The 240,958-nt window shown below is 44.7% G+C and overlaps 2 protein-coding genes and 2 long non-coding RNA genes across 10 annotated transcripts; 2 read left to right on the forward strand and 2 right to left on the reverse strand.

Moving 5' to 3' along the window:
* Positions 1–14,112: 14,112 nt before the first annotated feature.
* CDK5R1 (cyclin dependent kinase 5 regulatory subunit 1) lies at positions 14,113–20,177 on the forward strand. The gene is made up of 2 exons (XM_083407965.1): positions 14,113–14,454; positions 15,505–20,177. The coding sequence occupies exon 2, from the start codon at positions 15,651–15,653 to the stop codon at positions 16,569–16,571; it is 921 nt and encodes a 306-aa protein (XP_083264091.1). The 5' UTR covers positions 14,113–14,454; positions 15,505–15,650; the 3' UTR covers positions 16,572–20,177.
* A 4,356-nt stretch (positions 20,178–24,533) lies between these two features.
* MYO1D (myosin ID) lies at positions 24,534–210,105 on the reverse strand. Of its 4 annotated transcripts, none has more exons than XR_014503947.1 (23): positions 209,803–210,101; positions 178,930–179,138; positions 177,773–177,866; positions 176,354–176,519; positions 174,055–174,108; positions 170,980–171,075; positions 162,511–162,627; positions 154,589–154,792; positions 153,758–153,903; positions 153,555–153,669; positions 152,493–152,663; positions 144,953–145,023; positions 142,368–142,442; positions 141,540–141,672; positions 135,235–135,401; positions 131,823–132,030; positions 112,368–112,591; positions 111,429–111,573; positions 110,177–110,281; positions 96,230–96,343; positions 85,825–85,979; positions 36,819–36,918; positions 27,083–27,195 (listed from the first exon to the last, which is right to left on the reverse strand). XR_014503947.1 is itself a non-coding variant. In XM_083407519.1 (22 exons), exons 1-22 carry the CDS (start codon positions 209,895–209,897, stop codon positions 27,039–27,041), a joined length of 3,021 nt encoding a protein of 1,006 aa, XP_083263645.1. In that variant the 5' UTR covers positions 209,898–210,080; the 3' UTR covers positions 24,534–27,038. The 4 variants fall into 4 exon arrangements, 2 of the variants coding, with proteins under 2 accessions (XP_083263645.1, XP_083263644.1); XR_014503948.1 differs by lacking the exons at positions 27,083–27,195; positions 36,819–36,918 and adding exons at positions 71,040–71,518; positions 84,740–85,238 and having other exon boundaries at positions 85,346–85,979; XM_083407519.1 differs by lacking the exon at positions 36,819–36,918 and having other exon boundaries at positions 24,534–27,195; positions 209,803–210,080.
* On the forward strand, positions 26,832–29,380 carry LOC310661696. Its single transcript, XR_014504074.1, has 3 exons — positions 26,832–26,969; positions 27,034–28,065; positions 28,498–29,380. It is a non-coding gene; the product is annotated as an uncharacterized lncRNA (long non-coding RNA).
* Positions 210,106–214,693: 4,588 nt separating the features above from the next.
* LOC310661664 lies at positions 214,694–238,089 on the reverse strand. Of its 4 annotated transcripts, none has more exons than XR_014504013.1 (6): positions 236,119–238,089; positions 232,327–232,826; positions 230,568–230,804; positions 225,232–225,349; positions 215,145–215,312; positions 214,694–214,978 (listed from the first exon to the last, which is right to left on the reverse strand). It is a non-coding gene; the product is annotated as an uncharacterized lncRNA (long non-coding RNA). The 4 variants fall into 4 exon arrangements; XR_014504015.1 differs by lacking the exon at positions 236,119–238,089 and adding an exon at positions 234,314–234,450 and having other exon boundaries at positions 232,327–233,831; XR_014504014.1 differs by lacking the exon at positions 236,119–238,089 and having other exon boundaries at positions 232,327–234,452.
* Between the last annotated feature and the right edge of the window lie 2,869 nt (positions 238,090–240,958).

The raw sequence follows: 240,958 nt of genomic DNA on the forward strand, positions 1-240,958 counted from the left end.
TGGGAAGGTAAACGGCGTTTCCGTGTGCTGCTCTGCTTCGCCAGAAGCGGCTTAGTCATGCTGGCCGCATGACCCGGAAGCTGTACGCCGTCTCCCTTGGCCAATAAAGCAAGATGAACGCCGCTACCCCAGAGTCGGCCACGACTGGACCTAATGGTCAGGGGTCTCTTTACCTTTTTAAGAACAGAATCCGAACGGCGGAAGGGCACCGGCGGCGGGAGGCCTCATTAGGGAAAGTGCGCCTCGGTTTAAGAACGGTTTCGGTTTAAGAATGGACTTCCGGAATAGATTAAGTTTGTAAACCGAGGTACCACTGTACATCAGAAACATTTCCCATTCTTTTTAAAATTTCTTGTCATCTTCATTTCTGAGCTTTCCTGTTAACTTTGCCATTTCAGCGTAGTGCATTAACTTGGTTTTCCAATTTTCTTTGGTCGGGACTGCTTCCTCTTTCATTACACTTTTCAAACTGGCCTTCCAGGAAAAAAGGCGTCATTTTGTGAAAAGGGGATGTTCTCCCCAGCCTTTAAAGGTTTCTTGATATGCTTGTGCGAAACTCTTGTGAGAAGGTTGACAACTGCAAGCTAGAGCAGTTTCCAACTTATGTTCAAATGTTTCCCATTTAAAAAAGCACGAGCCAAAGGACATTTAATGTACTCCCCCTTTGCTTAAAAACGATTAATGCTTGAAGCATGGGAAAAGGAGCCTAATGGAAGAGCTGAGCAGGCGTTTGACTTGCTAGCATTGCAAAACCAACATGTCAAAAGCCAAGCAAAAGGTGACAATGATAATGATAATTTTATTATTTATACCCTACCCCCACTACTGTGACTCCTCTTTGAAAGATACTGCAATGTCACCTGGGCAAATGTCGTACAACCATGCACAGAAGGTTTTCCAAAAACTCTCTTTTCTGAGCTTCGTAATTGAACCAAACCATCCCCCCCCACACACTTTTCTGCCTGAGTCTAGTAAAATTTCACCTCCAGAATTTCCTGTGCTATTTCACTTTGCAGAAGCAAAACGAAAATCAAATCAAAACACCCTGGTTGTTGTGGCTGGGGGGCAGCGGCGGCAGGGAAACCACCCTGTCGTATTTTGGAAAAACTTAGTAGCAGTTTCTCTTGGCATCTTGCAGCGAGCCGCATCCTTTGAGGAAGAAAGATGTTTACGTTGATTCCTAAAAGAGGCTGGCATCTGTCCCCAACCACCACCAGATCAAACAAGGAAGTGGTTTAAAAAACACAGACAGCCCCACCACCACCACCTGAATGCTGCTGGTTTTTTGAAAGCAGGGATTTTTTTAAGCAAGAAAAATAAAGGGGCTTTCACCCACCCCCCCCAACCCCATTCCTCCTGCCCATTCCCTCAGTTGTGTTTTGCCGGTCCCATGATGCTCAGATCAGCGCTGTAGCTGCGATCTAAGTTTTATAACTTAAATTGGGGTGAGGTGGGGGTGCCAAGATAGGAAGAAAGACTGGAATGCAATGGTTTGGCAGGAAATTTGTCTGGATTTCTCCATTTAAAAAAAAACAACTAATGCCAATTCTGGATGAAGCAGCCAGCATGGACTGGAAAGCGAGCAAGAGGACATAAAGTTGCTAAGGCATTGCAGGATTTTATTTTCTTTCCCCTGAGCAGAGAGACCGACTCCTGGAATGTGGGGGAGTTATGGGAAAAGGAAAAGGGGCTCTGTGGGATTTGGAAAAGCGAGCATCATATCCAAACAAGCAGAGCGCACTGCCGTGAAAGGGGCAGCAGTTCAAAAACAACACGTTATCCAGAGAAGGCTAAGGATTTTTGTTGCTTGACTGCTTCCCCCACCCACCCTTTCGCAGTTAAAAATAAGGTCCGTGAAGGCAGGAAAGTTCTGCTTCGATTGCAACTTCAGGAGCTCAGCCACTCCACATCTGAAGTTCAAAACTGCTGGTAATCTTGGCCTCCGATGTCAACGGGTTTTCGCAACAAGGTCCCCTTCCACTGCCACCTGTAATAATTTGGGAAGTTATACCAGTCTTTTAGGGACACGGGTGGCACTGTGGGTTAAACCACAGAGCCTAGGACCTGCTGATCAGAAGGTCAGCGGTTCGAATCCTCACGACGGGGTGAGCTCCCGTTGCTCGGTCCCTGCTCCTGCCAACCTAGCAGTTCATAAGCACGTCAAAGTGCAAGTAGATAAATAGGTACCACTCAGGCGGGAAGGTAAATGGTGTTTCCGTGTGCTGCTCTGGTTGGCCAGAAGCAGCTTAGTCATGCTGGCCACATGACCCGGAAGGTGTACGCCGGCTCCCTCGGCCAGTAAAGCGAGATGAGCGCCGCAACCCCAGAGTCGGCCACGACTGGACCTAATGGTCAGGGGTCCCTTTACCTTTACCTTACCAGCCTTTTAGGGGTCAGGACTTTTATGTATTTGAAAGATGAGCCATGCAAAATCCTCTTGTTGAGGCCCTGAAGCCCAGAACAGCCAGGCAGGATCTTGCCGAACTTAGGGAGGCAGTGGCCGTGGGGCGGAGATTGAAACCGGAGGACCAGGACCACAAAGCCAAGACCAAACTCAAAGAGGAGCAAGGGGCCAATGCGGGAAATCTGGCTGAACTTGAAGGCATGTTGAGAAATATATTTTGGTTAAGAAGTAGGAGAATTTTGGAACTGGAAGGTCATGATTTAAGATTGTGGTTAAAAAAGAGAAAAAGTTAGAGGACCCTTGGACAGTTAAGTCGAGTCAAAGGCGACTATGGGGTTGCAGCGCTCATCTCACTCTCAGGCCAAGGGAACCGGCGTTTGTCCACAGACAGCTTTCCGGGTTGTGTGGCCAGCAGGACTAACCCGCTTCTGGTGCAACAGAACACCATGACGAAAACCAGAGCACACGGAAACGCCACAGTGGTACCTATTTATCTACTTGCACTGGTGTGCTTTCGGACTGCTAGGTTGCCAGGAGCTGGGACAGAGCAACAGGAGTTCACTCCATCGCGGGGAATCGAACCACCAACCTTCCGATCGGCAAGCGAGCCCAAGAAGCTCAGTGGTTTAGACCACAGCACCACCCACTTCCCTTTTGATGTATGTGGTACAACAAGGTCAAAGTAAATGTGGAGTTTAAAAATCATTTTGTCAGACGTACTATATTGAGAGTCTGGAATAGATCCAAACCTACAGTAGTTTATATATGAACGTACCTTTATGTATTGCAATGCAAGAAGCGCCTCGCAGAAAGGAGATGGTAAGTAATGAGAAATGGTTAAGCTATCAAGAATGATTAGAGTGGAGCCAAAGGGACTGTAAAATTAAAACAAGGGAACAACTAATCAAAGAAGGTTTCAACTTCAGTGATTTGCTCATTGACAAGTAGCTGGGAGTTTTAAGGACAAAAAGACTTTTTGGTATAGAAAAGAAAAATTTTGAAATGCAGTTGTGTGCAGATGATGAACACCTTATTGCGACAATGTGTAAATTGTGGGTGAAAAGTGAAATGCAAGAACAAGTTTAAAAGAATGCATCTCAGGGTCGTGGGTTCAAGCCTCACATTGGGCAAAAGATTCCTGCATTGCAGGGGGTTGGACTAGATGACCCTCGTGGTCCCTTCCAACTCTGCAATTCTATGTTTCCATGAACATCCGAAGAGCAACGGATTGGCTACCTTGGTCTTAGTGTCCTGGAGCCTGTTTTGCCAAAGAAGAGGGGGAAGAGTAGGTTGTTGTTGGACCTTTTGGCCACTAGATGGCAGCAGAGACTAAGGCGTTGCAGAAGATTCCCCAAACAGCATATACCCTAACAGATAACATACAGTTATTAAATCTGTATATAGAGCTGGCCCTATACTGTATCTGTGGACATATTTTTGGAACTTTCGATGCTGGCCTTATGGTATGCTCTGAAAGCCCCTTTATTCTGAGCTGCTTTTAAATCGTTCCTGTTAGATGTTTCAATTGATTTTAAGCAAGCGTGGTGCTGACTTTTGAAGTGTTTTAAATGCTTAAAAATAAAATAGAATGTAATTTATATATTTTTATGTAAACTAACCTTGAGAGGGCTTTCGGCCTGGAAAGGTGGCCTTTAAATGTGTGCATGTGCTGTAACACGTATCGTAAAAAGCGATTTTTCCATCTGTACGTTGTTAAATTGTGCGTTCCACGACAAAATAAACTGAAGCTGCTTTTGGCGGATGGGATTGGGGTGTATGTGTGTAATTCCTTCAGCACACTTCATTTATCAATTTTTGCATCTTAGGGGTATTTGGAATGTTACCACCCCAAAATCGCAAGGTGCTTTCCTATTATTGAGCTACGATTTTGACAGCAACAATAATGTAGTGGCCCTTTAAAGCTGACTCCGAAATCCATTAAATGCTTCAGATTTTAGCAACAGCACATATTTGGAAAGCAACCACTTAAGGATTTGTGTTCTAGGGATTACCTGTGGAGGACAAGGACAGGTCATAGTGTTTGCCCACTTGTGCTGTGTTTTAAAAGAGAGAGAATCTGTTAAATTTAGCAAAACATTCATATTTTTTTAAAAAATAAACAAAGAATGCTGCTGAGCATCCAAGTTGACATGTTGAGGCTGGAGGAAGCAATCGTCAGTAAACGTAATAGTAATTTTGGGCAGAGCAATGCAATACTGGGGAAGTATGTTCCTGTATGTTCCTGTATGATCTTCGTGAAAGTATGTTCCACGAAGATCATGGCCACTGGTCCCATCACCCCCTGGCAAATAGAAGGGGAAGAAATGGAGGCAGTGAGAGATTTTACTTTCTCGGGCTCCATGATCACTGCAGATGCTGACAGCAGTCAAGAAATTAAAAGACGCCAGCTTCTTGGGAGAAAAGCAGTGACAAACCTAGATAGCATCGTAAAAAGCAGAGACATCACCTTGCCAACAAAGGTCCGTATAGTTAAAGCTATGGTTTTCCCAGTAGTGATGTATGGAAGTGAGAGCTGGGCCATAAAGAAGGCTGATCGCCGAAGAATTGATGCTTTTGAATTATGGTGCTGGAGGAGACTCTTGAGAGTCCCATGGACTGCAAGAAGATCAAACCTCTCCATTCTTAAGGAAATCAGCCCTGAGTGCTCACTGGAAGGACAGATCCTGAAGCTGAGGCTCCAATACTTTGGCCACCTCACGAGTAGAGAAGACACCCTGGAAAAGACCCTGATGTGGGGAAAGATGGAGGGCACAAGGAGAAGGGGACAGCAGAGGACGAGATGGTTGGATAGTGTTTTCGAAGCTACCAGCATGAGTTTGACTAAACTGCGGGAGGCAGTGGAAGACAGGAGTGCCAGGCGTGCTCTGGTCCATGGGGTCACAAAGAGTCGGACACAACTAAACGACTAAACAACAACAACATGTTCCTGTTGAATTTCTGTCTGTTACATGTTAAAGGCACAGTAAAATGTGTGTTCGATTTTCCCTTGCCTGTGTCCCTCATGGATCTTTGATCATCTTACCGGTATATATTTTGGACATTCCCCTCCTTCCTGCACATTTTTCTTTCTTAAGCTATTTCCATGTGGCTGATTCTGTTCTTGCCTTTTGCGGGTTTCAACCTGGCTAGAACGTCCCTGTCCTGAGCAGAATCTCATCCTTTCGTAACTCTTCCATATAACCTGTTCATTGAACATTCATCCTGATTTCCTTGCCCAAAGCTCAGGTGGTGTTTGACTGCGTCCGCTTTTTGTCAAGCATTTGTTCTGATTTGCTGGTTCACACACCTTCCTGTTCTTCATTCATCCTACACTTTTGGGTGCATTTTCCCTGTCAATTTCCTAACTGCAAAAAGTCTGCTTTCAAAACAAATGGAAATGCAGTGCTGGAGCAACCGGGAGATTTAATCCGCTTTCATTGTGCTAACCTAAAATGCAGGCATGCAGTTGAATCTCTCCGTCAAAACAGCGACAGACTGGAGATGTCCAGTTAGCTGCCAGAACAAAATAGGATCAAACCAGTAAAAAACAACAACAAAAACTTGTGCTTTCAATTATTTAATTTCCCTGCTTTCTAAAGTATCCGTTTTCTTTAAAAGGAAAAGAGGACAGAGAGGAGCACTCTGAACATGCTCAAAGACACTATGTTTATGCTGATTTTTAAAAAGCACATCGGAAAAGAAAGGCACTCTACACATATTTTGAATCGCTTTGCTTTGAAGGTCGTGGGAAAAACCTGCGCAAGATAATGAACAAAACCTGAGATGCCAGACTCTTTGGGTGATAATCTAATTTTGGTCAAGAGGTAAAAGGTAAAGGTAAAGGGACCCCTGACCATTAGGTCCAGTCATGACCGACTCTGGGGTTGCAGCGCTCATCTCGTTTTATTGGCCGAGGGAGCAGGCGTACAGCTTCCGGGTCATGTGGCCAGCATGACTAAGCCGCTTCTGGCAAACCAAAGCAGCGCACAGAAACGCCATTTACCTTCGCGCCGGAGCGGTACCTATTTATCTACTTGCACTTTGACGTGCTTTCAAACTGCTAGGTTGGCAGGAGCAGGGACCAAGCAACGGGAGCTCACCCCGTCGCGGGGATTCGAACCGCCGACCTTCTGATCAGCAAGTCCTAGGCTCTGTGGTTTAACCCACAGCGCCACCCTTGAGTTGGTCAAGAGGAGACCTGTTGAAATTAATGGACTGAAGTCCCTTTTTTCAGTGGGCCAGCGCTGAGTATAAGTCAGTTAGACAGTGCCCTTTGAAAACAAAAGCTCCCTGCCCTCACATTCAGTACATAATGGGAAAATTTATTCTGTCATCAGACAATATTTGGAAGGAGGGTCTGCCTGGAGCTCTCTGTTTTAATCTTTGGAGGCGCAATGCTGCCTTTTGCCAGTAGGTGACGCCATCTGCAGCTTTAACAACCAAACAGATTTACTGCGGCAGGAGCTGCCCTCTTTTGCAAGGCTAATAATAAACTCTCCCAAACAAACACACTCATATGCACAAGTGCTTTTTCTTCCTATCTAGAGAGGAAGCACATTTCATAAAACTGCACAGTGGGAAGGGATCATGAGGATCATTTTAGAGCAATCCACTGCAACATGGGGATCTTTTGCCCAACGTGGGGCTTGAACCCACAACCCTGAGATTAAAAACCTCGTGCTCTCCTGACTGCCGCAATCTCCTCCCAAGCCCGGGGATGAACAACCTGTGTAAGCTATCTCCAGAGGCAGCTGGACTCCAACTCCCATCATCCATTACCGTTGGGCCAGGCTGGCTAAGGATGATGGGATTTGTAGTTCAATGCCACCTGGAGTGGCAATGCATTTTCCCTGCAGATAACAGCATGCCTATGTGCGGTGCACCAGTAAAAAATTGTCATGTAATACTAATACTAATACTAATAATAATTTATTTAGACCCTGCCCTCCCTGGCCAGGCTCAGGGTGGCTAACACCAATAAAATTACAATAAAACATAATGGGGGGGGGGGAAGGATACAAACAAACAGTTTATTAAAATATGTGTTAAAATACAATTTAAAATGCAGCCTCCTTTTAATAGTAGCCCATAGATCAAAACCAGAAGGGGAGGGAAACATAAGGGTCAGACTGGGTCCAAGCCAAAGGCCAGGTGGAATAGCTCTGTCTTGCAGTCCCTGCGGAAAGATGTCAAGTCCGGCAGGGCCCTGGTCTCTTGTGACAGAGTGTTCCACCAAGTAGGGGCCAGTACTGAAAAGGCCCTGGCCCTAGTTGAGACCAAACTAACCACCTTGCGACCTGGGACCTCCAAAGTGTTGTTATTTGTGGACCTTAAGGTCCTCTGCGGGGCATACCAAGAGAGGCGGTCCCGTAGGTACGTGGGTCCTAGGCCGCATAGGGCTTTAAAGGTCAAAACCAGCACCTTAAACCTGATCCTGTACTCCACCGGGAGCCAGTGCAGCTGGTAAAGCACTGGGTGAAAGTGATCCCGCGGCAAGGACCCCGTCTGCACAGCGACAAACGGCAGCTGGACATATAAAGGGCCCCGTTACCTTCAGTAGCTTAGGGCCTCCTCAAACCTAAATCTGGCCCTGCTCTTCTTTCTCGTTTCTCGTGGCAGCTCGTTCCCCACCTCCTGCTCATTGAAACTGATAGGGCAGAAAGAACGGAGGCTGACAGCAGGTGGCACCAGAGCCCAGGACAGGCCAAGCCAATTATGCAGTTGTTTTGTCCCCATCCTCCTTGCTGAGTTCTACAAGGGCAACCCTGAGGCGAAGGAGGGGAAGCTGACAGTTAGTGACATCCTCTGGACTCTTTGGTGGTCAGATGGGCCCGTCTTCACTGCTCTCTCCTGTTTCTAATAAACTCCACCTGATAACTTTAGTTTCTGTCTCTCCCCCTTTTCTTTCTTTTTTTTAAAAAAATATTTATACTTTTCAGGTTTATAGGTAAAGGTAAAGGGGTAAAGGGACCCCGACCATTAGATCTGGTAGTGACTGACTCTGGGGTTGCGGCACTCATCTCGCTTTAAAGGCTGAGGGAGCTGGCGTACAGCTTCCGGGTCATGTGGCCAGCATAACTAAGCCGCTTCTGGCGAACCAGAGCAGCGCACGGAAACACCGTTTACCTTCCCCCCGGAGCGGTACCTATTTATCTATTTGCACTTTGAGGTGCTTTCAAACTGCTAGGTTGGCAGGAGCAAGGACTGAACAACGGGAGCTCACCCCGTCGCAGGGATTCGAACCGCCGACCTTCTGATCAGCAAGCCCTAGACTCTGTGGTTTAACCCACAGCGCCACCCACATCCCTTTTCAGGTTTATACATTTCATTAATTTTGCAATCATTTTAACATTTCAAAACTTGACCTCCTTCCCCCTCTTTCCACGGTTCCTTACATTTATTTTTTAAATATTTTCTGCATATCCAGATTCTTTTAATTTGCTCATCTGCTATAAATATATACTCTTATGGTTATTACAATAATCCTGCCAACGTTTTTATCTGTAGATATTCAATAAACCATTTCCACTCTTTTATAAAAAGCTTGTTATCTTGGTTTCTTATTCTTCCAGTAAATTTCGCCATTTCTGCATGTTTTTCTATCCATTCTTCCTTTGCTGGGACGTCTGCTTGTTTCCATTTTGGGGTGAGTAGCATTCTTGCTACATAAATAAATTTCGATACAATTTAGGTTGTTCTGTCCGTATAATTCCCAAAAGAAAAGCTTTTGGGTTTTTTAAAGGTTGTTTTTTTCAAGGTTATTGTAAACATCCTTTTTACTTCATTATATATCATTTCCCAGTAAGCTTAAACCCTACTACAAGACCACCACATATGATAAAAGGAACCTTCTTTCTCTTTACATTTCCAACACTTATTTGATTTAGATTTATATATTTTTGCCAGTTTACTTGGTGTTAGATACCAACGACATATCATTTTCATATCTCTTACCCTCTGTTTCTTGCTCTCCTCCACCCATCTCTCTCTCTCTCTCTCTCTCTCTCTCTCTCTCTCTCTAACATAAAATAAAATAAAATAAAATTTAAAAGCTCTGATAGCAACTGTCAGCTGCTAGTGTGACCTCTGGGTTTGGACTGGGTCGTGACTCACAACTGGGATTCATCAGTTTACTCTTCTGTAACGCCTCACACTTTGCAAAGTAACACATTTCATGGCCATTTGGGCATCCAACACAGGACAGGATTATTATTATGCATTTGGTTTGGTCAATTTAAACCCCCACCTTTTCTCCCTGTTCCAGTTTACGAAAATAGCAAAATTATTTATTACTGAAAGAGGCGAAAACGGAAGCCAGCGGCGGAAGCACTTTTGAAGCAACTCCATCAGAAATAGGATGAAAGCCGGTGCGGTTTCTGTATTCTTCTCAGCGTACAAAACCAGAGAGGGATTGTGTAGAATTATGGGAACAGTCTCTAAAGGCCGGAGGCCTTTTTAGGCAGGAATGTCTTAATCCTGCAGATTAAGGGAGGGAGTCTCTGCTCAAGTCCAGATTTGCATCTATGGCTTCCACCAAAGAATCATGGGAATTGTAGTTTGCCCAGGGCACGGACGTCACTGAGCTACAATTCCAAGCGCCCTGGGCAATCAACATTTCCCAGGGTTCCCCACGACTTTTAAAGAGGCACGAGAGTGCTTTGTGTTTATGTATGCAACAACGGCCGCTCGAATATTGCTAGCCCAACACTGGAAAGAAGAAAAAGTCCCCACTATGGAAGATTGGCAAATTAAGTTAATGGAATACACAGAAATGGCTAAACTAACAGGGAAACTTAGAAATCAAAACGATAACAAATATAAAAAAGAATGTTCATTGCACATTTACAAAAGCATTGTGAGGAAGTGAATACATTAGCAGGATTAAAAAAAAAACAACCCACTTGCAATGTTATGGATAATGTTTAGATTTGGATGTAATTAAAGACTTTATCGACATGCATAAATGAAGATAATACAAAGGAACCAAAGGAGGGAGGGGAGGGAAATAATCAATAATCCCATAATGTGGATTTAATATTAAGTATGTATAAAGGTAAAGGTAAAGGTACCCCTGCCCGTACGGGCCAGTCTTGACAGACTCTAGGGTTGTGCGCCCATCTCACTCAAGAGGCCGGGGGCCAGCGCTGTCCGGAGACACTTCTGGGTCACGTGGCCAGCGTGACATCGCTGCTCTGGCGAGCCAGAGCCGCACACGGAAACGCTGTTTACCTTCCCGCTAGTAAGCGGTCCCTATTTATCTACTTGCACCTGGGGGTGCTTTCAAACTGCTAGGTTGGCAGGCGCTGGGACCGAGCAACGGGAGCGCACCCCGCCGCGGGGATTCGAACCGCCGACCTTTCGATCAGCAAGCCCTAGGCGCTGAGGCTTTTACCCACAGCGCCACCCGCGTCCCTTATTAAGTATGTATACAGTTGTTTTAAATCAGGCATCCCCAGACTCGGCCCTCCAGCTGTTTTGGGACTACAACTCCCATTATCCCTAGCTAACAGGACCAGTGGTCAGGGGTGATGGGAATTGTAGTCCCAGAAAAGCAGGAGGGCTGAGTTTGGGGGTGCCTGTTTTATATGTTTCGTTTTCTGCTTTTTATTTTTCTTTAATGTAATGATTTTGTTTATTGTGAAAATTAATAAAAATGTTTTTAAAAAAAGAAAAGAAAAAAGAGAGTTCTTTGAATGGATGGTGTGTATGTGACTGACCTGTGTGTGGTGACAGGTGAGGCATTTTTCGGTCTGAGGCCAAGGACAAAATAGGACCATCAGCACCAGCTCCACATTTGGAATCGGAGAGCGGTATGGCAGCCGGCTCGTACGCCAGCCCTGCTGAGGGGGCTGCATCTTCCAGGAGCTGCAAGCCTCACCTTCTTTCTGCCTCTCGGCCCTGCTCTGAAACTCCTGCCAAGCACTGCCGTGACTTAAAAAGGTAAAGGGACCTCTGACCGTTAGGTCCGCTTGTGGCCGACTCCGGGGTTGTGGCGCTCATTGTGGCCAGCATGACTAAGCTGCTTCTGGCGAACCAGAGCAGTGCAGGGAAACGCCGTTTACCTTCCCACTGGAGCGGTACCTATTTATCTACTTGCACTTTGATGTGCTTTCGAACTGCTAGGTTGGCTTCCTGATTTCTGACTCTACCGGTCATTTTAGCAATTTCGGCATAGTCCATCAACTACATCTGCCATTCTCTGGTAGGAACTTTATCTTCTTTCCATCTCTGGGCCAATAACATCCGCGCAGCTGTAGTCGCATACATAAATAAAGTGGAACCTCTACTTACAACCATAATCCATTCTGGAGGTCCAGTCATAACTAGAAACGTACATAAGTAGAGGCACACTTTGGAAAAGTGAATTGATCTGTTCTAGACGATGAAAAGTGGCACTGTGGGTTAAACCACAGAGCCTAGGGCTTGCCGATCAGAAGGTCAACGGTTCAAAACCCCACGACGGGGTGAGCTCCCATTCCTCAGTCCCTGCTCCTGCCAACCTAGCAGTTCGAAAGCACGTCAAAGCGCAAGCAGATCAATAGGTACCACTCCGGTGGGAAGGTAAACAGCATTTCTGTGCGCTGCTCTGGTTTGCCAGAAGCGGCTTAGTCATGCTGGCCACATGACCCGGAAGCTGTACGATGGCTCCCTCGGCCAGTAAAGCGAGATGAGCAGTGCAACCCCAGAGTCGGCCACGACTGGACCTAACGGTCAGGGGTCCCTTTACCTTTACCTAGACGATGAAAAACACCCCCTAAAACAGCATTTTAACTAGGATTTTACTGTCTTACAAAACCATTGATCCATAAAATGAAGGCAATAATCAATGTAAGGTAAAGGGACCCCTGACCATTAGGTCCAGTTGTGACCGACTCTGGGGTTGCGGTGCTCATCTCGCTTTACTGGCTGAGGGAGCCAGCGTACAGCTTCCGGGTCATGTGGCCAACATGACTAAGCCGCTTCTGACAAACCAGACCAGAATAATCAATGTACTGTACTATAAAATAAAATAAATAAGACAGTATTGTAGATGGAAAAAAGTAACTTTTTTCTTCTTCCGTGTGCTGAGGGTGGGTGGGCTTACCTGGCTACAAGCTGGGGGTGGGGCAAGGGTCAGTAAAGAGCTGATTCACTTCATCCAGGGTCACTTTTTTTTCTTGCCAGGCCAGGTTCTTCTGTGGACTTCCTCAGGTTAGTTCCTTGGCAGGGTTTGGGGCTGCAGTGCACCCTATGGTGCCTCTTGCAGGCTGCACCTCTTCCACAGCTTAGGGGTGGGGTGAGGTCCCTCTCCCTGGCGGCGGAGGCCCCAGCGCTGCCCCACAGCTGGCCAGCTGCTGGCAAGGCCTCTGTACGTATCTAGAGGAAAGTTCATAAGTCGAAGCACCTACTGAAGGTCGTAACTGGAATCGTACGTAAGTAGAGCTGTACGTAAGTTGAGGTTCCACTGTAGTCTTTTCTGCTCCTTTGGGATTTTGGCACCTAGAATTCCTAAAACTAAGGCTTCAGGCTTTTTAATAAAGGCTATTTTAAATATATATTTTTCAACTATATATATCATTTCCCAAAATCCTTTTACCACCTTACAATTCCTCCACATATGATAAGAGGTTGCCTTCTTTTCCCTTACATTTCCAGCATACATTTGAGCATGTTTTATACATTTTCGCTAATTAAAAAAAGGTAAAGGTAAAGGACTCCTGACAGTTAAGTCCAGTCGCGAACGACTCTGGGGTTGCGGCGCTCATCTTGCTTTATTGGCCGAGGGAGACGGCATTTGTCCGCAGACAGTTTTTCCGGGTCATGTGGCTAGCATGACTAACCAGAGCAGCGCACAGAAACACTGTTTACCTTCCCGCTGGAGTGGTACCTATTTATCTACAGTGAGGGGGGGGAAGTATTTGATCCCCTGCTAAATTTGCCCGTTTACCCTCGGACGAAGAAATAACCAGTCCATAATATTAATGGTAGGTTTAGTGTAGCTGTGAGAGACAGAATAACAACAGGAAAGCCCCCAGAAACCCAGAAGACAAAAGTCATTATAATGCACATCAGTCTCTGACTTTTGTCTTCTGCAATAAAATCATAATAGGGGGAAAAAAGAAAAAAAGAGAAAAAACCAATTTAAAATACAGGTTAAAATGCAATTTAAAATGCAGAATAATAATAACAGGCAACAATAGAAACTAAACACTTGAAGTTTAATGGTGAATTTTGGCTATAATGGAGACGTAAAAGATTTGGATTATTATAAAAGATGCAGGAGGAAATGACTAACAATAGGACCCACAAAGGGGAGGAGGGGGAAGCCCAGGAGATTCTTCGGCATCTCGGGTTTTTTATGATGCGTGTTGGATATGTGATTGAAAAACTTTAATTCCATATATAGTGTTTCCTTTCATATATATATGAAAGAAAACAATGGGCACCTCTGAAACCCCTCGTCCGCGGCGCCAGCCCCTTCTTCCCTCTGCACACGCTCAGAGGCGCTCTCGCCCGGGGTTCCCTCGCCTTCCCGCTGGCGCCCGGCGGAGGGCGCCCCGCTTGGCAGGCGGCGCTGCGGCTGCGGCGGGAGAGGCGGGGAGGCGCGGCCGGGGCGGGGGCGGAGGCGGAGGCGGAGCCGGGCGGCGAGCGGCGTCTCGGCCGGAGTCGAGCAAGACGCGCCGAGCCAGCCGGGCGCGCAGCAGCCGAGAGCCGGGGCCGAGAGTGGCGGAGCAGCGCCAGGCGGTCCGGACGCCCCGCGCCGCCGCCCTTGCGGGCAGGGAGGGAGGGAGGGAAGGGTGGTGGGTGGGTGGTGGGAAGGGGGTGCCCCCCCACCTAGGGGTGCTGCCTGCCGTCGCGCCATCCGCGCGCCCCCCCTCTCTCCGCGCCAGCCGAAGCTCTCCATGCCCGCGCACGACTGATCCGGAGCGCCTCGGAGCCGGGGGAGGGGGAGGCTGGACGGAGACCCCCCCGCAGCGCCACCTTTCTCCGCCGCCGCCCCACCGAGCGAAGCCGGCCCTGCAGGACCTTGGACAGAAGACGCGCCGTCGACCGAGGGAGCGCGCACTGCGGTGGGTACCACCGGGAAGGGGGAGGTTGGGATACAGGGCGCCATGGCGAGCATCCCTTCTCCCCCCTCCCTTTGAAGGGGATGCAGCAAAAAACATGGGGGGGGGGGGCGGAGGCAGCGAGTCCCGTGTGTGTGTGTGTGTGTGTATGTGTGTGTACACGCCAGGATGGGTCGGAGAAAAACATTGGCAGGAGGAAAGGTGTCTTCGGGAAAGATGGGGCGGCAGGATGAATGGTTTATTGTTGTTGTTTTAAACTGCATTTGTATAGCACCGTTCCTCTGAAGATGCCAGGGTGGGTCAGGAGAAAATGAGAATAAACCACACACACACACACACACACACAAACACACGCATCTGCTCAACGGCACATGCAAGGCACAACCGTTCCCAGCTCCGCAGCTGCTTTGCAAAGGGTCAGCATTCTCGACGTTGCGCGTCTGTAATTATATGAAATGCATGACTGATGCCCGTATAATGTGCTCAGGCAGAGCTTCCCCAGGTGTGGGCAAAGTCTGTTGCTTTGGAGAGGCATGTGCACCTCTGACATCATGCTGTTGACCAAACGGGCTCTGCTCTGGCCCACCGGAGGTGCTGCTGCCGTGATCCATCCAACACACCAGCGAGAGGCTTTTGTTTTGTTTCTTTGCTGCAATGGGATAATATGGCTACCTCCAGGGAACGCACAGGGTTTAGCACATGGCTGCGTGTGCAGAGCTTGCGCAGGGGGTCGTACACAGGCTTTGGGTCTGCTGGAGTAGGGCAGGGTGTCAGGCCATGTCGGTAAAAATAAAAAAAAGGTGGAGGGAGAGACCTAGCAGCCAATGTGTATCTGAGGTGGCCTTAAAGATTTGGGAGGGGAGGGAAGAAAAAGAGAGGGATGCAGTGGAAGCCAGAAAATAATGCCAGAAAAGGATGGATGGAGACAGGAAAGGGAGGGGTGAGAAAGGGCTTCTGCACCCTCAGGGAAAGGGTGGGGGGGTGAGATTCTGTGTGCTTGGGAGAAAAAAGGACCTCTGCTCTTGCTTATCTGAACCATTTTTCCTTTGGCAGGTCTGAACTGAATCTGTAAGGCTGCGGCATAGGGGTGCTTGAAGCAGAGACCGCTGCCCGTGCCCAGCCAGCAACCCCAAAGGTGGCAGGCTGACGCCCGACCCCCCTGTTCCGTTCGCCTCCCTCCCTCCTCTGCTACTTGCGCCATGGGTACCGTCTTGTCCCTTTCCCCCAGTTACCGGAAGGCGACCCTCTTTGAGGATGGCTCGTCCACGGTGGGCCATTACACGGCTGTGCAGAACAGCAAGAACGCCAAAGACAAGAGTCTCAAGCGTCACTCCATCATCTCGGTGCTGCCCTGGAAGCGGATCGTGGCCGTGTCGGCCAAGAAGAAGAACTCCAAGAAGGTCCAGCCCAACAGCAGCTACCAGAACAACGTCACGCACCTCAACAATGAGAACCTGAAGAAGTCCCTCTCGTGTGCCAACCTCTCCACTTTCGCCCAGAACCAGGGTGCCCAACAGCCGCCGGCGCCCAACAGCCAGATTTCCACCTCCAAGAGCAACCTGTCCTCCGTCAAGAAGACCCCCCACCCCAACGCCAACTCAACCGGCACCCCCAAGAGGGTCATCGTCCAAGCTTCGACCAGCGAGCTGCTTCGGTGCCTGGGCGAGTTCCTCTGCCGGCGATGCTACCGCCTGAAGCACCTATCGCCCACCGACCCGGTCCTCTGGCTTCGGAGCGTTGACCGGTCCCTGCTCCTCCAAGGCTGGCAAGACCAAGGCTTCATCACCCCGGCCAACGTGGTGTTCCTGTACATGCTTTGCCGGGACGTCATCTCTTCCGAAGTGGCCACGGACCATGAACTCCAAGCCGTCTTGCTCACCTGCCTCTATCTCTCCTACTCCTACATGGGCAACGAGATCTCCTACCCTCTCAAGCCCTTCCTGGTGGAGAGCTGCAAGGAGGCCTTTTGGGATCGCTGCCTCTCCATTATTAACCTCATGAGTCCCAAAATGTTGCAGATCAACGCCGACCCGCACTATTTCACTCAGGTCTTTGCCGACCTGAAGAACGAGAGCAGCCAGGAAGAGAAGAACAGGCTGCTCATCGGCCTCGACCGGTGAGCTTTCGGGCTCCCTTGCCGCTGGGATGAGGGGGGAACATTTTTTCCTTCTTTTTATGTTGTTTTTGTTTTCGAAACAAACCGGGACACAAAAGGTGGGCACGGGCAAGGCTGAGAGAGGACACTCGAGCCTCCGTTCTTCGGCTTGGCTTTTTGGGATCCAAAAAACAGACACATTTCGAAAAGGATAAGTGGTGAAGTCGGGCCTCGCCTGTCTGGTTTTCTGTGGCTTCCTCTCGCCCTTAATGTCAACAAGGAGGGGGCGAGCAGGTGGGGCTTGGAGCCAAGCGCGAGGCTGGCAGGACCACGGCGTCCCTTCGCCGCTTGGCTTTTGCCTCAGAGATCCATCTTGTACTTCTTAATTCCTCGCTGCGGATTGCGGAGGTGGCGAAACAGCATTTACTGTCCTCGAGACGAAAGCGGGAGCCGACCCAGCGCATGTTGCAGAGCCTGGCGTTCTGGAAAAGGGATCAAAGGACGGGATCCGCCTCCTCTTTTTCTTTCCACCATCTTGCGCACTCGCCTGAGCGAAATGACACCAAAACAGTATTGGCCTCCGGAAAGGGACCCTTATTTGCATGGAAACACGTGGCTACACCCTAGCAGAAGTGGGGAAGGAAAAGTCAGGCAGGCCCTTTGGCATGGCTCCCCTCTCGCCGCCTTTCCCTGGGGGAGGCAGCCCCTTTGGTTTACATCCGTGCCAAAGGGCAAAGGTGAGATTTGGGGGGTCATTTCCTGTGACAGTACCCAAAGGGGAAAAAAAAGTCAAGGTAGCCAATATGGCATGGGTGGCTGAGATGAAATGGGCACTCACCTAGTATTAATTTTGCTGGCAAGGTATTTAGGTGGACGTTTGATACGTTTTGAGTTTTATTTTTTATTGCACAGTATATAAACTGGCTGCTTCAGATCAGAGTGACTATGATTCTGTTGAGGCCTTCTGAGCAGCTGGAATAATGGTCCCTTTTCAAGATAAACCTTTCAGGAAAATGTAAGGCTGGTGCCAGTCGCTTTGTTGTCCAGATGATTCGGTGCTGAACCCCGATATACAGCTGATTTTCTTTGTTACAGATTCCTCCCACCCCATCCTGAAATGGAAAATTCCTTGGCATTTATTTAGCCAGCCAACCATCTTAATATTTTATGAGGGGTGGGGGGGAGGGAACGTACCAAGCGGGGAAAGAATGATGACTATGTAATCATAAAGAGATCCATAGCAAGCACTACAATTTCAGGAACAGATTGTGACTAAAGAAGCTTGGGAATATAAAACTGAAGCATATACAGAATAGACACACATTTAGTATATCCTGAGATTTATATTGCTTTTTTAGTCTCTAAAAAAAAGCATGCTGGCTCCTAATATTTTTTCAGTATCCCTTCCCCCCACATTTCTGGCACCGAAACATTTGATGTAGTCCTCCTAAAAAGAATTATTCCGGTGCTTAGGAATTTAATTTATTTTGCTTAGCCCTCTGGTTCTCAAAAAGGAAGAGGTTAAAAAATCTTTCTGATCAGCAAGCTTCAGGGATGGTAAATGTATATAGAGAAGAGCAGGGGGTGGGGTGGGGGTGGTTGGGGAGGGAGGGAGGGAGGGAGTGAAGCAACACCGAAATATACACTGAATTTTGCTCAGTTAATGACATGCCGAATTAAATGCCAATAGTCCCGGGTCTAGGATTCTGCTGAAGATGTGAACTTCCTTTACAATGGAGGTCATCTTCTCTGTATTTAAGTTCCCGTGGGACAACAGAGAGGACAAAGACGCTCAAACACTGTCGGGTGTTGAGGTAGCTATTGGACAAAAGGCCAAGTTCAAAGCGTTTTGGGTCTCCTTCTCTGATCCTGGTGTTATGGATGCTGGCATTCTGGCAGAAGGAAAGCTTGTCTTGTACTTAACGGTTGTTGAATAGGGTAGCTTGCAATTAACTTCAAAGCAGCAGAGCACTATTTAAATTTAAAAAAATAATAATGTAAGAGGAACAGGAAATAAAAAAGCTGTGAAATTTCAAAAGAAAAGGTCTGAGCTGAGAGGCTTTGAGGTAGACAGGAGCTGAGATTTTGTGAATATGAAACGGCTGCTGGGTTTGCTAAGCAGGTCCTGCCATCGCCTCCGAAAGCTAGGCCGAAATCTGAGCCATTCAAAAGCGAGACACTGACTGTTAAGGGTATGTTTTGGGTTCATAGCGGGAAGGAGAGCCTTAGAGTCGCGAGGGAGGGCTTTGGGTCCTTCGCAGTGAATGGGGAATCGGGGGGTGTACAGATCTCCATTGCATGACCATTTTTGCTGCTCTAAAGTGGATGGCACATATTTCATTTCAGTCCCCCATCATCATCAACTTGGGCGTTCCTTGCTCAGCTTCTTCGCTGGCACCTGGAAGACTAAATTCTAGCCTGTCTCTAGATAAGTAATTCTCCTAAACACCCCCCTTCTTCATATGCTTCCCTTCTTTTCTATTTAATATAAAAGGGAAATTACGTATAGTTCTTTAATCAACGTGGTTCTGGAAGGTTGCGGCTGCAGTCCTATGCATGCTTACCTGGGAGAAAGCCCCAGTGAACAAAGCAAGGCTTACTCCAAAGTAAGCAAACTATGGGTTGCATTGCAGAGGGAGCTAACAGCCGTATGTGCATCCCTTGGTGCGAAAACCTGTCTTGTTCTTTTTGGGAGTCCTGGATGCAGTTGTATTTATTGGGATTTTTCTAACAGCAAACAAAAGATCAACTGATATACTTGAGTACATAAGAGCAATGAATGGGGTTTTAACGTGCTGCTATTCAAAGCGAATACTTTTTAGAACAAAATCTATGCTAATAAATACAAAGGGGTGTGGGTGGGAGGGAAAAAGGTCTTTCTTTTGTTCTTTCACCACTGCTTTCCAGTGACGTTTTTGCATGCCAAAAGCATCTTTTGACAAAAGGCAAAACCTTAGAACAGCTGATTGTAAAAACAAAGAAGCAAAATAAATCGCTGTGCACAAATTTCAAGCACATCACGCCCCCCCCCCTCCTCCCCACCGCTGTCAAAACAGGCCCTCCTACCCTTAGGTCATTCAAATCGATATATTTTCATCTCGAGACTTCTAGACCTTTTCTAATCTTAACTATACACAGTTCTTAAAGAGTTCAGCTGTGTTCTAAACCGTTGTTACTTCTTCTTTTTTTCAAAAGGAAAAAAAAACTGAAAGAAAAAAATGTGCCATTTTTTTCACTTGAAATTCTGCATACCTGTACATTTTATGTGTGGGGTGGGTTGGGGAGGGGAGAAGAGGAGAAAAAAAAAACAGAAAACCTGCTAAATTCTACATGTATGTGTATGTTAAGGTTTTTGGGGTTTTGTTTTTTTTAGTGTGCAATCTCTTCTGTAGATATTTGTTGACCAAAATTGGTATTATTATTATGATTATTGCTTATTATTACTTAAATTAATTTATAAATTGTCCTTTTTGTATGTATGTGTATTATAGTGAGTTTGTAAGTATGTGAGGTTTATAAATATGACAAGACTGTCACAGAGCTGTGTGTGCCTGTAACTTAACGCCCCCCCTTATTTTTATTTATTTTTGTACTGTGCTGATTAAAAATAAAATGCACTGACCATCCATTACATGATGGTTTTCAGAGCTTTATTTTATTTATATATTTTTAAAAATATGCTGTTGTATGATGGCAGGAGGCGATGATAGACAATGAAGACAATTGTAAATAACAGAGCCATCAGAATTTAATTGGATTTGCCTTGTTGAGAGGCGGTTTAACGCAAGAGGCTCTTAAATCAAGGTTAAGTCAGTATGGTTCACGGGTTCTCTCCTGGTTGCCACGGAAGCAATATCCTGCAGAAAATGAGTAGGCAGAACGAAGTTCGCTGGACAACATCATGACAGATGGTTGCTAGGATTTTTACAAAAGATGCTGGCCTAGGTAGACCTTGATCTGATTCACCAATAGTAAACACTTAGAATCACTTAAGACTACAAACATGTGTCCCCTTACCTGGTAGTAAAGGTAAAGGGACCCCTGACCATTAGGTCCAGTCATGGCCGACTCTGGGGTTGCGGTGCTCATCTTGCTTTATTGGCCGAGGGAGCCGGCGTACAGCTTCCGGGTCATGTGGCCAGCATGACTAAGCTGCTTCTGGCAAACCAGAGCAGTGCACAGAAATGGCATTTACCTTCCTGCCGGAGCGGTACCTATTGATCTACTTGCACTTTGACATGCTTTCTAACTGCTAGGTTGGCAGGAACAGGGACCGAGCAACGGGAGCTCACCCCGTCACAGGGATTCGAACCACCGACCTTCTGATTGGCAAGTCCTAGGCTCTGTGGTTTAACACACAGCGTCACCTGTGTCAGCCCCATTAAATCTAGTGGGACTTGTTTCTGTAAGCAGACCTGCATAGGATCTGCACTGTAAAACACAGACTTGTTCTCCCAACTCCCATTATCCCCAGCCAAGCTTTTTCAGGGTTGATGGGAGTTGTAGTCCACCTGGAAGGCTTCACTATGAAGAAACCTCAAATATGCCCTTGTGTGCTTTTCACATTCAGAACACCCACCAGCGGACCCTCGGGATTCCAGTTTTTTAAAAAACAAAAAATAATAAAGGAGATAATGTATGGCTGAAGTCACCCCTCCATATTGTAGTTTTGAGGGGCAACGTTGTCTTGGAGGGATGGGGAGACAGAAGAGGAAAACAGACTGGCCCAGGGAGGGAAATTCCTTCTTTGGAGCCAATCTCTCACTGGGAAGAGAAAGAAAACCAAGCTTTGTGAATGGCACTCCTGGTATCACATGGTGCATGAGTCACAAGGAGATTCAGAAGAGGAAGTCAGTGGGTGTAAACCTTAACTGGGAGCACCTTTACTCATTTGCTAGAGTCCAGCTAATGAGATTGTTTATTTCATTTTTAAGGTTCAGAACTAAACAATAATGCAAAGTCCTTAAGCACATTTGGCCTCTGAGGGTGCTTTCCTTCTTCATGAGCTCACAAGCACTAGCTAATCCATTTTCGACATCCTTCATGGGCTCCCTTTCTGGACTGGAGTTATTCTTCCTTAAGGTGACAATGAAAGCTAGTTTTTTAAAAAAACCATCAAGAAACGGGAAGTAAGTTAACATTGAGGCTGCTGCTGGCATTCCCTCTGTGTTTGAGGGAAGCCTTTTATCCGAAATAGAGACATTTGCATCATGTTCACCCTTTTACAATAAAGGTATCGTGAAATGCGGGGTGTATTCCAACCAAAACAACTTGCCGTGATTTCAGCAGGAGTTGTAAACTCATGAGTCTGCAGCCTAAATATCTTCCATTGAGATCAACTGGATTTAAAATTGCTCACATTTCGCTGGATCCTATCCATTATTTCTTAACCCTTGGGTTTTTTAAAACAACCACCACCATTTATTGGTTTATAAAAAAATATACAAGAACCATTAAACACTTAGCAGTAACAAATGGTGTTTGTTCTATTCATTGTCAGGCTTTGGGGAAGCGGCTTCCTTTGGCCGTGGATAAGCAGAACAAAGCAAAAATAGCCTCTTACCATTCAAAGAGATTTTAATGATCACAGCAAAAGAACAAAGAGTCCATTATCGGAGTAAAGGTGCTCCCAGTTAAGGTTTACACGCACTTCCCTTCTGAGTCACCTCGTCACTTCCTCGTCTTGCAACCTGATCTCGCAACCACTTTGCTTTCTGTGCTGCCACATCTGCTCGTCATGACCTTGGGCTGGGCGGATGTTGGCTTTCCAGTGAGAGTGTGTCCATTGACTCTCTCTCGTCTAGTTCTTCATCTCCTAGCTGTTCACTACCCAGTTCTTCCCAACTTTTGTCTTCTTGAACTATGCCACTTTGCAAACCACTGTTCCAAATCTATACTGTCCTCCTGTTCCTACGTAGATTCAGGATCCTGAATTGGGAGCAGGGGGAGGGCGAGGCTCCTGCCATTCCTCATATGTACAGTCCACTTCAGCATGGTCGCTGACATCCATTGACTTACACATCCATTGACTTACGCTTACACATTACACATAAGCCTTACACATTCAATGCCTTCCTTACCATAACCTCTCCACCGAGAAGATTGAGCAGTTGGTCTAACAAGGTCTTGATTTGGTGTCATTAACATAGTTAAAGGGGTCCGCGTTTCTTGGAAGATGTCTCTTTATGTTATGCCTTTAATCACTCTCCTGTGTCTGGCTAGATGCTCAGACATTGCTGTATCCCAGATATTATTTTCCAACACCTTCAGGGGCATTTCAGTCTGGGTTTCCCTTGTTTACTGTACTGTCAATTTTTGCACCCATCTACAATCTCTGTGGGACGTGGGTGGCGCTGTGGTCTAAACCACTGAGCCCCTTGGGCTTGCCGATAGGAAAGTCGTCAGTTCGAATCCCCACAACGGGGTGAGCTCCCGTTGCTCGGTCCCTGCTCCTGCCAACCTAGCAGTTCGAAAGCAGGTCAAAGTGCAAGTAGATAAATAGGTACTGCTCCGGCGGGAAGGTAAACTGTGTTTCCATGCGCTGCTCTGGTTTTACCAGAAGCGGCTTAGTCCTGCTGGCCACATGACCCGGAAAAACTGTCTGCGGACAAACGTTGGCTTCCTCGGCCAGTAAAGTGAGATGAGCACCGCAAACCCAGAGTTGTTTGCAACTGGACTTAACTGCCAGGGGTCTTTTACCTTTACAATCCCTGTCTCAAACCAACTGGTGAAGAAGAAAATGCCAATTCATCTATATCAGGGATGTCCAACTCCCAAGAGACTGCGATCTACTCAAAGAATAAAAAACTGGCAGTGATTTGGGACACTCAGGTCAAAGTTGTTTAGCTTTTCTTTTTTTAAGGGAGTGAAGTTTTGTGCTTTTTCCCCAAAATTTTATTGGTTTTCACAATATTATAAACAAACAAACAAACACACCAGACAAACAAACATAAATCATAGCCTTATTGAAAATTACACTTATTAACTTTGTTAAGTGACTTCCTCACTTCCCCTTGGTTGAATTTCATTGCATGTCCTTTTAACGGTTTTCCAAATCCCAATTCTTATGAAATTTAACTTAAACATTAACATCCTTAAATCTTCACCTTATGGAATTAAACATATTAATTCATCACTTAACATAGATAAAATCCTAAGCCAATTAAGTATCTGCAAGCTATTTTCAATTAATTTAACTTAACAAAATTCACTAGATAATCATTAAATTTATTCCACTCTTCCTGATACTCCTCCTCCTTCTGGTCACGGACTCTTCCGGTTAGGTCGGCTAGCTCCGAAAAATCCATCATCTTCATCTGCCATTCTTCTATTGTTGGTAATTCTTGGGAAGGGAGGGAAGTTTTGGAGAGGGAAGTGAAGAAGTGGGTGAATGGAGGGTGGGGCGAAGGGGGCGGGGCCGGATGCTCTTATGCCACCGCTAACAAAAAGGAGCCCATGGTTGACAGCAATCAAACAGAACCTCCCAGGGATCGACTACTCAATCCTGATCGACCAGTTGGACAACCTTGATCTATATGGGATAACACCTAGCATAGTTAGCAAGAAAGAAATGCAAATCTCCAAAGGTCCATGGGACCTTGCTATGTACCGTATTTTTCTGTGTATAACATGCCCCCGTGTATAAGACGCCCCCAATTTTTGGGGACTCAAAAATGAAAAAATGGGTGGGGGGTTGCCTAGAGTTGTTCAGCTTTTGGAGGGGGAGATTGCCTCCAGTTGTGGAGCTTTTTTTTGAGGGGGATTGCCCAAAATCGCTCACCAATTGCACAATCGTCAGCCTGCTTGTCGCCTTCTTTGTTTCGAAACTCCTTGTTCTTGATCCCTTGAGTCATGCGCACTTTAACAATTTTCCAAATACTGCCCCATATCCCTCTGCTCCCATACCTGTTACTTCCCTTCACCCATGTGCGATCTTCTCTACTTAATATTATTTCTGTGTGCTTCCCAAACACAAAAAGAGAGAGCATTATTGGGTATAAATGATACTTCTTTTATTTATTGCAATGAATGATGTAAACAAAAATACATTTCAATTATAACACGGGTGCTTGCCCACATTTCTATATAAACTACATTTAAAAATGTTCATTCCATTATTCCCTCAGGCTTAAAAATCAAACATACAATTAAGGAATAGTTAATTTATAGATAAAACCGAGAAAATCTCTCTTTTCTCTCACTCACGCACATACACACAACAGAAAAGGCACAAATACTGTATATTCATTTCAATCAAGACAAATACTTCATAGCACGCGACATAGCCAGTCTTACAGATTTGGAGAGACTTCCTTATCACACGATTTGTTTATTTATTTTGCATTTCTTAAATTTCTAAACCACCCTTTATCCGAGGATCGGAGGGCCGGTTTCTGTCATCATTCAAACGCAGCAATTATGCCGGGACACCGTATGAAAGTGCTAATTAAAAAGTTTCCATGGCTAATTTGGCTGCTATGAAAGTGAGAGCTGGAAGGCTTTTGAGTAATTAACAGAGAAGGAGAAGAAGACACTGGGGTGGGGATAGGTCCGTTTCGCTACTGGCAACAGGGAAAGAGTGCAAACTTTTGGTCGGGTTTACAAGATGGGCCAGGACCAACCTGAACGCCGTTCAGCATAGATGTGCCTGACATTCATTGGAACGAACGCAGGGATGGCTAATGGACTTCATACATGCCATAAGCGGATAAAGACTTCATACGGTATTGACCACCCCAGCCTGTGGGCATCTCTACCGAAAAGTACTTTAAAATGTTAAAAGGGTGAGATCTTGCCACGTCAAGGCTAGCCATAGTACAAGCAAGGAAAGGGACCTAGATGGTTGGTCCCCTTCTCTGGAAAGCGGGACCACAAAGATGGGGAAACAGCACAGCCAGAATGGCTGGGAACTGTGTAATAAGGACTTTGTCCATCGATCTGATGGTGGTGGGGACTTGCTCCCCAGGAACAAGCCAGTTTGCTCCACCACCCATTAATCTGGGAAGGACATTCCCTTGCTTTAAGAAAATCTGATTCAACCGAAGTCATTCAATGTTCCTACCTGGGTTGTGAGCAATCGCAAAGTCAATGAATCCTGACCTGACCCGCAGTGTCAGGCTTGGTCCCTCCCCCCTCCATTTACTTCATTTTGCTTATTTGGTATTTTGCTTATTTGGTGTGGGCCTTTGTCAGGTGCTCCAGAACGGTGCATCTCGGCCCATGTCTTGAGATGCTGGAAGCGCTCGGGGTCAAGCAAAACACAGCTACTTTGGCACGAGAAGAAAATAAAGCTCGCCGACGAGGCTGTGCCCACTACCCAGCAGAAAGCCAGACAAAAGGCAACTAACTATGAGGCTACACTGGCCAGAATGATGCCAGCCGCTTGGATAAAGCACGCTGTGAGCTGGCCTGAGCGATCGGCTCCAGCGCTTGCACTAACAGCAGCGTTGCGAAGGCAAATCTGTGCCAAGTCATGCACAAAGGGGAGCCCCCCTCTCTGAAGATAACAGACATACTATAAAGATGGTGCTCTTTCCATCTGTCTGTTGGTGTCCGGGTGCAACCACCTAGAGCTCATCTGGGACTCCAGTGCAACACAAGCACTGCAGCGAAGCAGTTAATGCCAAAAGAGGACACCCTTTCCAGGGCGCAATGGCTAATGCCACCTAGAGCAGGCTTCCTCAACCTCGGCCCTCCAGATGTTTTCGGCCTTCAGCTCCCATGATCCCTAGCTAGCAGGACCAGTGGTCAGGGATGATGGGAATTGTAGTCTCAAAGCACCTGGAGGGCCGAGGCTGAGGAAGCCAGGGCAAGGGCAGCCCACGAGCTGCCGTCCAATGTTGTCGAGACTCCAACCAGTAGGGCCAATTGTCAGGGATGATGGGAGCTAGGAGTCCACAACATCTGGAGGGCTCTAAGTGGGCGACCCCTGGCCTGGCAAAAGCTCTTTGGAACAAAAGGGGCTGGGAAAACTCTGTGGAAGCTGCTGCCAGCCCCTTGCCCCTGTGCTACAGAAAGCCCACCTCTTTTTAAGTACTGATCACTTTTAAAATTAAGGCCTGCATGAAATCCAAAGGGATTCCCCTCCCCCATTCCCTCCCATACAAGGCTTTGGAGTCCCAAGGAGTAATTACACAACCATCTTAGGTATGGGGAGGGGGAATAAGAGGAGGAGAGCAGAGGGATATATATATATATATATATATATATATATATATATATATCCATTCATAAAAGGCACTTTGCTAAAACATGGCATGGGAGCCAGTTCTAAATTTATAGCCAGCACAATGGAGGGGCTATTTTAAGCTCCTGCTCAGTGTAGCTTTAGAGATGTCTAGATGTGTGTCACAGACAAACATCTTTACAACCCTCCTCCTCCTCCCCCCACCGTGCAAGATTCAAGGCACAAGAGGAAAGGAAGGCTGCTTAGAGGGGGAGTCTCTCTCTCCCTCTCCCCCCCCCCAACAACCCTCCCCTAGCAGAAGCAATGCTAATTTCCAGGCACACACAGGACGAAGCCTGACCGATCCTTGGTGAAGTTTGGCTCTGATTGGTTTATTCTGGTTTCCACGGAGACGGTGCATTTCCGACCATGCATGCTGCACTGGACCGGATTGGCGACGCTGACTTGCAGGCGGCGTTTCTCACTGCAGGGCGAGAGAGAGAGAGGGGGAAAACACATTAAAGAAAGAGACTTTAAAGCGTGTGAAGGGGAGAAGAAAGGCCACCTTGAACTTGTAAGATCAGCTCCACCACCTCCTAGCAGCTCGGGAGGCCGTGATTAACGGCCTAGATTAGAACGGATCATGCAAATGAAGAAAAAGAACCACCGACTCCTTCAGCCACGGTTCTGGAAAGGCCATAAGGGAGGGCAACCTGTGCATTCTTTGGGATGGGGCCAGGGAAGGTGCGTAGATAGAGCTACTCATCCAGGCTTAGGTACAGAGAGTCCCCTCTGTGCAACTGATGGAGTTCCCTCCATCACAAACCCATTTCTGATATTTGTACTATTTCCATATTTTGAAGCCTTTGAAAAAAAGGGTGTTTAATTTCAAGGAATGAAAGCTTTATACCCAAGAGGCATAGGTAGGCAAACTAAGGCCCGGGGGCCGGATCCGGTCCAATCGCCTTCTCAATCCGGCCTGTGGATGGTCTGGGAATCAGTGTGTTTTTACATGAGTAGAATGTGTCCTTTTATTTAAAATGAATCTCTGGGTTATTTGTGGGGCCTGCCTGGTGTTTTTACATGAGTAGAATGTGTGCTTTTATTTAAAATGCATCTCTGGGTTATTTGTGGGGCATAGGAATTCATTCATTATTTTTTTCAAAATATTGTCCGGCCCCCCACAAGGTCTGAGGGACAGTGGACTAGCCCCCTGCTGAAAAAGTTTGCTGACTCCTGAGAGTGACACGAAGACTGCAATTGTTTTTGTGAACAGCTTTCTAATACAGCTGTTCCAGCGGAATGAGTTCCAGAGACTACTTTGCTGTATTTTAAAAAATCATTCCTGATGGAGGTAAGAAGAGGGCCAACTCCTTTGCTCATATCATGACTTGGGTCCTTCCTACACTGGCTTGCTCTCTCCTAACACTCCAACTTAGAAGCCCCACATAAGAAATTCAACCCCAGAGTGAAAAATCATATCCCATAAAACAGCCCTGTTAAAAAACAAAACAAAACAAAAACATGACCCTTGGATTGAATGTCAGGCTTAAATAAAGAGAGTTCACAGTGTTTTTGACAAAGCTGTCCATGGGAAAGAATTTCCAGAAACTTAATGCAAAGGGAAACAGAATATTTAATTTTAAGCTGTTATTCAGCTTTTAAAAAAATGTAATTTCCATTGAGGGGGTGCAGGACATTCAGCAACTTGTGTAATTTGCATGTTGGGTTTTAAGAATCTTCCCCGCTTCATGAGTGTAATAATGCAGTTTTATTTCCCTTACAGGAAAGACAGCTAACGATAATTTTAAATGCAGGAGCTGAACGTGCAGCTGGCATGATTAACATGCCCAAATGCTGAAATCTGTTTGTGTTTTTTTTAAAAAAGGTCCTGTATCACTTACTGAAAAATGGGAACAGAATCCCCAAAACACTGCCAAATTTCTTTTTCTTTTGGAAACCTAAACTATTGCACCAATTCATTGTTTTCTGCCAACGCTCTCCATCAGAAAAATAATTTGCCCGCCCCCCCTTTTAGGGAAAGGACCAAGTAGTGATTAGATTGCACTTCTATGCATATCTTCCATGGGAGTAAGCCCCATATGTGACTGTCTGCTGAATAAACATGCTCAGGGCTGTGCCACTAATATAAAATATTAGTCTGCTTTTTTAAAAGAAAAGAAATGAAAAGGGACAAGACTAACAAACAAGAAAGACAGTGCCCAACACTGTTCGCTGTCACGTCAGGGTGCCATCGGGACAGGAGGCCAAGTCTTCCAGGTATTTAATACTTCTTGACTTAACGCCACAGTGAGTTGCATTGAAAATCCCTGATTAATTTGCTATTTTTGCAATGCCTTAGCAGACCCAGATGAACACATGGTAAAGCCACAGCAGATCACAGGTGCTTGTGGATGCATTTACAATGTGAATCACCGGGGTGTGTGTGTAAGAGAGAACAATACTCTATACCAGGCTTCCTCAAACTCGGCCCTCCAGATGTTTCTGGCCTACAACTCCCATGATCCCTAGCATGCAGGACCAGTGGTCAGGGATGATGGGAATTGTAGTCTCAAAACATCTGGAGGGCCGAGTTTGAGGAAGCCTGCTCTATACTCTCAAGTTCATTTGGTTGAGCAAGAATGTAGCTGTTGGATGTTACTTTTACAAAGGGTACTGGCAACGAATTCTGCTAAAAGGACCCCTGGACGGTTAAGTCCAGTCAAATGCGACTATGGGGCCGCGGCGCTCATCTTGCTTTCAGACCAAAGGAGCCAGCGTTTGTCCACAGACAGCTTTCCGGGTCATGTGGCCAGCAGGACTAAACTGCTTCCAGCGCAACATGACACCGTGACGGAAACCAGAACGCACAGAAACGCTGTTTACCTTCCCGCCACAGATAGATACCTATTTATTTACTTGCACTGGTGTGCTTTCAAACTGCTAGGTTGGCAGGAGCTGGGACAGAGCAACTGGAGCTCACCTCGTCACGCGGATTCGAACCGCCAACCTTCTGATCAGCAAGCCCAAGAGGGCAGGTGGGGATGAGTCTATCAAAAGGTGGTTTCCATCACTTTTGGATACTGTTATAGCAAGCTAGGGCACTGGTCTTCCAACACAGCTAAGTTGCAGAAAGGTGTAGCATCCGTTGGTGTAGCATCCGTTTCATGCAGTTCGACTATCATAGGAAAGCACTTTCTACATCATCTTAAAACACTTCCCCAGGGGCAGTTCACAATGTTCTTTGTTTTTACTCTGGCACGTAGAGGACATGTCTGAATCCCACAATTCTGTCAAGGCTGGGGGGGGGGGAGGGGAGATGACATGAAGTTGGGTTGGCTGCAGAATTCAGCATCCTGAGCACCTCAGTTCTCATTAACGTCCCACCACTCAATTTCTATTCCTCATGCCTGCAAAGTTAGATGTGAAAGGAGATTGGTATACTTTTTCAAAGCTTCAGAGCCAGAGGTGGTAAGAAGCTGTCTAAATAAGGGTCCACGGGTCCGCTGTGGGTTAAACCACAGAGCCTCTTGGGCTTGCCGATTAGAAGGTCGGCAGTTCGAATCCCCACGACGGGGTGAGCTCCCGTTGCTCGGTCCCTGCTCCTGCCTTCCAAAGCACGTCAAAGTGCAAGTAGATAAATAGGTACCGCTCCAGCGGGAAGGTAAACGGCATTTCTGTGCGCTGCTCTGGTTCACCAGAAGCGGCTTAGTCATGCTGGCCACATGACCCAGAAGCTGTACGCCGGCTCCCTCGGCCAATAAAGCGAGATGAGCACCGCGACCCCAGAGTCAGCCACGACTGGACCTAATGGTCCCTTTACCTTTTAGCAGTTTTCACTGCTGTGCGTGAACTTCCCCATCTCGACGATAGGCACTTAAAATAAAACAGCAAAAGCAGAAATATGCAAAATAAGCAAACATAAACACATTCAGAATCTTGGCTGCCAGTACAAAACTGTGCATGCACATGCAGAATACACTTGCCTATCGGAACAAGAAGCAGAAATAGCACAGAGCCAGTTTCATCAAAACTTCACAGGAAGTCATTTGCAGACAGCCTCCTGCCCACAGACCAGTTCAGTAACCTCTGCTCTTGAAAGGCTGCAGAAATGATTCATCCAATGTGTGCAACAGAAGCTGTTTTTCTTTCCCCCTTTTAATAAAAACAAACAGCGAGGGTCTAACCATGAAAAACAAGCAGTATTTACTTTTCTGGTTTGTGCCATGGGCCTCTCTCATGACACATTTTAATGCCAACTGGGGCCATGTATGTTTCTGGGGTCACAGTCCACACGTAGAAAGCATGCCTGGGAAGGCAGTGACTGTAGCAGCAATGTCCCTAACAACAGAGGGCTTTTTGAAAGCTGGCTTGTAAAACGCTGCTTCAGTCTCCAAACCGTAACTAAGAGCTCAGTGCTTCAGGGATGGTCCCAAACAGAAAAGGCAGGTCCAGTTTCAAAAGGCCAGCTCACAAATAATGGGAGACAAATCCAGGAAATCCGAAATCCCAAGGGGGCAGAAAAGGCTATTTATGTACGCGACCCTGGCTGCGCGGATGCTACTAGCCCAGAGATGGAAAGAAGATAAAGTCCCTATCGGAGAAGAATGAAAGGTCAAGTTGATGGACTATGCCGAAACAGCAAAAATGACCGGGAGAATCAGAAATCAGGGAGACCAAATTTTTAATAAGGAATAAGGAAAATTTATAATTTTATCTTAAAAACCACTGTAAAAAGTTAAAGCTGTTAGCAGGACTGGAATAGCACTTGTAGTTTAATGGTGAATTTTGGACATAATGGAGATGTGAAAGATTTGGATTATCATAAAAGATGCAGGAGGAAATGATTAACAATAGGATCCACAAAGGGGAGGAGGGGGAAGTCCAGAAGATTCCTTGGAATCTTGTTTTTATGTTATATGTTGAATATGTGATCATAAAACTCAGATTTGAAAACCAAATAAACAAATAATAAAAAGGATTCTCTATGGGTTGTTTAAGGTAAGAGTCATACTATTATGCTACCGACACTTTTCTTACATGATTGATTATGTGCTCTGCATTTTTCGGTGGACATCTTTAGGTGTACATGTTGCACAATGCACCTGACCTTCATTGCTGCTCACCATTAGCAAGGAGCAGGGCGGATAACTCAAAGTGTCTTGAAACCGCTGCGCATGCCTGCGTGCAGCAGAGAAGAAAGGGAATGTACCCGTCTGTTCTGGTGTTGCTTTCCAAGCCAGCACTTGCCTGCCACCGGTCAACCTAATTCTCTCATGTCCAAGCCCAAGACTTAGACAACCTTACCAGACAGCTGCGAATATCTCAGGTGTCAATAGCACCTACCCAAACAAGCGCAACTTGTTGAACCCATCTCCTGTGAGCACCTCCCCTGGCGTTCATAAGAGCTGAACACACAGGAACTTATTTCCAGGGGAGTATGCCCCATATGTGTTTAATCTACCCCCCCACCCTTCAATGTAAAAACATTTCACAAAAACTATTGCGCAACTCTGCTTAACATTTCTTTCAAAGGGCAAAACTCCCTCCCTAGCAAATTGCCTTATGATTTATACCATAGCAGGTAATTGAAAGCTATGTTATTTTGTGAATCGGTGTCACCCTTGCTGTTATTTTTAAATTAAAAAACAAAACACTATCCTCTAGTTCCCTGAAAGACAGAAAATGTAATAATAATGATGATAGGGTGGCCAGAAGACAAAATGAGTCAGAAAGCTGCAATACATGGCATTCTTGCCTAAATTGTTTTTGGAGAGATGAATGTGGCAGACAGCTGGACTGAAAATGGTACCCAAAGACATGAGAGGCAGGTTCCAGCAGAGATGATCTGACCTTAGATTATCTCAGAGTCCTCTTTACCTCAAACATAAACAGACCCAAGGAGCTATACTGCTAGGCTTACTCATTAAATCCACCAGCAGGTCTAGCTTAGGGATAGGTAAACTGAGGCCTGAGGACCGGATGCAAACCCATCACAAACCCATTTCTGATATTTGCACTATTTCCATATTTTGAAGCTTTTGAAAAAAAGGGTTTTTAATTTCAAGGAACGAAGCACATCAAAGATTTATACCCAAGCGGCATAGGTAGGCAAACTAAGGCCTGGAGGCTGGATCCGGTCCAATCGCCTTCTCAATTCGGCCTGTGGATGGTCCAGGAATCAGCATGTTTTTACATGAGTAGAATGTGTCCTTTTATTTAAAATGAATCTCTGGGTTATTTGTGGGGCCTGCCTGGCGTTTTTACACGAGTAGAATGTGTCCTTTTATTTAAAATGAATCTCTGGGTTATTTGTGGGGCCTGCCTGGCGTTTTTACATGAGTAGAATGTGTCCTTTTATTTAAAATGAATCTCTGAGCTATTTGTGGGGCCTGCCTGGTGTTTTTACATGAGTAGAATGTGTCCTTTTATTTAAAATGAATCTCTGGGTTATTTGTGGAGCCTGCCTGGTGTTTTTACATGAGTAGAATGTGTCCTTTTCTTTAAAATGAATCTCTGGGTTATTTGTGGGGCATAGGAATTCGTTCATATTTTTTTTCTAAATATAGTACAGCCCCCCACATGGTCTGAGGGACTGACCCTCAGCCCAGGGCTGAAAAAAGTTGCTGACCCCTGCTCTAGCTTCAGGATCTCAGAGTTACTTGCATGTGGGCAAATGGTGTTCCTCGCGTTCCATTTTGCACCCAGCGTGCTTCAACGTCATGGAGAGAAGGTTTAAAATGGAAGAAACGTGACAAGCCAGAGATCACTTCAGCTAGAATATTACTCACACTGTTCCACGGAAGAAACAAGAGAAGAGAAACAGTCTGTGCGGGAGAAAAGCAGAGGGGTGGAGGGTTTCTGAAGGGAGAAACCACCGCTTTCAAACACTACAACTCTCTTGGTCCTGGTCACCATAGTAACCTGGATATTAGCCGTTCAATCTGATAGCGCATCACTGCCAGCCAACCAGAAGATGTGACTGTCATGCATGCTCTTATTTGGCTGGGGGGCGGGCGGGGGTGGGGCTAGAGGCTGCTGCCTCTTCTAGGGATGCCTGCTTACGACCCAATTTTAAAACCGATCGCTTATTAGGGAAGGCCAACGTGAGCAGCGTTTTGCAATCCTCTGCACAGCTCTGCAGCACAACAGCATTTATTCGGGAAATGTGCATGCGCTTGCAGGTGACTTCTTCCTGCAACACCTAACACTCGCTAAACAGGACGTGGGACAGGAAATCAACCCCCCCCCCCCCAGAACAGGGTGAGCTTGGGGATACAAGTTGCTGGTTTTGTGCTCCGTTTTGCTCTGCTGCTCACAAAAACCTTGCAGCTGTTGGGAGATGCAGCTATTGGCACAAGGTGACCTGTGGGTGGATTGAGGGCATAGGGCAGACTGAAGGCCATGCCCCAGCACACTTGCAGAAAGCACTGCAAGATCTGGAACCTGAACACAGAACCACCAAACCGAGCAGTTTTGTTCACTTAAGCGCATAGCTGGTACTGGTTTTTTCCATCAGCCCAAAGTCTACAACAAGCATGCCCATTTTGCGTACAACGCATCCAAATAGTAAGTCCATTCAAGGAGGACAGGTCACAAAGTGTCTTCAGGGTTCATGTCTCCAACATCCACTTCACATCTTTGGGACTTCTCTTCATGAGCAACTTGCCAACATCCAGGCATCTCCTAAGAGCCATTCAAAAGACACACACTCATCAGGGCTTTCAGTGGCAATGGGAAGATATGGAACCTTTACCTTTAATTTTACTGAATGGTTAGAGGAAAGTTCAGTCGCCCACTCCAAATAATCTTGGATTAAGAGAGCAAAAACAAACAAACAAACAAACAAACAAACAAACCAAAAAGGAATACAGTGGTACCTCTGGTTATGAACTTAATTCGTTCCAGAGGTCCGTTCTTAACCTGAGGTACCACTTTAGCTAATGGGGCCTCCCGCTACCGCCGTGCCACTGGCGCACGATTTCTGTTTTCTTCTGAGGTAAAGTTCTTAACCCAAGGTACTACTTCTGGGTTAGCATAGTCTAACACCCGAGGTGTTTGTAACCCGAGGTACCACTGTACATCAAATAATGACTATTGGTCACCATTCTGAATTAGTTTCCATGTCCATTTTTGTTTGTTTGTTCTTGGCTACAACCTGAATTTAGCTGACCAATAAAATCTGATGATGATGATTACTAGCTGCTAGTTAAGAGCGGCATCAGCAAAGTGGCCCTAGGCCCATCCCAAAAAAGAGGGCACCATCATGGCAGTCCCAAAGCTGAGGATTTAGCAGGTAAGCATTGGAAGGTGTAGAATGCTTGTGCATCTATCTCTCTTTGTTGATCAGGACTGCAGACACATCCCACCTCTCCAGAAGTTCAATTATGATGCCTGAGCTGGCAACCCTTAAGCTAGCTGTTCCCCTGCACACCTCCAGGTATGTCCAGGATGTAGTAGAAACATGTGGCGCAATGCCTAACTCATTATGGGGGGCAGTGCTTTGCTATTAGCCTATAAATATCTGAATTATTTGGGATCCAAGTATCTTTCCGACCACCAACTGGCCCAGGAATTATGATCATCAGGAGAGGCCCTGATCGTTGTCCCCATCTACCGCAGAAGCTGGGAGGGTGGTGGCAAGAGACAAGCCTTTTCTTGGTGGAGGCACCCTGGTTACAGAACCACCTCCTGCAGAAAATCAAATCTGCCCCCACTTCTGATATTTTTTACATGTAAGCTGAAGATTTTTCTGTTTGCCCAGGCATTTGGAACATGGCAGCTGTCCTGGATTGTGGCTATTTAGGCTATCACTGATGTTACCGATTTCCATCATTTCCTCCTCATCGCTCTGAGCATGGCTGTTCTTATGCAGTCTTGTAGTGAGGATACAATGGTGAAAGAGGAAGAAAAGGCATTTCTGCCCTCAGATCCTCTCCCAAACCTTTAGTCTGCCAGTAACTCATTGCAGAGCTCAGCTTCTTCCTGTGACCTACCAGTTAATGATGGCTGATCTAGGTCATGGCTAGAAAAGGGATTCAAATTCTCAGGCAAATGTTGCTCAACCCAGTCTGTGGGTTACAGTCGCTATGAGACTGAACAATCAAGTTGCAAAGTTCCCAGCTGAAATCTTGCCTATGCTATGAACTCAGGGCATGACCTTGGAACGGTTTTTCTTTGTTGGGGGGGGGGAGGAGGGGAGGGAGGAAATAAATGCATAGACTAGCATACAGGATTGCTGTAAGAGTTCAGCAATTTCAGTGTGCTCTTATAAGCCGTATAGTACCTTGGTTCCCGAACTCAACCCATTCTGGAAGTCTATTTGACTTCCAAAACGTTTGCAAACCAAGGCGCAGCTTGTGATTGGCCCCAGAAACAGTGCCGACAGCCGAAACAGACGTTCAGCTTCCAAAAAAGGTTCGCAAACCGGAACACTTACTTCCAGGTTTGTGACGTTCAGGAGCCGATTTGTTCAAGAACCAAGGTACCACCGTAAATGTGAAGTGATTTGTTTTGGCCTTTCCGACTATTTTATTAGAAATATTTACCATGCTGTTCCAGGATGGGGTTCATACGTAATGGATTAAAACAACATATGACATTAAACTTCAATTAAAATCATTATCTTTGTAGCTTGCTAACACCCTGGATTTCACGTATCTTAGAAGTGCGACAGGAGTCAGCCTTAGGGGTCAGAGTTAGTAGGACATAAAGGAAGCCACCTGCTTTCACAAATATGTGCAAGGAAGTGACTGCTGTCACCAAAGGCGACTCATTGTGGATAGGAAATCTGAAGCCAAGGAGGCAGCACTTATGCAGAGATATTCTTCCAGAATGACACAGGGTGCTGAAGGGGTAAATAACATGGGGAGGGGAATCTATATTTGACCTCTTCATGGTGCCTGGAGGGAGAACGCAAGGCAAGGTAGGCAACGTTAAAACAAAGCGACAGCTCACACTCTAGGTGACTGGCATCAACCAACAAATCTCAAGAGCCTGTAAAGGAAAACCACAAATTTATCTTCCAAGAAGGAAGTTTCACAACTAACTGAGATGGCCTGCTCTTAACCTCTTAAAACTGCAAGGAGAACTGAAAACATTGTTTACCAGGAGTTTGTCGCAGGCTGCTCAGGGCTGGCTTACGCCGCAATTTGACAGAATGTGGAAGCAGGCACAGAAGTCATCTTCCCAAGAATCTCAGCTTGCACTTTTAAAAAGTTTCTAGCCCTCATGGAACATACACAAAATAAGGTGAATCATGTAAATTTGACCAACTTGTGTAATTTCTACGGATCAGAATTTAACTTTTCTTGGTGTGGGATTTTTTTAAAAAAGTGTGGAGTAGGCAGAGTCCTAGCCTTGCTCCTGTCTGACGCTCTCCAGTGCTTGTTAAGAACATAGAAAGATACCCTATATAAATTCAGACTACTGGCTCATTCAGCCTAGTACTGTCTGCACTGACCCCTCCAGGGTTCCAGGCAGGGCCTACCTGGAGATGTTTGTGATTAACCTGTTATTAACCTTGTGCTCCTCCAATGAGCTACAGCCCTTCTGTTACCTGAGATGGTCCACCAGAGACTGTTCTACAACTTGTCTTCCACTCCTCTCCACTTCTGCCAGATTAGTCACGGTGCTTGCCAGGCCAGTACAAAACTGAGCAGATGGGACATTTCCAGGCACGCTGTCCTCAAATCCTCTCCCACTTTCATGCAAAATTAGCAAAGAAGCAGAAACATGTCATTGCAGGATGGGGTGTGTGGCGAGAGCACCCACTACATCGTGAGGAATGTCCCCATTATTATTTTTAAAGTGACCTACATACTGCTGGGGAAAACAAACAAAAAAAAAAGTTTATAAATCCTGACCTATGTTGGCTATTGTGACCTGGAAGGAAGTGGTGTGTTATCCGTGACACTATGTCGATTGGCTCCACTTGCTTGTGCTACCTAGAAATGTGTGAATGGACTGGTTATCTCCTGGTAGCAAACTGTGTCTTGGACTCTACTGATATATCTAGAGGGAGTGGATGAATGTTGGTGTGCAGGGTGTTGTTGTTGTTGTTTAGTCGTGTCCGACTCTTCGTGACTCCATGGACCAGAGCACGCCAGGCACTCCTGTCTTCCACTGCCTCCTGCAGTTTGGTCAGACTCATGTTTGTAGCTTCGAGAACACTGTCCAACCATCTCGTCCTCTGTTGTTCCCTTCTCCTTGTGCCCTCCATCTTTCCGAACAGAAGGTCTTTTCCAGGGAGTCTTCTCTTCTCATGAGGTGGCCAAAGTATTGGAGCCTCAGCTTCAGGATCTGTCCTTCCAGTGAGCATTCAGGGCTGATTTCCTTAAGAATGGGTACGTTTGATCTTCTTGGAGACTCTCAAGAGTCTCCTCCAGCACCATAATTGAAAAGCATCAATTCTTTGGCAATCAGCCTTCTTTATGGTCCAGCTCTCACTTCCATACATCACTACTGGGAAAACCATGGCTTTAACTATACGGACCTTTGTTGGTAAGGTGATGTCTCTGCTGGTGTGCAGGGTAGCACACTTATATTGATTTTTTTTACCTGTTGCTGGTATGTATTACATGGGCCAGATTCCTCAAACTGGCCGTGACCTTATAAGTCAAGAAAAATAGGCAGACATGCTTTGGAGTCTAATCAGAACTCTCAGCTTGTTGCACATTCGTCTTGATTTGATTCATCTTTTACCTGTATCAAATGACCCGTATAATTGGGTTCTCCTACAGGTGTACTCCTCATCTCCACAGAGATAGGCGTCATCAGTATTTAAAATATGCATTTTGGGGGCATACAAGGGAGTAGGGAGCTTTTTGCCCCCACCAGATCTCTCTGATTGCTCTCGATATGGCTTATAGTCAGGCAGCATGTGGCGAGGCACAGGAATGCTGTTTTCCAATCATACTAGATTCTGCCAAAAAACTCTTCCCCCGCCCTTATCAAATACCTTGGATCAGAAGAATTCGTCAGGCTACACATTTTGGAATCCAAAGCAAAGCGCGGCGACAACTGCAATTTAATGAATGTCAATTTTTTAATCGGTGCACATAGAGAATTCAAAGCTACAATCTGTGAAGAACCACCACCTGCCCTTTCTGCTTCAGCTGCTATCGTGGGACTCCCTGGCCAATCTGCGTAGGCCTGGAAAGGGCAACTCTGCCAGCAGACACTATCTCCTTTAAAGCAGTGACCTAGTTCTGTTCCTGCTCTTCCTAATTTACCAAGAGAAGGTTGCATTCACAGAAATGAATAGGCGCGTGTGTGAAAATCTTGTAGCCTTGAACTGCAATCTCACCTAAAGCAGAACTTTAAGGGAGGGGGGAATCACTTTTATGCCTAAAACAAGAAGAGATGGTAAGATGAGGGAAAAACTTATACAGTGGTACCTCGGGTTACATACGCTTCAGGTTACAGACGCTTCAGGTTACAGACTCTGCTAACCCAGAAATATTACCTCGGGTTGAGAACTTTGCTTCAGGTTTAGAACAGAAATCGTGCTCTGGCGGCGCGGCGGCAGTGGGAGGCCCCATTAGCTAAAGTGGTGCTTCAGGTTAAGAACAGCTTCAGGTTAAGAACAGACCTCTGGAACGAATTAAGTACTTATCCTGAGGTACCACTGTACAGTCAAACCTCGGCTCCTGAACGGCTCCATTTTCGAACATTTCGGCTCCTAAATGCCAAAAACCCAGAAGTAAATGCTCTGGTTTTCAAATGTTTTTTGGAAGCCAAACATCCAAAGTAGGTTCCGATTGAGTCCAGGAAGCTCTTGCAACCAGCCGGAAGCCACACCTTGGTTGTCAAATGTTTCAGAAGCCGAACAGGCTTCCGGAACGGATTATGTTCAACAACTGAGGTTTGACTGTCTGTCTGTGTGTAGGAACTCGAGGGGAAGCCAATTGAACAAGTCTACAAATTTCAATATCTAGGAATTTACTTCCAGCATAATATGGGATGGAAAGCGCATATCACATATTTACAAAATAAGGGCAAAGCCCTTATCTACGCTCTATTACGCTTTTTCTTCTTCTGTCTGTGTGTGTATCTCAACCTGAATACACAAATTATTACTGAACACTCACGGGAGGTAACAGAAAAGAAGGTTTGATTGCTTAAACAGAACTGCTGGAAGAATAAGCTGGTTTTAAGAACTGTGCAACATTCCTCAAAGGCCAAGTAAAAGCACTCTGCACATGGCTCAGGGGCACTCTTGTGTTTATATCACATGTTTGAGAGGCAACTCATAACAGGCCTGAATATGTTATGAGGTCAAGTCTTGGCACCCCTTATACTGAGGCAAGTTCTTAACCATGAGACTGACTTCCATAACAATAAATGCTAAGCGAGGAAGGAACAAGCTCCTTTATGGCCTTTTCAGTCTAGTGGCAGGTTTTCATTAGGCACCAGTAGGTGGGGAGCTGATGGCTATCACAGCAATCTGATGGCTTTGAGTTTACTGCAAAGTCTTCCTTGCGATCAGCACAAATATAATAGATACCAGCAGAGGGGACAGCAAGGGAGCAGAACCACGCCATGAAGCAATGATCATGGAAAAAAGACAACTGGGACATGGAGCCAAACATTCTGCCACTCAATGTCTTTATGGTGCTGTACATTAGGGGATGGCACTCTGCCCACTGTCTGGAGGTCGGCCTTCATCCTCTAATGAACCACCTTGTGCCACCACTGTTCCTCTGCAATTATAATAATAATAATAATTTATTATTTATACCCCGCCCATCTGGCTGGGTTTCACCAGCCACTCTGGGTGGCTTCCAGCAGAATATTAAAATACAGTAATTTATTAAACATTAAAAGCTTCCCTAAACAGGGCTGCCTTCAGATGTCTTCTAAAAGTCAGACAGTTGTTTATTTCTTTGACATCTGGTGGGAGGGAGTTCTACAGGGCGGGTGGTATAAGACAGCTCCCTGTCTATGTTCCAGCAGGGCCGGCCCTAGACATTTTGGTGCCCCAGACAAACCACAAAATTGCGCCCATTCTCCCAGTCAGGGAAGAAGGGCCGAGGAAAGATCTACAGGAATGGGGGGGTGGGGGGACAAGAATAAAGATCTACATCAGGATCTGCCGCTGCTGTAGACCCTGCCTCCTGAGGCGGCCTCCTCACCTTGCCTCACGGGTGGGTCAGCCCTGCTGTTCTGGGTCTCGGATCAGGGTCCAGAGGTAACTTTGCCCCGAGAGTCTCCTCAGTTTGAATTCCGCCCTCCACCTGCCAGCGTGGCTCCGCCCACACAGGCTGCCAGTCCCCGCCCCCTCCCTCCCACCCGTCTGGCTTCGTAGCTGCAACCATGCCACTCCCAGTGCTATTCCTTTATCAAATGGTGCGTGTTGGAAATGGGAGGTGGAAATGAAAACAAAGGCCTGATCTGGTCTGCTGGATCTCTTGCGATGGAAAAGGGTAGCAAGCCCAGAAGAAACTCATCCTCCGGTCCACAGATTTCAAAAAGTAGGAGAAACACCAGCATTGTGTTAATTAAAGAAGCAAAGGGCATTTAACATATGGCATGCCATATTTTGTTGCTCCCGTTTCAGCACCAGAAGAGTGAGCCCCACCTCCCTATCTTATCCCTGCAGGAGTGAGAAGGAGTTCATGCTAAATGCTATTTCTGATGAATGAAGAGCTTACTGCTTGCCTCGCCCCTTCTCTTAACAAGGTGATTCGGTAGTTGTTAAAAAGCTGCCAATTATCAGCAGAAACACAGTGACCCTGATGCTGTTCCCAAATCTTCTATGTGTCACAATGCAATTTTGGTATGTTAACACCCTCCTACCCCTGCACCTTGATCGCTCTTCTAATATAACATTCCAGGCTGCTTTCCTATGAACAAAATGCTTGCCAATTTCCCCCACACCCCACAAACTGACTCACTGCATTAAAAATCCCGGCAAACCTCGAAGCACCTGGCCAAGAGAAAGCCAAGCAGGAGAGGTGGAATTTCCCATCCACTCACCCTCTCTGTCTCCTGTGCAAATAAATGTTTTTGAAAAGGGCAACTGAATCCATGAAGGGAGGCATCAATTGCATCTTGTCAACCGCATACTGGAAAACTTCTGAATTATCTGCTAAAAGGGCAGCACTGAATTTCCAAGAATTTGCAGTGCATTAAGCCTTTAACGTTAATTGATTTTACTTTAGCCACTGAACTGAAGAACGTTCTCCCCCTGCTCGCCTGCGCCGTTTCAATGGATTGCTAATGAATGTACCAGAATCCAATCTCTCATATTTCTGTCTATGAAAAATGGAAAGAAAACCAAACCACCCAAAAAAGGGTAATCAAGCCAAAAGGTTGAGAAAGCCAATTGCAGAGTAAATGCTGTCAGGAGGGTAACAGATGAATTCTTTGTTCTGAGGCTATCGCAGCATTTCAAGAGACTCCCTGTAAATTGCTATTTATTTTGTGAAGGGCTGCTGCAGTGACAAGATAACATGCTGTGGGCTTGGGAGTAATCCCCAAGGATGGAAAAGACCCACACTCCACCTTTTGAGGTAGATGCTTGCATGCAGACAAAGGACGAATTAACCTCTAATCTCATTACATGGATGACATGTGATGTGTCCAGAAGACTGTGGACATATGGAAAGGCTACACTGGCCTTTCTCATCAAAACAGAAAATACCTCCTCACCCCAAAAAAAGAATTTTAAAAAGGCATATGATTGCCATTATCAATTCCGTGTCCAGAGGGTGGGTGCCAAATTTCTTTCAGCTGTCAAAAAGCACTGCACATGTGTCTAAGCTTCAGCACAATTATGTCCCAAATACCTAAATATTTAAGATTCTCACTCATACCTCAAAGGTTCTTCCCTTGCAAATGGATTTAATACAGCAGCATAGAACTGCCAATAGTTAATGGCAAGTCCGGTCCCTGGCATAACTTATCCAAGCCCAACATATGAAGTGTTCAAGCCAATCTCTGAGTTCGCCAATCTGTAAAATGTTATATTATATTCCTATATAAAATGTGTCCGTTAGCTAAAGAAAACTTAGTTACATTTGTGTTAAACACAATAGTTCTAAAGCAAGAAACATACTTCATTATTAGAGTTTGTGTAAGTATAATCTTAGAAGAGACATCTTCTCCTCAGAGAATGAGGTTGTCTCTCTTCCTACCGGAGCATTTTCAGCCAAAACTCAGTTCCGGCACCTGTCAGGTGGGTGCCACTGGGATTCCAAGAAAACAAGGGAGGTGTTCATGGTGAGTTCTGTCACCGTTTTTTCCTGGGAAAATAGTACTGGTGGCTAACACATGCAGTCATAAGAAGTACTTGCATTCATATTAATAGATATTTAATGATAAACAGGGGCATTTTTTAGATATTGGAAGTTTTTAAAAAATATATTAATTTGGTGGATCAATTAAACATTGCATCCTCCAGTATTAATGCCATGTTGACTGATACCTTTGTGATTATTTACTTACAGTGGTACCTCAGGATAAGTACTTAATTCGTTCTGGAGGTCCGTACTTAACCTGAAACTGTTCTTAACCTGAAGCACCACTTTAGCTAATGGGGCTTCCTGCTGCCGCCGCGCCGCCAGAGCACGATTTCTGTTCTCATCTGAAGCAAAGTTCTTAACCTGAAGCACTATTTCTGGGTTAGCGGAGTCTGTAACCTGAAGCGTATGTAACCTGAAGCGTATGTAACCAGAGGTACCACTGTACTTTCTATTTAAAATAGTTTTCCAAGTTGATTTCTGACACTCATTTATACTCGTTATACATATTTCCTCAGAGAATATGGGGACAAATTTTGGAACATAAAATAGTATTTAAGAAGAAAAATTACCATCCAAATACCAGGTAAAGGCACATTTCCTTTTGTTATTACATTTTGGTGCGACATATGCCTACTCTGAAGTCCTCCCAAGTGAGTGCATGTAAGATTGCAGCCTGAGACCCACAAATGAGTAAACAGGTCTATGGAAGTGAGAAGGCTGGGTGTGTGTGTTTGTGTGTGTCTAGCAATATTTGCAGACTTATCTGCAAGGCTGTTTTAGCTGAATAAGCTGAACCAACGAACAGAAGCTATTGCAGAGTGACAGAGAAGCGGACAGAGATGGATCCCTGCTGTAACCCCGTCAGAAAATCTTGGCATCCCTATATAAGGAAGAAAACCAGAGAGCTATGGATGAATGGAGGAGCAGACAACTCCCGCCTACACAACTCATCTCCTCAAGAGATGTAACCAAGCCCATTTGGAGAGTTCCATTCCACAGATTCCAGTGAGATAAGAGCTACTTCCCAATTTAGCTAGACCACTCTGTCCACTCCAATGGACAGTTTCCCAGCTGGGAGAGATTTTCAGGTCGGGGGAAAAAAAAAGACAGTTGCTGTATTGTGTTAATGTGTTTAAAATGTCTTGGCCTTTCATGGGATAAGACACCTGCTGTTGTTCCATTCTCACACGACAGCTGAGGACTCCAAAAGGCAATATTGCCTTCTTCTCCTTTCCAAGGCTTGCTTTGAGGTGAACGTTATTCATTTGTTATCTTCTGGGGCTGGCAAGATGGCATGCCTCTTCCTTAGTCAAAGAGAGGTAAAGGTAAAATGTAAAGGACCCCTGGACGGTTAAGTCCAGTCAAAGGCGACTCTGGGGTTGCAGCGCTCATCTCACTTTCAGGCAAAGGGAGCTGGCGTTGGTCTGCAGACAGCTTTCCGGGTCGTGCGGCCAGCATGACGAAACTGCTTCTGGCGCAACGGGACACCGTGACGGAAACCAGAGTGCACGTAAATGTCATTTACCTTCCCGCCGAAGCAGTACCTATTTATCTACTTGTACTGGCATGCTTTCAAACTGCTAGGTTGGCAGGAGCTGCAACCGAGCAACGGGAGCTCACTCCGTTGCGGGTATTCGAACCGCCAACCTTCTGATTGGCAAGCCCAAGAGGCTCAGTGGTTTAGACCACAGCGCCACCCGTATCAAAAAGAACACAATGAAGAAATAAAGACTTCATATGATAAAAACAAACTGCTAGGATATGAGGAGTCACTTTCTCAACCACCTAGCTCTCAGTTCAGTCTTCTCTGACCGACAGTGACTCTGTAAGGTCTCCCATGTTTTTCTCAGCACTGCCAGAGACCCCACCAAGGACCTTCGATAAGCAATGCATGCACTCAACCCCTGAGATAAAGGGCAGTTTATTGGGCTTTCTGCACACACTTGGTTGGGAAAGCAATCAGTGAGTTGACCATGAAGCACTTGGTTTTATGAATGGGCGGGGAGGGGAGATCTACTGACTCTTTCCAAAGGTATGGCATTTTAGCTACAATACAGATGTACCTTGGAATCCATTCTGGAATTTTATAGAAGATTGGGAAAAGTTTACAGAGTATATGCATAATCTAAGTGAAAAGCAAATAACGCTTGTAAGTTTAATGAAGCTCTGTAAGAAGAAATGTTAGAATATGAGTAAAATAAGACTTAATTTACAAAAATAATAGATGCAAGGCTTTAGAAATGTGTAAGAAATTAAGAAGGGAAGGAGTATCAGTCAAGCTGAGGGAAGTCAAAAAAAGAGAATGGATGTAAAAAAGATGTATGAATTGTATTAATTCTATACTGGAAAAATTGAATAAAAATTATATATATATATATATATATATATATATGGAATCCATTCTGGAATTGACTTCCAAAATGTTCGGGAACCAAGGCGCGGCTTCCAATTGGCTGCTGGAAGCTCCTGTAGTCAATCAGAAGCTGCAGCAGCCCTGCCGGACGTTCAGCATCCAAAAGAACATTTGAAAACCGGAACAATCACTTCCAGTTTTTGATCATTCGGGAGCCAAAACGTTTGGCTCCCAAGGCGTTTGAAAACCAAGGTACAACTGTATTGCAAACTGTGGCTGCTTCAGAAAGTCACCACTCCTTTTGATATCATGCGAACATGGGACATATCCTAGGATATAGGGACGTCTTCTGTGCAAAGCCCTCTGCTCACAAGTGGAAGCAGTGTTGTAAGGCGACCCCGACAACATGATCATAGGGTGGCATGCAGATATTATAAACAAGGAAGCAGACCAAACACACCCTGAGCGGAAGCCAACGGGCAGGTCCCTTGAGGTGGTGGTGGGAAGCTACTTGTAGTAATATACAGTGTAATTTTGTGTTAAAGAAGGATAGAACTTTCTTTATGTATGCTACAACAGCAGCAAGAATACTTCTTGCAAAGTATTGGAAGACACAAGATCTACCCACCTTGGAAGAATGGCAGATGAAGGTGATGGACTATATGGAATTGGCGAAAATGACCGGCAGAATCCGAGACCAGGGAGAAGAGTTGGTGGAGGAAGATTGGAAGAAATTTAAGGACTACTTACGGAAACACTGCAAAATTAATGAATGTTAGAATGATGTTGGATTGAGGTTAAGTGGTTTTTAGTAATAATGTCATGAAGGAATATGTAAAAACGGATTGTTATAAGGTGAAAATTCAAAGTTATATTAAGATCAAAGATAAGGATAAAGGTAAAGAGGGAAAGGATTTGCTGAATAAATAAATTGAACTGGAATACAAGAGGGGAGGTGTGGGGAGGTCCGGGAAACAAGTAAATGTAAGATAAGTTATGAAAGATCGAATTGTTTTTAATTGTCTTTTATTTTTTATTTTTGTATTTTTCTTCTTTTTCTTTTTCCTTTTGTAATGTTTCGAAAATGTCAATAAAATATTATATATAAAAAAATAAAAAAATATACAGTGTAATTTTGGGAGAAACGATAGCTTTCTTGGATTGGGTATTTATCCCACAGAAAACGAATGTGGGCCCAAAGGTTCACTGAAGGGGACTGGGGCAAAGGCAAAGTGCAAGAATAGGAACCACAAACACAGTGTGCAAAGCAGCTGACGTTTATGATCATGTGATTTCCAAGACTTCAAACGGAGGCTATTGAATTAGCTGTTCTATGGCGCAAGGACATTAGCACAGGCAAGTAAGGAAGATTGCATCACCACTTATCTAGGTTCTGTTTGCTGTAGTACAACCTACAATGTGAGTCTTATCTGAACAGCAAGGCCACAAGCTGTAACTTGCAAAGTGAAAGCAAGCATGAGAAGAGGAAATGCATAACTTCCTGTGACAGGTTTGTTGCCATCTCTTCCTTGCAAAATCAAATGAACTTTTGTTTCAGAGTTTCCTCATTTTTATAACCTGCCCAACTGCCAGGGGCTCAGCTTGATCATCAGTTGCTCTCAGACATGTATCTAAATTGACAAATGAAAGCGGGAGCTCTCATGGCAAAGCTGTTAAACCCCCCATCCCTCAGAGAACTTATCTGAACAGCAGACCATCACTTGTGAACTTTAATCTCCTAGCAAAGTGCAACCCCCAAGTCAAACAGCTAAAATTCCATGCTCCTCTTGCCCCTGCCCAGCCCTACACAAGAAATTCTGACCGGCATCAGCTAAGAACTTGTGTGTCCCTTAGCAACAGTTCAAGCTTCTTTAACAAAGGCCTATTTCCCTCGTTGTGAGCCTTGGTATCAAGTTAGTTTTATACGCAGGCATCAAATAGGTGATAGGGAACACTCTAATATTTTTGGAGCAATGAGCATTTGCATGAAGGAAAACGGAAAGGCTGTATGAAAAGCTGGAAGCGCTTACAACAGAGGAGGCAAAATTGTGTGTGTGCGCATGCATGCACACACCCACACAGGGAATGAACGTATCTTTGCTATGGCTACTAACCATAGTTCCCTTGCTGCAGGATGACCATCTTCTGTCTACAAGATTGAACAAGACGTAGGATGAAAGAACTATTTCCGCCCACAGAGCCTTTGCAATAGTGCAAGCAAATGAAAACATCTTTATTGCTGGGGCTATCTCTGCAACATATCATATACTGTATCTGGCACTGTTATCTCTCCCTTAGAACACTTAACTCTCTGATCTCAACAAACCTAAACATAGTTAGGCTAGACTAGTGAATATGCCTACTGGTATGTTCCAGCTCGCATTTTTATATGCAGTATATGCCAAAAGGCTATTCTGGTCAATAACATGGAGGTAATATCAGTTTTCCTGCAGAATAGAGCTCAACTCAAAATATAGTAATTCAGAAACTGAATCTAGCTTTGGGATATTGGAAGCCTGCGTAGCCTGTGCTTTAAGTAAAGGTAAAGGGACCCCTGACCATTAGGTCCTGTGGTGACCGACTCTGGGGTTGCGGCGCTCATCTGGTTTTATTGGCCGAGGGAGCCGGCGTACAGCTTCCGAATGTGGCCAGCATGTCTAAGTCGCTTCTGGTGCACCAGAGCAGCGCACAGAAATGCCGTTTACCTTCCCGCCGGAGCGGTACCTATTTATCTACTTGCACTTTTGATGTGCTTTTGAACTGCTAGGTTGGCAGGAGCAGGGACCGAGCAATGGGAGCTCACCCCGTCATGGGGATTCGAACCGCCGACCTTCTGATCAGCAAGTCCGAGACTCTGTGGTTTAACCCACAGCGCCACCCGCGTCCCCATGCTTTAAGTAGAGGACCTCAAAAATGGTTTTTTATTATTTCTAATTGTTTGATTTCACAGTCACCCAGTACCTCATTCCCCCAACCCAAATTGTGGGCTGACCTTAACTTTGGAGAATTTTTTTAGTTGTAGGAATCAGTTTGCATCCATGAGTTGGAACATTGCCTGCAATTCACTTTGTAAATTTTTTATTTACAAAGTAGCATTGTAAATAGCTAGTCAAGTGTGAAAAGCTAAGTAATAGCTCCAGGTGAGCATTACAGAAATCGATTCTCTTTCTTATAGGCTACAAAAAAACCGACATAAAGATGTTTAGACGTAGAGACTCGTGAACACTTATGTGGGAAACTTGACTTTTTTTTCATTTCCTTGCAAGGACGTAATAAAGTTATTCCAGTTGTACCTTTCTGGAAAAAAGCAAATTCCTGGACACTTTTAATATCCAGATTTTTCCCACACTAGAGGCCTTCAGTTGCAATCAGCAGAATGTGAAATTATAACTGTGGTTCCACACAGCACTTCATATAGTGCGATGTACCCCCATCACAATCCCATAGGCCTACTCCACGGAGAAGGCAAAACCTTAGAGATCCTAAGTGTATTTCCTCAAATGTATGTCCTAATCTTACTTGGACTTACTTACTCCCTAGAAAGTGTGCTTAGCAGCCTTTGATCAGGTAAGGTCTCCTCTTGGTGTGGATTTAAAGCAGCCCCTGAGTCTCTTAACAGGATTACGACTAGTCATTTAATTATTTTTCCCCCTGAAATGATTTTCTCCTTCTCCTCTCTCTTAATGTTTTGTTTCCTTAATCCACCACTTCCTTTTTAAAGAAAGTGTTAGCGAAACAATTAATCCTCAGAACAACTGCATTTGTGTAATAATTTGTGAAACAAGCATGGGCTCCTCCTCTTTCCCTCCCATACAGTCTGGAGGTCTGGGAAAGAAGAGAGAGAACTGCAATTTCATCCTGAATTTTACACAAACACACACACAAATTCCCAGTGTTTCAGCCACGGTTTTCCATACCCCCATCTTAGAATCTCGGCTAGTGCAGGGATGTTGCTAGCCCAGAGATGGAAGGAAGATAAAGTCCCTACCAGAGAAGAATGGCAAATCAAGTTGATGGACTATGCCGAAATGGCAAAACTGACTGGAAAGCTAAGAAAACACCAGGAAAACCAAAACTTTAATATGGAATGGGGAAAATTTTATAATTTACCTTAAAGACCATTGTAAGCAGCTGAAAACATAAGCAGGACTATAACAACACTTGTAACGAGAAATATGGTATAAGGGAGTTGTTGTTTTTTTTTAATTATTGGAAAAAAGTGCAGTAGAAAAGGTTTAACAACAGAACTTATGGAGGGGAAGGTGGGAAGTCCAGAGATTTGAAGGCACCTTTAAACTGTGGATATGTTGTAGTGTGATTATACTTTTAAATATGTAAAAGCATATATATCTATATTGATAGATATAGTGTTGGTGCTGACCTTTAAAGCCCTAAACGGCCTCGGTCCAGTATATCTGAAGGAGCGTCTCCACCCCCATCGTTCTACCCGGACACTGAGGTCCAGGACTGAGGGCCTTCTGGCGGTTCCCTCACTGCAAGAAGCCATGTTACATGGAACCAGGCAGAGGGCCTTCTTGGTAGTGGTGCCCGACCTGTGGAACGCCCTCCCACCAGATGTCAAAGAGAACAACAACTACCAGACTTTTAGAAGACATCTGAAGGCAGCCCTGTTTAGGGAAGCTTTTAATGTTTGATGTATCACAGTATTTTAATATTCTTTTGGAAGCCGCCCAGAGTGGCTGGGGAAACCCAGCCAGATGGGCGGGGTATAAATAATAAATAATAATAATAATAATAATAATAATTAGGACACAGATATATAGATATATATATATGAGGAAAGACTGGTTTTGTTTCTCCTGCTGATGGTAGGTGGTCAAATTGAGTCATCTTCAGGGCTTCGCACCCCCCTCCCCCTCCCTTTTTCAGTTCCTCCAAAATGCAGGCTCAGGGGTCTCTGGGGCTACGCTCCCTCTCCCTTCTGTAATTTTTTTTTTTTTTTAATGATGTACGCATCACCAATCATGTCATCAACAGGATCACTCTTCCCACAAGGTGCCTCAATTGTGCTTTGGCAGTCCGAGCTGTACACCCTGGCACTGCAAAATGGTTTTAAACTTACAAAAACTATCACAATTCAAGAAGAGGATGGAAAGGAGAATGCAGAAACCATTCAGTTGCAATGGGCTCCATTGTCTATACAGTGGTGCCTTGCAAGACGAAATTAATTCGTTCCGCAAGTTTTTTCGTTGTGCAAGTTTTTTTGTCTTGCGAAGCACCACTGCATTTAAACACTAACAACGGCAGGGAGGGGCGGGGAGAAGCAGGGCAGCTGCCGCAGCCGGTACCTCAGACTCACCCGCGCCTTGTGGCCACCGCGTGACGCGGCTGCTGGAGGGTGGCGGGGCTCAGGAGCGCGACTCTGGCTGCAACGCTGGCTGCTGGCGGCAACGGCTCTCTGAGGAGAGCGCGCGAGGTGGGTGGGCAGTGGCGCGAGGCAGCCGGAAGGTCGGCCGTCATCTGGAAGGTCGGAGGGAGCCAGAGGAGCCATCAGCCGGAAGGTGGGAGGGAGCCGTAGGAGCGGGGAAGTGAGCGTGCGTGCGTGCAGTGACCGTCGCCATGACAGGAGAGGCAGGGCCGTTTCGTCTAGCGAAGCAAGCCCTTAGGAAAATCCGTCTTGCGAAGCACCTCAGAAAACGAAAAACCCTTTCGTCTAGTGAGTTTTTCGTCTTCCGAGGCATTCGTCTAGCGGGATACCACTGTACAGTGGTACCTTGGTTGTTGAATGGCTTGGCTCCCGAACAAATCCCGAACGTCGCAAACCCAGAAGTGTGTTTGCAAACCTGGTTTGCGAACGTTTTTCGGAAGCCGAATGTCAAACATGGCTCCTGCAGTCAATCGGAAGCCACACCTTGGTTTTTGAACGGTTCCAGAAGTCAAATGGACTCCCGGAACGGATTAAGTTCGAGAACCAAGGTTCCACTGTAGAAACAAAATGAAGGATGGCATTTTGCCATCACAAAACAATGGCCAGGCTGCCTAGGTAGAGCAATGGTTGACCATTGTCAGGTTTCCTGGCAGACAGGATTTCATGGTAGACCGTGGCGCCCCCCCCCCATGTATTTCTGCTGGGGACTGCCTCCTTCTGTGATGTATGTATGATGTTTTGGGGGGTGGTCTTGACCTACAGGGTAGGCAATTTCAAAAGTATATAAGGCCTTGCACACCATTGTTCTGGGTTCCTCTCCTCCTTCCCTGTGTGGGTGGAGTGGGGGAACCTGTTGCAACAATTTAATAAAGATCAGGCTTACTAGCTGCTTTGCTTCTCAATACAGTGGTACCTCGGGTTACATACACTTCAGGTTACAGACTCCATTAACCCAGAAATAGTGCCTCGGGTTAAGAACTTTGCTTCAGGATGAGAACAGAAATTGTGCTCTGGCGGCGCGGCGGCAGCAGGAGACCCCATTAGCTAAAGTGGTGCTTCAGGTTAAGAACAGTTTCAGGTTAAGAACGGACCTCTGGAACAAATTAAGTACTTAACCCGAGGTACCACTGTATTCTCTGGTTGGCCTCTGTTATTTTCTCCTTCTGATAGGGGACCAACTTAAGGACTCTATACAGGCTCTTGGATACCCCATATGGGGAAAGGAGCAGTTTTCCCCCCTTACAACAATGGTAATCATAAACCAGTAAAATAACAAAAGAAAAAAGAGGCACTCCCTTCTCACTCATGAGCTGCCTACATGTCTCAACTTGCTTAGAATGGTTAATGGATTCATCATTGAGAGTCGTCTATGAATAGGACTGCTCTGACAAAGAGGGGATATTTTGTGAGGAAAACCACCTTTTGGTACAGACACTCAGTGCTGGGCCTTGCCACAAATATCCCCGATGTGTCATGGGAGGGGGAGTAGCTTCAACCTTCATTGGTATTATTTCCTCTTTTCTTTCTTTTTTTAACCTGAAGAGGCCCATCACCACACATTATGACTCAATGCAGCCGCACAAAACAAGGGGTTTCTCCTTTCCCTTGTTGAGCACTGGAAAATTCAATTTCAAAATTGGGTACCCAAAACAAAAGCAAGACCCCATATTGGTTGAAGAAACTTCCTTTCAGCTTATTTCATCGAATAAGCTAGAGCACATTTATAGTATTAACATTCCAAGCAGGAAAGACTAGGGAGATGGCTGGCCCATCCTTCTGCTTCCACCATAATCCTTCTTTCAGACATAATGTGATTCATATGCAATTCCTCTGTACACACACACACACACACACACACACACACACACACTGCAGTGTCTCTGGGGCTGAAGCAGCAATGGTTCACATAGACTTTCATGTTTTCCTCTGGAATTCAGTAATGAACTCATTAAATCACCAACTTGGTGTGACAGAAAGTCATTCAGCTGCTGATGTTGTTGCCATGGAAACCTGGGCTCTTGCTTAGAGATCTTCCTTCTGCACTGGATCTGTAATTACCGTCAAGCTGAAAACATCCTCCCCTACCCCCACCTGCAAAGAGTAGTAGCATCCTGAACCATCATAGGGGTTGGCTTGCCAAAGAAACACCCATTTGGGCTTTCCCCTCACTAAATTAATGCTATCTTTTTATTGTCAGTATTTTTTTTATCTGATTCTGCATTCCCCCCACCCCCGGCCCTTTCCTAGATGGATTTTGCAAATGTTGGCAGCACAGCAAATATTTTTCTAAATGTCTTTGCCCTCTAGTTTGAATGATACCCTTAAAAACACTAAGAACTCATCTTGAAGGATTTGTTTGATGTACTTCCTTTGAGTGCTTTGAATTTCCTTATATACAGCAGGTTTGCTGAACTGCAATGTCACAAATCTAAAAGGAAAACTTACAGGGCCAAAGTCTAAGAGAAAAATTAGCATCCTCTCTCCCCCCCCAAATAAATGAATCTTTTGAAATTGCATACTGATAAGCATTTAGGTTAAGCTCAAGAAGAAACAGGTATGTGCCCACAACCACCTCACGGACAACCCAAATAAGTCAGTTTAAACTGGACTGTATAAAGAAGTTTTAAATGGAAATATAAAAAACAAGCACATGTACAGATTAAACTAAAGGACCTTTAGGGGCCTTTCCGCCTCTGTCTATAACGGTAGCCTTTTCTACTGGTACTTATGAGGTAAACACCTCATGAAAGCTTCACTTTTAGCCAGCAGCAAAGGGTATATTTTGCTGTTTGCTCCTATGCTTGTTTCAGAAGATTGAATAAAATTTTTACAACTGCTTTAAAAGAAGCTTGAGCCCTTAAAGTCTCTATCTTCTACCATCATTTTTCCACATGAATTCTTTCCCTCCAGATAACAGTGCTGCTAGCAGACTAATTAAATGAGGGTGGTGTTATTGGCTTTACTTGATGAGAGCCTGATATTCCGACACGTAGACTCTCAAAGGACGCCCACCTGATTAGCATTTTACAGGATTTTTTAGGCGCACATGCACACACATGAACTTAATTTCCATCTGCCACACAGAATTTATCCGAAGACTCCAAACCAAAGCTGACAGCCTGGAAGTTTTGTTCACTGCCATGCTATCACATCCCGAATCAAGGTTATGCCAAACTGTACTGGCAAGATCAGCATCAAGTGAACATGAAGCAGTAGGCAATGAGACGGTGGTGCCCTGAGATATGTCTGTTGCTTGGGATGATCTTTGGTTGTCTCAACTGAAGTTACTCGTGACTCATGGCACGAGAAGCTTATTTAAACAGAAAGCAAAGTTCTAGCCCTCGTGAGGTATACAGAGAGAAGCACAAGATATGGTAGAGAGAGAAAATTGTCAGCAGGGCCTAGCATGACTAGTGTTCGATTCCAAAGGCCTCAACTAATTGGTTGGTCTCAACCGACTGGCTACACCCAAGGTACAGCTTCAACTGGCTGGCTAAACCAGGTGAGGGTAGCCAATGGGTCTCAAACCCTCTGTTGAGTTCCCCTGTATGTGAAAACTTCCCCTGTATGTGAAAACAGGCTCTGTATGTGAAAACAGGCTCTGGTGGACTGAGTGGACAAGACCAATAGTGGGTCCAAGGGTCAAGAAGGCAGCTTCTGCTCATGCTGTAGGGACATGAGGGGCGGATGGGGCTTGTCAACCTGGGAAGCCCAACTAGGACAAGGAAGACTCTGCTCCTAAACCTCTGCTGCCTTGTGGGATATCTTCAGGAGAAGAAAAGGCTAAGGAATAAAACCCCTACACAAATCTGGAGTGGAGTCCCTAAGACAAGGAGTTGCCTTGGACACCATCGGCAACTCCTGCAGCCAAGCTGGTGCTAAACATACTGCTCTGCTTTCCTTTGGACCACATCCGCAAGGCTGAGAGAAGGGTCTTGTTGTCTGAGCAGCCCTGGACCTCCATACGCTCACTGCCCAGGCTTGCGCTCTGGGGCATATAACACCGGTCTTGAAAGACCTACATTGGCTCCCAGTACGTTTCCGAGCACAATTCAAAGTGTTGGTGCTGACCTTTAAAGCCCTAAATGGCCTCGGTCCAGTATACCTGAAGGAGCGTCTCCACCCCCATTGTTCTGCCCGGACACTGAGGTCCAGCTCCGAGGGCCTTCTGGCGGTTCCCTCACTGCGAGAGGCCAAGTTACAGGGAACCAGGCAAAGGGCCTTCTTGGTAGTGGCGCCCGCCCTGTGGAACGCCCTCCCATCAGATGTCAAAGCAATAAACAACTACCTGACATTCAGAAGACATCTGAAGGCAGCCCTGTTCAGGGAAGCTTTTAATATGTGACATTTTAGTGTATTTTTCATCTTTGTTGGAAGCCGCCCAGAGTGGCTGGGGAAACCCAGCCAGATGGGCGGGGTACAAATAATAAATTATTATTATTATGGGGAGGTAACTTTGGTGCTACTAATGCAGTGGTTTGACTTCACCCCCGGAGGCGCACTCCATTGTCTCCTGAGACAGATGGATGCTAATGATCAATGAACAATAACTTCCATCATCATCATCATCATCATCCTGATCAAGCCCAACTCCCTGCAATTAGTTCTATTCCTACTCTAAAACAACCCCCTTGGATATCGCTTTCTACTGCAACTTGCATAACCAACAGAACTTGCCTTAGCTCTAAACCAGGGGTCGGCAAGGTTTACCTCGCCTGGGCCGGTTCACTCCTGCAGAGATCCCTCCGTGGGTCAGATCCCACACGTGCATGAGCGCATGTGCGATTTTCAGCGTCTGCATCTGCACAGACGTGATTTCCAGCGCCACGGAAGCGAGTCCCCGTGCCACGCTGCACCGGTTTAGCACCGCACACAGGGAATTGCCGAGTGAGTGGCTCGGTTCAGGCGTGGCTTGTGGGCCGGTTAAACGACCTCCGGGGGCCGCTTGTGGCCCATGGGCCTTAGGTTGCCTACCTCTGCTCTAAACGGACAAGGGAGCCTAGCTATGTCTAGGAGTCTTGGTTGACCACAAACTTGACATGAGCCAACAGTGTGACATGGCAGCTAAAAAAGCCAATGCAATTCTGGGCTGCATCAATAGGAGTATAGCATCTAGATCAAGGGAAGTAATCGTGCCACTGTATTCTGCTCTGGTCAGACCTCACCTGGAGTACTGTGTCCAGTTCTGGGCACCACAGTTCAAGAAGGACACTGACAAACTGGAACGTGTCCAGAGGAGGGCAACCAAAATGGTCAAAGGCCTGGAAACGATGCCTTATGAGGAACGGCTAAGGGAGCTGGGCATGTTTAGCCTGGAGAAGAGGAGCTTAAGGGGTGATATGATAGCCATGTTCAAATATATAAAAGGATGTCACATAGAGGAGGGAGAAAGGTTGCTTTCTGCTGCTCCAGAGAAGCGGACACAGAGCAATGGATCCAAACTACAAGAAAGAAGATTCCACCTAAACATTAGGAAGAACTTCCTGACAGTAAGAGCTGTTCGACAGTGGAATTTGCTGCCAAGGAGTGTGGTGGAGTCTCCTTCTTTGGAGGTCTTTAAGCAGAGGCTTGACAACCATATGTCAGGAGTGCTCTGATGGTGTTTCCTGCTTGGCGTTGGACTCGATGGCCCTTGTGATCTCTTCCAACTCTATGATTCTATGATTCTATGTCAAGGTTAGGGTTTGGGGTTCCTGTCAGTCTGTAGGCAACTTTTTCACAAACCAGTCTGGCAATATTCAGGGAGGATCAGACTCAAAAGCTTTCTAGTAGCCAAGAGAGAGTGGGAAGGAGTGGAAGTGAGAGTCATGGGGAAAGAGAATGATGATGACATAGGGTAATTTAGCCCCATCCTATTTCACGGCAGGAGAAGGTGCAATTTAAACACATGCCAAACTAGCTACTTCCCACTCATTGTAATCACATAGTCCCACTAATAGACTGGTATCTTTTTAAAAAAGTCTTAATTAATCTTGATTTTTATCTTCCATAAAAGACAGAGAGTGTCTCAGCAATATCACATCATTCCAATATACAGAAGGAATCAACAGCATACAAGATCAGGACTAATTAAGTGGTCATTAGACAGGCATAAAAACATTAGAGAAAAGGAAGGCAACGAGTCCTGGAGAAGCAAACCAGCATCTTAATCCTCAAACAAATGCACTGCAGACATTTTTGTTTCCTATGGGACTTCATTCAGAGTTTGTGCAGAACTCAGACTATGTCAGTGATACAGCAGCCTAGGCAAGTGTTATGATTCATAAATTAAAATAACCATTAAGAAAAATGAAATCACTTGTCATCTGCCATTTACCAGGAAACAAAATGATTTTCAGTATTCATTATAGCATGACTACTCTCTCAGGGTGTATGGGGTGTTAGGGGAAGGGAAGAATCTCTGGTGGGGGGCATGTCATGCTCCTTCCTGAGTAGTTTGTCCACCTTTGGTTCCCGCCCGGCACTCAGCTCTCACCTGTGGCTCCTAGAAGCTGTCAGCCTGTGACAGCAGCCACACCCCAGGAATGGCTTCAACTGGCTGGCTGAAACAGACAAGGGCAGCCGATGGGTCTCAACCCACTTGGTGAGTTAGTGAATTCCCCTGCACGTAAAGACTGGCTATGCCACTGACCCCATTGGCTCTCAACAAGAAGGTATCAAGCTAAGTAAATGTACAGGCATCCCCATAACCTTTTCAGTTAAACAAGGTATAAGGAGATTGTTTGGGGAAATTGCCTCCCCTGGCACAGAAAGGAAAGCCTCCAAAAGAACAGGAGGATCCTTATTGCCAGGCTGACTTCAATATTTGCTCTGCATTTCTGCCTTTGCCAAGTAAACAGCAACAACAAAAATCTAGGTCAGCGTTTGGCTCCTCTGTTGCCCTCGTTCTACATTCTGTACTTCATACCAAAGTGTCTTTGGTGCATGTGTATGCTTAAAAAAAAACCCCAGCTATAGTGGACATGTGAGCATTTAATTAATACGTGAGGGCTGTGTTTGAAGGCAGCCGACTGATCCTGCATGATAAACTGGTTGTGTTTAAAGGTTCTGCTGGTGTCCCTGGCAGTTGCCTGAGTCTCTTCCCAGACTGCTGCCTCTGCTTTCTCTGTACCCCTTCCTCCTCCTCCTCCTCCTCTCAGGCATTCAGGTTTGTGTCTTAGAATGCAAAGCTCCTTTCCCCACTTTGTGGCCCAGTTAAGAAGGTTCATGTTTAAAGGAATGTTAGGCAGTGCCACTTTTTTTTTCCTTTCACCAACAAAAATACATTTCTATGCTCTGGGATATTACAAAAGGGGGACGGGGAGGAGAGAGACAGAGAGCATGCAGAACACCAGGAGCAACAACCTAGATTTGGGAAACAAGTGCTAGGACTGCAGACCTAGCTGCATATTCAGCCCCTTGTTAGGAAGCCTAAACACACAGAAGATGCTTTTTCTCTGAGTTGTGCCGCTGGGGTGACTCAGCACACAGCAAGGGCATATTGTGGAAGTCCTGACTAGCAGCAGGTACGCCGAATCTGTGGGGAAGTCTCACATGGCCAGCCCCTGTCCATGCGTGGTTGTGCTGGTTAAAGGACTGTCAGCAGCTCCTTCCATGTAGCCAGGGCACATGCTTAAAAGGCCTCCTCAGACCTCTAGATCAGACCTGCGGGGAGGAGGGAGGGAGGGAGGGAGGAAGCACTCAGCAGCTGCCTAGCAACCACTGATCCATTAACCCCGCAACTTCAGGTAGACATTTCAATGCTCTACTGCTCAAGCCAGCCATCATGGCATCAGATGGAGGGGAAGAGCAAGCTTAAAATACACACCTAGTTTTTGGAAGAGGAAAAGGGGGGGTGGGGGTGGAATTCTGAATCCCAGAAACCAGGACAGCAAGCGGGATCGCTGCACAGCTTATAGGATAGCCTCGCGCAGCCTCTCCTGGGCAAGGGGAGTCTTCATCCCCCGCCCGGGAGAGGCTGCGCGTGGCTAAGGCTCGCCCAAAGAGTGTGTGCACTCCCTTTAAAGAGTGTGTGTGTGGCTCTTGGGGGCTTTTCCCCGAGGAGGAAGAAGGGCAGCCCTTCTCCCTCCTCAAGGAAAAGCCCCCAAGAGCCGCACACACGCTCCACATGGCTCTTTAAAGGGAGCACTGAGCAGAGCCTCCCGCCTGCATTCACTCCATAAGACGCACACACATTTCCCCTTACTTTTTAGGAGGGGAAAAGTGCGTCTTATAGAGCAAAAAATACAGTATGTACTTTGCAGAGGAAGAAGGTCTCACCGAAACATTTGCAATTTTGCCAAGAGATGCTAAACATCAAACTTGCCAGGGGACGAAGGGGCAGAGGAATACCTGTGGGTTTATATCACTTGAGATGTCCCCCCTCTGTCATGTATTTCCTTCTGTTGTCTGTTCCTCCACAGCCAAAACTTATAGAATAAGAAGTGTGGTCCAAGACTGAGTGATAACTCTAGCAGGAGCATAACAAATTCTAGGTTTGGCCCAATAACCTCTTCAAGACAGCCATCACCCAACATTAACGCAATGGAGGAAACGAAAGGCTGGGACAGAATCACAGAACCGTAGGGCTGGAAGGGACCACGAGGGTCATCTAGTTCAACCCCCTGCAATGCAGGAATCTTTTGCCCAGTGTGAGACTCAGACCCACGATCCTGATATTAAGAATCTCATGCTCTACTGACTGAGCTGTCCCAGCCTCCTGAGTCTCGGTTCAAAGACGGGGCTTAGAGCTATGGATGGGAGAAACAACTGTGAAGTATTTCACTAACTGCAGGCACTACAATGGCCATTTCTAGCCAGCAACATTTATGGTGAGCCGCTGCTTGCAGTTCCGCTGCCGAGGCAATGGTTGAGTTGCCGCAGCGTCTCAGAATCTTCCATTATTGTAACCACTGATGGGAAAATATCAGCCACAGAGACCCGACAGTTGGACAGCTCTAAGGAAGTGGAATATTGCTGTGAACAGAGAAGAAACTTAGGGTGATGAACAGAGGGACAGGCAGAACTAGACTTTAGTAAGAGAGACAGAGTTGTTGCTGCTCCAAGTCTCTCTGCTCTCCCTTGCCTTCCGCAGAATGTGTACTACAATACAACATGGAGTCACCAGACTGTATTCAGCGTGGTGTTAAGAAGATAGCTCCATCAGTAAGCAGAATTGCTTGCGTTGACGAAACAATTCCCCCCTCTTGTCCGCCTGCTTGCTGTCTGAGCGTTCTCCTGACCCTCCAGAGGAGAGGAACCTCTGTTGAACTATTGGGAACCTTAGCGCTGGCTTCTGCTAACTCGTTGAGTTAACTGAACACGGCCCACTATACTGTGTGTCTCCCCATTCCAGTCTCGCATCAGTGGCTGAGACAGTGCAAGGATTCAGCATTGCACATTGTGTTTGAGGACCTAAGGAAGACACATAACAAACCAGATTCTAAAACACAGTTTAGTCCTGGCTTGTTTAAATTAACTACAGTTCCCCCCTCCAAATGTTCAGCCATAATGAGGAAAATTCTGATCTCGTCCTTGTAGCAATGCCGTAGGAAGAGAGAAAAGCAGGCAGAATGTGAGGCCCAAGCTCATGCACATGCTCTAAGTCATAATTTGGTATTACATCTGAAAAGGCCCATGGAGCGGCAGCAACACAGTCTCTCTCTTAATTCTCATAATTGCTTTTATTTTGGGAATTTGAGTTTGAAAAGAGACAGATGAGCTGTGAACCCAAAGGAGCCAGAAGGCTAAAGATGCTGTCTGAGATAGAGGACAATAAGCTCTGTGGTTAACAAGGGCAGGTTGATAGTAATAATGCTTCCTTAGCAACATGTTCTAATCTTTAAAGTGAAATATAAGAGGACTATTAACTGATTGGTTAGAATACCATCAGCTTAAAGATATAGTCAAGATGGACAAAAAGGCTTTTCTGACGAAACCTCTAAATTTGAAAAAGAGCTGTTATGAAAGGCGAACAGGTTAAATCAGTTATGATACACTGAACTAGAGACTTTGGACCTAATATACAACTTGCAGCATGGGAGAGGTTATTATATGAAAATGATGTATCGCTGGTATTTAACCCCTAGCAAATTAGCTAAAATGTATAAAACAAGGTCAAATACATGCTGAAGATGTAAGGAAAAAGAAGAAACCTTTTATCACATGTGGTGGACTTGTAAAGCAGCAAAAGAATTCTGGGAGATGATATACAATGAACTGAAAAAAATGTTTAAAATAACCTGTGAATTTATTGAACTGGCTAAAATGACGGCAGCAATTAGATTACAACCTAATCAAAAACTAAGGAAAGAAGGGGAATGTGTAGAAGAATATATGGCAAAGTATTGTTCCAAAAGAAATTTATTGATATGCTTAGACTGAAGTTCGTAAAGTCAGGTTAAAAGACGGAAAAGATACTATGGTTTATTATGTAAAGTACTTTGTTTTAACACAACATTAAAGGATATAAAATAACTAAATGATGTCAAGCACGGGTGGAGGAAAGTCATGGGGACATAAAAGGAGAAAAGGTATAGTGACATATGGATATATATTTACATAATGTAAAGAATGCTAAAGGATGTTATCTTTCTGAATGTAATATTGCAAGAAATAAAATAAAAATAAAATAACCTACTCTAAAAAACCCAAAACTTTTCTTCTATGAATTCTAGGTGCCAAAATACCAAGGGGCCAGAAGAGACTAGGTATGCGACCACTGCTGCCCGGATGTTAAAAAGGTACCCCTGCCCGTACGGGCCAGTCTTGACAGACTCTAGGGTTGTGCGCTCATCTCACTCAAGAGGCCGGGGGCCAGCGCTGTCCGCAGACACTTCCGGGTCACGTGGCCAGCGTGACATCGCTGCTCTGGCGAGCCAGAGCCGCACACGGAACGCCGTTTACCTTCCCGCTAGTAAGCGGTACCTATTTATCTACTTGCCCCCGGGGGTGCTTTCGAACTGCTAGGTTGGCAGGCGCTGGGACCGAGCAACGGGAGCGCACCCCGCTGCGGGGATTCGAACCGCCGACCTTTCGATCGGCAAGCCCTAGGCGCTGAGGCTTTTACCCACAGCGCCACCCGCGTCCCACTGCCACCCGCGTCCCACAATGTTACTAGCCCAGAAATGTTACTAGCCTGGATGTTACTAGCCCAGAAGACATAGTCCCTACCAGAGAAGAATGGCAGATTAAACTGATGGACTATGCTGAAATGGCAACAATGACCAGAAGAATTAGGAATCAAGAAGGCCAATATTTTTTAATAAGGAATGGGAAAAATATATCACTTATCTTAAAAATCACTGTAAACAATTAAAACTATTAGTAGGATTGGAATGATACTTGTAATGGAACATTGGGCTACGGTTGTAATGGAGATTTAATAGAATTAAATTAACAGAGAAGATGCAAAAGGAAAAAAGTTAACATAAGGACCCACAAAGGGGAGGAGGGAAGTCCCTGAGAATTTATGGAATTCTCTTTAGGGTTTGGTTGTTTAACAATTGTTTGTAAATTTCAAAATCTGAAAATTAAATAAATTTATGAAAATAAAAGAAAATAACAATCTTTAAAGTGAGTTGCCATCGTGCAGCGGAAGCGCAAACCGCATTTTGGTGGTTCCTCACAGTGTAGCATTAGATCACAATGCAGTTGCATCAAAACTTACCACTTTTAGGTGAAACATAGCATGTTCCATCCCTGCCCAATTGGCATTATGGTCTGGGGCGAGGGCAGCAGCTATTCACTTCCCCACACTATGTTAATCATGCAGCGTATGCAACTACCGTATTTTTTGCTCTATAAGACGCACCAGACCACAAGACGCACCTAGTTTTTGGAGGAGGAAAACAAGAAAAAAAATATTCTGAATCTCAGAAGCCAGAACAGCAAGAGGGATCGCTGCGCAGTGAAAGCAGCAATCCCTCTTGCTGTTCTGGCTTCTGGGATAGCTGTGCAGCCTGCATTCGCTCCATAAGACGCACACACATTTCCCCTTACTTTTTAGGAGGGAAAAACTGAGTCTTATAGAGCAAAAAATACGGTAAGCAGTAAGTCTTATGGCTAAAGCTTGGGAATCCTACACAACAATTAGCAGCTCAAGCACGAAGTCACTGCATGATGAGAAGGCAGCCTGGAGGAGTTCCCCTAGGGCCATAACATAAAACTGGGTCAGACAGCTGAAAACAAAGAAGTCAAAAGTCATGTCTCATCCTAAGATTTCAAAACGAGTTGTTTCAGCCAAAGCCCACCTTGCAATTGCAACCGGAACTTTTTATTTAGGTGTGCAAGCAGAGGGGTTTTTAGAGTGCACGGACTGCTGCTTTAATGCAGTACTCTAAAACCAGTACTCTCCTCACTGACAATACTTGAGCATACATAGGACCATGATGCGAATTCATAGATATGAGTCTTTGCGCATTGTGTCGTTGCTGATCTTGGGATAGCCTCCAAGTAGCCAGCAAAATCTGGATGAAAAGCTGGGGGAATGTGTACTCTGCAAGCAGCTATAGCATATGCTGGCAGAGAAGATAGAGCAGTGGTTATGTCTGTATTAAAGTTTCAGCAATGATTAGCCCTGTGTTAAAATAAAGATAAATAAAATAAAATAAAATAAAGAGGGGGACGCGGGTGGCGCTGTGGGTTAAACCACAGAGCCTAGAACTTGCCGATCAGAAGGTCGGAGGTTCGAATTCCCGTGACGGGGTGAGCTCCCATTGCTCAGTCCCTGCTCCTGCCAATCTAGCAGTTCGAAAGCACGTCATGTGCAAGTAGATAAATAGGGACCGCTCCGGCGGGAAGGTAAACGGTGTTTCCGTGTGCTGCTCTGGTTCGCCAGAAGTGGCTTAGTCATGTTGACCACATGACCTGGAAGCTGTCTGCGGACAAATGCCGGCTCCCTCGGCCAATAAAGCGAGATGAGCGTCGCAACCCCAGAGTCAGTCACGACTGAACCTAATAGTCAGGGTTCCCTTTATCTAAAATAAAGAGAAGGGACTAGAGCAATGATGCTTTATGCTGAACCAGACAAACCAACTCAGTTCTGCCTACACTAGGGGTGCAGAACCCCTCCAGATAATGTGGAACTCCCAACTGCTGTCAGCCCCAGCAAGCATACTGAACCATCAGGAATTATGAGTGTTGGAGTTCAGTTACACCTGGAGCAATATGGGCTCCCCATCCCTTGATCCACACATGCCTGTCAGGGTTAGAAGCCTTTGACATCTCCTACCTGGAAATGCCTGGAACGCAACCTGGGACCTTTCATATGAAAAGCAAAGATGTGCTCTTCCCTTTAATATGAATGCACTCAGTGTATCTTGGCCTGGTTCAAATTACACAGGCCATTTGGCAACTCTCTCTTATGAGTGAAAACATGGCAAATATATAAACATCTATGCATGGCCCTACTGAACCTGCCTTTGAAAAGTTCCAAGGAAGGAGTTTTCATTGCTCAATCTTTTAGAGTTCAAAACTCCTCCCTTCCTCTCTCTCTCTTTGAATCCACTCACATTTTCTTATAGAAATCAAGTGGATTAAGAAAAACTTTAGCTTCTAACTAATTACAAATATAATTGCTTGGCATGATTAATCAACCACCTACAATACATCCATTAAACCATAAGCATCAATTTAAACTGCAGCTTGCAGGAAGTCAAAGTAGCAAAGAATAAATAACGCCGCATAAGCTTCTGGTCCCTGGAAATAAGTGCATCAAAGGCTCGATAGCAGCTATGCAGGTTTTCGTCTGAAAAAGTCACATCAAAAGTTTTGTTTTTTAAATGAAGGACACACAATTTTTTCAGTCTTCCTTTACAGGCAAAGTTGAGAATCCTGGGAATGTTATCTAATGCAGCAGAAAGCAGTTCCTGGGTTGCAGGCGTGATTTGACCCCACCCATCCTTTCGTTGGGTGGCATGGCATATAAAATCCAAAGCATATATGTAGCATTAGACTGCGAATTATCTCCTTTGAAAACAGCACCCCCGTCCTTTAAGGTAAAGGTAAAGGGACCCCTGACCATTAGGTCCAGTCGTGGCCAGCATAGCTAAGCCGCTTCTGGCAAACCAGAGCAGGGCACGGAAACCCCGTTTACCTTCCCACCAGAGTGGTACCTATTTATCTATTTGAACTTTGACGTGCTTTCGAACTGCTCACCCCGTCGTGGGGATTCAAACCGCCGAACTTCTTATCGGCAAGTCCTAGGCTCAGTGGTTTAACCCACAGCAAACCCCCACCCCCATGACATGAATAGAATCTTAGGCACGTCACAAATTACTGCAGGGACTACATTTAGCTTATTCACTGCAGGCTGGCTGTCCCCATCACAGAATGCCAGGTTCCCCATGGTAATGCTTGGAATAGTAGGCCAAAGAAGCAAAGGCCACTTTTACCTCTGTCATTCTCAAACTGTATCCAACTAAAGGCTTAAAACCATGCTTCCCTTGTTGCTGTTATGGGAAAGCAGCAATCTGTCAGCGACTTCCTGTTCCTGTTTTCATGACTCTAGCCCAAGTCACAACCATGGGACATGCAAATGGAAAGCAGTGTCCCCAGTACCCTAGTCAGAGCACAGAGTTCACTGGTACCTCTCACAACACAAGGCTCTCTTTCCCATCTTTTGCTGAGCAGATGGGACTACCCCGAATCTAGTCCACAGTACTGTGAGACAGCACTACTGCAGTATGTAGGCAAGTCCGTGATGCCCTGATGTGATACCTAAGCTCCGAAACATGTGCTCACCAGGTTAAGATGATAAAACAGGGGTGCTACAGAATGCGGAAATGGATTTGCTTGCATGACAGAAGTTTAGTAATCTTTATCAATAATGGCACCTGAGTTTTTGCGGACACTGCACAAATAAAAAATTGAGAGGATACAGACACACAGCGCTGATAAAGATTTCCAGGCATTACTCTGGGCTCAGTTGTTACGTGTGGCATCCTTCATTGATGCAGAAGACCACACCGCAGCCTGGCCTACTAGCATAGGGAATCTCTCTACCCCCTGAACGCCCATTCCAGTGGCAAGCAATTGTTTCTCAGCTCCGGCAGAGCCCCCAGGTGATAGCCATGCTATAGAGATGCAACAATTCTGTGGGATCCTTCAGTTCTTTGGAATCCTGAGTTGTGAAATCTTTGGAAGTGTGTGTAAGGAATGAGATAACGTCAAGGGCAGCTCACTGGCAAATGTTCAGCTCTCTCCCTTCTCAATCCCTATGTCCTAATGTGTGCGCCTGCTGACTGCGTCCTTTGGCAGCATTCCTAGCATTTCCAGCTTTGAAGTCCCGACGTTGCACCAACAACAGTGCCTATATAGTGAAAATCATCAAGCTCTAAACAGACATCAGTTCCCACAGGGCTTGTGCCATTAACCTGGTTGTGCCACCGCCCAATCTGGTTCTCACGGTACAAAGAGGTCTGCAAGACAGGGAAGTCAGTCCGCAGTGCTGCCTCCGCCTCCTATGAATCAGCAGAGTGCAATGCCAAAGCAGCATGAGGCATAGCTTGGGCTGCTCAGCTTTCTAGGGCTTCTCAGTTGACAAACTCACCTGTCGGCTTTCAAATTGCATTCCCACCTGGCACATGTTGCCCTATACTGAGTCAGATCACTGCTTCTCACGGCCCAACAACGTCTTACTCCAAGTGGCAGTGACTCTCCAAGGTCTCAAGAAGAGATTTCCTGCAAACCCCAAATCATTTCTTTAAAAATAAAATAAAAATAAAAATCCAGGTGTAATATATTTAAGTGATCATTTTGCACAGTTAAGAAATCCACTTGTAAATTTTGCAGCATAATGATTATGGGTTGTACTTTTTGTATCAGTTGATATAATCTTGGCCTTTTTATGGCCTTTTGGTTTTCCTGCAAATGTCCCGGTCCTCAAAAATGTCCTGGGCCTCAGATTATGATCACAGGGTCTAGGTTGGTTCATGTGGGGAGCAGTGGTGACTTGAAACAAAGTACATTGTTCTCATTTTCAGGTCTCCAAATTTCTCAAACACCTCCTATATCTATAGCTGTGTAAAGAGTTTTAGTAACATTTCACCAGGTAAAAATATCTGGAATGGTGACATTACTTTTTGGTTATAAAAGGGCAACCGTGGCATGATTTGCCTGGGATGAAATGTGCAAGAAAACTGAGAACGGGCCATTAAGAGGAGTTTGGATTTGATATCCCGCTTTATCACTACCCGAAGGAGTCTCAAAGCGGCTAACATTCTCCTTTCCCCTCCTCCCCACAACAAACACTCTGTGAGGTGAGTGGGGCTGAGAGACTTCAGAGAAGTGTGACTAGCCCAAGGTCACCCAGCAGCTGCATGTGGAGGAGCGGAGATGTGAACCTGGTTCACCAGATTACGAGTCTACCGCTCCTAACCACTACACCACACTGGCTCTCAGTGATGCACTCCCAAACAAATACTCTTATAAGGTCATTCTCCTCTGCTCCTTCCTCAGAGAGCATGCGGCAATTGAATGACATAGTCAAGACAGACAGACAGAACTTGGAATGAAGTTGCTGGTAAAAACAAGGGCCATGACTCTTGCTTAAAATGCCGGGTTTGAAAGACTCACAAAGAGCAGCAAAGTCAACTTAGGAACAAATGCAGGTGGTTCAAGATACACAAAGCCTGAGCTTCTCTACAAGGCTATAATAATAGATCTTTCAGAACTAATGACCGGATGTATCAGTCTCTCATCAATTTCATCATCGGCCAACCACTGAGAAAAACCTAAAAGCACCATCCCAGCTGTTAAGCTCTGTTAATTTAAAAGTGATATGGACACTATTATTAAGGCTACGGCTGCATCAGGTATTATTTGGTTTGGACTTTTGGGGCCAAAAATAGAGTTTGGTGAGAGGAGTATAGAAATATTTCTTTTAAAAACTTTTTTTCAGTCTTGCTTTGTTTCATTCTTTCTCTCTGCCACTATTTTGTTGCCTCCCCCCCCCCTGTCAAATTGCTGTTTGCTTCTTTCTCTTGCACTGTCACATGGGAAACCCAATACTATCAGGGATCGCCTTGCAAATGGAATGATATAACAGAATATAGTCAGATTTGGCTGACTATATTACTGAAGGTAATTTAAGCCCATTGAAGGTAACAGAGAGCAATGAAAACAAATAGGGTGATTATTATTGCCAAAAAATCTTGAAAGGGGGGCAATTTTTAACACTGCCAAGAATACGGCAAGCGCGTTCAGCTTAAACCTTCAAAATATCTAGTTTTCATGGTTGTGAGGAAAGATTTGAACACATTTAAGCAGCCTCTGCACAGAACAACTTTCTGCATAGCTTAAACATCGTGTATGCTTCTGCAATTTCAAGTACAAAACAAGTCTTTCCTTGGCACAGAAATTAGACTATGATTTGCTTGACTTTTCTGTTGGAGGGACAGCCATGGCCTATTGCCATTTCGAGATCTCCACAGCTTTCACCTAGTCACGTTTCTGGCAGACAACTGTCTATCAGGAAAGCCAGAATTTCCAGTTCTTGACTGAAGAGAAGGTTGGAGGAGACAGGCCCGGCTAGGCAGGCTGGCAGGCAGGCTCCAGTCACTTGCTCTGTTAATACATCAAAACCTCAGCTTATAAAAACCTGCTGAGCACAGGAGGGTTTCAGGAACGTCAGTCTTTGGCACCTGGGTTATGCACTGAATTGTTTAGTCAAAGCAGCTATTGAGCGATATGAGGAAACGGGGATTTCTATATCAGTGTCACAAGGGTGCTGCTGTGAACTTGCTCCCACTTGAATCCTCCCAAAGACACAGAAAGTAGATTTCCTGTACAGTAATCCATTAGTCATAAGCTCTCTGTCTTTTCAAACAAGTAAGCAGTTGAAATGATACTCCCTGCAGTAGAATAGAAAGGGGACTTCCTTTCTAAAACAGAAGGCACATTGGACAAGAAGAAGAAGAAGAAGAAGAAGAAGAAGAAGAAGAAGAAGAAGAAGAAGAAAGAGTCCAGCTGATAAAACTAAATGGAACAGAAATTCAACACTCTACTTGGGGCTTTTCAGCATGGTTGGTCAAAGCGTGGCCAGAAGCACTTTACTTTTTGGGTGCTTCTGAATCTTCCAAGTCTTCCTCAAGGACAAAAGTGTGGTATGTCCACAAACCACTGGCGGAGGGAGTAATCTAAAGTAGACCCAGGCCTTCCCAGGCACCCATTACAGCTGCTATCCCACTTCAGCTTTCCTTGAAAGCATCCACAGAAATAAAATTGCCTGCAGAATCCAATCTAGGCCAAAGAGAACATGGCTTCCCCATTTGAACAACGTAGCTTTCATCCCAATGGCTGTCGCTTCACAAAGCATTGGCCGACACAGCCTTGAAGCTCATTAAGTGAATCTTCACCCAGCAGAGGGAATCCACCATCTTTCATGCAAAGAGAGAGAAACAGTACCCACACTGATGTTATATTTCACGCCTAATAACAAACAAAGTTAATATAGCGAGGCACATCACATAGAATGCTGACAAAGAGCTGACAGGTCAAGCACTAAGAAAAACAGCTAGACGGCTAGGAATCTGGTTTAAATGTCACCATTAACACTTTGACAAATATCTGCTGTCACTTTTCATACGACGAGGTTTGGCTACAAGGCCTGAGCAGGGCTTGAAGAGGATGAGTTATGCCTGACCCACTTTTCTGAAACATCCTCCTGACTCCTCATGAATAGAGACGGAAAAGAATAGGGGATCCAAAAACACCCACACACAAGCATCTTTTTTCCCCAGCCTGCTTTAGATCCTTTCGACTTACTAGGTTACAAAATGAACAGCTTGTGGAACACAAATACAATGAGGTTTGGGGGGTTCATCAAGGGAAGATGTGAAGCAGTAGAGATGACAGGGGAAGAGATAAGGGCCTGGGCAGGCAGCTGGAGAAGCTATTGGAAGACATGGTCAACCTTACTATTGTGTACCAAGATGGTGAAACTGTTTGGTGCTTACTCCATTGTTCCAGAATCAAGGGCATTTCAAAAAGTGTGCACTGCTGCAGTGCAATTGCCGCATTGCCATATGTCAAATTGCTAAAGCTCCAAATAAATTTATTTACTGGTCAGAATTTTATATCGCGCTTCCACAAACAATCACTCTTAGGACAGTTTACAAAAGTTAAAAATAAAATCAGCAGAACCATAAAACAAATATATTTTTGGAAACTCGCTTGGGCCACAGTTGCACTGCATCATAGGTTTTGTTACAGATATGGCACGACTATAAATGCAATGATACAACACAATTCCGAGCAAAGAATGTATGTGCAACAGTATCCATAGCTACCTTATAACAACAGAAAGCATGGTAATACAAATGTTTGTTTGCGTGGCGAGTTCCCGCCCCCCACCAGGATAAATAAAGACACAAGACACCATAATTTAAGGTTAAATAGGTGAATTAGGCCACAACTTTATTGAATTCAGGAATGAGAGGCATTGGCTTAGGCATTGGTCCTATCGACTATCCGGCTCCAGCCCATTTGCTGGAGACACGGGAAGGGTTAACACCATAGAGGGGGAGTCTCCTGCTGAGGCACGTCAACTAGGAGCTCCCCCGGGTCACCGCTCTGGGGCGTGCCTTTGGCCCACACCTCCATAGGCTTCGGACAGGGCCACGCCCCCCGGAGTCCTTTATCGGACCACCCTTCGTTCACTGGGGGGAGGTGATGGCGTTCCCCCCCCCCCATCCTCTTAACCCCTTCTTACCAATGCCTAACCGCCAATGCCGAGGAGTTGTGATGAGTTGCTACGAGGTAGGCGAAAAACCAAATGGCTGTAAGTTGCCAATTGGGAAAAATTCCTACCATGCCCCTTGCGGCGACAAACCATAGCAAAGTCCATAGCAAAGTCAGAGACCTACCTAAAGCCTACCTACAGGGAGGGAGGGTGGGCAAACGTGGGGGCTAGCCGGCGAAAACAGGACGAGCCCCCTCTGCGCCGGCCCTAAATAGGGCAGGCCACGCCCCCCCAGCCAGGCGATTGGTTGGCTGGGGGGAAGACGCGCCGGGATTCCCCTGTTCTCGCGGGGGCTGAACCAGCCCCCGCTCACGTGGGGTGGGCGTGAAGCCCGCAACCCCACCTCCTGGGCAGGCCGGAAGTGGCTTTGACATCATAAGTACTAGGGATAGAATGGTCTGTAACAAGATAATGGCTCTCATTATTCCAGATCCACTCTATTAAAATGGCATAACCACTTGGCCAGTGGATCATCTTTAAGGATTAAAAAATATATAATAAAACAAACACAGGCATGCCAAACTGGGGCGCTTTGATTGTAGCTGTAAAGCCAGGATATTAATAGATACCCACTCCACCAATTTGGCAGAATGGGAGATGCAATTATGTTTTTCTGTGTGTGTGGTTTCTTTTGGCTGGAGGTCATATAGGAGAGGTGATGTGGAGTCTCTACCCAAGGTGTGAATCACTGTTTGAGGAGCTGAAGACCTCATTAACTTGTTCTCATAAATGCTTGGCACTTCAAAAGCACCTCAGATGCCTTCCAAATTATGCCAAGTCAGAGTCATTACCTCAGTCTTGAAGCTGACATAGCAAGGGCCTGGGGCCAGAGAGACAGTAAATGCTTTTTCAGTCTCCCTCTCCCTCTCCCTCTCCCTCTCTCTCTCTCTCTCTCTCTCTCTCTCTCTCTAAGGTAAAGGGACCCCTGACCATTAGGTCCAGTCGTAGCTGACTCTGGGGTTGCGGCGCTCATCTCGCTTTACAGGCCGAGGGAGCCGGCATTTGTCCACTTCCGCAGACAGTTTTTCCGGGTCACGTGGCCAGCATGACTAAGCTGCTTCTGGTGAAACCAGAGCAGCACATGGAAACGCCATTTACCTTCCCGCCAGAGCGGTACCTATTTATCTACTTGTACTGCGTGCTTTCAAACTGCTAGGTTGGCAGGAGCTGGGACTGAAGAACGGGAGCTCACCCCATCACGAGGATTCGAACTGCCGACCGTTCGATCAGCAAGCCCAAGAGGCACAGTGGTTTAACCCACGGCGCCACCCGCATCCCTATGTATTGATATACTTAGCCCTGATGATAAAATATATACACTAGTTGTTTTCAAGCTTTTAGTCTTCCGTGGATTTTTTTCAGCTGGCAAGAAAACCCTGTATGTCTGCCATGAAACATGCAGTTCACATGGGAATGTTGACCAGGCCTACTGGGCCTCCAAAATCACCATGCATCATTGAGAGTTGAAATTCTCTCCTATGCCCATGCATTACAGGGTAAGATGGGATGTTTTTCAGGGAAGCTTATCTGCCATTAATAATGTTCCTACTGACAAGTTTCTGAGGAATCCCGTGGATCACTGGAAAAGTTTGAAAGCCACTAGTATACACAGCGCAAAGCTCCAGGAAGGCCTCAAAGAATCCACACAGAAGGATCTACTTGGATGAATTCTACTGCACTTACAAACCTATTTCACAAACACAGGGGCTTCCTCGATCCTCCCCGCCTCCAAGGTTACATCATGCTGGAATAAAGGCAGCTTTGTAGGACTGGGGAAGAGGAAAATGCATTTGGATAGTGTTGAGAGCTCAGAAGTTCTGTACATAATTCTGTGACAGTGGACAACATGGTAATAAACAGGAAGTGTAGGAGATGCCACATCTGAACTGGGTGGTTCAGCATAGTGGTATATATTCTGTTACAACACTTCCCCAATGATCCAAACACAGAATGGCTACTGCTGAGCTACATCTCAACGATCCACATGGGTGCGGGTATGCTATTGGGCTACAAATACACTTTTGTCCCTACGTATCACTTTCTCATAAAGCTTGGACCTGAATGGGCCAGCCTTTTGGGAAAAGCTCACATTTCAACGGGAAGTTAAGCTTTGACCAATATCAAAACCAAACACATAGCATCAGGTGGATACATGGGGGGGGGGGGGAATAAACTAACTGTAGGTGCAGATGCCCTATCAGAATGAGATACTGGAAATGCTGAGAAATATCTGATCAGAATGTGGAGTCTGCTGAATACGGAAACTTGAACTCTTTTCTTGCTGATCTGCCACAAACGGAAAGCTCCATCGCAGGATACCTACCAAGAATATTCCTTGTTATTAAACAATGCTATCCAGGGTTGTAAAGAGTGCAGAGAGAATTATTGGATGCACTCTTCCCACCTTAGATCAAATCTATGCTGCCAGGTGCCATAAGAAAGCGGCAGAGATAGCGCATGATAGTACGCACCCCGGAAATGATCTCTTTCAGCTTCTGCCTTCTGGAAGAAGGTATAGGGTTATAAAGGCCAGGACTCGCCGCCTGAAAAACAGTTTCTACGCTAATGCAATTCTGGTTCTAAACGCAGCATAAGGGGTCTCTGTAGTATAGTGTATTTTAAAATGGGGTTTTAGAGTTTTTTAGGGGTTTTTGAATGTTTTATGTAGTTTTTATGTAGTTTTGTGGTAGTTTTATGTAGTTTTGTGGTAGTTTTATGTAGTTTTTCAATTTCATTGTTCCGCAAGCGACAATGACAATAAAGATATCGTATCGTATTAAAGAGTCTCAGTCTGCTGGCCTATGCTGCAGCCACTACAGCTGGAAAGAAGGGGGCAGGTTTGCTGTGACCATCCAAGTGCTTTACACCTTTACCAGAAGAATGGGTGACCATGTGCAGGTGAGAACATGCGACACAATAATATCCTGACTAAACATTAGGAAGAACTTTCTGATGGTAAGAGCCGCTTGACAGTGGAATGGACTCCTTCAGAAGGTGGTGTACTCTCTTTCATTTAAGATTTTTAAGCAGAGGCTTCGTGGCCATCTGCCAAGGATGTTTTAGTTGAGATCCCTGCATTGCAGGGAGTTGGACTCCCGGGATCCTTTCCAACTCTACAATTCTATGCAAGAGGCTCACGGTGGCTTGTTATGCAGGTTTGAAAATACCACAACGGCATCTTGAAAAAGAAGCCCATTGAAATATTGTAATTTATCAAAGATTATACGTTATAATTTCCGATGCCCACTGTTGCAGGCGTAATTTCATTCACGAGACGCTTCTCATGGGGCCTTCCAATACGATCAAAGCAGAATAACACAATATATAAAAACAGTTGAAACATTTGAATATATAGAAACATTAGATATAAAACTATTTTTTAAAAGCAGCAATATAAAAAGCAATTCAGATCCGACACAGACACTAACCAGCATAAAAACACATATAATGTGGTAAAAGTTGTTTTATCCCTCTTGACTCAAATATATACGTAATTCTGCCACTAAAGTGACAGTGTTTGTTCATAAGTAATCAAGTATCCACACTTGCCTATTCATTGTATTGGAAGCTTGGTAGCTGTATAATTAATTTCACAGAATGAACATGTATATGCAAGGCAAATCAGCAGCTACTTGATCAAGAAATATACACAAACTACAAGGTTTTTTGTACAACTTGTTAAAAAAATGCAGATAGGGATGCACTGTGGATTGTGGGTTATTCTGCTTGCTTAAAGACATGTTTGTTGTTGTTGTTATATGTATACTCCGCCCACGCTAGCAGGCTTACAGGATATCTAAAATTGATAGTTTATTGTTTGGGTGGTTTTGCTATTATTTTTTAAGAAAAGAGAATGATTGATGGTGAAGCACCTAGTAATTCTTCAATGGTTTTGATTTCAAAATGCATCAGATAAAAAATAAATGCATTGAAACAAATGAATGGTATTTTATTTTCAAACCTACTTTTTAAAAACACCAAACAGCAGTTTTTGGTTACAAGTACAGAATGGGTCATCTGTCAACTAGCTGAATAGCTTCAAGCTTTCATAAAGATTCTCCTGTTCAGAGAACAATTAAACAGACCAAAATAAATCCCGGTATGTGAAAGAGTCATGATTTAAAAAAAAGGCACTCTTAGATCTGCGGTTAAACAGAAATGTAGTAAAAATTAATTAAGTAAAGTCTTTCAGCCTTACTCATTGGAGGGTTTGGGAACACACACAAAGACAAGAGTCACTGACTCACTCTCTCTCGCACACAAACACAATGAATGCACATGACCTGTGTCCAAGAAACCCGAAGTAGCTATCTACAGCCCAGAACTGCCTCTGGAAACAGCCAGAAAACTATCAGCTAAAAAGATAAGAAAAGGTTTGTGGGGAGGCTGGGGGAGAGAAGTAACCTTTTCTGATTAAAGCTATCAGGCAGATGGTCCTCCTTCCATTCCTGTCCCAATAAAACAGCGGTAGCAGCAAAGTTATATGTCTGCCTGAGAACAAGGAGGCACAGAATTTCCCAAGGAGGCAGACAGGCAAATGCCAGGACAGCTGCTTGGGGCAGATGGATCTTTTGACAGCTCCATAATGCTGCTGTCGGTGAATTTAAACTCTGGCTAGAGCAGCCAAATCAGCCACCATCTGTTTGTGAGTGTGCACAAAGGATTTGGGAGCAGCAGGTAGCCTAAGAAAACTAGCAGCAAGACCAGCCACCTTTAGATCTTTGGGACTCGGGCGGCTTACATCCTTACTGCATTCAACACACATTTTTCTAGAGCACGGCCACAACTTGCTGCTACTCTTGGAATTCCATGGTTATCTAGTCAGGATGAGAGGAACATTGTCTCCAGCCTACAACAACTTCAGAAGCATTCTACTGCTAGATAAAGAGGAGGGTCTCCAGATGGTAGGCACCTTGAGAGAAAATGGGGATCCCAGAGAAGACAATTGCACAGCCACTATCAGGCAGCAACATGCCATGAATGGAGCTTTATTTTGAGGTCATAAGTGTGTTACGTTCAGAATTTTGCTTTTAGTTACCGTAGGACATGCATCGTTTGGTTTTTGGGGTTTTTAAGTCACCGTGTACACTCAGGAACTAAAGAAACTTAGATCCCTGGAATGCCAGAATATGGTACAGTGGTACCTCGAATTACAGGCGCTTCAGGTTACAGACTCTGCTAACCCGGAAGTAGTACCTTAGGTTAAGAACTTTGCTTCAGGATGAGAACAGAAATCGTGCGGCGGCAGCCGGAGGCCCCATTAGCTAAAGTGGTACCGCAGGTTAAGACAGTTTCAGGTTAAGAACGGACCTCCAGAACGAATCAAGTTCTTAACCTGATTCCCAAATGTCTCCGTTGTCGTACGTTTCAGTTCTTGAACGCCGAAAACCCGGAAGTAAATGCTTTCATTTTCAACGTTTTTTGGAACCCGAACGTGCGACACAGCTTCCGCTGAGTGCACAAAGCTCTTGTAACCAATGGGAAGTCGCACCTAGATTTTTGAATGTTTCGGAAGCCGAATGGGCATCCGGAATGGATTCTGTTCGAGAACTGAGGTACCCCTGTATACAGCAACTGCAAGATTGTGGAACAGGTTTCCAAACCAAACTTACAGTGGTGCCCCGCAAGACGAATGCCTCGCAAGATGGAAAACCCGCAAGACAAAAGGGTTTTCCGTCTGCAGAGTCGCTTCGCAAGACGAATTTCCCTATGGGCTTGCTTCGCAAGACGAAAAATGACGAAAAAAAAAAAGAATTTTTTTTTTTGCTCCAAAACCCCTTATTCTGAATCGCTAAGCTGCTAAAAGCCCACCCCTTAAAAAGCCGTTTTTAGCCCTTAAAAAGTCAATAGCGCTAATAGCGCTACTCCGTCAATGGGCTTGCTTCGCAAGACGAAAAAACCGCAAGACGAAAAGACTCCTGGAACAGAGTCTTTTCGTCTTGCGAGGCATCACTGTATCTATAGCCAACCACGCAGGCATTTAGAAAGGTTTGTCCCATAAAATATTTTCACATCCTCTAATCTGCTTGTGTTTCATTTAAGTGGACTAGTTCAGACATTAACGATCTCCACGAAATAAAACCATGGTTTATTAAGCTGAGAACAAGCACTGTGCCTGGGTACTCCCCTCTTTGTTCCTGCCCTCCCACAGTGGAGTGACTGTTTCTATAGTGGTTTGTTAAACCATGGTTTCCTAATACAACCAGATCTCAGTTAATCCTGGTTTACTAATAAGGTCATGAAGCCAGGACTATAAAATGGTTAGTAAACTAAAATTAATCCATCTCAGTTTCACATGTAACAGGAAATTGTGGGTTGCCATGATTGAAGCATCAAAGCCAGCATATGAGAGAAGGAAAGGCGGATGCAGCCTGCATTAATAAACAATGGTTTGCTGAACTGAGATTACGACACCTGAACTGCCCTTCAACATTACTTTCATGGCTGAATTATTTGTGATGGTTTATGTAATGATTTCAGGGTGCTTTTTATAAGTAATGTATAGATAAAATAACAAATTGAAAATGAAATGTATATTTTAAAGGGGTAGTTAGGGTCTTTTCTGGCTTGTTTGGAGGTTCTAGCAGGGGAGCGCAGCTATCGTATACCCTTGACCGAAGAACGGTACACTCCTCCTATCTGGGATGGTCGTCCTCTTCCACCGAGCGCGCAGCTTCGGGAGGGACGCGCAGCTTCGGGAGGGATTGCAAAAAATTGGAAAAGTGGTAGTATACCGACAAAAATAGAGTGGCTTGCCAAATTATTGGAGTACTACAATATATCCAAAACAATGGGAGAAATTGGAAGATCTCAAAAGAGAAGATAGACAGGGACTGGAAGGTGTTTAAAGGATACTTGCAAAGCCATATTGAAAAATCAGAACTCCTATTAGAATAAACAAGTTCCGTTTTAAATACTGAAATACTAAATAAGATGGATAACAATGTGTAATAGGAAAAGAAGCATGAAATTAGGTTAAAGGTGTGTGAAAGAAAGTAATAGAAGTGGGAAGAAATTGCAATTGAGTAGATTGGAAGTCTAACACAAAGGTGGGGTGAGGGGTGGTGGGTGGTGATGGGAAAAGGAATTATCTGTGAGATTGAGTGTAGGTATGTTTGAACATTTTAAAGGATTGTATGAAATGTATGTTTGTATGATTGTATATTCGCAATATGTGTGTATCAATGCTGAATTATTTGAACAATAAAAACTTTTCAAAAAAAAGGAAAAAAAGGAAAAAAGGGTCTTTTCTGGCAAGCTGCTTTGCCTCACATACTCTTGCAGACAAGGCCCTGTCATTAGCAAGGATTTGGCTGCCTCCTTTACCGACATCCTTTGTCAGCAGAAATCAACTTTCCAACAGCATACAAATGCTTAAGTGACAGATAAATCTGACATTAGCAAGTTTTCAATGGCTGTTTCGAGTGGAGGTGTTCTGCACTTCTGCAGAGAGCCATTTCCTCGGGAAGATGCTTGCTCATTAACACTAAGGGGAAACTATAAACCTTGCCATGTCTCTATATCTGTCTCGAAAGAGACTCTGGCATTATGCATATTCCTCTTCAGCAACATCTCCAGTGTTTCTTCTCAAATAGAGAGGAAACCTTGCTGAAATGGGGGGTGGGAATAATCCTGAAGCTTGCACTTGTTTAACAGACTGCAAAGTAAATTATTTGAGTCGGAGCTCATTTGGTAGCCATACTGTTCTTGAGGGCAGCATTTAATGGAGGAGAAGGAAGCAATCCAAGCTTAAAAGAAAGAAAGAAAGAAAGAAAGAAAGAAAGAAAGAAAGAAAGAAAGAGAGGCAGATTTTGCAGTTTTTAAGCTGAAGGGTTGGACAATATTAAAACTAGATTTTAAAAAGCAGTTCAAAAAATTGAGCAGCGGATGTTGTGAATGAATCTCATTGGAGTCCAAGCGGCAAGGACATCTAACACACTAAAGTAAGAGATGTAAAACCTGTGGACTTCCAGCTGCTGCTGCACTACAGCTACCATAATTCTTGCCCACTGGCCACACTGGCTGATGTTGATGGGAGTTGGTGTCCAATCACATATGCAGAGCCTTGAGATCTCCACTCCTGCATTAAAGGCACCCTCAAGGTTGCTCTGGGCCAATATGAAAAGAAGCAGAGTAAATAAGAAGTACTAATACTCAGCCTTCAGATACAGTGGAACCTTGGTTCTCGAACTTAATCCGTTCCGGAAGTCCGTTTAACTCCCGAAACCGTTCGAAAACCAAGGTGTGGCTTCCGATTGGCTGCAGGAGCTTCATGTACTCAAGCGGAAGCCACGTTGGATGTTCGGCTTCCGAAAAATGTTCAAAAACCAGAACTCTTAGTTTTTGGCATTCGGGAGCCAATTTGTTCATCGACTAAGCCATTCGAGAACCATGATATGACTGTATTATGTGCAGTGCAACCCAAAGCATGTTTGCGGATGGAAAACACCTACTGTGTTGAATCTGGCTTGCTTTTAGGAAGTGCTTCATTATTATTATTTTGGTAAAATGAGCCCATATCTTGCGCTGTGAGTTCCAGCATAGAATGGTTGCCAAAGACAGAGGGGGAGAGGTGACAGTACTCTGTAATGGTGAGTACCATCACAAAGAAAGCACTGCTTCTAGGGAGTGCGAAAAGCCTTGAAGTGCTACACATCTGAGGATCTTGTGAGCCTGACAGCTCTGCCAATCAACTGACACCAGTTATTTTCCCCATTCTGCAGTTGCTGGGCCTGAGGTTAACACACAGTGACTTCCTTAAGATCGCAGCGAGCTCACGGCTAAGGTGAAATTTGAAGCAGGGATCCTGGCTGCCACTCTTAACCACAACGCAAACCCAGCTCTGTTTACAAGAACATAGCAATTGTTTGCTGAGCACAAAAGCTCCACTATATTTTTGGAGCACGGGAGTGAGGGTGGGATTTCTAAAAGTACTTTTGATGAGAATGATGAAAAACACCACCACAATGTTTGTGTAAACCTGATGTTAAATGAGAGTAGTCCTTAGGCCGGGGAATATCTCCATTTGCAGACCAGAAAACTACACCCGCAAGCCGCAACATCCACAGCTGGTGAATGTTTCGTATTTCAAGTCACTCTGAAATGGCTGCTGTCTGCTTCTGTCTTCCCTCTGCCTTCAATTGCTTCACCCATTTCCTTTTCCTGTACCTTCAGCACCAACCCTTCCAGTTTCATCTCCTTGCATACTGGCTGTTTAGCAACCCAAGACTAGGCTCACCTGAAACAGCTTCAGCTGACTCAGCTAGCCTGACGTGTGCAGGTGGCTCATGTTATTCCGTGTGTCACTTGTTTATGAAAAAGCCTGGTGGACTGGCCCCATTTTACAGAGGTTAAAGAAAAGGAAAAACAAACAGGCAAGGGGAGAGGCATGTGTACACTGCATTGGAGAAATGAGGAAAATATTGCATGAAAGTGTCTGGCAAGTCTCATTTGTTTTGACTGGTATAGTTGTGAGATCTTTGTATGCACAGCATGGTGAGCTAACAGCAGAGGGACCGTCTGCTAGGCACAAATATTCTGTGCCAACATGTAACCTGCTCCCCAGTCCTTTCTGCACCTTGACCTGTAACACAGGAGTTGTCAAAAGTTTGCCCGTCACTCACAAACCATTTGTATGCAACAGGGACTTCACCCCACAAAAGGTAGCAGGATAATCCTTGTGAGTACTGGTGAGTTACACAGCATATGACTGTGTTTCCCAAAGCAACAAAAGGTGCTTAGTTTCCCTTTTCTTTTAATGCTCTCTTGATTTCTTACGTTTATACATCAGCTGTAATTTGGTCATGTCCTAAACAATAATGTCCAAGGATTCCATTTGATAAGCGGTTACTATTTGCAAATCTAGCCATAGCACCTCAAATCTCTTCATGACATGTTCCTCAGGGCCAAACAGCAGCCCACCCCTCAGAAGCAGATACAGTGGTGCCCCGCAAGACGAATGCCTCGCAAGACGGAAAACCCGCTAGACGAAAGGGTTTTCCGTTTTGGAGGTGCTTCGCAGGACGAATTTCTCTATGGGCTTGCTTCGCAAGACGAAAATGTCTTGCGATTCCTGGGGGTTTTTTTCCGCTCCTCACCCCCTTTTTCTAAGGCACTAAGCTGCTAATAGCCTTTTAGCAGCTAATCCGCTAATCCCTTAAGCCTTTAATAGCCGCTAATAGCCGCTAAACCGCTAATAGTGCTAATCCGCTAATCCGCTAATAGGGTTGCCTCACAAGACGAAAAAACCGCTAGACAAAGAGACTCGCGGAACGGATTCTTTTCGTCTTGCGAGGCACCACTGTACTGACTTCATATTTTTAAAGACATCTTCCACGAATCTGAAAGCTGGGAGGTAGATCTCAAGCAAACAAAGCAAAACACATTGGTTGTGCTTGCACGTCACACTAAACCATGGTTTTAGTGAGATGCATAAATTGTAGCAATATTCAACGCTTGTTCATTCCCTGCCACTCCAATACACACTTCTCCCCCTGTATAGCCAGGAGGAGGATTTCAACAGCTTTTACATTTGGTTTCCCATAAATGTGGCTTGTCATTTCATCTGTACTGGAGATCGTGGGTTACACTAACTAGGTTTTCTTGAAACAAACCAGCTCCATAAACCATGGTCTGAAGTTGGCTTGTTTTAAAACTGATCATGGTGTGAAACCATGCTCATCAGTTCAAATGAAACAATAAGGTAAAGGTAAAGGTACCCCTGCCCGTATGGGCCAGTCTTGACAGACTCTAGGGTTGTGCGCCCATCTCACTCAAGAGGCCGGGGGCCAGCGCTGTCCGGAGACACTTCCGGGTCACGTGGCCAGCGTGACATCGCTGCTCTGGCGAGCCAGAGCCGCACACGGAAACGCCGTTTACCTTCCCGCTAGTAAGCGGTCCCTATTTATCTACTTGCACACGGGAGTGCTTTCGAACTGCTAGGTTGGCAGGCGCTGGGACCGAACAATGGGAGCGCACCCCGCCGCGGGGATTCGAACCGCCGACCTTTCAATCGGCAAGCCCTAGGCGCTGAGGCTTTTACCCACAGCGCCACCTGCGTCCCAAATGAAACAAACAGATGCATTTAAGGGCAATGGAAAATAAAAGCTCCCCAAGTCCTTCTCCTGACCATGTAGGAAGAGAAAGAATGGGGAGCACAGGAGACTGAGGCTCACTGTGTCCTCTGCACATTACACAAAACCATGGTTTGGCATGATGCACCAACATAGTCATTTTCTCACCACATCCACTAGGGTGCCACATGAAGTGAATAGGACTCATTGTTTGCTTAATACCTTGGTTCAATCTATCTGGCCTATCTCTCCACACACTCCATCAGTGTAGAAATGCATGTATCCCGTTAGATTTTATGTTTTCTCTCTCCAACTATTCCCTACTTTCATTATTTCTTGCTCTTAAGTTTGCAGGCCTTCGGGACAGTAATCAGGGACACGGTTATGAGCCCGAGTCCTTGGATTGGGTGGGGCAACTTCAAAATCTTTAAAGCATTTTAATTGTGCATTACTTATGTACATTGGGATTCCATGCTCTCAAAACAGGCATCAGGACATAGCAATTAAGTGCTGCAATATATAAATTAAGCATCAGGATCCCAGTTCAGAAAAGCACAATAAACTTGACTGTAGAAGAAAGAGGGACAAAAAGCATTTCTGTCTGGAGTTGCTATGCAATATGAACCCCCCTTTTCTTTTAAGGGAGTGGAGGTTTGCATTCCACTGTTTCCATTAAGCAAATTGCTGAAAATATTTTTGGCTGCTGAAGGGCTTCTAGAGCAGCTGCAGTGGAAACAATCTCCTCGCCCCCACCACAGGTGTGGCAAAGCTCAGTGAAATCCACATTATTAGGGTAGTTGGAAGATGGGTCCATCAAATCAGATATTTGTTTTGTTTTTCAATTGTGGTCCCTATTTTTCCTCCCCTCCTGATACTGTCATATGCATAGGCTTCCTTAATCAATATCTTTCAACGCTCCTCTCTTTTCAGGAAATTGATTGGCTAAAGGTAAGATATTCTATCTATGCCTTCAAGTAATATTTCATTTTGGAATGTTTTTATGGGAAAGGGCTGTAGCTCAGAGGTAGAGCATCTGTCTTGCAAGCAGGAGGTCCCACATTCAACCCTGGCATCTGCAGCTAAGCTTGGGAGAGACTCCTGTCTGAAAACCTGGAGAGCCACTGCCAGTCACTGCCAACCACACTGAGCTAGATGGGTCTGACTCAGTATAAGGCTACTTCCTTTGTTCCTGTGCCATGCTCCAGCCATGCCTTCATAACCGCAAAGCTATTATTGATGGCACCAACTTAACTATGGAGCTTGGCCGTGGGGTCAGTTTGCAAACTCCTGGTTCCAGGAGGACCACTGTCTGGTCTGGAGGATAAATGTTGGCCAACACTGACTTAGGTCAACTAAGGCTTATTGACTGAAGCAAATATTGTTCTGTGTGAGACGACCAGAGAGATGGTTTTACTGAACTATACCTTGAATTATAAATGGAGAAAGTGAGAGATTTTACTTTCTTGGGCTCCATGATTACTGCAGATGGTGACAGCAGTCACGAAATTAAAAGACGCCTGCTTCTTGGGAGGAAAGCAATGACAAACCCAGACAGCATCTTAAAAAGCAGAGACATCACCTTGCCAACAAAGGTCCGTATAGTTAAAGCTATGGTTTTCCCGGTAGTGATGTATGGAAGTGAGAGCAGGACCATAAAGAAGGCTGATTGCCGAAGAACTGATGCTTTTGAATTATGGTGCTGGAGGAGACTCTTGAGAGTCCCATGGACTGCAAGAAGATCAAACGTATCCATTCTTAAGGAAATCAGCCCTGAGTGCTCCCTGGAAGGACAGATCCTGAAGCTGAGGCTCCAATACTTTGGCCACCTGATGAGAAGAGAAGACTCCCTGGAAAAGACCCTGATGTTGAAAGATGGAGGGCACAAGGAGAAGGGGCCGACAGAGGACGAGATGGTTGGGTAGTGTTCCTGAAGCTACCAGCATGAGTTTGACCAAACTGCAGGAGGCAGTGGAAGACAGGAGTGCCTGGTGTGCTCTCGTCCATGGGGTCACGAAGAGTCGGACACAACTAAACAACAACAACAACACCTTGAATTATGCCATAGTAAATTAATAGGTAAAGGCTAAAGGCACTGGGGTAGCTGGAATCAAGAAAGTCAGGAACTAGCAGATCTCAAGCTCCCATCATTGCAGTTTCTCCCACCTCACTAGCGCCCTCTACTGGGTATCTGTATAATTTCCTGCAGCACAAACTTGTTGGCATCTATCGTCTCAAGAGACAAAGGAGTGCGCCTCCAGGGGTGAAGTCAAACCACTGTGTTAGCATCTCTCTGGGGCACAAGCCTAGGAGGTGTGTATGGAGGTCCTGGGTGGCCTAGACAACAAGTCTCCCCTCTGGCCTTGGTGATATGGTCCAAAGGAAAGCGGAACAATACATTTGGCAGCAGCCTGGCTGCAAGATTTGCCAGAAAGAGGCATACAAGACGCCATCCAACCGTCTTAGGGACTCCACTCCACTCCAGATTTGTGTAGGGTTTACTCCTGAAAATATCCCACAAGGCAGCAGACGTTTAGGACCAGAGTTTTCCTTCTCTTAGATGCACCACCTTCCCCGGTTGAAAAGCCCTTCACTTCCTTCTATAGCATGTGCGGAAACCACCTTCTTGACTGTTGGACCCATTATTGGTCACATCTGCTTAGTCTGCCGGAGCCTGTCTTTGCATGCAGGGGAAGTCACTAACTCACTGAGGGGTTGAGACTCATCAGCTACCCTCACCTGGTTTAGTTGGCCAGCCAAAGCCATTCCCAGATTGGGGATGCTGTCACATGCTGACAGCTTCTAGGAACCACTGGTGAGAGCTGAGTGCAGGGTGGTGACCAAAGGTGGACAAACTACCCCAGAAGGAACATGACATGTCCCCCCCCCCAGAAGTACTACCTGCTCCCCTAACATCCTATACAACTATGGAGGCACAAATCACACAGACAAAGCATCTACCACAGGTCTCAAGCACTGGACTGAGACAGGTGTCAAAGCTTGCTTCACGTGATATTCTCTCCCACACCCAATGGTATATTCTGGAGTGGGGAAACCTCAGTGAATTGGAAGGAGGCACTCATAGTAAAGGTAAAGGTAAAGGACCCCTGACCATTAGGTCCAGTCGTGGCTGACTCTGGGGTTGCGGCGCTCATCTCGCTTTATTGGCCGAGGGAGCTTCCAGGTCATGTGGCCAGCATGACTAAGCTGCTTCTGGAGAACCAGAGCAGCGCATGGAAACGCCGTTTACCTTCCCGTCGGAGTGGTACCTATTTATCTACTTGCACTTTGACGTGCTTTCAAACTGCTAAGTTGGCAGGAGCAGGGACCGAGCAACGGGAGCTCACCCCGTCGTGGGGATTCGAACCACCGACCTTCTGATCAGCAAATCCTGGGCTCTGTGGTTTAACCCACAGCGCCACCCGCGTCCCTCCAAATATCATAGCATTTGCTACTAATATAAATTTGAGACGAGGTTCAGCAAAAGGTTCCACATAAGTTATACTGGGCTCCTGTGGTATGTTTTAATAAAGAGTAGATTACTATGAAACCATGTCAAAGATGTAGGAGACCAAACTCCACTTTGCAACAAGAAGGACCATTTTGGATTTCCATCCATAACAACATATTATATTGAACTCTATTAACAATGTAGTAGATGCCAACTTGTACTGACCAAAACTGGTCATATTTCAAACTTGAACCCTTTTAAGGGAATTCACTTAAGGCAGGCATGGTCAAACTTGGCCCTCCAGCTGTTTTGGGACTACAATTCCCATCATCCCTAACCACTGGTCCTGTTAGCTAGGGATGATGGGAGTTGTGGTCCCAAAACAGCTGAAGGGCCAAGTTTGGCCATGCCTGATTAAGGGAAAGCTAGGATGAGTAAGAAACGGGAGAGCCGCTGTAGTATCAGCTATTGTTAATCAAGTCAAAATGATTCTGGGTGTGAAAGAACTTTGCGACAAAAGCTGAGTGCTTTTAAAATTATACACATAATTAGTGGGTGCAAGTGGAAAATAGAAGGCGCAGTGGAATAGCCTGTTGGGAATTAAAGGGCACAGACGAGCTGAGACCAAATACTGCTTCTTTCCAGACATGGGACAACCATCAGCACTCATTCTGGCCCTACACAGTCAAACCTGAAGAACATACAGATGCATGGTTTACAGTTGACACATCTGTTGGGTAGCCAAAAAGAACTACTTACGTGGTCAAAATACAGGTTTATGCAAGCCCTGAGGAGTCAGACTCTAGAGAGATATCCAGATGTTTACAGAAAGGGAGTCAAAAGCCATGCCAAAGCAAGACTTGGTGATGTGTACTCAAACTCACCTTTTGAAGTGATTTGCCAGGACTCCAATCAACTCTCCGATCTTGCTCTCATTGACTGGATGCATGCTGAGGAGGCACACAATTAGGTCCTTGTTGTCCTTTGTGTGGAAAACTGCAAGCTGGTCTTTTCCATTGGAGACGCTCAATCCCGTCAGCTGAGCGAAGAAAGAAGGGAAACGTTAAGGTTCACCAAGTTCCATGCCTTCGTGGATGCTTTGCAGTAGTCATAGAAAATTAAATTACAAATACAGACACCTTCCCCCTACCACCCATTTCTGGAATGACAGCCATGTCTGATTAACCAGACTTTAACAGGGCAAGTGCCTGGCTTTTGCCTCTCAAGTGACCTCAAAGCAAGAATAACACAGGGACACAGGGACATTTACTACGAGCAGCACACTATATGTTTTGACATTAGTATTTCAAATATGACTTTGTATAATATAGAAGTGCCTACAGACAGCTGAGCAATTGAACAGAACCTTAAAAGCAAGGCATACATTAAATTTCACAGTAGCACCTCAAGTACCGTATTTTTCGCTCTATAAGACGCACCAGACCATAAGACACTCCTAGTTTTTGGAGGAGGGAAACAAGAAAAAAAATATCCTGAATCTCAGAAGCCAGAACAGCAAGAGGGATTGCTGCGCAGTGAAAGCAGCAATCCCTCTTGCTGTTCTGGCTTCTGTGATAGCTGCGCAGCCTACACTCGCTCCATAAGACGCAAGCACATTTCCCCTTACTTTTTAGGAGGGAAAAAGTGAGTCTTATAGAGCAAAAAATACGGTACTTAGGAAGCATGCTAAGCATATTAGAAATATATTAGGAAGCTTTGTTTCAGTTGCACTGCATGATATATTTATAATTATTAGAATCAGGGTTTTTTTCTAAAAAAATTTAAGGGTACTCTCAGTTTCCTATTCATATTGAAACACGGCCCCTCAATGAGGCCAAGCTTACAGATTCAGAAAATGTTTAGGGGTATGCATATCCCTGCATCCCCCCAGAAAAAAGTACTGATTAGCATTATTTACTACTAATTGAATGTAGACACCGCCCTATACCCGGAGTCTCAGGGTGGCTCACAGAACAAAACCAGAACACAAAACCATAAAATATAGAATAATAAAACAACAACCCAATAATCCCCACCCCCCAAAAAACACCCCTCCACATTTTAAAAGGACTTCGGATGTCAATCAAATCAACCAAAGGCCTGGTTAAAAAGGAACGTTTTTGCCTGGTGCCTAAAGGTGTATAATGAAGGTGCCAGGCGAACTTCTCTGGGGAGAGCATTCCACAGACAGGGAGCCACTGCAGAGAAGGCCCTGTTCTCGTGCTGTCTTCCTCCAGACCTCTCGAGGAGGAGGCACACAAAGAAGGGCATCAGAAGATGATCTCAGGGTTCGGTTAGGTTCATATGGAAAGAGGCGGTCCCTGAGGCATTGCGGCCCTGAGCCGTTTATAAAAAGTATCTGGAGTCCCACTCTCTGCCTGCGGTGCAGAAAAGGGCAACCAAACTCACCAAGGGGCAAGAGCAACTCCCCTTTGAGGAACGTTTACAACATTTGGAGCTTTTTAGATGAATATGTGGAGAGGGGATAATGATGTATTTGCATGATGTGGGGAAAGTGGATAGGTAGCATCTCTCACACAGATACACACAAAATAGGAGACTCTGGAGTCATTCAATGAAGCTGAACAGCAAGAGATTCAGAGCAGATGATAGGAAGTGTTTCTTCACACTTAGTTAAACTCTGGAATTTGCTACCAGTTTAGATAGCCTTATCCCTCCATGAAATTATCTAGCTCCCTGTAAAAGCTATCAATGGCTACTTGTCATGATGACCATATTTCATCTCCTGCATCAGAGCAGCATGTCTCTGAACACTAGGCACTGGGGATTATGATCAGAGCGCCACTGTACCCATACTGTATCTTCCTGTGGGCATCTGTCTGACCAGACTGCTGGACCAGATTGGGCTACCAAGACTATGTTGTTATGAATTTTTAGTTCATCTCCAAACTTACTCACACATTTCCCACAAAATGTGTTCGTCACATAGAACACAGAAATTGACAACTGATAACAATATATGAAAATGTATCTGCATGGCACAACATACCGTATTTTTCGCTCTATAGGACGCACTTTTTCCCCTCCAAAAATTAAGGTGAAATGTGTGTGCATCCTATGGAGCGAATGCAGGCTCCTTGGCTTCAGCGATAGCAACGCAAAGCCTCCAAAGCGCAGAGGGAGCGCTCCCTCTGCACCGACCCCTCTCGCTCTCCAGGCTTCAGGGATAGCCGCCTGAAGCCTTCAGAGCGCAGCGCGAGTTCCCGCTGCGCTCCAAAGGCTTCAGGTTCCTTTTGCTGAAGCTGGGAGAGCAAGACTCCCCTGGCTTCAGCAGAGAGGGAGAGCTGTGCAGCGCCCCTTCAGCCAAGCGGGAGGAGAAATGGAAGGGGCTCCATTTCTCCTGCCGCTTCGCTGAAGGGGCGCTGAGCAGAGAGGGGGAGATTTTTTCCCCCTTGTTCTCCCCCTCTAAAACAAGGTTCGTCCTATAGAGCGAAAAATACGGTATTCTGAACACAGTATGGAGACCTTTTTTTTGTAGCAGAACAGTACACACATCCCAGACTATATACTGCAGCTGTACAGCCTTGGGGTAGGGATGGGTGAAATCTGCCCATTTTGGTTTCTCTCCATTTCTCATTTTCCATTCTTCCGTTCAGTCCATCCTGTTTCTGCGTTGGCACATGAAAATTCATATAAAATTGCGTGCATATACTCTTCTGATGTATCCATTTTTGAAGCATTTCCCCCTGAAATCTTACATTTCTGTAAATATTTTTTACTAATGCAGACATTTTCTATGCTCTTTTGATTGGAGAACCGCATTGCAAAATCTAGGTAAGTGTCAACTCCAAAGGATAACTACATTTCAGTGTGTGTCTTGGTTCAGTAAGTGCAAATTAATCCTCCTCCCTTCGCTATTCATTTTTTAAAAGAGGCATATGTGTTTTATTTAAAAAATACTAACGAGTTAAAAGGTTTGTGCAAATGTAGCAATAAATCAGGTGAGACAGAACAAAGATTGAAATATCTGCGCATGCTACCATACAATGGCTCTCTTGATAATAACAAAGAGGTTGCTGATTGACCAAGTATTGGTGATGGGGCTTTGATTCTGCTTACAGTGCATTTCTGCTAATCAGACCCGTAGAAAAAGCCAATACATTTCTATATTCTGGATTGTGTTTGGCACACACAAGCTTTTGTCTAATAATCAGGGATTAAATTAAGCAAAGGTTTGAAAGAGCTTTGCCCCAGAATTTTTATTTACATACACATACATACATAATACACACACATACTTATAATATGGTGTATGAGAGAGTATAAACTTTAAATTTTAAAAGCTGATACAGCTTTGATCACTCAAACATCCGAGGAAAGCACAATTCTTCAGGCACAAACCCAATAATTGCTATTTATTTTTGTAGTGAAACGTCAAGCATTGACAAAAGTGTGCTCAGATGAGAATTCCTAGCTATTTAGAATGGCTTTAATTGGATCAGACTGACTGCTAGTTTCTTCAAGGAACTTAAGAAAAAACTCAACCTTCAAGGACTGTTCTTTGTTTTAGCATGAAAAAAAGAGACTGTCTCATTTCTGACACCTTTCAACACCTCTCTGCCATTTCCCCCTTGCTGGAGAGAAAGGTTAAGACTTCAAGAAATTTTCAGTGCACCAGAAAGCTCATGTAAAAAGGAATTCCCCAAACAGCAGTGCATACTTCTAGAAATTGTTGTTATGAAAGCCTCCAAAAGCAAGGTCTAGGTGTGTTCAGTTGTATTTCTAGGATTCTAATCAAGGGGATGAGACTGAAAGCAGGCGGAAGGCTGAACGCTCTGTGACCAGGCATTCTCTTGCAAGGGATCAAGAGACCCCACATTTAATAATAATAATAATAGTGATAATAATAATAATAATAATAATAATAATAATAATAATAATAATTTATTTATACCCTGCCCATCTGGCTGAGTTTCCCCAGCCACTCTGGGCGGCTCCCAATCAAATGTTAAAAACAGTACAGCATTAAATATTATAAACTTCCCTGAACAGGGCTGCCTTCAGATGTCTTTTAAAGATAGGATAGCTGCTTATTTCCTTCACATCTGAAGGGAGGGTGTTCCACAGGGTGGGCACCACTACCGAGAAAGCCCTCTGTCTGGTTCCCTGTAACCTCACTTCTTGCAATGAGGGAACCGCCAGAAGGCCCTCGGTGCTGGATCTTAGTGTCTGGGCTGAACAATGGGGGTGGAGACGCTCCTTCAGGTATACAGGACCGAGGCCGTTTAGGGCTTTAAAGGTCAGCACCAACAATTTGAATTGTGCTCGGAAACGTACTGGGAGCCAATGCAGATCTCTCAGAACCGGTGTTATGTGGTCCCGGCGGCTACTCCCAGTCACCTGTCTAGCTGCCGCATTTTGGATTAATTGCAGTTTCCGGGTCACCTTCAAAGGTAGCCCCACGTAGAGCGTGTTGCAGTAGTCCAAGCGGGAGATAACTAGAGCATGCACCACTCTGGCAAGACAGTCTGTGGGCAGGTAGGGTCTTAGCCTGCATACCAGGTGGAGCTGGTAGACAGCCGCCCTGGACACAGAATTAACCTGAACCTCCATGGACAGCTATGAGTCCAAAAGACTCCCAGGCTGTGCACCTGGTCCTTCAGGGGCACAGTTACCCCATTCAGGACCAAGGAATCCCCCCCACCCGCCCGCCCCCTGTTCCCCCCAAAACAGTACTTCTGTCTTGTCAGGATTCAACCTCAATCTGTTAGCTGCCATCCATCCTCCAACCACCTCCAGGCACTCACAAAGGACCTTCACCGCCTTCACTGGTTCTGATTTAAAGGAGAGGTAGAGCTGGGTGTCATCTGCATACTGATGAACACCCAGCCCAAACCCTCTGATGATCTCTCCCAGCGGCTTCCTATAGATATTAAAAAGCATGGGGGAAGAGGACGGAACCCTGAGGCACCCCACAAGTGAGAGCCCAGGGGCCTGAACACTCATCCCCCAACACCACTTTCTGGACATGGCCCAGGAGAAAGGAGCGGAACCACCGTATAACAGTGCCCCCAGCTCCCAGCTGTGTTCGGCCTGCACCTTCTTCCAACAAATATGGGGAGTTATGAGCTGGGGTCAGGCAGGAGAGAATGCTAACCCAATACCGACTCCTGATCTTCCTTCCCTTCTCCATCCAGGCCAATTCCAGAGGCAATGGCCAGTGCCAACTGTTGTGTCCCCTAGAAAACAGTTGGGACAAAGTTATTGTTCTCTAGGTTTCAACCATGAAAAAACTATACTCCTTTAGAATGGGGAAAGTCAATTTGGTGACCCTTCAATAAGTCAACGGTCAGTTGTACTACTGTGACTTCTGGATAGTACTACATTTGCTACTTAGTTTTAGAACAAGGAGCTACCTCTAACATAAAAAAGCGAATGGTTGCTATGCAGCGGACTATCAATCCACATTTAGCCCCAATAATCTGCTACAGGGGGCCTCTTCAGCAGGGTAGATTAGTTTAAATAATTGATTTAAATCTGTTTTTGGCATCTTGGCGTGGGTAATTGTGATTCGCCCTGTAAGGCAGGTGCATGGTGAAGCAATTGTACCACTGCTTTGTGAGGTACCAAACTCTGCACAAATCCACTGAATCTGCACTCTCAAAATGCCACAATTGGACGCAGGAACGCATCCTGATTCAATTTAACAAAACAAGCTTGCAAAGCGATAGTAACAGGCATGTGTGCAATAAGAGAAAATGATCTTCATTTCCTCCGTTTTCCAGAATGTATTGTTATTTCCTAGTTATCTGTACACCAGCTACAGACTTCCTCAACCCTAGGATCATATCTTCCCATCTTGATGCATTTATTTATTGCTATCCTTCAGTTCCTGGCATATGCCAACTTGGCTGGCAACACCAGGGACAAGAACTCCACCAGAGGTTTCAAGTCACGGGGATTTTTACTGCCACATGTCAAAGGCACACAGTGGGATATTGCTCCCCATTTGGAATTGCCTTTTTTTTTTTTTTAAGGTTAGGAGTGACAGAATGGCTTCTTGAGCTGGGAAAACAAGCTTCGGCAGGACCAGGCATCAGCTGACCGCCTGAGATCTCCATGGCAACGCCTTCCCAAGGGATGTTGCTATGTTGACAGGGCAGCTTTGCAAACAGTGATTGTGAGCGCTGCTGGCACGCAGATGCACTTTGAGGAGGCTAGCTCCCGTACACCTTCGCAGGGCCAATCCATCTTACAGATGTAAAGGAAACACATCTTTTCAGGTGAGGCAGAGAAATAAACACCAAGGCTCAAATATAAATGGTCCATGTTCTTGGTGAAAGCATCAGTCCAAATAATGGAGCTTTTCTACGAAAGAGCAAGGGGGAAACCCATCCCCCACACTATTATGCAGATTTCGAGGCTCCCCCACTTTCACCACATACAAAGATATTAGGTAAGAGGGCGTATGTGTAAAAAAAAAAAAAAAAAAAAAGGCGGCAATGGGCAGCTCCTAAAACAAACTGAGTTTGATAATGTGGGCAACAAAACGTCAAAAATACTGATGAGGAAAATAAGGTTAATTTTGGCAGGCTGGAAAGATTTCACACACCAGTCCCCTCAAGGTATCATCACCACTGTATATATTTTATGAGGGATGCGGGTGGCGCTGTGGGTTAAACCACAGAGCCTAGGACTTGCCGATCAGAAGGTCGGCAGTTCGAATCCCTGTGAAGGGGTGAGCTCCCATTCCTTGGTCCCTGCTCCTGCTAACCTAGAAGTTCGAAAGCACAAAGTGCAAGTAGATGAATAGGTACCGCTCCAGTGGGAAGGTAAACGGCATTTCCATGTGCTGCTCTGGTTCACCAGAAGCAGCTTAGTCATGCTGGCCACATGACCCGGAAGCTGTATGCCGGCTCCCTCGGCCAATAAAGCGAGATGAGCGCCGCAACCCTAGAGTCGGCCACGACTGGACCTAATGGTCAGGGGTCCCTTTACCTTTTATGATGTAACCCACCCTAGAATTGTGGATTGATGAAGGATGGGGTAGTAAACAAACAAACAAATATTGATGGAAGTGTGCATGAATGAAAATTTGGCCGTGCTCTTCAGCATTTGAGAAACCTCCATCATGCAGAAAACTGGCTCACACAGATCCATAGGCCCATTGGTGACCTACCGAGCTTTGAATCAGGGTGGCTCTTTGAAAACTTATTTCATTTCAAATCCACCCCCACAGACATAGCAGCTCAGGAAACATTTTCCAGCACGAAACAAGAGCTAATTTGTCTCATTTACATTTATTTCAGTGAGATGTCCTTAAAAGTACTAGACAATGAAAAGAGCCGTTCCTCCAGTAAGGACATCAGCAATAGGCAATTCCTTTTGCTTCTTTGCATGCAGGAATGGTAAAATAAAACTCCAACATTCCAGCACCATACGGAGTGTTTAATTTTTGCCCTTGGTCCACTCTGTACCACATTATTTCCCACTTCCTTGGTCCTCGCATACACAAATTTGCTTGTTGGTTTTTATGAGCTAACTGAAATTCCTTCCTACATTAATTTTTTTTTCTACCGTGTTAAAACAGATCCCTGAAAGCAAGGCAAGCTGAGATGGCTTGCAATTCATTGTCAGTTCCAGTGGCGTAGCGTGGGGGGTGCAGGGGGGGGCCTGGCCGCACCGGGCGCAACATCTGGGGGGGGGGGCGCTCGCACTCGCAGCTCTCTGCCCCTACCTGGCTCACTCACTCTCTCTCACTGCAGTGCTGGCTGTGCGAATCTGATCCGAGCCGCCGGGTCGCCGCCCACTGTGGAGGGGGGGGTGTCAGGCGTGCGGTGCGGTGCGGAGAGAGAGCAAGGGACTATCTGGGGGAGGGACAGTGCAGCGGGGGGTGCAAATTACTTGCCTTGCCCCGGGTTAGGGGGCGCAAATTACTTGCCTTGCCCCGGGTGCTGACAACCCACGCAACGCCACTGGTGAGTTCCCATGGGTGCCTCAGTGGCCAAATCTGATTATAGTACCAAATGCATGTGTGAAGCTAAGGTACTAGCCATCATAGGCAAAGTAATGTGTTTCAAACATTATATGACAGCCACTGTTCATGAGAAGAAGAAGAAGAAGAAGAAGAAGAAGAGGAGGAGGAGGAGGAGGAGTTTGGATTTGATATCCCGCTTTATCACCACCCTAAGGAGTCTCAAAGTGGCTAACATTCTCCTTTCCCTTCCTCCCCCACAACAAAGACTCTGTGAGGTGAGTGGCCCAAGGTCACCCAGCTGTGACTTCCTTTGTACCAGCCAGTCTGCCAGCCTTTCAGCATGTTAAACTTCTTCAGGCCTTGTGGGCACAAACTCCCAGCTGAGTATCACACGTTTGAAAAAAATTCTTTAAGGGACAAGCTGACCCACGAGAGACAAACACAGTTGCGAGTCAGTGGCCAACGGGAAGGGAGAGCTATGATCAAGATCTTACCCCCTTTCAGAAATACTGAAATAGCAGGCTCAGGCAGTTGCTTTGAGGGTTGCAAAAGCAGCAATGTGAGTGTTTCATTTACCCCAATATAAATTGCACCACTCCTCTGGAAAGAATTAGTTCGCAGGTTGGGGCTGAGGGTAGGGGAAGAACACACTGATAGCTCAGTGTGTGGAAACACAGCTAACAGCTGCTTGTTCAGGAGGAAAGGAGTTCAGAACAACCTAGTCCTACTTCCTTGATTTTCAAAGCAGCTACATGGGGCTTTCCAAGTATTTATTGTTATTTTTTTAAAGACAGCAGGAAATTTTGCTCATGGATTTTCCATGCCATCTAGTTTGGCCCTTTGGCTGGCTGTAGAGACTTCCTAACCATGCTACAGAATGAGATTAGGATCCATTAGCACTGGAAGTAGAATCTGTAACAGAACAAGATTCCAAACCTCCTCTGTGCCTCTAAGCCTTTAGGGAAGGAAGAAGAACAACAGCCCCCCCCCCCCATTCTCCTGCCATCATGCAGGCTTATTGACAAGAGCATCATGCAGGTATCTTGACCAGCACTGGAGGCAACCAGAGCCAGTAAACCAAAGCTCAATCCTAACTTGCTAGAATATTGCAGATTGGTGGTTTCTGGGTCTGGGAACTAGGGAGGCAGCCTGCTCTGGATGGGGCTGCATTCCCTCTGAAGAATCAGATTTCTATTTGGTAAGTCCTGGATACTTTGTCATTGGGAGCCCAAATGACTTTGGTGACAAGGAATGGGATAGCCTGGTCAGAGTGATCCAGGTTCCAGAAACATTTTGTTTGGACTACTGCAAAACATTCTACATGGAGCTGCCCTTGAATATGGTTTAGACCTGGCAGGCGTCAGCAAACTATTTCAGCAGGGGGCCGGTCCACTGTCCCTCAGACCTTGTGGGGGGCTGGACTATATTTTTTTTGGGGGGGGGGGTGAACGAATTCCTGTGCCCCACAAATAACCCAGAGATGCATTTTAAATAAAAACACACATTCTACTCATGTAAAAACATGCTGATTCCCGGACCATCCTCGGGCCGGATTTAGAAGGCAACTGGGCCAGATCCAGCCCCTAGTTTGCCTACCCATGGTTTAGAGACTGCAGATAGCGCAAAATACAGTTGTCAGTATTCTGATGGTCCTGAAAGCTAAAGACCATAAAGATTCGTGCTTAAAGATCAGCACTGACTGCCTATTTGCTACTAAGCCTGAGTCCAGGTTTTGGTACTGACCTATAAAGCCTGAATGGCTTAGAGTCCTGTTACTTTAAGAGCTGGCACTTATACCATTCTGTCTGCAACTTGAGATCTGTTGGGCATCTCCTCCTGGTAGTTCCACCACTAACTGAAGCTTCCCAGCAACAATATGCTAATTATGAACTGCACTCCCACTATTGATGTAACCCATCCTGGGGTTTTTTGACAAAGAGTGGGTTGCAAGTTTTAAAAATATATATACAGTGGTACCTCGGGTTACAGATGCTTCACGTTACAGATGCTTCAGGTTACAGACTCCACTAACCCAGAAATAGTACCTCGGGTTAAGCACTTTGCTTCAGGATGAAAACAGAAATCATGCGTCGGTGGTGCAGTGGCAGCGAGAGGCCCCATTAGCTAAAGTGGTACCTCAGGTTAAGAACAGTTTCAGGTTAAGAACGGACCTCCAGAACGAATTAAGTACTTAACCCGAGGTACAACTGTACTTGTGGAAGATATACAGATAAAATACCTCTATGCACTTCACAGAATTCTGACCAGAGTTCTTATCAATTTTACAACAGAGAAATTGGATCATTAGCAATTTCATACTGTGGAGTCCTGGCTCCAGCTCCAATACTTACATTGTACAGTGGGATGGTTTTCATCACTTTGTAGTGCTTTGTTGGATCCATCTTATAAAGGTGTCTGTCGGTGATAAAAATTGCCCGATCTTCCACTTTGCTAAAGCGGTTTATCTGCAAATAATCAAATCCCCATGAGAATTAAAAGTCATTTCCTTTTTTAAACAAAACAAAACACACTTCACACACTCTGAACAGTGTGATAGTAGAATTATTGGCTCCCTAAGATGTTTGAATTTTGCTTCCACAGTTCTAAAAGGCATGTGCAAATCAGGTTTTAACTGACAGAAGGATTAAAAATGGTCCGGATTTAAGATGAGTTCAACTTGGTGGTATTGTGTAGAAAGCAGTAAATGAAAACAATGAGATTAAAAAAGAAAGGAAAAGTACTTCCGTTAGCTTAACTTTGATTGGTAAGATATCAGCCCAAACATGATGATCCTGTTGCTGCCTGTATTTGTTCACTAAAGAGGGACAGGGACCAGCCCTCTAACCACATAAACTGCCAAAAACAGAGCATGGCTGATTGCAAGAGGGCAGGGCTTTGCTTTAAAGGCAGGTCTTACCTGAGCTTCGGCTTTCTCTGGTATACTGGAAGTTATCTAGGAAGTTGCACAGACAGAGTATGAAAGCTAAAGTCTACACTAGTCTACGGTAATGCACTCTACATGGGGCTGCACTTGAAAACACCCAGAAGCTTTAAATCAATCCAAAATGCAGCTGCCAGATTGTTACAGATTTTATTCTGGTGCTCTTATCTTCATTGGCTAGCCATGTATTTCTGGACTCAATTCAAGTTCTAGTTCTTTCCTTTACAGCCTTAAGAAAGGGGTAGGATGCCTCAGGCCTGGGTACCAAATGAGGCCCCAATGCCTCTCTATTTGCCCCTCAGATTTCCCCAGGTGATGCTCCCAGGCAACACCTCTCACTGGTCCTGTTTTTCACCCTGGGTGCTTTTGCCTGGATGGAATGTATCCCTGAACTCCAATAATGCCTCTTGCTCGCCTGGATGGAGAGAAGAGCAGGGTGTACGAATGTGTGTAGAAATTAGTCTATATACAAAGGTGACGTTTACGTTTGTTGCTCTGCCCATTTTTGCCTTTGGCCTTGTCCACCGCTTGCACGTGGCCCTAGAAAGGTTGCCCCAGACAGCACAGTGTGTATGTATTCATTTTAACTCAATAAAGGTCTTTCAAGTTCAGAAAAAAAGAGGAAAATGAAAAAGAAAGGCTGTCTCAGAAGAGAATGCAGACTGAAAAAAGATTCCCCACTCGTTCCCCACGCCTGCCCTAATGGCTTGGGACCTGGCTACTTCTCTCCTTCAATCAGTATTGGGGGTACTGCTCCAGATTCCCAAGCTGATTAAATTGCAGCTGGTGGACAAGAGGAACAGTGCATAACATAATGGCATCAACATCATAGCATGGCCTCCCCCTGAATTTTGTTTTGACACCTAGTCATGAGGCTTTCAGGGTGGCTGTCTGAGCCCCTGCTATTATGCAGTGCAATAACCCCACTTTTCTGTTAACTGGTTTATGGTAGGCTACTTGGTTTTTCAGATTGATTTCATTGAAGTTTTTACTGTTTTGATTATGGCCACCGCGAAGTAACATGGCTTCACATATGTACAGCATCTATGTAAACTAGCATTATCCGGGAACGCCCTAAAGATGTCAACTCTGGATGCCTTTTGTAACAGGAAGACTCATGCCTTGCTGTGACAACTCTAAAGACAGCAAATGGCAGGGTATTCTGCTGTGTGTATGTGTGTGTTTGGGAGTGTGTGGGAGGGCAGAACAGCACCATTTCTAAATTACCATTACATTTGTAATGCTAGCAACATGAAACATACTGTTTGCTAACAGTTTCCAAAATGGGACTGAAACCATTTCCATCAGTGAAAGGAAGCCCACTTGTTACTACTTTTACAGCTAAAGACTCCAAATCTGAAATTAATTGAGGATGCCACTGGGATTCAGTAAACCACAATTGAGTCCCCTGCTGAGAAATGCACCATTAGATCAGTTTTCCCTTCCAACTTGCTATTGACAGGCATCCAGCTGGGCAAACGGAATTAAAATGATAGTTCAAAGCATAGCCTTGAAGACGGGTTGCCTATATCTATCATCTATCTATCTATCTATCTATCTATCTATCTATTCCACATGGCTGGATGTAGCAGGAGGAGAAAGAACAAAAGACTACTCCAATGGATTTCAGTAAGAGATGGTTTGGAATGCAGAACAAGTTTCCCCATGCCCAAAAATCAGAGGTGTATATTTGTGTGTGCGCGTACAGAAATAATTTTCACTAAAAAGAAGAAGGATAAATCTTAGAAGAACTGTTCATCCTAACTAATGAGAACAGGACAAGCAGCAATGCATTAATAATAATAATAATAATAATAATAATAATAATAATAATGTGTCTACAGTTTTCTAGGTTCTGTACAATTTAAAAATAAAAACAAAACCCAGCTGCCTGTGGAGATAGTAATAATAATATTTTTTTTTATTTATATCCTTCCCTCCCCAGCCGAAGCGGGGCTCAGGGCGGCTAACAACAATAAAACAGTACAACAGTACAACACAACACAACACTCTAAAATCATTCATTATAAAATTAATTCAAAGCAAACCACTGGCAACCATTGGGCCAGAGCTCCGTGAAGATTGCCGAAGGAGGGAGTCAGGCTGTGATGAACAAGGAAGCCCTCTTCAAGGCATAAAGCCTTTCTGACTTCATCCTACTGTTTGGCAGTAGCCCAAATTACACAATTAGCATCTCCTTTATTGGTAACCAACGTGAGTCCTTCAGACAAGCAGCATGCTCTCTTTAACAGAGTCAAATAATCCCTTAATTCTATGCAAAGGTAGGACACCTCACTCTTTCCAGGTAGCTTGTCACTTGCATCAGTAACTCAAAATCATCTAAGAGGTTTAGGTGTCAAACACAGAGAGTAGGCAATGCTCTGAAGAACCATCTAGCCAAGAGATGACAGATGGGAAACTAGGTCTTATCTTCTGCAGCAGTACTAATTGCCAGTACACACTGCACATGCCATATATTTATGCATTTAACAGCACCATCTTCAACATGGAAAGCTCCACTACATCAATCAGAAACACAGAAAAACAAAGAAGAGCAAAGGTAAGCCTTGATTCTCTTTGATTACCACTTCTTCCGTTGCTATGGATAATCAACACCTGATTTGCTCTGTCCCTGCTGCTTCAAGGCATTCACGAAGATGGGCTTCCTCAGCCACTATGGCCAAGTGGAAAATGTACTACTAACAAACAAGTGAAACACTTGTGTGCTTATTGATTGCCATAAACATACAGCTACTCTGACCATGACAGGGGATTGATTGCCTTCTTCGCTTCCAACAGCAATCTTCAAAGTCTGTTACAGTGGTACCTCGCAAGACGAATAAGCCGCCAATGCATTCCTATGGGAAACCGTCAATACACAGCGGTGCTTCGCAAGACGAAAAAACTCGTAGAACGAAAAAACTCGCAGAATGAATTAATTTCGTCTTGCGAGGCACCACTGTACTCTGTTTAGTCCACAAGACTGAATATCTCACCATGATTATTACCATCCACACACACACACACAGTAAAAGTGTCTTGACCTTAGATGATTTCACAAGAGCCACTATGAAATGACTAATTATTTTAAGGATGTGTGCCATGTTTGTGGAGTGGGTGGGAGGAAGGAAGGAAGGGAGAAGTCGTCAATGCTATATCAAGTGTACAGGCTAGCTATTATGGGATGTCTGGCTCTGAAGGCCCTACCTATCAAGTTCCAGTGGGAGGAGTTATCCTTGCTGCAGAATGTGCTCCAACGTAATCTGGCAAATAATGAACCCGTTCAGTAATTTCAATGTGTCTACTCAGAGTATGACTAGCATTGGATACAGCCATATAGGTTACGGTATAAAAGTTGCAGTTACAGTAAATCTACATGGAACCACTGATTAGTTTCTCAGTGGAACAGAGAACTGAAGCACACTGTCTGTATACCGGTGATACATAATTCTGTTTCACCCTTGTTTGCCAATTCAGGTGATGCAGTTGATGCAATGAACCAGTACCTGAGATCAGTACTGGACTGGGAGAGGGTCAGTAAACAGAAACTAACTCCAGACAAGCAAACAGATACTTTGGGTGAATGGCTTGTTTATCCAAGGAGACAAGATTCAGTCTGTTCTGGGCAGAATTGCACAACCGCTTAGGGATCAGATTTGTAGTTTGGGGGTGCTGTTAGATCCAGTCTTATCTCTGAAGGTACAAGTGGCTTCTGTAGCATGAAATGCTTTTCACCAGCAGCAATTTCACCCTCCGGACTACCCTGGCCATTGTTATCTATGATATGGTAACAGCAGCAGTAGTAATAATCTCAGACGGATGGCCATTTAACTGGTGCTGAAATGGTGACAAAGTAGTTTGCAAGAGCATCTCAGAAACAGCAGACCAATTTATTAGATCAAGCATTTCAACAGATATTGTAGCTCTAGCCCAGTAACTAGCGTACACAAAGAGTGCCATGAAAGCAAGAATGTAGTAACTTTCTCTTAAAGTCAGCATCCTGCCTTGCACACAAGGAGCTGTCCTTTGTACTGAAGAGAACAGGGAAGCTCATGCTGAGTTTTATATGCACATCAGAGCCCCCATGTAGATTCTGAGCAGAGCAGAAATGAATATCTTGCCCAGTATCTTGACTTATGCTACACCTGCAGAATTTGAGACCAGAAGACCAAGAAAGGATCTCAAAGCCATTAAGTTCCAAGTTTCTACTTTAATGCAACGTTTGTAGCACCACAAAAAAACAAAATCCAAACTCAACTACTCGACAAGCAGAGTTGCCAAACTGCACAAAACACCTGCAGAGCAAATGGACTCTAGTAAGTGAGCCAAGTTGCTGATCTTTTCTTTCCGCTTTGCAACAAATTTAATCTGTCCTCATCATCAGAAAGAAATAAAAGGGCGGTTCTTTATGATCTTGACAATAACCTTTCAAGATTCTGGAAGCTTGCTCACCCATATTCTTCTCACATTTAGAAGCACATGTCATTCACTTTTTCAACCTGTCAGTCTTGCCGACTTTGTACAGAACATGACAATTCAAGCTTGGTTCTCTAATGTCACACCCTCCAGCAATTCTGCTGCAGCTTAACTCTACTCGGCACAACTAATCAATTTGAAGAGAGAGAAGCATCATATTCAATAGGAGACTTGCCCAGAAAGAGATCTGGAAGGTATTGGGTAAAGAGATTGGTTAAACATGTACGTTTCCGAGCACAATTCAAAGTGTTGGTGCTGATCTTTAAAGCCCTAAACGGCCTCGGTCCAGTATATCCGAAGGAGCGTCTCCATCCCCATCGTTCTGCCCGGACACTGAGGTCCAGCTCCGAGGGCCTTCTGGCGGTTCCCTCACTGCGAGAGGCCAAGTTACAGGGAACCAGGCAGAGGGCCTTCTTGGTAGTGGCGCCCGCCCTGTGGAACACCCTCCCATCAGATGTCAAAGCGATAAACAACTACCTGACATTCAGAAGACATCTGAAGGCAGCCCTGTTCAGGGAAGTTTTTAATATGTGACATTTTAGTGTATTTTTCATCTTTGTTGGAAGCCGCCCAGAGTGGCTGGGGAAACCCAGCCAGATGGGCGGGGTACAAATAATAAATTATTATTATTATTATTATTATTATTATTATTATTATTATTATTATTATCAGTATGAAAAAGCAGCTCGTGCAAGAAGGTCGGGCATTCCTTTCAAAGAAGGTATTTCTTGTTATCAGCTGACAGTCATAGGGGCAATATGGCATGACGTTTGTTGGTTAAAATAGCCCCCCAGCAAGTGTGTAAAATAAAGTTTCTAAATCATGGGTTACTAATTATGGGCAGCTGGTTCTTGCAGGAACCTGGAGGAAAGTTTTGGAAAACAAGGAGGGTGCTAGAAAAGCACATCATCTCAGGAATATTTGATTAAATCTTAGTTGTTCAAGGGACTACAGAACCACTTATTCAAACACGACAAGATACACAAAGCAGATCATTTATGAGTTAACTCAGATACTTATGTATGTTCCATTGGATGCCATTTTTTAAATCTGAGAAGAGGCTCATGTGGGGCAGAGAATTCATATTCATCCAGGCCAGTATTATATTTATTTTCACATACTTACTTACTTAGTTTATTATGAACTAAGGAACCATTTTTATAGCTAGCAACAATATTTATTTTCTGGGTGGCTCAATAGAATTAGGAATAATAACATGTCAGGGGCTCTCAAACCCCATTTCTCACTGGAGAAAGCTTAAAATTACTGAGGCCCACTTGCCAAAAAGTGGCACTTCAGGGTGGAACCAGCCACAAAATGGTGGCGGACGGAGGCAGAGTTTGGCATAATCAGCTGGCAATTACCAACATCGTTTCCCCAATTATAGCTAATCCCTCTTTGGAAATGGTTAAATTCTTTGCCTAGTGATTTCCTTGTGGCAAGGAGTTGTATAACCCAGCTTTTCTCAAACTAAGTCGACTTTGATTCTGGAGGTATTGCGACAGCCACTCCATTTTAGGCAGAATATGCTGATCCAGAGTCACTAAATGGAAAAGGATTTATTTTATTATATTGCTTTCTCCCCTGTCCCCATGCATCCAGAGTATTTTTACTCATCTCCTGAATTTCTTCTCCTTTCACACTTAATTTGTACCTTTCCTTCCACCAGTGTTGGTTTGTTTCATCACTTCTTGCTGCTCCTTTTATTTACTTCATCTTCTTATAACAGCTTTCCTCTTTTATTCCCTTTTCTATTCTTAATTTATTTTTATTTCATTTGCTTCAACTTAACCATGTATTTCTCTTTCTAATTTCTTCCAGTGCACTCGCTGGTCCTATCCTCTCAGAGGGAGATTTCCCACCCATTCTCTCCTCTGTCCCCCGGACACCTTCATTCAGTGGTCCAACCAAAAGGCTATATGTCATGGCCAAGGGATGGGGCAGGCAAGGGAGAAGGCATTGGGTGAACTGAGGCCCACTGGTGAAAACACTGCTCTAAGTCTTTCTGCTGAATTTTGGTAGGCATCTTTACATTAACTACAGTGGTACCTCGCAAGACAAATGCCTCGGAAGACAAAAAACTTGCAAGACGAAAGAGTTTTTCATTTTCTGAGGTGCTTCGCAAGACGGATTTCCCTATGGGCTTGCTTCGCAAGACGAAACGTCTTGCGCCTTTTTTTTTTAAACCGCCAATGCATTCCTATGGGAAACCGTCAATACACATTGGTGCTTCACAAGGCGAAAAAACTCGTAGAACGAAAAAACTCACAGAACGAATTAATTTCGTCTTGCGAGGCACCACTGTATTTATTCTTTTTTTATATATTTCTGTCCCACCCTTCTTCCTTCATGGAACTCAAAGCAATATGCATGGGAGTTTCCAGGTTCTCCCACCTGGGCATAGACTCAAACCTGCTTAGCTTTAGGAAAGTAGCTTCATCATGTGCCCTAAAGACCATGCCATAATATTCACGTCTTACTATTCTTTTTAAAAAACCCTTTTAACTGGAGATACTGAAGCCTCACACATGCCAAACACAGGCTCTCACTTCCACAAGAGCATGGGTACGCAAGCTAAGGCCCGGGGGCTGGATCCGGCCTGCAGATGGTCCGGGAATAAGCATGTTTTTACATGAGTAGAATGTGTCCTTTTATTTAAAATGCATCTCTGGGTTATTTGTGGGGCACAGGAATTCGTTCATTTTTTCTTCTTCTTCAAAATATAGTCCACCCCCCCACAAGGTCTGAGGGACAGTGGACCGGCCCCCCGCTGAAAAAGTTGCAATGATGGGAGCTTGAGATCTGCTAGTTCCTGACTTTCTTCATTCCAGCTACCCCAGTGCCTTTAGCCTTTACCTATTAATTTACTATTTACTATTAATTTACTATGGCATAATTCAAGGTGTTGTTGTTGTTTAGTTGTGTCCGACTCTTCGTGACCCCATGGACCAGAGCACACCAGGCACTCCTGTATTCCACTGCCTCCGCAGTTTGGTCAAACTCATGCTGGTAGCTTCAAGAACACTGTCCAACCATCTCATCCTCTGTTGTCCTCTTCTCCTTGTGCCCTCAATCTTTCCCAACATCAAGGTCTTTTCCAGGGAGTCTTCTCTTCTCATGAGGTGGCCAAAGTACTGGAGCCTCAGCTTCAGGATCTGTTCTTCCAGTGCGCACGTACTGCTGATTTCCTTAAGAATGGATAGGTTTGATCTTCTTGCAGCCCATGGGACTCTCAAGAGTCTCCTCCAGCACCATAATTCAAAAGCATCAATTCTTTGGCGATCAGCCTTACTTATGGTCCAGCTCTCACTTCCATACATCAGATACTAAGCACCCAATATTCCACTTTCTATAGCCATCACTTCTTCTCTCTCTTTTGTTGTCTGTAAGCAGAAAAGCAGCCTGCTTTCTGCTTTGCAATTCCCCTAACCTGGCCACTTCTTGATTAAGCATCTACTTAGCATTGACGGTGTGCCCTGCATGCTGATCAGTACAAAGCCGTTAACACCATCGCTGCTGTTTCAGGGGTGCTTCACACTTTTAGCCACAATAAGCAGTGACACCAGTGTTTCCCCAACATACCATTGTAGGAAATGGGGAAAGCAGAGATGCGACCTTTAAAAACATGCAGGGACATACACCAGGAACTCCCAATCAGCAGCAGAACAGCAGATGCTCGCTGTGAGTGTGAGGAATCTGTGCCTGCCTTTTCCTCTTTACATGTTTGCAGAGTGTGAAGTTATTGTTTGTTAAATGGAGAGGACAAATGGGCAAGGACAAAACCTGACAGGGATGAAGAAAGGGGGTGGGGGGAGAAGGGGAACTGAGCCGAAAGTGCAAAAAACACTTGGCTTTGGCTGTTAGGGAAAGGCTGTGGGACTGATGTGAAAAAGCAGGCTGTTATCAACATAGGAAGCAGCATAGCCAAATGCATTAAAAGAAAGAGGGAAGACATGCTCATGCAGAGCAAAGGAGACTGAAATGGAAATTCAGTTAGAGTGAAAAAGAGCCTTGAGATTTTGGGATTGAAGGCCAGATTTGCTTGTGGCCGCTCTTTATTATTATTTTTATTTAAGTGATTTTTGTGCTGCTTTTAAAAACTGAAGCCCTTTTAAAGTGGCTCACAAATAATGATGACAAAACACAATAAAACAGCATTACCAATCCAATCACTAGAGCCAAACACCAATGATACATTTTTAGCATCTAAAAGTGAACAGAGCAGCATAAAAACGAAACAAGCAGATAACACCCAGCCAACCTGCGCCAGCAGATACCACAGTACAGTCGTATCCTGGTTATCTAACGGAATCCATTTGACTTCCAAAACATTCAGAAACCAAGGTGCGGCTTCTGATTGGCTGCAGGAAGCTCCTGCAGCCAATTGGAAGCTGCGTCAGACGTTGGGTTCCAAAGAATGTTCACAAACTGGAACACTCACTTCCGGGTTTGCAGCGTTTGGGAGCCAAGGCGTTTGAGTCGCAAGGCGTTTGGGATCCAAGGTAAGACTGTACTAATAATGTTAAAAGCAAGTTTAAAACCCACACAAGCTACCTAATCAAAGGCTAATGGAAAAGAAACATTTTTGTGGCCTGCCTAAGAGAAAGCAGGGATGAGACCAAATGTGGGAGGGAATTCCATAGGTAAGTGGCCATCACCATAAAGGCCCTGTCTTGTATTTCCACCAGCCTGACTGTATACTACTGGTGGGTCTGTGAGCAAGACCTCTGTGGCCGATCTTGGGGCTTGAAGCAGGCTCATATGGGTGCCAGTGGTCCACCAAGTAATTTAGTGTCAAACTGTTTAGGATTCAGAAGCAAACAGCCAGTGCAATTGATTTTAATCAATAAAATAAATTAATTTAATTTTTTAATTAATAAATAAAATTCTCTTTTCAAAGCAAAGTTAATGTTTTATGACCACTGTCAGGGAACTGCCATCAGCTCAGAGGCGAGAGGTGGAAGGGCAGCTGGGTTACCGGGAGGCTCCCAAGATCGTGAGAAGCAGCACTTCCTCCGCGGAGGAGGGAAGCCCCGCCTCTAGTGGGGAAGGGGTGCAGGGCTCGGAGAATGCAAGAGAGAGCCAAGCACCGTGCATGAGCAAAGCGGGGGGGAGGCAGGTCCCCCTTTACCCACGGCCTCTCTGCACAGTAGGTTTACACGCAGAGAGGGGAGGCGTCGGATGGGGGTCAAGAGACTACTCTGCTGGGGAAAGTTTAAGGACCGCCCACTCCCAGATTCTGCTAGTGGCTGAGCAAGACATGGAATTGAGACGTCCTGCACTGTGAATGTTTTTGCACCGATAATAAAACCTTTGAAAAGACCAGTGGGGGTCTTGCCTGTTCGCTCTCGAACAACCACGCCGGCATACATAACAATCACATGACAGTTCACATGTTACACGTGCACAGAGCAATGATTTCTCAGAGTGCTGCTGGTGGAAGGAAGGTTGGGGAAAGGTGTCATATTTATAGTAGTCTTTAGGCTGGGTGTGGGGAGGAAACTTTCTGTGCCCTGTACAGGCTTTCTATTTCTCCCTGATGTAGCCTAGTTGCTTCCTTTGTTTATCCTTTGCTGCAAAAACACAGTTTTTGCAAAAAAAAGAAAGAAAGAATGCAAACAGAGCAAGAAAAAATTGCATAGCCATTACAGATCTGCACAATGCACTGTTGCTTCCTTGAGTAAAAATCTGGAGATGTGCATCTCGTGAACACACATTTTTGTACTCACATCTGTGGAGGGATCCCATTATCAATCAAGATCTACATCGCCAATCACAAAAAGCTTCCTGTTTGGCTGTCTATTTCTAGTACGTTTTCATTAGAGTTTAAACCAATCAAAATCAAACAAATCTTTTGCAACTTGAAGGGTAAAGGGCTTTGTTACATTATGCTTGGAAATCTGAATCAGGAAGGATGTGAGAAAAGATTTAAAGAGATTAAAATTATGTAACACAGAGAGAGAAAATACATTCCAGAAAACTCCCTGACAAAGATGCGGCTTGTCAGTCCTAACACAAATTCAGATTGAAGCATCCTTTAAAGCAGGTACATGCAAGGGATTTAGAGGCACTCAAGGACAGAGAGCAGATGAATTCTCCTTTGCTCATCATTCTTCTACCTTGCAGGGAGGGGGAGTAATTACTATATAGCAGTATTTGTACTGATCCACACCCTTCCTAAATGTCAACTGAATAAACCAAGGAAGTATTTTACAGCCCTCTGCTATATTCTACATACACCCAAGCTGAAGGAAATACTACCAAACCTAAGAAATGCCCTTATACAGACATTGAATTTAACCATAATTAAATGCTTAAGGGACGCGGGTGGTGCTGTGGATAAAACCTCAGCGCTTAGGACTTGCCGATCACATGGTCGGCGGTTCAAATCCCCGTGGCGGGGTGCGCTCCCGTCATTCGGTTACCAGCGCCTGCCAACCTAGCAGTTCGAAAGCACCCCCAGGTGCAAGTAGATAAATAGGGACCGCTTACCAGCGGGAAGGTAAACGGCGTTCCGTGTGCTGCGCTGGCTCGCCAGATGCAGCTTGTCACGCTGGCCACGTGACCCAGAAGTGTCTGCGGACAGCGATGGCTCCCGGCCTCTAGAGTGAGATGAGCACACAACCCTAGAGTCTGTCAAGACTGGCCCGTACGGGCAGGGGTACCTTTACCTTTACCTTAAATGCTACACACAGGTAAGGATTAGCCCCAAATTGGGATGTTAAGCTATGGTTATGTGTTATATCAGCACTGAGCAAGCCACAGTTAAGGCAATTTTGTGTTCTCTCCAGACTCCTGCTTAAAAGGGGAGAAGCAGATCATCCCCTTACACCATTTGGGGGGTAGGGTGGGGTTCAGCAAATTAAACCATGGGTTCACAACACATCTGAAATCTTCTTAACCAAGGTTAGACAACAAGCCAGGCTAGTGCAAGGCAAACACAACCCTAGCTGATCATGATTACAAAATCAGAAGTATCCTATACATTTGCCCTCCCCTGTTGCATGTGAGTCTTTCTCCCTTCCATTTCTGGAGCTAGCTGTGGTTAGTGTTACATGCAAACAGATTTTAACCCTAACCATTTTTAGCTCAGACCCGAATTTGCTAATCTGGTTCTAACAACGTCTCTAAACTTAAGAGTGGCAGCTAACCGTGGTTAATTCATGTATGCTAACCATGTTGATTCCCAAAAGAGAAGTGGGGGAATTTGCAACCTTGATGGTAAGAGAAAAGAGGGGAATATTCAAATCTCAGGTGGGTTACTGATCTCCTAACCTCAGTCAGGAGAATATGCAGTATTGTGTTTGCGCTGGCCGGCTATTATTGGTGCCATCCCCGGTGAAGGGATATATATTTAAATTATTTATATTCCACCTCTCAAACAAAACTGATTCACAATGGAGCTAGCACAATAAAAACCTTAAATCAAAATATGATGTAGCGAAAACATCAGCAATACTGATTCTCAATAAAAACTGAGGGAAGCAGTACTGATTTCAATCTCTTTCTAACATAGAGCGGGAATTGTGAAGGAATGAATTGTGTCCGGGAAGAGCAGCTTCACAACTGGAAAGGCCTTGTTCCTTATTGCTGCACATCTTGCTTCAAAATGTGGGGGCACAGAGCAGAGCCTCACACAAGAATCTTATGAGGTGAGGAGATTCATGTGGGAGCTAGTGATCTTTCAGATACTATTGTTCTAAGCCATTTAAGGCTTTAAATGTCAAAATGGAAATGCTTGTAAACCAACTGGCGGTCAGCTTAGTTTGTAAAGAAATGTTTCCCAGGGCATGAGGCAGTTGGCAAACAAGGTTTTGCATTTCACACCAGTTGTAGTTTCTAGATACGTGTTCAAAAGCAACATCACATGGAGCACAATGCAGTAGTGTAATCTAGATTCTTTAAGGGCATGAATAACTGAGTACATGTCATGTTTTTCCAGGATTGGCCACAGCTGCTGAATCAGCCAAAGCTGCTGAACGAAGTGCCAGAGGCCACAAAAGATAACTTGATCATCCAGATTTAAAAGCACTTCCAAGATGAGAACATGATCCTTTGGGAGGGAGGGCAAACACTGCCCCCCCCCCATGTAGAACAGGTTGAATCTGATTTCCTTGCTCAAGTGTATCATTAATCAGCCATACTTTGGTCTTATCTGGACTGAACCTCAATTTACTGGTCATTAGCCATCCCATTCAGAATCTATTTAGGACCTTGGCAATGTCACCTAAAGCAGATGGGAAGGTAGAGCTATACATCATCACCTTACTGATGACGTTTCACCCCAAAACTCCAGATTTCTCAGGTTTAGTGTGTTTTAAAAGCATAGGGTTGGAGGAGTGGGATCCTGCAAAATTCTGCAGAATAAAGGCCAAGGAGTCAAGCAGCTCTCCCAAGCAAGTTACTCAGGAACCAAAGGACATGATGCCAGCACCAGACCAAAGGTGCCTGCGAAGAAGCTTTTTAGTATGGATCTGACCTTTGCATTTCAAAGGAGATCTCCCTGTAACTCCCTGAGCTCATCTGCTTAATGCAGCAGAGCTGAAGAACTATTGCAAAAGTAGATCTGCTCAGAATGCACACAAATTCAGCGCCCCAATGTAGGTCTTCTTTATTCTATTCACGTTCAACCCGTTTTGAACTTCTTTACAATAAATTTTAAGTTTGATTCCCCCAATCCCCACCTGTTTTGCTGACCGTTTTCTCACTTTCCTAGCTCTAAATATTATCCTCTTTTTGAAATAATTTCTTTTTTTTTTTTTAGTATTTCAAAATTCCTTTACCTGAGCTTCAGCAATGTAAAGGCCTCTTGATGAAGCCCTCCCCTCCCCTTACTTTCCAGAGGCTTTCATTGTCCTTCTGCAGCAGTTACTGTGCTTACCTTGCGGACGTGAGACGAGAAGAGAACATTCATGAACTTGTCTTTTCGTTTCAACTCATTGGCAATGGGGACGAATGAGCCTGCAGCCTGAGGGTTATCTGGATTCTAAAGGAGCAAACAGGAAGACAGGCAGGTAATTTGTCTTCATCATTAAAGCAAGGGCAGCAGCATCTTTACCATTCCAGGTCAGCCAGCTATAGAAGTCTCAAATATACGTTTGTAACAACACCGCAATTGCTATCTTTCAACACAAAGACAGCATTCCAAGCCCAGCACCTCCTTGATTCCAAAAGTTGCAGTTCTTAAACAGAGACTATGTTAGAGCAGGATATGTTAGAACTGCTCAGGTAAGAGATGGCCATCAGTCTTTTAATTATGGAGTTGAATTTCCTAAGTTTTCTGAACAAGGCAGCAAATAAAGCAAGCTTCCTCAACCTCGGCCCTCTAGATGTTTTGAGACTGCAAATCCCTGACCATTGGTCCTGCTAGCTAGGGATCGTGGGAGTTGTAGGCCAAAAACATCTGGAGGGCCGAGGTTCAGGAAGCCTGAAATAAAGTGTCCTCCTGAATAACAGCTTCTGGGAATCAAAAGTGGGGAGAGTGCTCGTTGTTGCAATCTGGCCCTGCTTGTTTCCCATAGGCTTGCCACTGTGAGAACCAGACAACAGGCTTCAGTCTGACCCGGTGCTTTTCTTATGAAAGGGCTTGGCCGTGGTTTCTACATCCCTGAAAGATGGGAGTGAGTGGGCATTTTAAGGAGGCATACAAGTTTGTTCTGTCCTGCATTCTGTTTGTTTTCCATACAATAGTTTGCAGAACCCAATGCATACATGGGGCCTTCTTTTCAAGCATGGTCACAGAACACAGAAGAGCAGCACTCCTGGACTAAACACAAATGTCTTTCTAGACTAGAAGGACATTTGTGCTAATCCAACATCCTTGTTTCCAAACAGAAGCTCATGGAAAGCCCCCAGGAAGGGAACCGCGCTCTCCCACTACTTTTCTCCAGCTAATAGCATGAAGTGGTACCTCAGGTTACAGCCGCTTCAGGTTACAGCCGCTTCAGGTTACAGACTCCGCTAACCCAGAAATAGTACCTCGGGTTAAGAACTTTGCTTCAGGATGAGAACAGAAATGGTGCTCTGGCGGCGTGGCAGCAGCGGGAGGCCCCATTAGCTAAAGTGGTGCTTTTTTATCTTTGTGGTATCACAGAACGCAATGACTGATATTTTGTGTGTTCTACTATACTTACCAATGCAATGTAGTTGCCCTGCCAGGCTCTTTGGATCCCCATATCACTTCGGTGGCCCTTCAGCACTTCCACTGCTGCCACCTTTGCCCTGATCTGAGGCACATCCTTGGGGGGAATGCTCTTGATGAGTTCGTGCGCCCTCCACCTGGAAAAAAACAAACAAACCAGAAGCAATTGCACATCAGACTAGCACAGGGATTGGAATATAAGGTTGCCCAATTAAATAGGAAGAAGAGGAAGAGTTTGGATTTGATATCCCGCCTTTCACTCCCCTTCAGGAGTCTCAAAGCGGCTAACATTCTCCTTTCCCTTCCTCCCCCACAACAAACACTCTGTGAGGTGAGTGGGGCTGAGAGACTTCAAAGAAGTGTGACTGGCCCAAGGTCACCCAGCAGCTGCATGTGGAGGAGCAGAGACGCGAACCCGGTTCCCCAGATTACGAGACTACCGCTCTTAACCACTACACCACACTGGCTCTCGTTATAGTTATATAACGTTATCAGCATATATATAGTTATCAGCATTTTCATACAAACTATTCTGCAATCCCACTCATCAATTGATTGGCATAACTAAAAATAATCACAGGCTGGCTTTATTCTGCGGCCGCCACATCCTTAAATGGTGCTTGCAACTTTCTCAAATACAATACAATTGTAACTTGGTTTTCGAACAGAATGCATTCGGCTCCCAGAACCGCTCGAAAATCAAGGCACGGCTTCCAATTGGAGCTTCCTGCAGCCAATTGGAAGCCGCGCCAGACATTCGGCTTCCAAAAAACCTTCGAAAAAGGGAACAATCACTTCTGGGGTTTGATCGTTCAGAAGCCAAAACATTCAGGTTGCAAGGAGTTTGGCTTCCGGGGTTAAACTGTACCTGGCAGTATCAGGTAATGTTCCTGCTCCGTAGCCCAAGAAACAAACTGCCTTCGATTCCTACCTGTGATAGATTGCCTGCAGAGCCTCTTCAAACCGCCGCAGCACTTTGGGTGGGGTGGGCCATCTCACATGCTTGCCGTAGCCTTTCATAGACTTCACGTTGTGAAATCGCCGGGCAACCTCGCAGATATATGACTTCACTTTGTATCGGCGGTAGCACTTTATGATCTTGAGGGCAGCTCGGGTTCTCTTGTAGCGCAGGCGAGCCAGTGTGCCCCTCCAAACCTATAGAAGGCCCCGCAAAAAAGTTAGGACAATAGAAATGGGGGGGGGGGGTATGAGTAGTTTCCTTCTTCCTACTCAATATTTCATGTATCACTACAAAGTAATAGTGCAAATGGAGCATGCCTTTCACAATACAGTGGTACCCTGGTTGTTGAACGTAATCCGTTCTGGAAGACCGTTTGACTTCCAAAATGTTCGACAACCGAGGCGCAAAGTTAATGGAGAAAATTGAAAAACCCCGCAGTGGAAGGCATTCAACTTCTGGGGCACGTTCAAAAACGGAAGCAATTACCGTGGTACCTTGGTTCTCGAACGGCTTAGTTATCGAACAAATCAGCTCCCGAACACCGCAAACCCGGAAATAAGTGTTCCGGTTTGCAAATGTTTTTTGGAAGCCGAATGTCCGACGCGACTTCTGCTTGAGTGCAGAAAGCTCCTGCAGCCAATCAGAAGCCGCACCTTGGTTTTTGAATGGTTTCGGGGAGTCGAACAGACTCCCAGAACGGATTAAGTTCAAGAACCAAGGTACCACTGTACTACGGGTTTTTGGCATTTGAAAATCGAAATGTTCGGCTTCTGAGACACTTGAAAACCGAGGTACCACTGTATACTTGAGTATACATGCCAGACAGCACCTGCCACTCACCCCACCAGCCTTTGCTTGTATGTATACACAAAATGAAGCACTGTGCAAGAAGCCTTGTATACTTCATATTAAATAAATAGTCCAGATCCTGTACCAAGAAGCCTGATTTACACAAGCGATGTGAATTATGCAAAAACAATCACATCTGCATAGTTTATTCTGTTTCGGCTACGCATGCAGAGGGGCAAAATGCTCTTCAGGACATTGAAGAGCTGCCGCTTGGAAGTCCCTTAGGACCCACCCTACTCCTCTGATGATAAATCATTTTAACTGAATTTAATATTGCATTTTCACATTGCCGCCACCTGCCCTGGGACACAATGCTGAAGGGTGGGGAAGAAAGCTAATAAATAGTAACAATACAGAGTTCTACTGCCAGTGCTCCCTTGTCATGTCATGCTGCAGAGTTAATTGATTGCGTGGAGACAGAGTTAGAGAAGTGCCAACCCAATTCTCCCTCTATCATTATTTATATTGTGCCACTGCCAGACATGGCCCTTGATGAAGTAGCGTACCAAAAGACAGGCTACTGCTCCAAGCATCTTTCTATCTAAATCCCAATAGGGAAGGAGAGGTAAAGGTGAGGGAGTAAACAGACAAGCGAAGTTAAGTGGACTCAGGCTTGATTTTGTTTGGGGATCACGGAATCATAGAACTGTAGAATTGGAAGGGATCCCGAAGGGTGATCCAGTCCATCCCCCCGCTATGCAGGAATCTCAACTGGATCTAGGGAGGAGGACTAAGGGATCTATAGACACTGCCGCTTAAAAACACAACTATATAAACCGGAGAATTACGTAATACAGCGAGGACAACAGAAACCAGTCTCCTAAGTATAGCTATTCTGTTGTTACATTTATTTACAGAAGGGTTGGGTAACCTGGAGCACTCGGCCGAATTTCAAATGCTCAGGTCAGCAGCAATAAGCCCCTTCCCCAGTAGTCCTCTGGTCAGGGAAGAAAAGGCAAAGAAGGAGGGGGGAAATGGGTGGCCCTCCCCACACTGAGCCCTGGCTCCACCCACTGCATGAAGCCAGGGCAAATTGCCCCTGAGCAAAATGTTGCCTAGACCAGGGTTTCTCAAACTTGGGTCTCCAGCTGTTTTTGGACTACAGTTCTCATTATCTGTGACTACTGGTCCTGCTACCTAGGGATGATGGGAGTTGTAGTCCAACAGAGACCCAAGTTTGGGGAACCCTGGCCTAGACAGGATAAAGGTTGCCCAGCCATTATTCAGATTTATGATTCAAGTTACTGCAAGGAAGGATGAAGGGTAGTTCAATTCTCCCCTTGCAGAGAGGCCAACATTCTTAATTGGAATATGTAAAACAAGTGCATCCCAGGGAACAAGAGTCTCTCATGTCAAATACCCAAGCAAAAAATGAAGACCTAGGGCTTTGACAGAAGGAGGAATAGGCATTATTGCTTCATGCATCTTCCACACCCTCAGTGTTTGGGGGAGCTGCTTTCATGTGGACCTCATTGCTACACTCAAAGGAAGGCGTATCACCAGGGGTCGTGTTGACCATGAGAAATGCTTCCTTTCCCTAAGGAACAGGTGAAGAAAAGGTGGATGTTTTGCTGCCCACTGAAGAGCTCCTCTATGTCATAATAGACCAGAGAAACAGCTAACGAAGTACAGTCAAACCTCAGATCCTGAATGCCTCTGTTTTGGAATGTTTTGGCTCCCAAATGCCGAAAACCCAGAAGGAAATGCTCCGGTTTTTGAACATTTTTCGGAAGCCGAACATCTGACGCAGCTTCCACTCAAGTGCAGGAAGCTCCTGCAACCAATCAGAAGCCACGCCTTGGTTGTTGAACATTTCAGAAGCCAAATGTGCCTCTGGAATGCATTGTGTTCGACAACCAAGGTTTGACTTTATAGAGGAAAGAACAGCAGGACAGGGACGAACCAAAAGCAAGCATTTAGGATTGGGGCTCCCTGTCTTCTATTCATCTTAATGATCTCTTTTAAATTTATATTTCTTCTGCCACCTTTTGGGGAGGGGTGAAGCCCTGAAGGGTGCCAATAAAACTTTGCCTCCCTGTCTCAGGCAGGAAGACGGTGTGTGAATTTGTGGGTGGCTGATGTCCTTCGGCAAGCAGCTTTTACGTCCCTATCTTTAAGGGTCAGAGGGTGGGACCTAATCCCATTAGCAATGCCCTCTTATCTACTAAGGGAGAAAGGTGGGTTTGGCAGAGGGATCTGAAGGAGAGAGGCTGCAACACCGGCAGGTGTTTTGAAAGGAATTGTTTCAGTTGCAGAGGGCAGTGAGGCAGAAGGAGATGAAGGCAGTTCCTCACGCTTGAGTGGAGAACCCTCTGGAGTCCAATAAAAATAATAATAATAATAATAATAATAATATTTATTTATACCCCGCCCTCCCCAGCCAAGGCCGGGCTCAGAGCGGCTTACAAGCAATAATAAAAACAAGTTGAATGATTACAACTTAAAAACAAAATTAAAATACAACATTAAAATATTGAGACATTAAAATATTAGAATGTAGCCTCATCGCAGGAGGAGAAGGAAAAGAAAAAAGAAAGAGAGGGAGGGAGGGAATCAAATTGGCTCCAAGCCAAAGGCCAGGCGGAACAACTCTGTCTTACAGGCCCTGCGGAAAGAAATCAGATCCTGCAGGGCCCTGGTCTCATGAGGCAGAGCGTTCCACCAGGACGGAGCCAGAGTTGAAAAGGCCCTGGCTCTGGTTGAAGCCAATCTAACTTCCTTAGGGCTCAGGACCACTAGGGTGTTGCTATTTATGGTGCTTGAGGCTCTCCATGGGGCATACCAGGAGAGGCGGTCCCGTAGGTACGAGGGTCCTAGGCCGTGAAGGGCTTTAAAGGTCAAAAGCAGCACCTTAAATCTGACCCTGTACGCCACCGTTATTTATTAAATATAAATAATACGACAACACTAAACACACATTGGCAAATTCAGTGGTCATTTCTCATGATCTGGCGAAAAGATCATTTCCTCTGCTTGGAAGAACATTCCACAGTGAAGAATTTCCTAACTGCTGTTCCTCTACCCTATGGATGTCAAATGGCTGAGATGGCAAATGTAGATGTCAAATTCTCACCATGCAACTCGTATTACATTTCAACCATATTAGATGAAGCGTTCTCTAGGAACTCTACAATGGTTGCACTCCGTTTCAAATTGCCTGGTGCTGCATTAGAGCAATACTCGTCTCTCTTTGAGTTCAACGGAAAAGGGCTTTTTGTTTTGTTTCTCCTGTTGGTAAACTGACAGCCCTGTAATTCACTGACTGGGGAAATTGATTCAGCTCCTGAGTTGGCATCTTATGGATCCATACAGATGTGCATCAGTACTTTCATTTACAGTAGGATTAATTAATTACCCAAGGCAATTTAGCACCACAGCTATTTGTTTCATGAAGCTTGTGTCAAGCAGAGGTCCTTCCTGCATGCCTCACTAAACCATAGATTACGTCAAGCTAGGAATGATGAAACAAGGGGCAAACAGATGGGGAGAGAAAATATTTGCTGCAGAGTCCCAACACTGAATTAATAAGCAAGCCTCACTGATTCTGAACTGGGAGAAGATCATGCAATCCGTTTTGGAACATATCCAGCCCTTTAATTCTACCCACCTCCAGAAAACTCAAGACGAGAGCCAACGCTACTCAGTATGTGTGAATCATTGTAACACCGTTTTAAGACCATTATGTTTTTGTGGATAGTATCCTATCCCAGCAGCTTTTTAAAAAGTAGAGACATCACCTTGCCAACAAAGGTCCGTATAGTAAAAGCTATGGTTTTCCCAGTAGTGATGGATGGAAGTGAGAGCTGGACCATAAAGAAGGCTGATCGCCGAAGAATGGATGCTCTTGAATTATGGTGCTGGAGGAGACTCTTGAGAGTCCCATGGACTGCAAGAAGATCAAACACATCCATTCTTAAGGAAATCAGCCCTGAGTGCTCACTGGAAGGACAGATCGTGAAGCTGAGGCTCCAATACTTTGGCCACCTCATGAGAAGAGAAGACTCACTGGAAAAGACCCTGATGTTGGGAAAGATGGAGGGCACAAGGAGAAGGGTACGACAGAGGACGAGATGGTTAGACAGTGTTCTCGAAGCTACAAACATGAATCTGACCAAACTGCGGGTGGCAGTGGAAGACAGGAGTGCCTGGCGTGCTCTGGTCCATGGGGTCACGAAGAGTCGGACACGACTGAACGACTAAACAACAACAATCCTATCCCAGAGGATTTCAACCTTTTGGAGTCCACATTCTTTCTGCAGCAACCCTGTGGGGCTCAGGAGCCCTGTTATGTCACCCCTTGCCTGCAGAGCTGGCAGCCTCTCACCCTTTTTTGAACACCCTCGTGGAGTCTTCCCTAAGCCTCCTCTCCCCTCTCCTTGGGAGTCCTCCAGGCGGCCACTGCTGCTGCCCCACAGGGGCCTAGGAAGAGGATGCCTGCAGCCTTAGTGGCCCAATGGAGACTGACCAAAGGTGACCGTGAGGCCAGAACCTTTCACTGGGAGGCAGCAGTGGGCGCTGCTGGGCCTGCGCACTCAGCTTCCAGGCAGGCATTGCACACAGCAAGCACAAGAAAGGCCAGCGCAGTGCCTGCCAGCCTGCCCGGTCTCCCTCACCCTCCTGCTTGCCTACTCCGAGGCTGCCTCAGCTCCTGGCAACCAGCAACCCCTGGCCAGCCCCAGAGGCACTATTTGCCTGTGGAGCTTGTGGTCAGGGCGGCTGCAACAAACAGCTGTGCAAGCCTTTGGGAGGAGGGTGGGGGAAGGAAAGAGGGACAGAGGCAAGTGGTTGCCCATGGCATCCCTGACCATCATTCAAGGCACCCCAGGGTGCTACAGCACACTGGTTGAAAACCGCTGCCCTACCCTATTCCAGAGACTTGGGGTCTCAAAATAAGTTAATGAAAAACAGCAAAGTATCAAGTTTAAATGAAGAAACACTTATGAACAATTGACCTTCATGGGAAGAGAGTTCTGTCAACCTAGAACAGCTAGGATATACCTTCCTACATGCAGTAGCAACGAAGCATCAATCTTGCTTCAACCCCGAAAACTGAGCCAAGGGGAAACCCTGCTCCGTTGAGTTTAAATCCATCTTTCCAACTGCGGTCAGACTAAATGCTAGATTTTCTAACCAGCCTATTGAGTGACCCTGCATTAATGCTACACCCACACACATACTTCCACTCCTTATTTGGAACAACAACTGGTCAAAGAGAATGTAAGTAGGATATTGCATTGGTGTATGCATCACCACATAAGATTGTTGCTGTTATCCCACAAAGGTATCTCCTTTCAGCATGCTACTTTTGCTGCTCATCTCTTCTGCTACGTTATGAGATAAACTGAGTTCTTTTTGGCAGCTGCCCACAAGCTGTGAGCTGCCTGAGCTAGAGCTCCAAAGTGTTTAGTAACCAGAGCAAAACTTAAGTGGCCTTTTCCCCAAGCTACCAGTTGCATTACCATCTTTTCATCTATCCTGCTTTGATTTGTGTGTGTGGGTGCATCTATTGCTACTAAAATACCGAAAGTAATCAAGAATGCGTTGGAGACAGGCATTGTTAAAGTAAAATACCGTATTTTTTGCTCTATAGGACGCACTTTTCCCCCTCCAAAAATTGAGGAGAAATGTGTGTGCGTCCTATGGAGCGAATGCAAGCTCTCCAGGCTCTCGTTCTCCAGGCTTCAGGGATAACCGTGCACAGCCCTTCCGGCAGGGAGAGGCTGCACGCGGCTATGGCTTCTTTAGCCCTGCGCAGCCTCTCCCAGCAGGGAGAGGTTACGTGGGGCTAAAGATGAAGCCAAAATAGCGAGTGGGATGCATCCCGCTGGCTGCCTTGGCTTGTGCCATATCCCCGCACAACCCCTCCGGAAGGGAGAGGTTGTGCAGCCTGTACGGTGCTCCTTGAGGCTGGGGGGGGGGGAATAAGATTTTTTTTCTTGATTCCCCCCACCCTAAAAACTAGGTGCGCCCTATGGTCCGGTGCGCCCTATGGAGCGAAAAATACGGTACTTTGAAGTTGCACAAAATTGATAAGCAACTGTAAACCATGACTAGCTGTGCATGAACAAATCATGCTTGCTTTGCTGCTCCCTGCATTGTACTTTATTTTAACTGTTCTTCTATGGGACACCATTTGGTGAAGGGTGAGCTACAAATATGTATTCACTAAATTTATGAGCCCAGCATGGCAAACACATCAAATACAAACAAGAAATAATATATACAATGGAATATAAAAGTCCCTGGCCTAGTGTGACATCTGAACCAAGGGAGATGGTTTGCTTTGTTTTGCTTTAACAAACCGCAACTGGTAAGCCAAGAACGAACCTTGACTTTGTGGTTTGTTTGGAACAAAACAACGAACCTTCTTCAGACATAATTCTAAGTCAGGGATTGAGGACTGCTTGTTCTGCACACTTGCCGGGAGGAGTAATGCGGCACTTGTGTAAACCCCTGTTTGCCCAGTGGGTGGTCTTGCAAAGCTATTTGGTGGGTTACAACTTGCAGAGCGGTAACCGTATTTGTTGGAACAAACACAACAAAGAGCATTGTGGCGCATTAAAGACCAATACATTTATAAACTTCTATGGAGTGGATTCTAGTCCACGGAAGCACATGAAACAATAAATCGGCTAGTCTTTAAGTTTGCACATGACAGTTATCTGGAATGCGTCCAAGGTCTCTTCGGTTCATAGTAGCTCTTTGTCTGCATAGGGCAGTGAGCTTTGCCGAAGGATGAATGTATGCATACATACATGTGGCAACATACACAAGTGTCAAGCTTCCCATTTTTTAAAAAAGAAAAAAGATTTACACCCTCACGCATGTTCCCCACAGGCATTATTTTTTTCTGTTGCCCTTAGCGCTTTATTTTCTAAATTGCATTTAAGTATTATTGCAGGGGTTTTGGGTTTTTTTTAGCTTGCCTTACAGCTACCTTTCCTCCTTTCATATGCCGCTGCACGTAGCACAGCAAGAAATAATAGTCAATTCTTGGGGGGGGGGGCGGGCGCAGGATGTTCTTGCTTTCCAAAATAAGCCAGGGTTGCTATTCCCCTGCCCCAACCCACTCAAGAGATGAGTCAGAACAGGGACCCAAAGCAGAGTCCACTTTTCCCTTCGGCTTTTGGGGAACACTGAAGCAAATTATTCACTTGACTGGGTGGATTTTGCATTCTGGACCGAATCTGGAGTACAGAGGGATTCTCTTCAAAAATCTGAGACACTCTCAGCCCGTATTATGAAAGCTACTCAAACCTCTCTAAGAGTCAAAAGATCAACAAAAAGCAGCCCCCTCACTCCCAGCCAGACCAATTACCCAGTTCAGGCATGCCTCTGGGCTACACTCACAAAGGGAGTCCTTAACAAAAGACAAGTCCCCAGGACCAAGTTGTGGAAGCTTCAAGAGTTTCCCCCGACAAAAGGCCTTTTGAGTGGTCAAAAGGTCATATTCTGGGAGAGAAAGAAGACAGGTATTATTCATCAAAATGGAGTAGAGATTCAATATAGACGGGAGCAGAAACTCAATGTAGATTGGACTAGAGAAGGCAGAATACATCAGAGGTGGTTTATCTTATATACTTTCTTGCCCGTTAAGACTGGAAGGTGAGTCCCTGCTCTTTCCCCCATTTGATGCTGCTCTGCAATTGCTTTCTGACATCTCCTCCCTTCACCTCTTCTATGATAGCTGGCTACCACTGACCTTTTCTTGCCTGCCAGAGTCTCCTGACTGCCAACTTCCCACCTAGATCACAAACCCAACCCAGCACCTCCTGCCCGTTTGGGGATCGTCGAAACACAAAATGGCAGAGAAACAAAAAGCGTTAAGCAAGCAAAGCTAAAAGTGTTGCTTCACTCTGCCCCAAACAGAGATGCTGATCCTTGAGAGAATAATCATTCTATGTACCGTATTTTTCGCTCTATAGGGCGCACTTTTTCCCCTCCAAAAATTAAGGGGAAATGTGTATGCGTCCTATAGAGTGAATGCAGGCTGCGCGGTTAAGCCCAAAGCCGGAACAGGAACACGGAGCGCTGCGCAGCGCTCTGTCTCACTGTTCTAGCTTGGGGTTAGCTGCGCAAAGCCTCCGCAGGGCAGCGGGGTGTCTTCCCCCCACCGCTTCCCGCCACCGCCAGCCTCACAAGTTTGGGGGGCATTGGGAAGGCACACGACGCCTTCGCGCTGCTCCCCAACCTGGTTTGGAGGCTGGCGGTGGGGGAAAGCAGCGCTTCCCCCCACCGCCAGCCCCACATTCTCGGGAGGCAGCAGGAAGGCACGTGACGTCTACACGCTGTTCCCTGACCTGGTTTGGAGGCTGGCGGTGGGGGAAAGCAGCGCTTCCCCCCACCGCCAGCCCCACAAGCTCGGGGGGCAGCAGGAAGGCGCGTGATGCCTTCATGCTACTCCCCAACCTGGTTTGGAGGCTGGCGGTGGGGGAAAGCAGCGCTGGGCTTCGGAGGCTTCGGGTGAACGCACCTTGAACGCACAGAACGCACCTTGTTTTAGAGGGGGAGAACAAGAAAAAAAATGTTTTTTTCTGTTCTCCCCCTCCTATGGTCCGGTGCGTCCTATGGTCCGGTGCGTCCTATAGAGCAAAAAATACAGTATATTTCATGCCATAAGTCATGGTGATTCGGTGTGCGGGAACAATCACAGTATAGTCACAAGCAAGACCCTCTCTCCCACAGAAATACAACTACTGCATCTCTTCCCCCTCCCCAACTTAAAGTGTAGTGGAAATTATTCCCTCCCATTCCAGTACAGGAACATGGTTACCATACATGTAGCTCTTGTCCAGTACTAGTGCTTCTTTAATATTTACCCGGATATTATCCCCAACATATACACTGGGTTTTTTGGGAAAGGCCTTCAGAGGTCATATTTCCTACTTTGCTGTTGAATCCATTCCCTTTGACCCATCACTGCCATGCCATTAGGACACAGCTTCTTATTTAGCAAGGGTAGCACATTTTCATAAATCTGCTACGACGGTAGATGCTGAACAGGCTGTCACTGTTCATTTAACAGAGTTTGCATTCTGGTTTTATAATTTAGTCTGCTCATAGAATCTGGCTATCCGCTGAATCAAACTTGGGGCTTGATCGGGCTATAAGGTGAGGCTTCCAGGTGAGAGTCTCAGCAGCCCTCAGCCATAAGGTGAGAATTCTGAACCAACTCTCCCCACATTAGGAATCACGATTGTTTTTAACTTTTTACTGACAGTCGAAGGACAATTCCTTCCCTTCCCCAAAACTGTCTGTGTGTGTGGTGGTGGGGGGATGAACTGTACTCATGACAAACACATTTCACTTTAAAATATGCAAATAAAGAGCACAGCCCCATCTGTTTCAATGTGTGACATGCATCATTATTTCTCAAAATATGGTTCCGGAGGTGGTAAAATGGTGGGAGGGAGGGGGGAGGCGTGTGAGAGAGAATGAGAAGAGTTCCACTCTGCCCAGTATGGTTAGCAAAAAAAGAGACGACTTCAAGGAAACGACAGCAGTGAGATGCTTTCCAGGATCTGAAGTGGCTTCCATTCTAACACCTACCATAATGCATCATTAAAAAGGCAGCTTATTTCAAAGATTGATAAAAGCCGAAGAGCAAACACTCCCCACTGCAGCCTAAATTATGAGTGCTGTGCAAGGAGTGACGTGAAGAGTCAAGCAAAGGGACCAGGCACTCCCACAGCACTGTCAACTTGACAAGCCTGCGGAAAAGGCAGGGAGTCTACAAAAAAATAAAAACCACAGGATCCAAAGCACATAAGGCTGGTACATGGCCAAAGCTTCCAAAGAAGGATCAGGCTCTAGACGTTGATCGTAATTGGTAGTTAAGAACCATGTCAGGGGATTTTAAAAGTTTTAATACTTTGTGGTGGGAGGTGTTTCATTGGGACTGCAGCATGTGAAGATGGGAGATGAAACCTCCTTTCCCAAGCTGTAATCCTGATGAAAAACATTCATCAAACCCACAAGTAGCCTGAGATAAAAGGCTCCTGTGGGTGCCAATGAAAATTTAATGCCTCCTATTACATTTTTAAAATTCCCCGACATGGTTTTTGACTATGCATTTAGTGCGACATGGTTTTGACCCCGAGGAGCCAAGCGGTATGTGCTTGAGTTTCGTGAAAATAACTTCCGAGGCATGCCATGACCCGATAGTATGGCTGCAACCCAACGTACATTGACCTGGAACTGTTTCACTGAGATCAGTGTCACTGATTCCCAATGAATATGCATGGACTTTTGCCAGTGAAATGCTGACCTTGAACCCACTTCAAAATCTGTAGCTACTGTGAAGTCAGCAAGTCTTGGACTTGCACTACACAGAAGTGTTCGAAGAATTGCTCTGGAGATGAGTCAGTAAGCAATGCCGGTAACAAAGCTGTTGGACTTAGAACTTCCAAACTCCAAAACCAAGCAAATGCAAAAAGAAAAATCCTGCCTAAGGAAGCTGGCAAAATTGGGAAAGGAGTACGACAAGGCTGTATATTGTCTCCCTGCTTATTTAACTTATATGCAGAATTCATCATGCGAAAGGCTGGGCTGGATGAATCCCTAGTTAGAATTAAGATTGCTGCAAGAAATATCAACAACCTCAGATACGCACATGACACCACCTTGATGGCAGAAAGTGAGGAGGAATTAAAGAACCTTTTGATGAGGGTGAAAGAGGAGAGCGCAAAATATGGTCTGAAGCTCAACATCAAAAAAACGAAGATCATGGTCACTGGTCCTATCACATCCTGGCAAATAGAAGGGGAAGAAATGGAGGTAGTGACGAGATTTTACTTTCTTGGGCTCCATGATCACTGCTGATGGTGACAGCAGCCACGAAATTAAAAGACACCTGCTTCTTGGGAGAAAAGCAATGACAAGCCTAGACAGCATCTTAAAAAGCAGAGACATCACCTTGCCAACAAAGGTCCGTATAGTTAAAGCTATGGCTTTCCCAGTAGTGATGTATGGAAGTGAGAGCTGGACCATAAAGAAGGCTGATCGCCGAAGAATTGATTCTTTTGAATTATGGTGCTGGAGGAGACTCTTGAGAGTCCCATGGACTGCAAGAAGATCAAACCTATCCATTCTTAAGGAAATCAGCCCTGAGTGCTCGCTGGAAGGACAGATCCTGAAGCTGAGGCGCCAATACTTTGGCCACCTCATGAGAAGAGAAGACTCCCTGGAAAAGACCCTGATGTTGGGAAAGAAGGAGGGCACAAGGAGAAGGGGACGACAGAGGACGAGATGGTTGGATAGTGTTCTCGAAGCTACCAGCATGAGTTTGAGCAAACTACGGGAGGCAGTGGAAGACAGGAGTGCCTGGTGTGCTCTGGTCCATGGGGTCATGAAGAGTTGGACATGACTAAATGACTAAACAACAACAACAACAAGGAAGCTGGCATCTTCACTGAAGCCTTTCAAGAATGGACGCCCATCTGTTAGGAGTGCTTCAATTAGGATGCCCTGTCTTTGGTGTTGTGCAGGATGTCAGAACTTAACATCTGAAAGACCATCACCTATGAACCACACTTTTGAAAGGGGAGAGGGAAGAAGACCACCCCCTTTTTAGTAACTACTGTATTAATCCTCGCAGACTGGATGGTTTGGCTCAGGAGAAAGATATGCTGCAGTACAACACTACCACTAGCAGTGCTCAATATATGCAATGGGAAATAAATCTAATAAGGTAACTTCTTGCTATACCTCAACTTTCCCCATCACAGTTGTTGGGGCATCACGTGAATGAACCTTTCATAAAAGGGGGTTGGACAAGGGTACCCTTATAACATTATTGTGCTATTTTGCTTAGGACCCCCCCCCCCATCACTGCAAGGTGTTAGTAGAGACTACCTCATAGGGGGCTGTTGTGTGGATAACCAGAATGATAGGACTATTTGCATCTTAAAGAGATCAACAATAAGCCACATTAAAAAGTAACGAGGCTCTGGCTATGAACAGAACGCTGATAGGATGGGGCATGGAGGAAACAAATCAGAAACATTCCTTTAGCATCTACCGTCCTTGTCAACAGAGGGGCATTGGCAGAAAAGAGAGGCAGGGTGTCTGTATTTAGATTCCGCTCAGCAAGTTCCTCGCAACTCCAATTTCACTGGAAAAAGCATTTGTGTTAGCCCTTGAAGATTTCCTCCACTAGATCCAAGCGCCTAAAACCCCAAGCCAACAGATACACAGAAACTCCACGCCAAAACCGAGTAATTCATTCTGAAATTTAAATGCCAACAGTGCAACACAGAGACATGTTCTGGTTGTACGAACCTTGCAAAAATATTTTCGTGCTTGCTACAGCAGACGCACATGTGCCCTCTCCTACCAACCCTGCTTCACAGTCGCCTGAGCTGCTAGGCAAACAACATTTCACACTGTCAAAGCACAGCTGATCCTCCAGGCACCAAAACTGAAACTAGCAAGATAAATTCCACACGGGCACGAGCTTTGCTGTATGGCTTCCAGAGCGTTGCAAATGGGATCTGTTCTTCAGAGGTTGCTGTTGATATTGCAGCAGGAAAAAAAATTCTGCCTCTAAGCTGCTAGGCTCCAAAATTAGGTAAAAGAGCCCTTAGAGAGGGGCAAAATTCTGCAAAATGAGGAACACAAAAGATGTTCAGTTTTATATTCAAAGTGGAAACTGATAAAATTATGACGGTTCTCCTACTGTGCCTCACTAATTATGGGGTCAGAGACAATGCCTGTTCCCCTGCTCCATTTTTAATTAGCATTAGGGACACCGCAGTTTGAGTCAGAAAAGTGGATATTGTATTGCTGCACACAGAATAAATGTGGTTCTGTGAAAATGATACTATACTCAGGGGGCAGGGCACATGCAACTTGGCTTACTCATTAAACCAGAGTTCTTCATATATCCAGACTTCAGTGTGCAATGTAGGTACCTGTTAAACATACTGGTTTCCAAGTTTATGTGTGGCCCAAGCACTGGGCTAAAGGCAGGAATAAATGGCATTTGCAATGCAGCAATGGGTGTTCAGAAACGTTGGAGGATTTTGGCTGAAGATCCCTACGTAATGGCATGTCAGGTATGTTACATCAGATGCAGAACAATTCCCATTTCTACTTCTTTCCACAACCCCAGCACACAAGACAGGAAAATGCCTTCTAAATCGATGGCAAACCCCTTATATCATCCCTGATGTGGGTCACTGTGCAGAAGCCCTTCTCTGATTACAGCTGTTGGACTGTAATCTAATACGAAAACGCAGTCTTTTGTTAATAGTGGAAGCCTCTTCTTTTTTTGGCAGCTCACCCATTCCTAGTATGTACAGCTTTAAGGGCATGTTGGGACAGAGAAAAGCAAAATATTAAATTATGACAAGTCAGCCGCAGCTTTTGTTCTCATCTCCTCTCCCCATCTACTTATTTCCACCACCACCGCCATGTTGCTATGGCAACAGCAGCTGCAGGGTCTTGATTGACAAGCCTCCTGAGAGGAGTGTCTGGGGAAATAAAATGCCTCAAGGCAAAGGGGGGGGGATAGACGAGAGAAGAGGGGGGGGAAACACTGTCAGCTCACAATACTGGAAAGGATGGCAGACACACAGCCCTTTCAACAAAAGGGACATTCCTGTGTGCCGGGCTGAAACATTAATAAGCCTGTCTCCTTGCACAACTGCATGGAGTCTAGCAGTTCAACCTCACAGATGCAACCAAACCTAATGCCTTTATAAAAGGACGAGGTGGCAGGGGGAACTAACTGTAATGGTTTCTGATAGAAGCAAAGCTTGGCAGCGTCCTAAATGGCTTGAGTCTGCATTACAGGAATAGTCAACCAGGGCGAAGAGGAAGGTGTTAGAAGTCTGATTTGAAGAGACACCATTACATTTGCTATTTAAGTCCTGCTGGCTCTTTTCAGAGAGAACGCTGAGATAACACTGCTTGTGTTTATTTTCATAGAGGTATCATACAGCTACTTGAAGCAAAGTAAAGGTAAGGTAAAGGTACCCCTGCCCGTACGGGCCAATCTTGACAGACTCTAGGGTTGTGCGCCCATCTCACTCAAAGAGGCCGGGGGCCAGCGCTGTCCGAAGACACTTCTGGGTCACGTGGCCAGCGTGACATCGCTGCTCTGGCGAGCCAGAGCCGCACACGGAAACGCCGTTTACCTTCCCACTAGTAAGCGGTCCCTATTTATCTACTTGCACCCGGGAGTGCTTTCGAACTGCTAGGTTGGCAGGCGCTGGGACCGAGCAACGGGAGCGCACCCCGCTGCGGGGATTCGAACCGCCGACCTTTCGATCGGCAGGCCCTAGGCGCTGAGGCTTTAACCCACAGCGCCACCCGCGTCCCTACTTGAAGCAAACCACTTATTAAATAGATAACTGGTTGAACATGAAGCAGCTGGAGAATTGCACCTCTGAGCTTCCCCACCCCAATTATTCATGACACTTTGAATGGCAATGGCAAAGAAAGCATACGCTGTTGCTCAACTGAGGCCAGGGCACCATCTGTACCCCCTTCCTCGAAACGTCCGGTTTAGCCATGGTGACAAATGCCCCGGCTACATCTCATTCGGATTAGAACAACATGCACACTCTACCTGGGACTGCCTCCGAATAGTAAGAAGAGCCTGCTAGACCAGGTCATCGGCCCATCTAGACCGGCAACCTGTTCTCGCAGTAGCTAACCCACAAGCAGGACATAAGCGCAAAAACCTCCTGTGGTTTCATAGAATCAAAGAAGTGCAGAGTTTGAAGGAACCCTGAGGATCATCTGGTCCAACGCCCTGCAATGCAGAAATATGCAGACGTCCCCTATGGGGACTGAACTCTAACCAACTCAAATAGCCATAAAAGGACAAGCAACTACTGTATTGTTCGCTCCATAAGATGCAGCTGACCATAAGACGCAACTAGTTTTTAGAGGAGGAAAACAAGAAAAAAAAATATTCGGAACGAAACAGTGGCTGTATGATTTTTGTGGTTCATGCTGTGGCCACAGACATGTGATCTGATGGTGAGTTTGGGGTAGCCCAATGCAAAAATCCTGAGAATCCATGTGGATCCGTGCTCTGTAATCACATTTTTGCGCCATTGCATGATCTGCTTTTCACTCCTGGGCAATTCGGCTCCAGGGACCATGCATTCGCTCCATAAGACGCATAGACATTTCCCCTTGCTTTTTAGGAAGGGAAAAGTGCGTCTTATGGAGCGAGAAATACAGTAGTGTTCAGAAGCGTTACTGCCTCTGACCATGGGGGCACAGCACAGCCATTGTGGCTAGCAGAAACTAATAGCCATATCCTTCATGAATTTGGGCAAACCTCTTGTGAAGCCATCCACATGGGTCGCCATCACTGCCTCTCGTGGGACCTGAATAAGTCTTCAGAACAGCGTTCAGAAACTTCAGATGATACTCAAAGCCCTAAGTCCACCTTCCCCCAATGGAGTGCCCTCCGTATGCTGAGCCAGAGTTACCATCCGCCCCAGGACAGCACAGGCTGATGAAAAGGGTAGTCCAAAACATCAGGAGAGCATCATGTTGGGGAGCATTCTCCTAAACATTGGAACATGACTTCTCATGCAAGAACCTGCCTAGTTTTAAGGTTCTCAGAAAATAATGGATTTCTGGGTCACACCAACACATGAGGCACATTTGGCAAGGATACTGGAAAGGGTCTTCTCAGTGGCTGCACCAGCATTTTGAACTCGCTTCTTGACCAGGCCTATTTAGTCTCTTCTCAGCTGGCTTTTCACTGGACAGTAGAAGCCTTCAAAATCGCTGAGGGGGATTCGTTTTGCTGCTTTGTTTAAACCTGCCCTTGCGTTTATTTATTGTTCTTTTAATTGTCATTTTACTTCATTTGCTTTTCTATTGCATTCGCATATTGTTACTCTTAGCTGCCTTGGACACTTGGCGCGGAAAGATTATACAGTGGAACCGCGGTTTTCGAACGTAATCCGTTACGGAAGACCGTTTGACTTTCGGAAACCAAAAACTGAAAGCAGAAGCCTCAATTCAAAAGGGAAACTCAAAACAGAAGCCGCGTCGGACATTCGGGTACTGAAAAATGTTCGAAAACTGGAACTTTTACTTCTGGGTTTTTGGCGTTCGGGAGCCGAAATGTTTGAAAATGGAGCCATTTGAGAACTGAGGTTTGACTGTACAGTGGTGCCTCGCAAGACGAAATTAATTCGTTCTGCGATTTTTTCGTCTTGTGAATTTTTCGTCTTGCGAAGCACGGTTTCCCATAGGAAATGCATTGACGGTTTCCCATAGGAATGCATTGACGGTTTTAAGAAAAAGGCGCAAGACGTTTTTGTCTTGCGAAGCAAGCCTATAGGGAAATTCGTCTTGCGAAGCAACTCAAAAACGAAAAACTCTTTCGTCTTGTGAGTTTTTCGTCTTGCAAGGCATTCGTCTTGCGAGGTACCACTGTAGATGCAAATAAATAAATAAACCCTCCAAGTTCCATTAAGCAGGGGAGGCTGAACTATGGCGTGCTTAGCCCCATCAGCTGAGTCTTGTGAAGTACACAAAATATGAAAGACAGAAAATGATGGACAGAAAGCAAGGTTGCCATGATCACCATCTATCTCTCTTGCATATTACAACAACCACAGCAACATCACCACAAGACTGCAAACCCAGAACCCTCCACAGACTCTCTAGTGAGCCAAGAGCAGTGGTTCATTCCATCAACAAAATTCTGTATCCCTCTCTCATTTTCTTCGATCTCCCAAAAATTCTTGCGCCTCAGGACTGCAAGCAGTTTCTTCCAGTATTTTCTACAGTCACGTTTTGCACATAATGTGCAAGACGGAGACAGATTGGGGGAGGAACAAAAGCTAGTTCAGCGGCAAATAAAAAGGGGAGTTGCTAACTGTTAAACATTCTGAAGAAGCACACAAAAGTGACACAGAAACTGAACTGTCTCATTTTTTTGTCTTATTTTTTATTTGAAGCTTAATCTTCATCTCTTCACTGGAAGCCTGCAAGGGCTCCATCTGCTGGTAAACAAGTAGCAGTCCTAAGTAGAAGAATGATGGAGCAAAAACTAGGCTAAGCTATATAGGTCTTTAAGGAATTATGTAATAACAATTCCAAAGCATTTCAAGCCAGGTAAGGCCTCTAATTACCTTTTCTTTCTTTCGTTTTTTGTTTTAGAAAATCAAGTCCCTCCAAAGAAATCTATGGCATCACAAGGCCCATCGGACTTCCATAAATCCCCTTTTCTGTTTACTTAATGTGCGCTGTAATGAATCAATATTCTAGCATTACATTAAAAATTAATTTCCTACTTCCTGCTGGTAGCAACAGTAAAAGGGGCAAGCTACTGCAAAGCAGCAACCATTTCCCTCCCTCACCCACTGGGACATTCTAGCAGTGGGGAAAGCTGTCATACAAGCAATAGCAAAAGGGATCATTTACAGGAATCAGTCCTGACTTTGTCCTACAGAGATGCAAGCTGGAGTAACAACCGTTTATACTTTGTGAGTAGCGCTATGCACAAAACAGAACATACCAGTGCTGATGTTTCTAGGCCTCCTACTGCAAGAAACGTCATTAATTTTTTCCCTTATTCTGAGCAGATTTACGATGTTGTGTTTTATTATAATCACAACGTAAAAGGGTTATTAAAAGCAATCATCACAAGTGTGCTTTTTTACTATTCCTATCTTTGGTTGTGGCTTGCACAAAAAGGCTACAAAGTTGGATTTACAAGGGATGCGGTTTATGTTTGAGACGGCACGCTTTTCAAGCCCTCATTTCTGGTGTCCTCTGTTAGAAAATACGGCCCCAGACGGGTGCCCTGGAACTTTTATGCCCAATCACGTCCCTCTCTGTCTTGCTCCAAAATGCCACCCCTGCCTTGTCCATTCCTCTTGTACCATAACCAGCTTTCTAATTGGATTAAAGGTAAGCAAAGGTCAATAATCGTTTTAAAGTTACAACATACTAACTGCTTATTGCTGCAAATCAGGTTTGCACGGGTCTTCTTAGTTAGCCCAGTTTATTTAAAAGTGCCCTGTGCTGAATTCAGATTTTGATGGCTAATTCGACAAACCAACTACCGTATTTTTTGCTCTATAAGACTCACTGTCTCCCCCCCCCAAAAAGTAAGGGGAAATGTGTGTGCGTCTTATGGAGCGAATGCAGGCTGCGCAGCTATCCCAGAAGCCAGAACAGCAAGAGGGGTTGCTGCTTTCACTGCGCAGCGATCCCTCTTGCTGTTCTGGCTTCTGAGATTCAGAATATTTTTTTTCTTGTTTTCCTCCTCCAAAAACTAGGTGCGTCTTGTGGTCTGGTGCGTCTTATAGAGCGAAAAATACGGTAATTACCTGACACAAGACTTGTAGCCCTTGGAAAACTTTGGAGGCTAGTGTTTGAACTGCTTCTCTAATGCATATCGTGGGAAATGGATTTGCATTAACAGCCGACCCCAAAATGGAAGTGGAACCCTTTCCCTACAAATCAGGTTCAGCATAAAGATTAAGCTAACAGTGCACTGGGAATCTGCCACAGGCCATACTGCCACCTTTAATAAGCCCGCAGTGGCTAGAGCTGGGTTATTTTAGAGCAGCTTTTGCTACTGCCTCTCACCTTCTGTAGGAAGAGAACAACCCACACAAGCATCTTGGCGTGTAGTTCTTCCAATGTAAAGAGTGTCCGAGGCGTGCGGATGAAAATCTTGGTCTTGCCGTAGGCCACGTCGTGTTGGAACCCACAGTGCTCAATCAGTTTTTTCACAGCCTCCTTGTCCGATGGGAGCTTGTGATTTGGCCAAGTAAATTCAGGGATTATCTTGTACCTGCAAACCAGAATTTTAAAAGAAAGCACTGTTGGAGTTGTGTTTGCCATCTCTGCTCACTCCCAGACTCATCAGTATCATGGTAAAGGGCTACTTTACTTTAAAGGTCAGCACCAACACTTTGAATTGTGCCGGGAAACATACTGGGAGCCAGTATGTACCTTCGTACCAACGGGACCGCCTCTCCCAGTATGCCTGACGGAGAGCCTCAAGGTCCATAAATAGCAACACCCTAGTGGTCCTGGGCCCTAAGGAAGTTAGATTGGCTTCAACCAGAGCCAGGGCCTTTTCAACTCTGGCTCCGGCCTGGTGGAACGCTCTGCCTCATGAGACCAGGGCCCTGCAGGATCTGATTTCTTTCCGCAGGGCCTGTAAGACAGAGTTGTTCCACCTGGCCTTTGGCTTGGAGCCAATTTGATTCCCTCCCCCTCTTTCTTTTCCTTTCTCCTCCTGCGATGAGGTTTCAATATTTTAATGTTGTATTTTAATTTTGTTTTTAAGTTGTATTCATTCAATTTGTTTTTATTATTGCTTGTTAGCCGCCCTGAGCCCGGCCTTGGCTGGGGAGGGTGGGGTATAAATAAAAATTATTATTATTATTATTACTAGGGCATCCCCAGCATGACCTCAACAAATGCGATGGGGCTTTATCTTTTTCCACTTCACATGGAAAGGAATTGCAAATGCAGATAATGGAACCAGTGACCTGTGCAGGCTTCAGTCGAACTGGGTTCGAACTGGTTTATGTTCCACGGAGTGTCATCTTACTGTTTGACAGATCATTTGAATGGCCTATTTGACTACCAAGCTTGAAGGATGTTCCAGTTTTGCAGAAAGAAACTCCAGATAAATACGCTCAATGGGTTAGAGTAACTCATTTTATAAGAGGGTGGGGCCTGGATCAAGCAGAATTATTCCTATCTGCCAAGGACTCTTGGGACTCAACAAGGACCTTCACCAGCCTAGCAAGTCAACAGGCATTGTGGGTGCTTAAGTCAGAGGCCTTTTCAGGCACAGAAAGCAAGAAGAGGTGCAACAATTGGCAAATCTTCTGCCCTTGCCTGCTCGAGAGCAATATCTTCCAGCAGTTGTCTCCTGGAGCCAAAAGACAGAGAATTCACAGCTGGCTTTGAGTATAGTTGTCCATATGGCCCAAGAATGCCTTACAAAATCCTAGCCAAAGACAGGAAAGAGCTGCCTATAATAAAAAAATTTTTTTTATTTATACCCCGCCCATCTGGCGGGGTTTCCCCAGCCACTCTGAGCGGCTCCCAACAGAATAAAAACAGAATATAACATCAACCATTAAAAACTTCCCTAAACAGGGCTGCTTTCAGATATCTTCTAAAAGGCAGGTCGTTGTTTATTTCCTTGACATCTGACGGGAGGGCGTTTCACAGGGTGGGCGCCATTACCAAGAAGGCCCTCTGCCTGGTTCCCTGTAACCTCACTTCTCGCAGGGAGGGAACTGCCAGAAGACCCTCAGAGTTGGACGTCAGTATCTGGGCTGAATGATGGGGGTGGAGATGTTCCTTCAGGTATACTGGGCCGAGACGATTTAGGGCTTTAAAGGTCAGCACCAACACTTGGAATTGTGCCCCAGTGGCGTAGCGTGGGGGGTGCAGGGGGGGCCGGTCGCACCGGGAACAGCATCTGGGGGTTAGGGTTAGGGGGCGCAAATCCACGGGTTAGGGGGCGCAAATCCACGGGTTAGGGGGCGCAAATTACTTGCCTTGCCCCGGGGGCTGACAACCCACGCTACGCCACTGTTGTGCCCGGAAACCTACTGGGAGCCTATGTAAGTCTTTCAGGACCAGTGTTATATGGTCTCAGCAGCCACTCCCCAAGTTAAAGCATCAAGGCAGCCCTGCTCTCCCATCTGAATTTCTTTGCTCAAGCTTTAACAGCTTATCACCAGCATAAATAGCAGCATTCGGTGTCCAAGGTGACCTCGGTATCTCTTTGGAATTAAAGAAGCTGCAACTCACATATTCAGTCATACAGAAAGGTGCTTTGCCGAAAATGGCGTATAGCTTTGCACCGGAGTGTGCGCTTGGGAGCATGCATGCGCATCCATTTTCATTTAGATCTGCTGAGGAGCTCCTGCTCTGCCACAGGGAGCCCATGGCGTAAATATCTGATATATTCAGACAGCCAAACTCTTGCTCTTGGTTCCAGCTCTCTGCTTGCTAACCGCGGATGGGGAAAATATTTCTTGGGAGAAAAGATGCAGTGGGAGAACCGCACAACTTCTGGACATTGACTTTATCCTACAGGGATGATACCAAGCTGCTCTCTAAGAAACCAAAGCTATGACCACAAAACTACATGCAAAATATTTTAAAGCAGAGGTGTTAAAGGTGGGGAACCAATGGCCCTCTAGATACTGGTGAATTATAACTCCCACCAGCCCCAGCAAGCATGGCAGATGGCATGGGATGATGAGTTGCTGTAGTTTAGCAACATCTGGAAGGCCAAAGGTTTCCCATGCCTCTATTAAAGGTCTATAAAACTGGCCTGGTGAAACTATTCTCATTAATGCCAACCGAAATCCCTATACATGTAAATGTGTGCTTTTTTTTTGGCAAAGGGTGTTTAAGGAGATAACAGAAATCACTGGGTTAAAGCTGGCTGAAAGTCCAGCGGTAGCATTATTATCAATTTACGATGGGGGTGGAAGGTTCGCAGGCTGTGAAGGACTTGCTCACAAATTTATTGACAGCTGCACAAGTTATTATAGCGAGGAAGTAGAAGGGGCAAGCAGAATATAAAATGGAAGAATGGTATAAAGACGTGTGGGATATAGCTATTAATGATAAATTAACATGTGCTATTAAGGTAAGATGGGGAATATGCAGGAGAAATGATTTTGAGGAGATATGGAAGGCGTTTGTAGAATTTGTATTGTTAAAAGGGGTCAAACCATCGCAAGAGGTTTTGAAATTTTGGGAGGTTGGATAGTTACAATGGAATGGTCTCGGGGGTGGGGTGCACATTTTTATTCTTATTTATTTATGATTATTACTTTGTAAAAAAAAATTTAAAGAAATAAATAAATCCCTATACAAGTTAGTTTATTCTCCAAAATAAAGCAGGGGGTATATAAAGCCAGTACCACTCAACACGATACATTTCAGTCATTTCTGCCAAGCCTCTAGATGGTCCCCAAACAGCTGAAGGCTGGTAAGTTTTATCTTTCCTTACCTGTGAAGGAATTTCTCGTATGTTTGACGATAGGCAAAACCTGCTCTTCGGACCCTGACGTTTTCCAGGAGTCCAAGGTATTCCACCTGATGCCTGCAACGCTCCTCATCAAACAGCTGTGGCGACTTTTTGTCATTAGGCTTAATGCAGCGGACATAGTATGGTTCCTAGTGGGAGGCAGTGAGGAACACAACAATTTTAGTGCTAAGAGCCAAGGCGCAAGGGCAGGGCAGTGCAAATGTAATACTCCAAATCGGATAATCGTTGCAAAGAAAACAAGGCAGAGAATTGCATGCTCCTCTTCCTCCATGTTGGTCCTAAACATGGTTAGGGCTAACCACAATTCAAAGTGTTGGTGTTGACCTTTAAAGCCCTAAACGACCTCGGCCCAGTATACCTGAAGGAGCGTCTCCACCCCCATCGTTCAGCCCAGACACTGAGGTCCAGCTCCGAGGGCCTTCTGGCGGTTCCCTCCCTGCAAGAATGAGGTTACAGGGAATCAGGCAGAGGGCCTTCTTGGTAGTGGCACCAACACTGTGGAACGCCCTTCCACCAGATGTCAAAGAGAAAAACAACTACCAGGCTTTTAGAAGACATCTGAAGGCATCTGTTTAGGGAAATGTTTAACATTTGACATTTTATTGTGCTTTTAATTTTCTGTTGGGGGCCAACCAGAGTGGCTGGGGAAACCCAGCCAGATGGGTGGGATATAAATAAAAAATTATTATTATATTATTATTACCCCAACCTGATGTCCTCCAGGTGTTTTAGACTGCGACTCCCATCAGCCCTGAGCACTGGCCATGCCAGTTGGACTGATGGGTGCTGGAATCCAACAGCATCTGTAGGTTGCTAACTTGGGGAAGGCCAAGCTATCCAAATGAAAAAGCAAGCATTGCCTGGAAATGATTGTATTAAGGGTTGCTTCAGCAATTTTTATTTATTTTAAAAAAAGCATTCAGAGGTTTGCCAAGGCAAGTGTTTGACAAACGACATGCTACACATTTCATGCTGGCGGAGGTCAAGAGAAGATGCATTTCAACTAGATGCCGGGTTTATTAAGTGATGGAATTAAGTACACTGACAAAGCTCATTTGCAGTGGAAACAAATGGAACCACAAGGAGGAAGGAGAAGGGAGCAGGTTCGGCCAGCAAATGAGAGATTAAGAAACAAACGAGAGGGGTCCCCAGAGATTAAAAAAACCAAGTCTCACAATGGCCCATCACTCACTACAGCTGTCAGTGAAAGGAACATTAAGGAAAGACCCCTGGTGATCTTTTGAAAGAAGCCCAAAGCCTCAAGAGGCAACTCTAAGGATTTAGTATTTATCAGCCACACTCCATTACACATGGCAGGAGCATAAATCAGTCCAAAGATATTATTTTTAAAAAGGTGCATGGGAAACACCTCTTGTCTTTTATTTCCTGACTTGCAAGATCTGCTTGACAAGAAATGAGAGCACACAAACCCCTTAATAAGACAGGGAAGGGGAAATAAAGTACATTTAGCTTTTATGGTGCCCAGATATTCTTTTGATCCTGATATAACAATAAATAAAGGTAGAGTGAAGGCTTTGGGGTGTATCCTTTCTAAGAAATGCTCCTAAATGGATGCTTTTACATACCTACTGATATCTTGGTTATTAACATTCTAATGCAGTCTTATTCCTTCATCCACTGAGTGGGATGGCTCGTCATGCTTACTGTTAGTGAGTCACAAAACGACATTTTAGAAAGGAGGAGAATATTTGCCCACCTTACCCAAAAGGAATATAGGGCAAGAAGCAAATCCCTACAGACAAATGGACTGAGGTTAAGTGCTAGAAAAATCTGAGATCTAGACAGGCAGTTTATTGGCATGCCATAACTGAGCAAAATTTAGTGCATTTATTCCAAAAATTGAACAGGCTAATTTACAGGCCAAATATTCGCGGAGTAGTTGACAACGATTTAGGTGGGGGTTTAGTTTGTGCACCATTCCCAATCTCTAGTTTAAGGAAGGAACAGCAGGGTAATCAGTCAAATTGTTAAATAAGTCCCTGAGCACTAATTGGTCTGGCTGATAATCCCCCCCCACCCAACGTAAGAGCTTGTGAATCAGGACTCTTCTATGGTCTGAACAATAAGACAACTCTGCCAATGGCTCCATGACCGAAGACTCTTGACTGTATTACATGCTCCACTGATTTGAATGGAAAAGGGGAAAGTCTGAAGGTCAGATGGAGAATCTAAGCAAAAATATTCGGCCAGAATCAGAGGTACCGAGAGGAGACCATTAACAAGATCAGCAGGCTTCTAAATTATTATTAAACTGTTTTCTCTTTATTTAAATTACTTTTTATTCACCTTTCATAAAAATCTCAAAGCAGTTCATAATAAGACATTAGAAAATAATAATAATAATAATAATAATAATAATAATAATAATAATAAATAAATAAATTATTATTTATACCCCGCCCATCTGGCTGAGTTTCCCCAGCCACTCTGGGCGGCTCCCAATCAAGTATTAAAAACAATACAGCGTTAAATATTAAAAATTTCCCTGAACAGGGCTGCCTTCAGATGTCTTTTGAAGAGAAGATAGCTACTTATTTCCTACACATCTGAAGGGAGGGTGTTCCACAGGGTGGGTGCCACCACCGAGAAGGCCCTCTGTCTGGTTCTCTGTAACCTCACTTCTCGCAATGAGGGAACCACCAGAAGGCCCTCGGCGCTGGATCTCAGTGTCTGGGCTGAACGATGGGGGTGGAGACGCTCCTTCGGGTATACAGGACCTAAGCCATTTAGGGCTTTAAAGGTCAGCACCAACACTTTGAATTGTGCTTGGAAACATTAGAACTACAACAAAGCAACAAATACAGCAGCAATCAAGTCCAGATAAACTCAATACACTGGCCTTAATACATTTGTGTTGTACTTTAAATGTTTTATTGTAAATTGCTTTAAGATTTTTATGCAAAATAATATAAAAGTAGGATAATTGGTAAGTTCTTAGCAAGCAGGCAGGCACTTGCATTATCTTGGAGGGTTGTTCCATAGGCCGGGTGTCACAACCGAAAAGATCCTCCTCTGGGTTGTTGCAAGATGGATCACTGTTGGTTGTGAAACAACCAGGAGTACCTTGGCTGAAGATTTAGTGACCAGTTAGGTCTATACTATTGAAGGATTCAGCTAGTCCCAAGTTGTTTAAGTCTTTACAGGTAAGCACCAACATTCTTAATTTGGTATATTGACAGCATATTAGCAACCACAGCAAGTTTTTTTGAAGAAGCGAGATATAGATGATATAGATATAGATATAGATATAGATATAGATATAGATATAGATATAGATATAGATACAGATATAGATATATAGTGCATTACAAATGTAATCTTACAAAAATAAAATAAAGACAACAATGAAGTTAATGCTATTCAACACTGGACAGTTTTTGAACAGCACATTTTGTCAGCTGTTTAGCACACAATATTACGCTTCCCTCATAAAAGAAAATTTAATGCAACCATTATAACCCATTTATTTAACATATTGGCTTGACAGCTGTAAAGCTCTTAATGGCTGCCAAAGAGTCAGACTTTAATGTCCACGTTGCTGCTCTGAAGAACTCAGCAGTCCTTCTTCATTAAGGAAAAGATTGCACATAAAACTTTTGAATGATCAAGACAGAACCTTTCCTACACACTCTGCAGGAGGAAATCCCCATGGGACCTCCTAATGCATTTTGTTTGTACCTTCTCCCTGGGTCTCTTTACTGCTTCGCCTTTTAAATTAAGATTTTAAAGCTTCAATAATTTTGCCTCACACAGAGCACTGTCTACCCATCATGTGATTAATGCCCATAATGCAAAAGAAGGTTCAAGTCAGTAAAAAAAAAAAAAAAGGATGGAGAAATAAACTGAAATAAACCTCAGAGGCGCTGCACTGACCCGTTCCCATGTGAGCTTAGATACAGGCACCAACCCTGTATGAATAGCAGCAGAGCTTTTTCCTTACATGCTTTGTTTTTGAAGCTTGTCTGTTTCTGAGGAACCCTCTGGCGCTATTCTTGCTGGGGGTGCAAGGGACAAGTGGCTTACAGAGCCCTTTGCCAAGATCTTTGCTAGCATGGGATAAAGTTGGCTGCTAGTAGTATTCTGTCCTCAAGTTATGCTGACCAGACAAGGGTTGGATTGCTATTAAGTCCTCTGTGCCAACATAAGCCCAGGTTATGATCGTGTAGGAAATTTACAGCATCGTAACATTGTCGGTGTGGGACGCGGGCGGCGCTGTGGTCTAAAACACTGAGCCTGGGGCTTGCTAATCAGAAGGTTGGCGGTTCGAATCCCCACGACAGGGTGAGCTCCTGTTGCTCGGTCCCTGCTCCTGCCAACCTAGCAGTTCGAAAGCACACAGTGCAAGTAGAAAAATAGGTACCACTCCAGCGGGAAGGTAAATGGCGTTTCCGTGCGCTGCTCTGGTTTGCCAGAAGCGGCTTAGTCATGCTGGCCACATGACCCCGAAGCTGTAGGCCGGCTCCCTCACCCAGCAAAGCGAGATGAGCGCCGCAACCCCAGAGTCGGCCATGACTGGACCTAATGGTCAGGGGTCCCTTTACCTTGACCTTTAACATTGTTGATGTAAATCCTATGCTGCTGTAACTAAACCAGCCTAAGACTGAGGAAATGGACATCTCCAGAAGCACAGGGAGAGGGCAATCAGAAGGAATGGCCAGCTTGTTGCAGATTCTATCTACATTACCCCTAGGCAAGTCCTGACTCCCCTACTGGTGTAAAGCTAAGACAGCAAAAGAATGGCTGGAGGTCACTTGACCGCCACTAATGTCATCAGAGAGCTCATGAAATCTGCCCCCTTTCTCATTCTGCTCATGCAGCAATGGAACATAAAAATACCAACTAAGTCTGCAACCAATCATAGCACGCCACTAGTCATATACAAACCCCAGACTGACCAGTTAACCAATTCTACCACGTATTAGACTAAAGGTTCATGCTTCCAGGTCAGAGTGGTTTCCTGGCAAGCTTTGCACCCATCACCCATCTTTAGAAATTATACCTCTGGAAAACATCAGAGCCCAGTTCAAGTCCTGGGTCAGCTAGCCTATCAACCTCTGCTTTCTCATCTTTAAAAAAAAATCATCAACTTTATTCAGTGTTGGCAGGAGGGTTGCAATAAGCACTATCTAACCCTCTGAACATAGAACATGCTGTAGGAATTCTGTGCTGCTGTTGTTGTTTGGAAGCCTAGTATTTTTAATAATGAAATCCTACATACCCTGTTTCCCCAAAAATAAGACAGTGTCTTATATTAATTTTTGCTCTCAAAGATGCGCTAGGTCTTATTTTCAGGGGATGTCTTATTTTTTCCATGAAGAAGAATACGGTACACATTTATTGTTGAACAAAAAAAAGGGGGGGGGGAGGGAAATTTATTACCTGTATACGGTACAATGGGACGCGGGTGGCGCTGTGGGTAAAAGCCTCAGCGCCTAGGGCTTGCCGATCGAAAGGTCGGCGGTTCGAATCCCCGCGGCGGGGTGCGCTCCCGTTGCTCGGTCCCAGCGCCTGCCAACCTAGCAGTTCGAAAGCACCCCCGGGTGCAAGTAGATAAATAGGGACCACTTACCAGCGGGAAGGTAAACGGCGTTTACGTGTGCAGCTCTGGCTCGCCAGAGCAGCGATGTCACGCTGGCCACGTGACCCGGAAGTGTCTTCGGACAGCGCTGGCCCCCGGCCTCTTGAGTGAGATGGGCGCACATCCCTAGAGTCTGTCAAGACTGGCCCGTACGGGCAGGGGCACCTTTACCTTTATACGGTACAATGCCTTACGGTAGCTTCGGGGGCCTTATATTCTGGGGTGGCCTTATTATCGGGGAGGCCTTATATTACAGCGAGACGCAAAACTGGAAGTAGGTCTTATGCTGGGGGGATTGTCTTACTTTTGGGGAAACAGGGTAGATGAAAAAAACTGACATTAGACCAGGTGCTGGGACGCTTTTCCATCATGAGAGCCACTTTGCCAAGGCTACTCGTGAATTGTGAGTTGGGGCAAAGGCAAGAGCAGACACAGGAGAAGTATGTGACTCTTTTTTGAACAGTAAGCTACATTCCAGCCACACGAAAAGTCATGAGGTTTCAATATCCAGGCATGATGACAGTGCAAGAATTTCAGCTAAGTCACTCAAGGAAGTTGCAGAACAGGGCTGGTGAGGGGGTATGTCCTATGGAGAGTGCCTGGAGGTCCCATTTAGCCCTGAGTCTAAGGTTCCCCACCCCTGCCTTAAACCGAAACCCATTATTACCTTTGACGCCAGGTTGTCCACTAAAGCAATCATTGAGTTCTTGAAAAGGGTAGCAGCAGTCAGTGGTCGCTTGGTCACTTCTGTGATGCTCAACTTGCCTTCTGGCCACATCTTTCTCAGTACGGGATTGGAGCTACAAAGCCAGGGGGGGAAAGATTAGAAAGGTCAGTAATATTTGGTCAGCTGTAGTGAAGAGACATGAGAATAGCTGAAGCTTGACTCCTTTCTTTGTATAACTTTTATTTAATTTTCTGTTTTACCATTTGAAATATTCATTTAAGCAACCTTAAAATGTTGATGACTTCCCTTCTTCTCTTTCCATGGTTCATTTTGCATATCATAAATCCCTGCATATTTTACATAAACTAAACCATTTAGTATTCCATTATTATTACATCCATCAAAACTTGTTTACACTGTTGTATTTATCTTAATGCTGCCAACGCTTTCAAGTGTACACAATTTCCACCCAATACATTCAATAAATATTTTCCAATCTTCTCTAAACATATGTTCTTCTTGCTGTCTTATTCTATCTGTTAGGTCCACAAGCTGCACATATTTCATCAGTTTAAGTTGCCATTCTTCTTTAGTTGGGACCTCGCTCATTTTCCATTTTGGGGCTAACAAAAACACAGGCCACAGTAGTGGCATACATAAATAACCTTTTTTTTTGACACACGGGAATTTCCATCTGAATTAACCTCAACAAAAAGGACTCTGGTTTTTTTTTTTGGGGGGGGGAGTACTTTTAAACATTTTTTAAAATTTGTTATGAATTTATTTCCCAGTATTACCCTTTTACGTGTCTGAAGCTTGACTCCTTACCTGTTGTACATCAGGCGCTTGAAATCTTGAAATAAAGTGTCCTTGTTTTTATCTATGAATCCTGTGACTGAGTAGCTGGTAAATGAGAGAGAAAGGGAGAGAATTAATTTCAGCGAACCTCAAGTCACAAAAGTAACAATTGGCCACTGAAAGGGAGAGGCATTTAGTACATAAGAAGAGCCTGCTGGGCTGAGCCAATGTAGTTTCAGTGTCCTGTTTTCATAGTGGACAGCCAGATTGCTATGGGAAGCCCACAAACAGGACCCAAGTGCAAAAGAGCACCCTCTCCTCCTGCAGTTTCCAGTAACTTGGTGTTCAGAAAGATTGCTGCCTCCTACTGCAGAGACACGAGTTACAGTGTCTGGAACGGGTCACAGCAGTCTCAACAGCACATGGTTATCAGTACAGTGGTGCCCCGCAAGACGAATGCCTCACAAGACGGAAAACCCGCTAGACGAAAGGGTTTTCCGTTTTGGAGGTGCTTCGCAAAACGAATTTGCTATGGGCTTGCTTCGCAAGACAAAAATGTATTGTGATTCCTGGGGTTTTTTCCCCCTCCCCCCCTTTCCCCAAGCCCCTAAGCCGCTTAACAGCTGTTCGCTAAGCCGCTTAACAGCTGATCTAAGCCGCTCATCAGCTGATCTAAGCCGCTAATAGCCTTTTAGCAGTTAATCCGCTAATCCCTTAAGCCTTTAATAGCCGCTAATAGCGCTAATCTGCTAAAGGGCTTGCTTCGCAAGACGAAAAAAACCGCAAGACGAAGAGACTCACGGAACAGATTCTTTTCGTCTTGCGAGGCACCACTGTACTGTGGCACCACACATTTTACCAAGCAGAAAATGAACAGCACTATGGGTTCTCTCTTCCCTGGTAGACTTCCAGTGGGCTAAATCAGAAGCTAACAAAATATACTTCATACACAGTGACATGATGACTGACTACTGGAGAGAAGGTGTGCTAGTTGTGAAAGCTCACCTTTGTTCTTCTCCTCTCACGGAGGACACTATATGATTGGCCGAATTTAGCTAGCAATTAAAGCCATGCGTATTTTTTATCAAATGTTATCTATATAATCCAAATAACAAAACAGAACTTCTTGAAACAGACACATAAGAACCAAACCAAACCAAAGCTGTGCGTATTTTCTAGTTTAAAAACATGTGCCAATTTCTTAACAGTAGTTGCTGCCCTATCTGAAATCAGAAAAAAACCAAGTTTGCTTCACCAGCATAATAGTATTATTTAAGAAGATCCATTTTGAAGTGGAGAGTTATTGGAATGAGACACCTAAGGGCAGGAACAGTGAGGTGGGAAGACTCTGGCTCAAATCTTATCTCAGCTGTGGACTTAACTAGACAACCTTAAACACATACCCACACACCCACACCCATTATCTTGACCTCAGTCCACGTCCAAGCCTATGATTTTTAAAATGTAGATCTTATAAAATAGCTCAACAGGGCTCTCAAGACAGCAATACAGAGATAGCACTGACCTACCTTGCAGGGCTTTTGTAAATATTACTGGGGTTATACGGTGAAACACTTTAACCCAGTGGTCCTTCGAGTATTGTTGGGCTATTAACTCCCATCATACCCAACCACTGGTCACTCCTCTCGTCCCACATTTCTATTCATGTTTCCCTTACATTAACATTTCTTCCAGAAATTGCACACTTTCATGTGTGTGTTGCTACATTAAAATTGTACAGATGCGGCAACACATTAAATATGCCAAGAAGCAAATTCTTGAGGGAGAACAGTGAAACAAATGGCTTCTGGGATTATGGAAAGATTTAGCTTTTGTGTTTGAAAGAAATTAACAAGGTGCCCAGGAAAACATGTGTTCAAGTACAATAAGATAAATTAAATAGCCTAACTAACTAACTAACTAACTAACTTATTTATTTATTTATTTATTTAACACCCTTGATAAGGGAGGTTGAATAGTGGTTTTGTGGCTACGCAGAGGAATAATGCAAGACCGCCTCACAGACCAGTCATGGGAAGCTATGAGTGGCATAGCACAGCAGCAGCGCCAAAAAACTATCGAAAAGCAAAACATATACAGTGGTACCCCGCTAGACGAATGCCTCGCAAGACAGAAAACCCGCTAGACGAAAGGGTTTTCCGTTTTTCGATGCGCTTCGCAGGACGAATTTCCCTATCGGCTTGCTTCGCAAGACGAAAATGTCTTGCGAGTCTTGAGATTTTTTTCCGCTCCCCACCCCCTTTTTCTAAGCCGCTAAACTGCTAACAGCCTTTTAGCAGCTAATCCGCTAATCCCTTAAGCCTTTAATAGCCGCTAATAGCCGCTAAACCGCTAATAGCGCTAATCTGCTAATAGGGTTGCTTTGCAAGACGAAAAAACCGCTAGACGAAGAGACTCGCAGAACGAATTAATTTCGTCTTGTGAGGCACCACTGTGCAAACATTTCCTTAGACTTTGCAAAAAGCAAAAGAAGAGAAAGGCTACCTCGGGCTATAGTGCAATATGAGTGGAGAAGCAGCAGTGTGCGACTGCAAAAGTGTTTTTGAGGAGGTGTTAACAGATACTAAGAAAGCAAGTGTAGGAACCACACTTACATAACGTCTCCAGCGTAGTGTTTAATCCGAAAGTCTCTGTCAAATTCCAGGTTTTTGTCCATAGCACAGAGCTTAAAAACAAATGGTTAAGAAGTCAATATTGCTGAAGCATTGCACAGCTGCTTCTCAGTGTGCTCAACTACTGCTTCACATACAGGTTTAGCAATGGAATGTCTTTCCGAATTCTATTGTTATATAAGGTATTTATTTATAGACAGACAATCTGTAAGTCAAGGCAACCTTTTCTTTTAGACTCAGTGATGCTGTTCCTTTATAGCGACAGAAACTTGCAGAGAATGAAGAACCGTGGGTCTCCACTGCCATCTGTTCACTCCTCTTTCGTGCGATGATCTAACCAAATACACAGGCAAACTGTAGGGCATCACCAAGTGAACAGATTGATAGGAAACTTACAAAAAGTCTGTTTTCACAGGATATAGCAACCAAGTGAAGCTAGCGTGAAGAGAATACTGAAATCTTCACATGGTCAAGCAAAACCAAGTAGAATCATAGAATCATAAAGTTGGAATAGACCACAAGGGCCATCGAGTCCAACCCCCTGCCAAGCAGGAAACACCATCAGAGCCCTCCTGACATATGGTTGTCAAGCCTCTGCTTAAAGACCTCCAAAGAAGGAGACTCCACCACATTCCTTGGCAGCAAATTCCACTGTCGAACAGCTCTTACAGTTTAGCTCAAGTGAAAACAGGGCCAGAATTTAGTCTTTCTTGCTGTAAAACACAAAGCGATATGCCAGAAAGATGAACATAAAACGCACTAAATCAAACACTGTTCCATTTCACATGTCAATGCCAAGTGGCGTCAGTGACTTCAATGGTCCTGCAGTTGTGAGGAAAGCCAAAGAGCCAATCCAAAGGTTGAGGTTGCTTAAAGGTAAAGGGTAAAGGGACCCCTGACCATTAGGTCCAGTTGTGACCGACTCTGGGGTTGCGGCGCTCAGCTCGCTTTATTGGCCGAGGGAGCCGGTGTACAGCTTCCGGGTCATGTGGCCAGCATGACAAAGCCGCTTCTGGCGAACCAGAGCAGCGCACGGAAATGCCGTTTACCTTCCCGCCGGAGCGGTACCTATTTATCTACTTGCACTCTGATGTGCTTTCAAACTGCTAGGTTGGCAGGAAGGTTGCTTAGATAAGAATAAAGCATGTGGGTATTTGCCCCTGTTTTATATGCAAAGTTAAGAGTCATTGGTTCATTTAGCTCACTACTGTTTATTTGCGCTCCTGGGTATCTCCCAAACACGGCACTTGCAGTCCTTTAACATGGTATATAGGGGAGTGAACCTGAGATCTAATGAGGTGTGCCCCTTCCCATATATTAAGGGATGGTATATTATGCCTTATCAACACAGAAATAAAACCCACGTCGTGGTGGCGGCGATTACAAGATCAAAAGTCTTACTGAAACGGCCTTTGCTTTATCTAGTAAATCATTCACATTGGGGAAAAGCTCTGATGATTGGGTTTTGACAGAACCATGCTAACTATTAGTTCTCTCTCTTTCGTTCCTCTAGGTGCTTTCACGACAGCGACTTGTATGTCCCAATGTCTTCCCCGCTACAAAAGACACATTCTCATCATGGTAGCAGGCAGCTGAGATTTATCCAAACTGATCTTGAAGATTCATTCCGCCAACATCATGTAGGCAGCTGAGAGCATTCCGATGATGGCCTGGGTCACCAACGGACAGCAATAAAGGGGCACAGTGTGGGACCAAGTTCAAGTGCATCGGGGTGCTCGACCTTCTACCTGTCTGTCGCTTTCCTCCTGCGGCCTCCTCCCTCCCGGCAGCATTTTTTTCTAGCCAAGCTCCAAGAGCAGAAGTTAGTCTGGCAGAAAATGGGGGAGAACTCACCCAGGGAGGGGGAACTCAAGAGAAAGGTAGTAGGTGAAAGGAAGGGCTCAGAGCTTATATCCCAGCCTGCTGTTTTCCCACTTAAAAATACTTGTGATTAACTCCACGCAGAAAAGGGCACATTTAGCATAACCTGTGGCATGGCTTTATCATGCATCAACTACCAGATTGGTAGAAGAAGAAGAAGAGTTTGGATTTGATATCCCGCCTTTCACTCCCTTTAAGGAGTCTCAAAGTGGCTAACATTTTCCTTTCCCTTCCTCCCCCACAACAAACACTCTGTGAGGTGAGTGGGGCTGAGAGACTTCAGAGAAGTGTGACTGGCCCAAGGTCACCCAGCAGCTGCATGTGGAGGAGCGGAGACGCGAAGCCGGTTCCCCAGATTATGAGTCCACCGCTCTTAACTGCTACACCACACTGGCTCTCTATGTGGGTGACATGTGTTCATGACCTTACTCACACATCACAAGAACCCTCTGCTTCAGGGATGGGGAACTTGTGGCCCTCCAGATGTGGTTGGACATCTATTAGCTGCAGCAAGCATAACCAATGGTCAGGAAAGGTGGGAGCTGTAGTCTACAAAACCTGGAGAGCAACAGGTTCTCCAACCCTGCTCTAGTCCCTCTGTGCGGAAATGCTTCATTTGTGGAAATTATAATGGCTGAAGCAGGCTTGATCTTCTCCAGAGTGGATGAGGAGAGGAAGGGGAAAACTCAAGCCAGAAAGGCAGAAAGTTGTGCAGCTAGCAGGAACCTTTCATCGGGCAAGAGAGGGAAGAGGCCTGTAATGTAACTCAGATTTCTATTTAGCGCAGAGCAAAAATGCTTTCTTCTGCTGCGTGGGTTTTACCGTACCAAAACAAAAACAAAACAAAAACCCCAAGCTGACTGCGTATCTGGTGTGCTGCTGTCTGTAAAGTAGGACACTAGAATGTAGGGCACAGCAGCCCCTCGGAGCTTATCTGCCCCAACGCAAAACCCAATACGCTTCACGGGGAGTACTGAAGCATTACATGTGAGGTTCCGAGATCACGGTTTCCAAAGCACACGGTCCTTTCCTCTTCAGAAACACTTGCCTCAATATTTGTGGTCACTGTTGCTGCTTTCAGCAAGGTACCAGATTAGTTTTGATTTGCGGGATACAGAGAAACCTGGGTTTCCACTATAATAAACTGCCGGAAATATTAAGGAAGCGATAAGAGTGTTTTGGAGAACACATTTATGAATGCAAGTTTGTGATTGCACCAGGAAGCATGTGGATAGGGGTTGAGGAACACACAAAGTCATGAGGACTTGAGCTTTCGTGTAAAAATAAAAGGAAGCCCCCAAAGTAAAATATCTTATTACTCAACGTAGCAGAAAGTATTCTAAAAAAAGCATGCAGGCAATTTTTGGCAGTAGTTAGGGGGAGGGGTTTCACTCATCATAGACTCTAGCTGATCCTGATGTCTCCTGATCTAGCCGTCTCTTTTCACAGACGATTTGTCTTGGAATTTGGAGAGCTCTGGACACACTCCCCTTCTCCAAGTATCAAATGAAATTCAGTTTCAGCAGTGCCAGAATTAAGAGGTTCAGCTTAATGAAGACTTGAGACTAATGGTACTGAATATAACATTAAGCGGCAACACGATTTCTGCTGAAATTCCAGATACCTAGCCTTTTATCTGTGAAAACCACCTCGCCTCTAAATAGTTTGCTTATACTTTATGGGATTGATTCTGTTGCAGCTATACTGTCTGACATCTTGCAAATTCTACCCTCTGTAAAGAACACATAAAGCCACCGCTACAGATATTCCCTCCTACTTTACTTCCAGTTTGTGTTTTACAGTACAAACTAATTCAGTGTTTTATTGGGCACCCTACGGAGAGGAAGGGCAGGATACAAATTTCAGTAACAAATACATAAATATGGCTCTATTGTGTTAACTACCTTGAGCATAGTTTTCATTCATGCATATTAAGAATAATATTTGCTCTACATGGTGAGAGGCTCTCTTTCCACATTGCAGGCTCATTTCAAGTGAGCTGTCTTTCTTTAAGCACACTGCCAAAATATGGGATCACCATTGTTCTGGGCTTAAAATTATTCAGGCTGCTGTCTGCGATTTTGAAGCCAGCAAGAATTGGGTGAAGCTGTTAACACTGTTTTGTCATCTTTCTATCATCCAACCACATGTTACATTTAGGGCAGGAGACAGATCCAGGTAGCAGCTGCATTTTGTATTTTCAAAAATGAGGGAATTTGTCATTATTTGTTGCTTTGTCCCATCAGCCCTAGGTGCAACCTGAAATCTCCACAGCAAGTAGCACAGCCTAATCCAATTAAGGGTGCATTCCTAACCCCATTTACCTGGGAGTAAGCCCCACTTAATCCAATGACTTACTTCTGATTAGACATGATTAGGACTGTGCTGTAAGTCTGCAATCTCCTACACTCCACCTTAAGACTGTGACTAAATGCAGATTTTGTGGCTCAACATCAAGCCAGCTTTTTCTCTCCACTCCCTCCTGCTTCCCATTTTACTTAATACCCAGCCTGTTGTGTTCTGAGAATTAAAAAGCTCGCTCACTATTTTGTGTCATTGCCTGTGGATTTTGAAGTCATTTAACTATAAATCAAACGCTGATGTTGCCTGTGTCATGCGAAATTAGTTGCTTAGGAAATATCACATGAATTGGAACCGGGTCTCTATTGGCTGCGAGTGACATCATCATTGCCTTGCCAAACTCATGCTCCAGTTCTTCCCTGCAATATTGAGCAGGCTCCTGCTCCCTCTGCTGGATATCGTTGCAAAACTGGCATTTCCAATGTCAAAACTTACTTAACAATGCACAGCAGTGCTTCAGATCATGGGATCTTACATGTTTAGGCTATTCTCACCCTTGAGTCCAAGCTCTGCAGATACCAGGTGGTCCCTTCCTTCAGTTGGTACCACCATTACAGGGCACCACCACCAAGTGCTCTCCTCATCTAGTACCCATACAAGCCACCAACTCAACTCTACCTATATCAGTCCACCTCAGGCAACTACAAACAGCATCCAAGCCGACTAAATAATAATAATAAATAATAATAAATTTTATTTATACCCCGCCCTCCCCAGCCAAAGCTGGGCTCAGGGCGGCTAACAACAATCAAAATAACCCAACATTCTAAAAACCTTTCATTATAAAAATTAATTAAAATCAAATTGATGGCAACCATTAAGCAAGATTCTGTGCAGGTTGCCAGAGGAGGGGGTCAGGCTGCGCCCTGACCAAAGGCCTGGTGGAACAGCTCTGTCTTACAGGCCCTGTGGAAAGATGTCAGGTCCCGCAGGGCCCTAGTCTCTTGTGACAGAGCGTTCCACCAGATTGGAGCTGCGGCCGAGAAGGCCCTGGCTCTAGTTGAGGCCAGCCTAACCTCTCTGAGGCCTGGGGTCTTCAGGATATTTTTATTTGCAGACTGTAAGTTCTTCTGTGGGACATACCAGGAGAGGCGGTCCCGTAGGTACGAGGGTCCTAGGCCGTATAGGGCTTTAAAGGTTAAAACCAGCACCTTAAACCTGATCCTGTACTCCACCGGGAGCCAGTGCAGCTGGTATAGTACCGGATGAATGTGATCTCGCAGCGACGACCCCATAAGGAGTCTCGCTGCGGCATTCTGCACCCGCTGGAGTTTCTGGGTCAGTCTCAAGGGCAGCCCCACGTAGAGCCACCATCCTTGCACATGCATGCCCATAATCCTGGGCCCCACACGGCCTCAAATTCCCTTATCATTTCCACCATCAGAACTGCTCCAGCTTGTTCTGCTACCTGCTTCTACCTCCCCTCTCCTCCCAGTACAGTTGAAGGGAAGGGAAAGGTATGCACAGATGCTGTGAGGAACTTTTGGGCCAAGATGCCCTGCTGCATCGACTTATACCTTCCCCCACAGGCAACTCTGATGAATGAGCAGATGTCTGGTCAGTGCCTGTCGCATTCATCTTCACATTTCATCCTCAGGTAGCATCATACACCTAACCTGTTACCTGTCCTGCAATGGACAGGATTTGGTACTGGAGATACAGACATGGGTTTGCTTGTTCTGTTAACAAACACAAGCATGGCTGTATTAACAGAACAAGCAAACCTAGCTTAAGTTCCCATTTAAGGTAAAAAAAGAAAAGAAAAGAAAAAGGACACCTGGATGGTTAAGTCCAGTCAAAGGCAACTATGGGGTTGCGGTGCTCATCTCGCTTTCAAGCCAAGGGAGCTGGCGTTTGTCCACAGACAGCTTTCCAGGTTAAGTGGCCAGCACTTCTGGTGCATGGAGAACCGTGAGGAGTGCCAGCATACATGGAAATGCCGCTCACCCTGTCACGGAGATTCGAACTGCCGACCTTCTGATTGGCAAGCCCAAGAGGCTCAGTGATTTAGACCACAGCACCACCTGCATCCCTTGGCTGGGAGTAAAGTTCCCATTTGCTGCTACTTTGGCACAGTCAGCACCAAGGTGGGAAATTTGTGTCTGGAATGTACCACTTCAGATCACAGGGAGGGGCTTACATAATGGCATCCTCCTCTATTTAAAATAAAAATGGAAACTACACCAAAAAGTGCTCTAGCCTTGTCCCCCAAAACCCTATTTATCATTGATTTTGGGGAAAGATTTTTTTTTTTTTACATGAAAGAATATTCCATTATGGGAACTCCCATCTGAAGTCTGAAGGTTTAGCACCTCGATGAGAACTCTCTGGAGGTCTTATGCCACATCAATGTCCTTAATTATACTCTCTCATGCTTATGCGTCAGCTACAGAGCTTGAGTGGGGAGAGACAGGTAAATTACCTAAGCAGTGTGTGCCGTGTATTTCTTCTAAGCACACCCGGCATAGGTGGAATTTGCATTCTGAGAATCTCAGTGTCTGGCCCTTAGAGCTGAGACAGGACTTACAAAGTACACGGGCAATGCCATATGAGGTGATAAAGCGGACATCTGTCAGGGCTGGAAGCAGGAATAGGTCAGCAACAAGCCAATAAATCAACCAAGGCCAATGAAGTTAATTCTCTATTCAAGGAAACCAACCACAGCTCTGGCCTAGTGGTCTCAGGCAACCCTTTCTAGGAGGGTTTTGCCCAACGAAACAGCTGAAGTGCTCACCAGGACTCTGCGCACAACCCAACTCTGCTCTGCTTCTTTCATTTCTCATTGTGTTCTAGGAGAGCAGGGGAGCTGGTTGCAGCAGGAAGACTCCCTGGATTCTGTTTCTGCCTCCGAGTCTGAACTGTGCTCCGCCACAGCCTCTTCTCGTTCACTAAACCCTGTCACCTCTTCTGATTCGGACCCCCCCCCATCTGCTCCTTCTCCCTCTGACCACTTGTCATCATTCCATCACTTATACCCAGGTTCTGAGCCCTCTTCCCTGGGGGGGGGGGGGTTCCCTGGCTGGCGCCTCCCACATCTCCTTTGCATCCAGCCAGTCCATGGCAACACCCAGCAGTGTAATCACTGGAGTAGGCATTGTCCTTTGCTTTTCTTCATGACAAACAGGAGCAATGCAAGCTGCTCCTGGTTTGCTATTTTATGCAAAACTGAACATTGTTCTCAGTATGAAAGAGAGGGATATAGGTTGGTTGGTTGTTTTTTAACTCCCTCCCCCCGCTTGATTTAGTCAAGTGAAGTTATTATAGACACACAAAGGAGTACCTTTCTGCTGGAGAAGTGAGCATGTTTGCCCAGTTTGGTATTAAGAGCCTCCAAGAACATCCCATCAGTGACTCTGCCGACATTCATGCATGCATCATCCAGAATGGCAATGATTCCTTTGTGCTGTTGCTCCACTAGGTCAATAATGATCTGGTTGTTGAAGTAGTCAATCTGCAGAATGTTCAAGCAGGGTTATTTGCAACAGCGATCCAACTAAGTGAGGAAGGAATGTTTTCTCTCTCTATTGAAGGCACGCAGTGGTAGGGAAACAGAGGAGCAAGTGCCAGTTTACGTTTACCCAGAGAGGCAGGCAGAGTGTCTTCACTCTAAAGGTTGCGCTCACTGTCAAAATGTCTTCCAATTTCAGTACAGTCATACCTCATGTTACGTTTGCTTCAGGTTACGTTCTTTCAGGTTACGTCCCGCGGCGACCCGGAAGTACCAGAAAGGGTTACTTCCAGGTTCCGCCGCTCACAAGACACGCAAAATAACGTCACGTGCATGCGCAGAAGTGGCGAATCGCAACCCACACGTGCTGCGGATTGCGCTCTTTTCATGTTGCGAACGGGCCTCCGGAACGGATCCCGTTCGCAACCAGAAGTACCACCGTACTGGTATTTCAGGTCATTTATCCAACTCCCCTATGGCTTTACTGCAGTTTCAAAGCACCACTAAAAACCTGAAGAATGGAATGGGTCTGCACTCGACTCTCAGTGGCTGGGACAGAGGGCTTTCACATTCTAAATCCCTCTCTTTTGACCTTTGAATAGCTACCTGCTGGTGTAGAATCGCTAACACTTGGCATCTTTGAATCCATGTTGGCTTTGTCCAACTGCTCATCTCAGAGCTTTCCAAGCTTTTCATGTTGGTGACACACCTTTTAGACATGCATCGTTTCATGACACAGTAATTCAGTTTTACTAGCAAACTGGAGGTTAAACTAACCCGTTTCCAGGCCCGGGAGAAGCGTGGGGAGTGTTTGCGCAACACACCTACACAGTGCAGCCGACACCCGAAAGTGTCATGACACACAGTTTGGAACGCTCTGGCTTATCTACTCACATGCTTCCATGGAATTCCCTCACGCTGATATTCCTCTTGCTCTTGCTTCAAAACAAGCTGAATGAAGAGCTGCTGCAGTTTCTCGTTGCAGTAATTGATACAGAACTGTTCGAAACTAAAGCAAAAACAAACTGAATTAATGAATGAATTCTGCAACTGGAAACAATTTAAGTGATATGCCTGACCTTCTCAAGACATCTCACCTGTTGTTGTCAAAGATCTCAAAGCCATAGATATCAAGGACCCCGATTACAGTGTTTTTCCCATGAACTGTGCTGTTGTAGTCCTTGACTTCAATCACGTCATTGATGTGTGTCACAATCCAGCAGAAAAGGCGCTCGTATATTGCCTTCAAACCAAAAGAATACCTAGGGTCATTTTTTGTTTCTGCTGCTCAGGGTTTGTTAGCGTTCAGCTTTGTGATGCATTTCTGTAGCACTCTAATAGGAAACTGGGCAATATGTAACCAGCTGTCAAAATCCAAACAAGGTTTAAGGAAACTAGCATAGGCTAACTACAGCTTGCTCTCTAGCTGCTTTAGGTTTCACTGTGATGTCAATTTGCAAGACACTGGAGATGCTAAACATGTTAAACCAATATTCTTATCTGTGGTAAAGTCTACGGGTTCTCCCCTCACCCATCACCCCTGGCCAATGGACAATTCCCACTAAGGAAAAAATAGCTGCTCTGTCTCAGACATTGCTTGGTGCTCTTTCCCAAAGTATATTGGTTATATTGTCTGGAGAGCTCTGGATTCTCTAGGCTCCATAAGTCTCCAAGGATACTAACCTGTCTCCCCAATGCATAAAACTACTCAAAACAGATGTCTCCAAAAAACCCCACCTGATCCCCTATGGCAAGTAAGAATCACCTTGAGATGAAATGGGCAAACAGCTAATAAAGAAACGTGTGGGGAAACAACTTAAGATGCTGGCTAGCAATTTATGTGGCCATATCTGGGTGAAAAGTGTGAAGACACAGAACAAGACAACCAATGTAAACTTCCAAGTTGGCAGGAGTGTATCAACATCCACCTTTGCAAATGCATTTCTGCCATAGGTGGCTTCTTGCTCTGTATGCTGTTTATCAATGATGTCCCGGCCAGTAGCAACAGTTCGAAAAAGCAGGGCCTTCTCCACCATGTCAGCCTTGGTTGATAGCAGGTCAGCAATGACAGACACTAACTTGCTGTTTTCAATGACAGGTATGTCACCATCCACAGAAAACTTCAAATTGCCCTGTGGAAAGATTGGAAAAAATAAGGACATTCATTCTCACTGAGTCTAGGCAGCAAATGCCACTTCTGATACAGGCAACGCTTTCAGACAGATGCAATTTCCTTAATGCATCCCAATCGGGACAAAGGACAACCTATGTTGATATATAATAATAATAATAATTTATTACTGGTATTTATACCCCACCCATCTGGCTGGGTTTCCCCAGCCACTCTGGGCGACTTCCAACAGAATATTAAAATACAATAACCTATTAAACATTAAAAGCTTCCCTAAAGAGGGCTGCCTAAAAGTCTGGTAGTTGTTTTTATGCGACTACAGTGGCAAGAATGTTATTTACCCAAAAATGGAAAGAAGCAGCTAAGTCCTGACGAAAGAAGAATGGATACAAAAACTTATAGAATATGCAGAAATGACGAATCTTACCGGAAAAATAAGAAATCAAGGTAACAAGCTTTTTATAAGTTTATCAAATATGGTTTATTGAATATTTAAAAATAAACTGTAAACAGATAAGAACATTGGCAGGATTACTGTAACAACCTGCAGTTTTATAAACGTATATATTTGCAGAGTATATATTTAAAGTAGATGAATAAATGAGATAATTAAGTTAATTTGGAATATGCAGAAAATATAAAAAAAAATCAAGGAACCGCAGAAAGAGGGGGAAGTCAGGTTTTGAAATGTTAAAATGATTGTAAAATTATTGAAATGTATAAAACTGAAAATCATAAGTAAAATAAAAATAAAAATAGAACAGTGTTTCCCAAACTTAGCTCTCTTTCCCAAATTTAGCTGTTTTCGGACTACAATTCCCATAATCCCAGACTTCTGGCCTTGCTAGCTAGGGATGGTGGGAGTTGTAGTCCAGAAACAGCTAGAGACCCAAGTTGGGAAACACTGGTTTAGAAAGTCACACAGCCCATCTTAGATTTTCCAAGGGGCCATACCCCATGTGTGCAATTTTAATTTTCTCCCTTGTCCTCACAGATGTCTCCCACACAATAATCAGATCCTTGAAGATTCCACTGCTTCAGTTTAAGAAGCTGTTCACAACAACTCCATGGAGGGAGTGGAAGAGGGTTGGACAGGCTCCTCCATTTTTGTGCTATTTTCACTTTCTTGCGCTGGAAGAGTAGACTTGAGATTGGGTAGGCTGGTTGGGGTGGCTTAGACCAGGTAGAAGCACCAGCCACTCACCATGAATGTTCTTTCTGCTTGGGGTGAACAAGGCACCCATATGCTGGGTTAAGATCTCCCATTGCTCAGGAAGGCAGCAAACATACCAGGCATGCAGCCCTCAGTTCTTCTACTCCATCGGTAGGCAAATTAAGGCCCGAGGGGCCGGATCCGGCCCAATTGCCTTCTCAATCCGGCCCGTGGGCGGTCCGGGAATCAGCGTGTTTTTACATGAGTAGAATGTGTCCTTTTATTTAAAATGCATCTCTGGGTTATTTGTGGGGCCTGCCTGGTGTTTTTACATGAATAGAATGTGTGCTTTTGCTTAAAATGCATCTCTGGGTTATTTGTGGGGCATAGGAATTCATTCATTCCCCCCCCCCAATATAGTTTGGCCCCCCCACAAGGTCTGAGGGACAGTGGACCGGCCCCCTGCTGAAAAAGTTTGCTGGCCCCTGTTCTACTCAAAGGTCATCACTCACATTAACTCAGTACAGTGGTGCCCCGCAAGACGAATGCCTCGCAAGACGGAAAACCCGCAAGACGAAAGGGTTTTCCGTTTTCAGAGGTGCTTCGCAGGACGAATTTCCCTATGGGCTTGCTTCGCAAGACGAAAATGTCTTGCGATTCTTGAGGTTTTTTTTTGCTCCCCAACCCCTTTTTCTAAAGCGCTAAGCTGCTAATAGCCTTTTAGCAGCTAATCCGCTAATCCCTTAAGCCTTTAATAGCCGTTAATAGCCCTTAAACTGCTAATAGCGCTAATCCGCTAATGGGCTTGCTTCGCAAGACGAAAAAACCGCAAGACTCGCGGAACGGATTCTTTTCGTCTTGCGAGGCACCACTGTACTGGAAAGCTCCCAGAGATCGTCTTGAGTTACATCACAGTGCTATGGGACTTGATTAAGGTGCAATGAGATTGGATTATATGTGCATGTCAGGAGGACGCAGGAGCTGATGCTGCCTTCCACATTATTCCGGCTCATTCGAAAAATGACACAGGTGAGCCAGAGGAGGCACAGCAGCAGGTGTGGAGCATTACTCAGGTGCTGCTCACAGAGGCTCCATAAAAGGCAGCAGGACAGTGGAGAGTCAGAAGAAGGTTCCAGGAAATTTACAAGTGAAAGGGAACCTTGGCTGAAAGAGACAAAAGGACAACAAAGGAAAATCTTACAGGAGGAGGAAAGAGCGTCAGAGAAGGCAAGAGGAAAACTGGATCAGCTGCAAGTGGAGCCAGAGAGAAAAAAGAAATAAAGAGAACAACTTTAGGTTGTCAAGCCCAGTGGCACGCCAGAGAAATAACATTGTAGAATAGCATGGGCAGGTGAAGGGAGCTGCTGTGCTACGTAAAAATAGACATGGATAGGTAGGAAAACCCTGCAGTATAGAAACAGAAATAGATGAAAGGGAATTCCAATCCATAAGGCAGGCATGTCCAAAGTCCATTTTGGGGGCCTAATCCAGCCACAGGCAGTTCCTCCTCATGGTTCTAAAAAAAGTCAACAACTTTGGGGTAAAATCCTAAAAAGGTCAACAACCTTGGGCAGCCCTCATGCATGTTCAAATCCTCAAATCTGGCGCTTTTTGAAAAAAGTTTGGACACCCCTGCCATGAGGATTCTCCCAGGCAACCTGTGAAGCCTGGGGTTCTGGGGACACTTGAGAACTAAAAAAGCAAATTTCTGATGGTGTACTAATGGTGGCAAAGAGACTGGTGCTCCAATAGTGAAAGGAACACTCTCCCCCTCCGACAGTACAAAAAGTTTATCTGCATTAGCGGCATATGAGAAAACAGCTTTTCAAAGACAACAGCATACAAAGGAATTTCTCCATCACCTCTACTCCATGTATGGATATATTTGCACAACAGATATAAATACGACAAACACCGACCGTAGTTCCCAATGTACTAAACGAATTATTGAACATTTATAATTTTCCACCCCAACATGGAATGTTATTTGCATTTTGTTTTATTTTGTATTTAAGTAGGGTTGCTGTAAAGAAAGTAAAGACCAGGACACCCCAAATGTTGTTGAGCAAGTTCTTAGGAAGACACCAAATCCCCGAGCTTCTTTCTTTTCTTTTCTTTTTGAAAAACCCCAAAGTTGTTGTGCCAAAAAATGACGATTTTTCGATTGACTTGCCTAAGATCCAGAACAAAGTGCTGCTTTTGGGAAATTTCCCCTGGATGGCAATTCCACCTTTGAAATTCCAGTAATGTCTGGGAAATCCCAGTAATGTCCGGACGGACGTATGCTGGCCCTAATTTAAGTGACTTTGTTAAATGGAAAATTGTTTTAAATTAAATTAAATCATTAAGCTCTTGCTCCAGTTCCATCCTATGGTAAAGCTTGAGACAGAGATGCGGAAAGAAGTCCTGGACTAAAATAATTTGAAACAAAAGAATGTGGCTCCAGGAGTTCAGTAATTCCTTCTTTTGGGGAAAGGAACGGCCTGATATGAGCTGGAGGCTTTGCCAAATTCCCAGCGTTGAAGGTATACAGGCATGTCCAACAGGTAGATCGCGAGCTAGTGGTAGATCGCGGGGTGTTCCTGGTAGATCCTGGTAGATCTCTGGGCCCTCTGCAAAAAACCCCCAACTTTGTCTTACTAAAAGAAGCTCAAACTCCACAACTTTGTCTTCCTAAAAAAAGCCCCACAACTCTCTGGGTAGATCACTGCCAGTCTTTTTACGACAATGGGTAGATAGATCACTGCCAGTTTTTTAATACTGTGAGTAGATCGCAGTCTATTGGGAGTTGGACGTATATGAGATCCCCTGATCAGTGGTTTTGCTAGGGCGAGGATTGGATGCCTCGTTCACTCCAGCCACACAAGTCAGTGGAAAATATTGTGATGGAGGGAGAATATGTTGAAGCACTCTCCTTCAAAAGGCTACCTCAGCAGAGGTGCCTATTCTGTAATGTTTGTTAAAGGCTAAAGAAGACTTCCATGTGGCTACCTTACAAATCTCTAAGAAAGGAGCATTAATGGGAAAAGCCATTGAAGCCACTGCTGCCCTTGTTGGCTGGGCTCTGATGTTCTGATCCTTTGGGAGTTGCTGGGTCTCTATATGCCAGAAAAATACGAGTTTTGAGCCACATGGGTAGGATAGTGCTTGAGGCTTTACCCCCTACGGATCTAGGTTGAAAGGAATTGAAAAAGGGAATCAGAAATGTACTATGTATTTTTAATGCACTTCTTCAGTGCTCTTTGAACATCCAGCTTATACCATATACTCTCTCTTGGTTGAGAAGAGCACAGGCAAAGCGAAGGGAAAATCAGTTCTTGTTCACTATGGAAGTCCAAAGCAATACTCGGAATAAAGGTTGAATCATGTGCTGGTGAAAAAAAGGAGATGGTTTTTGATGCTGAAAGCTCCCAGCACAGATTCTGTGAGTGGCGGCGATAGCCATTAAGAAGATGACCTTAAAGGAGGAGAACTGAGAAGGTGCTTGGCAGGGGGTTGGACTCGATGGCCCTTGTGGTCTCTTCCAACTCTATGATTCTATGAGAAAATAAACCCACTTTAAGTGCATGTGGCACAGGGGAACCTTGGTTGGAGCCATCTGAAGAATACTGTATGAGGATGTGGCTCAGTTGGATGGTTGCTTTGGGCAAGTCCAATCTGCTGATATCGGATGAATTAGTAGAAGATTTTAAAAGAGTTTTTAGACTCCCTTTGCTGCTCCCAGTGAACTAACCGGCCATTTATGCCAACAATAACAGCCTGCTTAATTACTCGAACAACATCTTCTTTTAATATAAAAATATGATAACGCTGAGGGGGACCCCTGGAAAAGTTGAGGAAAGTCGAGAGAGATCCATAGGATACAGAGATGCAGTGATAGCTGATGCTGGCGGGGAAAGACTACATTTTCCTGAGAGCTGAATATAGCAGGAAGGCCATTGCTGCTCATAATGGGGAATGGTCTGGGCTACAGCCTTCCAAGATGACACTTGGCAGGAAGATGATGAGGAACCCAAAACGGCATCAAAGGGGCCTACCCTCTTTGTGAACTCTTTCCATACCACCCGATATGGTGAGATCAACATCTCTGTGGCTCGTCTGTTGCTCCTTGGTGTTGGATTCCATCTAGTGGCAGCAGTTGGCATATTAGGACTCCCTGGGATGAGAGATGGTGCTTGGGAAGCAGACACCCATATTAATTCCAGGTGCAACTGAGACACCAAATCAGAGCATCCTTAGGCTGTAGCATCTTAAAAAGCAGAGACATCACCTTGCCAACAAAGGTCCGTATAGTTAAAGCTATGGCTTACCCAGTAGTGATGTATGGAAGTGAGAGCTGGACCATAAAGAAGGCTGATCGCCGAAGAATTGATGCTTTTGAATTATGGTGCTGGAGGAGACTCTTGAGAGTCCCATGGACTGCAAGAAGATCAAACCTATCCATTCTTAAGGAAATCAGCCCTGAGTGCTCACTGGAAGGACAGATCCTGAAGCTGAGGCTCCAAGACATGAGGCCACCTCATAAGAAGAGAAGACTCCCTGGAAAAGACCCTGATGTTGGGAAAGATGGAGGGCACAGGGAGAAGGGGACGACTGAGGACGAGATGGTTGGACAGTGTTCTCGAAGCTACCAGCATGAGTTTGACCAAACTGCGGGAGGCAGTGGAAGACAGGAGTGCCTGGCGTGCTCTGGTCCATGGGGTCACAAAGAGTTGGACACGACTAAACAACTAAACAACAACAGGAGCAGGCCGACTACAGAGGTTTATGGCTAGAGCATGGGTAGGCAAACTAAGGCCCAGGGGCTGGATCCGTCCCAATCGCCTTCTAATTCCGGCCCGTGGATGGTCCAGGAATCAACGTGTTTTTACATGAGTAGAATGTGTCCTTTTATTTAAAATGCATCTCTGGGTTATTTGTGGGGCATGGGAATTCATTCATTCCCCCCCCCCAAAAAAAATATAGTCCAGCCCCCCACAAGATCTGAGGGACAGTGCACCGGCCCCCTGCTGAAAAAGTTTGCTGACCCCTGGGCTAGAGACTCAGTCTCAGGCACCTGTGATTTTTTTACATTTAGCTATTCTCTCACACTGAACTGTTTCCTTTGTGGTTTCGCCTGCCTTCTCTAAACGGAGCCATGGGGAAAGGAGAATAGGCAAAAAACAAAAGAGACGGCAAATTTAAGGAGGGGGGGGGTTAAGGAAAAACAAAAACCAAGACGCGGGTGGCGCTGTGGGTTAAACCACAGAGCCTAGGACTTGCCGATCAGAAGGTCAGCGGTTCGAATTCCCGCGACGGGGTGAGCTCCCGTTGCTTGGTCCCTGCTCCTGCCAACCTAGCAGTTCGAAAGCACGTCAAAGTGCAAGTAGATAAATAGGTACCGCTCCGGCGGGAAGGTAAACGGTGTTTCCGTGTGCTGCTCTGGTTTGCCAGAAGTGGCTTAGTCATGCTGGCCACGTGACCCGGAAGCTGTATGCCAGCTCCCTCGGCCAATAAAGCGAGATGAGCGCCGCAACCCCAGAGTCAGCCACAACTGGATCTAATGGTCAGGGGTCCCTTTACCTTTACAACCAAGAAGATGGAAGAAAAAACTAGAGATCTAGGAACAACTGTAAAACAAAGATAGGTAAGAGGGGAAATCCTGAAGTCATCCAACGAAAGGTGGGAAGGTTAGAGAGAAGCCGGTCCTTGCAAAGGCAAGGAATAAACTGAAGGAGGAACTTTATGACATGTTCCCTGTCTTTCTGAGCAATGGGACGTCCAAACCCAGCATATTGGATGCCTCAACCAGCCCAAATGAGAAGTCCTTTTAACTCTCTTTCCTGGTGCGTTTCTCTTTTCTGTTACAGATAAATGCAGCTTCATGAAGATCCTTGTTAGGAAGCAGCTCCTAAGTTGCTGAAAAGGCTCAAGCTCCAATTCTTTCCCTCCACTGCAGTCTCCTTAAAAAAAACCCAACAACCGCAAAACCTACTATTCCAGTCAATTTATAAGACGCAAATGTAAAGGAGGCAGAACAAACAATTTGTGCCCTCGCCTCCAGTGTTCTAGGAACTCCACTTCCACCTCCATATGAAGGAACAGAGCTGGAGTCAGGTCTTCTGCCATTTTGTCAAAACAGTGACACATTTGTCATAAACTCATTTAAAAATGAAACCTTGATTGCTGGCTTATCTGCTAGACAAGTCCCACGTAATAAGTATATGCTAGTACAGAGTATTCTATTCCTTCCCCAGTGAAGAGATTCTAAGCCTAAAATGTGCTAATCATCCCAGGCAATTAAATTTGAGAAGCATTCAACAACTTTCCTTAGTCAGATCCAATATGAGATTTGGACAAAAGAGAGTAGCGATCTCTACATTTGCTTGGTACTGACAGGAAATGTTGAATTTGTGGAGAAACAAGTGGTCTGCTCTTCCAGAGCTGCAGCTCTGTCATAATGCCACTCCATCAAAGTGTGCTCTTTCGCTCTCGCTCTCCTGATTATTCCTCAAATCAACACACACACCTCAGCATGTTAGCAGCCCAGAGATCCATATCTGTGCACATGGCACCCCCTTACTCACCAAATGGAGAATGGTAGCTAGAATTTTGTATACTGTCTGAACCTCCTCTGGTTCGAATCCAATTACTTTCATAGCATCAGCAACAGCTTTGAAGTCAGCACCGTCATTAATAGAACACTGAAAAAGAAGCAGCAGCAACAACAAATTAATCAGATGCAAGACCACTGCATGCACACCGATGGTGCAGTATTAGACAAGAAAAATCATGGCGGACATTCCTGCACTGGTGAGTTGAAAAGAAGAAGAAAACCCTGGAGATATTGCACAATATTTACTCTGAAAACAGAAAACGTCCTGTGTGGTTTGAGCTATGACAACTCCTCAGAGTCAATTTATCATCAGGTAGAAGTCTATACGTCTTCAGTATATAGTAGATAACCTATAGCAGATAATCCGTTTCACATGCCACGATGATTGCAGAGTCTGTGCTGAAAGGCCACTTAGTTAAGAACATTAAAAAGCCTCTGGATCAGGCCAATGGCCCATCTAGTGCAGCATTCTGTTCTCACAGTGGTCAGCCAGATGCCTGTAGGAAGCCTAGGGCCCGAGTGCAACAAACATTTTCCACACCTGTAATTCCTATTACCGTATTTTTCACTCTATAAGACGCACCAGACCACAAGACGCACCTAGTTTTTGGAGGAGGAAAACAAGAAAAAAAAATATTCTGAATCTCAGGAGCCAGAACAGCAAGAGAGATCGCTACGCAGTGAAAGCTGTAATCCCTCTTGCTGTTCTGGCTTCCGTGATAGCTGCGCAGCCTGCATTCGTTCCATAAGACGCACAAACATTTCCCCTTACTTTTTAGGAGGGAAAAAGTGAGTCTTATAAAGCAAAAAATACGGTAACTGGTATTCAGAGACATATTGCCTCCAGCAGTGGAGGCAGAACATAGCCATCATAGCTGGTAGCCATGGGTAACCAATTGCAATTGTTTCAGCCGGTCCAGCGCGATCGCGATCGCAAGCGGGGATTTTCCAAGCGGAGAATCCCGTGTTTTTCGGAGGGGAAAAAGGGGTTCCACAGGGCGCCGTGGTCCCCGGAAAAAGTACCTGGAGGGTGTCCAGATACACAGGTTCCTGCAGAGCTGAAACGCAGACCTCCCGGCCGTCAGGTAACTCCCGTTTGGGAGCGAAGAGTACAGCGGGGGGAGACGCGGGCTGAGGGAAGCCATTGCAGCCTCCGGAAAACGAAGCCCCGAGCTTGCAGCGTGAGCGCTGGGTTCTCAAAAAAAAGGAATCCGACCCTAAAGAATTTATTAAAACTGTATCTGAGACAAAGGAAGGTCTAGGAGCAAAAAAGAAAGCTAAAAAAGAGCTCAGCATTGTCTGGAATCAACTTAAACGCAAGGACATAAGCAAAGCAGGGGGGAAAAAAGCGAGCGACGCTAGCGGCTAAAGCTCCTCTCTCCCTCTCAACCTCTAAAAGAACTCAAGAGGATACAAAGTAGCTGAAAAGAAGGAGAGAGTTGGGAAGGAGGGCAAAGGGACTAATATTTTGTTACTTTAAGTTCTCTTGGTATCAGAAAGAGGAAAGAGGAAGAATGGAAGCTTTCTAGCCTCATTTCTGACAAAAAGCTCTGCGGAACGGAAGTGAAGCTTCCGACTCCATCTTAGTTTTTTTTTTTTTTTTTTTTTCGAGTGTATACGACGGAGCCCTGGGTGGTGGAGAAGAATAAAGGGCTTGGAATTTTCGCTGCGATTTACCGCCTCTCTAGGAATTTGGACATAAAATAAAATCTTCAAGGACTAATTACGTCTACTCTTGAGTATTTGGGACTTAGAACTCAGAACTGTTGGGAAAAGTGAGGTTTCTCTGGACTCCTTGAACTTATAGAGACCCCTGGTGGACAGGAAAGATATAACAACTGGTTTTTTTTTTCTTTTTCTTTCTCTTTTTATATTATTTTTTTTCGATTACCATTTTGTTGCACTTGCTACTATTTTTGTCTTCTCTCATATTTGAGAGCTTCAATTTAAGAAAAGGGGACCATTAATTCTAGGGGTCACCAACTATTACTAGAAGGAAATCTTTGTAGTTCTTACAACATATGGACTAACTTTGTTTTGCTTTTTGCTTTTTTGTTTTTTGTACTTTTTATTTTTTATTTTTTTCTTTTTTTCCACCGTGGATGCCGGATGCCGGATGCTCATCTCTACATTTTAATTTTTACTTATACTCACAACAACATGAGGATTTAGCCTAAGTGGTGGCAAGAAGATAAAGACCAAGCTTCTTTTCTGTTTTTCATTTTTTTGATCTCTTTTTTGCTTGGTGGGGGGTGACTGGAGTAACAGAGGACTTAAAGTAGGGACTTTATTTTACTTTGGAGGGATTACATCCAGATTTTGTATCACAGAAATCTTAGGAAGGTCTAACCTATTATTTGAATAAGAGTCTCAGGAAGGAATAACTTACTGAGCGGCAAAAGGGTTAAAGGGTGAAAATAAGGGAAAGAAGAAATTACTAATAGGCTTAAAAGAAGATTGTGTTGTATTCATACTGGGAGTGTGTTTTGCTATTATTATTGAGTTATTGTGACTATTGTGATTGTGATTTCTGTTCTGCGGAAGTGATTCTCGAAATTGTAAAAGCAATAATTTAAGTGTGGAAAATGTCTCATCAACAAAAGAAAGGAGGAAATGGGGGGACTCCAGCTGAGAGAAAGGGATCAAAGCAGGAATCGGATTTCAAATCAGAAATATTAAAAATGTTTGCAGATATAAGACAAAGTGAAAAGAATCTAGAATCCAAATTAGAGCAAGTAGATACTAAGATTGGAAAATTGGATAGGAAAATAGATGAGACAGTCAATGAACTGAAGGGACAGATTAAAGAGGTGTCTAAGAGAACACAAGTGCTGGAAGAAGGTATGAAGAGGACACGGCTGGAAATGAAAGAATTGAAGAAGGAAGATGAAAAGATCAAGGTGGGGCTCTCAGAAGTAAACAGATCACAGGAAGAGATGTGGGATGCGATTTCTATGAATGAATTGCGACAGCGAGAAGTGAATTTAAGATTGAGAGCCATACCAGAGACTCAAGGAGAAGACATCAGACAAAAAATAATAACAGAGTTAGCACAATGGTTGGAGTTACAAATTGAGGAAGTGGATAATGCAGTACAAAATGTCTTTAGGATGAGAGTAAGAACGACCAAACCAAAGAAATTTCCAGGCGATTGCCTCATAACCTTTAAGGATAGAGACATAAGAAATCTGATCCTTCAGAGAAACAGGGAAAAAAGATTATACATAGATGGCAGTTACATAATCATCTTTAAAGATATCCCAGTCAGATTATTAAAGCGAAGATCCCCATATAAATCTCTGGTGCAAATCCTTAAAAAAAACAGCATTGAATTCAAATGGGAGTATCCAGAGGGGATTTCTTTTACTTACAAAAGCAAGAGGCATAGGTTGAATAGGCCAGAAGAGATAGGCAAGTTTCAGAGAAAATATAAGGAATTGGTAACAGAAGATGAGGAAGATAAAGATAAAGGAGCATTCGGAGGAAGTGGAGCTACTGGTGGTCTGGACTCAGACGAAAAAGAGAGGAGAGGGGACGGGACTGGTGAAGAAGAAGAGGAAGAGGAGGAGGAACAAGAAGAGGAAGAAGAAGCGGAAAGAGTATAAGAAAAATAATTTATAATTTAATTTTTATTTATTGTTAATCAGGAAGTACAATGGCGTTAAAAATATGGAATTGGAATATTAATGGGATGAACGAAAAAAAAAACGGAACAAAGTGGAACAATATCTAAAAAAGAAAAACCTGGACATTATCTGCCTACAAGAAACACATGTTGCAAGAAGACACAAGAAAATACTGATCAACAAAAGACTGGGGAATGAATTCATATCATCTGATAAAGAAAAGAAAAGAGGAGTAGTTTTGTATATTAAAAACAAAATTGAAGCCCAACAAATTTTTAAGGATGAAGAAGGAAGAATAATCGCTGTACAGATCAATTGGCAAGGCGATAGATTGATTATAGTCGGGATTTATGCACCTAATGGTAATAAGACTGATTTTTATAAAAGCCTGGAAGAAAAACTGATGGAATATATGGATCAGAAAATAATTGTGATGGGAGATATGAATGGGGTAGTGTCAACAGAAATGGATAGACTAAGAGATAAAAAGACGAAAGAGGGCAAACTACCCAAAACTTTTTTTGAAATGGTTAAAAACTGTAATTTGACTGATATTTGGAGACTAAGACATCCACTAGAAAAGCAGTTTACGTTCTACTCAGAATCTCAACAGTCAATGTCTAGAATCGACCAAATTTGGATCTCTAACGATTTAGTGCCAAGAATCCTACAAATCGAAATCCAACCAAAAGTAATTTCAGATCACAATCCAATTAAATTAGAGATAAAAGGTTTCGAAGAAAGAACTTTCAGATGGAGAATGAACGATTACCTTTTGGACGATCAAAAAATTGTACAAGGCGCACAAAAGAAACTGATGGAATATTTTGAGGATAACTGCAACAAAGGTACGAAGATAAATACAGTGTGGGACGCAAGCAAGGCAGTGATGAGAGGGTTCTTTTTACAACAGAATTCAATCAAAAAGAAAAATAGAGAGAAAGAAAAGAGAGAAATCCTAAAACAAATAATGGATAATGAGCAAAAATTAATTAAAAAACCAAATAACTCCAAGATTAAGCAAAGTATAAAGGTGCTCCAAACACAATTTGCTATGATAATAAATAAAGAAGTGGAGTGGAACATCAAAAGGTTAAGACAGAGGAATTTTGAATTTGCTAATAAATCTGGAAAGTGGCTTGCTTGGCAAATTAAGAAAAGGAAAGAACAAAGTACAATAACCAAAATTATAGTAGATGGGGAAGAGATAACCAACCCGAAAGGAATTAGAAAAGGATTCTTGGACTTTTATAGACAATTGTACAAAAGCAACGAAAAAAATAGCATGAGGAAAATAGAGAGATACCTAAGAGGAAAAGAGGTGCAAAAGATCCCGACAGAAATGAAAGACAAGCTGAACACCCCAATAGAAAATGAGGAAATAGCAGAGATTATAAAAGAGCTGAAAAAAGGGAAAGCCCCAGGACCAGACGGATTTACAGCAAGCTATTATAAAGAGCTAAGACAGACCCTGATGACACCATTGAAAGAAGTAATGAATAATATCTTGAAAGAAAAGGAAATACCGGAGACGTGGAAAGAAGCCTTTATAACTTTTATTCCTAAACAAGAGGCAGACCTAACACAAGTAAAGAACTATAGGCCAATTTCCTTGCTGAATACAGATTATAAAATATTTGCGGGAGTATTGGCGAGCAGGTTGAAAAAGTTATTACAAGAAGTTATCCATGATGACCAAGCAGGCTTTCTTCCAGGCAGGCAGATGAGGGATAATGTAAGAAATATAATTAATATTTTAGAGTATCTGACAGCCAGGAATGAGAAGCAGGCAATTATGATGTTTGTGGATGCCGAAAAGGCATTCGATAATATTTCATGGGACTTTATGTTAAAAAACTTAGAATATATGGGGATTGGGAAGGATTTTTTCAACGGAATAAAGGCAATTTACACGGAACAAAGAGCAAAATTGATGGTGAATAATGTAATGACGGAGGAGGTAAAAATATCGAAAGGTACAAGGCAGGGATGTCCGCTCTCGCCTTTGCTGTTTATAACGGTTCTGGAGGTCTTTTTAAATTCAATTAGGAAAAATGAGGTGATAAAGGGGGTGTCAGTGGGTCAAAATGAATATAAAGTGAAGGCTTTTGCGGATGATCTGGTACTAATGATGGAGGACCCGATGGAGAGTGCAACCGAAGTGATAGAAGAAATTGAACAATTCGGCAGAGTGGCAGGTTTCATATTAAATAAGAAAAAAACTAAAATTATAGCAAAAAATATGGAACAAACATTGATAGAAGGTTTGCAACAACAAATTGGTATTGAAGTTGTGAAAAAAGTAAAGTATTTGGGAATATGGATAACCCCAAAAAATATTGATTTGTTTCAGAATAACTATACACCAGTGTGGAACGGAATTAAAAAAGATCTGGAGGTGTGGGATAGATTGAATCTATCATTTTGGGGCAGAATTTCATCGATCAAGATGTATGTGCTCCCAAAGATGTTATTTTTATTCCAAATGATCCCAATATTGAGAGGGACGAGGATATTTAAAGAGTGGCAGAGGAGTATCTCAAGATACATCTGGCAAGGCAAAAAGCCGAGGATCCAATATAAATTGTTAACGGATGCGAAAGAAAGGGGAGGTTTTGCTTTGCCAGACTTGAAACTATATTACGAGGCCTCATGCCTATGTTGGATAAAAGATTGGATAAAATTAAAGAACACCAAATTGCTAGATCTGGAGGGATTCGATAACAGATTTGGGTGGCACGCGTATCTTTGGCGGGAGAACAAGAAGGGCCACAAAAGTTTTGAAGACCACATCGTCCGGAAATCACTAAAGGAAGTATGGGAGAGGTATAAAAACTTGCTGGAATCAGGGGTCCCACATTGGTTGTCACCACTGGAGGTCACGTGTGTTAAAAAAACCAATATGAAAGGCAGTTGGATTACTTATGGAGATTTAGTGGTTAAAGACGAAGGTAAATGGAAATTGAAGCCATACGAACAAGTAAAGGAATACGTATATGATTGGTTTAATTATTACCAAATAAATGAAATGTTTAAAAAAGATTTGAAAGAGAAAGGCTTTATAGAAAAAGATTCAAGATTTCAAAAGGAAATAGTAAATAATGACAGTAAAATTATCTCAAAAATGTATAAAATGTTATTAGAATGGTGTACGATGGACGAGGAAGTCAAGTCGGTAATGATTCACTGGGCTAAGGATTTTGGGTACAATATATATTTGGAAGAATGGGCGAAAATATGGAATGATAACTTGAAGTTTACAGCATGCACCACATTAAAAGAAAATACAATGAAAATGGTATATAGGTGGTATATCACACCAGTTAAATTAGCAAAAATGTTTAAAATCAATAACAAATGTTGGAAATGTAAGGAGAAAGAAGGAACCTTTATTCACATGTGGTGGGAATGCAAAAAAATGAGGGGGTTCTGGGAGTTGATTCATAATGAGTTAAAGAAGATATTAAAATATAGTTTTGTAAAAAGACCAGAAACTTTCCTTCTAGGTATAATGAGAAATGAAATTAACAAAAAAGATCGCAAATTCTTCCAATATGCAATAACAGCAGCGCGAATTTTAGTGGCCCAAAAATGGAAACAAGAAGATCTGCCGACTGTAGAGGAGTGGAGATTGAAGTTAACGGATTACGCAGAACTGGACAAGTTAACAGGGAAAATCAGACACCAGAAAGATCACAAATTCATTGAGGACTGGGAAAAATTTTCGGAATATTTGAAGAGCGTATGTGATGAACAAACAACGCTAGTGGGCTTTAAAGAAGCTTTGTGAAAAAAATAAGGAATATTGCAAAAATGTAAACAAATTAGCAAAGATATTTATTTATTTACTTATTTTTATTATTTATTTAGCTACTTACTTATATATTTGCTTATTCAAAGGTGATATGATAATTGAGGAATGCGTAAGGAAATCTTAAAAACGGATGATTGTCAGAGAAGCTGAGGGAAGTCCTTAAAATTGTAAATATGTTAATTGGAAATATGCAGGATTGTTAATATTTATGAAAAAATGGAATAAAAATATATTGCCATCAATTGCAATTGTTTCAGCCTATTTTACCAAAGGATGTACACAAGGCATGTGGAGAATTTCAAGCCACAACATGCTGGTATATAATCCAAGAAAAGCAAAATCGAACTATAGATGGTCAGCATTTTTTTTTTCTCCCATTCTCTCTTTTAAATGAGTGCTTCCCGTGGTTTTATGGAGGCAGTTGTGACACTCTAGTTTAAGAAACCATTGCTTGACCCTGTTAAACTCTAGGTCAACTCTAGGTCAATCTCATATATTTGCATTTTGGGGACAAGGTACTCAAGTGGGTGGTGGTCAGACAACTCTATAGACACTTTGGAATGAAGCTGATTATCCGGATTAATTTCAGATTGGTTTGGGAACTGAAACTGCCTTGGTCAACCCTGGTGCATGATCTACGTCGGAAGAGAGAGAAATGTGACCACTTTGATTCGTCTAAATCTATTGGGCTGTTTCCATTCAACATTGGTAAAAACAACTGCAGCTTGTGCAGGTTTGTGGTCTATCCAAAACTGAACAAAAGCAGAAGTTTTCTAATTCCTCCGTGTGAGCTTTGTTGAGTAGGAAGGGAGGAACACATGTGTCCAAGGCTTCTTCTCATAATGCTAAACTATTAGCATTATGCCCAAACCAGCTAACTAAATTGGTATAAATGCATAAATTCAGCTGGAGCTGCACAGAGTCCATAGTATGGCTGATCATGCCACAGTTCAAAAGGACCAAGAAAAAGAGATTCCTCATGAGTAGGCAACACCCTCACCTTTAACTGCACTCCAGTACCAATATAGCTGTATGCAGATAAATCCTTATGTAGATGTAAGGAACGTAGAAGCTGCTCAGAACCTCCTTGGAGTAGCTGAAGAGAAAGTCGGAGAGTCATTTATCCAAATTAATTTCTTTTTCGGCTTTTATACTATTGTTACTATCAACAATTAAAGTATTTAAAAAGTTCTAAATGCTGTACAGCAGGGGTGGGCAGACTTCAGGTTCATTGAATCTACCTTCTCTGTTTCTAAAACCCCAAGATATACATACCTAAGCCAGGTAAAGGTAAATGGACCCCTGAATATTAGGTCCAGTCGCAGACGACTCTGGGGTTGCGGCACTCATCTGGCTTTATTGGCCAAGGGAGCCGGCGTACAGCTTCCGGGTCATGTGGCCAGCATGACTCAGCTGCTTCTGGCAAACCAGAGCAGCGCATGGAAACACTGTTTACCTTCCTGCAGGAGAGGTACCTATTTATCTACTTGCTTTCGAACTGCTAGGTTGGCAGGGGCAGGGACCGAGGAACGGGAGCTCACCCTGTTGTGGGGATTTGAACCGCCGACCTTCTGATCAGCAAGCTCTAGGCTCTGTGGTTTAACCCACAGCGCTATCCACGTCCCCTACCAAAGCCAGGTACGAAAGACATATAGTTAGAAATGATGGACAGGAGTTCCTCAGAACATATTCTAAGCTTAGGCGTTTGTTTTCAATACCAATTTATGTGGGAAAAGTCACCTTTGTTGGTTCTATTATTAAAGCTATTAGTAGTTAGAAACCCTTGTTAATTCACTGCAAATGATCCAGAGAACTACCAGTAGATTCCAATCTTTCTTCTGCCCATGCCTGTGTACAGCTCCTGCACACAGGCCCACAATCTGAAGAGACATGGTTCAAGAGGAACATGGACTGAGGAGGAAAGAAGAAAGCAAGAAATGGAGCAGCTGCTCCTTCACTGCTCACTCAATGGATGGAAAGAGGTTGATCTCCCGCTTTCCACAAAATTATTTCTGGGAGGCAGGGGGTATAGCCTTCCCGTGGTTAAAACCCTGGCAGTGTATACTGCAGTAAATATTGTTCAATAACATATTTGCTCCACCCTTTAAGATCTTCCACCTGACAACTCTGGGATTTTGGATGGGGCAGTCTTAATACTAGAGGAGCAATTACATTTCCTCTCAGATGCATGGGGTTTCGCTTCACATGCAAGAGCTCACTGTCATATTTGAGAGTAGAAAAATTTCCCTATGGGTCAGAAGGGCTGGCCAATCTCAGGTCACCTTGTCTGCCCTTATAAATGTGGCACCTTGGTCCATGTGTTTTTGTTTTACTATGTTTTTTTCTGCTGTGAACTGCCCTGGGAACTTTGGATGAAGGGCGGTATACAAATTTAATAAATAATAATAATGATCATTTAGTCCACCTGAATTAATTTTACTAAGCTATCGCTGGAATTTGAAAGGGAGGGAAGGGGTTTCTCTGCAGTTTTCAAAACACACTGAAGAGATCTCAAAAAGGTGAGTTCTTTATCTGATGGCACAAAACTATGACAGAATCACCCTACCCAGCTCTACCTCTCTTTCAAATCAGAACCAGTGAAGGCGGTGAAGGTCCTGTGAGAGTGTCTGGAGGAGGCTGGAGGATGGACGGCGGCTAACAGATTGAGGCTGAATCCTGACAAGACAGAAGTACTGTTTCTGGGGGACAGGAGGCGGGCAGGTGTGGAGGACTCCCTGGTCCTGAATGGAGTAACTGTGCCCCTGAAGGACCAGGTGCGCAGCCTGGGAGTCATTTTGCACTCGCAGCTGTCCATGGTGGTGGAGGTCAATTCTGTGTCCAGGGCAGCTGTCTACCAGCTCCATCTGGTACGCAGGCTGAGACCCTATCTGCCTGTGAACTGTCTCGCCAGAGCGGTGCATGGTCTGGTTATCTCTTGCTTGGACTACTGCAATGCGCTCTATGTGGGGCTACCTTTGAAGGTGACCTGGAAACTACAACAAATCCAGAATGCGGCAGCTAGACTGGTGACTGGGAGCAGCCGCCGAGACCACATAACACTGGCCTTGAAAGACCTACATTGGCTCCCAGTACGTTTCCGAGCACAATTCAAAGTGTTGGTGCTGACCGTTAAAGCCCTAGACGGCCTGGTCCAGTACACCTGAAGGAGCATCTCCACCCCCATCATTCTACCAGGACACTGAGGTCCAGCACTGACGGCCTTCTGGTGGTTCCCTCACTGCAAGAAGCCAAGTTACAGGGAACCAGGCAGAGGGCCTTCTCAGTAGTGGCACCCGCCCTGTGGAACACCCTCCCACCAGATGTCAAAGAGAACAATATCTACCAGACTTTTAGAAGACATCTGAAGGCAGCCCTGTTTAGGGAAGCTTTTAATGTCTGATGGACTACTGTATTTTAATATTTTGTTGGAAGCCGCCCAGAGTGGCTGGGGAAACCCAGCTAGATGGGCAGGGTATAAATAATAAATTATTATGTTATTATTATTATTTAATAAAAAAGTTGTACAGAGGAGATTTAGCAACACAATGTACTGCCATTAAGGCAGGAAGCTATAGCAGGCAACCTTACAAGAGCACTTTCTAACCCTACCTAATTACATAGGTTGTCTTTTTGGAAATGACTACCCCAAAGGAATAGTCTGCTGCAGAGGAGTTCAAGACAGGAATCCAGTTACTCTAATTGCTTGCAGGAAGTATAGGGAAATTATTTCCATCTGTACCTAGAACCAGCATCACCAACCCTTCCAAGAGAAACAAAAACAAAAAACCCAATGAGGATTAGATTTGGATGAGTAAGGCTTGAAGACACTGCCTTTGAGCAGAGCAAGGGGTTGGAGCTGATGATCTGTTAGTTACTGTATTTAGCAAATGGCAAGTCAAAGCCAAGCATATACCCTGCATGGATTAGTGACCAAAGTGGGATGTGGCATCTGTCGAAAAGATCACACACAATGAGGGACACTGCAAAAGGCAATCAAGCGGTCTTTGTGAATTCAGAGGCACTCACTCACAAGGCTGCTGATTTCACCTTGGCATACCAAGCTAACAGCTCTCACCTGGTAGAAGGAGTGAAAGTTGCGCTCTCCTGACTGCTGCACAATCACCCGTGACTAGAGAGAAACAAGAGAGAAACAAGGGAAAGATTACGAGTTGGCTTTGCTACCCAACATAGTTCAAGTCTCTTGACTAAGGCATCAGTGGTGTCAAAGCAAAGTTTTGAAGGGCTCATCCCAGAACACCAGAGTGGGAAACCTCCTATATAACATTAGTTAGTTAGTGACATGTCTATACTGTTTTGAAGTACAGTATAAATTTTTGATGATTTGTTGCCATCAATGTCTCTCCCCCACCCCCACTCCCGCATTGAAAAGTCCAATACAAATATGTGGTGGTTTTCTGTTGGTTTTTTTTAGTACTGCAATTGAACAAGCAACTAGTTAAACAGCACTGGCAGCAGTTACACTTTGGATTTACAATAGAGGCGCAGGACGGCTATGGTCTATTTGCTGAGCCACTTAATGGTGGGACGAAATGCCCAACAGTTACTATTAAGCACTTTAGAGCAACAAAAAAGCTGGCTGAAAGGTGTGGCAATGCCAAATGGGGTATTATTTCCATTAGTATTTAGGTAATCCAAGATTTCTTTTTCTTTCAATTTTTTTTATTGATTTTCAGAAAATTATAAACAAACAACTAAGACAAACAAACGTAAATCATAACCTTATTAAAAATTACACTTATGAACATTGATAAGTGACTTCCTCGCTTCCCCTTGGTTGAATTTCAATGCATATCCTTTTAACAGTTTTCCAAATCATAGTTCTTATAAAATTTAACTTGAACATTTAACATCCTTAAATCTCTTCATTTTGAAATTGAACATATTAATTCATCACTTAACTTATATAAAACCCTAAGCCAATTAAGTATCTGCAAGCTGTTTCCAATTCATTAAACTTAACATATTTAACTAAATAATCATTAAATTTAGTCCATTCTTCCTAAGTAATCCAAGATTTTAGAACTCTTCTCAAGTACTGTATCTAGGGCCAGCGGCGTAGCTAGCCGCTCGGGTGCCTGGTGTGGGGTTGTGTCCTGCAGCTGGGGGCGGGGCGATCCACGCTTATGGGGGTGGGGCAAGCCTCTCTGATGCTTGGAGCCTCTCCACCGCCTTCCTCTCAGCTATGGGGCAGCTGAGGGGGGGCAGTAGGCAGACGCAGGTCCCATGCTGCCGTTTCAGGCAGCGCAGAACCTGCAGGTGCCTAAGTCACCACGTCATTCCTAAAAAGTTTCATGAGCCCATTTTTTTAAAAAAAAACACCTCATTTTGTCACACACACACACACCCTCAGTGATGACACCCGGGGTGGACTGCACCCCCTTCCTCTGCCACTGTCTAGGGCCTGTTCCAAATGAACCAAACTGGGCCAACTCCTACAAATATGGGATGCTTACCAAACCAGCAGAAATGCCGTCATGTTTTAATTTGAGAGAGAAACCAACATCACTTTAAAAAACCCAACCCAAAATAAATCAATAAAATGCTTTGCAAGCCATCACAGCTATAATGGTTGAGATTGAGTGCAATGTAGTCGTTAAGAGTGTTGGACTAGGAGCTGAGAAACCAGGGTTCAAGTGCCCACTCAGCCATAAAACTCGCTGGGTGATATTGGGCCAGTCATTGCCTCTCAGCCGAACCTATACTGTTGTTGTGAGGATTAAATGAGGAGGAGGAGAACTGTGCACACCACTTTAAGTTCCTTGGAGGGGAAAGATGGGATATAACTGTAATAAATAAATTATCCCAAGTGTGTCACTATGAGCAAATGGGGAGATGAGTACCAAATATGGAATAACCCCTGAGACTGAGATGGAGAGAGAGGGAGAGAGAGAGGCTGAGACTACATTCATTCTGCAAAGAGGCTGGAGGGCAACAAATGCAGATGCTTAAAAAAAAAACCACACACACCCAAAACACCAGATGCTGTCACAGAAATCCACATGAAAGCCAGCCAGCTCTCGTAGTCACGCAAAGCAAAACAGTCCCACCATCTAGTCCATTTTTAAGTGAGGTTTTCATCAACCCCTGACTGAACATGTAATAGAAAGTTCTGTTGCTGCGGCATGATCTTCTATTTTAAAACCATGGCATTTGACATCTGCTGTGATTTTATTTTCTGGAAAGCTCACTATGCTAAAGCCAACTCTTTTGATTTTTGTCCTGCTGGGAGTAAGGCATGTCCTTATCCCATGAGCTTCCCTTAGCGGATGCATACAATATGGTAATCCTTCTCATCATTCTAAAGTAAGTCTACGAAAAATCATGGCGGCTTTTTACTGGCAAGGCAAACTTACCTTTTCCAGCAAGTAATTATTGATGTGCCCACCTATTGGGTCCCCTTTGAAATCAAAGTTGATATCCATATACTTTCCAAACCGGCTGGAATTGTCGTTTCGGTTGGTTTTGGCATTGCCAAAGGCTTCCAGGACACAGTTGGATTTCAACAGCATGTTCTTCACCCTTTGGAGAGCAGACAGGCACAAAAAGGAACAGGAAACCAGGTCTAGACATTATGTATTTCTAAGTTTGCATATCAACATGTTTTATATGCAAGCAGCGGAATGGCCACATTAGTGATTTTGTGGGATTAAAAAAGCTGTGCTCATGAAAGGCTCAAGTAAAGTAGCCCAAAACATGTCTCAACATAAAGCTCCCCTCCGGCATGTGGCTTAATCCAGCACTGCTGGACACAGTATGCTTTGTTTGTATCTAAAGCTCACCCCCATAAAAAAAACACCAGTCTGTTCAACTCCAGCATTGCACATTGAAAGCTCAATCTCTTCCCCAATAAAATCCAGGCCAAAGCAACTCTTGAATCTAGGCATACCTTCAATGGAAGGAAAATGTGCAGCTTACGGCATGCACCACGCATCCTTGGTGCCCAAAGGTGATCCATTCCACTTCTTATTTTTAAATTTATTACCTGCCCTTCATCAGCAAGTCCCAGGGCAGGTTAGAACAATTTTAAATTTAAAACTTAAAACAGTTAAAACACATTACACTCACAAGAATAGGGTGAGCCCTGAAGCACGTAAAGGTAAAGGACCCCTGGACAGTTAGGTTCAGTTGAATTTGACTCATCTCCGCTTTCAGGCCGAGGGAGCCAGCATTTGTCCTCAGACAGCTTTTCTGGGTCATGTGGCCAGCATAACTAAGTCGCTTCTGGCGCAAGAGAACACTGTGACAAGTTCCAGAGCACACAGAAACAGCGTTTACCTTCCCACCGCAGTGATACCTATTTATCTACTCACACCAATATGCTTTTGAACTGCTAGGTTGGCAGGAGTTGGGACAGCAACGGGAGCTCACTCTGTCACACGGTTTCAAACTGCCAACCTTACGATCAGCAAGCCCAAAAGGCTCAGTGGTTTAGACCACTGAGACAGTGTCTCTCCCCTGAAGCACATATATTGGGTGTCTAAGACCAGGACAAAGAACCAAACAGTACAGATTGTAATGCAACATACAGTAAGAAACAGCACCGAAGACATGTAGGACTCAAGCCATTTTAACACTAGCCCCTGGATCTGTGCTTAGAAACCACGGGGCCAGGTAGGGGCAATTATGTCCTTTGCTATCAGCATCACCCCAGCCTTCACACAATTCAGTGGCAAGATGCTCTTGAAGCTTCCAGGTAATTATTCCAGGACAGCCCCATGTACCATATTACACTCCAAACATGTTCCCTCTTCCCAGGACCATAGTCGCCTTACCTTTCTACCTCAGCTCTCTGGCTTGGATTAGTAATGGCAGCTATGTATTGCATGATGTATTTGCTTGCTTCTGTTTTGCCGGCTCCACTCTCACCTGGGGGCACAGACAGGGGGGAAAATGTTTTCTAAGCTTTCACAAGAGTTCAAAACCATCACGTTGTAGTAGTTATAAAGAGGACACATTTTATTCTTAGCATTCACTCTACATGGTACTACAGTATTTGGCTGTTTTTGGTCATTTCTGGTTTGTCAGTTTTTAATGCAAGTTGAATTTAAGGACATATGTTGACCATGTACTGTCCCAAATTCAACTTTCAGCCTTTCCAGTTGAAGAATATCAACTGCAGAAGTGGGCAAGATCTCGGTATGGCATTCTAGAAAGTTGCATACTGTGTCGAGGCAGTAGAAGATGGACAGAAAGAGGAACTGCTTACTCGTGGTATGTAAATTCATTCCACTTTTGCTTCTGGTGAACAGGTTTTAGGGCGGGATTTGCCTCAAAGCACTGCAAAACCCTTTTGACCAGTGTGGAAAAAATGAAACATGAAAACCATAGGAAGCAAAACAGCTCTCAAGCAATGTTCAGCTCTCTAAAAAGCACTGTCTGCCCCTAAACCGAGGTTGATTCAACAGATTACAGCTCCTTATATTCTAAGTTTTAAATTGGAGATGGGGTGAGTGTTAGAGAAGGAGAAAGCTGGGAAAGGCGCACTGCTAAAAGCATAGTTTGTAGAATTGCTTCATCTATGTTTTTGGAAGCTTTGTTGACACTTCAAGCCTCAGCAAAGCTGCAAGCCAGCAGCCTGGCGGTATTCCTAATTTGCCATGGATTGACCCAATGGAACCATATTAGAACCATTAACACCAATCCCAAAAGCAGTGTTGGGTGGGTGACATTATTTCAATTGGGTCCTTTGGGACAAAATTAGGAATGCTGATTGTACTTCTGCTGCCACTTGAGTGCCATGTGTGTGTGTGCGCGCGCATGTAAACAGGAAACAACAGGAAACAGAAAAAACAACTACAGGGTGAGGGCTGCATCCCTGCACTAGAAGAAACAACACAATTGCAGCCAGACTCACTTCCTTTGCTTCAACTTTCAAATGGGCTGTTAGAATGTGACTCAGGTTGGAGGTAGCAGGTACCCTGCAACACACCTGATATTACGATGCAGGTATCCTTTGATCGCCTCTTCATGGCTTTGTATGCAGCATCCGCAATAGCAAAGAGATGAGGGGGCCGCTCATACAGCTCCCGACCTTTGTACTGCTCGATCATGTCCCGTCCATAGATATTCAAGTTCTTGTAAGGGTTTACAGAAACGACCACTTCCCCAATAAAAGTGTAGATCCGTCCCTTTTCAAACCTAGGCAGGGCAAGACAAAGACAAAGGACACAGAGAGAGTTAACTTCAAAGGGCATACATGAGCTTCTGCACATCTCCTCAGCTGCTTCTGATCATACCCGTTAGTCAATTGACCCAAGTATTTCACAGACCAACAGAAAGGTAATAACGTTTGAAAGCTTGTATGGAAAACATATGTAGTACATTAGGAAGGATTATAGGCACTGTACATGCCGCCAAGTTTTCCATGTAAACATACAATCTGGTTATCTAGAAGCAGAATTAGACATCCTGAGAACCGGTTTTTATTACACTGAAAAAGAATCTAGCTCTCATGGCAATTTTTATAGGTTCAAGTGAACATGTGTAAGAAGTTGTGATGACAGTCCTACTACCAGGACTGCTTATCAAGGCTCCAAATACCAATCTCACTATTCTGGAACAACTTTTAGAAGAATATTAAGCTAGTACAAGCAAACTGCCCCCCACCCTCCGCAATTTATGCACATTCAATATGTGTGTGACTGTGCACACTCACATCACGCCGAACGCCGAGCCCAGAAGTGACCCAAAAAGTCACAAAAGGGGGTGGAACGGGAAATGGTGGGGACAGAATGGGGTGCTTGCTTTTTCAATGGTGTCTCAAATGCAGTCATACCTCGTGTCAGGTTTGCTTCATGTTACGTTTTTTCAGGTTGCATCCCGTGGCAATCTGGAAGTACCGGAAAGGGTTACTTCCGGGTTTCACCAATCACGCTTCGTGCATGTGCAGAAGCACCAAATCACGCCACGCACCTGCGCAGATATGGCGCTTCAGGTCGTGGGCTTTTCATGTTGCAAATGAGCCTCCGGAACGGATCCGGTTCGCAACCAGAGGTACCACTGTATACGCAATTTCACTTAAAAGTGTGGTGCATTGGAACGCAACTTCCGTGTAAATTGGGAGTTGCCTGTACTTTAATATACGATACAGAAAGTGACAACTGAAGCACTAAACAAGACCACTCTAAAAACATTTAAAAATCTAGTTGGGAAAAATCAGTTTGCATCAAAACAAATGTAAAAGGTTGTGTGAAAAAACTCTTAAGCAAGTCTAAATTCCCAGTGTAGACCTAACAAAAAAAATAGTATTTCACACACATCCTTCCTAAACACAAATTCCAAGGTACTTTGTATTCAAGTTAGGAAAGGGATATCAGCTTATAGAATAATGTTGCCATTGTGTATGGATAATATAAGGCAGAACTTTCCAAACTCTGTGTTGCGACACGTTAGTGCGTCAACTGCAGAGTGTAGGTGTGTCACGCAAATGCTCCTGGGGCTGGAAAGGGGTTAGTTTCACCTCCTCTTTGCTAATAAAACTGAATTACTGGGTCGCGAAATGATGCATGCCTAAAAAAATGTGTCACCAACATGAAAAGTTTGGAAAGCTCTGATGTAAGAGCGTAGGGTGCATAACTCACTTGCACACCTAGCTGACATTAAAGCCACAAGAAAGGCAGCTTTAAAGGAGAGCATAAAATCCACAGTAACCATAGGCTCAAACAACTTTCTCATAAACTGACTCAGTACCAAAGATACACTCCATGCTGATACAATCCCTGGGGTGAGGAAGTGCTATCAGTCCTAGCGATGAATGCAGAGATAGCATATTAGTGAACACTTCTTATCCAGGTTTGTCTCTCTTGTTATTTTCAGGTAAGGGGGGGATGAAGGGAGGGGGGAACTACTGCAAAGTGCATGTTCCAATTAGCCACGCTACTTAAACTGTGTATATTTGCTGTGTGGAAGGCTTTCTAAAACAGAAAAAAATGGTTCACACAACTCTACAATCCATTCAAGCAGTGGCGTAGCGTGGGGGGTGCAGGGGGGGGGCCGGCCACACCGGGTGCAACATCTGGGGGGGGCGTGCTCGCACTCGCAGCTCTCTGCCCCTACCTGGCTCGCTCACTCTCTCTCACTGCAGTGCTGGCTGTGCAAATCCGATCCGGGTCGCCGGGTCGCCGCCCACTGTGGAGGGGAGGGTGCCAGGCGTGCGGTGCGGAGAGAGAGCGAGGGACTATCTGGGGGAGGGACAGTGCAGCGGGGGGGGGGCGCAAATTACTTGCCTTGCCCCGGGTTAGGGGGCACAAATTACTTGCCTTGCCCCGGGTGCTGACAACCCACGCTACGCCACTGCATTCAAGGGATTCACTCACCAGACTCTCAGTTTCAGGGACCCTGATGCAGCTATCTCATCCAATGGTATTAAGGGAATTTCTCAGAGATAAGCGCCAAGTCAAAGGGTTGCATGCCTGCTTGGTAAAGTGCAAGCAGTGCAGACAGGGTGTGATTACACGACACTCCTAAACAAAAGGCTGTGGGCTTCCAAGCTAGGAAACTTTGCTCAACAACATTTTTTTTAAGTCCAGTGAGCGACACACAAGGAGATGATAGCACAATATTTCTTGTTAACAACGAGGGGAAATGTAAGAGCATTTGAAATATGGCACGGTGATCAAAGGGTTTTTTTTTTAATAATAAAGGTATAATAAATGTCAGGAATGTGTCTGGAACCCAATGAAAGAGTACTGTACAAATCATAAGGAAAGATAAGGAACGTATGAGAGAGACACAACAGCAGAACGAGCAAAGTTCACAAGAGAAGCTCATAACATAATGCTAAGGCCAAGTGGCCAGTCCCTGGTATGTGACTCAACAATTCTGCCTTATCAGAAAGGTCAAGTGGGTCACGGACTAATGTGATAATAATGAGCAGAATAATGTGTTGCTTTGCAGCTGGCAAGTCCCTATTAAGTTCTGCTCTGCTGCTCTATCCTTTCCTGGTATGGCATGGTGGCCCTGATCTGTAGCAGAAGAGGAATTCTGGTTTTCTTCCTCAAGAGCAGGGCTCAGAGCCCAGAAAGCTTATAAGGCCAGATGGGCACTGTAACTTTGGCTCTGGGCTTCCACTCGGGCCTGTTGCCACCTCTGCTCTGGGGTTCTGGGGGTGATCTTGGCAGGTCTGGAGCTGGAGGAGCAGGATCACTTCGGGCCCACTGTTTCCCTTTAACCTGTGGCTTTCTCAAGCAGGATATCTTTGTAGGTGGTGGAGGCATTTGTCAGCATCTGCCAGCTCCCCCTGAGCTTTATAAGTAATAGGTCCAACAATAGGGCACTCTTCTGCTGCTGCTGTCTCTTTCCAGTTCACAACACTGTCAAACCAGAGATGAGGAAAAGAGATGTTTTTCTCACTCTCAAGTCAGTCACATGGCACCGAGTTTCCCTACTCGAGGGTAGTGACTAAAATGCTTTCTGAAGCTCTAGAAATGTCTTAAATGTTCCAGACTGCGTGTGTGTGATTTCACAGAAACCATAAAGGGCAGGCTCTTAAGTTCAAACTTCTGCGTCTTTAATCTCCTTTTGAGGTCCAAAAGGATTCTAGCACACCTGTGTGAGAGTCTTCCCTACGGATGACCTAAGTCAGGGGTCAGCAAACTTTTTCAGCTGTGGGCCGGTCCACGGTCCCTCAGACCATGTGGTGGTCCGGACTATATTTTGAAAAAAATAATAATGAACGAATTTCTATGCCCCACAAATAACCCAGAGATGCATTTTAAATAAAAGCACACATTCTATTCATGTAAAAACACCAGGCAGGCCCCATAAATAACACAGAGATGTATTTTAAATAAAAGGACACATTCTACTCATGTAAAAACACGCTGATTCCCGGACTGTCCGCGGGCCAGATTGAGAAGGCAATTGGGCCGCATCCGGCCCCTCGGGCCTTAGGTTGCCTATCCCTGACCTAAGAGATTGTTTACTGTGCAGCCACCTCTTCCCTGCCCACCACATTTTCTTTCAAAAAAACCCACACAACACCTCCCCATCTTCTGCAGCCTGTTACTGATCCTTCACCACTAGGTGGGATCAGTATACTTCCTAACTCACTCTAAAAGACGATAACTGACTGAACCACAATCCTGGCCCAAACACAGTGCCATGCCCTTAAAACACACAGCAGGATATGACAAATCCTTTTCCATTGCTCAATTTGAGAAAGGAAGACCAAACCAAGTGTGCAGTGAAGATCACAGGTTGCTCCCTTCTCAGCTGCTGATGTATACCAGTGCTATATGGAGTTGCCTGTTTTCTAAAGTACCGTAAAACAGCCACTCAGCAGAGGCTTATACATGAGCTCAGGGTTTCCAGATATAGTATTTTAAGTTTCATGTGCTACTGCACATGGGTGTAGCCGGGAGGGGGGCAGGGAGGGGCAGTCAACAAAATCAATAAAAATATATAGCTGAGGTTCTGCCCCCCCCCAATAAAATACATGCCCCTCCAACAAAAAACCTGGCTACGCCCATGCTACTGCATAACATCCAGATTGCTATAAAGATTCTGCAAAAAAAATAATCCCAGCAGTCAAGCACCTTCTGCTAATCTCACACGAGATATTCCTTAACCGTTTCACAAATTCTCAACCTTTCTGAATTCTTTCCCCACTGAACACACAGGTAAAGGGAGGCGGAATCCCAGATTTCATCTAGTGTGGAATGTTTTCTTACTGAAAGCATTTCCTTTGTAAGTAGTGGGAAAGTTCAGCATTACTGACTTGCTTCCAGAGACCAAGGAGTGTAGCCAACGAAGTCTTACTCAGAGCAGACCCAATTAATTGATGGATCTGACTAACTTAAGCCTATTTATTTTAACAGATCTGCTCTGAGTAGCATTTAGTTAGATATAGCCCAGAGAGTTCAGGTTTCAATGGGGTTTTACAATCCCAGAAGCATTTTGATACATCCTCCCTAGACATTGATCTCATTTTCGCTCTTGCTTATGAAGTATGCACACCTGCAATAAATGTTAATAGATTTACAAGTGAAAACCAAAGAGTCCTACGCCCTTTTCAACTCAGCATTAAGGGCTGCCAATTCCAGAGTAGGAAATGCCATTCAGTGTGCATTTGGAGCCCCTCCTTTCCTGAATGGGACTGAGAAGCAAGGGCAGGGCAAGGATAAGCAATTTACTCACACAAAACTCTTAAACAGGGCAAGTTCTCCTTTGAAGGAAGTCTGGAAGGGGAGCAGGATGGGCTTGTAATTCTAGGGTTGCCAAAAGGTCAGACTTTTACTGGCCCAACCAGAAATTCATCCTCCTGCCAGAACACACACACACACACACAGCTCAATAACTTGTTTCTCTAAATCAGGCATGTTGAAAGGTTATTGCAGCAGTTTAAGAAGAAAGTGGAAGGATCTGGGAAATACAGAAGAAAAAATGGGGCATGCCACTATTTAGGGAAAGGCAAACTGCAAGAATATGGAGTTTGTGAGGGGAAACTGTTTTCTGCACAGTGCAATTTCGGCATATTACAGAGCAAAAGACCTTGGACAGAAGCAAATAAAAGCCAAACCACTAAACGCAGGAGTGTAAGAACACTTTTCTTTCTGCTTGCGTCAGTGGGTACTGTGAGGCATTCCTCCTCCACATCTGAGGGCTGCGGAGTGTAAGCCAGGCTTGGGGTGCCTGTTTTATCTGCAGATATTATGGCAGAAAGGAAAAGAGAAAGGCAGCAGAGGGATAACTGATTGGTTTCCTGGAATAGACAGAGGCTGCAGCAATGGTGCCTTCTGCCAATAAATCAAGAAAAAAATTGTTACCATTGCCACCTGCCTAATTTGTTTTAACCAACGAACTAGCTAACTCCAAGTAATTATACACACAGAAAGAAAGAACACAATCAGAGAGAGAAAAGAATAGAATAGGAGGCACCTGGAAGGACCTCCCTGAGAAAAGAAAAGAAAAGAAAAGAAGAGTTACGAGTTTTTTTGCCTTTAGGATAATGCAAAACAAAGGGTAATGCACATCTAAGCACACATGCTTCAAATTCCATTTCACTAAAATTAACAGAGAATGTGATCGAAGCAGAAGTGTTACATACACACAAAATATACACATGAAAACATAAGTAACAGCTTTACAGAGGGAGGAGTGGAGGAGTTAAAGGATTGTCAAATAAAAGAAGATTTGGTGATGCACCTGCAGTATTTAGCCCCTTCTGAAACACTGCACCTGAATAACACACTATTTAGCAAACTTCTGAGCTTGTTAATAATTGGGGGAAAGAGTAAGTTAGGCCCCATATAATGCAGGCTCTTGCTTGAGCTGCAGAAATTCTTTAAGGTGCCTAAAAGATTATGCTTCTGGGAATGTTGGGGGGTGTATTCACTAATTTCAGCAAGGTCAACATTAATGACGTGGTATTGGCATTGAGGAAATTTGACATATTATGTCAAACCCTGCAGCTGTGCATTAGGCTATCATCAAACTGAACATCTTAGGACTCAGAATAATGACACTTTAACCAATTAGAAATGCATTCTTAAAAAACAACAACACCTGGGGTACAAGTTTTCCTCTCATTATAGGGGGCAGTTCTACACACAGATGTAGGGGTAGGTCTCATTGATTTCAAAGGGATTTTCTTCCAAGTAGACATTCATTGGGTTGTTGTTCATTCTCATTTCTTAGCATTTGCCTGGTTTCCCCTACTTACCTCCAATATGGCAGAAACATAACTCTTTCAACACTACCTCATTCACCTCTTTTCTCCCCAACTTTTTCTTTTAGTTGCCTCCAACCCCAAATAATCACCCTTTTTACTCCAAACAACAGGTGTGGGGTGAAAAGCTTCACAACAAGGACATTACATTATAAGGTCATAAACCAATCCTCATTCATGACAGGAATCTAGACATAATACAAAGGGGGGGAGAAGTGTTTTGATTTCCTTACTATTTTACCTGTGGGATTTGGAATGTGCTCCTTTGGCCAATTTCCATGTCCTGAAGAAATGCTTCCTGGTAAAGCAACTAAAATCTCTCACCTAGGGCACATTCATGAATTTCTTTAGCTTAAGTTCTAATGAAACAAACAAGTGTTGTACAAGGGTAACAGTTTAGTGATCCCTTTTATCTGGAGACATCACCATGGAGCCAAGAATCTTTCACACTGCACTATGAATGAACCAAGAGCAAAACTTGTAGCAACCACAGCAGTGTATGAACTACCGTATTTTTCGCTCTATAAGACACACCTAGTTTTTGGAGGAGGAAAACAAGAAAAAAAATATTCTGAATCCCAGAAGCCAGAACAGCAAGAGGGATCGCTGCGCAACGAAAGCAGCGATCCCTCTTGCTGTTCTGGCTTCTGGGATAGCCGCGCAGCCTGCATTCGCTCCATAAGACACACACACATTTCCCCTTATTTTTTAGGAGGGAAAAAGTGCGTCTTGTAGAGCGAAAAATATGGTACATACCACTAGTGGGTATCCCGAGCTGTTTCTTGCCATCAGCTAGCCACAAGCTGCTAATGCAGCATCAGATGCTTCATTGTTCTCTTAAAAATATTCTACATTTGTCAAACTCGCACTCGGTGCTGCTCGGTGAACACTGGGAACTTCTGAATAGAACATTGTGTTTGAGCCTGGGCTTTTGAATGTACCGATTTAGTTCTCCAGTCCTAGAAATAGCCAGGAAAGGCAGCAGGTCTTCTCCGAAGAACATAAAATGCACAGAAATAATTGAACTAGATGTGCCCCATAAGCTGATTCAGGACAAGAAGATGCCAGTGTAACCAAAACAGTGTACTATATTGCCTTTTGTTTCCTCTTCCCACTTTTTGGTTTGAACAGACCATTCGTTATCACCAGTAGCAAACTCATGAGAAATGTTAAATTAAACTTTCTAAGGCATGATAATATGTAACCCAACAGAGACTGAGCACAGTATTATTGCTCTTTTGTTGACGAGTTATTTCATGCCTTGCATGTTAATGCAACGCTACAGTGTATTTTCCATGTTAACACATTATTGTATGCAGCTTGTCATGGAAGCATCCTGAACTCCCTAGGACTGGTGCTTTAGTTCTGGACCACAGAAAATGCAACAACAAATACGTAACAGAGAAAGTGATCTGGTGCCAACCCAATAAGTCTCAGCAGGCGCAAGAATGGCTAGGTACCAGTCTTGGAATTGCCCTCCAACATTATAATGAATGTTCTGAATACCAGTTCAGGTGGTCACAGGTGATCCAATACACTGATGGGGTGCATAAAGTCCCCTAAAGAATCCATGTGGAAACACATTTCATAGCAATTCCCCTACTCTCATATGCAAATCTATTCATCTTGCTGACAACTCCTGTACAGTACATCTAAGCATGAAAGATATGCATAATGTTGTACATAGAGGGTTCTGGGGCATATTCCTGGACTCAGCCTTCCCAAATAACACTTGAGATGGCAATCCTGAGCACAGACCTCTTCAGACTGCAGGAGAGGCTCACTTGACTGACTGCTGCTTCATTTAAAACAGCAACTATATACGTGTCAAGGAGAAAACTTGGCTAGAACCCTGCTCCTTGACACCTAGTTCTCTGCAGGAATTTATTATTATTTGGTATGGAAAGGCATTCAGTCATGCAACACCTCACCTTCGGTCTGAAGTGACCAAGTCTAGACACAGGATTATCACCTCACCTGCTGCTTGTGAGAACTAGGGGCTTGTACAGGGTGCCAGCCAGGCCTTTTGGTCCTAGCAATCACCTGCACAAAATGAGAAGGCATCCAGAACACACCCGATACTATACAGTGGTACCTCGGGTTACATACGCTTCAGGTTACATACACTTCAGGTTACAGACTCCGCTAACCCAGAAATAGTGCTTCAGGTTAAGAACTCTGCTTCAGGATGAGAACAGAAATCATGCGGCAGCAGGTGACCCCATTAGCTAAAGTGGTGCTTCAGGTTAAGAACAGTTTCAGGTTAAGAACGGACCTCCGGAACAAATTAAGTACTTAACCCGAGGTAACACTGTACACACAATGTAGAAGATTGGTAGTGACAAATCAGCTCCCTCTGAAGCTCTGAGAGCCGCTGATCAAGAGAAACCCAGAAGTACTTGCTAAGAGACACAATATAAAACCTCAATGAAGATGAGGCAAACCTCCATGGAAGAAGAGAATCCTACAGCAAGCAAAGCCAAAGGCAAATTTCCTGCAGCAGCAGTTTAGCATAGCAGCCACCCAAATGTGCTATGCTAAGTATGAAAGCTCAGGAAAGATGTGGGAGCAGCTCTCCCTCCTCCTGCCTTCCTTCGCCGACTGGCTAGTTTAAGAGGGAGGCTGAAATGCCTTATCCTACTCCTCTTCGAATGCCAGTGTTGGATTAGCACTCCAGTCAACAAAGCCTTACAAGCAGCGAACTAGAGATGTGCAGCTGTGTGTGAGGACTCTGTACATTTGCTTGCTAAAGATATGGTTGCAAGCAGGTCGGGGGACTTGAGAGGATGTAAGGTTAGAGAAATACTGACATAAATGGCTGTTGATATATTGGACCCAGCCAAGGAAAAATATTAAGGCACTAGGACCATCATTTTTAAACTGGGGAACCCTAAATTCATTGGAGGCATATCAATGGATATTTTATCATCATGGCTACCACAACACAGCTACAGAGAGGGTGTTTGCTCACACACACAGTTCACATGGGTGTGTGCAGTCTAATGTCTAGTGACCTGCACGTATGATGATGTGCCATAGAGCAGCCTTCCTCAACTTAAGAACCCTCCAGATGATCTGAAGAACCAGCACCATTGGCCCTGCACAAGTCCTAGGAACTCCAGACAGTATTGTTAGTGTAGTCTAACATCTGGAAGGCAACATGTTGAGGAAGGCTGCTCAGGAACATGTCACAGAATGCTCTGCACTGAGCAGGAGGTTTGTGGCAACAAGTAAGTGTCCTTAAGCACAAAAGTGAAAAGGCTTCCTTTTAAGCGAAAAAGTCTGAAACCCTCTGGCCTAGAAAAACCTTTCTCCAGACCTATTTCTGATAGTCAAGGAGTATACAGTGGTGCCCCGCAAGACGAATGCCTCGCAAGACGGAAAACCCGCTAGACGAAAGGGTTTTCCGTTTTGGAGGTGCTTCACAAAACGAATTTGCTATGGGCTTGCTTCGCAAGACGAAAATGTCTTGCGAGTTCCTGCGATTTTTTTCCGCTCCCCACCCCGTTTCTAAGGCACTAAGCTGCTAATAGCCTTTTAGCAGATAATCCGCTAATCCCTTAAGCCTTTAATAGCCGCTAATAGCCACTAAACCGCTAATAGCGCTAATCCGCTAATGGGGTTGCTTCGCAAGACAAAAAAACCGCTAGACAAAGAGACTCGCGGAACAGATTCTTTTCGTCTTGCGAGGCACCACTGTACATGCTTTCAAATAACCATCTTAAACACATTAGGAAGTCAAGGCAACTTAGCCTTTTACCAAGATACAATTTAATAAGAGCTGTGACAACCACAGTACCTTTCTCTGCATATGGACAAAGCACATTTTCGACCCTGAAAGATGCAATGCAAATTTATATTTGATCTTTGGTTATGATTTCCATTCCAGGAAAAGTGTAAGATGACATGTCTAAGGTAATTTGCATGGCTATGTCAACAAGGTATTGGAACAACTGTCCAACCTCTCGTCTTCCTACCGCTAAAAATCATTGTACTAAACACTACACACTACATAACAGTACTCTATTACTAACAGGAGGAACTCAAGCTTTCTTAGAATTTAACCCTCTGACCCAGGATTGGGAAAGGGTTGGTTGCAGCTACTCAACCTGAAGGGAGTATATTCTGCTCATGCTGAGAGGCCCTCACTCTAGACGCAAGGGCTAAATTCTGATTAAGCCCTGACTGAAAACAAGCCCTCCATGGTAATATCCAGGAAAAAACAGTATGTTCCATGACAAAACAAAACTGATGCAACTCCAGCTGGAAAAACACAGAGGTATGAGACATTAGCTTGCAAGTTCCGACAAGTCACCATTTCTTGTCAACAACTAATAGGTGAAGTGGCCCATCATAATCGTACACTTTTTTTTAAGATACAAAAGGAGATGGAAACAATGGCCGGAACAGTGATCTAAAAAACAGGCGAGGCAGTTATCTTCCTTAAAAATTTCTATTAGTAGAGTTCAAGCTTCTGAATTACCCAGAATCCTTCAAACAGACTCAAAAGTGGCTAATTTGCAGATACACAGGCAGCACTCAAGAGGCTTAAGGGTGACGATAAAGATAATTGCTACATAAATAAATATACTTGTAATCAACGCTGAACTATATACAGTGGGAAAGCAGCTAAATTTGCCTCATGAAGATGGCACATGACAATTTGGGGCAATGCACATGCCTACAGGTGGCCCCTGTGACATAAGGAAAACAATCTCATATATTTAGCTACAAATTGGCTTCATTATGTCAGTATCCAGAGGTAAAAGTGCCACGGTGTTCACAGAGCTGCTGCCTGGCAATATTGCTTGCCATATGCTATTTTCAGCAGCTATATGTTCTTAAAACAGAACTCCCCTATGTAGCAAGAGAGTGGTAGTACTTCCATTTCACCACAGGTGGGGCTTAAAAGTCAATAGCCAGAAATAGCAGGCATTTGTTGCCTCACAGCAAGCAGCCTCTCTTGCAAGGATGGAAAACCGGTGGCCCCAGGGTTCGAAATTAGCAGGGCGCCAGGCGCATTTTGCACCTAAAAATTCTTCGTTTGTGGTCTGGGTGCCCTTTTTTGCGCCTGGCTGACACTCAAGGATTACAGAAATGTATTGTGCTTTGAAGCCTGGAAGTAAATGTTAAGGATAGACAATATGTTAACGAGTTTAACAGTAAAGAGTAGAGTGGTTTGAAAACTGAAGTATGGTACCAATACAGTGGTACCTCAGGTTAAGTATTTAATTCGTTCTGGAGGTCCGCTCTTAACCTTAAACTGTTCTTAACCTGAGGTACCACTTTAGCTAATGGGGCCTCCCGTTGCCGCTGCTGCGCAATTTCTGTTCTCACCCTGAAGCAAAGTTCTTAACCCGAGGTACTATTTATGGGTTAGCGGAGTCTGTAACCTGAAGCGTATGTGACCTGAAGCGTATGTAACCCAAGGTACCACTGTATTCTTATTGCAACCCCAAATTAAACATGTATTAACGATTTCTGCTAAAAATGTGATATTAACCATGTGTCACTTATGTGAATTGTGTATTTATTCATGCTTATCAAAAGAATAAATAAAAAGTGTTGCCGCCACCCCCCCCGGGGCGACTATACATTCTGTTTTGGCACCCACAACCCACGTCCCAGAAGCCATTTGGCTCCTAGCTTTTCTATCCCAGTTTCTAACACTGTGTGGCTCTCTAGATACAGTCATACCTTGATTCTCGAACAGAATGTGTTCCGTCCCGGAACCATTCGAAAACCAAGGCGTGGCTTACGAATGGCTGCAGGAGTGTCCTGGAGCCAATCAGAAGCCGCAGAAGCCATGCCAGATATTCAGCTTCCCAAAACTGTTCGAAAACCGGAACACTCACTTCCAGTTTTTGATTGTTCGGGAGCCGAAACATACAAGTTCCAAGGCATTCGGCAACCAAGGTGCGACTGTGTTGTTGTGGACTCCCAATTCCCATCAGCCCCAGCCAGCATGGCCAACAGTTAGGGACGATGAAAACTTTAGCCCAACAACATCCTGAAAGCCTAAGGTTCCCAACCCCCAGACCCTTTAGCAGTTGTGTGAACACAACCATAATGCTCTGAAACCAATACAGAAACAACAGCCTGTCCCAAACCTTACAAGCAAAAGCTAATCTTCTCCTCAATCACCCCAAACTAAGAAAGCTGGCACCATTATGTAGAGGAATCTACTCCTGTTTACAGACTCCAGTAAGCAATTGGTATTAAGGTGGCCACAAAGCAGAGGAGACAGGGATGGAAGGCAAAGCTCCTCCTCATTTTTCAAGGTGGACTGCTGACAAGCTCTGATGACACCATGGGAGTTACCCTCCTGGAATGCAAAAGCAGGAGTGAAGTGAAACTTCCCAAAGAGCAGGATCTGGTCCAGGGTTTGCCAGTTTCTGTATTATGTTTAGATGCAGTACCTTTGCTGGGAGAATAAAGATTTTTAAAATGGGAGATGTTGACATCGTATTGCCCAAGTGGTCATGAAAAACCAAGATCTGAAATGACAAAATCAAATTCCAAGCACACAATGTAAAAAAAAACTTTTAGCACGAATAAGCACAGAATCCCACAATAATTTGCATTCCCTGCCAACCGTGCAGGTCACAGCAACCGAAGCAGATCATAAACCAATAATGTTCATGAAATCAAGGATAGTATCAGGAGTGTCAACTGTGCTAAGGAAAAGGAGAGGTATTAGATTATTAAGTAGACAACAGTGTTAAACATCTACACTATACATACAATTATGAAGTTTAAGCAAAGCTTGTAAAGGCCTTAAAAGGGTGTCCTTTCTGCCTTGTAATCCCATTCACTCACAGACTTATTCATAAACATTCCAAAGACTTGAGTAGTAGTAAAACCAGACATTTTTAGAGTGGGCATGTCAACCCCTCCCTCGCCCCTTGCACTTCCTTTCAGCCAAGTTACTCTCTCGTGCCTCAGGCCTCAGGTATATAAACATACAGACCAGAAATTGGTTTTCTGTACACTGTTGGTCACTGGTGTTTGTTTACTTGTGCTACAGTGTTCAGGCAGTGGCTTCAAGATTTTAAGAAGGGTATTCAACTGGAGAACATTTGATGTAATTTTCAGGATCTGATGAAATGGTGAACACTCACAACTTTCATAAGCAGGGGCACATATTTTATTTAAGCTGCAAGCCAGTGACTTTAATTTGCACCGGGGATTTAGACAGCAGCTGACCCTGTCTAAAAAGAACATGCAAACAATTTTAATACTGGTTGCAGATCACTACAGTCTTATGCATGCAGCGAAGGAGGCTATTGCCTTAAAAATCAGGTTGCAATAAATTCAGACTGATGATAAAGGATTCTGTCTTATTTTGTCTAAACAGGTACAGTTTAGAAATCCAGATCCATATAGCAATGCTGACCCTGCTCTTTTCTTCATACTCCACACACAGGCCAAGCATGCCCTTTGCAGCCAACATGATAGAATGGCAAGAAGAACAGAAATAATGATGTAATAAGCAGATTCTTACATAGTATATGGAAACGGCACAATGTCTGTCTGAAATAAGCTACCCATGCCAATAATGTTCTGTAGGTAGTTCCATGGTTCATCAGTTCCACTGCCTACATAACTCCTTGAACTACAGTTCCCTGGAATCTAGCTTGCAGGCCCTACGACCTGGATTTCAGGTAGCTGCAGTTCAGGAGATTATTTCACTGTGAGAATACTGAGAGAATACAAAAGGAGGGTCATGAAACAAATTTACCGTATTTTTCGCTCTATAAGACGCACCAGACCACAAGACGCACCTAGTTTTTGGAGGAGGAAAACAAGGGGGGGGAAATTCTGAATCTCAGAAGCCAGAACAGCAAGAGGGATCGCTGCGCAGTGAAAGCAGCAATCCCTCTTGCTGTTCTGGCTTCTGGGATAGCTGCGCAGCCTGCATTCGCTCCATAAGACACACACACACATTTCCCCTTACTTTTTAGGAGGGAAAAAGTGAGTCTTATAGAGCAAAAAATACGGTAAATATCAGGAATTTGTTTGGGCAATGTATTATAGTTGGGCAATTTATAGTCTTATTCTTTATATTATTCTTTATATTAAATGTATATAGCTTCCTTCATCTGAGGATCTCAGGACGGTTTACAGAATGAAAACACAAAAATACATAACATAACAGCAAACAAAACAATAAACACCCCCAAACACAGTTTAAAAGGCCATAGATTGTTTATTTAGCCAAAGGCCTAGAGAAGAGGAATGTTTTTGCTTGGTGCATGAAGATATGCAACGCAGATGCCAGGTAACCCTCCCTGGGGAAAGCATTCCACAAATGAGGAGTCATCACAGAAAAGGTCCATTCTCATGTTGCCACCCTCTAGACCTCTCATGAAGGAGGCACATGAAGAAAGGCCTCAGATTATGATCGCTGGGTGTGGGTTGGATCGGTTAATATGGGGAGAGGTGGTCCACGAGGTATGTCAACAATAAATATTAGATAAGCTTTGAGTTTTTCCATTCTATTGCTAGAGAAGTGATTTAACGAACAAACAAAAATCACATTTATTTATCTAGAAAACACCAACATTAAGGTCACATCGTCATGCAGCAAAGCCTGAAACAGCAATAAATATTTGCTGGATAGTCTTTGTTCCAGACAGCACATTTGCAGTGCTACAGTGGGTTATTCGGTATTTCCTCCTTCACAGTTGGCACTGGACAATTCATAATCATAATAAAGAAGGACTTGAAAAGAACAAATCGTCTTTGTAGTTCTCTGGAGGAAACAAGCAGCCAACAGCAAGCAGTAAAAATAGCTGCAAACTTGGAGCTCTCTAGCCAACCGATTTCAGTGATTTTTGGGCACCAACCCAGATTATTATTTTTTTTAAAAAAGTAAGGAAAAACTCTCAGCTGAACTTCAGTGAGCACTGCAGGGATATTTGCATATTTCTGAAAGTCACAATTGTGACCAATTCAAAAGTTTTATCATTGACAAGCACCTCCCTCATGATCCTACTTTCCCATTGCTGCCCATTTGTTCCTGTAATAGGAGAAAGTGTGCCAAGCTAAAGCTAAATTTCGCACATTGCTGAATTCAGTGTTTGCATAGCAAAAGTTATTCTCTCGCACATAAGTTGCAGAGAACACACCTGAATCAGAAAGCAGTTCCCTACAGATACAAATTCGCTTAATACATATTTATCTTGCCTATCATTTATCAGGAGCTACCTGTTTTCCTATTTAACAGATGTGGCAGAACAAGGTTTCATGCTGCCCAGTGAAACAAGTCATATTTAGCCTGTGGTTCTCTTTGCCAGCATAAACAAGAGTTGTGCTTGTTTGGTTTAATGGTAAGGACAGTGTCGATCATCCATTTAGGCTCATGACCGAAATGTAAGACAAATGTTGAAGCTAAAGCCAACCAGATGTGATGTACTTTTAAAAATCTATTTATACCACCTGTCCTGCATACATATGAATAGACAACAGAAGAATGCTTACAGACATCAAAAGATGTGACTGCAAATGTGTCAGAGTAGTGTGGTACTGGACATCACGACTACTCTGGTTTCTTAAATAAATGGATAGTGTAGTTTATGAGTTTGGACCCATTATGCCAAAAATCAGATGAACTTATGCCAAAGTCACATTTTGGTCCAGCATTTTGAGTCAAATGGCAGCTGGTGTCTAAACATTAACAAAGCCTCCCCCCCCCCCCCTTAGGAACCCTCATGCAGAATTTGGCAATGATAATCTTGAGAGGTGTCCAAACCACAGAGGATAAACAAGCAAACGGACAGACAAACCACTTTCCAAAACACACAGTAGATTGGGTGAAATATGTCCTCCTACCTAGAACCATACCCTTTAATGTTAGTAAAAGTTGCAGAGCAAGTACAGTTTTCCAGCTGAACCCTGGAGAGAGAATTCCACAAACGGGGAGCTACTGCAGAAAAGGCCCGTTCTCGTGTTGCTACCCTCCTCAGTGGCGTAGCGTGGGGGGTGCAGGGGGGGCCGGCCGCACCGGGCGCAACATCTGGGGGGGGGGGGCGCTCGCACTCGCAGCTCTCTGCCCCTACCTGGCTCACTCACTCTCACTGCAGTGCTGGCTGTGCGAATCCGATCCGAGCCGCCGGGTCGCCGCCCACTGTGGAGGGGAGGGTGCCAGGCGTGTGGTGCGGTGCGGAGAGAGAGCAAGGGACTATCTGGGGGAGGGACAGTGCAGCGGGGGGGGCGCAAATTACTTGCCTTGCCCCGGGTTAGGGGGCACAAATTACTTGCCTTGCCCCAGGTGCTGACAACCCACGCTACGCCACTGACCCTCCTGACCTCTCATGGAGGTGGTACACAAAGAAGGGCCTCAGAGGATGATCACAGGGTCTGGGTAGGTTCATATGGAGAGGCGGTCCTTGAGGTCTTGCAATCTTGAGTCATTTAAGGTTTTATAGGTCAGAACCAGCAGTCTGAATTAGGTCCACAAACTAATTGACAGCCAGTGCAGATCAGTGTAATATGCTCAAACTCTCTTGCCCTGGTGAGCAACCTAGCCACCAAATTCTGCACCAGTTGAGGTTTCCAAACCTTCTTCAGAGGCAGCCCTATGTATAATGTATTGCAGTAATCTAGTCTAGAGGTTCTCAGAGCATAGGCAACACCAGTTAGGGTGCCCTAGAGAAAATGCACTGCACAAAGAGAGAATGGACACATCCGGGAGTAAAAAGGAGGAAGCAATAAGCTACAAAAATCCAAACAAGGGGTTGCTGCAGCAACTGCCAGCACTGACAATTGGCACACAGCATGCAAAAACAGCTTATTCTACTATCTTCAAGCTATACGTGGGTGGGGTGAATAATGGACTCTGCCTCTAAGCCGTCTTCCAGTAGCAACTGTTTGTCCCACCTCATGGGATCCAGACACATTTAAAAAGCCATTTCCTGGATGGAATTTGATTTTCAGACAGATACTTAGGACTATCAAAAAATAGCAGGACCTTTTAAAGAACAACAAAGAGCCACAGCTTGCTGCTCACATTGAATGAGCTCCACGGAGCACCTTCCCCAAGATACACGCACTTGTAACAAGGATTTATTGCCATTCAAAGTTGTTTAACTGCTCCAAAGGTTAATTATTACTCTTTATTACAAGGATCTGTCTAAAGTGACATGGCAAGCAACTGCATGCTATGGTTATGTAGCAACCAACCCAAGATGCTTCCCTACTCATGCTCTTACAAAGGCTACTCGTAAAAGGTTCAACAACAGCAATAGAAGTCAAGGAAGCAGATTAATTAGTTAGATAATAAGGATGACAAGCATCACCTCTTTTGGAACCAGGAACAGGTCCTACTATTAAGCAACAAATGTTTTTCTTTACCTTAGACTCAGCTATACAACTGTAAATAAAACGTTTTTAATGTGTTGTAAAGTGCAACATACAAATGTGACACTAGATGGCGATGGTGAGCTATGGCAAAATCAATAGAGTTTTCAAAATGTTTTCTAACAAAGCATTTTCACCGCATTTTTTATATGTGTGTAGATTCCACCCTTGTTTTGTTTTCCTCTCTAGGTTACTGTAGCAGTGAAACAGGGACTGGATAGCATTTTAGACTAAAAGTCATTATTTAACTCATCAGTTCTATCAACAGAATGACTTAAATGAGGGACGGGAAACTTGTGGCCCTCCCAATGGCTTGCATCTTCCATCAGTGAGAATTGCCTGTGGTCAGGGATTATGGGAGCTATAGTCCACAGGTCACAGGTTTCCCACCTCTGGTTTAAATGTAAGCAAAGAGCTATCTCAGATTTGCCCATGTCACCATTCAGATGTATAAGCTACTCACGTGGCCACTTCTGAACCCTCCACACAACAATCCAACTGAAGGAAAATCATTTTTCTGCCTGCTGGGTTTCATAAAAAAAAGTTCCCTCCTACAGCTATATATGCAGAATTCCTTGATGGCACAGGTATTTTAACTCAGGAGTAGCAAAAGCCAGGAGGTAAGCAGGATATGTATGAAGAACTTGGAAGACAGCAACACCTAGCTGCTTTGCCTTGTATAGTTGCAGACTTGATTCCATACGCTAAGCGAGTAAGTGGGTCTCTTTGGGATTTGAGGAAGAAAGAGCAGCAAATCCCTTTGGATATGAGGCTCTATTAGCAGGCACCCCAGGGGCGCACGTAAATAAATTAGTAGTCTGTTTTTCAAGGCTGAAAGAACTTTAAATAGCCATGAATTAGCAGGGGTGGCTTTAGGCCAGTCCTCCTTTGTCCCCTTCAGGGCCCAATCTGTAAAAAAGGAAACAATGTTCTAAGCTTCAGAGCTATACGAAAAGACAAATTGTTGTTGTTGTTGTTTAGTTGTTTCCGACTCTTCGTGACCCCCTGGACCAGAGCACACCAGGCACTCCTGTCTTCCATTGCCTCCCGCAGTTTGGTCAAACTCATGCTGGTAGCTTCGAGAACACTATCCAACCATCTCGCCCTCTGTCGTCCCCTTCTCCTTGTGCCCTCCATCTTTCCCAACATCAGGGAGTCTTCTCTTCTCATGAGGTGGCCAAAGTATTGGAGCCTCAGCTTCAGGATCTGTCCTTCCAGTGAGCACTCTGGGCTGATTTCCTTCAGAATGGATAGGTTTGATCTTCTTGCAGTCCATGGGACTCTCAAGAGTCTCCTCCAGCACCATAATTCAAAAGCATAATAACTGTAAAACTATGATGGGAGATTGTTACTGTCTTAATGCCTTCTTACAAGATTCTCATTGTCATCTGGCAGACAACTGCTGGAAACAGAATTAATCCTTGATCTGACCCCACCAGGGCTCTTTTTATATTGTGCTACTATCTTAAAACTCCTTAGCTGAAGTGTCATAGGGGCCAACAAGTTATACAGTAATAATAAAGCAATGCATTTATTCTATGTGCCCGCTCATGGTGCCAATTATAGCGATCCTACATGTTTAAACAACATGAATTTAAGGCAAGGCTTAGTTTCAGGAATATCAATGCTCTTGTTGAGAGGTTTGCAAGGCAGTGATCCAAGGTAACCTGAATGTGTGAAACTCCTAATTGGTTATCAAGGGAGACTAGACAAACAAAGCAAGGGCGTGAACCCAGCATACCAGCAGAATGGAAGTCTCTGTGCCATTAACTCTTTCTTTTGCATCTCAGCTTCATTAACTTTAATCAGAGCTCCACAAGCTTGAACTCTGATTCATGCATAACAAGAATTTCATAGATTCAGGTAGGTAGCTGTGTTGGTCTGACGCAGTCGGAATAAATAAATAAATAAATAAATAAATAAAATATCCAGTAGCACCTTAGAGACCAACTAAATTTGTTCTGTGTACAGTATAAGCTTTCGTGTGCATGCACACTTCTTCATAGTGGAACCAATGTGAGCAAAGGGATTGCACGCAGAAGTACATTAACAGAGAATGTATACAGTGCTACAGTTTCACACATACAGCAATCCAATACTGCTACATGCCAAGGATGTCACAATCTCAAAAAAGCCTCTCAGTGAAGGATGATGCTACCTTTCTGATAGGAAGAAAATCCCCTAGAAGAGAATCATCCATGACTCAACATTATGGTATCCAATGAGGCACAGTTACTATGGAAGCCTTGTAATATATCCCTAACATGAATGCGAGTCAAATAGTTTCACATGCAAGGCATTCATGTTAGATAGATTCTAAAATACCTGTTAGGCATTTCTTAAATTATCTGGAAACAAGGCTGCTATTTATTGTATCCTACATCAATTTATTACTCTTCTTGAAAACCCTGGGATTAATTGAGGGAGATGTGGGGGGGAGACACATGACAGGTGTCAATTCTCCTCTGCAGCACCACAAACCCCCACCCCAAGATGAGAAATAAATGGGGGGGGGGGGGAGAATGACAGAAGAGTTGCAGCTGCAAACACCCCATTCCGTCCTCGCCCCTTTTTGCAATGTTTTCGGATCACTTCCGGGTTTGGTGTACATGCATGAGAAGTTTGCGCACATATCAGAAGCACCTAAAACGGTCACTGCCTGTAATAATAAACAGGGCAACATTGGAGGGGTAGGGGGAGAAGTAAATTTTCTGCCCAAGCACAATGGTCATGTCAATGTAATTCCCAATATGAGCTGTCTCCTCATAGATGCCAGAGCACTATAGGCTTCTGATACTGTAGGAATAATTTGATTGTCTAACCTCCGCTACTTGACTGGAGTCGGATTTGGCCAGTGAATTTGAGGGAAAGGGAAGGAGTGGAGAAGAGAGCTGCTTTTCTGAAGCTCAACACTGCCTATAACAGTTATGAAAGCAGATTAAAACGCAATATGAAAATGTGGAAGAGATTCAGATTAGCCAACCATGCGAGAGGCCAAACAAAACATACCACTTGAAACGCTTTCTAAAAGCCAATAAGGAGAGTGTGCTGAAGATATGAGGGGTTGGAGAGCTGATGTAAAGGCCCTCTTTCTACCTGAAAAAGTTCTTACCTCATGGCACCAGACAAGGAGAGCAAGGGAGGGATCGCCCCACCTAAGCTTTCATTTCTTTAAAAAAAGAGTAGGTTCTAGAATTTATAGAATCCGAGATATGAGGGGAAACATACAAACACACCATTTTCTTCTTCTTCTTCTTTTATAAAATATTTATTAGGGTTTAACAAATATAAAGAAAAGAAAAACGAACAATAAAAGGTTACAAAACTTCAAAGTAGATAAACATCAAAACACAAAAAAGCAAAAACAAGAACATTTAAAAAGCAAAAACATTTAAAAAAGAAAAAAACACACCAATATTTTCATATCCTTAATTTTCATTTGCTTATTTCCTTGACTTCCTCACACCTCCCTTTTTGTATTCTAGTACAATTAATTGTTTCAGCAAGTCCTTTCCCTTTTTCTCAAATTTAGTTCCATAATTTATCTTAACGCAATTTAGTCTTAAATTTTGCACCTTAACCCATAGTCAATCCATTCTTGCTTAATTCTTAATAACATTTCTCCTAAAGCCATATAACTTCTTTCTAGCATCCTTCTAACATTCATTAATTTTACAATATTTCTGTAAATATACTTTAATTTTTTTCCAATCTTCAATTTTCTTCTTTTTGTGCAAGACAGAACTTAGCCTGCTCCCCTTTTCCAGTGTTTTACTTTGCCAATTCTCACAGGGAGCTATTATACAACTAGATGACCAAAGTTGTCATAGGGTTGATAGAGGAAGAGTTGGTTGCAGAGGTATACCCCGCCCATCTGAATGGGCTGCCCCAGCCACTCTGGGCAGCTTCCAGCACGTATAAAAACATAGCAAAACATAAAAACTTTAAAAGCTTCCCTACACAGGGCTGCCTTCAGATGTTTCCTAAATGTTATATAATTACTCATTTCCTTAACATCTGATGAAAAGGCATTCCACAGAATGGGCGCAACTACCAAAAAGGCCCTCTGAAAGCCTCTAAAGATTAGCACCAGCATAAGGAAACTCACAGTGGCATTTGGCATTTTCTGAAGTTTCTATGTTGCCTTCAAGAATAGACCCACACAGAGTGATATAGTAGTCAAGGACAAAGATTTAAAATGCAAAAGTCAATGTGGCAAGACCCCTCATCTCTAAAGGAATAGAGGCTGATAAATCACACTGCCGAACACAACAGGAACCTGCTTATAAAAAAGTAGGGTTGGACAGGACTCCCAAACTCTGCATCTATTCTGACAGAGAATCATAGCCCCAAACACAGAAAAACCTATCGCAGAAGCAGCAATTTTTTGTCTAGATACAACTTTAGATTGTTTGTGCTCATTCATCTGATTGCTGATTTCAATGCTCATCATGTAGCATTAATTCTATAACTGCCATTTTCTAAGCTGATCAGCATGCAAATGTGGATATACATGACAAGTGCATGCAGAAAGTTCATTTTGATAGTAAAATGCAGGGTTTTAGTTCAGTCGAGATGTGTAGAGGAACCATTACTAGCTATTGTTACAATCATACGGTCTAATGTCATGGTCCCTGGACCCCAGGGAGTCCACAGCACCATTTACATGACAAAAACTACCATAGAGATCAATGTTTTCAAAAGTAGGGGGTCCATGGCTTGGCTTTTGAAAAACAGGGAGTCTGATCTACTTAGCTAATTGGTCTAGTGGATATACTACTACCCTAGGAAACGGGCATTATTTTTTCACAGGGGTTTATAGAAGATTTGTGGCTAAAGTAAGCTAGGGCTCTCTGATCTCCACATCACCTCCTTTCGATCAGATTCCTATCCAGCGTTGTTACAGGAAGTTATGAGACAAAAATAAGCACAGCACACTCACAAACGAGTCTGTTTGGTTTACCCTGTAAAATGAGACCTGCTTTCACACTCTTCTTTTTCTAGCATATAGTCCACAAATTGTTTGTCTAACCAGAAAGCCAATTTTAGGAAGCCTCCCTGCCTTATTTGCTCATGCTTTTGCAAAAGGAGTAATATGTTTGGAATTACAAGGGGATATAGGGACATTCTTGTGGTGAGTTTGGTTTTTCATTGGCAATAATAATAATAATGTGAATTCCCTTCCTGCTACAGAAATCTCTCCCGTCACCAGCACAAAGCAGCATTCAGAAAGCTTAACAGCTACCACTCCAAGGGCAAGTTAAAAGAATATCAGCACCACATATATTTTCTCACTAGTAATATAGCTGGTCATCAAAAGTAGCATTTACTTCCTAAATGTTTTTAGATGCAAACAGAAGGAAAATATTTTCATCTACAATAAGTTATGGAGAAAAATAAAAGCACTACAGTGTGCAGTTTCAGACTCCCATGCTCTGTGCCCTTCATAAAGAAGTGATTGCAGCACAATTTAGAGCCAAATCTTAAATTTTAAACATTCAGTTCCAAATATTTGTTTCTAGCTTTGGTATTAAGATGATTGCACATATGCTTTACTAGGGTATATTTAGAGTTCTTAAACACATTGTCCCAGAATCCAGTGGGGAATCAGTATTGTGGTAGAAATTAATGCTGAGTGACAAGTTCTTAAAAAATAACTTTTCAGCTATTGTTTTAAAAACATTTTGCTTCCATTCAACCAGTGGCAGCAGCAGAGCCACTTATGACAGCTGCTGGTTACCATTTTCTATTTCCCCAAATGCTGCAGTCATAGTTATTGAACATTTAAATTGACATCCATGGTCAAATTGTGACTGATGAGAAAAAGTTATGTGAGAATTCTACTTGTGACTCCAAGTCATCACTTGACATTGCAGCTTTTGAGATGAACGTATAACCAGCCCTAAGGTAGGAATTTAAACCCAAAGAAATGAGCACTTCTTTAAAGAATTTAAGATTTCCAGAATGGTTGGTTGTGCTTAATGAAGATGAGTAAAAATCTTGCAAGGGCCTATAGATTGGGATACTAAGCTCAACACTTAGGGAAAAGTACAAGATCCCTAAAACCATGCTCAGCAAAATGTAAGCCTAAAGCAGCAGCTCTCAAAGCCAGAAGCTTTCCTTTTAGGAATCATTGGGCATGAGATCCCCAAAGATTTGAAGAAATTATTGATGTTCGCCACCACCAAGAGTATTGATAGCAGCAAGAGTATTGATAGCACAAAACTGGAAACGAGAGCAAATTCCATCAAAGAGGGACTGGCAAGTGAAGCTGATGGAATACGCAGAGATGGACAAGCTGACAGGGTAATTAAAAGACCGAGAGTACCAAAACTTTAACAACAATTGGAGTAATTTTTTAAAAAATTCTGAAAGATTACTGCGTTGATGTAAAAATCTTGACTGGGCTAGAATAACTCTTGTAAAGATAACTAGTAGAAACTGTGGAAAAGATGGTAAACAGAAGATTAGATACAACTGGGAAGGCATACAACATAGAATTCCATGGAGGTGGAAGAAAGTCCGGTGCAAACAATGTAAAAACACAATGAGTAGATAAGTAACATAGTTTTTATTTTCCTTTTCTTGTTTACGCATACATGTTCGATGGTGTAATATTGAGAGATCTCAAATGTTTATTGTATGTGTTGAGGTGTATGAAAAGGATGGCTGTAAATCAATTGAAAAACCAAAAAATATGTTCAAAAAATAAATAAAGCAGCAGCTCTCTTCACTGAGAAGGCACTGAAGGCAGGGTTCAAATCCTCACTCACTCATGAAGCTCACTGGGTGACCTTGGACCAGTCAGCATCTCGTAGCCTAACCTACCTCACAGGTTTTGAGGATGGAATGGGGAGGAGAAGCATGTGCACCACCTTGAGATCCTAGGCAGAGAATGGTGGTATATAAATGTAATAAATAAATAACAAATAAACCAGCAGTTACCCCTAAGAAATGAGGGGCTTCTGCCAAGGGGCATACGATTCACCCAGATCTTGGATAGAGCAAAGGAAGATACAGTGGTGCCTCGCAAGACAAAAAGAATCCGTTCCGCGAGTCTCTTCGTCTTGCGAAGCAAGCCCATTAGCGGATTAGCGCTATTAGCGGTTTAGCGGCTATTAGCGGCTATTAAAGGGTTAAGGGATTAGCGGATTAGCTGCTAAAAGGCTATTAGCGGCTATTAAAGGCTTAAGGGATTAGCGGATTAGCTGCTAAAAGGCTATTAGCGGCTTAGATCAGCTGATAAGCGGCTTAGGGGCTTGGGAAAAAGGGGGGGAGGGGAAAAAAACAACCAGGAATCGCAAGACATTTTCGTCTTGCGAAGCAAGCCCATAGCAAATTCGTTTTGCGAAGCACCTCCAAAACGGAAAACCCTTTCGTCTAGCGGGTTTTCCGTCTTGCGAGGCATTCGTCTTGCGGGGCACCACTGTACTGCCTGCTTCAAGTGCTTCTTCCACCCTGGAATTTTGTGCTCCTCTCGTCATTGCTCCGGGAACTTCCGATTTGAAAACCACTTGATTACAGAATACGATCAAGAGATGATGAACAGAGTAAACTGGGATGCCCTACATTGTGGAGGGCAAAAATTTTGTTGCTAAGTAGAATGTTGAACTCTAAGGCGCTCCAAGATGACACTCTAAACACATGTTTTGGGGGAAATGGATATAATTCCCCACACTTCTCTTAAACCACCAGAACTCAGGTCATCCAATGAAGCTGACCGACAGGAAATTGAGGTGAGAGGATGGGGGGGGGGGAATATTCCTTCACAGAGTGTATAATTTATGGAACTCGCCATCACAGAAGAATGGAGAATAAGTCTATCAATAGCTGCTAGTCATGACAACTACATACTACCTCCAGTTTGAGAGGCCACTAAATACTAGTTGCCAGCAATAATTATTATTTATTTATTTATTTATTTATACCCCGCCCATCTGGCTGAGTCTCCCCAGCCACTCTGGGCGGCTCCCAATCAAATGTTAAAAACAGTACAGCATTAAATATTAAAAACTTCCCTAAACAGCAAGTGACAGGAAAGGGCTATTGACCATGTCTTACTTATGGGCTTCTCAGATGGGCCACTACAGGAAGCAGAATGTTGGACTGGATGCACCATGGTCCAATCTAACTTTGACACAGTAAGATCCTAGAACAGATTTTAAAGGAGCCCATTTGTAAGATTCTTGATAACAATGTAATCATTAGTAGAAGGTGGGACAATCTTATGCTGGCTTCTACTGAAGAACACTCCATCAGACAACTCCCGTTTCTTCTTTATTCCCATTGTAGATCTTGGTGAACTGTGGGAATTCTGTGGATGTAATTTATCTAGATTTCATCAAATCATTTGACAAAGTCCTTAAACATATTTTGGCTAGCAAATTGGTTAAATGCAGGCGAGACAATAATGCTGTCAGCTGGATTAACAGCTAATTGAAAAATTGTACTCAAGAGTGGAGCAGGGCTTTGCTCCGAGCCCCATATACTTCAACAACATTTTCATTAATGACTTAGATGAAGGAGCAGAAGGGATCCTTATCATGTTTGGCAAGGACAAAGAACTGAGTGGGATACCAAGTTCTGCATCTGGGAAGGGGCGTGTCTGCACAGATATAGGATGGGAGATGCTCAACTTGGCAGCAGTACATGTGAAAATGATCTCAGGATTGTAGCTAATCACAAGATACCAATGAGTCAACAGTGTGAGGCAGCTGCAAATAAGGCTAGGGGAATTTTAGGCTGCAGGAGAGTCATACTCTTCAACTCAAAAAGCAATAGTTCAATTTTATGCGGAAGTCTTAATTCATCTGGAGTACTGTGCCCTGTTCTGGGCTGTTGCACTTAAAGGAGGAAATAAACAATCCGGTATTGGTTCAGAGGAAGGCAATAGAAAACAAGCCCTGTGAGGAAAAGTTAAAGCAGGACAGTTGGTTACATTGTGGTGCTGATAATGCCAAGGTTGAAGGTTCAATCCCCGTATGGAACAGCTGCATATTTCTGCATTGCAGGGGGTTGGACTAGATGATCCTCAGGGTCCCTTCCAATTCTACAGTTCTATGATTCTATGAATGAGGAACCTGTGGTCCTCTAGATATCGTTGAATTCCAACTCCCATCAACCTCAGTCAGCATGACCAATGGCCAGGGGTGATGGGATATGGGATCCAGCAATATCTGCAATACTGTAAGTTCCCCAATCCTGGACTAAAAGAAGTGGGTATGCTTATCTTGGCCATGTATGGGGTAGGATGTGAGAGATGACAGCACACTTCAATTACCTAAACAGCTGTCACTAAAGAAAAGAACAAAGACTTGCTACATGCTGCTTCAGAGGGCAGGATTAGATCTAATGGGTTTAAGTTACAGGAGGGTAGATTTTGATTCAACATTAGGAAAATCTTAATGATAATATCAATTTTGACAATGGAATTAAAGACTTGGGGTGGGGTTCTCCTTTGCTGAAGATCTTCAAGCAGAGTCTGGAAAGCCATTAATTAATTGAGGCTTCCCTGCAACGAGAGGTTCCTATATGGCTCCTTCTAGCTCTATGATGACTTCCAAAAATTATCTCATCCAGGAACTGACATAGCCCAGATTTTCAAGGAACTTCCATTAGGCAACTCTAGATACCTAGTTCTCTTGCTTCTGGAAGAACAGGCAGGACTACTCTTGTGATCCTGAAAACACTTCTGGAAGCAGTGGATTTTCAAGAGAGATTTGGAAGACAAGGAGGACAACTAATCCAGTGTATAGGAAAAGAATGTTAGATCGCACAAGGGGAGAGAGGCTTCAGTAGGAGACCATAAATCCTGTTCATCAGCTATGTCTTTCAAACCAAATTGCACAATTTATCCCTAGATGAATTAGGGCTTATGCTAAAGTCCTAAGCATATTTACTTAAAAATAAACCGAACTGAAACCAACTGAACAAAGTTCCATAAAGATATGTCCAGGATCAGCATGTCTGTTTTCATGAAATATAAACTTTGCCAACCCAGAAATGCTCATATGTGCCAAATGTGTTTAAATATAGTGACATGTCTACAGCCACAGACCACACACCCGCCCAGAGAAATGGAATACCATTTTGCCACGAAACCAACAAAAATAGGCACTGACCAGCTGCTGCAACTGAGCTAAACATCTAGAAGAGGAGATGCCTGTTTCACTGCAAGAAAGCTAGATGCAACTTATTTGCAATGAAGGAAGAGAATATATATTTGCAAAAAGTTTTGATACTCCACTTAGCAAGCCTAAGCATACTTATTTGAAAATAAGTTCCATTCAATTAAATGGAAGGGTTCAAACAAGCACTCTCAAGATCATAAACATAAATGCTACTTTCTGAACGATGGTGAGGGGAGAGAAGACTGAAAATGTTACCTTATTCTCTCCCCTGCCCCCTTTCAAATTATTTTCCCTGTTCTGCCTTCAAGAATTTCAGCCATTATTCTGTTCCTTGAAAGAGCTGTTTGCCCGGGCATAGTGATTATGAAATAGCCGCAGGGCAGGTGTTTCATGATCACATTGCCAACACATGGCAGCCCTGGAGGGAATTGGCAATTAACCATCGTATTCAATTCTGCTGTTTCTAAGAAGCAATTATAATTCAGTTTTTAAACATATATTTTGCATTACTGAAAAGCAAGATGTGCCAGGTAACCCAACTCAGCTACCATTTTCCCTGGATGAAGATTCTGGACAGGATAGCAAAATACTCTCAGATTTTGGCCACAACTGCTGTGAACAACACAGATCAGAAAGAGATACTCAGTCTCTCCCTCTCTGTTCACTTGCGGGAGCTGCCAAAACAATGGCTGGTATTTTGTTTTATTTTCACAGGCTGCTATGCAATCCTGGTTGGGTAATATGGGGACAGAGGGATACCTAAGACAGGCATTCCCAACCTGCGGCCCTCCAGATGTTTTGGCCTACAACTCCCATGATCCCTAGCTAACAGGACCAGTGGTCAGGGGTGATGGGAATTGTAGTCATAAACGTCTGGAGGGCTGAAGGTTAGGGATGCCTGACCTAAGAGAACCCTAATGCTGTTGCTTCATTTCATTCAGCCCAACTTTACCAACTTTATTTAATTGTTTGTTTGAACTTCATTCTGCAATGTGGGGAGTGGAGGCTAGGTCATATGTTAGACAATATTTAGACAGGCAGTTTACCTGTTCTCTGATTATGAAACATTTTGTGGTCTGGATTTCATAGGAGGGTTAGGAATGTGGGCACGGTGATGATGGTAGGATCCCTGACTAACAACACCTTACCAATGCTATGATTAAGATGCACTACAAACATGGCATTCAAATCACAGTGCTTACTGCTGAACGTTGAAATAGTGGTGATAAAAATCTCTTTATGCTCTCCTTTGGGAGGAGATCTACCCTGAAAGACAGGGAAAGGTCAAAATACTTGGATAAATAAAATGAAATGCCTTTGGGATATTTCAAGCAGTTACTTTGGTTTTGCTGTTGAGGATGGATATTGAACATAAGGCAATATTTGGGATATTTCAAGCAGTTACTTCAGTTTTGCTGTTGAGCATGGATATTGAGCATGAGGCAGGATGTCAGCCTAGGTAGACCCTTGATTTGACCTAGCAGGACCACACATGTACAATACAAAGCACAAGGGGGCAACCTACAGCTCAAGGGTCACCTACAGTCCTCCACCACCTTCAGTGTGGTCTGCAAAGCCCTAAATAATGAATGGATAGAAGAATAAAAGTGAGAGAAGGGTACTGTGAACAGGTGTGAGAGAGAATGATTGAATGAATGAGTGTGGAAAGGAGAGAATGAATGCATGGATGAACAAATGAAGGGAAGAGAGGCAGACAGACCTCCCCACACACCCCTTCACAGGTAGGTGGCTCCACAGCTTGTTGTTGTTTAGTCGTGTCCGACTCTTCGTGACCCCATGGACCAGAGCACGCCAGTCTTCCACTGCCTCCCGCAGTTTGGTCAAACTCATGCTGGTAGCTTCAAGAACACTGTCCAACCATCTCATCCTCTGTCGTCCCCTTCTCCTTGTGCCCTCCATCTTTCCCAACATCAGGGTCTTTTCCAGGGTCCACAGCTACCTTCCCCCAAAAGAATATGGTCTCTAACTCATCCCCCTGACAAAACCATTGATGTATGATTCTTTGAAAACTAAGACCCTCCTTATGGCCACTATTGGCAATAATTTGACTGAGCTCCTATTTAAGTGACTGGATTTTAAAAATACCCCCCCCCCCAAATCATTATCAGCTAAGATTAAACGAGCCTATCCACAGAAGGAAACTTTTGCAACCAGGTGCACTTCAGGCAGCGACCAGGAAAACGGAGTTGCCAACCAACCAGGAAATAATCCGCTCGGAATCTTGCCTCTTCCCACGAACTCAGCCCATATGACCCAGAGGCAACCCGCCCTCTCTTTCGCTCTCGGTCTTTAGCCACCCCACGCGCACCGGGGAGCCGCAGCAACGCCCGGGCGGTTTTCCGGGGCAGCGAGGGCTCGCAAGGATGTAAAAAAAGAGCCCCAGGTACGCGCGAGAGAGAGAAACGCTCGCTGCTAATGGACCGCTCGAGAGCGCTGAGTTCGAATCCCGCGCAAAAACCGCGACCCTTAGCACCTGCCTGCTTCCCCGCTCCCGTCTCAACCCACCAGTCAGAGAGATCTCTGCTCCTGCCCCCCTCCCTCGGAAATTCGATGGGGAGGGGCGCCGGGAGAGAGAGAGGGACCCGCGACGCCACGCCCACTCCCCCCACTCCTTTCTTTTTACCTCAGCCGAAGGTTGGCCATGAACTCGGGCATGGAGACGGCGTCGAGGAGCACGAAGTCCGCCTTGCCGAACTCGAGGCTCTCCTGCTCTGCCATGGCGCTGCGAAGGGGCGAAGGGACCCGGCGGACGGAGCGGCGAAGCCCAAACAGCGGGCGAAGGCGAGGGGAAGAAGGACGGGCGGGCGCGCGCGCCGGAGCCGGGCAGAAAATCGCAGCCGACCGGCCGAGGGAGTCGACTCGAGGAGGCCACGCCCCCTTCACCTGAGAGGCCGCTCGACACTGGAGGCGCGCGCGCGTCACGCCCGAGTTGGGCGGGGCTGCGGGCGGGGAGAAGCCACGCCCACTCTTGGATGCCTGCCGCCCCTCCCCTCTATCGCTCTATGAAAGCTTTACTTGCAGGGCCACCTGGCGGCTCGCTCCGAACGGCGCGCTTGCTTACGACGTGACGTTCAAACGTCGTCTCGACGTAGTTAACTTAGAACGCTTGTAGCCCGCCTTTCCTCTCAAGGAGCTCCAGGCGAACTGGATATGGAGCAACTGATTGGTTCGAAATTGGGAAAGGAGTACGACAAGGCTGTATATAGTCTTCCTGCTTATTTAACTTATATGCAGAATTCATCGTGCAAAAGGCTGGGCTGGATGAATCCCTAACCAGAATTAAGATTGCCAGAAGAAATATCAACAACCTCAGATATGCAGATGACACAACCTTGATGGCAGAAAGTGAGGAGGAATTAAAGAACCTTTTAATGAGGGTGAAAGAGGAGAGCGCAAAATGTGGTCTGAAGCTCAACATCAAAAATATGAAGATCATGGCCACTGGTCCCATCACCTCCTGGCAAATAGAAGGGGAAGAAATGGAGGCAGTGAGACTTTTTACTTTCTTGGGCTCCATGATCACTGCAGATGGTGACAGCAGCCATGAAATTAAAAGACGCCTGCTTCTTGGGAGAAAAGCAATGACAAACCTAGACAGCATCGTAAAAAGCAGAGACATCACCTTGCCAACAAAGGTCCGTATAGTAAAAGCTATGGTTTTCCCAGTAGTGATGTATGGAAGTGAAAGCTGGACCATAAAGAAGGCTGATCAACGAAGAATTGATGCTTTTGAATTATGGTGCTGGAGGAGACTCTTGAGAGTCCCATGGACTGCAAGAAGATCAAACCTCTCCATTCTAAAGGAAATCAGCCCTGAGTGCTCACTGGAAGGACAGATCCTGAAGCTGAGGCTCCATAACTTTGCCACCTCATGAGAAGAGAAGACTCCCTGGAAAAGACCCTGATGTTGAAAGATGGAGGGCACAAGGAGAAGGGGATGGCAGAGGACGAGATGGTTGGACAGTGTTCTTGAAGCTACCAGCATAGAATCATAGAATCATAGAGTTGGAAGAGACCACAAGGGCCATCGAGTCCAACCCCCTGCCAAGCAGGAAACACCATCAGAGCACTCCTGACATATGTTGTCAAGCCTCTGCTTAAAGACCTCCAAAGAAGGAGACTCCACCACACTCATTGGCAGCAAATTCCACTGTCGAACAGCTCTTACTGTCAGGAAGTTCTTCCTAATGTTTAGGTGGAATCTTCTTTCTTCTAGTTTGGATCCATTGCTCCGTGTACGCTTCTCTGGAGCAGCAGAAAACAACCTTTCTGCCGCCTCTATGTGACATCCTTTTATATATTTGAACATGGCTATCATATCACCCCTTAACCTCCTCTTCTCTAGGCTAAACATGCCCAGCTCCCTTAGCCGTTCCTCATAAGGCATCGTTTCCAGGCCTTTGACCATTTTGGTTGCCCTCCTCTGGACACATTCCAGTTTGTCAGTGTCCTTCTTGAACTGTGGTGCCCAGAACTGGACACAGTACCCCAGGTGAGGTCTGACCAGAGCAGAATACAGTGGCACTATTACTTCTCTTGATCTAGATGCTATACTCCTATTGATGCAGCCCAGAATTGCATTGGCTTTTTAGCTGCCGCGTCACACTGTTGGCTCATGTCAAGTTTGTGGTCAACCAAGACTCCTAGATCCTTTTCACATGTACTGCTCTCAAGCCAGGTGTCACCCATCTTGTATTTGTGCCTCTCATTTTTTTTGCCCAAGTGCAATACTTTGCATTTCTCCCTGTTAAAATTCATCTTGTTTGTTTTTGCCCAGTTCTCTAATCTGTCAAGGTCGTTTTGAAGTGTGATCCTGTCCTCTGGGGTGTTAGCCACCCCTCCCAGTTTGGTGTCATCTGCAAATTTGATCAGGATGCCCTTGAGTCCATCATCCAAGTCGTTGATAAAGATGTTGAATAAGTCCGGGCCCAAGACAGAACCCTGTGGCACCCCACTAGTCACTCTTCTCCAGGATGAAGAGGAACCATTGATGAGCACCCTTTGGGTTCGGTCAGTCAGCCAGTTACAAATCCACTGAGTGGTAGCATAGTCAAGACCGCATTTTACCAGCTTCTTTACAAGAATATCATGGGGCACCTTGTCAAATGCCTTACAGAAATCAAGGTAGGCTACATCCACTGCGTTCCCTTCACCTACCAGGCTTGTAATTCTGTCAAAAAACGAGATCAGGTTAGTCTGACATGACTTATTTTTCAGAAATCCATGCTGACTATTGGTGATCACGGCATTCCTTTCTAGGTGCTCACAGACTGTTTGCTTAATGATCTGCTCCAGAATCTTCCCTGGTATTGATGTCAGACTGACTGGGCGGTAATTATTTGGGTCCTCTCTTTTCTCCTTTTTGAAAATAGGGACATTTGCCCTCCTCCAGTCTGCCGGGACTTCGCCTGTTCTCCAGGAATTCTCAAAGATGACTGCCAGTGGTTCTGAGATCACATCTGCCCGTTCTTTTAATACTCTTGGATGCAGTTCATCTGGCCCTGGAGACTTGAATACATCTAGACTAGCCAAGTATTCTTGTACTATCTCCTTAGTTATTCTAGGCTGTGTTTCCTCTGCTGAATCATTTGCTCCAAATTCTTCAGGTCGGGCATTGTTTTCTTTATCAGAGAAGACTGAGGCAAAGAAGGCATTGAGGAGTTCAGCCCTTTCTGTGTCCCCTGTTTGCATTTCACCATCTTCTCCTCTGAGTGACCCCACTGTTTCTTTGTTCTTCCTTTTGCTACGAGCATACCCATAAAAGCCTTTTTTGTTGCTTTTAACCTCTCTAGCAAGCCTGAGTTCATTCTGTGCTTTAGCTTTTCTGACTTTGTGTCTACACGTGCTGGCTATTTGTTTGAATTCCTCTTTGGTGGTTTCCCCCCTTTTCCATTTTTTGTACACATCCTTTTTTAATCTTAACTCAGTTAAAAGTTCTTTAGATAGCCACCCTGGCTTCTTTAGGCACCTTCCATGTTTCCATCTCATTGGTATTGCCTGAAGTTGTGCTTTTACTATCTCCCTCTCAACAAACTCCCAGCCATCATGAACTCCCTTTCCTTTTGGTATTACTGTCCATGGGATCTCACCCAGCACTTCCCTAAGTTTTATGAAGTCGGCTTTCTTAAAGTCAATAAATTGAGTCCTAGTATGCTTGGCTGCTCCTTTCTGCTGTATAGTAAACTTCAGAAGAGCATGATCACTCGCGCCTAATGATCCTTCCACTTCTACCCCACTAACCAAGTCATCAACATTGGTTAGGACCAGATCTAAAATGGCTGTTCCTCTTGTTGCTTCTCCCACTTTCTGGAAAATGAAGTTGTCTGCAAGGCCAGTGAGGAATCTGTTTGACCTTATGCTCTTGGCTGAGTTTGACATCCAACAAATATCCGGGTAATTGAAGTCCCCCATTACTACCATCTCCCTTCCTTTTGCATGCTTGGCCATCTGTTCCAGGAAGGCATCATCTATGTCCTCCGTTTGGCTTGGGGATCTATAGTAAACTCCCACAATGAGGTCACTGTTATTCTTCTCTCCCTTAATTTTGACCCAAATGCTCTCACTTTGGCTTTGAGGTTCTAAATCTTGGATCTCTTCACAGGTATACACATCCCTGATATATAACGCCACTCCTCCTCCTTTCTTGTCTGGTCTGTTTCTCTGAAATAGATTGTATCCCTCCATTATTACATTCCAATCGTGGGACTTATCCCACCAGGTTTCAGTGATGCCTATTATGTCATATTTAGTTTGCTTGTACCAAGAGCTCAAGCTCACCTTGTTTATTTCCCATGCTTTGCGCCTTAGTGTACAGACATTGAAGTCCATTAATCATTCCCCCGTGTCTCTTATTTAAGGATTTTTTCCTCCCACCACTAGGTCTGTGTGCTGTTTGCTCCATTTGGTCTATGACATTTGGATGATCATCTTCATCAATTGATAGACTCCTACCTTCAGCATGAGTTTGACCAAACTGCGGGAGGCAGTGGAAGACAGGAGTGCCTGGCGTGCTCTGGTCCAGGGGGTCAGGAAGAGTCGGACACGACTAAAAGACAACAACAACAGCCCGTCTTTCCTCTCAAGGAGCTCCAGGCGAGATGTGTGGTTTTTCTTTCCTTTTCCTCTTTTACAACCATCTTGTGAGGTGGGCTAAACCCACAGAGAGTGGCTTCAATGGATTTCTTTTTAAAAAAATGATTTTCAGTTTGATACATTTCCATAATTTTACAGTCATTTGAACATTTCAAAGCTTGACTTCATTCCCCCTCTTTCTGCAGTTCCTTAAATTTATTTTTCATGTTTTCAGCATATCCAAATTAACTTAATTTGTTCATTTATTCATCTGCTTTAAATATTTACTCTTATGAAACTGCAGGTTATTACAATAATCCTGCCAATGTTCTTATCTGTTTACAGTTTGTAAATATTCAGTAAACCATTTCTATTCTTTTGTAAAAAGTTTATTAGCTTGATTTCTAATTTTCCTGGTAAGTTTTGCAGTTTCCGCATATCCCTTTTTTAAAAAAATAATCTTTATTGATTTAAAATATCATCTTACAAATGTAGTATAAAATGGTTACAAAAAAATTAAACACAAAGTTAAAAAGAGAAAGAATAAAGAGAATAAAAATAAAAAGAACAAAAGAGAATTAACAATAAGAAAAGAATATCAGTTCTAGCATCCTGTCTTGTAGGTGTTGTTTCGCATTTCCAGCTTCTTGCTACCAGTATTCTTGCAGATGTAATTAAGTACATAAGCAGTGGTCTTGTATTTTGCTTTATTTCTGTTGGCAGTATTCCTAGAAGGAAAATATCCGGTCCTTTTTTAAAAGTAAATTTAAATAATTTCTTAAATTCATCATAAATGTTATTCCAAAACTCGCTTATAACCATACAAGTCCGCTACATATGGTAGTAAGATCCTATCTCATTTTTACAACGCCAACTTTATAAAAAGTTTGTTACCTTGATTTCTAATTTTTCTGGTAAGTTTTGCAGTTTCTGCATATTCCAAAAGTTTTTGAATCCATTCTTCTTTCACTGGGACTTCTTTCCATTCTTGGGCAAGTAACATTCTAGCCACTGCAGACGCATACATGAATAAATTTCTGTACAGTTTGGATACTTCTGTCCCTATAATTCCCAAAAGCAAAGTTTCTGGTTGTTGTTATTTACAAACATTATTTTAAACATATTTTTCAATTCATTATTGTCAGGGCTGGCTCCTGGTCCCAGCTCACAGAGGACCAACGCTGGCTGGTATTTATGTACAAAAGTCTTTATTGAAGTACAGTTTCCATTTCCACGCCGCAGCGCTCCAGCTCTACGTCTAGGCTTTAGACCGGCGAAGCTCCATCTGAGTCTCCGCCCCCTGTACACCACTTTAAGACTCTAACTTTACTCCACCTCTTCCTTCTCCTCTGGGTCCTGCTGCCCTCCGGGACCCCGGTCTCCCTGGATTCTTCTGAGGCTGACGATGACCCCCCTGACTCCTCCCGCTCTCTTCGGCGGGCTTTAGGACCTGGCTCCCTTCCTGGGCTGCCAACTGTGCCTCCCTCCTGTACATTTGAACTTGGCGCGCGCGTTTAACTTTCCTGATGACCGTTTCCTCACTCCCCGACGGAGGTGTGGTCAATCCTGCCTCATGTTCTCCCGCTGGCAGCGCGCCACCTGATCCCGATGCCTGGGACTCCTCCCCCCTACTGCACTCTGGGGGGGACGTTGGCCCGGATTTCCAACTGCTACTCTCTGAGTCCCCTCTGCCCCCTTCTTCCCGAGGTGTCCCCCTGGGCACTCCCCTTGCCCTGACCATGGGAGCTCCTTTCTGTGAATCGTCCGATTCACTGGAAAGACTCAGAGACCTCAGATCGCTGTCATCGCTGACATTTCCTTCGGACTCCTCCCCTTCGCTCTCCATTTCCTCCTTAACCCGTGCCTCTGCTCCTGAACCCCTGACATCCATCCCCCCCTCGAAGCCCCCCCTTCCCCCCTCCCCTCCTTCAGGCGCGGGTGCCGGGTGCTCCGTCGGTGTGGGGGTGGCTGGCGGATACAGTTCGTCCCCCTTGGCGTGCATCCAACCGGATAAGTCCGGCTCGTCCTCCGTGCTCTCGCCGACCTCGATTTCCTCTGCTTCCATCTCTGTGCCGCCGTGCTCGAATCCAAGGTCCTCCCCCAGCACGTCCATGTCCATCTCTCCCCCGTTCACCTCTGGGGCCGTTGCCTGCCAAGGACCCCCCATCCACCTCCTGCTCCACCGCTCCTCTGGTCGATCGTCCCACCACAAAGATTGGCCTGAGGCAGACCCTGAGGGCGATCCCTCCGGGGAGCGTGTGTCCAGTGCCGGTTCGTCGTCCGAGGTGAACCCCTGGAACGTGCTGGCTGAAAGCGTGGGTGTGAAAAGCCAGTCGTCGAAATACTCGGCTGGCATGGGCCTGTGCGGGAACAAGGCATGAAACTCTTCCTTGAGAAGAGGCTCGTCCAAGGCATAGTCCGGCACCCAACTGTTGGCGCTGGCCGGGGTACCTTCTTTGGCGAGGAAATATTCTACTCCCTCTTCCCCCCATCTCGAGTCTAAAATCTCTGTGACCTGGTTGATGGGTTCCCCTCGTGGCGACCCCCTCCTTGTGGGCGTCTCCCTATACTGGTCTGGTGCCGTGCCCTGCGCCTGAAATCTGTGAGGTGCTTTGTAGGGCGTGAGCACTGACCTATGGAACACTGGGTGCATTCTGGACCCCTCCGGAAGTGTCAACCGGAAGGCCACTGGATTGATCTGTGCCTCGACTTGGTAAGGTCCTAGCTGCTTATGTCCGAGCTTCTTCTTCGCTAACGATCTGGTCGGCACTGCCTGGGCTGCTAACCAAACCCAGTCTCCCACTTGTATGTCCTCCCCAACCCGTCTGTGCTTATCAGCCTGCAGTTTGTATGCGTGCTTTGCTAATTCTAACTGCCTCCGAAGCTGTTCATGAACTTCCTGCAATTCTGACGCTAAGACTTCCGCTGCCTGTGGCTCCCCCTCCCCCAGTCTCTCTAATCCCGGGAAGGTTCTGGGATGCCTCCCGTTGTTGGCGAAGAACGGTGTCACCCCCGTGGACACGTGCTTCGTGTTGTTGTAGGCGAACTCAGCGAGCGGCAGGTAGTCCACCCATGTTGCCGGCTGCTGATTTGCATAGCATCTCAGGTACTGCTGCATGATGGCGTTGACTCGCTCCGCTTGTCCGTTGGTCTGCGGGTGTCTTGCCGACGCTAGGTTGATCTTGACGTTTAGGAAACCCATTAGCTTCTGCCAGAAGTTTGAGATGAACTGCCGCCCCCTGTCGGACAAGATAGACCGTGGCAGACCGTGCACCCGGAAGACGTGGTCTATGAACAGTTTGGCGGTCTGTTCCGCCGTGGCCACCTTCGCGCACGGAATGAAGTGGGCCATTTTGGTGAACATGTCCACCACCACTAGCACTGCCGTCTTGCCCTTCGAGCTGGGTAAATCCGTGACAAAGTCCAGGGCCACCCTCTCCCACGGTGCACTCGGGGTTTGCAGCGGTTCGAGCAGTCCCGCCGGAGGTTTGTGCACTGACTTGGCCCTTTGGCAGGTGTCGCACCTCGCGACGTACTCCGCGACTTCCACCCTCATCTTGGGCCACCAAAAATCTCTGGCAACTAATTCTGCCGTCTTCTCCTTGCCAAAGTGCCCGGCGGTGGGTGCGTCGTGCAACTGCTGCAGTACTTTCGCGCGGAGGTCGTCTCCTGGTACGTAGAGGGCCCCTCTGCGGATGAGCAATCCGTCGCTTATCTGGAACTCATCGTCCTTCGCCGTGCCCTTGTGCACCTCCTCCATCTTGGCTTGTGCAAAGGGGTCTTCCTGCAGCGCTCGACGTACAGCTTCCAGGTCCACGGTTGCTGAAGCGCACGCCCACGCTTCCGGTGCGAAAATGTGCTTGGCCGCTGCTGGTGCCGCCTCTTCGAGGTATTGCGGCTTCCTGGACAGTGCATCTGCCATGATGTTGTTGTCGCCTGGGATGTACTCTATCCGGAAGTCGAAATCTGCAAAGAACTCCGCCCATCGTATGTGCCGCTGGTTCAGGAACCTTGCCGTGCACCAGTACTCCAGGTTCTTATGGTCAGTGCGAACCTGCACTGAGTGTTTGGCTCCGATGAGGAAGTGCCGCCACGCCTTGAATGCTGGCCTTGAATGCTGCATGAATGGCCAGCAACTCCCTGTCCCAGATGGTGTAGTTCTGCTCTGACTTGCTGAGCTTTCGAGAGTAGAAGGCGCACGGTCTCCAGTTCCCCTGCGGGTCCTGCTGCAACAGTACAGCTCCCACGGCTCTGTCCGAGGCGTCCGTTTCAACCCTTATTGGTCTGCTGGGATTCACGTGCAGTAGCTGCTCTTCGGAGGAGAAGAGACGCTTGAGGTTCTGAAAGGACTGCTCCGCTTGCTCCGTCCAGATGAATTTCTTCTTCTTGGAGCTGAGCGTGTCCGTAATGGCCGCTGTCTGCATCACGAACCCCTTGATGAACTTGCGGTAAAAGTTGGCGAAACCCACAAACCGCTGGACCTCCTTCCGGTTGCGCGGGCTCTTCCAGTCCAACACTGCTCGAACCTTGGCGCTGTCCATGGCTAGCCCCTTGTCCGACAACTTGTAGCCCAGGAAATCTACCTCCTTCCTGTCGAACTGGCACTTTTCCAGTTTGGCGTACAGCCGATGCTCCTGCAGTCTCTGCAGAACTGCCTTGACGTCTCTCTCGTGGGTCTCCTCTGATTCTGAGAATATCAGGATGTCGTCCAAGAAGCAGACGCATTTCTTGTAGAGGAGACCCGCCAGGACGTGATGCATGAAGGCTTGAAAACAGTGAGAGCCATTTTGTAAACCAAAGGGCATAACTCTGTATTCATAGGTGCCCAGAGGCGTGAACATGGCAGTCTTCCACTCGTCGCCTTCCCGTATGCGAATCAGGTTGTACGCCCCTCGCAAATCCAACTTTGTGAAAATGCGTCCTTTTCGCACCGTTGCGAGCAGGTCATCTATCTTGGGCATGGGAAAGGCCGTGGGCTTGGTCTTGGAATTTAAGAGCCTGAAATCCACTACAAGCCTCTTTTGGGGCGTGTCCTTTTTCTTCACAAAGAATACAGGACTGCCCCCTACTGCCTTCGACTCCTGGATGAAACCGCGCTTCAAGTTGAGGTCTATGAACTCCCTGAGTTCCTGCAGCTCGTCTTCAGACATTGAATACAGTTTCCCTGTTGGCAGCGTCGCCCCTGGCAGGAGGTCAATCTTGCAGTCATAGGGCCTGTGGGGAGGCAGCTTGTCTGCTTCTTTCTCGCAGAAAACCTCCAAAAACGCTGCGTACTTGCGTGGCACTGCTTGCAGCGTGCCTAAGTGTAGCTGCGCTTCATCCTCTCCCTCCTCCGGGCCAGGTAGGATGCAATGTTCCGCACAGTAAGAGGAACTGAAGGTTAGTTGGCGCTGGTACCACGCCAAAGCTGGGCTGTGCCTGTGCAGCCAACTCATGCCCAAGACTACAGGCGTGTCCGACAAGCGGGTGACATTGAAGCTGATGACTTCCCGGTGATTCCCAATTTGCATCACCATGGGAGGTGTCTGGTGCACCACTTGCCCCCCCAGCAATTCCCTGCCATCCACCGTGACAACCTGTAGAGGCAGCGTGGCTGGCAGTAGTGCTATGTTGTGCTGTTGAATAAAATCCAGTCCTATAAAGTCTGCGTTACTACCAGAGTCAATGGTGATTGGCACTTCCAGAGTGCGTCCATTGGGCAGTTGGAGTGACGCTGTAAGCTGTACCACTGGTTTGGGTGGGAGGGGGTCTGTGGGCTGCAAAATCTCTGGGGATTGCTTCACTGACTTGTCTGGCTGGACCCCAGTGCCTCTTCCTCCAGCCAGACTCTGTCGTTTCCCTGCTGTGTTGCGTCTGTGACTGTTGCAGAGGCTGCAGTGTGCTTATGGAGCCTCTGGGGACACTCTTTCGCCATGTGCTGAGCACTGTCGCAGATGTAGCACTTCCTGTTCCCTCTAGGAGGCTTCGCTTTGACTGCTCCCGGTGTTAGGGCTCTGGTAGCTGACTGAGCCCTGGCACCTCCAATCTCCATCGGTTCTTCTCCCCCTCCCTGCGAGGGTGTGGATTGCGCACGCGCTGCCTCTTTGGCAAAGAGGGGAGGTGCTCTGGTTGGCGCCCGTCCCCAACGTCCTTCTTCTCTGTTCCAAGGACGTTCTTCCAGACGCACCCCAATCTCCAGCGCCCTCTGGACCACTTGCTGAGTGCTCTTTGGTCTCTCCCCCCTTGCAATCTCATCTTTCACATTTGCATTCAAGCCTTCCCAGAAAAGGTCTCTGACTGGAGCAGAATTCTTCTCCCACCCCAGCGCGTGGACTAATGCAAAAAAGCGGGCATGATACTGCCTTACACTGGCTCTGCCTTGTTTGAGCCCATGTATATCTCTTCTGGCAATATCGATGTCTATCTTTGATAAAAAACACGAATCCATCGCTTTAATGAACGCATCCGCATCTCGGAGCGCCGGATCATCATCCCTCCATAAATTTCTCAGCCACGCTTTGGCTTCCCCATGCAAATGGGAGAGGATAAACCCCACTTTTTCTCTTTCATCTCTAAAGTCCTTTTCCAGCAGATTCAGCGCAAAGAGCAAGTCTGCTCGGAAGTTAGGGTACTGTGGTAAACTCCCGTCGAAATGGGATACCAGGCTGCCTCCCCTTTTCCCCAGCCCTATGCCCTCTGGTTTGGTTCCCGGTTGCCCTTGTCTAGAAAGCATGTCCAACCTGGCTTGGAGATCCTTGCAGACTGTATCCATTTCCTCTTCCCTTTTTTTGGAGGCACGCACCTCTGCGTCCAGTTGAACCACAGCATTTCGCAGGTCTGTCCATTCCTGTTCTGTAGTCATCTTGCCTGATTCTGGTGAGCTCGCAAAACACCACTTCTCTCCCCTCGCTACGTAGACTCACGTTGCGAGGTTCTTGGTGGAAAATTCTTGTGGAGATGGAGCTTACTGTCAGGGCTGGCTCCTGGTCCCAGCTCACAGAGGACCAACGCTGGCTGGTATTTATGTACAAAAGTCTTTATTGAAGTACAGTTTCCATTTCCACGCCGCAGCGCTCCAGCTCTACGTCTAGGCTTTAGACCGGCGAAGCTCCATCTGAGTCTCCACCCCCTGTACACCAGTTTAAGACTCTAACTTTACTCCACCTCTTCCTTCTCCTCTGGGTCCTGCTGCCCTCCGGGACCCCGGTCTCCCTGGATTCTTCTGAGGCTGACGATGACCCCCCTGACTCCTCCCGCTCTCTTCGGCGGGCTTTAGGACCTGGCTCCCTTCCCGGGCTGCCAACTGTGCCTCCCTCCTGTACATTTGAACTTGGCGCGCGCGCGCGTTTAACTTTCCTGATGACCGTTTCCTCACTCCCCGACGGAGGTGTGGTCAATCCTGCCTCATGTTCTCCCGCTGGCAGCGCGCCACCTGATCCCGATGCCTGGGACTCCTCCCCCCTACTGCACTCTGGGGGGGACGTGGGCCCGGATTTCCAACTGCTACTCTCTGAGTCCCCTCTGCCCCCTTCTTCCCGAGGTGTCCCCCTGGGCACTCCCCTTGCCCTGACCATGGGAGCTCCTTTCTGTGAATCGTCCGATTCACTGGAAAGACTCAGAGACCTCGGATCGCTGTCATCGCTGACATTTCCTTCGGACTCCTCCCCTTCGCTCTCCATTTCCTCCTTATCCCGTGCCTCTGCTCCTGAACCCCTGACAATTATGTATCAATTCCCAGTAAGCTTTAACCTTACTACAAGACCACCATATATGATAAAAAGAACCTTCTTTACATTTCCAACATTTACAGTATTTGATTTAGATTTATACATTTTTGCCAGTTTACTTGGTGGTAGGTACTGTTATAAGAAAAACTGCTCCTTTCCCTTATGGGGTATCCAAGAGCCTGTATAGAGTCCTTAAGTGGGTTCCCTGTTGGTAGGAGAAAATAACAGGCCAACCAGAGAATGTTGAGAAGCAAAGCAGCTGGTAACCCTGATCTTTATTAAACTGTTGCAACAGGTTCCTCGCTCACCACATGCAGGAGAGAGGAGGAATCCAGAACAATGGTGCACAAGCCCTTATATAGACTTTTTAAATTGCCAACCCTGTAGCTCAAGACTACTCCCAAGAACATCATACATACATCACAGAAGGAGGCAGGTCTACAGCAGAAATACATCACAGGAGGCTGTCTACAGCAGAAATCCTGTCTGCCAGGATACCTGACAGTGGTCACTGATTGCTTTACCTGGGCAGCCCTGTCATTCTTCTGTGATGGTAAATACTTTAATTCCTGAATCCAGGCCACTGGCTCACCCTATTCATACACAAATATGCCCTTAAGACAGGTAAGCAAAAGACAATGAAGAGGCTTTTCCATTTCCTTCCTCCTTGCCGAGAAATATTTGATGTCAATTTGGGAGGGTCAGAATGGTTTGGGAGAGTCAAAATGACTTCAGGATTGCTCTCCTGTACTATTTCAGACACATGGTTTATATACTTATGTATGTGTTTCCCTTGTACATTTATGAACGTTTATTTTATATTTGGGACTATAGAATTCTTATAACAGTACCATTGATATATCATTTTCAAATAATTTTAATGCTGTAAATTTTCTATCCATATTCCTCAATGGGTTTCATGAGTGAGTCCAGGCTGGAGAGGCTAATGCTCCGACCTTTTTTCTTTCTTTTTTAAAAATGCAATGCCTTTGGGATATTTCAAGCAGCTGCTTTGGTTTTGCTATTGAGGATGGATATTGAGGATGAGGCAGGATGTCAGCCTAGGTGGACCCTTGATTTGCAATTTAATTGCGTTTTTTAAAAAGAAAAAGGAAAAAAGAATTTTTATTGCAGAGTTTTCCAAACTTTTCATGCAGGTGGCGCGCTTTTTAGACATGCAACAATTTGTGACACAGTAATTCCATTTTACTAGCAAAGCAGAGGTGAAACTATCCCCTTTCCAGTAGATGCTAACGTGTCACAAGACAAAGTTTGGAAAGTTCTGCTTTATTGTTCTGTTATGAGAGGAGTAGCAGAAGTTAGGTAGAGACCTTCCCTGATAAAGGGGACAACAATAAACGAGAACGCACTAGTAAAGTGGACTTTAACGAAAACATGCAATGCAGCTTCCCATAGCTGTTATAAAAAGAACATGCTGTGAGATGCACCAGTCTCGTCGTTGGATGCTAATCCTAGCTATTGCACTGCACATGTCTCCTTACAGAGTTTCTGCTCTCTGACACAAAGGCAGTACACCAAGGTACTAATGTACTATTATTATTATTTTTATTACTATTATTATTATTATTATTCCCCACCCCCCGACAGGGACTCAAGGTGGTTTTCAGATAATGTAAAAATAGCTAAAACATGGGGGCACCTATAATTAAAAACAATCAAACATTAATAGAATTAAAACTCTCTCTCTGTAGGAAAGATCTATTAAAAACATACAGACAATCGCACCCAAAACAGCAGGGCACCAGCCCTTTTGTTAAAAATGGTCAGTTCTTAAAAGCCTGTGGAAAGACAACAAGGGGGGGGAACCAGTTCAGCTTCTCTAGGGAAGGAGTTCCCAAGTTGTATTGGAGCAAAAAAGGTAAAAAGTTGACTCTGGGGTGTGGTGCTCATCTCGCTTTCAGGCCAAGGGAGTCGGCGTTTGTCCGCAGACAGCTTTCCAGGTCATGTGGCCAACATAACTAAACCACTTCTGGCACAACGGGACACCGTGACGGAAACCAGAGCACACGGAAACGCCATCTACTTTCCCGCTGCAGTGCTATCTATTTATCTACTTGCACTGGCATGCTTTCGAACTGCCAGGTTGGCAGGAGCTGGGACAGAGCCACGGGAGCTCACCCCATCGCAGGGATTCAAACCGCTGACCTGATCGGCAAGCCCAAGAGGCTCAGTGGTTTAGACCACAGCACCACCCTTGTCTTGGAGCAGCTACCACCAAGAAGGCCCTCTCCCGCGTCCCCGCCAAGTGTCCCTGCGAGGGTGGCGAGACCGGGAGAAGGGCCGTCCCCCCAAGATCACAAAGCCTAGGCAGGTTTCGGGAATGCAGTCTTTCGGACAGCTAGCACCTAAGCTGCGTAGGGCTTTATAGCTAATGACCAGCACTTTGAAATGTGACCCTGAATGTCAGCTGCTGGGGATTATGGTTGGGAAGAGTGCTGTTGAGCTCAGTTCCTGCTTCAGAGGCTTCTCATAGGGTTTTTGTTGGCTACTGTGAGAGTAGGACAGTGGATTAACTGGGCCTTTGGCATGGGCATAGCCAGGGGGCAGGGAGGGGCATCTGCCCCCCCCCATAATCAATAAAAATACATAGCGAACTGAGGTTCTCCCCCCCCCCTAACTAAAATCCTGGCTATGCCCATGACCCTTTGGTCAAATCCAGTGGTGCTGTTCTTCTAATATATTATCTAAAACATTTATCTGAATCCTTTTCAAAACGTTCGATTCCATGGCAAACGCCCAGGGTTTGTTCAGCAGAAAGCTCAATGTGGAAACTGCCCCCCAGAAGCAGAAAATGAGAACTGCTGTTCCGGATTTAGCATCCTCATATCAGCTCAGGTAGATTGGGACCACAAATGGCGCATTACAAATTTAAACTTAAACCGACAAGGTGAGAATTATATTTGTTGCACCTGGAACTGATAGGATGCTAAAACCTCGGCTAATGACACTTTGCCACTTGCTTTCCTAAAAGAAGAAGCTTTAACTTCTTAAACCGCTGCATATTGGACGGCTAAAAAGGGGAAAAGCCACTACGAAGAAAAGGTTGGGGAGAGAGCTTGTTCTACTAAATGCTGTGCTCTGCCTTAGCTATAGGTTTACTCATCCGCATTTTTAGGCTATAAAGCCCAACTTCCTTGTACTTCATGTTTTCTTTAGTGCAACAGTGTTATTCCTCATTTCCCCTTCTTTAGGCATGAATTGTAGTCTAGTTTCCTTGACAGACCCAACGTTTACAAGAGTGCTTTAAATGCTACCTTAATCTGGGTTTCCAGCTCTTCAGCCACCTCTGGGTCCTTGGGTCATTTCAGTTGTTACTTGGGCTGTAGGCAGTAGTAGATATGCTTTTGGCAGCCCAGAAATAAGAATGATCACCTGAGAATTGATGAAGATAAAATATAAGTTAATGGAACACCTGTAAGGGCTTAGTTTAATGGTGTGTAACCTCAGTGCTATAATCCTATAGACTGAGGATATAATCTGACCTAGAACGTTTATCTGGGTGCAAGCTCCATTTAACCCAATGGGATTTCCTTCTGAGCAGACATATAGGTTTGTGGTATGAACTACTTGTAGCTTGCTAGGGGTGGAAAAACCCGAGCAAAATCAAGCTTTGTGGCTTTTTTCATACATGCAGATTACAAATGTTGCTGCTGCGTCCACCCACTCCCCAGTATCAGACGGACGCTCACATAAATAGCATTAGATAAGACAGGAGGGCAGTTTCATGAGTTTTGTATGGAAATAGGCCACTAGATGGTGCCTAGCATGGAATGTGTATAGACTTGTGAAATGCTGGTTCCCAGTTTAGTGCTTAGGAACTTGGTTTTCGGAGTTTTGTCTTGTTTCACATCTTAATCTGTGGTTCTTCTAAATAATAATACAATTATAAAACATAATAATGACGCTGCAGAGGCAACAGGAAAGACTGTATTCAAATCTTCCTGATGTCTGAATGCTTTTAAAGATTTTTTTTTTTCTAAGTAGGGCACGTAGGATTAAACTTTCAGTGAACCCCTCTTGAAACCTTATCTTGGTTTGTCAGCACTGTTGTGATTGTGCCCTTACTCCTTTATAGCTGCAATGAAGGAAACATTGGTTCCTTATCAGCAAGGTGGACTCTGTTCCTCAACACTCGCTCACATCCTTCCAGACAGAACGAAGAAGAAACTAAGCTATTCATACTACAGCTACAAGATTCTAAAACTGGTAAATATGAAACCAAAAAGCACACCCCAGCATGCATGATGGAGGGTTTACTTGACGTTTTTATTCAAGTGTCAAATTCAGTTACGTATCTCTTTTTTATATATACAGTGGTACCTTGGTTTACAAACTTAATCCGTTCCAGAAGTCCATTCTTAAACCAAAGCGTTCTTAAACCAAGGTGTGCTTTCCCATAGCAGTGGGGGACTCAATTTACAAATGGAACATATTCAACAGGAAGCGGAACATGTTCTGCTTCCAAGGCAAAGTTCACAAACCAAAACACCTACTTCTGGGTTTGCAGCATTCTTAATCCAAGTTGTTCATAAGCTAAGCTGTTCTTAAACCAAGGTACCACTGTATATATATATAAATTTACTTGGTTTTTCAAATTAAAGTTTTACAATCACATATCCAACATAACACAAAAACAAAAAAGAAAGTATTTATTTAAGTAGTTGAGGTTTTTTTCAGAACATCGCCCTAGTTGCCATGCGTCCAGGTTTTCCAATTCAGCAAAATTCCGCCCAGACTCCATTTTGACAGTCAGATTCCCAGACATGTCCTGGAGAAACAGGGATGTATGCAGCCCTGCGATAATAGAGCTCGAGTCTTTCTGATGTTCAGTTACAAACGTCAAAAAAGTATTATCATGCTAACAAAACTAGAGGCGTTCATATCAGTTAAGGACTGATTCTTGGGGTTTACTTCTAAAGCCTGTGATCCATTTGCACAGGCTGTGTGACCCACAGATTAGGAAATGCTACTAAACAAAACCCTTCTATTGTAGGAATAATAATAATAATAATAATAATAATAATAATGATGCTTTTGAACATAGCCTAGCCAAGATTTATTTTTTGGGGGGGGTCAGAACCGAGTGAGACCACAATGCTGCTGTAGGTGGGCCACTGGCCTGATCCAGCTCTTATGAAGAGCCTTCCTTCAATCCAGCCCTCCAGGATCGGGGTGAACATTGTTCTAAGAATTCAAAGGTCTCAAATATAGAACAAATATTCATAAACGCACACGTATCTAAATATATGAACCCAGTGCTCTTTTTCCTTTAAAAAAAATGTTTAGGGGTACCCTCATTTTCCTACTCATATTGAAATCTTGCCTCTAAATGAGGCCAAACTTAGATCCACAAAATGTTTAGGGGTATGCGTCCCCCCCCCCCAAGAAAAAAGCACGGTATGAACAATGTGTCTGAAATACGGGAGCTTAGGTGCCCCCCCCCTTGCACAGCCATAACAAATGATACCTACAATAGCCCCAAAATTAGCATCCATTAAAGGAAAATCCCCCTTGCCATCCTAGACTATTAAATGCAATCTCCCTAACAGAGGAAGGTTGCCCAGTCACTGTAGCATTATTTTAGTGCATTAATGCCAGGCTCTCTGGTACTTTTATCAGCTGCTAACCGCTTCCTCCACCACCTCCTTTTTTTCAGGCACATAAAATCAGGTCCTGAGCATTCTTTTAGTATGAGGCGAGGGCAGCTAAAGTTCCATGTGAATTAAAAACGACTGCGCCAGCAAAGGAAATCAAGAGCTCTTCCAGATTGTATCAGGACAGCCATTGCCTGGTAACACTTAACAAGTGAAAGCATCACATAGTTAAATTGCTATCATACTTGAGCCCTATAGGAAATGACTCAGCCTGCTTTTCTTCAAAAGAGGATAAAAAAAAAGAGTTCTGTGCAGCATCTTTGGAAGTGAGACATCAAAGATTAACACAAATCTGCAGCGGCATTGGCTTTTGCACACTACCGTCTACTTCAGATGTGCAATTACTGTTATTATTTCATGCATTCGCTTTTCATCATTGTGAAAGTCGCTTGCGCTGTCTATCGGTTTCATTGGTTTTGAAAGCTATGAATACAAATCCTGAGTCCTCGGGATAGGGAGAACTGATTTTTTTTTTTTTAAGTTATACTGAACGTGTGCTGTTTTGCTATTTTTGCTTATTCACACCACCCTCAGAAATCTGCAGAGAAAGCCAAGATGTTAATGCCCCTGTAAACGTATGCCAGCACGTTAACCACTGAACAAAATGGTAGCAGCAAATACCGGTAGTTTGTGCTCCTCTAATCGAAACTCATTTGATGTGCGGGGAGGGAAACCCTTGTTTTGCTTTTAGACGTTTTAAAAAATGCAGATTTCCATACAAACGCAGTTCATTATCCCATAATGAAAGTTTGAAGTGGTTGCGGCTGGGAGTATGACGGCTCTGCAGTGTAATTCACTTTGAGTATTGCATGTTGGACATAGCTGTCAACCTTCCCTTTTTTGGTGGGAAATTCCCTTATTCCAGCGCCACTTCCTACTGCTATCCTGGATTGTTAGATATCCTGTAGACTGTCCCCGGGACAGGTGAGGCTGCCGATTCCTTATTTTCGAGGCTGCTGATACCTTATTTTCAAATCTGAAAGTTGACAGCTATGATGTTGGAGTCAGGGCAATGAAGAGAAAGTGCTTTACAAGAAGCCTGCAATATAGTCTAGTACCCCTGTTGCAGGTTGGGCTGGAAGAGTCCCGAAGCAGTCCTGTAGCTTTATCCTGTGCTGCTATCCCTACACCGGTGGGGCTAAGAAAGTAACACATAACGCTGCTGTGTAGTCTTCTGTTTATATTCAGAAATCTGTTTAGTCCGATTCAGACGAGCTGTTCTCCTGTTCTTAATACTCCCATTCTGCAGCTGTCATGAGAGTGGCTTGTGACCGCTGCCCCTGCAAATGTAGCTTATCTTTCTACCCTTGTTCCTTTGCATTTCATGAATCTCTGCATATTTTACAAAAACTAAACCCTTCAGTATACCATTATTACATCCATCAAAACTTATTTACACTGTTGAATTTAATGCTTAATGCTGCCAACGTTTTCAAGTGTACACAGTTATTTCCCATGTATTCAATAAACGTTTTCCAATGTTCTCTAAACGTATGCTCTTCTTATTCTCTTATTCTATATGTTAAGTCTGCAAGCTGTGCATATCCCATCAGTTTAAGTTGTCATTCTTCTTTAGTTGGGACCTCACTCGTTTACCATTTTTGGGCTGATGAAACACAGGCCACAGTAGTGGCATACATAAACAACCTTTTTTGACACCTGGGAATTTCCGTCTGAATTATCCCCAGCAAAAAGGACGTTGGTGTATTTTTTGAAAGATACTTTTAAAAGTCAAGAGCTTGAAAGTGGTAGAAGAGGGCTTTCAATGCATGGTGCGGTGGTTGTGATATAATTGGTGTTTTTTTCTGGGGGTACTCAAGGATATGCAGTACTGTACTGGAAACTTTTTCTCTAAAGAAAAGCACTGGATCGGGTAATGATGTGCATGCAATTACGAACCAACTGTAACTTTGTATGGTGCGAGGGCAAGATCACACTGTCGACCTCACGGTGTTGGTGCTGACCTTTAAAGCCCTAAACGGCCTCGGTCCAGTATATCTGAAGGAGCGTCTCCACCTCCATCGTTCTGCCCGGACACTGAGGTCCAGCTCCGAGGGCCTTCTGGCGGTTCCCTCACCGCGAGAGGCCAAGTTACAGGGAACCAGGCAGAGGGCCTTCTCGGTAGTGGCACCTGCCCTGTGGAACGCCCTCCCATCAGATGTCAAAGCGATAAACAACTACCTGACATACAGAAGACATCTGAAGGCAGCCCTGTTCAGGGAAGTTTTTAATATGTGACATTTTAGTGTATTTTTCATCTTTGTTGGAAGCTGCCCAGAGTGGCTGGGGAAACCCAGCCAGATGGGCGGGGTACAAATAATAAATTATTATTATTATTATTATTATTATTATTATTATTCACAATAGCCTGCCACCTTCTTGCTGGAACAATGAAGCATGGGAGAATCAGATGCACCGGAAGAGCATCTCAGATAAGATGGCTTTAAAAGAGGATTAGACGATTCAATGGAGGTGAGCGCTATCAAAGGCTACTAGCCATGATGGCAACGCTCTGCCTCCACAGTGAGAGGCAGCTCTGCTTCTCCAAAGTAGTTGTTGGAAGCCATAGGTGGGCAGAGGGCTCTGGTGCTTGACTCCTGCTTGCAAGCATCTGGGAAGCCCCAGAGGGAAGGGGATGCTGGACCAGATGGGCCATGGGCCTTATCCAGCAGGCTCTTCTTATGTGTTTCATAAGGACCCCCTCCTTCCTCCTGCCCCAGTCATCTGTCCTTCTTCTGGGCTCCAGTCTCTCCTGGGATGAGGACAGGACAACAGAGGCAGTTTCCATAGCTAGGCTGCTGCTTTCCCTCACTGCAAAGCAGAGACATCAGCAGGCGCCTGGCTCCAAGCCATGCTACCCCCAGTCTGGGGCATGATGATGGGGGACATGGGAAGGAAGCTTTCCTATGGGTCATTCAATGGATAGTTTCTCCTACCTTCTATCTTGGAGCTCTCCTTTAGTGAGGCTGAGGAGGCGCCATACCCACACAGACAATGGTAAGTGGCAAAGAGGTACGAGGACAAAGATGCTTCTATGAGGATTCCTTCAGTGCCTTGGTAGGGCTGACCTGGGATCCAGAAAGGGAAACCAGGAACTGCACGGACGCCTTGGTTGCACTCTTGCCCATCAGCCTGGGAGCTGGAGACGCAGACCATTCTCCGGAAGTGTGCCCCTGTGAAGGAAGCAGGATATAGTATCCTCTTGGCATATGTGAGGAATGGATTCCCAGTGGAATTAACATGCCATTACTTCCAAAGGAAGCTTGGCTGACCAGCTTCTTGAGGAACAAGAGACCTTTCTGATCTCAAGCAGAAAGGTTCTTCTTCTTTCATTCACCTTTTCTGCTCAACTTGTACCATGTCCTCCCCATGCCATGCAAATCTTTCATCCCTCTTACTTGTTCTTTTTATTCACTTCCTCCTCCTCCAGCAGCTTTTCTCTCTTAACCCTTTCCTTTCTATCCTAATTGTTGTTGTTTCTGGAATTTATATACAGTGGTACCTCGGGTTAAGTACTTAATTTGTTCCAGAGGTCCGTTCTTAACCTGAAACTGTTCTTAACCTGAAGCACCACTTTAGCTAATGGGGCCTCCTGCTGCCGCTGCCGCCACACCACCAGAGCACGATTTCTGTTCTCATCCTGAAGCAAAGTTCTTAACCTGAAGCACAATTTCTGGGTTAGCGGAGTCTGTAACCTGAAGCGTATGTAACCCAAGGTACCACTGTATTGCCCTATACCCGCAGGTCTGAGGGCGGTTCCTGATTGTATGTGCTAATTCAAAGTGTTGGTGCTGACCTTTAGTGCACTGAACAGCCTCGTCCCAGTATACCTGAAGGAGCGTCTCCACCCATGTCGCTCAGCGTGGACAGTGAGGTCCACCTCCGAGGGCCTTCTGGTGGTTCCCTCACTGTGAGAAGTGAGGTTACAGGGAACCAGGCAGAGGGCCTTCTTGGTAGTGGTGCCCGCCCTGTGGAACGCCCTCCCACCAGATGTCAAGGAAATAAACAACTATCTGACTTTTAGAAGACATCTGAAGGCAGCCCTGTTTAGGGATATTTTTAATGTTTGAAATTTTAGTGTTCTGTTGGGAGCCGCCCAGAGTGGATGGGGAAACCCAGCCAGATGGACGGGGAATAAATAATAATAATAATAATAATAATAATAATAATAATAATAATAAAAAACAATCATATTTTTGCCTTACTTTTTATTTCCTTCAAACCTTCCTCTGGCCCTTTCCTTAGTGGGTCCTCCAGGCCCTCTGGGAGAAAAACAGCAGCCGATGTTCAGATAAGGCAAGCCGTTTCATATATTGTATGACTGCAACTTCAAGTGAAGTTGCACATGTGAATGGGGAAACCACAGACTGAACTCCATGAACAGAACATCCCATCAGAAGCCCATTCAGCCGTCACACCCACACCAGGCACTTAAATCTAAACCGACAGACCCTGGCTTATGTCTTTCAGCAGGACTCAGGAACCACCTTAGACCCTCAACCTTTCCCTGTTGCCTCCCCATGTCAAATTAAAGATTGCAAGCCCCTCGGGGCATGAACTTCTTTCTCAAGGGTCGCACACAGTGATGGTGCAAACAGATAATACAAAATAAATCTCAGTACGCTCCTGCCCTGGGCAAGCTAAATCCCGCAAGAGGCCTTTCCCTTAAAACCATAGATTGTATACACACCAGACCTTTTGGGGAAAGGCCCTGAGTTCCGCTTCCGCTTGGGTTGTGTGCCGAGCAAACGCGGGTGTGTTAACAGCTTTGCTCTTTGCTAGGCTGCACTGGGATCCAAAAGGGGCAACCAGGAACCGTACGGATGGCTTGGTTGACCCCTTGCCCATCAGGTTGGGAGCTGGAGACGCGGACCATTCTCTGGAAACATGGCCCTGTGAAGGAAGTAGGATGTGATCTCCTCCTGGCACATGTGAGGAATCGATTCCCAAAGGAATTAACAGGCCACAACTTCCAAAGAAAGCTTGGCTGACCAACTTCTTGAGGGGCTGGAGCGCTTCCTTTCTTGATCTCATGCAGAAAAGTACACTCCCCATTCTTCTTTTACACTGTTTGACAGTGGAAAGGAATCTCTTAGAAGGCGGTGGACTCTCCTTCGCTGGAGGTTTTTAAGCAGAGGTTGGATGATCTTGGTTGAGATTCTTGCATTGTAGGAGTTCGGACTAGAAAGATGACCCTTGGGAAGAGATAGACATAACATTTTACTTTTTTAAAATATATCTTTATTAATTTAAAATAAATACATTTATGAAAAACAGACGTACATACAAAGTAAACAAACATACACTCAAACAAACAAATGACAGAAAAATCAAACAAACCACCACACTATAAGATATAAGAAGATTAATATAATTATATATACTTCTGGTATTGAACACAATTATAAAATTTATAGAAAAGAAATTTAAAACTGACTTCCAATTAATCTCACTGTACTTTGTCTATCCATTACTTTATACCGCACAGTTACATATTTCTTATATAATTTCTTTTTACCTCCCTACAAACTTATATTTATGCAATACAGGGATCAGTCTAATTCTGCCAAGATCTTTCCTTTTATTCCATCGTTTTCTAAATATTCTTTAAAGATTCGCCAATCCTTATATACTTTTTGTAGACATAACATTTTACAAGGACAAGAAGAAACATCAAGGACAGAATAATTGCCACACACAGGAAGAACAAGGATATAGTCTGAGTGCCTCACTTGTAGTTCTAAAAATCATTTAATGTGTCAACACGAATGGAAGTTATTAATATTACAGTTGTTGTATAAAGGATTATTATTTTGACAGGAATGTAATTGAAATTAATTAGATTTTGGAACGCAGAAAAAAAGAAAACAATCAAACCATCAAATCTAGCCCGTGGGGGGCACCTTTATTATTAGTAGTTGTATTATAATTTGGTATTGTTATAATGAGGCTATTCCTGGATGGTAATTGAAAATGAATAAAAATTATTATAAAAAAAGAGAAACTTCGCAGTTTTATGATTCTATGATTTAAAGTGCCTCCGATGAGCATTTGAAGCACATGACCTCTCCCAAAGGATCCTGGGGATTGTAGCATCCCTCTACAATTCCCAGAAACCCATAACAAACTACAGTTCCCAACATCATTTTTTTGGGGGGCGGGGGGAGAAATATCTGCTTTTTAGAACATAGATGAGGAACCTGTGATGGGAGAAGGCAAGATCTTACAAGTCGCACTCAGAATGGTAAAAGGAAGGGTTTTAGTTCCACCTCCCTTTCATTGCATGCTTATGTTCAAGATCCCCCTTTGTATTTTTGTGTGGAAAATCGGGCAGTAATGGTAGTTATTATTAAGTATTTGTTTATACCCTGCCTTTCCCCCTGATGGAACGCAAGGGGGCTTACATATAAAAAATTTCAATTGCAGCAGTTCAACCAATGATATGGCTTGTGATGTTTGCCACATGAACTGATATGGAGTAAACATTAAACAAACTTAATCCCTCTTTAAGGGCAGCACAGATTCTCTAACCTACCCAGGGTAAATTTAGGTGTGGGGTTTCTGCCACCTCTTCTCACCTCGCCCTCCGGCTTTTAATCATTAACTTTAACACACTACAGTTCCCAACATCATTTTTGGGGTGGAGGGGGGATATCTGCTTTTTAGAACACAGATGAGGAACATGCAATGGGAGGAGGCAAGAGCTTAAGTCAACTTGCTCGCCCCCGTTTCCTAGGAACCAGGAATGGGAAGCTCAAGGGCTTTTAACAGTACGATTACAGAGAGTAGGGTGCGTAAAATATTGCATGGATGTAATATAGAAAGGAAGGTAATTACTGTATATTAGAGGTGCCAAAATCGCAATGGTGCAAAAAAAACAAATATAGAAATAGAAATACCATGTTAAAATGATAAGAGAATAACAATAACTATTTAAAAAAAACAACCTGTGAAAAATAAGAAATAAACAGGGAGGGATAATATGCAAAAAAAAAAACAGAAAAGGAAATTGAGGGAGGTCACGGGGGGGCAGTTGGGGATCTACACTTTATTTTGCTTTGTTGAAATAATGATTGTGATGATGATAAAATTGTAAAACCCAATAAAAAAATATTTTTTTAAAAGAAATCACAATGGAGCAGAAAAGATTATTTATGCATGTGACCACGGCTGTTATTGGCCCATAGATGGAAAGAAGATAAAGTCCCAACCAGAGAAGAATGGCAGATTAAGTTGGTGAATTATGCCAAAATGGCAAAAATGACCGAAAGAATCAGAAATCAGGAAGACCAAAATTTTAATAAGGAATGGGGGAAATTTATAATTTATCTTAAAAATCACTAAACAGTTAAAATCATTAGTAGGATTGGAATAATACTTGTAGTTCAGTGGTGAATTTTGGATATAATGGAGATGTAAAAGATTTGGATTATTATAAAAGATGCAGGCGGAAATGACTAAGAATAGGGTCCACAAAGGGGAGGAGGGGGAAGTCCAGTAGATTCTTTGGCATCTTGTTTTTATGATGTATGTTGGATTGCAAAACTTTAATTTGAAAAACCAAATAAATTTACAAAAAAGGAAGGTAATTATATTAGAATTATTAAGGGAATATTAATAAGGGAAGGAGAGGGAAAGAGGGAGCGTGGAATGTTGCTGGAGATTGGAAAAGGGGTTTGAATGTTGGCCATGAGACAGTTGGGTTTGAAAAGGGGTTTGAATGTTTAAAAGGAGTTTGAATGTTGGCGGTGAGGCAGTTGGGAGTCAGTTGAGAGCTGTTGGTTCAGTAGGAGGTGGTAGTTACATCCGAAGCAGGGTCAAGCTTAGGATCAGTTTAGGATCAGTAGTTTAATCCCCCCTGCTGTAGTTGTAATGGCAGGAGTCAGCATTTTTTTTCAGCAGGGGGCCGGTCCACTATCCCTCACACCTTGTGGGGGGCCGGACTATATTTTGAAGGGGGGGGGGATGAACAAATTCCTATGCCCCACAAATAACCCAGAGATGCATTTTAAATAAAAGCACACATTCTACTCATGTAAAAACACCAGGCGGGCTCCACAAATAACCCAGAGATGCATTTTAAATAAAAGCACACATTCTACTCATGTAAAAACACGCTGATTCCCAGACCATCCACAGGCTGGATTGAGAAGGCGACTGGGCAGGATCCGGGCCTTAGTTTGTCTACCCATGTAATAAAGTAACAAACAAGATGCAAGTCGTACCCAAGCCGTAATGCAACTATTGCTTGGGATTTTTTTTGAAACAGATTTTATCCACCTGCCTCACACTGGGCCACATCAGGGTGAAATATCGTGATCAATATCATCTGTGGTGGCATCAGGAATAAAAGGGGTTTAGGGAATGACCCGTCTCATAGGTGCACATCTTGTTAGGAGTACAATGGCAAGCGGTTGGTGGAGGGTCCTTTGCCCCAGCAAGTCTACCTGCAGGAAATGTTAGGAAACCAGCTTTGCAACACTGCACCTCTTGCAACCGACTAGCAGGGGGAAGCTATAACCAGGCAGCCTGGGCCACTGAAGATGGTTACCGAGGTCCAGTCTTTGGGCTGTTTCCGTCTTGCTGTGCTTCTTCCCTGTCCCCCACTTTTTGAATCCACCCACCCCTGTGCCCCTGCCTGAAGATGGAGCGAGAGGAGCTCTCAGGGAACTTGGAAAGTTCCCTCGCGACTTTGCGCGACAGTTTTGTTGGGCCTAGTCAGGGAGGAATTGTCCTATTGTTTGTGATTTCTCCAGAATCCCCCACGCCCCCCCAAAAAAGGTGCAGCGACCACATCTCTAGGAGGTGTTGGGGCCTTCAGGAGAAACGATGAGTGGTTGAAACAAAATGGCGTTCCACAAAATGGCTGAGTTGTTGGAACACAATGGCGTACCACAAAATGGCTGAGTTGTTGGAACAAAATGGCTGAATTGTTGGAAGAAAATGGCGTTCCAAAAAATGTTTGAGTTTTTTATTTTTTTAAAAAAATTATTGCACGTTTATTCAAAATCCATTTAAAACTGTTTAGTTTAGGTAATGCAATAAAATTTATCAGTTTGATCCAGTGACACCAGAAAGAGTCAAGATCTCAGGGCTGTCACATGGAAGATGGAGTGAGCTTTGAAAAGTTATTAGAAACAATTTAATTCATTTGCAGGATTATCTTAAAATTAAAAACTACCTTAAAACGTAAAAACGATTGACTAAGAAATAAAGAGGGAGTAAACAAAAAAATGGATTATTGAGGAGATGCAATAAGAAAAGTGTAACTGAAGGAACCACGAAAGGGATGGGGAGGGAAGTCAAATGGGATTTTTTTTGTATTGGATGTTTGTATGTCACAAAAATTGAAAAACTGAGAAATAAAATTATTATTATTATTATTATTATTATTATTATTATTATACCACCCTATACTCGGGGGTCTCAGGGCGGTTTACAGAATAAAATCAAGATATAAAACCACAAAATACCTAATAAAAATAAAAAAAACAACCCAATACCCCCCCAACAAAAAAACCTCACATTTTAAAAGGGCATAGGATGTAAATCGGATCAACCAAAGGCCTGGTTAAAAAGGAATGTTTTTGCCTGGCGCCTAAAGGTGTATAATGAAGGTGCCAGATTAACATCCCTGGGGAGAGCATTCCACAGATGGGGAGCCACTGCAGAGAAGGCCCTTTCTCTCTCTATATATGTATATAAAAGAAAAACTAAACTAAAATCCTGGCTAAAAAATCTGGCGCATCAAGAGAAAGAGGGTCTTCAAAATAAAACAGGCATGGGGGGGTGAGAGGTGAAATATTTGGGTATTTGGTTAAGAAATAAAAATGCATCGCTGAATCCGAATAACTATGTTGAAGTATGGTACGAGGTGAAACAAGAATTAGCATGATGGGGAAGGATGAAAATCTTTCAGCAGGAGATGAATGTACCACCGAAAATGCTATTTCTGTTTCAAACTATACCGGTTATACTGCTTCAAACAATAGCAAAGAGACATATCAAAATTTAACTGGGGGGACGACTCAGGGATTAAATTTAAAATATTAGCAGATCTGAGACTTTCTTTCTGTATGAAGCTCTTTCCACACTCTTTGCACTTAAATGGTTTCTTCCCACTGTGTAAGAAATCTGTGTCCTGGTCCCCCGTGCCTTGTGCTGCGATTGCTGACTCCATGTTTGCTCCTTTTCCAGTTTAAGACTATAAGTCTTCGAGGATGAGATCATCTTCGCTTCGATTTGGCCAGAGTGAGGCCGACTCTGGCCGAGCTACTGTGTTTCTGAAGTGGGGAAAGCTTTGGGCAAAGGCCAGCAGCGCAGAGATGACACTGGCCGCCATGTTTTTTTGCCTCTCCGCTTTCCCCGAGACCGTAGCTTCGGAGATCATTGAGCAGTTGGAAGAGGGTGGCAGCATTAGGGGCCTCCATAAGAAGACCCCCCCCCCAGCAGGCAGTTGAACAGAATCAGAAGGAAACAGTGGCCCAACTCAGGTGTTTGCAGCAACCTCAAGAAGCAGCCACACAGGGGCAGAGTGGCTCCTGGTGATGGCTGTGCAATGGTTTCCTCCTCCCTCACCACAGTTAAACTCTCATGTCCAGTATGGTGCCCACCTTATACCTGCATATGTTGGGGGCTAAGCTCGGAAAGGGAACCATGCAGCAAATCTCTCTCCCTGCTGCAAAAATCACAGTGCCCGTCACCTGCGAGATGCCACTTTGAAGTATGGTGGCCTCCCCTTTCTCAGCTTGTCCATGCTGCCATAGCAGCTTCTCTGACCTTCATGCCTTAGGACCTAGGAGACAGAAAGGAAAATAAAAGCAAAGAAAGAGATAATATATGGGAAATGCCGGGGAACCCAGAAGTCTAAACTCACAGACCCTGGCAGGACACAGGAGCCAACCTTGGACCTTCAACCTTTTCCAGTTGCTTCCCTGTGCCAAATTAAAGTTTTTCAGCCGCTCAGGACAGCAGCCTCTTTGTAAAGGGTCGCAAACAGTGATGGTGCAAACAGATAATACAAAATAAATCTCACTACGCTCCTGTCCTGTGCAAGCTAAAGCCCATTAGAGGCCTTTCCCTTAAAACCATAGACTGTGTACACAGTGTACTTTTAGGGCACATGCTTATTTCCATTGGGCTCATGTGCCTAGGAAGCACAGGTGTGGTTTTATTTCTATTTTTTTTTCTCCTCCCCCCTCTATTTATTTTACATGTTAGTTGCCGTACATTTTCAACATTATACATTACATATATAATATGATATATACGCATTCCTCACATCTAACCCTAAACCCTATACCCAACTCACCATTTACCCAAATACCCATGTGACTTCCTTCAGTCATATGCATGATATAATTCTTGCTACCTTAAAACTCTAACATTGTGTTCATAAATATTCATCACTTTACTCAATCCTCTATTTAAAATTCATTACATCTTAGCTTAATGGTCTCAATCAGTACTCAATCAGGTGTGGTTTTCATAAGCCAGCCCATAGATTCCTTGCCTGGCACAGTTCTCAGGGGAATCCCTTCCTGTCCTCTAATATGTGGGAAAACCTATGTGGCAATCTTAGCCCTTGAGCACGAGCAAAACCCATCTCCCCAATGTTCCCCTGAAAGTCAAGGCACAATCCTGTGACACTCAACACCCTCCTGGTTTTCCATTTCCAATGCACAGGGTCCCTCCCCAGCCCGAGAACCTGGCATCTGAGCTCCTCTTACCTTCACAGTTCCTGCTCATGATCACTTATGGGCAGCACTTGCCTTGGCAAGTGTATCACCATCAGACTGACAGGCATCTCTCTTTCAGGGCATTATGATGCTTGCTTGCAAACCTTCCCATTGTGACATCAGCTGGGAAACAGGGGTCAGGCTGCTGGGTTGTCAGGCAACTGTATTAATAATAAAGAATAAAGGGGGGTGTCAAAGTGTAGTGGGATGAGACCATAGTGCATCTTAGGGCCCCTCTCCATCCTTTAGCTGCCCAGAGTGGCTGGGGTAACCCAGCCAGATGGGTGGGGGTATAAATAAAATTATTAGTAGTACTAGTATTACTGATAATAGAGGCTTTTAACAGCCAGTGGGCATGTGCGTAAAGTGGGAGCACGCTGCTGAGGGCTGAGCTGACATACTTCACAGGGCAGCCCCAAGCTTTCCCAAAATTAGAGTATATCTGGGGGTGGAGAGGGCAAAACAAGATTAAGATCAGCAGCAGAAATGCTTTCTTATTGCGGGGTAGGAAAGCAACAAACACACAGCACAGGGATACATGCAGGCATGGTCTTTTACTGCAACATTCTGCCTGTCCCCACAATTAGGGCTGGCATTACTGGGATTTCCCAGATGGAATTGACATTTGGGCGGAATTTCTGAAAGGCGGTGCCTTGTCCTGGATCTTAGACAAGTCAAACCTCAACAACTTTGGGGTGTCCTGGTTTTTACTTTTTGAAATACAGCAACCCTAACAAAGCTGGATAATTGTTAAGGGGGATGGGGGGTTGCCTGCGGGGTAGGTAGAGAAGAAATGGGGGGAGGGATGTTTGGGGTAGGAGGAGAAACATAAAAGACCCCACTTTCAGAGGTTTTTTAAAAATTCCTCCTTATAGAACACAGCCACCCACCCAGGCACACACACTATCAAACTACTTAATTCTTTCTGAAGCCCTTTGTGTAAAACCGAGGAACTGTTAGTTACTGAAGCTGGGGAGGAATTTTTCGTGGGTGGGTGTGGATATTTTAAGAAGATAAACGGGGCGGGCGGTAAGGAAGAGATGCAGGAAGATAACGGGCTGCAAGTTAAAGCTGCCGGCTCTCCCTGAATGTGCCTCGGAGAGAAAGAGAGAGAGAGCAGGAAGATCTGGGCTGCAGGTTAATGAAAGGACAGCCACCCGGGGCTCACCTAAACGCTACTGGAAGTTGAAAACCAGTGCAACAGGGTGACGAAGGCGATTGTATTGGAATTATTAAGGGAACGTTAAGGAGGGAGGGAGGGGAAAGAGCGAGGGTGGAATGCTGGAGGTGAGTGAAGATTGGATGAGGCTTTCAATGTTGCAGGTGAGGCAGTTGAGGGCTGTGGGTTCGGGAAAGGACGGTAGTTGGTGGAGGATCCGAAGCAGGGCTGGGCAACTAAACTATTTAGCTTAGGATCAGTAGTAACAGTCGCCATTGTCGCAAAAAGCAGCATATAAGAGAAAGTCAGTTTGAGACCATATGCTTACATGTGCAAGTCGTCATACAGTCCTTGCTTGTCATTTTTGTTTAACAGATTTACTGTCTTACATAGTAATTTGTGTGTGTATGCTGGGAAAGACTCCCGTTCT

The sequence above is a fragment of the Podarcis tiliguerta genome, assembly GCF_965153285.1.
Source record: "Podarcis tiliguerta genome assembly, chromosome: 13".
Lineage (NCBI taxonomy): Eukaryota > Metazoa > Chordata > Lepidosauria > Squamata > Lacertidae > Podarcis > Podarcis tiliguerta.

Coding starts and splice junctions, on each gene's coding strand:
- CDK5R1 (XM_083407965.1), top strand. CDS start 15,651: ATGGGTACCGTCTTGTCCCTTTCCCCCAGTTACCGGAAGGCGACCCTC.
- MYO1D (XM_083407519.1), bottom strand. CDS start 209,897: ATGGCAGAGCAGGAGAGCCTCGAGTTCGGCAAGGCGGACTTCGTGCTC. Junction 179,139..209,802: donor ATGGCCAACCTTCGGCTGAG/GTAAAAAGAAAG, acceptor TGCCCTGCCTAG/GTTTGAAAAGGGACGGATCT. Junction 162,628..170,979: donor GTACTGGAGTGCAGTTAAAG/GTGAGGGTGTTG, acceptor CTTCTTTTTCAG/TGTTCTATTAATGACGGTGC.